The sequence below is a fragment of the Siniperca chuatsi genome, linkage group LG23 (genome assembly GCF_020085105.1).
Source record: "Siniperca chuatsi isolate FFG_IHB_CAS linkage group LG23, ASM2008510v1, whole genome shotgun sequence".
Taxonomy (NCBI): domain Eukaryota; kingdom Metazoa; phylum Chordata; class Actinopteri; order Centrarchiformes; family Sinipercidae; genus Siniperca; species Siniperca chuatsi.
In genome coordinates this window covers 19013619-19301976 of record NC_058064.1, presented here as the reverse complement: position 1 = coordinate 19301976, position 288358 = coordinate 19013619, and the positions used below count along the sequence as shown (strand labels likewise).

Sequence of the window (288358 nt, the reverse complement as noted above, 5' to 3'; positions counted from 1 at the left end):
ACGCAAATAGAGGAAGACTGGAAGTTTTGGTAAGAAGATGGAAGAAGTTTTGATGGATTATGTTGAACATGTAAAAATGTAATATATTAAATACAATATATAAAAGCCTATATTACAAATGAAGAGACACTCATTGAATAAACTACATAAATTGAATGTAAGAGAGAATTACAGCAAAAATGATGAAGAATTCTAGCAAATGAAGAACAACAACAGTGACACTCAAGGGGAGCAACATCAATACATCTAGAGGGCACAACATGAATCAACATTATATATTGTCTTACAATATCTAGCCATTTGTCCTCATGTTCTTTCCATCATTAAGTGTAATCACGTGTTTCCATCCTTCCTTTCCATTCTATCTTTTGTGATATTTAAAGGGTAGTAAAGGCAAGTGCTTCTGGTGACATTTTTAAAAATGTTATTCCACGGCAACATAAATATTCATTAGGTAAGGAATTAGATCATCTCTGTTGATACATAACAATATTTTCTTAAGTATTCAAAATTCCATGTACATTTTATTTTATATCAGACAGGAGTAGTTCATTTTAGGCTGTGAAAAATCTTAGGGCAAAACTTTCTTTGGCTGAACTTTAGAAGTCAATTTCACGCAGAACGAGGACTGTGGATTTAGTCCTCCATCTCTTTCAGTGTAGTCGTGTCTCTTTACAGAAGGGGGAATGATGACACACACCAACAACTCATTAAATGGCATTTTAATTTTGTATTATGATTGGTTGAGATTTTTTCAAGGCTATCCTTTAATTGTTCAGGTTAAACACCATTTTTTTAAATGTGCTTTAAAATACGCACATAAAGACTAATTTAACAGTTTATCTGCTCCCAAATTTGGAACACAAAAGTTTCTAAAATGATTGAGCACAAACTGATCACTTCATCAGATATTCTGAGCTAAACATTGGTAACAAATGAAGACGTGGACTAGAACTCTCCCCTGATTATATGGAAGGACAAATTGAGGGTAATAATCTGCCCAAATATCAAGTACACTAAGCTTGGCATAAAATGTTAGTATAGTAAAACACCACATTGCTGAACTAATTGGCTTATTTTATTCTATGGTATTGTATTTATCTGTGTGTTTTATTCTGCTGTAGCATCTTCAGCGCTGCTGTTTAATCATTTATCGTTCCCTGTTGTACTTAATCGGAGAACCGCAATTATGTTTGTCAGGAGTGAATTTTAAAACCAAACCCACTTTCATCTAAATTTTCTCTTACATAATCCTTTTCCTCTGCTGCTTTGTCCTGAGAGTGTGCCCTGTTGCCATGGTGATCTCTGAGGGGATGGATGCTGTTTGAAGGGCAAATGGGGGGCAAAGGCCCAGCAAACGGCCTGAATTAAGAACACAGTCAGCCTGTATCCTTGTAGAGATCGACCCCGCAGCTCTCCTTCTGTCCTCCCCATCCTCTTGCTCTCTTTCAATTATATACACACACTGAGTGGTCCCAAACTACACCTTCATGGCCCTAAAATAGAGACACCCATTTGGGTGATGGAGAAATAAAAAGAAGCATCTGAGAGCAGGTTTTCACCAAAGCCAAAACTCCCTCTGGAGAAAAAGGAGGCCAGTGTGTGTGGTAGGGTTTTAAGAAGGCATCTTTGTTCATACAATAGTCTTCAGTGCTTGAACATACAGGGGCACACAGACATGCCAAGCACACACCAGCTAGCTAAGTTTGTTCTGCAAAAACGTTGCTAGCTTTTAGCTTTGTCTCATGTTATTTACCTTAGGTTTTGTTTTCCAAATATACTTTACATGACTCAAAAGTTAAAATTGTGTTTATTAAAGAAATATAAAGACTTATACCACATTCATGTTTGTGTAACAAAAAGAACTGGCATTTGATTACATGACATTTCATCACTACAGCTTGAAATGGATTAAGTCATTTTTCATGACATTTAAAATGAAAACAACAAACTGTAGCACACATCACTCACTTCTTCAAAGTACATGATATTACAAGGACTATGATACATTTTGAATATCATTCCACTACAACTGATAAATCTGCCATGACTAGAATGCAACATTAGTACAGAATAATCTCAACATTAGATCCTAATTGGCTGACAGCCACAGGCATTCAGGATCAATTTACAGGGCAGTAAAGTCCAGCACTGCGTATGGACAGTGTAGCCTTAGCCAGCGTCATAACATTAGTTATTCTTGCTTCCGACCATGGCTGGACTAATCTGCTTGGGGGCCTCAGGGCCCTTATGAACTATGTGCCCCTATTGACACCCCCTCTACCCCCACTCTCTGTGCATTGTGTATGTGCTCTGACACTTTATACTTGCAATAACTGATTTTGGGGGCAGTGGAAAGCTGTAAACACATCATTGACATATCAGCTTTTAAGTTGATATGGTGAACGTGTTAACAAACAGTTATCTGTATAGACATGCAGTAGATGCAGAGTGACATTAGCATTCATTTTGAGTTGTGTTTCTGCTGACCTGTTGAATGTGAGTCCATTCCATCCATCTCCTTTTAGCTCTGTCTCGGTCTCCACCAACTCCTGAGGGAAATATCTGGCTCTTTAGCTGCTAAATGCTCCACCATGTTCACCAGCTAGTTGCCAACTTTGTCTGTCAGCTGTTTGGTGCTGAGCAGGTAGTGTACAGTGGGGTTTTCAAGCTTTTTCAGTAAAAACTGATGATATTGCCAAACAGGGAATGCTGTAAACTGATTACAAATAGGCTTGATGGATTTACCAAAGGTAAAGTGTATGTGTAAATGTCTGAATAAACCAATATTTTTGTGCAATTACTTCAACTTGAACCACTCAAACAATCAAGCTTTGACAATCTGCCAGGTTTTATTTTCTCATACTGACCAGGTGTGTGGGCTCTCTTCAATAAGCACAATGTTTACTCAGCAGTCATAAACACCAACCGTTAAGCTGATCTCTTCCTGATCAGACAGTGTTTCCAACAGTTGATGAAAACTAAACTTTGTTAAATTCATTAGCAAAAAACAAAACAACATGATTTACTGTACTTTGTTTATATATATATATATATATATATATATATATATATACACACACACACAGATAAACACCTCACTCTGTGATCCATTCTCACACAAATAAATTCCTTCTTTCTGCTTTTAGTTAATGGTTTATTTGTGCCAGATCTCCACTCAGAAATATATGTCAGGCATGGTCGACCATGTATGTAATAGAAGGGCATTGAAAAATTGGGTCCAGCTGAATGAAAGGAGTGCAGCATGAAGCACAGCCTAACCTCTGTTCACCATTCTTCAAACAGAGAAATGCATTTTAGCAAGCTGAGGCACTGTGTTCAGGTGTATATGTGTGTGTAGTGTGAGTTGGAGGTAAGAAAGCAGAGCACACTTCTGTATTATGAATGAAGTGCTATTTTGTGATATGAACCCATACTTGGATATGCACATCATCTCTGACCCTGGTATTCTGCCAAAACATGGCCAGGGACCATGAGTCGAGATTGAAGATGTTTGCTGGAGGGAAAAGGAGACCCTGAGGTAACAATCAGATGGTGAAGGAGAGTCTTTGTCCGTGTGTATCCCAGGGAATGGGCAGGTGAGTTTCCTCAGTCTTTGCTGTTTTTTTCTTTCCCCTGTTACACTGTTCTCTTCATTTATCTGCATTGGGACAAATAATGCTATTGTGAAATCATTGTTGTTAATATTATAAATTACAGCAGAACTAACCCAAATGATTATATGTCTCTCTCACACACATAATACACATGTATTATTTATTAATACTATTTTGGTGTTCTTCTATGGTCTATTATGCAGCCTGGTGAAGACTGTGTTTTTTAAACATTTTTTTGATTTTTTGCATCATGTCAAACTACAAATGATCACAGCAGATAAAGTTTTTAGGATTAACTATAAATCACAACATTTAATGGCATTTGACAACTCACAAAACACACTAAAAATGTACAGCAGTCAAAATTGAATGGATGCCATTGATGACAGCATCTTCTACAGCAGCAAACTTTGATCTAGGTAACATCTCAAAGAGAAATACTGTACAGTCTGTTACTTCTCATGGTAACGCTGTCATGTGTTCCAGACATTCGAATCACCACTCACATCTCTGATTTGAGTTGGCAGGAAACCAATCACAGCTTAGTAGGTGGGATCAAGAATGGGCATGTTATCTTTCTAACTGCTAGCTAGCTGTATCCATCCATCCATGAAATGTAACGACAGAAACTATTCAACAAGTGTGGATGAAATGGTTGCAGCTGTACAGGTTGTTGTTAGTCAACTTAAATAACAACTCTTATATTGGCATATTTTTTTGATATTTGTGAAAAAAGTTAACTGCTCCTAACAACCGTTATCAAATTTTCAGTGAAATTGATGTCAGGGGGATGGTCACGTCACTCTCAAGTGACTGTAAGGGCGAAACAAAGGAAACACACCACCCTCCCAATTAGAAATAAGCTTGAAAGCAAAACTAGTCGTGTGTACAGTATAGCTGTGTTTTATGTTGTCATCAAATAATTTTATGTGAATCCTTTAATGTACCAAAACTAAAGAATAAAGCAGTAGCATCAATTATATATATACATATATATATATATATATATATATATATATATATATATATATATATATATATATATATATATGTATGTGCCTACTGAAACCTCAAGCGAAAGTGTATGCTCAATGGCAGGGTAATAACAGCAGAGCAGACCCACCAAGGCTGGAAACTGAACAGTACAGGAAAAATATATGGGAGAGAGAGGCATCACACAACAGCGATGCACAGTGGCTGGCGGTTCTGAGAGAGGACCACAGCAACCTCCCTGAACAGAATCCAGTTACCATCACAGTTTTCCAAGAAAGATTCTCAGGTATGAAAAACTGCACCGGGCCCTGACAGGATCCACACCTACTGGCTAAAGAAGCTCACTGCACTCCACGAGTGCCTAGCAGCACAAATGAACCAGCTGCTAAGGGATGGGACACACCCTGAATGGCTTACCGAAGGGCGTACAATCCCATCCAACTATTGGCCAATAACCTGTCTCTCCACAACATGGAAGCTCATGTCAGGCATCATCGCGGCAAAGATAAGTGGGCACATGGATCAATACAAGAAAAAGCACCGAAGGGCATCAGCAAAGCATCAGAGCCAAACACCAACTCCTGGTTGACAGAACAGTCGCCCAAGACTGCAGAACCCGACACACCAACCTGTGCACTGCCTGGATTGATTACAAGAAAGCATATGACTCAATGCCACACACATGGATCACTGAATGCTTGAAGATGTACAACATCAACAGGACTCAGAGACTTCATTGCAAACTTGATGAGGTTGTGGAAGACCACCCTTGAGGCCAATGGCAAGCCACTTGCACAAGTGTCCATCAAATGTGGCATATACCAAGGAGATGCTCTGTCCCCACTGCTGTTCTGCATAGGTCTGAACCCCCTCAGCCAAATAATCAACAAGACTGGCTATGGATACCGAGGAATGGGGCCACCATCAGTCACCTCCTCTACATGGATGACATCAAGCTATACGCTAAGAGTGAGCGGGACATCAACTCACTGATCCACACAATCCTCACCATGCATGGAGGGTTCCATCCCAAATGCAGCACCCTGAGACTGTACGCTAGCTGTAAGGAAGGCGGCCATGGACTAGTGAGTGTGAGAGCCACTATCCAGGATGAAACATCCAAGATCCACAAGTACATCAAAGATAAGGCCCCAACAGATGATGTGCTCAGTGAATGTCTCAGGCAATGGGGAACAGAGGAAGAGGTGCTGGAGGAGGGACCATCATAGGAGGACAAACCCCTACATGGGATGTACCACCGGAACATAACTGAAGTGGCTGATATCAAGAAGTCCTACCAATGGCTAGAGTGGGCCGGACTGAAGGACAGCACAGAGGCACTCATCATGGCTGCATAGGAGCAGGCCCTGAGCACCAGAGCAATAGAGGCCCAGATCTACCGCACCAGACAAGACCCAAGGTGTAGGCTGTGCAAAGAGGCCCCAGAGACAATCCAGCACATAACTGCAGGGTGTAAGATGCTGGGAGGGAAAGCATACATGGAGCGCCACAACCAAGTGGCTGGCATAGTGTACAGGAACATCTGCATGGAGTATGGACTGGAAACCCCAAGGTCAAAGTGGGAAACACCTCCAAAGGTGGTAGAGAATGACTGAGCCAAGATCCCGTGGGACTTCCAGATTCAGACTGACAGAATGGTAATGCCGAACCAACCAGACATCGTGGTGGTGGACAAACAGCAGAGGAAAGCCGTTGTGGTTGACGTGGCAATACCAAGTGATGGCAACATCAGGAAAAAGGAACATGAGAAACTAGAGAAATACCAAGGGCTCAGAGAAGAGCTGGAGAAGGCTTGGAAGGTGAAGGCAACAGTGGTGCCCGTGGTCATCGGAGCACTCGGGGCAGTGACCCCCAAACTGGAGGAGTGGCTACAGCAGATCCCTGGAAGAACACCAGACATCTCAGTCCAGAAAAGTGCAGTACTAAGAACAGCAAAGATGCTGCGCAGAACCCTCAAGCTCCCAGGCCTCTGGTAGAGGACTCAAGCTCGAAAGATGAGACCACCTGCGGAGGGGTGAAGGATGAAGTTTTTTTTTAGTCTACTAATCAAAACACTTTATTTCTAACTATTTCTTTTAGGGAAGCGCCAGTATTCCAGAGTTGGCAGAGTTGGCAATATGGACATAATTCTCTGTGATGATTTATGTAAGTTTATATTGCGATATCGATATAAATCATGATATACTAAAGTTTCTGGAAAATCAATTGATGATGTTTATGGATAAAATAGCAAGACAGGAATGTTTTTGGCTAATCCGGTGAATTAAATACCAATTAAGGTACATCATCATATTGTCACGAACAGTTCAAAAGAGGACCCAAATGCAAGACTTCTGGCAGGCAGGGTGAAGAAACAAAAATGAGCTTTAATAACTAAAGCTCATAAAAGTCCCAACGGCAGGCAACAGAACAGAGGGAGACAACGAGACACAGATGCAACTAATTGACACAGGTGAAAACAATGAAAGCAATGAATGACACGAAGCAAAACTACCAGACACTGTAACAGACAGAGCAGGCCGGAGACAGCAAGATGGAGACACAGGTATTTTATTCACACACGAAGTACACTGACAGTGAGTAAAGGAATAGATGATGGAACTGATACTGTCCTTGAAGCTAGCCACGGGGGGAATCCGAAGTAGAACACACACAGTAGACCGGAGGAACACAGTTTAGAACACGGGAACTCAGGAGGAAGGAAGACACTTGTTGTTGCTGGGTAGGAGTCTGAGACGTTGGTTGTAGGATACGGGATTCCGTCCTTATTACAAACGAGACCGGACACTGACTGAAGTGATTGAGGTGGTTTTATACTAGGGTGATGTGGTGCAGATGAGTCCCAGGTGTGTGATTGGTGACTGGTGTTTCTGATTAGTATTCTGGTGAGGGGGTGCGTTGAGTTTGCGGAGTTGTGGAGCCTGGCGTGTCTGCGACAGACACAAGAGGGAGGGAGAATATTACAAAATAAAACAGGAAATAACAGGACAAAAACCCAAAACCATGACACACATTAATGCAAAAATCATGTGAGATTTCAGTATTGCCATAAAGCAGTTCTGTTGAGAGTTGTAATGTTGCCCACAATGGTCTAATACTGGCCTTTTCATTTGGCGGCCCACGGGCCACATCCAGCCCAGAAGCAACCTCCGAGTGGCTCAGCATATATTAATCTGATGTATGACAAAATAAGGAAACTACTTTTATAGTGTATGGAAGCAGCTAGCGAGTGAGCCATCTCGCTTCCTTCTCATCTCTGTTGAGAGTTTCACATGTGCAGTACCGATCGGGCAGGATGTTTACGGATGTAGTGACACCGCCAATCATTTCTTTCCCAAATCAATGTTTTCTCTTGTGAGTTCCGACCACGCTTAGTAACTTTTCAAAACATCTGGCTAACGACAGTCACAAGTAGGGAAGTGCTCTACTGAAAATATGTCTGTCAACCCTGAAATGTAAAACTGACAATGAAAACCTTCAGTTTTAAAGAGTAGTTAGTCCTGCCTAGACTGGCTACTTGTTTATTTCACCACCATCTCCAAACGGCTGCTATTTTTTATTACATTCATTTGCATTTGTTTAAAATTTGTCAAAAGCTTAGCCAAAAGCTAAAAAAAGATTTTAAATAGGCTGCTGAAAACGTCTAACCCATCTACATTTCCCGGTTTTAAAATCTGGCCCAATTGAATTTGTAATTGAATAGCTGTGGTCTAATACATCCAAAGATAATAAAGGAAGTGAAACCATGGTATAAATGCAAAATCTCTAATGATGGTAGACAAATTCATATCATCTCACAGTATATACAGTATATCACCCAATCCTAAACTCCAGCATCTATTGTGTAAGTTCAGGCTGAGATTCAGCATTGTGTACATGAGCAAGGTTATCAGACAATCAATCCCAGGAGATAAACAATATTCTAAAATGAATTAAAGAATAGCATGGATTTTGTACCTACTTCCATTAGAACTCTTGTTACAGGTCCTTACCAACACTTAAAGTAACCTGGCATAGTAAAAAAATCTCTAGAAAATGCAGTACCATTTTGACAAGAATCAAACCAGACATGACAAGTTGAAGTTCAAACGGAAATCAATGGCTGCTTGAAAGGTCAAAAACACGTTAAAAAAATCATGAAAGCTATAGTATTCTTTGGAAAGTGGTCAGCAGTAGTACATATTATATACAATGTACATGATATGTACTAACTGGGTTGCTACATCTACATGCAGGTACAGGTGGAGTGAAGTGGCCACAGTGAAATGTGTTTCTATGGATATAAAAAGACTGTCTTGTGTACTGTAAATATGAAGGCTTGCCAGCAAACATTATGCCAGATGGCTTCCTCCCGAAGCATAGCTTACCCATATGTCAATCCACAGTAATGACTCCCATCAGGTTAGCAGAAGGGAGAAAGGTTACGTGCTCAGCCATAGGCTTCAACCGCTCCAAATCTCCCTGCAGAAGAATCTTAGAAAGATCTAAGAGACACTGGTGAGATTGATAAAACATATTTGGATGATTATGACCCAGATTATGGTATTTTAAATTATTTCATCGTTAGAATTATGCACTGAAACACTGAAGTGATAAATTGAAATGAAAGAACATTTCTAGAAAGAATGACACCAAATATAGAAATACATGATCATTATTAACCTACAGGATATGAGATGAGGTGATGAATGATATTTCTTCCTTATGAATGACAAATGATGAGAAATGACGCTGTCCTTTAATCTGATGGATCAGCTCAGGTCAAATGTTTGAGCGTCTCATTCGTCATTTCTAGCGGCAGACAAGGACAGTCATTTGTCCTGTCTCTTATCTTGATCTCTACCGGTCCTCTACCAAATCTGCCAGCAGCCGTTTGGGTTCAAAATGTCCGATTTACACTGTGATGTGTTTGCACGTGTTTGCATGGGAGGATGACTAGAAGGACTTCCATTCAGTAGCTCAGTGGAGATATGATGAAAAGAAAGCATTTTCTATGGCTGAAGTTCTTCTGAAAGCTCCAAGGATGAATCTTTGTGCTGTCAGTGAAAATCTCAGCACCTTCAATGAAGGTTAACAACACAAATTCAATAAGTCACGGTCTCCATGGATGCAAGATAAAGACTTTCTTTTTATTAAAGGCATACAGTAGCTTCACTTTACCTACAGCATATTTTTCAAACATCTTATCACCCTGGTAGATTGTCAGTTTGAGTAGAAAAGAATTCAGAAACCTTGTTTTGTGATGAGACTATTTTATTTCTGTCTGAGTAAATGAATAATAAGAATCAAAATATGTGATTTTTTTAAATCCCTAAAAGTCAAAAGAAACTGGACATGTTGTAAGGATAAATGGTGAAACAAGATGTTTCACCATTTCTCCAGGCTTTTATCAGGTTTTCAGAAACTGTAGAATTGATCAATCATTTCAGCAGTTCTGCAAAAACTGATAAATATATTAGTTCTGCAGAACTGATAGACTGAGGTATCATACCAACAAAGCAACCACAGCTTCTGCTGTCCACAATCATCACCAATGCTTTAAAATGCAGATGTGTGAACTTGAGTCACACGACCTGAACTCAAGTCACAAGGCTGATGATTTTAGACTCGACTTGGACCTTTGCTCAAGATGGGCGGGGCTATGCTGGAAATCACAAAGTTATCAAATAATAAGTAAGCAAGTAATCAAACTTGTACCAATAAGAATATTAAATGTATAAAGGTGTGTTCGAACAGAACACAAAGCAAATTTCAAGGTGCCTCTATTGCATATAATAGGAATTGGAAAGATGAGAGTGGGCAAGATAGACACAAATTTACATCTGTGTGATTTGAAAATATTTCTACTTTATGAATCTACTTCACCAAAACAGAGACGAAAGGAAAAATAAGAGAGACTGGAGGAAAATAACAGAAAGAAGTGGAGTGCTTGGTTAGTCCTGAGATCAGTCAGAGACTGAGCTGAACACAAAGGCACACAGACACGTCAGTGGGTCAGTTTCTGATTTAAAATTTGTATTTGTGATCTCTATCATGATTATCATAACTATTATTGCTATGGGTTTATGATATCTTGCAAAACAGCAATTTTCCATGTGTTTACAGATAATGTTGGGAATAAAGAAATCACACAAGCTAAACAGTACAACAATCCAAGTAAATATTGACTGCAATTAGTTATAACATTTTTCAGTAAAATATAAAGCTATCAATTAGGTTTTTTTTATAAGAATCTGCTAATTAGGCAACAGGAGTTTTATGTACATTACTGCAACCTAACCATGGCAATACATAGTGGGTGATATACACCTGGAGTGACCATCGTTGTTCCCTCAGCCCTCCGAGGGTCGATCACACTGGTCGATCACACCAAGTTCACTTCAGTTTTTCAGACAAATGGAACGACACTTATGATGGCGGCGGGGATTCCCCTGAGGGCTAGTGCTGAGGGGAAGTTAACAAGGGCAGGTTGAACACAAGAAAGAAAGTTGAAAGCAGAGAGGGGGGAGGAAAAGAAAGAAAACTAAATGTTCTCACATAAGAAGCATCATGATTGAGAATATATAAAATGCAGACACTGAGTCATTTCAGTGCATGTTAGTTATTACCAAAACAATTGGTGAAGGATTTAGGTGGTTAGCTAGTAGAGGTGCATAGCTTTACCAAATTTGTAACAATACGATACACTGCGATTCAAAGCTGTTTTTATATGATTTGATTCAGCCATGATTAAGATATTTTGACTTTTTTAATATATTAGTGCGAATAAAATAAATCAATTATTTCCTCAATTTTTATTTCAAATACTGAATCAGAAATACAGCAGAAAATTGTCTACTGCATCAACAGCAGTAAACATGGGCTGTGATACACTAGATAACACATAGAAAGGTATTTGGAAAGATTGTTTTTTTTCTGACAGTCAAATATATTTTCTTTTCTGAATTTTATGCATAATTTGGGTCGTATCTATGTAGCCAAATGTTTTCAGATACATATCGATTCATCTTTACACCCCTAGTTAGATGATTAGACTAGTTAATTGAATGAGGGTCTACCCGGTAAAATAATTTTTCTTTAGTAAGCCATGAAAGTATTCAAGTTTATTTAACTTTTTAAATATTATTACATAATTAATTTTATTAATATTATTACTATGTTGTTGAAACATTTAAGATGACTGTGTATGTTTTGATCACAAGCACATTGTGTAGGGCTTGGAAGTTGTGAATTAATAATTTAAACGAAGGTTGCTTGCCTATTATGTTAATACCATGTTGAAAGTTTTGTACACTCATACACACACACACACACACACACACACACACACACACACACACACACACACACACACACACACAGGGCATGAGGCTTAACAATTCAACGTGTTGTCCTGCAGACTTGCTGACTGCAGGGAAAAGTTGATTAGCTATTGCAAACAGGCTTACATTTATGCAAAGAAACAGGGATATCAGAAAGAACATCATGTACTGAGGACAGTATGTATTGTAATGGTCATGAGAGGAGAAGTATCAGTTGTGGTGGAACGAAGCAGAGTCTTTAGCAACTTACAAACAGAGGAAGTGTAGGATTCCTCCACTGGGGCGCTGTCTCCACACGAAGGGTGGAATCGTGCGCCAAGAGTTTGGGACCAGACTGTGCACCAACGAAGGGAGAGCTAAGTCTAAACCACAGCTCTTCCCCAACTCTGTAGAAACCTATCAGATAGTTGCACATTCTCATTTAAAACTCTGTGTAATGTTAAGGAGAGGACTGTTTTAGGATGTTGACTACAGATTAACAGCTTGCTGACTGTGGTTTTCTGAATAGAAAATCCTTGTACAGACTTTTCTTTTGCAAATAAATGAACGCGCTGACAAAGTTTAGGACTTAACTTGGGACTTCATTGCCAACACTTGACATTTCCTTGTGATTTGGCTTCACTCCACCTCTGTATAAATGTATCATGTATCAAAAACTTTGGCTTGGTTAATATATTCAAAACTCTCAAGCTGTTCTCATAAATACATGCAAGGCATAACTGAAACAGTCTCCACCAATAAGCCTGCACTCCAGCCAAAATACATGTTTCCAGAGCCTGATAAAATCTCCTTCATTCATTTTTCATTTGCTCTCAAAAGCCGGAGCAATCTTTGCAGCATTTAGAGTGAAACTGCCTCAGTGGTCTGCAGCTACTTTGTGTTCCTGTTTTTTTTTTTTTTTAAATCCTTTATATCAGAGTCATCATTGGATACAGAGAGGGTGGTTTCTCTGCTTTTGAGATGCCACCATTTTAGCACTGCATTTCACCTCTGTGCCTGTTGCCAAGCAACTCCTGACACTTTGGGGATGTGGAGTGAATGCGGGAGCTGCCATGGTATTTCCACGTTGTTTTGCGCCGTGCACCTTAGGTTTTCATGTCGTCCACACAGAATAAAACATGCTCAGCTTTTAGAAATCCATCCATCTCTTTGGGTGTATTTTCCAGAAAACAGACGGGATAAAAATAAATGGAGCTGCTTGAACATGGACTGTGGAGATGATGCAGCGAAATAAACAGACTTTTAGTGCCCTTTTTGGGAGCATCTGCCAACTTCAGTGATACAAACAAGTATTCATGCAATTTATTTTAATTTACTTACAACATACACATTAGGTTGAAATAAAAACATTTGGGTGCTGATAGCTGGTTCTGTTTTGGATCCAGGTCCATGTTTGTAAAATACTCACACCCACTAAGGTCTGGGACGAACAAATCTCTTATCAGTCTTTTTTATTAGCAAAGAGCAATGTATCAAACATTCAGGTAGCAGGCTTCTCATTTTAGCGGTCACTGACTGTCATTTTCGTTGGTTGAAGTGTTGCAGCGGTGGCAGATCACATTAGCTGTAGCTAACTAACAAATTCCATAAGTAACTTGCCCAAACACCAAAATTTATTTTGACTATTGTCTGGTTAATGTGCTCCCTGCAAGCTGGTGTCTGTACTCGGCCAAAGATCATTTGTTGGAGAAAGAAGCATCACTCCATAACACTACTCTCCTATCATATGTGCACAGAGCGGTGCGTCTTCTCTACTAAAACAATTTAGCTGATTGCGTTACGTAATTTCAGGATTCAGTATCTTCCACTTTAATTCATATAATACCAATAATTTAAATAGTGTTATGGTTTATGGTTTGTAGTTTAGTATTTCCTGTTTTATTTTGTAGTGTTTTGCCCTATGTGTCTTGTGTAGTTTTACTTCCTGTCTTTGTTTGCTTTTCCCACCAGTTTTGATTGTTTGCCCTACCCTGATTGGTTCTACCTGTGTCTTGTTTTCTCCCTTCACCTGAGTGTATTTAAGTCTGTGCACTTTCTTTTGAATAGACAGAGGGAGGATGTAAATTTCCAGCTGCCCATCCCTTGGAATTCATCTTGGATTTTCAAGGATGACAGGAGTCTCATTCACCTCTGCAAAATGATGCCAAATCTTCTAGTCTACTCCATTATATACTTAAAGTTTTAAAATATTTCAACATCTTCTTGACACAGAGTTGCCCAATCCACATCTGAACCATCTCAAATCTTTCATCCCTTTCCAACTTACCTGCTTCTCTGTATCAACATCCCTCAAAGATCACTATTTTAACATTATTTTTTGTTCTTGTTCTGGTGTCTCTTTCTGCACTATGGGAGCGTTACTTCCCCACTTGTTGGCCTGGCACAGGATCACTCTGTAAAACACGGCTGCGTGTGTAGCTGCTGTATTTACCCTATCTGGCAGCTTGATGGATGTAGCACGGGCTTGCTGCCGCTTTAAATACTTCAACTACGTCTGCTTGAGAATTCTGCTGGAAAGGATGGACATGCTCCCCGAGCAGTGTGCCTGAGGTGGAGGGGGGATTGGTTTGTGTACTACATTTAGATTAGCTATAAACACACACACACACACACACACACACAGTTCCCTTTCTGTCTTTTTCTTGCTTTCCCTCGAAATTATGCCGGCTCTGAACTCAGCTGTCTGATTTATCTTTGTTCAAACAACTGCACCATGCAAGAATTTAGTATAAAAATGCACCTGTTTATTCAGACTGAATCAAATACCCTGTAAATTGGAACTCATTGGTATGAGTAAAGCTTAAGTAAGGAGGTTTTCCAGGAAAAGCAAAAGATCTCTGTTACAGACCATTGATATGTGTAAGGTTTTCAGGAGCCTCACCGGCCCAAAGTGAGGTACCAACAATTAAGATATGTGAGAAGTCCCACAGGGGGTTAACCGCAGGGCGCGTGGCAGGGGGGTTATAAGGCTGTTGAACCTGTTGGCCTATGGCAGCTTGGGCCTCAGCCATGCGCCTCCTGTCTCTCACCTAAGGGTCCCCACATGAACACCCAAATTGCAAATCCACTAGAGCCTGAACCTCCCTGTTGCCTGTCCATATCTGTTTCCCCTTTAGAGGTTGTCAGCCCTAACTATAAGCTTTATCAAAGAGGAAAGTCTTAAGCCTACTCTTAAATGTGGAGATGATGTCTGCCCCAAACTGGGATCTGATTCCCCAGGAGAGGAGCTTGATAGCTGAAGGCTTTGGCTCCCATTCTACTTTTGGAGACTTTAGGAACCACAAGTAACTCTAATTCTGGGAGCGCAGTGTTCTAGTGGGGTAATAAGGTACTATGAGCTCTTATTCAATGGTGCTTGACCATTAAGGGCTTTGTAGGTGAGAAGGATTTTAAATTCTATTCTGGATTTTACAGGGAGAGAGCCAGTGCAGAGAAGCTAATATTGGAGAAATATGATCTCTTGTCCTAGTTCTTGTCAGTACACTTGCCGCAGCATTCTGGATTAACTGGAGAGTCTCAACGCAGTTATTCAGGCAGCCTGATAATAAGGAATTGCAGTAATCCAGCCTAGAAATAACAAATGCATGGACTAGTTTTTCTGCATCATTTTGAGACAGTGGCCAGTGAAAGGGATCGGCGTCTAATTGGGGCTTAGCTTGTAATTGAAGTTTTATGGTAAATGCAGTACTGTTTTTCAATTCAGTGACTCCTAATTGTTGATAGTATACTGTTTTGTCTTCATACAATGTAATTATCGCTTATTGTTATTGCACCATTGGTTTTGGCCTTGGTGCCCTACATTTGGGCTGTGATGCTCCAATAAATTTGTATTTATCAAAGGCAAAAGTGGCCCTGCCCTAAAAATTACTTAATCCCAGACCAGAAGTTACCAGGATGTAGCTACAGTTATAAGTACATGCGTAGCCCTATATCACAAAGTGAAATTAAACAGTTACTGAACTATCTAGCTGAAACATAAATCAAAACCTACACTATAGGTAGCTGTGGTGGGACTCCCTTTAACCCCCTGCATCAAGCATAAATCCTGCTAAATTTGCAGTTTGTACACTTGAAACAGCAATAGAATTTTAAACTAGAAATTTGACTAGAAACCAATCACGCTAACACATGTAAATGCAGTGTAAATGCAAGTAAATCTTGTATTGATGAAATCAGGTGCAAATTGGGCCCAAGGTTAGCTAAATATGGATCGTCTTTTAAACTATTTTTTGGAAACTTTCAGTCTTTAGAAATTGTTTCCTCCTAAGACTTAAAGTTAGACAATTTTCCTGAATAGCACAAGTGGCGATTACATGATAATGGGATATTGAATTTCCCTTAATTTCCCCAGTCCTCTTGAGTCAGTTGAATTAAGGGGACCTGACTATAAGAGAGTGCAATGGGACCACAAGCAGGAAACAACAAACATGTCTCCTGGTGAGTGTATTTACTTTTATTTTTGTGGTAAAACCACTGAAATGCTTATCTATATGCTAAAATATAATTCGACAGAAGTGAAGAAGAGAACAGTCATAAAGTCAGCAAACTGATCGGTATCGTTACACAGCAATATCGCGCTAAAGTTTTCTCACATTAGCCACCATAAACATCTGGTCATACCAGACCAAGTAAAGCTGTAGAAGCAAAACCCCTGAGTGTATTGAATTGAACATGGGTGTACTTTCTCTTATGATTTTAATTTTTTTTCTCTAGATGATTGTGTTATTTCTTTCACAGGTTAAACATCTTGCATTAAAGATTTATTTTACCTTTTTAACTGAGTGCAATTTTGTATATATGTGGTGTGTATATTTTTGCTCTAAGCAAAGTGGCTTCTAACTGCATTTCAACATTATTATTATTTATTATTATTGTTGTTTTGTTATTATGGCTCTTGAGACCAGATAGCAGCCAACTAATGAAAAATCAAACTATGAATACAGGTAAAATTACAAGGACATTGTAAGCTGTGTGTGTGTCTGTGTGAGTCATCCTGAATGTTTTGTAGGTACAGAGCAGAGGATGCTGTCTAAAACATCTCTAGCCCTTCACAGAAATCCATGTGACAAATCCAGTAAGAGCTTTGAACCTGAAAAACATCAACAGCAAAAATGTTAACCGGATTACCATCAGCTGACAACCATGAGATGTGTAAGACTGCAGGTGTTAGACCTGGCATCTGCTTTAGCCACACATATGTTAGTGGTCTTGTGTAGATGAATACACAGAGTGACGGACTGATGTTGTGGCGGCCAGGGGTTCAGTTTCCACCAAGTTTTAGAGCTGGCCAAATAATCAAAGCAATAAATATCTCTCAAAATGCATAGCTCTGAGAGGGGGTAAAGAAGGAATGAGAAAACGATTGTCACTTGAAAACATCAAGTTCAATGAAACAATATTCAGTTTTAACCTTAAACTGGAAAGAAACCCCACTAGCTGCGTGTGCTGGAAAAGAAGTCTGCCAACAGTAACCTCAATTTTGAGAATATACTGTTAGCCACACACACACAACTCTGCTGTTTTGTACACAAGATGTAAGAGCCTGTTTGACTTGAACCTGTTTCGTGGGGACTTTGGAATGGAGGAAAATTAAGCTTTCAGTGTTACCTACTCTTGTAAAAATGTAGTTTAGTCATCCAACCAACATATTTTGTTCATTTAAAATCCAGCAGTCATCGAAATGCAACACAGAAGATAGACTATGCATGTGAGAGAATAATAAAAAAAGTTTAACTGCACCAACAATAATACATTTGCTATTCCCTTGTTAACAGAGTGGGTGTGCAGCAGGCAAACCCAGTGATGATATTGGTCCCTTGTCTTCACCTACACTGACACAGACACTTGAGCAAGCATTTTAAAGACAGGCTGCTTATGCACCCATATCAAAAAATGTTCAAGACCTCACTGCAGCCCTTTCATTTTACATTAAGGACATGCTGCTATTTCAAATAGTTGAGAGGCCTGACTTTCTGACGCTGATGAAGGTTGCCGTGCCTCACTACAAAATGCCATCACAAACATTCTTTTCCAAGACTGAAATCCCGAACCTGTACAACCAGGTAAAAGCTGATGTTGGTAAAAAGTTTGGCTCAAGACACATGGTTTGCTGCAACGACTGACCTCCGGACCAGTGAAAGCTGGGCTGGTCAACCCTACATCAGCTTCACTATCCATTACCTCACCTGTCCTGGAACACATCACCTGTGATGTTCTGGTGAAAAAGGATGAAAAGGGTAATAAGAGAAGACCTTAACAACAGATATACAGAGAAGGCAAAGAGGCATACACATGGCTTGTTTCATTGACCCCTGCTTCAAAATGAGCTTTTTAGAAGAGCCTGAGGCTGCAACAGTTGATAGCTGTGTCCAGGAGGCCTTAAAGCTGGCACCTGCACAAGTCAGGGAAGAACCATAAAGCACCAGCAGCACCTCCACCACCAACAGTGGTATCAGAGGGGAAAGGCCTGGCTGGTCAGATTCTGACCAGCCACAGAAGACAGAGTGAAAGAAGAGATCAAGGTCTACTTGTTTCTGCCATCCTTTCCGGCAGAAGAGGAGCCACTGATGTGGTGGAGGGACCATGCATCAAAGCTGCCTCACCTTGCCAGGGTTGCCAGGAAGTTTTTGTGCATCCCAGCAACCAGCGTGCCATCAGAGACATTGTTCAGTGCCAGCACATTGGGTCTCATGCAAGAACATTTTTGTGTTCTTATCTTAAAGAGTAACTAAACCCCAGAACCACTTTTTTCAACTGAAAACCAATGTGCATGTGTATTTAGTAGTGTTGATGATGGATTCAGGTACAAATCTTGACATTTTAGTGCAAAGTTTTTGAATTCTACATATTCTGCCCTCCACAGGTTGAAACACGGCTAACTGAAGTGAATTCTTCTATTGGCTGATCTGGAGGCAGGTGGCAGCTTTTGTCACCAAGCAACCCCGCCCCTCCTATAAAAGTGACGTTGCAAGTTTAAGAACCTAAGAACTGTACGAGCTCGGAGACTGAAGTCCTGCTATGTGAGATGCATAAAGGGAAGTCTATCCTTTTTAATAGCGTCAGAAGTGGAATTAAGGGACCTGCTAAAGCCAAGGAATGGGGAAAAAATAAAGAGTGCTGTTAATACTGTGTCACCTGAGGGTTGTACTGTCACTGAAATAAAAAATAAGTGGTTTAGTATGAAAATGGCTTCAAAAAACATCTTGCCACAGCAAGGTGATCGATGACTGCAACAAGAGGGGGTCAAGGGGAAGTCTCCATCATGGAGAGGGATGAAAGAATACATACCACAGTAATAGGTGATGTTGCACTGTCAGACATCGCAACGGAGGATTTTCCCCTGGACACCTGGACAGAGACTTGCATCAATCTGAATATGAAGATATGGCCAATAGGCCTGACAGTAATTGTATGATTTCTCATTTTTAAATGTATAAATGTAACCACATTTACAGTATCAACTGGCATAAAATGGACGTATCGAAATCAGATTTGTCTCCCTCTGATCCAACTGTTGTCCTTCGGTCACTGCTGGGTTGCAGCAGCACCAGGAGCAGCACCCTCCTTCTCTGCTGGAGCAGCAGGCTCCGGGTTCCCTGGCATCACTGGTTCCCTGTCCTGCTGTCCTGTCGCCAGGCCCTGATCTGGTTCTCCGGCCTCCATAAGGGTTCCGCCTTCTCTGCCGGCCTCCAGAGGGGTCCCGCCTTTGCCACCGGCCTCCAGAGGGGTTCCGCCTTCGCCTGTTTTATTTTATAGTGTTCTCCTCTCCTCGTGTTTCTTGTGGCTTTACTTCCTGTCTTTGTTTGCTTTCCCTCCAGTTTAGAGTATTAGCCTCACCTTAATTGTTTGTGTCTCGTTGTCTCTCTTACCTCAGTGTATTTATAAGAGCGCTTATCAATCTGTCATTGCTTGCCGTATTATAATAAAAAATGTCACGATAACTTTCCGTTTCACCCCTTTCCTGTGTTCTGCATTTGGGTCCTTAGATTGTGACATTATATTTTTAATTCGAATTGCAGAAAGAACAGGAAATATCACCATAATTATGAAGTGTAATTTCATAATTTTTAATTTCATAAGTGTGTAGTCTAGGTTCTTCAAACTCAAAATGCCTTAAAAGTAATAAAATATATAATCCATTAGTGAGATAACCTTAGGTTGGATAACAGCGACAGGTCTGGATCACTCATAAATTGTGTTCGTGCATAAGAGAAAATTCAAAATAGAAGAATATTGGTGAATCTGAGAAGTTCTCCTAAATCAATCGTACAAGAATGAATCTGTTCGTACGAATGGTTCTTGCATGCGTTCATTGTCTACCCTCACAGGTCACTATTTAAGCCGGATAAAATAAATATGCTGACATTTTTACATTTCAACCACAAGTGAACAAAGATGCATACATACAGGATGTTAGGCCAGCAGCACCTTAGTTGTGCTACTATGTCAACATCACAACAACAGCATATCTTGGCAAACTAGAAAGTAAGCTGAATGTCCGTCGGCAAGTCATTTAACGTTACCTGACACAATAATCATGGCTGGAATAGTGTTGTGTGGTCTGGACTGAGCCACTTTGTTTATTTCCCATTTACAGAGTCAGGGCTGTGTACAAACAGCAGATTATTTTTATCTTGCGGACCACGAGGATATATTTGCTGACAAAAAGACGTGTATTGGATTCGAATTGCATACCCCACCTTTAAGGTTGCGTTCATTTAAACCTGTACTAGGGAAACTTTTCATGAAAAAAACTTCATCACAGAGTTGGGCTGAAGAACAGAAAACCCTCCTAACAGCGATGCATGAAAAAGTGTAATTGCCCTTACGAGCTCTTGTGGTCAGGCATGACCAGTGCTGCGAAATCTGTAAAAGACTAGCCTAGATCTCATTACTTGAGTATAGAATGTGAAGAAATGTCTTTGGTTGCTGTTTTCTTATCTGCGATGTACACAAAGTGCATTTACCTCGCATGGCAACATACTGCCATCTTTAATGTTAATGCACATTTGATATGGTTTTCATATGTTTACATAAGGTATTGGCTATGTTATTATTTTAATGTTTATGCAAACAAAATATGCATAGTGCTACTAATTTTATTTATGGTTTTCAATATAACACTTGGTGAATGATTTCAGTGTGTGTGTATCAGTACTTTTTGAACATTTTCAGCACATTTTAACAATACTGCGATAATACCGATAACTGTGATAATTTTTGTCACTATAATCGTTATATGAAATTTTCATACCGTTTCATCTCTAATGCTAACATTTAGCATGTTAGAGTAATATGCTGTTGTATAGCAGGATTTTCCACAGCGTATTAAAGTGGAGGCGCCACGCCTCACCTGAAATAAAGAGTGCCTCCAGTAGAGCTGGGTATCGTTTAAAAAATTACCAGATGCCAGCCCTTAAAGTTACCGATACTATATATATATATATATATATATATAGTACTTCATTTGATACCCATCATGTGAATGGAAGCATTCAGTTGAGTAAAATGCCACCACTCCTCCACATCCAAATAATTTTTACATGAATACATTTTGAAAGTGTTCTTTAATTCAATTGATTGATTGATTGATCAATCACATACAGTGCATTCATTAATTAATCGGGGCAGTGCATCACAATGTTGAACAAAAAAGTTTTTAGAAGTTGGGAATAGTAGAGACAAACAGTTCAGTCGGTCACAATCAGTGTTAATTTTGGCAGCTATTTCAGATTTAGTCTTAGTCTTTACACCAATTATTGTTAGTTTAGGTCACATTTTAGTCATTTTTATTGATAGTTTTAGTCAATGACAACTTAACAGTTTAGTTGACGAAAAGTCATTACATTTTAGTCAACTTTTAGTCAGTATTTTCTCTCTTTAAACTAATTCATTACCATTAAAATCACACTATTGCTGAAACAATTAGTCGATTAATATGCCTACCTGGCCTTAGAGCTAAGAAATCATAGACAAATATCTTCCAAATAAATTGCTGTGTAATCTTATAAACAACAGTTTGACTAAATAGTAATTGCAATGCTTGTCAGGATTTTTCATTAAGCTTTTTCTGGTAAGGACTGGAGTAGGGACAAGTAAGCAAAAACGGATCAAGAACAATTACAAGTTGCTTGTCCAACTTGTAAATAAATAAATAAATTTGCAGGCTATAAACATTATAGCAGCATTCATGATGCGCACTGATACATTGGGGAACAGGTCTGAAAAGCCAGCACGGTTGTTCCCCAAATGTTAGCGTGTTAACGTTAGCAAATTTACATGCTTAGTTAACATTAGGACATTAGGACAACATCGGATTGAAAAGCTTTATGCAAAAGACCGTAAAAATCGCTCAACTACTTACAGCATGTCTCCCTGACATAACCGCTCATTCTCCGCTCTCACCTGCTTCCTGTCCTCCAGTACCAGAACCCATTCAGATGGACACCAGTCGTCTTTCTCAGCAAGAATGTGCACGCCGAGTACCATCCCCACTAATCCTTCAATTTCTAAGTTAACCCTTCTCGAGGTCCAATTACTCACCCCACGTTATGTTGTTGCAGTACGTGCCCTCATTGACTCAGGCTCCTCCGGCAACTTCATCTCGCTGAACTTATTAAAGAGACTGGAATTACTGTTTCAACGCCATGAAGAACTGAAAGTAGAAACCATCCAGGGAAAACCGCTGGGACGTGGAAGAGTGCGATTCCAGTCACCGCCCATTACATTACGCGTAGAATGTCTGCATAGCGAACAAATCTCCTTTCTGGTACTGGAGGGACCCACCGTTGACGTCATCCTGGGACGCCCCTGGCTCTCTCAACACTCTTCTGAAGTCAGATGGGAGGCCAGTGAAATTCTGCGTTGGAGTCCAGTTTGCTTTCAGAATTGCATCTCCCAAATTCCAAAACCTCCTTTCAGTAACTCTACCATACACGTACATTCCACCCGAATGTAGTATTAGTGATGGTTGCGTCCAGTTACCTTAACGTTATAGTTCCCTCAAACAATTCAACATTCAACGAGTGGAGAGTCCCGAAACACAGCATGCCCCTGAAATCCCATATGACTCAGACAGACTCAGTCATGTCAAGTGATGAATCTTTTGTGATAGAGTAATGAATTCATTTTGCAGCATATAGCTATACATTAGATATAGATTTAGGTACTTTGTGCAGTGGTGTTTCGTGTAACGTTATCTATGGTAATCTTAGGATATGGCTAGCTTTAGGTAATATTTAGCTTGTCATCTACGTGTCCCCTCAGTGTCCAACGTAACAGTTTTTTCTCACTGGTCCACTTGGCCAGTAGATCATAGTTTTACTGGCCCCTTGTGTATTTTCACTTGCCCAGCAGCCAAATAAATGAAAATAACAAATTTTTCACCATCATTTATTAATTATAAGGGCTTTATATTGCAACACTTACCGTAAACGGACTGCAGCTGGCTAGATGGCTACATGCGTAGCTAGCTACAAGTACCTCAGCAAAGTGTCTCATAATAGGGCTAACGTGAGACTGCTATATGAGATGACTCCCTCAATAACAGTCAAGTTTTGGGTCTAAACACTATGAGCAGATTTACAGTAGTTCTGAACATTAATTTACCTTAAACATGACAAATTGGTAATATATTGGGATCCAGAGTCCACTCCGTTTTTAAGAGCCTGGTCTAGTGAATGGTTAGTCAAATTTCGCTGCAAAAAATTGTACTGGCCCCAGGCCATCAGTTATGTCGGACCCTGACCCAGTTTTAAATACTAGATGTAGATACTCATCTTGGTTATAACGTTGAATTGTTTGAGGGAACTATAACATTAAGGTAACTGGACGCAATCATCACTAATGCTAACATAGCTCCTCAGGGATTGAAGCTGTTATTTTTCTAACTTTGACAATCTAACCGGTGACAACACATTAGTTAAGGTTGTAAGGACTATGATTGTCAGTAGTTGTTGTTTGATTTTATTTAAATATGCATAATTGTAATTTTATGGGTTATTGTTGTTCGGATGATTAAGCTAAGATAGCTAATATGTGCTAATGTCAGTGTATACCACGTGTTACCAACGTTGTTATAGTATTGGCTCAGAAGCCTTGTTAGAAGCAGGAACCAAACGTCAGAGATCTCACACAGAGATAAACAAAACATTAATTTTGGACCCATCAAAATTTTTAATATGATTAATTCACAATCATATTTTTTAGGAAAAGTGATACTTTTATTCCACACCTTTCTAAAAGCTCTGTGTTTTTTTTTAAATATTCGTCTACATAAAAATGTTATCAATAAAACCTTTAATTAGTTATTTGATGCTATGAAAAGGGGGTTTCACGTCATGATTGACAGCTGAGCCCTGCTCACGATTAAGTCGGCTGGGACCTCGACACCTCGGCTCCAACCCCGATCACTACTGCACAGACTCAGGCTCCAAATGACGTCACCAGCGCAAGATGGCAGCTCCTGTAGCCGGGATATTTTGGCTTCATTTTTGTACAGTGGGAGGAAGTGGAGACACGCTGTCCACCTTTATAAAAGTCCATGGTTCTAGCCAACAGAGTCTGCATCATGTCAGTATAAAGGTCGTATTGACCAACTCAGCTAATCAGTTTCCCTGGGGGAAAACCTGGCCCTGGTCATTAGTTTTGGGTCTTGTCATGAACTAAAATGTGGGACAAGTGTAAATTTTGACACGTTGGGAGTCATTAGGATTCTGCGGGTACTGTACCAAATTTCATGGAAATCCATCCTATAGTTTTTAAGGTAGTTAACTCTGGACCTAAGTATTAGACTAACAGAAAGACCAACAAACCAACAGACATTGCCAGTGTTGGTTAAAAAAGGCAGAGGCCATGGAAGTTTGTTTTGAGGGTAGTCCTATGAATAAAATTTGTATTTCTTAATGCTTTATTCGAGGAAACTTGTGTTTCTTGTAGCTTACGTCTCATCCACTATGCAGCACATTTCAATAGAAACCAAACTTTGGAGGTTAATTAACTTTGGTTATGCAAAAAAAAGTTTTCTCTTAATTTGAGGCTAATTTGGGCGTTTGAGGGTAGCGACCCTGTTGGACTGTTCTGTGAAGTAAACCAGAATATAGGGTCATGCTCAATGAATGTCACCAGCTGATAACGGGACAGGTGATATTCCTTTTGTTAAGCAGGACCTTGGAGGTCCCCAGCGCTTTAACTACATGTGGATTAATAAACTGATAAGCTTAATGAATCCTGACTATCGAAGCAGGTGAAAAGGGGCTAATGGAAGTAATTACCTTGCCTAATCTGTCCGTTGGAGGGCAAGCCGGTTCTAATTCAGACGATAAAACAAGGGATAAAACCCACTGTGAGGAATGAAAATGAAATTTGCCATTTGTAAAACATTACCCAATGGACACATTAGCTGCATGGCTAAGTGAGCGGTTTGTTAGGCGCTGAATGGGGACGAGCAATTTGACTTTGAAAACAACAAGGGTCGGGTTTTTTTGCACGGTCCTGCTGTTTCCATGACTCTAAGCATACAGATAATCACTGACACACACATTACCCATTTAGATAAAGCATTGACCGATTGGTTCGACAATATATATTTGACCTATCTGAGTGTCACTGGTGTTCTCTTTAGATCAATACCGAGCCTCTATAGGGGCTGTTAAATTGTGTGGCATGGTTGATTAACTCAATGTGTCACTCACAACAAAAGCCTAACCTATGAATGTGTGTGTGGGCCGTCCCTGTGCAATTCAACACTGAATTCATTTTCCCTCAGGAACCACGTCCTTCACTGCCCTTCAGTCTAACTGTAATTGAAACACATGGATGTAGCTCATCTGAGCGCTAACACAAGGACTCGAGGGATTATGCATTTACCTTCACTGGTTGACTGATATTTGAAAGATGTGAGTGGGTGAAAGCTTTACACCTTTGACACGAGCAGTGGCTGGTTGAACTAAATGGCTGGAAAGACACTTTAGTCCCTGAACAGACTGAAATTTGCAGTGTCGCCATACATTATGCTTATACAAAAGAGAAAAGCACAGCAGTGCATCAAGTCACATACTCAAAGACAAGGCTCTATCAGACTTTTTAAAAACAACATTAAACCTGCACTAATTCATATTTTCACATTAACAATGGATCAAATGACTTCATACAATGTGAAAGAGGTCATTTGTAGTGATAAACCCATGGAGAATTATCACCTGAGTCTGCAGTTCTCCTCACCTCTATGGAGTAGAGGAGAATTAGCAACTGTTTGTTGTAACACCATTAAAACTTTAAACTCAAATGTTGCTAAAGTCAATAAATTTAGCTTCATATTCATTATGTTTGAATATTTTGACGAATGAAAGCAGTACAGTTAACTTTGGTGATGCCAGACAATCATGCTGACAATAGTAACGGTAGATGACAATGCCAATATAAGTTAAAATATTGTAATTATTTATCATCCTCTGAGACAGGATTCTCAACCAGATGTTATTGTAACCAAGAAAAAAAGACATGCCATATATTGTAAGAGCAGACTGCATTTTTATATTAGCAAAATTATTACAAAAAATTATTTATATGAAATAATTTTAATATATACTATAAATACTTGAGGGCATTATTTTCATTAAACAGCACTGTTATGATGTAGCCTAGCGATCTCATTACAGTCCCAATTTAATATTCATAGCAGGAATGTTTCAGAGGGCTATGGCTTCTTCTACTTGTTGGAGCTGTGAAGTAACATTTATTCCAAAGTTGACAATGACAGTACAACTCTAAATTTGATATTAAAGAAAGTATTTTTCTGAAATATGGATGAACAATACATATTTTGGCAGGTGGCCATGGAATACACTAGAATACACTGTGACGGAAAATAATGCTATAAGACTATTGAAGCTAACAGCCTCTGGTTCATCTATATAGAAATGGTGTAAATGATGCAAAACATTATCTTAACTGATAGGAATGAAGGTTTGTAAAAAAAAAAAAAAAAGTTTTCTTGTAACTATGATCAAAGCACCTGTTGTCAAAAATCTTTCATTCTGAAAATCTCAGATAAATGCAGACGACACCTTATAATTTCAGGCAAAAAATTTTAAATAAAGACAAATATTCAGTTGCTAGAGTCCAAGAACAAATTATTGTAGAATATGTTATACTCGAGAAAGCCAGATATGAATATAACTGTGGTGCTATCTCTTTCTCATTATTCACTATCTCCTAAGTTTTTTTCAATTTCATAACTTGTTTAACAGCTCTGCTTGTTAGTAGAGGACCAAACGAGCTGTGGAGCATCATTAGCCATGCAAACTGCCTCACACTCACTTATGAAACAAAACCTGATGCAGCGTCCCTCTAACTGCATACAAATGTTATGGATGGCGGGCCAAATGTTGCTGGTGAGGGAAATGAGTAAAAAATGTAAAAGTTCCCCCTCGGGGATCAATAAAGTATTTCTGATTCTGATGAATGGCAGGCGTGGATGTTGATAAACAGACAGATTGAGTACTCTTTGGTGACAACATGCCTAAAAGCACTTGATTCTCAGCTATGTTAACAGCCCATGTCGACAGGGCGGAGTGGATGGAGTTACTCAGATGGATACGTTTTACAGCAAAGTACAGTACAGAGGGACTGAGATGGAGGTGCAAGTATAAAACTCGTATCTGTTAAATTCATAGTCACCAAGCAGGAAATCTCAGTGTATGTAGGACATGATAGGGGTCACTGTTATATAGCTGTCAGGAATCATTAAGAAATCAACATTTTAGTTAGGTTTAACACATTAAAAATAGAAATGAGAACGACCTGCTGGTATGTCTGATTTTTGCAGCAGGGAGGTGGATGAAGACAGTTTCTCCACAGCTGGAGGACAAACAGTAGTGTTGGCATGCTGGACACCACGGCTTTATCATCCTACACACCTTTCTTCATCTGCTGCTGCACGCCTCCTGCACACCTGTTACCCATCCACCAATCAAGACTCTGCAGTGTATCTACCCTGGCTCCTCACACCATTCTTTGCCAGATTGTCTCATTGCCTAAGTGGCATAGCGTCTTGGCCACAACTCAAAGAACTGTGTGTTTTTTGACCCACAGGTTAACTTTGTGATTTTTTTTCCTGTGCTCAGGTTCAGTTCTCAGCTCTGACTCATGCCTCCTGTTTACCTTGTTGCTACACCAGACATTCACCTGCCCCCGGACGTGCTCAAACCTCCTACCTCTGCTCTGCCAATCTGCCCTGCCAGACATTCAGCCAGCTCTCGGACCTGCTTAGCAGCCCGTTTCCAATCTACGTATCTGCCCCGCTCACCCTGCTAAGCCATCTCAGCTGAATTGTCAAATAAACTGTGTCTATTGACTGCACTAACCTCTATTGAGTCTTGATTTTGGGTCCAGATTCCTCTGTGTTCCACAACAACCTCTTATTCACAATGCAGCTCTGCCTATTAAAGTCTGACAAGAAAAATGTATCCAGAATAACTAGTGCAGGTGCATGACGCTGCTTACTCAAGCTGTAACCTGGCAAAATAGTTTTTTGCCAAAGCAACCAGGCAGCAAAATGAAAATTTTGACTACAAAATCCTTTTGTATCTGTTTTAGGCAGGAAAGATTGCTACCTGACATTAATCAGTGTTGTTCAACCACATATTATCTTCACAAAAGGCAGAGCTCTTTGTGGATGGGTCTAATTTAAGTAGTTTGAGCGTACGTTTTTGAGTTGTTTTCATTGATTTGTTTGTAGCTAGATACACTGTACATTATCTGTGTTTTAGATGTGTGTTTTTGGTGCTGTCCTGTGGCTCGTGCTCAACTATAATGACAGAATCAACGACAAAAATCGGAGACTAAAGTTGGGTCTCATTTTCGTAATTTGTGTCTTCATTCCCATCAGTAATAATAGCATCGAACGTACATATAGCAGTTAATTGGTGAGACTGCAACCTTGTAGTCTAATGGGGCAAGAGACACAAATTACCTGGTCAAGAATGTTAAATAAAAAATACAGTTCACTCATAAACATAAAGCATTTTTCCGCTGTCCATTTCTGTCATTAGCTTTAATTCATCCCGGTTAACAGTGGGAGATACATTTGTGAAACATCAGAGATTTGAAGGCAAGGTTGCTAATCAGTGAGCAGGACTGCTTTATGATACAATTGGATTTTGTATGATTTTGCATCAATGTAATGATTTTTAGTCATTTACTGTAAATGCTGGATTTGCTGGATTAGCCAGAAACAGACATTCCTGTCTGGTTATTTTATTCACTGACAATATCTCAAATTTCCAGAAAATGTATTATATTACAAAACATGTTGACATTTAAAATGACATATACTGTGAAAGATATTCTTTATCCATATTGTCTAGCCCCCAACCGCAGTCATTGGTATCTGATCTGTGATGCTGAAAGAGCTAATTAAAGATTAAATTTAAAGAACCCAAAAGCAACATCTTGTTACAAATATCACGATCATGATACTACCTTCTGCTAACGTACACTTGCTAACTGTTTATCTCCAAGTAAGGGGAAGAAACAGATCTGGAAACAGGTGCTGATTATCATGAGTAACTGGGTTATAGTACAGATGTAACTGTCTGTTTTTTAAATGTCAGGTTTGGGCGTTTTGAACACCACCAAATGTCATTTAGCTCCATTGTAGAGGGGTGAATTAATGTCAATATGTATAAACCTCAGTAAATCATACAGAAACAATCTGGATGGATATACTGCCTTCCAGATAAGACATTAGAATATATTTTTTTGTTTTTGGGTGAACTGCACCTTATTAAACCGACATTTCGAAAGCAGTCTCTATCTTCATCTTCTCCATTTTTACTTGTCAACAACATTATCTCCTTTTTCACTTGTTAGCTGGCTAAACACTAATTAGATGTAGCTTGCAAGTTGTTGTTGAAGTTTGTGTTGCATAGCAACAACAGTGATGTAAGGCTGCCCACAGCCTTTTTAGTTCCTGTTCTCTGTGTTTGTAATGACGCTCCCAGTTTTGCTTTGTGCTTGAGCAGGAAATAAAGCCTCGATTAGAACACAGGCTTATCGGTAAATCAGACCCTGTCTCTAAATGATGTCTATGAGTTAATTTTTCATTACCAGGAAACAGAAAGACTAACTCCCTCTCCTCCAATAAGGACTAAAAAGCAGTGAAAGCAGAGTAATAGTTGCTGTGTATATATCACATCAGATAAGAACCCAGCCGTGTGCCCCTCGCAGTGCTCTGCTCTCCACCAGCAACAATAGATGGCTAACAGACTGCTAAATTGCCCAGTGATTGCTTTTTCGCTCCTCTGTCCTTTTCCATAAATGGGGAGTAAGTGTTCAGAGACACACAGCTCTACCTGACAGCTGTGGTCACTCCTCAGGCTCCAACTGGCTTTTTCTCTCTCTCCTTCCTGTTTTCCTGTTTGCTCAGACAGAAGCTGATAGGAGAATAAATGCCAGTTGGGCTAATAGTTAAAAGGTCTCTCTCCATCTGTCTCTGTCCCTCTCAAACTCTTATGTCTTTGTTTGCTCATGTATCTCCTCCTCTGTCATTGTATTTAGGGTTTTTTTTTTTTACCCATCAAACGTGGACTAGGGCTGAGTATCATACCTCAATACTTTTTTGGTACAGACCAAAATATACCCTAACCCATACATGTTGAATTTTTATGTGATTATAGCATTTGTAAAACATTTTTTGTTTTGGTACAATTTCTTCTTAATGATCCTGGTGAAAATGTATCTATGTGTTACTCTCAGTCCATGCATTCTCAGTGCCTCCGGGCTGAATCCAAGAGGGAAAGGGGTTAGTGACGCACACTGCTGTCTGCTAGAGTGTCTTTATTGATACTACCAGTGGGGGTGCTAATCTTGTTATTGCTGACCTCCGGTGGTTTTAGGAGTGATATAGAAGCAGAGAGTTGTACCAGCACAGAAGCATTGCTGTGGACACGGTCACCTAAAAGAAGGCCCAGTCTCTTGGAAGACTGACAGTGACTCGAGATATTTCGAAGATATTTTAATCTCTATACGAAGTTTCTCTGCCGCGAGCAGTGGCCATAGGTCATCTTATATTATATTATTTTAAAATACAATGTAATAAAAACAAATTCTTTGTTTTCAGCCAGTGTTATTTAGCTTGAAATTGTGATCAAGATTATTTATTACAATTAACAGAATTACATAGGCTATCTGCCAAAATTTAATTTTTTTCTTTTTGGGGAAGATCTCCAGAATCAACCCTCATCATGCCAGTGCGGATACAGAGACGCAGTGACAGACACACACACGGGTTACTCTTCATAAAAGGTTACTGGGCTCCTTCAAGGATTACCATGGCCTCTGTGGTTAGTTGTTTATAGCATAGAATAATAAAAAAATAAAAAATCATGAGTCTTTTAGACCTTAACTGTGTTCTGAGCATAGTTTATACTTGATTAAAAGAAAAAGAAAGTAAATGGCCACCCTATGCAGCAAACTAAGACCAGTTAGAATAGTCTTATTTTCAGGCTGCCTGGAGTCCTTAAAAATTCTCGCTGGGATTAATAAAGTACTTTCTATCTATAATAAATCTAATTTTGTTTAGGTTACTACTTTATTTGACAGGGACTGTGAATATTAATAACATCTCAGAAAATATGCCAGAGTTAGCCAGAAAGGTTAATTTTCAACTGTAGTTGAAAGCAATAAAAGCATAGAAAATATAATCAACGCTAAAAGCAGTGAAAAATATGCAGATACAAACAGAGCCTGCACTACATACAGACAAAAGAGACAGCTCTTAAGACACACAGTTGTCATCTCCTTGTAGTAGATGGGATCTTGGTAATTCTCCCACTTTTTTATAGCTTGTTAGCCCAAATGTTGATGGATTTAGACCATTATTTACCTGCAAATGAGGTACAAAGACACTTGTTAACCATGAATGAGAAGTGCTCTGAAATACGGGAGATGAAAGTTAAAAAATACAACAAAAGTCCATTGCAGGTAAAAGGGTTAAGAAGAAACCGTAAAAGGACATTTCAATAATTCCCTTACACTATAAGGCATTACGTAAATATTTACATTTTAATCTGATCAAAGAGGACAGTGCATTGTAGGGATGCTATTATTATTATTATTGTTGTTATCCATCCTTGCCTAATGCAAACGATATCTTGAATAGTGAGGCAGTCCACAAATTTGGCAAGGATGGAAACAATAAATCAAAACACCCTTCCGGGCACTCTGATTTAGGAAGTAGCTAACAACACCATCCTCTGATGCCAGTCACAGCCCATGGAAGTCACATTGCTTGTTTAGACTGCTGTCCGTGTTGTTTGAATAGAACTGACCACTATGAAACATCATAACTTATTTTGTCTCTACTTGGAAGATTTGTGGAAGAAACGACTGCTTGCCAAAAACCCACAGTGCTCGACATTATCACTGTAACCAGGCGCTATCCAGGCAGAGTTCATGGACCAAACTATGATACTCTCCCAGTTATGTCCTCCCTTTGTTGATTTCGTGTACCCAGCTTTGAAGTCTTCGAAAAATAGGCGGGAACAGGTGAGAGAGCCGGTGAATAGATCTAAGGAAAGCATTTGACACTGTAAATCACGCTGTCCTCTTTAAGTTATCCACCTTCAATTTATCTCCAGATGCCTTTAGGTGGATAGAGTCCTACCTTTCTGATTGCATTATCCCACTAAGAAAATCTGCTTTCAGTCAATCTGCCTTTTCAATTAAAGCAGCACATGAACGGAATACTGTACCAGTCTACATCAGGGAACTCACCACTTACAGGCACTTTTCTAGACAGTTAAGAACATGGCTTGTAAGGCACCAAATCTGTCAGCATTAGTTTGGATAACTTCATCATTCTGGCAAATGTCTGTCACTATACAGTTTGTGTGCTGCTAAACGGCCCTGTTGCTTGACCTAACTTAGTGCTATTGTTGTCATGTTGCTCATATCTGTCTGTGCTTATGTCTGTTTTTGCAAAGCTGTTCTGTAATTTACTTTACTTTTCTACTGTTGCTCACATTGTTTGTCGTTGTTCTGTAATAATAAAAAAACTGTAATTTGCTCTGCTTTTATTGCTGCTCATGTCTGTTCTGTTTTTATCTGTCTGTGTTCTGTTTTTACTGTAATTGACATGCCTTACATCATGATTATTGTTTTAAACTTGTTTCTTGATTTTAGATTGACTTAAACTGCCAACTTCACACCTGGCCACGGACTATGGATGAAAATGAACCTTTTGGTTAACGCTGGCATATTTACACTAATGTTTATTAATATGCATTGTCCCTGGCAAAAAGCAAACAAACAAAAAAAGAATCAGAGAAATAAAATTTTATTTTCTGATTGTTTATTTTGTGTCTAAGCACAAATAAACACGCCCACACCCCTCACAACCCTGTGGCAAATCGCTGCAATGCCTGATTTGGTCTCAGCTACAGTAAAAGTTGACGTTAGCTAGAGTTAGTGTTAGCATAGTGTTTGACCTTACATTAGTCAAAGTGTTTTCTTGCTGAAAACAAATCTCATAGCGGATTATAAAAACAGCTGAGCGCCACACAGCAACAATGGCTATATATGACAAGAACTAGGAAAAGAGATCATATCTCTCCAATATTCGCTTCTCTGCACTGGCTCCCTGTAAAATCCAGAATAGGATTTAAAATCCTTCTCCTCACCTACAAAGCTCTTAATGGTCAGGCACCATCATATCTTAAAGACCTCATATTACCTTATTACCCCACTAGAACACTGCGCTCCCAGGATGCAGGGTTACTTGTGGTTCCTAGAGTCTCCAAAAGTAGAATGGGAGCCAGAGCCTTCAGCTATCAAGCTCCTCTCCTGTGGAATCAGGTCCCAGTTTGGGTTCAGGAGGCAGACACCATCTCCACATTTAAGAGTAGGCTTAAGACTTTCCTCTGTGATAAAGCTTATAGTTAGGGCTGGCTCAGGTGAGCCCTGAACCATCCTTTAGTTATTCTGTTATAGGCCTAGACTGCCGGGAGACTTCCCATGATGCACCTCTCCTCCTCTCCCTCTCCATCTGTATGCATTTTTATCCCATTAATGCACGTTATTAACTTGACATCTTCTCTCTCCCGTAGTTCTGTGCTTTCTCGTTTCTCTCCTTCTGTCGCTTTCAGCAGGTATTGCTGCCTTATGATTGCGGGCCTCCTGCTTGACAACCTCTACTATAATTATTACTAGTCTTATTACTATTATTGTCATTATTATTACTATTATTATTAATATTACCACTACCATTAAATTATTATTATTTAAAAATTCTATGTGGAATTTGCATTGTGCTACTCTATGCGCTCTCACGCTCACTCTCTCAGCCCATCCAGCAGCGGCAGATGGCCGCCCACCCTGAGTCTGGTTCTGCTCGAGGTTTCTGCCTCTCAAAAGGAAGTTTTTCCTTGTCACTGTCGCCAAAGTGCTTGCTCTTGGTGGGAATTGTTGGGTCTCTGTAAGTAATATTATAAAGAGTAGCGCCAATTCATAACAGAAGTTATCTCATAACTGAAAGGCAAGGGCACTACTGCACTGCCAGTTGCCACTGCTTTTCTAGCCTGTTAGCTTACTACTGTAACTTCCCATACAGGTTAGCACATTAGCTAAAATTAGCTTCCAGTTTACTGTGTACAACCTGTGGTAGCTCATTAGCCGCCAACATCTAGCTTTCCAATAAAACTTGCGACGTGTGATTTCTAAAATGAGCAGTGGTGAAAGTTACTATATTGTGTTATGAAAAGTTGCCTACTTTCTCTTTAAAATGCTGATTAAAAAACGTTGCTGTCTGTTGATACTTTGATCCTTTGACTAGAGATGAAAACTTCTAAATATTGAGAAACAACCTCCTCCTTCTCCCTATGAGAAAGATGATTAGCTGAATTAAAAATTGATTGACAACTGGTTCAGGCAGTGTATTGGTGAAATTGTTTTTGATTGACAGAGGATTGTAAGCCTCTGATTGGCCAAATAAAAAAATGACAGTTACCCCGCCCATTCAAAGTCTCCGGTCTGCAGAGACAAAAGTGAGAGTGAAATACAACTATTTATTACTTTTGATGAATGCCAACGGGCAACAGTGTTTATAAACCGCAGCTCGGAAAAGATAACCACATTGCGCATGAACGTGCGTTCTGATATGTGCGTGCACGAAATGAAACTCGTGCTTTCTAGCAGCAACCTCTGGGGGGACCAGTCCAGACAATATATGGACATGATGGCACTCTAGGCGCACATAATTTTATAACAACACAATGATTATCTAGTCTATCAGTCGAGGTTTGGTTACAACTCTGGACTAATGCACGATGGAAATTGGATTGACATTGATTATTGATTATATACTAAGATGATTTGAAACAGTAAGAGAGATTTGTCTGAACTTATGAGGCGTTAACAATGTGGGTATTGACTAGTCGTCCACCGATGTCCTCCTGCACCGGCTGACGGGGTTGCCTGGGGAGGAGGATGCTCTTAGTGACACAGATGTTGTGGAGGACAGTGCATGCTGCTATTATGGTTCAGACTCTTTCAGGGTGCATCCGCATATCTTGGTCAGCTCTGCTTTCGTGCGGTGATCTGTCCTGATCAATGTCTCAGCACCATGGAGAGCATCATTTTCTCCCTCTCCCCTCTTCGGCCCATGACGCTATCCATGGGGCTGACACATTCAGGGCAGAGCTGACCAAGACATGCGCCAATATTAGGACTTTAGTCCATTCAATGTTTTTGTTTACTTTATTCGTAAACTTCTTTTTCACTTGATTGATTTACCTTTTTTTCAACTTTATTTAGCTTTATCCTGCATTTTCCAAGTTATGTATGTATCTCCATGTTTTCTGGGGTTGGGTATCGTTCACATTTGAAACAATACCTTACCAGTACGAGTACCTGGAATTCGGCACCAGTACCAAAATGTAATTTCAGTTGTAAAAAATCAGACCAAACTTCTCTCACTATCGCAATGCTTGCATACTGTAATATTTCCCTGTAAAAAGTTTCAGAGCGACAGAGCGTCCCCATAACCATAGTAACTCACTATGGCTGCACCCTAATAGTCGAGTCTTAGTCGACCACGTTTTCATTAGTCGGGTAGCCGCAGGCAGAAACAAATAACAGCCCTCAAATTCCATTCGGGAGCTGTGGAATGTCAACAGGACAAAACTATCAGGGGATTGTTGTAACACAGACCGTTTCAACACAGGAAGTCACTTACCGGCACACTGCTGCTAACTGTACTCGCTGCCAAGACAACCAAGACAGTGAAAAAAGCCAAGTTATCTCCAACAACAACTTATCCAATTAGCTAATTAATTACCTGAAGATGTCGATGAAGTTGTTGATGCCTCATTTTAAGTTTCGTCATCCTTGGAGGGTCCAACTTCTTCGGTGCTGGCTGGGACGTGGCTTTCAGGCTATCAAACATGGTACACAATTCAGCTTTTAGATATATTTTGTGTTTGACCAGGTGTTTCCTCAGGTTAGATGTGTTGCCCTGGACAGCTTTGCATGCTGCATTACATCGAGTGTTGTCTGCGTCAAGTTTTAAAAAGTGTAAAACCACGCTTGCCAACTCTTTCAGGTCGTCATTGCACTGACTCACTGTGACTTGAACAAGCTGCAGGGGTGATGTAGTCTCACTCTTTCACCCAGATGCACTCTCAGGTACGGAAATGTGGCACCGATTGATACTCGGTACTGGTACTCGGTAGTACCAATGGAATTCGGTCAGTACCCTTAAAAGAACCAAATTATTTCATTAGTTCATTTATTCAGCATAAATTTTCAGACAATTTTAGGCATGAAATGAATAATTCAGAATAAAGACAGCATGAAGGTAATTATTGAAATTTAAATGGGAGTAATGGAAGAAATAGGCTAATTATAATTTCTGTTCAATGTAAATTTTTCAATTTTCAGTTTTTTGTGTGATATGCATATTATGTAGATTACCTGCATTTGAGGACTTGCTCGCTTGGTGCATCGCTCACCAAGTGACCTAGTGGTGTCGTGGATGGTGTTATACCCCGTTCTTGCTCAGTCCTCGGAGCGATTATTGGTGTCATCAGCCAGCGTTTCAGTGGGTAGCCACTGTCACCGAGGAGCAGCCTGTTCATTCTGCTTAGATTTTGACTTTACGCCTGCTCCTGACTAGGCGTAAGATTCACACCCGGTCTTAGCAAGAAGAAGGCTTAAGCCCAGATGGTGCAACCGGTATAACTATTATGTCAGACTTAGAACGGCAAGTTAAGAACAATTTAGCTTAAGACCTGGCGTAAACCCAGTTGGTGCAAACCTAAACCAACCCTAACTCACTTTACCTGTCCTTCGTAACATAATATTGCCCAGAGTAGGCTAACATTAATGTAAAAAGGATCTGCATTGCCCAGTGCCTGCAGAAGAAAAGTAAAAAAAGGATTGTATACCTTTGCATCTTTTGAGTTATAGATAAAAGAGCATTGTGAATCTATTCACTGCTAAATAATTTGATCTATATTTTTATTTATCTAAATAAACTGCTATCAAAATTTTTATGTTGCCTATAAAAAGAACATAGGCTATACTTGCAATAATGACACTCAGGGTGCAGAACGAACGGTCAGTCGCTTTTTCTCTGTCTCTCTCTGGATAAATACAGCCTTCCTAGAAGACTACATCATGGGATTAGGTGGAAGTGTTGGGTGTCGCGTCAGGAGTGGCAACAATACTTCACACTTGCCGGCATCAGCTTCACTTTACCCTGCACTTGATACACCACCCTAGACGGGACAGTGCCACACGTGCCTCTACATGTAACTTGAAAGTTTCTATTTTCTAAGTGTTGGTGGAGTGTCAGATGTTGCTCGCTGGTGCAGTGCACCTGACCATTGTAGGCTCACTCAACACCACACCTGCTCCTACACGTGACTAAGTTTATTTTGTTATGTCAGGTGTAGTGTTGGTTTGGGGTATGTCTGCATATGCCATAAAATGTAGCATAGGTGTGGCACAGGTCAGATCATGTTAACGTGTTAACTTTACACCTAAATGAAACACACATCACCTATGCCACATGTAAATGACGCCTGTGTAACCATTGTAAGTCTGTGGAAATTGTAGGTGTAATGTCAGAGGCTTGTCAGATCCCAGAGATCTTGTCAGGTGCTAGTGAGGTATTTGAGGTACTGGTGTGCATGAATATTCATATGTTCCACCCCTCATACACCGTTACATCACTGTTGGGTGTGGTTACAGGTGTAACACAGTCACAGGCTTGAACCTTTCAACCAGAGAGCGCTGTAAAACATTTAAAAACATGTAAAACGCTTTTCAGCGTGGTGTTTAGATACGCTTTAAAGATTTGAAAAAGAAATCTTTTCCACTTCATTTTCAAGCAAAAACAGAGGGATATTAAACAATACATTTAACAACACAATAGATTTTTAGTATCTTTTCAAAGTCTTTTCTGTGATGTTTTGCCAGGTGGAAGATCTAAAAATCTTGACAATCTCATAACTTACCACAAAATAGTGAATCTAGAGACACAAAATTTCACTTAGTTTTCACTGTCTTCCTCCAAATACATATTTATTACTCTACTCGCTTCCTCTGTATTGCATATCTCTCTTTGTTCCCCTTCCCCATCTTCATGCGCGCGCGCGCACACACACACACACACACACACACACACACACACACACACACAAGATGCCAGATCATCTGAAGGCTTTTTGCTAGGCAAAGTTGTCACTCTCAAAGTGATTATGTTTCATTACAGGGGAAATGGGAGAACAGGGTTTCCTGGCGCCTAAAGATCAATAACCCCACCTCCCCCTTCCCAACATACACACATACTGCTGCTTTAGTCTCATGTCTGGTTACTTGATAGTCTGTTTATGAACATGCTGAATCTTCTCTGAGGGGAGAGTATGATGATTATTGTTTATTCTTTGATGGTTTTGTGTATTCATCTCTTTTAATTTGCATTACTCAATGATTGAATTTGTAACTCCTGTGTATCCATTGTGCTGTCATTAGGAATTGCAGGCATGAATGAGTTTTGTATGTGGATGGAAGCAGAGTTGCCTTGTTGGTCCAAAGAGCCACTGTGACTCAGGGTTTGCATAGTCGCTATATTTTAGCACACATGCGGCTGGCGCTGGAAGCTGCATTGTTTTAGCTGGGCCTGAACGCGCCGCTGAGAGGCTAGCACTAATGGGAGAGAGGACTTCTGGTCATAAAATAAAAGCCGTTTTATTGCACGCCTCGCCTAAACCAAACAGAGTATTTCCAGTAGGTGAGAATGCGTCTGACGGAGAATTAAAAATAAAAAGTCCCTGTTTAGCATTATGTAATGTTACTAGTTTACAGCGTCTTCTTTTCTTCACAGCACAGTTGTCCAGACAGTGAAAAGCTAACTTAGCTTTTTAGAAGATGAGCCACCACAGCGAAAAAAACAAGGAAAACACAAGAGACAACGCGAACAATCTGATTGCTCTACCCGCAGCTTCCAGCTCCGCAGCTCCAAAATGTATTTGGGAAATCTCTGGTTTTTTGGCTATTTTAATTGACATTAGCTTTATGCTTTTTTCAGACTACTGGCGCCAAAGCTACAAAACAGCCAAGCGTGGCCAGCTACAATGTCGCTTTTGAAGTGTTGCTCAATCGCTCGTTGATGTAGCATAGCGTCAACTAACGTAGCTAAAAAACACAGTACCACAGCTAGCCATTGTGTGTATAAAAATGCATGTTACGTACCTGGTGCTCCCATAGTCAGCCTCTGCCAAGGTGCATTTATTTTTGTTAACGCTGGGTAAAAAAAGGGTAGGGTTAAATAGCACTGGGAACTACTTTTTTCTTCCATTTCTTTAGATGGAACGGAACAGCCCGTGTCATGCCCGTGACCCAGTGACAAGTGTCGGGCGTCATTTTGTAGCTTCATGTGGCTTCCACTGAAAATGACTTGTAGCCTGATGCTTTGTATCAGCTTTACTTGTAGCTGGTAACTATAGTAACAAACAGGGACTTTATATTTATTTTCTGTGGCAGCAAACACAACCTTTCAGTAACTATTATACTGCATCTAATCATTATCTGGACACTCTGGCTGACTAAAGTAACATAACTACCCTCACACACCGGGAAAGACTCACTTCCCGGAACAAACCCGCTAGCCTGAGTCACACACACAGGTCACCTTTCTTAAAGGGGAAGGCTTGGCCGGTAACACAGGTGCAGTTAGACTGTGGCTGTATTCGGAACCGCCTACTACATACTACAGACGAACCAAGTATGCAGTATGTACATACTGGGGGCACACTACTCACCTCAGTCAGTGTTCGGCCTCGTTCAGACATAGGACTCCCTAAACCATTGCTAGAACGCTTCATTTCAGTTTCCCGTGTTTCTCTAGTTCTCCTGTGGCTCTTCAGTGTTTAGCCAGTGATCTCCCTGCCTCCAGTGACCTCCCTGCCTCCAGTGACCTCCCTGCCTCCAGTGATCTCCCTCCTACAGCCTCTCCGTATCCCCATACCCTCCATAGCTGGCTATCATTTAATAAAGAACATTCCTGTCTACCTCGGTGTCCCTCGCCTGTCTGTAACCGTAACAAAATGCACATGATGCTCGTTAAATGCCATAACGCTAACTGTTGTCATGTTATTGCCACCCTAGCCAAAAGCTAACCTTTCCTCCATGCTAATGCCAACTGCTAATGGTGTAGAATTATGGTGTTCGTTAAGACAAGGGCTGGCTAAATCGATCGTACAAATGATATCTTGTTAATGTCGTTGCAGTGATACACACAGTTTATTTTTTTTCGACATGTTTTTCAGATGAAAAACAGGTACACTGAACTGCAGCTTGCAGAGACTAGTGTGTTTACTCCTGCGACCAACAGCAGCCCTCGTTCCATGTCTTCTGCTGAAGCACACAAACGCTGTATTTTGCACATGTATTTCTGCAGATAAATAAATAGTTGCAGGTGATGTGTTTAAGTTAAAACAATAGAGTTATGCAGCTGTGTCATGGGTGTAACCTAATGGGTGTAATTTGCCTAATCTTCGTCGGTGCGGTGGAAACGCAGACAACAATGGCCTGAAGGAACCTTTCAGTTCCTTGTAAAGTAGTTTCGTGTACTTTTGGTGGAAATGTGACTCAAGTGTAGCTTATAGGTAGGAATGCTACCCTCTGGTGGTTGGGAGTATTAATAACTCCTATCAGTGATTTGACAGTTTTCACTAAAATAATATAGCTATGTGTGCATTAATAAGAGAATTGAAGCAGACAAAGTAATGCAAAAGTTACTTTCCCTAGCAACTGATTACTTTTATATACAGTACTTTTTGAGAGAAGAAACTAATTACTAACTTTCAGTAACTTGCCCAACAGTGCATACACAACATTTGCTTTTGTACTTACAATACAATAGGTAGAAGTACAACATGAGTCATCAGATTGCCAATTAAATTAAGTGTTAATGTATAATTTTTCTACGTATGTAATTTAAACTATTTCCCATAAAAACCCAATTTGCGATTCTACAGTGTAGATCTATAGGGTGAAAAAAGCAGTTAAGTTAGACAATCAGGATAGAAAAACAAGGCATGTACTGTAACTTGGGCACATGAACAGACTTCCAGTTAGTTTATGGCTGTTTGGCTGCATTTACATCACAGCCATCTGAATTATTCACTGTTCCGGGGAGGGGGGACAGGGTGTGGGAGGCTTCTCTGCTGTAATTAGTGCTGTTCTTTAACCCAGCATAAGGCTCCAAACACTATCGGGTACATTAGAATTTATCTCTGAGACTGCTTCTGGCAATAATCAAGCAGCTAATTAAGAGCAGTAAAAATGGATTCTGTGAATTACAGCTCCCACACCTTTAATTCTATATTAAACATCAATTTTCTGACCCTCTTTGCTCTTTATCTTCTGAACACGAGATGACTAATGGATGCTGCTGAGTTGAAGTGTATTACAGCCCAATTATTAAAAATTCAATTTCATGATTAAAGTGTAAAGTGTAAAGAAACATGATTGTGATCTGTCATCTTTACAATAGGTTTCTGAAGGGATGTTTTTTTAACTTTAAGTGCCCGTCATCTTTTACAGTTAGTGGAGACAGAAATTCCACTAAAGCTGTGTGTGACAGGTGGAGACACTTGTCAATCAAGCAAAAACACACCCAACCACACCCCTCTTAAAGACTTAAAATCTTCTTAAATGACTTAACATCGTTTATATTTCAAAAGAGAAGTTTAAAAAGTATTCCACTGATTCTTCTTCCTTGTCGAACACTGATGCAACATTACCCACAATCCAACTCAACTGCTGACAGTTCAGTCAGAGATTCTGGTGTGTTATGCTTCCAGTGGCCATTAGAGGAACTGCAGTAAATCTTTACTGTTGTCAGCCAACATAAATCCAGTCGTGCAGAGAAAATACCATGCTTTTGAAATCTTTCTGAAAGGACACCAAACTTGACACACAGGAATAAATAAATGACATCGGGCCGTCAATGAACAGGAGCCACATACTGCTGATTTCACCAAATTTCATCATACACTCAATTATAGTTGTCGACTATGACATGGGGAGAGATGCCGATGCCAGGTTAGGTTAAGGGCAGGTTTTACACCAGTCTTGTTTAGTCCGGTTGAACGAATCCTGGAGCGTTTACCCCCTTGGTGCAGTTCATTTGGGTTGGTATGAAACTCCACCAACCAAACAACCGCTCTCTGGTCCATTTTGATGGGGTGGTCTCGGACCGCTGTTAAGTGAACTCTGTAGTGGTTAATTTCTAGTGTGAATGCCATTTGAACCAGTCACAGAAAGCATACCAGTGTGTCATTTTAGTGACTGGTGAACCAGTAGCAAAAATGACAAAATGACCAAAATGATAAAACTTTGTGATTTTCTGCATATTTGCAGTTGTGGCCCACTTACTTCACTGTCCACCTTGTCAAATTTGGAGGGGTTTGTTGTCTTTTTACCCGCAGACTGTATGACCAATAATCAAACAACATTTCCACCACATAGCTTTTGTTTACAATTTCTGGACCGTTTGAGTTTTGCCTTTGTGAACGCAAACCCGACCAGTTCAAAAATAGAAACAATGTATCATCCTCGAATTGGTTCGATTCAGGGACCAGACCTTTTATGTGTGAACTCGCCCTAACATTCGTGTGTGGTCCATTACAGGACACACTGCCCCTGTGACAGCAGACATGGCTGAAACTGCAAGGGTAGAGGACAGACGAACATGAAATGAGTGAACTTGATCATTCAAAAAATCAATTCATTAAAAACAATTGCCTCAATTCTATTTATTTACCATTTTTATGTAGGCAACCAACCATCCATAGCTGTGTCTTGGCCACTCTGCTCATTCCTGTGGATACAGATGAAGACTCTAGCAGCCATTTAACTTATTAATAATGAAGCACAAGCCATTCTAGTTATTTGCCTTCTCATTTATTTTGACTGTGGTGGATTTTAAAAGTTTTCTGTTAATTGCGCATCAGCTGAGAGTCAGTGACTGCAAGGTGATAAGCTGAGAATAGACACTATCAGACACTTTCAGTGTTCTCTCAGTAATTTGGCGCCTGAATGCACCACAGCACAAATAAACACAAGAACCAGAGACGCTCATGGTGTTTAATGTTTTAGGCCAGATCCATTAAGGGGATGTCTGGCTACAGTAGGACATTACTTAAACTGCAGCACAACAGTATTCAAACGCACAGGGGCTGTTGCATTTTCACAACTGTATGATGCTGAGTATTTCTTGTTTTATAAGGTAAATCAAAGTTTGTTGCTTTAGAACCCTTTTTAATTGTTTTAAGGGCCAGTTTTACTAATTTGTACAAATGAATGCATCCTGTGTCGTTAGATAATTAGTCTAATTAATGTAATCATTTATATATTAGGCTAATACCAATGATGGTCAGAGACTTGATGGAAAAATGTGTGATTCTTGTAGGAATGTTGGGTCATTGTAGCAGGAAAGACAAATAAACAAATACGTTTAAAAACGAGAATCAGTTACTACAGCAAGAGAACATAAGAATACAACGGATAATGATCAAGCAACTTTTTAGCATAGGTCAGTGGTCATATTAACTAGGCTATATGTATTAATTTAATATTGTGTTAAGATGCAAACGTGTATTGTAAATGATTCAGATAGGGATTAAATATGTACCAGGTGACTCCAAACAGAGACATGTGAATTGTCAATAATCCACATTATCATGCAAGGCTGGAAACCAGTGGTCTATGGGACGAGCAGGCGGGGCCAGGGGAAGAGAGAAATGTGCAGGTACAGTGAGTCCACAGAAGAGAAGCAAAGCAGAAAGACAGACAGAACTTTATTTTGAGTATGTGCTGGGCAAGCAACTTACATTGGAATAAATGGGCGCCATCTTGAAAACTGGTAACCAGGAATAATAATAAATTCATGATTGTGACCTGAAAGCCCTCTACAAATTTACATGCTCAACTTGCCCTGTCAATATATAAAGTGTGCATACATGCCTTTTTGTCTCAAACTTCCACATTCAAAATTAAGACCATACAGCTATTCTGAAGAATGTCAAAATATCAGTTACTGAAAAAGCTTCAGAGAGTTCACAGGTTTGCTGGCTGCCATGCAGGAGCTTCACTGACGATGGGGGAAAAGCTAGTCAACCTCTGCAAGATCACAAATCCACCGTGCTAAATTTAGTTTGGTGATACGAGTTCGGCTCGCAACTCCTGATGCAACGGTGTGCACAGGCTTACCTTAGCTCGAAGGGCTCATTAACACGCTGCTGGGTGCACGCAGCCTATGATCTCTCTCTGTGTAATGACATGGAGGCAGCTGAGCTGGATAAGAGGCTTCAGCTGATCAATGGGAATGTCTGACGTGAAATATTTAACACTCCCCTCTCCCCCTGCTTATCATCAGGATTTTATGGCTCAGTATGCAAGGTGTTTCATTTCTTCAGTACATTAGAAAACGCGGGATACCTGAGGATGATGGAAATTGTCAAGTCTTTCTACTCAATAAGCTGGAAATCTTTTACCATTTGGTCAGACAATGATCTCACTTACTGTTTAGTAGAGGCATTAAAAAGTGATTTTGGCAGTGGTACAGTGTGCACATATCTGACAGCCAACACACTCATCTTCATTAAATATAGAGACAACTTAGACATTTCCCTGATCAAAATTGTCTGATTCTGTCTCTCTCTATTTATTTCTGTGTTTATAGTCACAGTAACACCTTGGTCAGCTCCTGGCAGGCTCTTGCCAGCACAAAAGCACACCTCTGCATACAAACCTACAGTTATAGAATATAAAATACGTTTGTGTTTGTAGAGTTTGATCCACACTGATTGGAAACTAAATTATATGTGTCAGAGCTGTTGAAATATTTTCAGGTATACAACAGCATGAAAAGAGAGAAATTGCATATTTTTTCCAGAGGAAAACAGTTGCTATGGCTTGCAATGGCTTCTGTGAGTTCATGTAAGAGATGTTTACAAAAAGGACAGTTTCAAAAATAGGGATCCATTCAAAAAAGTGCCACCTTCAGTACATTTTTACACTAGACATTATGTTCAATGGAGGTTTTGGCTCATTTAAACCTCAGGGGCCACACTGTGGCCAGCTGTTCTTTTAGAGGGGACAATTAAATTGACCCTGGTGCAGGAAAAGATTGTGGGAAAGCAAATTCAGACAGGTCATCTAACAAATATAAGATAAATGGTAGGACACTGTGTTGTTCTACCAACAAAGCTAAAAAAAAGTCTGATTTGTGGTAGTATTGCATTGTAGTATAAAACCACAAACCACATAACAACCTCAGGGTGACAATTAGGCAACACATTGTCATGTCCTGCTCTGCTCATTGGTTCAGGTTCTCCTTGTTTCATGTTTTTCTGTCAGTTTCCTCTTTCATTTTGTAATTCTCCTCTCCTCTTGTGTCCGTAACTTCACTTACCGTCATTGTTTGTTTCCCTCCAGCTGTGATTGTTTGCTCCGCCTTAATTAGTTCTACCTGTGTCTTGTTATCTCCCCTCACCTGAGTATTTATGCTGCATTCCAGACAATATTGGAGCTCGAAATTTTAATATTCCATTCACTAGCCTAATACAGTACAGTAGTCTACAAATACATCCTACCCCCCCATTGATTGAAATGTAGCCTAATGTGCACTTCCATAGGTGCTACCATTGTTGTGTGACGTCAGACAACTGCTTCTTCATGAAGTCGGGGTAGATGGATTTGCCCCGAGTTCACAAGTAGGAAATCCAACATTACGTGGCGTTCCACTGTACTTTTTCTAGATGGAGGTTGGACATTTTCAAGTTCCGAGTTGTCTGGAACGCAGCATGAGTCTGTGTGGTTTCACTCCCTCAGTGTCAGGTCGTCTTGGATTAAATGCCATGCGTTCCTGTCCCTTTCCCAGTGTGTTTCCAGTGCTTGTTTATTTTTTGTTTTGTTTCATGGGCTATTGCCTTGTGGATTTTAGACTTTGCTTGCCTTTATTGGACTTTGGATATTGCCTACTCCATGTTGGACTCTGCTGGTTTTGGACTGCTTTTCTGATTTTGATCTCTGCCTGTCTGACCATCCATGTAAGCCCTTTGTCTTGCATTAAATCACTGAACTACATTGCTCTGCCTCCGTTGTCTGCATTTTGGGTTCATCCCTTGAATTCCCTCCTTGACACGTAACAGTATAAACTGACCAAAATTATGGACCAAGCAGACTACCCAGACGAAATCTGTGACCTGATTTTTGACTTGAAAGGACTTTTGGAGGAATGCCCCTAGTTACGAGCAGAGACAAGCAGCTCTAACTATGGCACGCAAGGAGGTGTCCTCTAGGCCTTGGCTGAGGAGTTCACTACCTGAGTGGGTTAAAGAGTTTCTAAACACCCCTGATATTGTCTGCTTCCCAGCCAGTTACCCTCCAGCCAGCTAGCCTCCAGCCTGCATCCTGCTTGCTAGCATCCAGCATGCTTGGGACATTTAAGTATCAGAAAAAACACCAGGAAGCAAAGAGATACTGTAGTTTAATATTTATCTTACTTTTTTTATATCAAAGAATATCAGCTTCACATGGCTTCACTTTTGTAGTCTTGACCACTGACTGACTCATTTTTACCAACTGCTACAACCCGGAGGGTTGCTGTTTCACTAATACTAGAAAACACAATTAAAAAGATAGAAAGAGAAATGTGGTTAGGCCTATATGACAAACAAAATGATTAAATATTTCTTTTGAAATGGTTAGTAGATAATAGCTAGTAGTATCCTTGGACCCACCAAAGAACAGTCCTAGAATACGGTCTCAAAAGCTTTTTTAATTTCTGCTAATGTGGGTGATAAATTTAAAGCTTAAACACAGGTTTGTTTAGGAGCATGTTTGCTTTAAGCGTATCATACTTCATGGTAGTTGCAGCCAGCCTGCTGTCGCATGTGTCCTTAAGTTTAGTTGATTAAAAAAACAACAAAACTTTTCTTTTTCTTTTGGAGATCAATACTGCATATCTAGATACAGAACTCTGTATCTGTGCTGTGAAATTCCCCGTAGAAAACACTGATGCCCAAAATACTATTAATTTTTTATGTTTGTAACTGCACTTAAACTTTTTTCACAAGACGTCAGGGATCATTGAAATCTTACAAACCTTCATAAGCCAGTAAACAAATATTATGAAACATCTTTAATGTAGCTGAAGAGAATATTTGCATAGCAGTGCCTCCCTCCATCCTCTTCCTGCAGCTAAATAAAGGATGAAAACTCGAAACTATGGAGGAGTAAACATCAGTATCTCACATACTTACAGTAGTGAAGTGGTGGACAAGATGGCTGAAGGGCCGGTTTCCTGTGCAGCCATTGTGTGGACTCACTTCCTGCTGCAATTGGAGTGTCTTTACAGTACAATCCTCATATCATTTCTGCTGTTTTGTTTTAGAATTATTGTCTATTAATAATGAATAATTAATCTAAACGCTAACGCTTATAAAGAGTACGGTCTAGACCTGCTCTATAGGAAAAGCGCAATGAGATAACTTCTGTTATGAATTGGCGCTATATAAATAAAATGTAATTGAATTGGTATTTACAGCCCTTGTGTGTCCCAGCACTTAGCGCATGCCACTATGTGCTGCCCTTGTGGTTGTCAATAAGGGGCTCCATGTCAGCGTGTGAGTATTTTAGAGCATTCCCGTGGCTTTTTGAGTACACACCTGGAACAAAGCCTGTAAACGGAGCCCCCACTCTACCGGCTGACTCACACTGCCCTCATCAACTACGCCGGTCTCATTACATGGCACTTATCAGGATTTAAATGCCACACTGCAGTATGACAGCTTCAGATGCCAGCATCTTGGTTACATTTATACAGCGTGTATGAATATACAAATGCTGATGTTCATTATTGTAATGTCAGGTGCGTTTTATCAAAACATCTTGTGTTAGTATACATTTTTATCATAAGTGTCTCCATTCAGAAAAGGACCTTTTAACCCTGCCAGTTTCATATTAATAATCCCTGTACTTTCTCTGGGCTGTTCAGTGTCCCAGTTCCATACCACATAATAATTGTATACACTATATACTAACAGATATATACTAATCTTTACAGTATAAGATTATTGATGTTCCTATAAAAGAAATCCACCATTTTACCATTTTATACTGACAGGAAATGTTACACGATGTTACAGACATTGACAAGAATCCTGCTGCCAATTAAACTTAAGAAAAAGACAGCAACATGTCTTTCTAAAAATTAAAGATAGATATTTTTTGTTTTCTGCAGGTGTCTCACCACCATTCAGCTCTGAGTAGCCCCTCCATTTCTATTGTGCATTGCATTATGGGACAATAGTGTACAACAACAGCACACTAAAAATTAAGCATTTTTATTTTACATACTGACTTTTTATTTATACTTTTGTCACTTTATAAGTGTGAACACACAACATACTCAAGCCCTGCTTAGAAACAGCGTGTGGTATAGAAGAGGGACAGAGCTCTAGAGTTCTTGATGACCTCCTGACCTTTCCTCTAGCACCACCAAGTCAGGTTTTAGGTCGAAACACTATAATGAGCAGATTTACAGTAGTTCGGAACTTTAATTTACCTTTGACATGACACATTGGTAATATATTGGGATCCCATGTCCGCTCCGTTCTTAAAGAAGAGCGACCAAGTGGACTAGTCAACCACCAGCCCGGACGGACCAGTGACTGGTCAGTCAACTTTCCCAACATAAACTTGTACTGGCCCCGGACCGTCGGTTATGTCGGACTCTGGCCCACTTCTAAATCCCCTCTGATACGCAACTTCATTATAACGTTACATTGTTTGAGGGAACTATAACGTTAGGTAACTGGACGCAACCGTCAATAATGCTAACAAAGCTTCTCAGGGATTGACGCTGTTATTTTTCTAATTTTGACAATCTAACTGGTGACAACACATTAGTTCAATTCAATATTATTTATATAGCGCCAATTCATAACAGAAGTTATCTCATTGCACTTTTCCTATAGAGCTGTATAGACTGTACTCTTTACAATATTATTATTATTAGTTAAGGTTTGCTATGACAGTCGGTAGCCTAGTTGTTGTTTATTTTGTTTAAATATGCAGTACTGTAATTTTATGGGTTGTTGTTGTTCGGACTATTAAGCTACGATAGCTAATATGTGCTAACATCAGTGTCCGTGTTTTCCACACTAACTGGCAACTATACCGCGTGATACCAATGTCGTTAGAAGCAGGAACCAAACGTCAGAAATCTCACACAGAGATAAACAAAACATTCATTTTGGACCCGTTTTTTAAATGATTAATTCACAATCATAATTTTTTTTTTTCAGGAAAAGTAATTCCGCACCTTTCTAAAAGCGCTGTGGATGTTTTTTTTATTCTTATTTGTGTACATAAAAATGCTATCAATATAACCTTTAATGGCAGACTCTACATTTTTAGCCCCCACTAGCAGAAAGAATCAAGTCATCAGTGTGTTCTTTGTTGCACCTGACATTATTGTATTGTAGGGTTTAGTTTTTACTATACAGCAGTGAATCTATAGTATGTTAGTGATGCAGTCTTGTCTGCTTTTAAAACTAACAAGAAGAAATAATAAAATGAAAAATAAATAAATAAAAAATCTAAATATAGGACATTATATATATATATATATATATATATATATATATATATTCACACACCTGTTAGGTTGGTCTGGGTGAAATTTGTGTTTCACTGAGCTGAGAACCAAAAGGTTTAGCCTCTGATGCAATATTCATGTCACGAATTTGGTATTTTGGATTTTCAGCAGCTGGTACCGTACAGCCCGCCCCCTCCCGGGAAAGGGAGCTGGAGGGTGGGTGGGTGTGTGGGGGGGGTGTGTGTGTGTGGGGGGGGTTGTCCTGAAAAACACACTCCCAGCTCTGGCTGTTTACATCTCTTTGGCACGTCTGTGACTGTTTCCATGGCGACGGGAGTAAAGATAGTTGGGATGTGTCAGAGATACAGTGCGCCGAGTGGTGCTGATTGCTGGACGTGACTTGAAGAATGAACCGGGTACATAAGAGGTGGGAGAGGAGGGCTCTGGCTCACCATTATCTCAGCCTGAACCTGTGGGAGAAATCGACGCCGGCTGCCAGACAAATGCTGCTTCTGTTCTTAGGCACCGGCTGCTTTGTTTGCCTTTTACTCTCGCTGGGAAATGCCATTTACAGCTGCACTTGGCATGATGCTAGGGTTAAAGCACACCTGTGTTATTAGAGTAAATGATAAACAACCACCTCCCCACTAACTGAGATGCTACACATTTTGCTGACATTCTGGTGTTAGGTATGGCAGAGGTCACATACAAATCCTACATATTTCACTTGCACTGTCAGTAGTAATCATGTATAGTTGTATACTTACATATACTTTGTATGCATACATTTTGCTTACATATCAGTAACATTTGAATTATTTATCCCATATCCAAATCTGATCTCTAAATAATAAGACAATCTCTGCGGCTCTGAAGCCTGATGTGTCTTGTTTCCCCTGCAAGATGAGCAAGCAGGATTTTCAAAAGAACACAGGAAGTGATAATAATTGTAGCAGGAGCAGCACGGTGATGGTCAGAAATCCTGCAGGAGGGTGGTGGGTAGATGCAGGGTTGAACAAAGAGAACCCCACAAACCTGTTCATGTCTCATTATAGGAAGATGACTAATTCAAATTTTGTCCAGTTAAAGATGGATCAACCAAAGATACAGTTTCTCCTCTTTCAACCTTTTGGTTTGATTTGGCATAAAACATAACAGACCAACTGGCTCCTATAATATCCTTGAATATATGGCATGGCAGTTATAGAGAAAATGGAGACAGTGTTCAACTGGAAAAGACTGATAAACACTAATTTCTATGATTTGCTAGTGTAACCATTTTTTCCCTTTACTAAATACAAAACAGGTCAGCCGGACATGCAAAGCAGTCAAGCTTACAATTCAATGCATGGGCTATTTGCTTGGGTTTAAATCGAACAGTTTCTTATTGGAATCAACTTAGAGACTAAGACAAACTAAACTCAAATAACTGTCTCAGAAGTTTGTCTCTATTTTCCCTAAAACTTGTACCAATGTATATAGTTCTTTCCAGGAAAGTTCTTGGGAAATTATTAAAACATTTCAGACCCACAAAATAAAGTGTTAACCATGACCACACTGTCTGCAGGTTAGAAATGTCACATTTTAGGATTTCTGGGAATTCAATGTTTCCTGCCATTTGTGGCTGTCAATGTTCCTAAATCATTTTAAACATTGAGATGAAACTCGAGGTTATGTGTGAAAGTTCAGTCTTGACCTCGGAAATAGTAGTTTGACCAAAAATTTTTAATGCAAAGTCTATACTAGCTTATTCAAGAGCTTTCCCCGCATCTCGTGGCCTTCATCAGCGAATGGAGTTTGCTCAGTATGGAACTTCAGTCACATGACTCCAAACTCCATCCACCGATGAAGCCTGTGAGATAGGGTTGAAAGCTGCGGAAAAAGCTCCTAAGTGAATCCTGTGTTAAAAGATATATGTTTTGTGAAGCCGGACATGATTTAATACAATCTGGTATTTGTATTTGTAGAACAAAAGTGCTAATAGCTTGTAGTAGATATGTTTGAATAAATGATCACTTTGAAGGTGAACCCATATTTTGGCTGTGAGTTGTGAAGTATTTTTCAGTCAAAAACAGGTCAGACAAAGCAAAGAAAGAAACAACCAGTTAAAAGATAAATAGTTTATGTGAATCTCTCACATAGCATTTACCTTTACTCTATACACATTGTTTTGAACGTGATATACAGTATGTCAATTTTTTCTTTTTACAATTTGACATAATGGTTTTTTTCAGCATGCACTTTTAACAAAAGGCTCCACAAATACAGACTTCAAACTAGAATTTGCCTTACAGTAAAACATACAAAACATGAACTCAGATCAAAAGCCTGACAGTTTGAGGACACAATGGAGAAGCACAGCATCAGACTACCATGACTTTTACAGGTAAGAGCAATGTACTCAACAGTAAGACACAAAAATACATGTTCTGGATTCAAAAAATAAACACCCTTTTTCAGGTTACGACGTCATCCTAAAAATACACAAAGAACGGTACCCCTTTGTCAGTTCAAAGAGTAAAGCAGCGTGTGTACTACACGAGGAGGATTGTGGGTACAGGGTGACGCTTGACAGCTAGCCAACAACTGTGCAGGTCGCAACCAACATGACACATAAGTTGGGCCACCTGCCAGTCCTTTCTATCAGCTTTTAGAGCTGCATTTTCACTCTGTTTTCCTTCTGCCGTCTTGTTTTAACGGGCTGCTGAAATCACAGTGTGGATCGGCGCTTTTTGTTTTCGGGTGCTTATTGCAAATCCGATCTGATTGTTTGGGTACATGGGATTGCTACTGTGCAGATGTAGCCATTCTAGAAGTCCCACTTTATAACTTGGTAAACTTCTGCTACACTTTTGCTCCACCCCTGCAAGGGGAAAAGTTTGGAAGAATCAAGTTATGCAGTTTTTTTTTTTTAGCCACCAGGAGTTATGAGGAATAGTCTGGTAAGAATAATTTGGTTTGTGAGGAGACAAACATCTGCAGCACAAACGCAGGGTAGTTGCATGTTGAATGCATGGCCGGGGGGACTTCTACAACGGCGACTGCATCACAGGGGAACTCTGTCTCATTCATGTTTGTGCTAAAACTAACTGGAAGAGTGACAGCATCAAGTCCACTCATTGGTATCCGCTGACCTGGCCTTTCAAACTGCAGATCTTACCCTGGAATTTTAGGATACACACACATACATTAACACACAGCAGAGCAATTAACCTATTGAAAAATTACCAAGGGAAACAAAAGCAGAGAGGACCATAATGTCACATTTATTCAACTTAGCACGTTTGTCTCTCTGTACTGTATATACTGTATGTAGATTTTCATATATGAATACACTCCATTTTTAGAACACAAAGTGCCTCAACTGATACATCTTAATACACTTATTGCGAGGGGGATACCACAGCAAGAAAAGTGATTGACGTTGAGTGTCACGGCGCAACTTACCAACCAACCACCTTGTTACCTTACTCAATCATCAAAAGACAGATGTGTGGACGGAGCCGCTTAGCCCAGATGTGCTGTGTTGTTGTCTTATTTACAGGAGCAATATCTATACAGTAGATAGTCTCTTTTAAGGACGTGTCCAGTTTGCTTTGCTCTCCTTTTTTTCCCTCCACAGTTCCAAAACAGGAAAACAAAAAGAGAAATCAGGAAAAGGTAAATGATTATCATTTCCTTTTGATCATTAAGTTCCTTTCCTGCTAACTGAGCCATTGGCTGGGCAGCTGTCAGTCAATGGTTTTTGTGTGCCTCCTCGTCCATATTGTCCTGTAGGAGTGGCCTTATGGCTCCAAATGGGGTCCTCCCACTGCAATAGGTCCTCATACTGATGACTTATCCCACCGTCATTCAAATAGGAAATGAATTGTCTAAATAAAATATAAACACATCTCTAAATGTCAGAAATAAATAATCTTTCTTTGTTGAGCATCACTTCAGAAGAACTTTCCATGCACAGACTGGCTATTTTCTATATGCACAAAAAATGAGAACATAGTATGAATCTATGGTGCTCTTTCAGCATATATCCAGAATTATAGAAGCTCTATTCTAGATTGCAGGTTAAGAGGGGGTGATTCAATAATTTGGTGTACAGACAAAGAGAAATGTTTGCGAGAGCTCTTCTTTTTAATTGTTTGACTTTTTGCAGAGCTATGTGTAAGATGCATCTAGCTGTGAGCCAGTTGCTAAGCAACCATTGCTACTGGTATAGACATACTGTAGGGATGGGTGAGGCACATCACTGCATGGTTATGTCTGCTGTCCCACACCTGTCGGTGCACAAAGGCAATTTATGTCTGTTGTGAAAAAAGTGAATGAATAAATGACAAAGCAAAGGCTGCTTCAGTTTAATATGAGATTTGATATGAGACACTCAGAACTTTTCTAAGGGAATTCATGTTAGTCTGCCTGGTTTGAGAGCAGTTAATAGTTAATAGCCCTTGGTGATGGCTGATATGAAGTGAAACTGTGCAGTTAAAAGAGCAGAAGTGAAAAAAGTTGTGTATCACTTGCCAAACTGGGGTGTAAATCATGCAGATTTCCAAATCTGGTTTCACATGATGCAAAATTAGGATGTCATTTGTTAACAAACAATTACACTTATGTGGTATTTGCATTGTGCCCCCATCTCTCTCTCGCTCTCTCTCTCAAAACCTAACACGGCAGCCCACCACTGAGTCTGGTTCTGTCCAAGGTTTCTGCCTCTTAAAGGAAGTTTTTCCTTGCCACTGTCGCCAAGTGCTTGCTCATGGTGGGATTTGTTGGGTCTCTATAAATAATATTATTAAGAGTACAGTCTAGACCTGCTCTATAGGAAAAATACAATGAGATAACTTCTGTTATGAATTGGCGCTATATAAATAAAATTGAATTGAACTTATGCCTCAATATTAATGTGGTAACTATCCATAGATTAAATGCTACAAGCAGCACCTTTTAATGATGCCATCAAGAGTGCATGTTTGTCAGCGCTTGCCTCTGCAACCACATACAGGTATCTGTTCTTAGGATTATTGAATAACCCCTGTTTTTAGTACACACACACACACACACACACACACACACAAAACACAAATCTTAATTCATGACCAAAAGGGTGAGAGGGTTCCGCACTGCAATGTGACCCTCACACTCGTTCAGAAGGTTACCTTTCCACCATGGCGGTGCCTTCCCCCAAGCCATTAAGATAGAACGCTGCTCTCTGCTTGTGTGAAACCAGTAAAGACAACCTCTTTGCAGTTATCTGTGAGCAAACAACCAGAGACATAACAGCTTTGGTGGCACTCCATCAAAGCAAAGAAAACATAAAGGAGGTGGGGAGAAAATTAATCGAAAATAGCAGCAGACAAGCAAAAACCCACATGCAGAGAGAAACGAACACCCGGTTGGCTCTTAGGTGGACTGTTGGTGAAGCCAATGGCAAAATGAGACACAACACAAGTCGGGTTTACCCCCCTAAACCCCAACATAATAACATTAAATTAAAAAATATTCCTTCATATATTTTTTTATATATATATATATATATATATATATTTCCTTAAGCTCTCCTCAATGTCTGCCTCGTCCCTTCTCCCCTCGCCACATTGCTTGCAGACGATGGTTACAGGATGATCCATGCAAAAACATTAGCAGGCCCAGCAGCAGGTGAAGGGTGACAGACTGTACGTGTGCTTGTGTGAGTCGAAACACAGTCCTGAAAGACAAATCCTCCATCCCGATGCCCATCCCTCCCGTCTCCATCGCAAAAATAAAGTAGCAAACCAAAGACAAAGTCACAGTCGTATGAGGTTAAAATGAAGTGACATCTCTCTTTCTTTTTTTGGAAGCACATCTTTTTCAAGGTATCTAAATATAGCAACATCTAATATCCCTGATTATTAATTTGTCCTTTATTAAATGTTATGGCTGCTACTTCTGAAGCCACCAGTCAGAGTTCTTTTATTGCAAGTCTCAAAGTACGACAATATCGAACTAAACAGAACTCCAAGAGACACAGGAGAACTGACTAGTTACTTAAGGATGTTAGCTAAGCACATGTACCTTCAAGGAAAAGGGGGAAGTGAGAAGTTGCTCAGGTTGCCCAAGCCACTAACATTAGTCTTAGCTACAAAGTTAAGTACTTATCCACTAGTTACAATATCTAGAACGGAGTTCAGATATAATAGCAAAGGGAGGTGGTTTCTTTGGGGGTAGGATGTGGGCTGGTTTAGGCCAAAGTGGCCCAGGGCTGGACATCTCACAGGATGGAGGGGATAGGGGAGCGAGAGCGCCGCAGCGGGCAGGGCGATCCGTAGGGCGAGGTCACAGGAGACAACCTCAGGGCGTTACCAGCCATGCCCGCTATGTTGTTTAAGCTCCGGGATTTTTCATAGCCTTCAGATGAGGGGGCGACAGAGAGTTGGTGGTGGAGGTGGTGGTGGTTGTGCAGGAACAGGACATGAACACACACAGGCAGGCAGGCAGGCACGCAGGCAGGCAGGCAGGGAACGATCCGAGTCCAAGCCAGCCGAGTGAACCGAGACAAGACAGGAGACAGGAGTGAGACAGAGCAACAGTAACATACTGTATGGTGAGTGCATGCACAGCACACTTCCTGACAATGACAGTAAGGCAGAATGTAGTCTTAGATAGGCAAGTTTTTTAAGCTGGAGCTGCTCTAGAAGGAGAAATAACCTCCTTGGCTGAGTTAATCATCAGTGGATAGAGCCAATGAACCACAGTTTTTCTGGCTTAAGATGCATCCATCTTCACTGAAAATTGGAACCCCTATATGACCCGAAAAAAAGAAAAAAATTGCAACAGCTGAATGATACTTAGAAATTAATAAAAAAAAAAAAAAGTAATCTCAGATACAGGTCATTTGGGGGAAAATGTTATTATTTAAAATAGTAAAGATATCAAAGAACGGTTAGCTATTTTACTCTTTGCTCTCAAAGAAGGCTGCTTAATTTGAAAACAACACATTCAGACTGTAATTATGGGCAGCCAAATACGAAAAAAACGTCTGCATCAGCCTTCTAGTTGTAAGTCTGAGTCAAGCTATGACTCACACATCATTCAGCAAAAATGTCAACAAACCAGTGGCAAAGTGGCTGCAAAGCAAACATCACTGGCAGTTATATTTAAATCAAATCCATTAAGTCTAATTCAGTCAGTTCAGCTAATCAATAAGGAGCTATACATTATTTACTTGTATCTGGTTCCACTCATTAACAAATAAAGTGCTCATGAGCATGGCTTACTAACACAACTGGATGGAACTGGAGCCATCATTAATGTGATTAGTTACATCTGTGCTTTTTCTGCTGTGACAAATTAAAAATGTCCACTCTGAGAAAGGTCAGTTAAACCTGATTTAAAAAGAAGTGAAAAGGTGGCTGTTATAGCTGTTTGTAGCTGGATTGTTATCTAACCTAGCTGCAGTGGCTGTTGCTAGCATGTGTGTATTCACATTTCCCAATGTTATGTTAAAATTTAAAAGTAGTTGAGGCCCTCAGATTTTACAACATTAGGCCGACATCCATACAAACAGCAGAATAGGTTGGAAAAACCTCCTGTAATTTTTGGGAGTATTCATTATTCCAAGATACAACCATTGCTAGCATTGTAGTCACATCAGATAAAAGGGAATTAAGCTAATTAGCTATTCTTATTGTGTTACATAGACAGGTGCCATCTGTAAAGATTGGTGTTCGAAAAACTCTGTACGCATTCCTCCCTTACAAATGTTAGGCAGCGGCCAGGTCAGAGCTTAGCCTGCACTGACTGTTCTATTGGCTACATTAGCAGCAGAAGAAGAAAAACACCATGCTTGCTGTAACATGTGTCCAATGTGTCCATTGTGAGTTAGCAACAAATATCATTTGATAAACCCAAGTTTCTTTATTGTAAATTAGACAACATTACAGTTAGCAACTTCTTTTTTCATCTCCTTGTGATGGCAGTGCCCGGTTGTTAGGTTAGTAGTCTGTTCTGTTTGTTTTCCACATGCTGTACCACATCGATACTGCGTTTTCATTTCTGGCGAGAATTAACTGGGTCACTGTCTGCTGGTAGATTTTCAGCCGGAGCCTTTCTCACCGACCTTATTGTGCAGTAATTATCATGCTGTTTCCTTGGTAGGCTTGGCTATATAAACAAAAAAAAGGTGCACCAGAGAACACGAGTGTTGATATTTACATGTTGAAAAAAACCCTTCCCAGCGCCTGCAGGCTATTGTAGCGATAACTGCCAAAAACAGCCCAAACCCAGTTGGAGCACGCAGAGAGTCTCTTCACGACATGACATCAATAAACCTACATTTATGCCCCCCCCCAATGTTTAACCCAAGTCGGCGCCAGTGGTTACATATAGCTTGTACCAGAACCAGATACAAACAAACACAGTCTAGCTCCTTTTAGCTGATTTGATTGTATTAGTGTTAATATTGGAATTCATTTAGAGGAAACTGTCAGCCACGGAGGCCTTGCAGCCATTTTGCCTCCGGTTTGCTGACACTGCTGTAGTTCTTTTCACCAAGTGGAAGGTATCATGGCTGTCGAAATTTCCAATATATCTGACTTGGAATAAAGAGGCTGACGCATATGGTTTTTCACACTTGACGACTTGTAATTACGATTTGATGTGATTTGACATTATTCACACTAAAATATCTGTTTGCCATTTAGTTTAGCTTGACTTCAAGATAGCCATACTACCCTATAGCTAGCTCGGTAAGCCAGTTAACTAACATGCTGATGTTCCAACATAATGAATGCAATGGTTATGAATGAATGTAATAATGAAATCACTTCAATTTCTAATTTGAACATTTTCTGTTGCCATTTGAAGTTGCCATACAGGTAACAATGGTTCTCTGGCTCCACCCACTCACTCAACCAATTAGCTTACTTTACCCTCCACGGCGACTCCCCCTTTGAGAAATTCCTACAGTGTGATTAAAATTCCAGTCTGCCAGAGTTAAGTGTGGAAACATGTTAAATAAGTACCACGGTTGAAGAATAGAATCATACATTAGCTGTCGTCCATCTCATGGCACCATCATTAGTATTTTCTCTCATAAGAAATTGTTAAGACTATAAATCTTACCAATGTCTAATAAATGGTAATGCATTTAGCAATGCTTGTATAACCTGCTCATTCACATTGAGGCACAGTTCAAATACATATAACAGCCTTACACATTAAGACTACCAACATGCACATTATGTATCAGATATAACAGACTGTTTATGTGTGTATAAATTCAGGTTGTAGCTTGCACATACTGATGATGAGACGGATGATTCAAAAGAACTTAAGTATTAATGCTTCAGTTATCTGTACAGATTCACACTTTATAACAGCTCAAACTTCTAAAAATGCAGCATGTGATGCACGCTGGCTAATTTGCATTCGGTCACTTGGTGCAAAATAAACAAGCAAGCCAATGCAGCCAGATCATTAACAGAGCATGCCAATCAGCTGGCGTAAACACTGATGAGGAACGGCTAATGGAAACGTGGTCTGATTACCATACTGCATACGGCACCATTTGTTTCACAGAGGGAAGGGTGTAAATTAAACCGGGGCTGTTTCAGAACCAGCCGAGCTGGCAGAACAAAGGGCAGCCTGGGTCTATGCCAACAGGTAGCAGGGACTAGAAAGAACCCAATGTTTTATGCATTAGCGTCAGTGTGGCGGCAACTGCAACCGCCGACTCAAGCAGCGGAGACAAAAGCACAGCTGCTCGGCCGCCTACGTTGAAAAAACAAGACTGGCGAGGTGCCCTGCTGTAAAAGAGACCACCATGATGTACTCCCATAGAGGATCTGGACCACATGTACAGTGGTTTAACCTGCTAGTCTGTCTCAACACCCAGCTTGAAAACCATAAACATTTTAATTTTGTCCTACAGTACATTTTAGAATAACAAACAAACCTGGATGATGTATTATCTCATTAGAATTCTTATGAAATAGGAGATGAAATTCAATTGAACAAAATCATCAATTTACAGAGAGGCACTCTGGTATGATAGCATTGATTTGCCTGCTATAGAGTGAGAACAGTAGCGCAACATAACATTGAGAGCAGGACATTTAGATAGCCTCCTGGAGAGGCAGTTAACTTCTAATAGAAGGCAATTAGCCAAGGCTTAACGCTTCTGCATTACAGTGCAGATTAACACAACATTAATGTCTCAAGATGCTACAGATAAAATGGAGGAATTAATCTAACAAACATGCTTTAGGCCTCTATTATTTTAGATTGGTCAAAACGAGACAGCAACTGAAAGTATTTTACAGAAATATTGTCTTTCATGATTTCGCTGGAGTGAACACCTATCAAATCAGCTGCAGTATGGCCTCATTTCCACTGTTTGAGCTGCTACGTTTATACATTTTAGTTCATGACCTTTTCTGCCTTTGAAATCACACAGAATAGCAACAAGGCTTTCTGGTAATTCAGCAGATGTGAACTTCATGAGGACCTTTAGCTTGGGTCAGAGTGTTTGGAAGGTCAAGCCCTTTCGGAGTCTGACCTTTCCACTGATGCACTGATATAAGACTGAAGGTGATGACTGACAGGCAAATCATCTGGACAAATCTGACAGCAAAATTTGAAGGCAGATTTTGTATATTGAATTGTATTGAATTTATACTGTTTCTATATCTAGTCAAGCATTGCAGTAAGTTGAAAAGTTTCAACATTGTCCAATCAGAAACAAGAATCAGGTCATCCTGGTGGTGCAACCAGAACCATGGCCAACTCATAATGAATGGACTGTTAGCTAAACCTTCCCCCAAGCAGCAATTGTTAAATCATAGCTTAGCAACCGTGAGTACGCATGGCAGGGCTGTCAAGCAAAGGATTTCTCTGCATGCTGAAGCGGTGAGCGTGGGGCTGTAGTGAGTGATACTCAGATCTAAAGAGTTTGGATGGTTGTGTCGTGTTTATTGCTTTTCCAAAACCAAAAATACAAGAACAAGAGAGTAAGGAATGGATAACCTGTTTGTTTGTTTGTAACGCAATCTGTTAACATTAGCATGCCTGGCTAACTAGTTACCTACAGAAGTACACTAACCCAGAGTTACTTCCAAGGCCATGAGTTATTGGCCACATTATTAGCTAACAACATTATTATGTTCTTATTAAGCCTCTTTCAGGACTGACACACCCACTGCTTGGGAGCTGGTATTAGACTGGTCCCAGATGCTACTATATCAGTGTTCAGGGTAATGTTTGCAGCTCTGTCATGCGTTGGATTTGATTTGGAGAAGTTTATCCAAGATGGATTTGCCAAACTCATCTATTAGTCTTTATACTCAAAACCTTTTCTCATGTAAATGTGAAATATCTTGTTGAAAATACTAACAATAGAGCATAATTCTAACCTAACTTGTGTATTATTTTTAGTAAACATCTGAATAATGTTAAAAAAACTGTAGTATAATACTGGGGCTAACTTCTGTCCAGCAATACAAGGACAATGCTGCTCTTTTATTTCCATTTCCTTAGTTTCAGAGTTAGCATGATAGCATGCACGTAGCCATCAAATGTATATTTAACAGCCTTTTGCAGTCTCTAGTTTTTATGGAAGTCAGACGGAAAAATTAAAGTCTGCCACAAAAGGAGTTTTCAACCAATTCAGTTTTAATGTGTGTTAGCTAGCTAGCTACAGGTAATGAAATCTGCCAGTGATAATTATCATGTAAGCCTGCTTACAGTTGAGGATGACAGAAAATAAGAATCCTGCATCCTCCCCAATCCTCTGAATTCAAGGACACATTGTTGTTAAAAAATGAAAGGCTTGGCAACACTAAGAAAGGTTTCCACATATGTATGACCTTGCATCTTTTTTTCTTTGTCTTTATGAAACTATTAGGGTTAAATACCATAAAAGATAAAATATATGTAACAGGTCTGATATGTCAAATAAAATCTTACATGTTCAGTGGGCTACATTTTATTCAGAATGCAAATGAATCCACTGGATTAACTGGAGATTAGCTCAGCCAGTTTTAGCAGCAAATGTTATCCCTTTACAATGTTACAAATGAAGAAGTCAAAATGTTTGAGTTGACAGATTCAAATCTATTACTTTCACCATTTTAATTCCTCTGATTGTGAGATATCTGAAATATCTGCTGGTGTATCATCTTAGGGGCAGATAATACACTGGGCAATTTATTTGGGAGCTGTAGATGGGCAATAAACCTGGCAAGAGCCAAAAAAGTGAGACACAGGGTCAGAAATGTATTCAAGTGTTTCCAGGCAACAAGAAAACATGAATTAATTGTGAAGAAAGCAACAGCTCTGAGTCAGCTGCATGGACACTGTTGCCTTTCAAAATTGCCAAAAAAGTTGTGCTGTGTGTCACTGCTGAGAGCCACAACAGCAGATCCACAGGTTACGTTACCTGAGCTTTCTAGGCCTGCACTAACAGCCTTCCCCCCTCCAGGGATGTTGGTGTCCCAGTCACTAAGGATACGTATCAGCTGATGAGGATTTTGACTGATGTCTGTGTTTTTAAGATCTTTTCTTAAAACATTTCATGCACTGACATCTATATTTTTATAGTAAAACATATATGTTTTAACAAAAATGAATTGCTCAGTGTTTATTCAGTTTATTCAAAGAATATTTCACACATACTGAAAAATAGAATGCGTGGTCATAGGAAATCCCTTTGAGATGAAACCTAAGCCAGACTTATAAGTGATGACTAATGAATCAAAAATGAATCAGAAATAATGCACAATAACAAGCATGGATTTCAGAATGATTCTCTAAGACAAGAAAATATTGCATGGTTTTTAAACGACTATTTTTATGAAATGACATAATAAATTCATCCATACTTACATTTAAGTTCAATTAAATAATATTGAAAAGCAATAGAATTTCCACATGCAGTTACCTGTTTTTCGTAACCCTCCGTCTGCAGGGCAGGTGTAGTCACTAGCAGCGAGCAGAAAGCACGTCCCCCCACTCCGGCGGTCCTGTTCCCGGGTGCTGGACCTTCGCATGGGGACCCTCTCCTCTGGAGACATGGTCAGGTCACTGCCTCCGCTGCAGTCTGCTGACAGAACTGTGAGAAAAGAAACAATCCAGGTTGGAGATCTGAAATATTCTGGCTGGGATTTTTTTTTTTTTTTTTTTTTTTACTGGTTCCATTTAACATCCAGTTTCTTCACTTAATATAATTTATAATGTTCTGACATAAAGGGTTATAAGCTTTCAATCCTGAGCTTATACAAGTAGATTCAGTAATAAAAAAAAAGCCTAAAGCAATGAACTTACCATACCATTAACGCTTCAGTAGTGGCATCAATACTTCCACGATTTTCAACAGAGATACTGAATAACTGGATAATATGACAGAAATAGTTTTAATCATATCCCTGCCATCTCAGATACAAGTTGCTGGGGAACTAGTTAGTTACTGTTACTGTCAGTGTCATTTCTCTGGCAACCTTTCTTTGATGGGAGTTCGCTTAAGCTCTTCTTTAGTATAATATTTTCACAATGACTTGGCTTAATTACAGGAGTGTTTCGTTGTAACAGTGTAGTTCCAGGTCAAGATGAAGGAGGAAGCTTAAACTGCTAAAAATTCAAAGAAAGAGAAGTAAAAGTAACAAAATGCTAATTTGTTCAATTCTGTCTACATGCATTCAAAACACTTTAAATAATAAATTACCACAAAATGTAATGTTTCACTATTTCCAAACAATACTTTACTCTCACAGTCTCTCAGACAACTTATGTTAGGGGGGAATAATGAACGGGAAATGTACTTCCCAGTGGTATATTCTCAGTGGTATACAGTATAAGCAGAGAAAGGGGGTTTGTGGGTGAGGGAATAGGGGAGTTTTCAGGGTGGGGGGTTGGTGTGACAGGGGAATCACAGTTACAATTAACATTAGACAGCTCTCCACATAAAAAGCCTGCGTTAAATGTCACATGCACCATCGTGCAGGTCAAAGGTCAGAAGGTGTGGAGCTCCAGTGGATGAGAAAGACATTGTTTTCTAATGAGCCAAGATTTTACAAACAAAAACAATCTGTCTTTACTTGCAGGATGCCTGCATATGCCAGGATTAGGTTGATGTTTACATTATTCTCAACAAATTTCATGAAAAGACCAAAACCAGCAATGAATTTATCCTACTAACCTGTATTGTCTTTGAAGCCACAGCCTAATGTAGCTTTTCCCTCGGTCCAAAAACTGTTAAAAGCACATAAAAGAGCCATAACCTTTTATTTAAGCACGGTGAGGATCATGTTTTTTGACTTCTCCGGTGCTTTCAGCACCATCCGGCCAGCCCTGCTGGGTGAGAAGCTGGCAGCGATGCAGGTGGACGCCCCCCTCGTGTCCTGGATTGTGGACTACCTGACTGGCAGACCACAGCATGTGCGCCTGCAGCACTGTGTGGCGGACAGCGTGGTCAGCAACACTGGGGCCCCTCAGGGGACTGTCCTCTCTCCCTTCCTCTTCACCATCTACACCACAGACTTCAGCCACCACACAGAGTCCTGCCACCTCCAGAAGTTTTCTGATGACTCTGCTGTGGTGGGATGTATCAGCGGTGGCGATGAGTCTGAGTACAGGGCCGTGGTGGGGAACTCTGTCTCATGGTGTGAGCGGAACCATCTGCAGCTCAGTACGACAAAGTCTAAGGAGCTGATTGCGGATCTACGAAGGGCCAAGGCACCAGTGACCCCGGTTTCCATCCAGGGGGCCAGTGTGGACATTGTAGAGGACTACAAGTACCTGGGAGTACACATGGACAATAAACTGGACTGGGCTAAGAACACTTAAGCTCTGTACAGGAAGGGCCAGAGCCGCCTGTATTTTCTGAGGAGGCTGAGGTCCTTCAACATCTGCCGGACAATGCTGAGGATGTTTTATGAGTCTGTGGTGGCCAGTGCTATCCTGTATACTGTTGCATGCTGGGGCAGCAGGTTGAGGGTAGCGGACGCTAACAGACTCAACAAACTGATCCGTAAGGACAGTGACATTGGGGGGGTGGAGCTGGACTCTCTGGCGGTGGTGTCAGAGAGGAGGATGCTGGCCAAACTACACGCCATCTTGGACAGTGTCTCCCACCCGCTCCATGACGTGCTGGTCAAGCAAAGGAGTACCTTCAGCGGAAGACTCATCCCCCCAGAATGCACCACAGAGCGCCACAGGAAGTCATTCGTGCCTGTGGCCATCAGACTCTTTAACTCCTCCCTCTAAGAGTCAGTCTGTATGACCTTAAGTCGATAAACTGGACATTGGATCATTAACATCACTGAAATACTCGAAATAATTGTGCAATATTCTGTGTTAATACTGCTGTGCATTATACTCTGTTTTCAGTTTCAGTTTCCTATTTATTGATATTTATTCATACTTCTATTACTGCTGTGCAATATCTACTGTCTCATAATCATCTTAATAAGCTACACTTAACTTGACAGTACTCATTATTGCACTATTACTTATTACTAATATTATTATATTGTATTATTTTTCCATACATACTTATCAACCTCTAAATCCACTTTTGTACTTACACTTATTTAGCTTTTATACTTTATATCCACTTTGTACTTAATTTATCTTTAGCTGTATTATAGTGTATTATATTTTGATTTGCTTAGTACTTCTATTCCTGTATGCATTGACCTGATAGTGAGCAGCTATAACAAAAGAGTTTACCCTCTGGGATCAATAAAGTATTTCTGATTTTGATTTGGATGACATACTCCATCATTACAATGAAGTGTAATATATTCCTCTCAGCTTATAAAAATCTGCGTTCCCAAGCATTCTCAATAACGTCTGCCCAGACATCGAGTTCTCCAGAGATTGAAAATGCAGTGGCAGTTTAACACCTGGCAATATCCATTGTAATGATGGAATATGTCATGAATTACATCAGTGTGCCTCTTTTATGTGTTTTTAATAGTTTTGGATGACAGTGGAGGTCTGTAGCACAGAGGAATAATCTATAGCAGGCTTTGGCTACACAAGTAATTCTGGTTTGTAGGATTAATTCATTTTTCCTTCTGGTTTTGTCATAGAATTAGTGGATAAAAAGATAAAGTAACACCAGTGTTTTTTTTAAGGAGTCTAATTGACCTTTGCCCCCCTTATTTACTGTTGCTACATCTGTCAGTATACAGTTTACACTGATAACAGTGGCAGATTAACCATTGAAATTCTTATTACTGTGTTATTTTTGAAACAATGGGTCTTTGATTTCAGACAGAGTTAGACAAAAGCAGGCTTCTCATTACTAGTTTTTGCTGAAATGACTGTCGCTAGCAGATTTTACCAGTAGCTACAGTAGCTAGCTAATTAACCTAACATTAGCTGTATGAGTTGGTTGAAAGTACTGTCTCCAGCTGACTTTTGTTTCCATATGACACAATTTAAAATGAGAATCATGTAAAAGGGGTATTAAAGATACACTTCATGGTTACATACATGATCATGTGCTAAAAGACTGACGCTAAAGCTACAGGTCCTAGACAAAAAGTGAGCATCCTCACCAGTTGATAATCTATTTAGAGGACATGTAAGGATAAATAAAGAAACAGCATTGTTTTGTATTACAGTGTAGGGCAAGTTAGTTCTAGTATTACAAGGAAAGATTTTAACATAACCCTTTTTGGCTGCTTAGCTGAAACAATATATTTTCACTTTTATCGTTCAAAGAGAAAAGGCTGTGGTTTTTGGTTTTGTAAAGGCAAAGAAAGGTAGTAGTTTAGGAAATGATCAGTTAGAGATTGTGATATATTACTGCCAAGATCAGCATAAAAGAGCAATCATAATGTAATGTCCATACCAGAATACATTTCTTTAGGTTACTATGAAGACTAGATTGATTCTGTTTGTGCATTCAGTTGAGGTATTAATTATTATATGCTTATTAAATATAAGATTTTGAAACCAAATAGACTAAATAAACAGACTGTGAAGAACACCTACCCTCAGGAATGTCTGCTCTAAATTTCAAAGAAAGTCAGTATATGGAGGTTGACGTGGAATTTGATTAATTTCCATTAATATCAGAAGTGTAAGAGTAAATTACTGACATTGGCCAAGAGGGAAAAACAGCCACCTACGGTCTGAACAACAGATGAACTATCCCTACTGAAAGAAAGACTTGGACACAAGGACTCTATTTCACACAACCATCTCCTACTCTCAATACCTTTTGCATTGCCTTCCTTATCACTGTGGCAACCAGAAATGAAGGCTGCAAGGCAAAAAAGCTCAGTCTTCTGTGAGAGAGTTGGTGTATTTCTTGTGAGTCTCCAGGGGAAAACCCTTTATAGTCTCAGGGGGGAATCTGTCAAATGGACACTGCTTTCTACCTGAGATGAGGTCCCTTATGGATTCTCATTGCTGTCACTACATAAATAACATCATTCGGTGTAACTTGAACTTTACGACTGAGGTGTGATTACTCATAACTTTCTCTACCATATGGCCTTAATCTGGCCATATGGTCTTACCTGAGCGGTTGCGTTCTAGTACCCTGCCCCCTTTGACGTGGCACAGGTCACCTTGAGTGCTGTTGCAGGTGGTGTTGAGATCGGCTTTGCAGTAGGTTGGGGACCCTCCCTGCACCACCTGAGGGATGTGTTTCTTCCTCTTCTTGGGCAGCTTCTGCTTGGCCATGGCCAGGGAGTAGTACATCCCAAAGTTATTGACGATAACAGGCACAGGCATGGCTATCGTCAGCACACCTGCCAAGGCGCACAATGCGCCCACGACCATGCCTGACCAGGTCTCTGGATACATATCGCCATAGCCCAGTGTCGTCATGGTTACCACCGCCCACCAGAAGCCAATGGGGATGTTCTTGAACTTGGTGTGGAGGCTAGCAGTGGGGTCATTGGGCTTAGCACCGATTCGTTCGGCGTAGTAGATCATGGTGGCAAAAATTAACACTCCCAACGCTAGGAAGATGATAAGCAGCAGGAATTCATTGGTGCTGGCCCGTAATGTGTGGCCCAGAACCCTTAGCCCCACGAAATGACGTGTTAGCTTGAAGATACGCAGGATACGAACAAAGCGCACCACCCTGAGGAAACCCAACACATCTTTGGCAGCCTTGGAAGAAAGGCCACTCAGCCCTACCTCCAAATAGAAAGGCAGGATAGCCACAAAGTCAATGATGTTGAGAACACTCTTAATAAATTCCAATTTGACTGGGCAGAAGGTCACACGCACCAGGAACTCGATGGTGAACCAGAAAACACAAACGCCCTCCACATATGTGAGAGCAGGATCAGTTTCAATCTCGTACTGCGGGCCTGAGTCCGGCACGTTGCTGTCCCGCATCAGCTCAGTCTTGTTGATGATGGTGTTGAAAGCCTCATGAGTCTCCAAGCAGAAGGTGGTGATTGAGACCAGGATGAAGAACAAAGATGCAAAGGCAATAAACTACAGGAGAGAAAAAAAGAAAAAGAGAAAAACACATTATATTTCAAATTGTTTGAAGCTTGAGAGTGAACTCAGACAAGTTTAATTAACTTGCATCAATTTGAGTGGACTCCAGAGAGAGGAGCAATCCATTAGCAAGAGCAACAAATAAACACACATTTCCCCCTTGTTCCTGGTGGGAATGTAGAACGGGAATACAGATGCAGTCAGATTTAATTTACTGCTGGTATGTTGGGCAGTTGGCAATAAACCCAGGAGGAAAGTGGTTAAACCAACCGAGCAAACACAAGACTTCAGAATCAGTGGGGAATTGGGAAAAGGTGTTTATTTTTGTGGGTTGTATTTATTTTGTGCTTTTGCATTTTGTGCATGTATGTAAATCTCTTGATTCTTCTTGAGTAAAAGTAAAAATTAAAGTAAGTAGAGGTAAAAGTAATAAGCATTAAAAAAAGCAATGATTCAGATTTATCTTGCGACTCCCAGGCTTGGAACTAGATGATTTGAGCCCATACAACCAGTCTTCCCCTTTGGGACAGGGATAGGTACGTATGTACCAACACATAAGGTAAAACCTGTGCTTACAAATGTCTCAATAATCTATAAAGCATTAATAAATGATTTATTAACCATTAATAATTACTTACAACTTATAAACTCCTTATAAAGGATACCTAGTCAGAAAGTGATACCCCATTCTCAAGTAACATATCTTCTGCACAGTTCTTGAAAGAAACAGTTTTCAGGAACTATGTGTTAAACTATGTGTTGGCAGCAGATGTGAATGGCCTTCTTGATCAGTGACAACCAAGCCACCTCGATCCACCAATGTCAAAAATCTATTTCCATTAGGTCAAGGATGAACTTTCACGATCTACTTGAGTATTCATTAATCAGCAGAATTGTGTCTAACCGCAATTTTTATTAGTGACAGTTGAACAGTTACATGTTGTTTTGCTGTGACAATCGACCACAATCAAAATTCTGTGATTGGCACAACCCTACCTTTAAGATTGCCCCTGGCATGTTTGGGAGGCAATTTGTGACAAAATTGTGAAGCCTAATACACTTTTTTAACAAATGTGCTGATGCTCTTCTGATACAGATAGTTCTCACCATTACTAGCAACATTCTGTCATCTCCAACACTGTGATAATTGTTTTGTGTCTCAATATAGAACACAACACAGGTGTTATAATGTTAACTTGGCTCCAAATGAAAGCCATCTTTTCTCACTCGTCCCCCTTGTGTCATGGTAACAGTGTTGAAAGGCAAAGTCAGGCAGAGATAGGGACACTTCGGTGCTATTTGGTAACCCCTTCGTTCATATTGACTGCCAACATGAAGGAATGCATAGAAATAAAGACTTTTTATTAGGATGCAATATACTTACCAGCTTTGGGTGAGGTAATAGGGAAGAGACAAGGTGATGTCATGGAATATTCGATTTGTTAAAACATTATTGACAACAACAAGGGAAAGCAAGGGGTGTGAACATGAGAGTGGCAGGTCAGTGGTGCAAAGAAAAAACATACAATTTTAGAGCTATGACAATAACACTGATAATACAGCATTAAATCCAGAATGCATCGATATGAAGCACGGCCACCCATGCCTGTTAAAATTCTATTCCAAAAAATCTGAATTATAAATAACTTTGATCTTTAGTTGGCAAAAGGATAGCATGTTGATACGCTGCAACTGAATTTGTATGGTAACAGTATTAGATGATGAGTCACATACAGATTTTTTTAGTTTTTTTGCTAAAGAGATCTTGTTTTGTTTTGGTCTTCTTTTGCAAAGTGTTTGTCGAACCACCTGTCAGATGCAGAGCTCACATCCAGCTTTTCCGCTGCCCTGGAAGAAGCTCAGGGTGAATTTGCAAACATCCACGGCTTTCTCCAAGAGCTAGACGGAGCAGATTTCCACACATGCAGCCTACTATGCTCCTTCTCCACCTTCCTCCCACAATAAATCCACTGGTGCGCTCTGCCTACTGAGCTCTAAAGAAGTCGTTTCACACCCTGCCTTGTTTTTGAATTGCATGACTCACACACTCAAAATATCATTGCCACTATTTGGGTCGCCCTGCTCCTGAACTGTGTGTGTGCATTCACTCTACTGCTGTAAGCATGCGCTCTCTTCATATATTATACATAGGCTATGTCTTTTTCATCCTATAAGTGCGTATGTTTGTCCTGCTTATTCACTGGAACGTTTTTTAAAGCCATAGCATCTTGCAAAAATCAGCATCATTCAGCAGTTACTCAACAACATCGACTTTCTACATTCAAGAACAAAGCAAGGACTTTGCCTTTTTTAATTCAAGGAAATTTACAGAGATTGTTTTCAATCTTTTAGCATCACTGTAAGCCATCTTCCTGTTAGCAAAATGTCCACAAACACCTCACTTATGGCAAAAAGTTTTGTCTAACTTTGCATGTCTTTTATAAACACTGGCCTTGTAATTGTCTTTTATGTTTTACCTATTTTCCCTCAGCCTTATTATGTCTACTTGCACTTACATACAATAATGATGTACTGAAGGTTAGAGCATCACAAGTGCAAGAGACCCAAGCTTTCATATTTCTAGCTCTAACATGGCTTATGAATGCACTGCATTTGGTCTATTGAGGCTGCTATTAATATAGAATTTTTTTCTGTTCTTTTTTGTCTTTTCCCTCTTCTATAGAATGGTCTAGGTTGTAGGCGGATGTAAACAAAACAACATTTCTGCCATTGATCTCACTTGTAAACCTGTGCAGTAACACTGTGCAGTACAGTGTACTGTATGTAAACGACTTACTTTTTTACCGCTTTTGCTAAGAAATATGACCATGAGATGGTGAAGAACCAACCTGTTGAAAATAAAGTCATCAAAATGCCATTGAAATAAAGGTTAGAATCTGAAAACTTTTTTACAAAATTTTGCTCAGTTGTAAAAGGCAGGACCTGCAAATCACCAAAACCACACTGTCTGCTCCATGCTGTTATCAGCTGCTCTAACAATAAACTTGAACTTTGGAAAAAACAGAACGCAAAATCTACAACCTGCTCTATGAAATTACTGTCACTTTTATTTTCACTATATACTTATGTTTGTCTAAAACCAGACTCTATTTTTTAATTTCCAGAAATTCTACTGTTTCTGCAGTTTCTGCTTGCGTTTCAGAAAGAATCATGGATTGCTAGTTTGCAGATTTATAATCATAAGCTGGCAAATAACTGGCAAGGGTTTAATAACTACAGTACACAGCACTTTCAGACCCATACTGTGGAGGTAGGTACAAAGCGAATTTAATTTTCCTGTTTTTTGAGACTGAAGAACTTCCACATTTCTAAATTCGGAGGGGATGACTAATGACTGTAACCAGTCTAAACATCTCTACTTTCACAAACAGTGAATATGTGTTCACTTGGACTGTGCTACCGCAGTAATAGAGTCGTCGCTAGAGAGAACAACACATAAATCATCAGTCTATATCAGTGTAAAATGGCTATAGTTGTAGTAGTTCATTATATATATATATAATAGTTGATTTTTTTGTAAGCTCTGATATTTCTAAGTTGGTGCTTACTAATATGAAAGTGCCTCAAAAGTCAAACAACTATGGATGCCTCAGAGCCAAAGCCATTCAGGGTAATCAAACCAAAATGTAATGGTTATGGTTATAGTGCTATATTGTCAATGTATGGTTTTTAACCCTTACACATTCAACTCTGAAGTAAATGTGAAGTAAAATTGTCCTTAATGTAGTTGAGTTGAGTTGTAGTTATTGACTAGAATTAGAAAGAATAATGCACCACATAACAATAAAATAATCCCAGAAATGCAAGGTACACTGTTGACAGCTTTGATTAAAGAATTAGAGGTGTTTTTCCTTTAAACTCCTAATACAGCAATTCTCCTCCTACTACTCAATTCTGACTTTTGGTCTATCTCACTCCCCTTTCTGTATCTCTGTCTCCCTCTCGTCATGACATTGGCTGAAACGAGCAGCAGGACTACCTGAGCTGCTCGGATGCTGTGCCAGCTAATGACAACTGCCGTCTCGTGCTGGGCTGTAATTTTGTTGCGTTCACGTCTGCAGAGCAAGGATACATCTTCTCCCCAGTGCACACCGGCCTGTAACAGCTGAATCATGTCACATTAGACACCAAACACACATGCATATAGTACACTAACATGCAGGTGCACACACTATTACCCCTGTTTATACACACACACACACACACACACACACACACACACAGCCTCACAAGGTTATTTATGATAGACATTAAAAATGCAAAGACGCTACTCTACCATGTGATTGCAACAGGCGCATGCTTCTCGACATCCTGATTTTCAGCACACACTCTGCATGCTAAATAAGTCCTGTACTTCTATGAATCGCTCTTTGAAGGCAGCGCAGGGCGAATATAGCACAGACAGTCCATCTCTGAACAATCTAGTTTAGCCTGAGCTCCTGCTGAGCTCCACACGTCAGAGAAATGTAATGAATTCGCTTCATTCTTTAAATACAAAATTTCCAATATTAGGAATAATATTGTGGCTTCCTCTGCTGGTGGGTGTAACCACTCTTCTTCCACTCAATGCCATGTTTCCAGCACTCTTACCAACTTCACCCGTCTACAACATAGTGAACTACAAGAAGTGGTGTAGCAGTTAAGTTCTGCAACATGTGCTCTTGACCTATGCCAATGCCTACTAAGTTGTTCAAGAATGTTTTCAGCTGTATGGTTGATGATGTCCTTGATATTGTTAATACCTCCCTACTATCTGGAATCTCCAACACATGTCTCAAACATGCTATTGTTACACCACTGTTAAAAAAGTAATCTTGATCCATTTGTTTATGAGAACTACAAACCAGTCTCAAACCTTCCATTCCTGGGAAGAATTATTGAAAAGGTTGTTTACCAACAACTACATATGTATCTGTCATATAACAATTTGTTTGATGTTTACCAGTCTGGTTTTAGAGTCAGCCACAGTACAGAAACTGCCCTGGTCAGAGTTGTCAATGACCTTAAAATTAGCTCAGACAACCATAAAGTTTCTATTCTTGTACTTGTCAACCTCAGTGCAGCCTTTAATACAGTGGACCATATAATTCTTCTTCAATGTGTTTAACACTGTTTAGGCCTGAGAGGCACAGTTCTGAACTGGCTTTCATCTTATCTTACTGCAAGATCTTTCTCTGTATCTATTGGCAACTTTGAATCAGATGAAGTTGGCATTCCACATGGAGTCCCACAGGGGTCAGTTCTTGGCCCACTGCTGTTTAACTTGTATATGCTCTCACTTGGGTCCATCATTCAACGATACAACATTTCATATCACTCACATGCTGATGACACACAGTTATACATATCTGTTTCTGCCAACTACCTTAGCCCAGCGAATGACCTCATCCGGTGTATTGCTGATATCAAGTATTGGATGGCCAAAAACTTTTTACAACTAAATGAGGACAAAACAGAGATCCTTTTAGTAGGTCCCAAGGCTTTGAGGCACCAGATTCACTCTTTGTTATCTCCCCTGTCGTTAAACCTTGTGAACATGCCAAAAAATTGGGTGTGATCTTAACTTCCAGAAGCACATATCTAATATCTCCTAGACTCCATTTTAACACCTTAGAAATATATCTAAAGTGAGATGATTCCTGTCACAATCAGATTCTGAAAAGCTGGTTCATGCTTTTATTTCCAATAGACTTGATTACTGTAATGCACTTTTTGCTGGACTGACAAAGCAGGTGTTAAATAAACTCCAGCTTATTCAAAATGCTGCAGCCAGAGTTTTAACAAAAACTAAAAGGGTTGAACACATCACTTCTATTTTTACTTATTTTCACTGGCTCCCAGTAAAACAAAGAATTGATTTTAAAATGCTTCTTATTGTTTTTTAAAGCTGTGAATGGCTTAACCATATGTGGCTGACATGCTCACTGAATATACACCTGTCAGATCCCTTAGATCATCAAGTAAAGGTCTCTTCACTATACCAAGAATCTATTCTAACTCTGCTTATGGTGCCTTCAGTCATTATGGTCCTGCTCTCTGGAATTCTCTACCACATGAACTAAGGTCTCCTACAACAGTATCTTCTAAAAGCAGACTAAAAAAAACATATTTTTATTAATATTTATTTAGGTTTAAAGAGTGTGGTTAATCTGTAATTTTTTTAAATCATAGAATGATACCTGAACATGATTATCAGACTTAATTGCCATCTCATTTTCACTTCATTATTCAGTCTGACATTATGTTCAAGTTAGCCGTTTTCTCTTTAGGACAGCATTAATTTGCCATAAACAAACAGTAGTGACTGACGTATCCATCCTGTCAACATCATTTTAAGTCGACACAGTTTGACATATTTCATTGATTGACATGGCAATTTAAAGACCAATTTAAGGTTGGCAGTTAATTAAAAGTGCGCTCCATCAATTTAGCATTACAGTCCAGTAACATCATCAGACTCAGAACCAAAGATTTAGTCTTTTTTTACTCCATGCAGTCTTTTTTCTTGTCAAAACCTGGTGCCTACGTTATCCACAATGCAACTTGATGGCAGACAGTTTGGTTGGAGATTTGGGTGTCAGCTCAAGTTCAAAAGTAATAAGTAAAGCTCCTGATGCTAGTTTTGACATGTTTTCTCAGAAGCCTAATTTCCATGAAACCTAAAGTATAAATTTAACCTGCAAGAGTTATTTCTATAAGTCAACCCTGTTTCTTGGAATTGATTCTGGCACTGACACAGGAAGATAACGTCCACATTCTTAATCCCACCCACAAACCTCTGATTAGCTCAAATGTTTTTCCAACTGGGGAAACAACTCTGTAACAAAAGAGTTTCCCCTCGGGGATCGATAAAGTATTTCTGATTCTGAAACAGTCGTCAATGAGCATAACACCAGACCTATTTGATCTAATAAAAAAAATCTGAGCTTTGGGTGAAGATTCAGAGGTCTGGAAGAGGATGATACATAATGACTTTGGTGACCCCCTGACGTTTCCTTGACCAAAATTTTGGTCCATGGATTTCTATAAAAATTGCAGGTGGATATTTATGATCCCCAGAGGATGAATTCTGCTTTAGTAACCCCCCTAACATTTCCTCTTGTGGTATCATTAGACCAACATTTCCACAACTCAAAATATCTCATAATGTAATCAGCAGTTTGCCATGAAATTTGTTGCACATTCATGTTCCCAAGATTATAAACCCCTCTGAATTTAATGACAGCATCAGCTTTCCTCTAGCGCAACCCTAAGAGCAAAATGTTTAGCACACTACTGGTAAGAATAACAAAACAGGTTTGTTCTGTCCAACACATTTGTATTGCATACTGTAATGAACATTTCAGTCTCCATGGGCAACTAGCAAGGCATTATACTTTAGTGATGCTTTAAGTGTGACTGAAATATCAAGAATCTTTTTTTTTCGCTTCACAAGAAACCATTTGCTGCTGCTGCTTATAGTGAATAAGAATAAGAACAACTGCTAGATGTAGATTCACAGTAAACACAATAAACATAAAACCTTAATTTTGTTTTGCCAGTTTCTCTTTTAGCATTATTTCATTGTGCCTGAGTTGAATGATTTCATATCAGTGCTGCATCACATTAAGCTCAGATTCCTATCAGTCACTCGACACCCACAGGAAGAGCTGGAAGTCTCCTCCAGGAAAGAATCAATCATAAATATGTTTCCTTACACACATTATTATCACATCCATGCTGTGTTAGTCCTAGTTAGTGGGGAAAAACTGGGCAGAATGATAGCACACGACATACATTTCAAAATAGCTTGGAAATGTAAAGTACATGTTAAAGAATATAGAAGACACAACTCTAAAGGACAGCGATAGTCTTTAAATGCTTCTTTCATAAGCTCTGTGTTTTTAACTAACAGGCTGTGTCTCTTTTTAGATGTACTGTACAAACAGAGTGATTTATTAGGACTTAACAGATTCAGTCAGCAGCCCTATCACCACCCCAAACACTGATGGGATGTGATCGCTGTCACAGTCCTGAAGCAGGGAGGCCTTCTTCATAATCACATCATTTTTCACAAGATGTATCTGCCACTCCCTGGAACTCTGCCTGTCCGTGGCCGAGGGAAGAGACATGAGGAAAATGCCAGATCAAACAGCTTCGATCACTTTATCCCCAGGTGGATTACATCTGCCACTTCGCCTGGAGTCACCAGAGCCGGCAGACCAGGACGCTGACACTGGGGCTATGCAGCCTCAGGTTGTAAACAGTAACTGATACACCGGCATGGACGTCACATTAGAACACTAATGGAAAGGAAAAACTTGGTGGTCTGCAGGTTACAGTGGACAGGCCTGTCATCGATCAGTGATAAATCAAATGTGACTAACCTGCAGCCTCTGGTCTGTTCATGTATGCTTTCTTTTATAGAACCTACAGCAGATTATACAATGTATTCCATAAATAAAGATGGATTCTAGCACTAATAATAATTCCAATCAAAACTTACGATTTTGAGTATAAAACCCCCCAAACACACCCCCATTATATCATGTACACATCTGGATATACTATGAAATAACGTCATGACCAGGCAGGCAAAAGCAATGTGAAATCCATCCAACCAATGTGGTATTTTGCCAGTCTGGAACTGGATCCAAAACGGAACTGGCTGTCCGAACCCAACCCAAATATTGCCTCAAATCCAGCTGTTTAATAATATCTAACCTAAAACTAACTATAACTTGTGGATACAGACTGTTGGGTAAAACGTGTGCCTAGCTAGTGATAATCATGTTAACTTCAGCCTGGTGTCTGACCGGCAGTGTAGCAGTAACAGATCCTGACACATCTAATCTCTTTCATTACAAGGTTGGTGATCTAAACCATAGAATGTATATAAAGATGGACGATGCGTCTCTACTTCCTCCCACTGTACAAGTACGAGTACCACGAGTAGTGGACACTGTACGAGTCTGCGCAGTAGTGATCGGGGTTGGAGCCGAGGTATCGAGGTCCCGCCCATACACCCAGCAGACTCAATCGCGAGCTGGCCTCAGCTGTCAATCATGACGTGAACCCTCCTTTTTATAGCATCAAATAACTAATTAAAACCAAACTTATCAGAAAAAAAAACACTTGAACATACATCAGCGTGATAAGAACTACCTAAAATGACAGAAACCGTCTTTGGGAAAAATGTATTTGATGTGTTTTTAGTTTAGGGGCGGGGTTCATGACCTATACTGCAGCCAGCCACCAGGGGGCGATCTAGATATTTTGTCATGTCGTCCATCTTTATATACAGTCAATGGTCTAAACCAGGGCTATTCAATTACAAATTAAATTGGGCCAGATTTTAAAACCAGGAAATATTGATGGGCCATACATTTTCAGAAACCTATTTTAAACCTTTTTTTAAGCTTTTGGTAATGACAAATTTTAAACAAATGCAAATGAAAGTAATAGAAAATTGCAGGCATTTGGAGATGGCAGTAAAATAAACAAGTAACGTTACTTGCCAGTCCAGGCAGGGTTAAACTGACAGTTTTCATTGTCACTTTTACGTTTCAGGGTTGACAGAGACATATTTTCAGTGGAGCACTTCCCTACTGCCCGACTGTCAATAGCCAGGGATTTTGAAAAGCTTCAATTTTATTTATACAGCGCCAATTCATAACAGAAGTTATCTCATTGCACTTTTCCTATAGAGCAGGTCTGGACCGTACTCTTTATAATATTATTTACAGAGAGCCAACAAATCCCAAATCTCACATTAGAAAATGTTGATTTGTGAAAGATATGACTGGCGGTGTTACATCCGTAAACATCCTGCCCGATCAGCACTACGCATGTGCAACAGGAATGAGAAGGAAGCGAGATGGTTCACTCATTATCTACTTCCATACACTATACATGTAGTTTACTTATTTTGTCAGATATCAGATTTATGTATGCTGGGCCACCCGGAGGTTGCTTCTGGGCCGGATGTGGTCCGTGGGCCGCAAATTGGACAGGCCGGGTCTAAACAGTCAACTCACTCTTTAACCTCTTCAACTCCACTAAGACGCCTATGTCCTCGGCCGACATTACTGTCTTTCAGAGGCTGCAGCGGGCTTTAAAGCTAGAGTGAAGATACTGGTATCATATGAAACTAGATAACCTAAGGCATACATTTGTACCACCCATGTCATGCTAGCTTGTTGGGAAGGAGGCTAAATAATGCTCCACATTTAGGCAACATTTTTGCAAGGGAAAAACTGGCATGGCCATTTTCAAAGGTGTCCCTGGACCTCTCACTAGAGATGGGAGGTTATACAATATTATCAATGATCGGGATAAAAAACGCAAGTTGATCGTGGTGAATTTCCATTATCGGGATAATCGTGAATTGAGATAATCGTGAATATATATTTTTTTTAATAAAAAAGGGTCCAAAGTAGAACAGTTTGACTCTATGCCACAATGACAGTTGGACTTTATTTTTGTTAAAGGGTAATTACTGTATTTCTTCAGTCAGGGGTAAATTATATATACTGATGCAGTTGATGAAATTGTTGTCTGTACCATTTGACATCATGGTAGAGAAGTCAAAAATTGAAAATACAAAAATGATCATGTCAGATCAGATTCACACAAGTTTCACTAAAAAGATGTGTCCTATCTGTGATGCAATAAAAATATGAATTTCTTAACAAAATTTAAGGTAAAGTGATTCCCGTATGTTTTAGTGCCATTTAAAGAGTTTGTCTCATGCCTACCTCTTACTTCAAGATATCTGAATGAAAATGGGTTCTATAGATACCCAAGAGTCTCCCCTTTACAGACATGCCCACTTTATGCTAATCCCATGCAGTTTTGGGTGAAAACCATGTTGTTTTTGCATGCAGTATAAATGTGTTATTTTCACCTATTCTGAAAATGGTGTATTTGAATATTTCTGCATACTAGGTTCCCTAAACAGTATTGGAATTGCATAAATTGGGAATGACTGGTAAGCTGAGACTCTTCTGGATTCAATGAGACCAATTTGTATTCATGTGTGATGTTAGTCCCCATAGTAGCCATTATATTGTAGTGAGACCATTTCTTAAAACTTCACTATATAAAATGACACACAGTGCTGAGCTGCATCTCAAATTAACTTTAAGACCCCCAGCTTTCAGATGGTGTATACCACTTCTATGTGGCACATGCTGTTGACCTGCTGTCTCCGCTTTAAAAATGTGGTAATGCACCTGAAACTGTTAGGTAATGGCTATAAATCAGAGAAGAATAATTTGTGCACTTTAGTAAATTAGTTACAACAGCTTAGGTAGCTAGCTAACAACCAACCATAACTAACACAAACACATGGATACCTCAAATGGATGGACTATGAGCGAGACAAAGGGTTTGCTCATCTACATGGGCTCTCACTCATGGCAGACCCTGACCCTGTAGAGTCTACTTCCAGAGGCCACTTACTGACGTAGTTACACTTGGAGGAAGTAACGTTTACATATGCATCTTGTGGAGATGGATGCAGCTACACCTTTTCAACACCTGGCTAGAATGTGTCTCAAACCTCCTCCTGAGGTGGTTTCTTGGATGCATTTACACTTTTGATAACAGATAGCTTTCTGATCTGCTCAACACACATGAAGTGGCTATGTTTTAAATGGAGTAGTAGCTTTGCCAGAATTAATCTTGTGTCAGTTCACCCAAAACACACACAAAAAACATTTGTGAAGGGAATTTTGATGTGATGCTCAGCATTGAAAAAATTCACTTAAAAAGTTCAATAGCAACATGTCTTTCTAGACTATATTAAGATAAGCCTTGATATAGTTAAACCGTTTTTGGGAATTGAGTTGTTGAATTTTTGTTAGGGGATGTAGATTATAGTAAAGGAAATTAGCTGCCAAACTGGAAAGTGATTTGTCATCTTGTGGCTTAGATTTGCCAAAATGAATCTTAAATTGAAACCTACCAGTATTTGAAATATTCTGTGGTAAATCCTGGTAGCTCCAGCACGCACTCAGAAAGCTAAAAACAGAACGACCCTCATGGGTCACACATTTTTCCGTACATGCCTTCATCTATTGGCACAGCTACGCGTTGGATGGGCAAACCTTGGCATCCTCCCACTGAAAAATCCCCCTCACACACACACAACAAAGCAGCCCACCACTCTGCTCAGGCTGTGTATCAGAAACCGCCCTACTGGCTCGGCCAATCAGAGCGCTCGCTGCCCCCACCTCCTTGGGACTGCCACCATCTGTTTGACACTGTGAGTGGAGGCTGTCGCTCCGATCCTGGCCTGAGAACACCATCCACTGCCATGCTGCTTCGGTCCTCTGTAAGCCGCTGTGACATCATCAAGCTAAGGGGACCCCGAGGTGGTCCTCACCTCACTCACATGTCTACACACTGTCATAATTAAACCTGTGGGGTTTGCTGGTATGTGGTTTGCCTTCTGTTTCTGCATGATTGTCTGGTTAAAATTTCAGTCTGGGTTTAGGGCTTTTCCACTGTGTCCACACATGAAGCCTGCAGACATGTTAAACTGCATGTCCACATGAATGTAACCAAAGACAGCATACATGTAATACTGTGGAGGCCTGTTTACCCACATTTTTAGCTAATGTAGATATTACGGTAACGCTTTTGAATACGGTTTGTATATAGTTATAACTAATTACTTTATTAATAAATGATTTACTAATGCTTTATAGACCAGTTAAAAGCCATTATTATAACAACTTTTGGGTAGCTTTGGCTGGTGTTTATTCTGCTCCAGCATGACAGGTGCTATGTGCTCTTTAATTCATCCTCCAGAGGGAAAATTATCCACTGACTAAGGGCTGCAAGCCAACTGGACCAAAATGTATGTGTTAAGAACTTATTTCAATTTACAGTATAACCGCAGACTGGATGGATTGTTGTAAAAACCCTTCACTAATGAATTATTAAGCTTTATAATTAAAACATATATATAATAATAATCGCAGACTTTTCAAAATTAAGAAACCAGTGACCCATTACTAATGGCTTACCGACAAATATAACTGCAGAGTTATTAGAAAGTGAGAAACTTCTGATTATTAGAAATGGTTCACTAAAGTTTATAACTGCATTATTGCCACATAGAAAGGAGCCTGCCAAAAGTTGTTCTTAATAAAGATTTAAAAGTGATCTGCAAAGGATTAGTATATTATTAATTAACCATTAATATTAACGCTGCATTAACTTTTTTAGCTTATTTTGTGTTGCTGTACTCACTTGTTATTGGGGGGGCGGTTAACAAAACAACGATAAGGTGATAATGTCAGAATGTTAGGGGGCCACTTGCTCTGCTGCCCCCAAGTGGCCAAACAAATCAATGAATGCAGGTTTAAGCCATTAGTTACAATTTATTAACCTTAACCTTTAATAGCAGCTTGATTACAAAGTGGTACTTATCTTATATTCATAATGCAAGACATATTCCTAATCTGCATCCTTTTCAGCTGGTATCAAATTTATGTAAATTACATCAAGATAAGGTCTTTTAAGGGGAATAACACAAAAACAAAATCACTCTTTACTGTAAAGATGAATTGCTTAATGTTGCCAAAGGTCACAGTTAACCCTTATTTTGCAGTAAATTACCACAACATCACTGGATTTATGTGCAGAGATAATGATGCACACAGCCAGAGCTGTCCTCTCTCTCTCTCTGTTTGTGTCTCTCTCCCGCAGACACAGAGCTCAGCTCCAGCTGGAAGCAGAGACCCCCGACAAGAGATATCCCTCCGTCTGTTGCTCTGTGTCTGTCACTCAGTAGTGTTGTGTCTCTTCAAAGCGGACCCCCCCCCACACACACACACACATCACCACCAGCCCACGTTACAGACAACACACCAGGGAGCGACACTGATCACCTGCTTAATGACAGGAGCATATCTCTCTCTCTCTCTCTCTCTCTCTCTATCTATATATCCATTTTCTCTCTCCCTCCATTTCTTCATGCTGCCTAGTAACCAATGAACCCGGGCTTGTAAACAAAAGTCAAACAGATTCCACAGCTGATTGTTCATGAGTTTTGGCAGCCTATGATCCCACCAGGTTAGAGGTTTTGGCAGCTGGATGGAGTCAGAAACAGAACGATTCCAACCAGCTTCGCAAACTGTTGCTGAGCATTTTACCCTCACTTAATACTGTTATGCTCAGCTTTCTGAGCACGAAGAACTGCTGGATGAACACCCTTCTCCATATCAGTAAAATCTCTATATATCTAGAGGATGCGGATCTACACACAATTTTTCGATGTCCATTTACACACAGATATGCAGGCCAGAACCCTAGTATAGAAGGGTTATTCAAATCAGCATCACACAATTTACATCCAGTGGCAATGTTCAGTGACAATGCAGGAAGTTTTGTGTCCTTTACATAGTGAGGAAAGTAAGTGTGGACGGGCATGTAGCAAGTCCAACTTTGTTGAAGCAGACAGGTTCGTGTCCCTAACACTTATGGTTTGCTTTTTTAAAAAACTATAACCAAATGTTTGCTGAAGCTTAACCAAGTGCTTTAGATTCCTGAACCAGAGCCTAACCATACTGTAGTTGCCATGTGTCACTGAATGTAACTTGGGGATTTGCTGAATGTCCAATATCAACATCTGTCTCTAGGACAGGATAGGAATAAGGCATGTGTTACAACTGATGCTGACTGCATGGTACTTTGACATAAAACTAAGTAATCCAAACTTCAATCTAACCATAACCAATTCATTTAAATCTAACCTTAAACAAAGACAAACCTGGCCAAGTTTTAACTAAAGTGATGTTATGGCAAATTTGTGGTTGAGTGCTGAATTGGCAAAGCAAATCGTGTGCCTATATGTAGACATAATATACATTTGGACCATATACATATAAATGCTTGTGTTTTTTTTTTGTCCTTGTTCAGATTACATCATGTTTACTGAGTATAAAGGAGGACAAAGGGCCAAATTAACTTGAACAAAGAACAAAATATATAATTTGACAAGTCTGTCTCCTTGAAGTTACAGTTACAGACTACGATTTTGAAACAGCAAATAAGTTAAGGGAAAAGCGTAATGGCACACAATTACATTTTTACATTTACATGGTTTGAACGGGGCGTCAAGGAAGCCATTTTTGTGAAGAAAGAGAACCCCTCTTTGAACAGAAATGGTGGTCTGAGATTTAATCTGCCCAAAGTCTATCAGACTACACCGTCTCGTTTTTACATTAACATAATTAAGAAACCTTTTAAAGAAACTTTCTTGTAAGGCCACCATCCAACCCGACCACCTTCCTCCTTCTTGGGTGCATTCGGACATTATATTTCCCTTCCCTTATTTGGCAAAACAAAATAGTGGTATATGAAGTTAAGTTTAAAGAGACAGGGTTGAACCAGAATAAACTGCTTGGGGTTGAACGTACCCTCCTCCCACTCACATACACAAAGAAACAGGCTGACATCTGTGGCCATGCAGTTCCTTCTGTTGTCTTTGTCACCTGTATGCTTCTTAGACTGTAAGAAGAGGTGATGAAAGCCACACACACACACACACACACACACGCACACACTGTATTAATAGGTTTAAATCCCTGTGGCAAACACTGCATACAGCATCTACCCACTATTGTGTAAACATCAGGTTTTGATGTCAGTCACTCAGAATCATTCAGCAATCACACAGGAAAATAACATTTTCAGTGGCATCAAAATACCAGAATGCAATGCAGCAAGACATGCTGGGTTGAAACACTGAATCTGGAAATCACAGCTGGAAATGTCATTCTTTTTCTCTCTTTTTGCTCTTTTACTAACTCAACCTAGTGAAATGTAGATGTAGACAATAACAGAATAAAGAAGTCAATAATTTCTTCTTCCACTTCTTTGACCTTTTAAGTGTGAATGAAGGGGGAAGTGGCTGACAAGTCCTTATGTTTATTCATGCTGTTTTCTACTGCTGCACTCATTGTAATTCACTCTGGATAGGACAGTCTGCTAAATACATACCATAGAAATCACTAGTATTAAGGAGGCGAGTGTAGTGTATCATCATATCTTGTGCATCGTAAAGGCTAACGTACAGTATATGGTATCGAAATCTTGAAATGACTAGAATTTAAACTCTGTGGATTTAAGCAAAGCTCATCTGCAGAGCGTGTGTTTGAAACGATGGACTTCCTAACAGCTCCTGTGGGCTTACAGAACCTTTTGATGATTGTCTTCTTAAGAGTTCAGGCCATTAGCTATATACACATCCAGTATATCTGCTTAGACATGCTGTGTGATAACTAAGCCAGCCTGTAGGAAGAGAACGGCGCATGCTGGGAAACAGACATGATGTCTGTATTTGGAAGTTTTGTCACATTGAGCTCCTCATTCTAAAATTAAACAGTGGTTAAATCAACATTATGCAGTGTAGTTAGCTGAATGGCTCATTTAAAGACCATCGTAGCGCATACATAATTAAACCGGCAAATAATTGATTTCCATCTCAGCCTTATTCTATAGAGACAAGGCTGAGATGATTTTTCTTTTATTAAATAAAGTGGGATAAAAATAAAGCGAGTGCCTGGGAGGACAGTGATGAGTCCCAGGCAATATCAGAGACAGGGAAGAATAGGAGGCTAGTAATGAATTGCCCTACATTACAATGAAGTCCCCAAACAAAAGCATGTTTTTGTCGTACACGGGGCTGCACTTTTTCTCTTGATCAGCCGCCGCCATGGTAACGGCACCTTTTACTTTACTAAATTTTTTTAATGACATCTCAAAATGGTGAATCGCAAAGGGGAAGAAAAAAAATGGGAGGCGGAGGAGGCAACAGAGGGGAAAATGAACATTTGTGCTCTTTGGCAGGGAAAAGGGTTTCCCCTCATTCTCTCTCCCTATCTTCCTTTCTCCAAACATGATAAAATAAATGAGTTTTTGGTTGTTTTTAGTACAGACAGATGACAAAACAAGAGCGGTTTGCTGTCACTCACTTAACTAAAAGGATGGGTTTCAATAAATTGTTGTCGTCGCTAATTTAGAATCAACAACTGACAGAGGAGCGGGCGTCGCTGAAAACAGATGCCCGACTCCTAACCAAAGAAAGAACAAAAACACAGAAGCATTTCCACATGACAGGAGGATTTGCTGTTCCCCTCGTTTTCTCCGTCACTGTCTACCCCGCTCACACACATACTTCCTCCCAGTCCTCATTATACAGCTCATTGTGACATGACAGCTAGGGAACCCTTCTAAACCCATAGCTTTTGGCAACCAACCAAGTGCTAGGGCTAAAAATAGCCTATCAAAAAATTTCTAGGCGTTCTAATTTGAATAATTCATTGTCGCTTTAAGTCGGTAAAGTCAGCGTTGGAGGGGAGGGTGGGAAGCTGAGGTACAGACAGAAGAATCCCTGCCAGCCACTGTCGTCTTCATTTACACAGAGACTCAAAGGGACAAGACAAAGGCAGATTTAAAAATCCTGTTCTCCATTTTGCACACTCTGATTCAAGAAGTGGAGATGTAATTGATACCCAAACAATATAGAACCTTTAGCATTTTAAGGGGCTTTTTACCAGTGCAGTTGCATAAGTAACCAATCAATGTATACTCACAGAGTATGTATGATAGTCTGTGAAACACACAAATGTTTGTATCATATCCTACGAAGAGAGGGTGCCCTATTTTTCAAAATGTTATTATGAATTTGTATGTTAAATGCTGTACCTGTGACATTATCATGACACATGGTTCATTATGGGGGAAGAGGTGCTGGTAACTGCAAGACAAGTCGTGAAATAGTCAGAAAATGAAACACCAAATGTTTATGGTGACGACCACATCCAGTAACGCGTATCACTCAACCTGAGTTACAAACTGGAGGCCTTCAAAATTCTGACTTGCACGGTTCCCATACAGAGCTTCAAATGTAGCTTTTGCCATCCTGTGTCACTTCTTTACCACAAAATACAGATTGGCTGGGACATTAACACACGTTCACCTGCAGTAACTGAAACAGGACAATAACACTTTAAGAAATTAGTAATCTAGAGCGATGAAGTGTTGAAAATAGCATTATATTGTTGAATTTATTAAATTAAAGTAGTGGAAATGTACATTATGCTTAGTTGGCATGCACATTATATGACAGGCACCAGGAGTTTATCAACCCTTGTTTCCCCCCCCCAGCCTCTATTTGGGGGCGCTCTTTATTTGTTCATGGCGACCATGGCGTATCTTTCTGCATTAATTTTGACTGTTCATGGCGAGCACAAATGAAACGCTGGAGCTGGAAGACCCGCCTGCGTACTTGAAATCAGTTCTGAGTGTTTGTTTACAGTTTACGTTTGACTGCGTAATACAGTGCAATACATAAGTGTCTGGGTGCTTTGAATGTTTAAATATAGCCAAGGTGGAACTAATTGAAACACCTCAGTAGGCAATATGAGGGGGGGTGCCATCCCCCTTGTTAGCAAAATGACCAAAATCCATCCCCCTTGTTAACCTGCTCAAAAGATGCTCTGTGCTTTGTCTCGTAGTGGCGCTTCACATAGCTGCTTTTAATAATAACCACGGTCTCGGAATATGAGACCATTTCTCCAACTCATCTCGTCTCTACTCTCTCAGTGACTCGACTCACAATGGTTATGCACGGATTTGATTGGCTGAGTAGCGCCACGTAAGATGATTTACAATGCATGCAACTGGTCTGTGAGTTTCCTGGCCCACTAAACCAGTGGGGTAAAGACTAGAAAACCTGTGCCGGTTAAAATAGAAACGCTCCGTCAAAACTGAATAATTCTCAACAATTTATCGATATTCTCTAAAGCAGACGGGGGGAAAGTGAGCAGAGCTTGGAGCTAAAGTGCCCTTGAATGCTCATCATTTAATTTTTTTTTTTGCTGTTCTCAACATAGACTGTGGTTCTCGCTTGTTGGCCCTGTTAAAAATGAACAAATCACCTACTGCTCCTAATGCACAAGCTTTATTTTTTATAATTCTGTTTATTTTGTATTTTCATTTTCATAGCATAAGAGATGCTTTTCTGTTTTATAGCCTATTGTGACTTATTGCCTTTTGGTAAGTGTTTGTTCAGTGTCTGTACAGTGTAAAATAGAAATGTTCAAAATGTTACTTATTTCTATAATAATAATAGTATACCAAAGTTTCCAGTGGGCAAAATGCTACCTCAGAGGATTTTGTCTGTCTTTGACACCTGTACTACTGTCTGTTAATTTAAAAAAAAGAAAAGAAACGTATCCTTATGCATTTGTGCATTTCTGCTATACACCTGGTATGAACCGTGACTTCTGTGTACCGTTACACCCCTAGTCCTATCCTCTTTGGTGGAGGTTTTTCTGGCTGTAAGCAGCTTGAGAGGAAGCCTGCAGACACTACTCAGGGCTGATTAAAGTCCCGCTACCTCTGCATTTTGGGGTGTGTATATTTACAGGTAACTCTACTAAAAAGAAGCTAGAACTGATCATCAATCAAGGATAATGAGAGACATAGTTCTTTGGAGTAAAAACAGGCATTTATATAAAACATTTTTTGTTGTTGATGGGAATAGTAGCTTGAATTTTTTTGTCAAACATTTTTTATAAAACATTATAACATTATTTATCAGATCCAGAAAACTATAGCCCCCCCACCACCACCACCACCACCACCACCACACACACACACACACACACACACAAAATTCTGAAACCAAACCTACACCCTTGGGTGCTAAACTGCCGTATCTTCTAATATTATTTTTCTATCGAACTATAAATTGCTCATGATGAGTCAGCTGATGATGAGTCTTCCATATTTCCATAGAAAATTGGTGGCTGACGATGGTGATGTTGTTGTAACCACTGATGATTGTGTTGGATGATGATGGCTGGAAGTACTCCAGGTTTTTCAGTATGGTGTCACTGATGTAAATTGTTTTATGTGAGCTTATGTCTTGGGATTTAGCCTATGTTTATTATATATAAATATTTTTATCATATGTTCAATGTGTTTTTATTGTGTTTAATGTCTCACTTGGCTATAAGATAAAATTCTCCTTCAGGACAATAAAGTTAAAATTAAATAAATAAGCCCCCCAACTTTATATAATTGCTATACTTAATTGCTGGAGCACCCCTTTAATATAATTTTATAATAGTTATCTAGACTAAAACCAGTTCCTGGAAGATTTTACATGTTTCCTGACACCACCATGGTCCTATATCATTACATTAAAAATATTCCTCAGCTGCTGTTGCCTGTCAAAGTTGCCCCCCCCCAAAAAAAATTTAAGACCAAGATTAAAGTGAGCAGCGGGCAGAGAGCATGCATAAGAGCGCTTATCGTAACATCACTCAAAATAAAACAAAAGCTGTATTGAACCTCTCCCGTCAGACAAAAATACTCCTGCTTGTAGATCCCGGGGAGACTGTGATACTAAATATAACCGACACGCCTCTCTCTCACTGCCTCTCTCTTTCATCTTTTCATCTGCCCATCAATATTTCGTGTCATTGACTCATGAAAGCTGATGTTTATGTGAGCATGTCTACGGTATAGCAGCATAAATATTAGCAATGACTGGACTGATGTGTTCAGTGAGACTCCATCCATAAACAGTGTATCACCCGGACATGACGGGACTGAGCGGAGGGCTGATCTGAGCGGAGTTCTGACTTTGGTGGTTAGCAGGCATTTTGTATGGAGCTCTGAAACTGACAGTGTAGTAAAAGTTTATCAGACAAAAAGCTAAAAGCTTTATTATTTTTTTTGTATTACCACATAACCCTAACCCCCAACTAAAATAAAACTTAATTTATTTTACTTTTCTATTTATCTTTCACTTTCTCTCATTGTATTTTTCCATCTCCTTCATTTTCCTTTTTTCTTTGGTCTAGACACACATTTAATCATCTGTTTTCCTCACCATATTTTGTTTTCAATTTTGCTAATGTATATATTGTATAATGAAATAAGCGTATTTCCATTGAAACTTATTTCCATTGTGGTCCTTGATGAAGACAAGAGACATGCACTTGAAAACAATGTTCAATCGTGACCTTGGTAATTTATGCTTCGTCACCTAAAATACCTTTTCCTTGTATAACTTATTAAAGTTTGATGCTACTGTGACATACTGTATACTATGAATGTATGCTATAACAATATATACCAGACTAAACAAGTCTGAAATAAATAATAGGCTATTAGTAAAGCAGTTGTCAATGTGCATAACACTTTCCAATCATTTGTGTCTAATAAACAGTTGTTTGTTCCTGCTGTAACCCAATGCACGTTACGCACCGTACGTTGTCTTTTGAATATTTGCAGGGTGTTAACACAGTTTGATGCATAGCCTACAGTATGATAGTGTATTTGAATGGCGACGTTACCTCCGTAATGTTTTACTGTGCAGTGAGCATTGGGTGTTGTGTTCAGAGCAGCTGTTGGAAAGGTTATCGTGCTATTGAGGCTGTGGGCATGTTCATAATTGTCATGGGATGCAACCTAGGTCTGGGCTGTCAAAGTAACGCCAGACAAAGTAACGCAAACCATTGCCTGTCCACTGTGCGTTGACATTTTTATTGTTTTTCAGCGGAGAGTGATTAAAAAAAACATTGCAACAGTGAATCATTTTTCTGTTTCTTAGTTGTCCATGGCTAAATATTCTCTGTATGGTTTGAAATGTATCGTATATTTTTGTACGTAGACGGGCGCATTCATGTATGCCCGTGGTACAGCACCCTCTCACCCTTCACCCCTGAAAAATAGGGCTCCCCTGAATGCCACAGTGTACTTTGAACACTGCACACAAACCCTGGACTCACTGCTCTGGACATCTCATTATTTATGCATAAGGAAAACTCACTTAAATGAAAAGAATCAAATTGCTGTAAACGTGGGACATATTTTCTGTTGCACTGTAACAACATTTGAAACTTTGACATCAACAGACAGACAGCTTTTATCCCTTCTCTTTCCGAAATGTCACAGTGGGATTGTAGCCATCCATTGCCCCCAAGCCACCCCAGTCTCTAAACAAAGTTGCCACAATGCAAATAGACAGCTAATCTTAATAGCCCAAAAGATGCCATTACATACATCCATTTCCCAGTGAGGACACTAACTGCCCATATTCCCAATAAAAGACGCAATCCTTTGATTCCGTGTTCAAATCCTGCTCCCAAATCCTCAGAGACTAAATGTGACATTAATCACATTTCAAGGCTGGGAAACATCTGAGAGTCCGACACGATAATCTGAAACGAAGGAGGATCAGAAAGACAAAGCTCGAATGGAAGACGAGTAGCCTCATTTGACTTAACAGCCTTGATATTTCAGTGGCCCACAACGTGTTTGATATGGTGTGGCACAAGGCGCTCGGGGCCCGGATATCTCTTAAGTTGAGGAAGCACGGTTTGACAACAGGATCATGAGCTGTTGTGTTGGTGAAGGTGGAGAAAGGCTGACATGCAAGGTGGTTTTGGCTGAAAGTGTGTGAAGCAGAATGGTTTAGTTATTTCATACGTGTCTAATGTGTGTTATTCTAGGTTGATTCAACACCGACTGCTCCTGTCAGGAAAAATATTGACGAGTTGAACATCCAGGTGGCTCAGACACACACTGTGAAAATCAGACATCCAAGGGGATTGTTTTTGGCATAAAATCCCGTTTTTACTTCTTTGGCTACCTCATAGAAGCAAAACAAACATAAATAGCACTGACAGAACATAGCAAGTGTCTCAAAAAATTATTTGAAAAGTGCAATATGTCTTAAAATGCAGACAACAAAAATAGCATTTCACTATCATTGGAGAATTATGTGTGTGAAGCCCACCTTTGCCACTTTTATAAACAATTGATCAAGTGATTAATAGATAAACTGGCTTAATCGCTGAGCACTGCATTCATGAGGTCGGTTATGAGATGCTGGCTTGCAGGTAGAGATAAAAGACACAAAAGGAAAGGTGCACGCTCATAACTCTAATGTTATCTTTCTTTTCAAAATTCTAGAGTTCAACTTTTCAGCATATTTTGCCTTCTTCGGGATCATAATCACAGAAATATATGGTACAAGAAAACATAAATAAGACAGTGACAATGTAGCAGGTACACTACTTGAATATTCTATTATTGTGCCTATGCATTCAAATGTCTTGCTCTCAGCTATGTAAAAATTCCTACTAACACAGTTTTGAAAGAAAAATGCTGTCACTGTCACTTTAATGTTCAGCCTGTAGAAAATTGAACAACTTGCAATTTGCTTATGAGGACTTGAGTTGACTTAAGTCCTCTTTAGAGTTCTGCTACCCATCCTGAGGGGCTGTTTTACTGCGTTATTGTTGTTGCTTTGAGCTCGGGCTGGGTTCAGGTTCGGTTTTTACAAATTATTAAGAACTGTCTCTCTTTCTCCGTCTGACTGCCCCGGTTATCTTCATCCATATGTGTTTCAGGTAGGTACACAACTCCCAGTGGGAACATTCGGTATTCAGGATCACATGACACACACTGGCCCAAGAAGACTTTTTGCCATACACAACCATTACAAAAGATGTGGTAAAGTGATGAAAAAATTTAAATAACTCTTTGTATCATCAGAATTGAAAGTATATCATGTCATTTTGTTCATGCCAGTTATGTGTGCAGGGAGCCAGCAGGAAGTCTAACACACATGTTCTGTGGTCCCAAAAACCTGAAGCCCCTGGACGCCTGAGAAATTGAAGAACTATTTTGGCATATGTACCCGTTAACAACTTTCATAGGAATGAATGCGCCGCCATCTTGGACATGGTATTCAGCTCTCTTAATACATCCATGAATGCAGCCAATGCCTTGCTTTGGCCTGGGTAACTGGGGGTCTGGATCAGGAATAAAATGTGGCAGTAACAGTCCGGCTCAGTCAGGTCAGGTCTTAAAGACATGGGTATGAGCTGGGTTGGGGTTTTAGGCCTGCACAGAACTCTAACTTTCTTAATGCTTGACTTGGACTTGTCTTAACTGACTGGGAGATATGACTTGGATTTGGACGACAGTCACATGAGACAACTTTGACTAATGAGAGCATTCACAGACTAAAACATGCAAAAACACCAGTAAGGTCCTTTATGTGCCAACATTTGCACAAATAATTAAGTCTACCATTTTTGCCACATGTACTCAGGATTTCAGACTTTGTGCCCATTTTGGTAAAGAACACGCTGCATAGTAGTGTATTCAGCTTGGTAAAACACAGATTGGAGTGCTTCTTCCTCCTGTCATTCATTTGTAGATACGTGGAGAGGAACATATGATTTGTGTGTGTGCTGTGTGAATGTGTGCCTGTGTGTGTGTGTGTCCCTGTGTGTATTTGCCTCTGTGCTAGAGTGTAAAAATTGATGTCAGTATCTGGGCTTTTTTCTGTTGTGATTAAAAGCCTAGTTGGCAGGCATTTGCTCAGCCCTCCCAAGATTTCCTGAATACATGAATACATTATTGTCATTTAAAAGAAACAAACATGCAATTATATGGAGAGTAGGAATAAAAGAGAGAAACAAGCCTAGTCAAACCGCTATACATACTCCCTTTGTGTGTGTCCGAGAGCACACACGAAAACTCTAAACACATACACACCACCTCCTGCTGACTTCTGCAGCCCTTCCCTTCATTCACAACCTGCTAACAACATGTAACTTCTCCAATAAATGAGCCTGTTATCTGTCGCTTAGCTATTATTTGTGTTCTGACTAGCTTCCTGCTCCAGGTTTCATCAGCTTAATTTAGCCAAAAGCTGCACCGAAATGGATCACATACAAATAGCTGGGCTGGCGGGGTCCAAAGCAGAGCAGTCTTGGTAAAAAGGTATACCAGACTATTGCAATTCAAACCCAATGTGAGCTACGGATATAAATTATCCTAGTTCGCCGTCTACCAAGTGAGCGGGGGAGAAGGTGCTGTTCACCTCCAGGCTCTGATAACTAAACTTTGGGGTGTGACTTCTCGCACATGGTTTAAGGTCAATCAGAATCAGAATCAGAAATACTTTATTGATCCCCGAAGGGAAACTCTTTGTTACAGCAGCTCGCCTTTACGTCAGTGCACACAAAGGTGAGGGCTGTGGAATAGGGGTGCAATTTTATGCCGTTAAATAGCCTTCACTGTGCAGGAAATGTGAGACGGATGCATTAACCCAAAATGAAGATTTACATGCAGGGGACATGACTAGAAACAGGAAGTAGTGTGACCGTGCAGCAGAGGGAGGGGAAGTAATGAGTGTGGAGGTCAGGTGGTGGGGATGGCAGGTGGGCGTAGACAGTTACCAACAACTCTGACGATTTAATTCCTGATTCATGCAAAGAATTTTAACACTGTAAGAGTATTCTACATTGTAGTTTTTCAATTTGTGACTTAATCGTATCAGTGCTAAAGAAATTGTGCACAAAATCATCTCATCTTGTCAAGTCATCTTTTCAGACTGAATTGCCATTTTGTTTCACCTCATTGTTCAGTCTGATAACATGTTCTTGTGTCCGTCCGCCATCATTTTCAGTCCACACGGTGGTGTGCAGTCACTAGGAGCAGTTAACTTAAAGTTTTTCAAGGTAACTGAGGAAACACATTTCATATTTCGACATTTTTCTGCCGTTGACGAAACAATCTAAACTCAATGTCCATTTGCTCACTTCTTCTGGAGCTTTCAACCATATCACACAGTCCTCATCACCAGATTGAGTTTGCTCAGTTACCATGGAACAAACTTTCCATGACCTCTAGGACTTATCATCCATGTTGACTTAAAAGTTGAGCTTGACAGTTCCTTGTTGAAACAACAGTTAAACAATCTCATGTCAAGGTCCACTTACTCGCTTGTTCTAGAGCTTTTGACAGTATCACATGGTCCTCATCAGCTGCTGGTTTCAAGGTCAAGAATGAACCGTGAAGCACATTTCATGGAGGATGAGACGGTTATTCTAAAGATTTTACTTGCTTAAAAGTCTTGATGTGCAACATAACATGTAACATGTAAGAACTGAGTATCTGGTGAATAATGTATTCTTCAGGCTGTCCAGGGATTAAACCTGTGAATATTTGGATACTCTGTGCTCTCTATAACACAATATATACACAAGAAACCTTGGATTCTGTTTTATCATTATTGACTAATAATTATTGAAATTAAAATGAACACTGAATCCCACATGAACCCACACATCATTAAGCAACTGCTACTGTTATTAGAAGTAAGAAAATCCATAAAGGTTAGGCAGCACGTGTTTATATACTACTATTACTCCTTTTATTGTTTAAGGATTTATACATGCACGTCCTTTTTTCCTGTGGAGGACAGTAAGGTTCTTGAGTTATTGTCTGTGAAAATTCATAATGTGAACTTAATCGTTTTGCATCCTGAAAATCCCAATTATCTCATCTCTAGATGTGTTATCATTTTCACAACAAAGGGCTCAAATCTCTTGCTATCAAGTCTGATGAATCGAAATCAATCACGTTGAATGGTGGATCTCTCATTTTGCAAGACAAACTCATCACACTGTGTCTGCTCCATTCACTGATTCACACAGCAGATCAGCATTATTCAACATCTTCAGGGCCGTGGCTTTCGCTGAGAGATGAGGTAGGGAATGACTACTGTTGCTATGGCGATGAGGAATGCGTAAGTGGCGGCCGTGGAGCGCTGTGACAAAAGACAAGGCCAGATCCGACAGCGCCTGCACTGATCGGCCCTGAGCTGAATGCTGATGTGTTTTGACAACACGGCGTTCTCGAACCAACATTCGACTCGTACCTGAGACTCTTTACTCTCATTATGTCTGGCAGCACTCAGTGCCCATTACAACAACTGAATACAGCAAGCATTTACACATTTAGACACTGAATACAGGGTGATATGACAGTCTGCACCAAAGTAAAAGTAAAGACAACTTCTGCCATCCATTGTTGCTGCCTTCATTGCTTACATAACGTTCGAAGCGGGCCACAACTTAACCGTGGGCGTGCACGTATGTGTGTGCGTCGTAGGTGCGCTCCGGTACTTAAAGACATAGCGCTACACATCGGTAAACTTTGTATGATGAAGGTGGCAGCATCTGGAGGAAACACCTCTAATCTACGCACACATCTTCGAGTGCAACACAAGAGTGAGGCTGCCAATGGGCCCAGCAGCGCTACAGTTACTGAGCATCATCGACGAATATCTTTTCTTGTAAAATGTCCGGTGTAATCTGTAACACCGGTGTTGTCACGAGTTTATTAATCGTGGGAAAATTTCCTCACCATGGCATCCCTAATTTTGTAGAACCTGTTACACGTTAAAAAAAGAAAAAATGTTGTCAGGTAGACAGCCGGCCATCTTTTCACCTGCAAATCACTTAAAACCCACTTACTGGTCTTTGCTGCTGCCAGCTGCTCCAACAATAAATGTCAGCTTTGTAAAAAAAAATAGACAGCAACTCCACAAGTCTCCAGGCTCTATTTAATCAATTTCACCTGATTTTATCTTCATAAAATCCTGATGTTCTGTTAAACACCATGTGTGTTTCATTTGATTACAATGCAAGAACTCATAGATTGCAAGTTTGTTGATTTATAATCATAAAACTAGCAAGTAATGCCATCTTGGGCTCATTTACTTCACAGCACATTCATACTGTGGAGTTTGGACAAAAGACTTCACATTATGTTAATGTCATTTTTTCCCCCAAAACTTGTGTCATAATCAATTTTTTGAGACGGAATAACTTCCACTTTAACATACATTACCTTCTTCTGTTGGAGAGGGCACCTGCCAACTGTTATCTGCCTGAAGATCCGTGCTTTCATTGTCAGTGAAAACGTGCTCAGTTTGACTCTAATCCACTGGCAGATTTATGTGTTGTGTTGTGTTTACTGTGGTGGCAGTCTACACCCATAAACCCTTACTTTCTGAGGTTGTTTAGTAGCTGACTGACCCTAAACATATGTCATTATGTGTGTTAAAAAGGACTGACAGTTGCATTTGTGTTTTTTGTCTGTAGTTTTCTCATGTGGTCAAGCGAATCAAGCTAAAAGAAAATGTTCCCCAAAATAGTGTCCTTTACCAATCAGTCTAATGAAACTACTCGCAGCAGGACTTCTGTTATCACATTACTCCTCTATGTATCTGTCCCCAGCTGGACAGCAGGGAGGCCCCTTCTGAAGTCTGATTGCAGGGCAGAGCTGGCTCCTGTGTACCCCCCCCCCCTCAGGCAACTTGAAATTGCAGGTCCCATTATGCTCAGCAAGATGGACGCCCACAGGCAAACTGTGAGTGAGTATAGCAGCATGCCATGTAGAGTAGTCCGGCCAGTGATATAATCCCTCGTGGGATTTACTGTTGACCCACTAAAGGTCACAGAGGATGTAATACAGGCAGGCTATAGAGTGTCATGATGGGCTTGAGTTTCGATATCGATGCCTGGGTGAAAATAGTGGTCTGAACAACTTCCAACATTTGTGTGCATGTGAGATTGATATGCCTGACTCCTCGACAAACATGAGTAAATCAGAACACCATCACACTTGTAACAGCCCCACCCCTCAGCCTCTCTGGTCACTTTCTGTTTTGTCCCAAGAGCGAAATCACAACGAGGAAGCAATTTGCTCTCAAAATGTCTGTCCAAATTCTTCATACCACATATAGAACAAATCATATTGCATATGTAATATAGTACACAAATTTACACTGATGACTCTCTCACTTATAACCTCTCTCTCTCTCTCTCTAAACCTCTCCATCTCTATCTCTCTCTCTCTAAAGAGCTCTCTCTCTCTCTCTCTCTCCAAACCTCTCTCTCTCTCTCTCTCTAAACCTAACACGGCACCATTGAGTCTGGTTCTGTCCAAGGTTTCTGCCTGTTAAAAGGAAGTTTTTCCTTGCCACTGTCGCCAAATGCTTGCTCATAGTGGGATTTGTTGGGTCTCTGTAAATAATATTATAAATAGTACTGTCTAGACCTGCTCTATAGGAAAAGTGCAATGAGATAACTTCTGTTATGAACTTGCGCTATATAAATAAAATTGAATTGAATATATTGAGTGTGGAGACCTGTGGTCAGCAGTCTACACAATCAAAACTTTTTCTAAAAAATGTCTAATCCAATACATGTCTTTCTGTCAAATTCATATCTCATGCCCGCTTGCTGTCCATGCTGTGTATGCGATTAAAAAAATCTGGTGTTTGTACACAGCCGTGGCTCTGTACACATCCTCCAATGTAGACAACAAAAAATGCCTTTAAAAATAAAACATATGAGCATTTTCACATTTGATGCCCCTATTACCTGCCACTATCATAGTTGAAGTTTGGGTTGTGCACAAAAAGAATTGGGGAAAGATCGTGGTCATGGTTACAAGAAAACTAGTTTGACTACAGTCTCCCATGTCAAAGTCACATGCTTTTGAGGCATTAATAACAATATCACAGAGACTTGGATAGACTTGGATGAAAATTCTATTTGCCATGACCCCAGTTAATCCACCCCTGGGCTGGTTCTCCTCTCTAAATTCAACATTAAATACATTTTACTGGAAAGGCAAAAAGCCCAGGATCAAAATAGTTACACTCCAAAAACCCAAACAATATGGTGGCCTCGATGCACCAGATTTTTACCACTACTTTCTCTCCCACCAGCTTCAATATATCTGACACTGGACAAACAACTCCAATTCTGCCTGGCTTGATATTGAACAGACCATCTGTAAAGATCTGCCCATTCAGCATATTGCATTCATAGATAAATCAGTCAACACCTACAGCTGCTTCACATTTAACACCATAAATGCCACTCTCACTGCCTGGTGGAAAGCAAATGACATACTAAAGCTCAAATGATCTCCTTCTACTCTCACCCATATCTGGCATACCCCTATGTTTAAAATCAATAAGGAACCCATCAACTTCCCTGCATGGAAACGGTAAGGAGTAACCAGCCTGGGGCACCTTTTCAGTGGCAGTTCTCTCATGACCTTTGACTTTCTCAAACAAACAAGACCAGAAAAACAAAAATTGATATCCATAACTTTCACCACTTCACTCCACACTTACTACTAAAACTATGTTCATTTTCACTGAAAAAATTACTATCTACAAATCTTCTCATCTTTTCTCACCATGACAATACTGTTTTAATTCCAATAGACAATTTATATGCTTGCTCATCACATTTTTTGTTGTTGTTCTGTTTTGTTTTGTTTTGTTTATTTCTGTCTTAATGTCTTTGTGCTTCTGTTGATGTTTTGGAAATACCTCTGTTATTTACCTATGGTAAAAAATATTTAAAAAAATGAATAAAAAAAAGTCACAATACTTCAACCGTTGTTACTGACAGACAAGAGTCATATTCACACGGCTGCTAGAGGTCCTAGTGTGGTAACATAAACATAAGTCTTTTGACAAACAAACTTCACTAGGGTCCACTTACTACCTTTTTCTGCCGTTTTCAACCACATTTCAGTCTTCATCATCAGATGAAGTTTGCTCAGCTGTTGTGTCGATAGCTCTATTCCAAGGTAAAGAATGAATTCTTACACTAGGTTGTTTTAGGCATTTAAACAAACAACAAATGCGGTTTATCAAGTAGCCAGCCTACTGTTTGGAGGCATCGACTAACCATCAGCTAACCACAGCTCAACGCTAGCTCCAGAGACTGCAGTGACTCCAGAAGTCTCGTTCTCTGAGTGGTGTCGCAGGGCTCACACACCCTCCAACTCTGAATAAAACGAGCTGATTCCTGAATGTAGGCTTACTAGTGGCTAGCTAGCCAGCTAACATGATAAAATATATAAATAAGACTTCTTTGGAGTTTCTAAAAGGGGTATTCCTCCTCTTTTGGCTAAGACTCCTCCTGTTTTCAGTCTCCGTGGCAAGCTAACTCGTCCCACATGGTCCCAAAATAGAGATGAAACCAATTTTGACCCTCAACCCAAACTTCTGGTAAGACAGCAAACAAGCCGACCACCCAAAATGTCAAAGTAATGGAGCCATATTGAAATTAGTCATTTCCAAACTGTAAACTGTTAAACTACCTGTTATTGAAAAAAGTAATCACATTACATTACCCAACTCAGTATTGGTTTACTATCCATCACTGTTCGTGGCAAACCTCCTCTTTCAGTGTTATTAAGGGTCACTTCAGACACATCACCTACAGTGAAGGTGAGATAATCATTAGTATGATATGAACTGGTGGTGGTTGACCACCATGAATCATATTTCCTCTAAAGTGGAATTTGATGTCTCTGCCAAATGGCGAAATGGAGAAGACCTGGGCTGGTTCTACAAGTCCCCCGGGCTTGACAACCTTACCAATGAATAAATTCATGTATGATGTAGCCGTAGTGACGCTCTCCTCTCACCTCTACCAGCTCCAGGGGCACACACACTCACGCACGCACACACACACACACACACAGGCAGACAGAAAGCCTAGAAACCTGAATGTAAATGCAAATGAAGGTCAAGGCTGTGTTTTTTTAAATCAGGCCTGTGCTGGTCTGGGATCTGGGCCTCGTGACTGATGAGTGTCCCGCAGCTAAATGTGAAACATCACATTTTCAATCTGACACAGCTTGTTTCCTGTTTCACAGGGAAATATAGCATTCAGTTTGTCTCCTCCCATGGGAGCTATGTGCAAAATAATTGGCTAGGCGATGAATTATTTATCTGTTGTGGTGTCTTAAGGCCTTGTACTGACGGTACATATAATTATTTTAAGGTATGACAGAAATTGCCTGAGTTTTCCACTGGTATTTACTAGTTTACCACCTTGTGTACATTCAAGTGCAACACAATTCTCATTGGAAAGATGGAAATAAATGAATATGGATAACTAGCAATAATCTGAATTTATTACTGTGAATACACATTTGGTAGCAAAACATTGACAACACTTATCAAACCACCATATTCTGGTGAGATGACCTCCATTCGGTAGTGCTGCTAATCTGTATCTCAGTGTTGGATGTCTGATGCAACAACCAGGAGGTTTTTGCAGCTGTTTATTCTTCAAAAAGAATCAAAGCCTTACGTCTGTTGCCACTACAGTAAATCTATTTGTGGCTTGCCTGCTGAATTATTCATACCAGATGGGTATTTTGGTCCTGACTGATCACTCAGGTAACAGTGTCATGTTGAAGCTCTCACTGAATTGTAGAGGTGTAGAGGTGAATTTCAGACTTTATTTCAAATTCACTATCCAGTAGAATCTAACTAGAATGTCATCACTTAATGTCTTTTGAAACATATTTCAGCATTTTTGCAAACACCTTTTATTCTCCAATGACAATTTGTTTTAGTCTTTTAATATTTTATTCTTTTTCTTTTAATGAGGCACACAGTTTCTCATTTTTGACAAAAGCGGAATTATTTACTCCCATGTGTTTCCCATTACTGTTATGGAGGTTTGGTTTTGAGTTCCCCATTAGGAGGCTTCACAACCAACCATATTAAACGTTATTACCTCTGGCCATGTGGTTGTCTGTTTGTTTAGCAGGAAATCTCAAAAACACGTGGCAACATATTTCTATGAAATTTGGTGAGAGTTTTGCTGAGAGTTTGGGTCAGGGACCAGATGATTAGTTTTTGGTGCAGATCCAGATAATAAGATTATAAAGTACTTTATGTTGTGGCACATAGGCCTGAACTTCAGGGCTCCTAGTAACCGAGACCTGACCCAGGATCGGAGGCGGGCTGAGTCAATATTATATTCAGTATGGGTAATCCTCAGAATTAATCACCAAAATATGATTCTCCATGCCCTCTAGAATGACACATGAAGGCATGATCATGACAGGTGTTTCTATTGTTTTATAGTAGGCTAAATAACAGAAACACCTCTCAGTATAACGCAGTACAGTTCAACAGCACCACAGACAGCTTCAAAAATGATCATAAAGTTGAATCAACACACACACACACACACACACAAAAACTGAACATTGTAACCTTCATGAAGGGAGGGCTTATTGCAGGACTGTTGTATTGGACTGCATAGTTTTAGCTAGGTGTACCTAATAAACTGGCAACTGAGTTGAATCTGTTTTATGATGTGACAACGCTGTGGTTGACGTTTGGTTAGGTTTAGCGAATGGATTAAAATGACTACTTGGTTAAGGTTAGGAGACCTTTATGATCATGGTTATAATAATAAACACATGGTTAAGGATGTGGAATGATTGTGGTCTCCTTGTCTCCCACGCCTGATGTCAAGAGTTTTTCACCACTCCGCCAACAAATTTAATCTAATCTTCACTAGATTTGATACATTTTCATATTCCTAACAAATAATTTAGCCAAACAGAAAATTACCTGCCATCCTTTAAAAATATTTATTTTCTCATTGCAACAACATCTATTATGTGTTTTTCCCTGCTAGCAGGGGAAGAAATGGTAATGTCTATCATTCTGTTGGTCTGTCTAGAGCAAAATATCTCATATTCATGCTTTCCAGAGGATGAACCCTTTCCAGTTTGGTCCCTCAGTTAGCTTTCTAAAGCAAAATGTCCAATATTCAGGCTTTAGCCTCATAGGACCCTGTTTTCGTGACAGCACAACAACTAGCGCAAGCAGGGCTCAGACTATTATCAGGTATTTTCCTGACCTTGACATTGTCTTTGCCCGTATGTGAGGTATTTTGATGCCAAGCAAAGAACACAGAGTGCACAGGTGGGAGGAGAGGAACAAACAGGTGGGGAGGTTCATTCAGATGAGGCAGCGCAAAGAGAGTAGTTGGTATTTTGGTGGAAAATGCTTAGACGCTGAGAATACATGTCTCTGCCGCAACATCAGTTCGCTGCCAGTCTGATGATTTTGTCAACAAGAACAAACTTGAAGCAAATGAGCAGCAATGATAGCATGATGTTTATAACATAAATAAACAAATTTAATTAAGCACCCCCCAGCCAGTGGATGCGCTTAAATCGGCATCAAAAAATGATGTTTAATGTAAAGCAGGAATGCCGGTAAATCAGTCCGTATTCATCTATAAAGAAATGAGTGATTGTACAGTATCTGTCGTCCACAGCTGCTTTATACTGTATGAAAAGCTTCTCCTTCAGTTTATTAAATCCCTGCAGACATCTGAAGTCATCTAAATCTGCAACCTCTGATTTAAGAAGTGCCGTGCCAGAGTGCAGTGCCATTACGCACAACCTTCCACTGTGTTTACTTTCATTAAATCACATGCAAATGACACCAGGCTGCTACAAAATAGCCACACACACCTCTACACACATCAGACTGGTCGGTTATAATTCAGTATTCTGTTGTTTATGCAGGAGACGTCAGATTACCGTAGCTCATTAATCCTGTGCGTCACAGCCTCCTTTCCAATTAAAAAAAAATGTATTCAGCAGTTCATGTTTTATTCTTGAAATGCATAATGGTGCAAACACTGCTGTATCACATTTTAAGATATGATGTAACCTTTTACAATGGAAAAAACAGAGTTATGGCTGAAATAACGATTGATGCGATCATATAAACGGCTTCATCAGACTATCCATCCATCCATCCATTTTCTACCGCTTGGTCCCGTTAGGGGTCGCGGGTGACTGGAGCCTATCCCAGTGACTTTGGGCCTTAGGCAGGGTACACCCTGGACAGTGGCCAACTCGTCGCAGGGCTAACACAGACACAGACAAGGACAGACAACCATTCACTCTCACATTTCATCAGACTATTTTTTAATTATTTGTTTCTATCACGATTGTACTAATTAACTGTTACAAAGCCCACGCCATCTGCCTCTGGCTGCAGATTTGTGGTGTTGTGTCGCGCTGCACCATCCAGACAACAATATGATTTCCCGAAGAAGTGTCTTTCCATTTGTTGAGCTGTTGTCATCGTGCGCCACTGTGATTGGCACAGCTGTTTCAGAGCGATGAAACCAGTGTTGTGATTGGCTGAGAGTGTATTTATTAATCGCCACAGCCTCCGATCTATATTCACCTTCACCCAGCCCTTTTGCACCTACATGAACCAAAATGGCAGATGGAGATGCACACAGTAAATGCGCCCAGGAACTACCAGTTAGCACTTGTCGTTGTGCTTGTGTGATTAAAATAGGGCCCTTAGTTTATTACACAATGGATCTAAATCTGGAATACACTCCATGCTCACAACTTATTTATGCCTAGGTGTCATGGCAGTGTGCCAAAAAGCTCTCTGGAATAAAATATATCATTAGTACAATAATTACATTTCTGTCAGAAAGCTGATTAGACACAAACCCTCAGGGAGAAAGAGACAGAGATAAAGAGACAGCGAGTGCAGGAAGGAATAACTTGTGATGTAGCTAAAAGGGAGGCATAAAGAAAGGAAGAGTGAAGGAAAAACAAGACAACAGAAACTGAAAGAGGAGAGAGAGAGAGAGAGAGAGACAGAGAAAGACAGGGAGTGATGATAATGAATGTGGTTGCTTGCTGTGGCTCACACACTATGATCCTGACCATCCATCGTCCAACCATTCCTCGTTAAATAATACAGATAAGATGGAAAAGCTCTCATCGTCCACATCCATTTAGCCAAATCGCATTCTATTGTAGAAAAAAAAATGTGCTTAATGATTCATGAAGCAGCTCCCATTACTATCACACCAACTTCCAGAGAAACTGTGAGGAGGAGGAGCTGAAGTGCAGCAGTTCTGAAGCTCTGACTTTTATTAGGAAAAGAAAAACAGAAAAAGGAACCAGGCCGTAGTGGACAGGTGGACAAAAGTGTATGTGCCGGGTCACGGACTTGAATCAAATTTTGACTTTCAATCCCCTTCTCTGTTGTTATAGCAAATAAAACGTACTCATTAACTGACACTTTAACAGCTTTCTGCTCTTACTCTTCAACATTGATTTCAATTACTTTCAGCACTTAAATCCTTCTTAACTTAACTTCCTACATGGCTTAAACTTAAGTTTCACATGCTTTTAGCAGTTACACTTCAACTGATTTCAACAGCTTTCAGCCCTAATACTTCAAGTGACACCTCAGCTCCTTTTAATGCTTCCACTTCAATTGACAACTTCAACTCCTATGCAGGGAGTTTGCACTTGCAATTTTCAGCCTAAGCAAACACATTTCTTTTAAAACTGGGTGGTCAACTGAATTTTTACAAATAAAGTTCTGTTAAACTGTGATGAGGTTCAGTAGCTGAGGTGACTGGTAGGGGGACAACCCACACAGCTCATTATTTTTAACTACCCCAACTTTGCACATACCACCATTGGTCTTTCTGCCAGAAAATACCGAAAGCCCCGTGGCTGTGGCTGAGAAATAGAGCGAGTCGTCCGTTAATCGGAAGATCGGCGGTTCGTTTCCCGGCTCCCTCCAGCCTGTGCGTCGAAGTGTCCTTGGGCAAGATGCTAAACCCCAAATTGCTCCCATAGGCTGGGCCATCGGTGTGTTTGTGTGTGTGTGTGTATGAGCATTAGTTATTCTTTCTGATGAGCAGTTGGAGCAATGTTGACATGTAGTGTAAAGTGCTTTGAGTGGTTGGAAACATAGAAAGGCGCTATATAAATACAGTCCATTTACCATAACTTAGTCACTGACTCCTGTGGTGCTCGTCTGGAGCTGAACCTGATCACCCTATGGAGAACAAGAGCAAGAAATAATGGACTTTCCCAGGCATCAATAAAGTAGGATCGTTATGGTTACAAGAATAAGCTGTTACAGTGTTTACTGCAAGTTACAATGTTGTTGTACTGAATTGCAATATAATCATACATCACTAAAAATCACCTCAGAGTTGAATCACCACCTTCAGTGCGTATCTGACAAAATATCGACTAAAATTAAACATTGTACTTCATGGTACTACAAAAGAACGATTTGTTGCAATGCCCATAAAATCTTTAAAAACCTATACAAGGAAATTCTCAATTCCTCACCGACTGACATTAACCTTTTCATGACGACGTTGTGCCGACTGAGACAGCTCCCAGACTACAGCAATTACAATAATGGGATTTATTATTTCCAATATTAAGCTTACATAATAAGGTTTGGAATTATGATAATCTGGATAACGAGTGAGCAAATCTGCATCAATTTCACTATAATGTGGCTTCTCATCAAATTAGCGTGTTCGCTCAACCTCAACATGCTGCCAAGCAACCTGCACAGCACAAACTGACATTTGGGAACAGCCAGCGTTCAGTGTGTTAGCACTGTACCATGCAGACAGTCTGGCACGCACTTGTAGACAGACACACACACGGCATCCCAACCACCCCTAAGCACACACACACACACACACACACACACACACACACACACACACACACACACACACACACACAGGTGCACAAATAGACACACATCCCACTGCTACCCACACTCACCCCCTCACTACCCAAACACACACTCTGCCTCTGTCTCTCTCTCTCTCTCTCTCTCACACACACACACACACACACACACACAGGCAGAGAGCTGCTTTTGCTGAAACACAGAAGAGCAGCCCCCAGTGGATAGATATCAACGCTAGGCATTATGGGTGAACCTATCTGCCGTTTCAGATCGAGTTAGGGCCAATTAGCCTGTAGGGAGTGAGAGGAGCCATCACACAAAAAGCTGCTGAGAAGAACGGCACACAGAGGGGTGAAGAGGCCCTACAGCAGTGATTATAACAGAGACTACTTCACCACACCAACATAAACTCAAATCCTCATCTTCTAACCTAAAAAACTGGAACTAAAAATAAAAATATAACACTCTGCAACACTTTCAACAAGTAAATTTTGCTTGCTGACTTTTACACCACACAACACAATTGTTACTCAACCTACATGTAGATGATGATGATCAAGGTTTACATTTGCTGATCTAAAACATCCCAAAACATGCTCTTAAAGGAGAATTTTCATGAGGCTTTCACTCCCTGCATCCTTCTGCTGTTGTCAGACATAGTGAAGCTCTAGCTATGTACACTATTACTGTTTACTTTGTCTTCGGTATTGGAGGAATCAGGGCCGAAGCTACCAGTGAGAACACAAACGTCATGTTTCTGCAAATTTTGAGGTTTTGCGACTTGAGGAGTTTACCTTCTACACACATTGTTTTAGTGTTTTATGGCTGATTTTGATCTATTTTATATTCAGTATCTTTAAATCGGATGTTTTAGGAATAAAGTGAATTGAAATAAAAGAATAAACATAAAGGACAGTCTGGAGACTGGAAACAGTATTAACATCAGCATGTAAGGTAACATTTTCAGATTCAATAAGTTCAAACTAATTTGGGCTCATGACCTTATGACCTTGCTATGGCCCTGGGAAGAGTCTGCCATAAGTTTGCTGTTGTACCAAGGTGCTTCGACTTTGATGATAAATGTATGGTGTTGGAGCCTTAAATACTTACTGGTTTATCATTAACGTCTGTTTGTGAAGTGTGAAATCTGGAATACTTGCATGTAAACACACTCACTGCACATTTGGACACATTGGCAAGATGCAGAATAGAGGCTACTAAATGTGCTAAACATTATCTCAACAATAGTGTTGTTCATAATTAAGTCTCATAATATATGTGGTAACTATTCTTTGAAGTTAAAATGCTACCAGGCCCACCTTTATAGAAAAAACTATCCTTTTTTCCATTTGCCCCCTTCAGAGTTGAGGATGAGGGAAGTGTGTTGCTCAGGAACACTTCACCAGGACAGATACAGTACTTGCCTACACATCCTGCACTGTAGCACGAACCAGCCAGCGTCGGCGCGGTGTGTAGGGATCCACAAACAGTGAGGTGGAGGTGATCTAAGCGGCGAGGCAGGACGGATATAAACATCATTTGTTTTCCCTGACGGTGACTGAGATAAGCAGCGCGGCGATGGAGTGAGAGGGCAGCCCTGCAGATTGATGTTGTGTTAACATGAAATGAATTGCCAGAGGGAGAGAAACTGTACAGTGTTCTGGGATATGATAAGAGATCAAGCCGAGATGGAGGTTGAGGGCGTGTGTGTCAGCGTTTGTACGTGTGTGTGTGGGTACACGTATTGTTTGTGAATGAGCGGCTTGGAGTGTGAGTGGCATGCTGTCGCGTAGCAGTTTAATGGTAGTATCTGAATGTGTCTGCTGTATTTATGTGAAAGTCAAGAGAGAAAAAGGAGTGACAGAGAGGAGGAAGTTGGAAAAAGTGAAAGAGATTCAGAAAGAGAATGGCCAAAAAAAGCAGTATTCTCACATTACCCAGACTCCATCTGAGATTCTGTAGTTGTTGGGTTTTTTTGCCTTTGACTCTCTCTCCCTCTAATCTTTCTCCCTCTGTCTGTCTGTCTCGCCCTTCCTCCAGTGGGTCTAGGTATCACCTTCTGTAACGAAAGCACACACTTCCCCTGCTCCCATTCCACAACTTCTAAATGACCTGGGTTCTGCCAAGAAAACCATCGACATCTATCCCTCCCTCGACTCTCCAACGGGTTTGTGATTTCCAAATTCTCCACTGCCTCAAGGTCACTGCCGTCCATGGCCAGAGACAAAGAGGGGGGAGAGACAGAGGTCTGTCTGTCTGTGTGTGTCTGTATACTGATTGGAGATGCAAGACAGAGGAAGATAGGACAGGACTTAATTGGCTCTTACTCATCTATTCTCCTTTAGATCCATCCAGATCAGGGCAAAATCTTTGTCTCCAGTGGAAGTAAGGTTAGAAATAGTAGTATATGCATATTTTGTTTGTAAAGCAGACTCCTTATCCTCAATAGAGAGGGAAATAACTCAATAACTCCGTTTTCCCACAACACAGAGATTGTGTCCAGCTAATGTGTCACAGATAGGGGAAGCAGCACAGTAGCAGCAGTAGTGGGACAGGTTAGTTACAGTCGTCTGTAACTGACCACATGTATGCACATGTAGTATAGCCAGCAGTAGTAGGAATACTCGCAGTATTGGTAGCAGGGACAGTGGTAGTAGTCGCAGGAAAAGTAGCAGTATTAATAGCAGTAGTGATAGTAATAGAAGTACAATCAATTTCGGCAGTGCTGTAATAATAAAACGGACAACATTTCATTTGCCAAAATAATCTCAGTTTTATGTCCACTCACTGGCTTTTAACCACATCTAATGATATTCATCAGACTGTCTTCACCAGGCTAATATTTTGTTATCATGAGACCAAAGTCTCATAGTTTACAAAGTTTGTGTTGAACTGAGCTAACTCCATCTGCTGATGAAGACCATGAGATGAATCTGAAAGCCTTGTAAAAGCTTGTAAGTTGACTTTGAGTTAATATTATTTTGTCAAACTATTTCCAAGGTCAAAAATTAACTTTCAAGTTTATCCTGTAAGTGTTTCTTTTACACGTGAAAAAGTGAGTCCAATGTAATCCGTGTATAAATATTGGAAAATGTGTCTTATTAATATTGATTTCAAATCCAGCCCTTGTAGAAATAGTAGTAGTAGTAACAACTCAAGCCACAGTAGAAATCATAGTAGCAGTACTTATACTAATGATAATGAGTAACAGCAGTGGTAGCAGTAAAACAATTAAACCAATTACAACTATAATGGCAGTAGTAGTTGTAGTCATAATTAGAGTACTTGTGGGGACAGTAATAAAAGTGGTAGTACTAGCAGAAGGTGCAGTAATTGCAGTAGTAATAGTAAAAGTACTAGTTGCTGTAGTAACAGTGCTTTGTAGCAGTAACAGGAGTGGTACCAGAGGACTCTTTGTTATAGAAACTGATTTTGCACCAGGTTCTATATCAGTTCATAACATGATAAATGACCAGTGACCAATGGACTTTTTCATGTGTAAATGGTGACCAATGAGGCTGTCTGTCAGCGTGGAGTGGATGCTACGCTTCACTGCACCTGGAGTGAAAAACACCTCACACATCATCCTCCTCCACCTTCACCTCTCCTTGGTCTCCTTCCAATCACAGACAGTTCTTTAAAGCAACCCCTCAGGGAGACTGAGGGTTTGTTGTCCAAATGGCAGGTAAACAAAAGAGAAAGGCTTTTCAATTGACATGAAGACTCCTGTGCTGTTTCTGAGTAGCATTATTGTTCTGCCCTTTGATGTTTGACCCACAGTCAGGACTGAATCTCCTGAGGCAGAAAATTGGTCTGTGACCATACCAAATAACCCATAGCAACCAGGAGCTATGTTAGCAGGCACAGTATTATGCCTCACATTTTTAATTGTAACATTTTAATTAATGATGCACTCCTGTCTAAATGATCAGAGCTGCATTTCATCCCTGTGAGAAGTGTTCCAGGTTGTGTGCATGCAGATATGTTTTATCATTTACATGTCATGATGCAGAGCTCAATTAGTTAAGAACATTTCCAAACTTCCCTTGTCTGTCTGCACCCAACTGCACATTCACGCCTGAAACTCTATAAACTTTCCAGCTAAACTGCATTTTAGCTGGACTTTGCAGCCCGTGTAGTCGCAATGAAATTAAAGGCCCTATTTAAACGATCTATAGCGCATGGTGCAAGTGTATTTTTGCTAACTAAACAGCGCATAATCTGGGCACAAAGTAAGGTGCAAGGCGCAAAGGGGTTGTATTTAGTCTCTTAATCATAGATTTTGGGCATAACATGAATTAAACCAATCAGTGTCATCTCCCATTCCCTTTAAAAGCCAGGTGCCGACACATTCGCTATTTAAATGGCGGATGAATGGCGCAAAATATAAAAACCATCAATTGATAAAAAGGTGTGATGCAGACTCGCAACAGACAGAGAGAGAAAGGGAAAGAGGGAGCGTGCGAATATAGACAGAAATGTCAACGTGATATAAAAACTTTCTTTGATCGTGAAGCCTAACGCTACTCTTCAGTGAAGTGTATGAACTACACTGCAGACTGGAGTCTCTGTTAACAGTAAACAGACAGATCCACGTTATATCCGCTCGTCTCCTCTATGAAACGTCTGTATCCTCACTGCGCTGCATTATTATAAACTATGATCAACTGGACGTGGGTCACATCTCTCGGCCGCTATCTCTCCCTCTTCATCTCCTTGCAGTTCTCATGCATTAGTTCCGTGTTGTTGACTGTGTAGTTGCTGTGGCTGCTTTGACGTACAGTATGCTGGTGTTCAAGTTTGCTGTCTGCTGTAGTGTAAAACGTGAAATTGTTGTAAATCGTTGTTATTAACTATTAGATATAAGTTATCCTGGCCATTCAAATTAATTATAGTCATTATATAGTGATTATATATACTGACCTTCTCTCAGCACCCCAACTGTCACTGACTTCCAGCATCCCTGCCTGTGTGTGTAACAAGCAGAGTGTACGTGCGTTGTGAACCCGCTAGTGATGCACAGATCGGCCCTGATGTGATCCAAATCTGCATGTAGGCTGCACGTAAATCATCCACCCGCCACCAACACGAAGTCTCAGCTTTATAGACCGGCACCCACATGGACATTTTTCTCCACCTCTACTGGTCCCCATAGGCTGAAATTATGTCGAGCAGCACAAGCTTTCCAGGTGATTTCTTTATTGTGTGTTTTATTGATGTATGAGTGTTTTCTTTAACAATTTAGCCTACTTTAAACATTAGAGAGGCTGTTTTGAAAGTTTCCATGTGTGCAGTAATGTCACAGCAAATATTGTGGGACATTTAAGCAGCAAAACTAAATATTGTAGTTATAAACTGGGCGGCTGTGGCTTGGTGGTAATGCGGGTCCAGTCCAGTCCATTTTCCATAAACTTAACAGGACAGAGGAAACAGAATTAAACTTTTAGCTTCTGAAATACGTTTTTACACAGCTCTGATGGAACTCAGGATTTATCAGGACGGCTGCTTTACTCCAAATAATCTCACTGTATGAACCTGGACTGTGTGTGTGTTCTTATGGATGTGTAGAAGAACGCAGAACATTAATTCACATTAGATGCTAACCAGTCCTGTCGGCTTGTTGGGACATTTAAATAATCAATGAAGTTACACAGCATCTCTGTCAATGGGGAGACACTTCACCCTATTTCACCCACCTGCAACTCATCTGCTATTATTCAGAATGTTCAGTTTTTTGACCCAGCCCACCTGATCCATGGATATAACTGCAATCTGTGCATCACTAGAACCCGCCTATGCAGGTGCATCTTACTATCTGAATAATGTGCCCTTTAAATCGCAGGAAAATACTGTGCCATTGACTTTAGACCAGGTTTTTGTTGGTCAATGGTGCAATTGCCTCAAGATAGCAATGCGCCAACAATGCGCTTGACCACACCTCACTCCCATGGGTGAACAGATGGCGCAAGTACATATGCTACTCACACAACGTGGGTGCTGGGTGTGCAAATGACAACTGCGTTGGTCGGAAACTAGCAATGACACTTGCGTTGCGCTGTGTGCCACTTTGCGCCGGGTGTAAGATGGGGCCCTACATTTTCTAAATCTATATCACTAAAACATAAATGCCAAACCTTCTTTCCTTTTGCACCAATGTGTTGATAATACTGAACATTGTTTCTGTGGAAGCATATTTTCTCCTATTCAAGAGCTTGGTGAAAATAGACACAATGGACAGTAAGTGAGTTAAAAATCAATAAGGGTCATGCAGTGAACAAGGCCAACGTCTGCCCCTCAGAGGGCAGTTTGAGCTTCAGATTCTAAATGTTTTTGAAGTTGGCATTTTCCATCTGTAGTTATTAGAGCAGCTGCATCTTAAAGGAATAGTTCAGGATTTTGGGAAATGTGTTTATTCGCTTTCTTGCAAAGAGTTGATCGATACCACTTTAATATATGTCTGTTAAATATGTATCTAGAGCCAGGAGACAGTTAGCTTAGCGTAGAATAAAGACTAGAAGCTGTGAGAATGAAAGTAAGAAAATGTGCCTACCAGCACCTCTAAATCTCAAAAACATGTGAGATCTAATCTTTACAACAGAAGTGAAAAAGATGACAAGTTCAAGATTTATGGGGGGTTATGTGCTGGACTATTTCTTGGCCATTTACTTCCTGGAGTCTTTATGCTATATTCTTTATGCTATGCTAAGCTAACTGTGAATAAGCAAATTTCTCTAAAACTATTCCTTTAAGGTAAATCCATGGCGCCATCGACATTCAGTTTTGACAGTTGATGTCACTAAAAGGAAGTAAAGAAAGTAAGTAAGAAAATTTATTTTTTGTAAGTTGAATGAACATACCCTTTAATTCAACCTATTTCATTCCTTTATAGAACTTGAAAGATTTCTGTGGAATTGGAATACATTGTTACAGGAAGGAAAACGGAGCTGGTGGAATACCTGCAAATTGTAGGGAAAAAAGGAGACATTTTTTTTGCCAGAGGCTCCTTATACACTGTGGGGATTGAAGGCATTTTATATACACTATTGTACAATGCTCAGGCATTATTAGACAGTTGGGATAGACATGTTCTTATGGTGGAGGATATTTATGTCTTTGTGTTTGGCGGATAATGCCTTAGGGCCATGTGTGACAGGAAAAGATGAAGGAGACCCTGGAAGAGATGGAGAGCCTGGCTCACCAATCTGGCCTGCAAAATAGTGGGCCCTCTGGTTCCAGTAGATTGGCTTGAGATGACTTGGCACTCCAAACAAAGCTATTTCCATCTTTCAAGCTCACTTACTTCATCCTGGTGACAAATGACCAGTTTCTGACCTCCTGTGGCAGCCATTTTACACCTTAACTAAATTCATTAACGTTCTAAAAATACCGACATTCAAACAGCAGCACACCTCCAGGGTTGTGAAGGTGGGAATAACAGAGAAGCCACATAAGCAGAACAGCTTTTCTGTATAACAAACACCTGACAAAAAAGGATTTCTGGATATACATCCAGAACTCATGCTGTTTGTAGCAGGAAAACATAGCCAAACAGGCACTCTCACAGGGATCTTTGGTGTTTTATGCGCCTATGTGGCCGGGGAAGCAGAGCCACGCTGTCCCGTTAAAAGTGTGCAAAAGCTTTTCCCTCAAAGGAGACTAAAGAAAAGGCTCTGCCAGCAGGATCAATGCCAGGCAGACTTGGAGCATCTTGTCTTACCCTGCCTGGTGAAGGGATATGTACCATTTCAGTGGGGATTATATGGGAGATAAAGAACATAATACATAGAATTACGAGGAACGAAGTACAGAGAAAGCACAAACAAAGTGAATTTACACGTCTGCCAAAAGTTCAGTAGAAGTTTATGGGGTAAAATGGGTTTTGAAAAATATGCTGTATACGAATCTAATAATGTGCTTACAGATACTAGCAGAAGAGGGAATTGCCTAAACTACCCTTAATCTTCTGAGCACAGAAAGATTTCAAATATATCATGACCATCGACGTATCAAAATGACCATCATTAGCAGTGATTAGGTCATCAAGTGTCCAGCTTTCTGGCATTGAAAGAACATTTTCTCATTGAACAAATACTCCCCAAGACAATGCCAAAGAGTCTAGCTAACAGAGAGCGAGAAGATACTATGGGAGAGAAGGTTTGACAAAGTTCAGTTCAAAGAGGCACCACAATCACCCTCCCCCAAAGGATGATGTTCTAAAGATAGTCCGCATCTAAAGCTGCTTTTCCACCAAAAGTACCAGGAACTTTTATCCCCAGGAACTACTTTTCAAGGAACTAAAAAGCTCTTCAGCCCATTGTTGTGCCCAGGAAGATTAGGCAAATTACACCCATTAGGTTACACCCATCACACAGCTGCATAACTCTATAGTTTTAACTTATTAAACACATTACCTGCAATTCAGCATAAGGACCTTTGCTTATTTTAACCTATGCACTCTCACCTGTTTTAAATACTGAGCTTACCGGTGTATAATGGTGAAATTGAGAGCCACTACTTCCTCAGAGTATTGTAAATATTAGAATATGGTAACACAAGCGTAAGTGTTACATGTCTTTATATATATATATAGTAGTATATACTTGTTTTCAGATACAAGCTACTATACACACATTTGGTTCCACAACTATTTATTTATCTGCAGAAATAAATGTGCATAATACAGCGTTTGTGTGCTTTAACAGGAGGCATGGGACGAGGGCTGCTGATGGTTGCAGGAGTAAACACGCTAGTCTCTGCAGCCTGCAGTTCAGTGTACCTGCCCATTTCATCTGAAAAATATGTTGAAAAAAAAGTTAACGTTGTTAACAAGATATCATTTTGTACGATCGATTTAGCCAGCCCTTGTCTTAAGGAAAAACACAATTCAACACCATTAATGTTAGCGGTTGGCGTTAGTATGTAGCTAACATTAGCTTTTGGTTAGGGTAGCAATAACATGACAACAGTTAGCTGTTACAGCATTTAACAAGCAGCATGTGGGCCGTTTGTGATTTACCTTCAACCAACTGGTCATCCGTTTCCGTGTCTTCCACCATGGCTTCCAACAGCGCAGCTGCTGCACCAGAGAAGGCTAGCCTGTGACTCAGAAACGCATCAGTCCAGACAGTCAAACCACTGCTGCTCCACTGGTCGGAGCTCGACCAATCACAAATGTTCAGTGCAGGAAGCACCACGCCGAAAGTCCCGGTACTTCTGAAAAGTACTACCTCCCGAGCAGGGACCTTTTGGGGGGTAAAACATTTCCCCGGTACTTAATTTAGACCCTGGTCCCTGCTGTGGAAACACACTGAGTTCCTCCAAAGGTTCCCAGTCCCTGGGGAAAGTTCCTGCGGTCGAAACGCAGCTTAAGAATATCGTGCTTATGGAAAATGGTTGTGAATGTGGGCCAAAGTCAGTGAGACACACAACGTAGCGAGAACACTAGGAAACGTGCCCAGGCTTGAGCTGGTCTCCAGTGTGTCTGTGTTTTCTGCCATGGTGTTCTTCCTGTTCCTGAATGATTACCCCTGCTTCCTCTACAGGTGAGACTGCTTGCTCTGCTGTTCTCACCGGTACCTGAGCTGGGAATACCTGCTGACTGCAGAGCTGGAGAGTGTAGCAAGTTCTGAGAAATAGAACTCTGACAAATATGGCTACAGCAGGGTATTAGAGAGCAAGTCTGCATGCAGTAATGAGTGAAACTAGTGGAACTAAAGGAGATGGGATACGTCCAGAGCGAGAAAGGTCATTTCTCCAGCCAATTTCCTCCTGAACTTTAACTATCATCTTCTTCCATCATCCTGATAGTTCTGACAAATCACTTTGCTACAGAGATACTAATGTCTTGCTTGCTTACCATAATTTATTTACATCTTGCTTAAACTTCCTCCTTTAATGCTCATACCAACTAAAAGACTATACTGGTGGTTTTACAGGTTTTCGTCCATTAACTTTAAATCAGGTTTTATTTATACTACTGCAGTCCATTTCCCAAAGGCTTCTTAAGTTTTCAGAGTTTTCTACCTCCCAGACAGGTGCTTGTTTCAAAAAGTACATTGCAGCAATTTAAGAGACAATTGTTTGAGACAGGTCATCAAAGACAGTAAGCTTGAATCTGATTTGTTGTTTTAAGCATGTTGATTTTCATACTGCACTGAAATGGATTGACACCAATTTACTGTTTGCTGAAACTGTGATTGTCCAATCATATAGCAACAGTAACTAAGCATGGCAGGCCTGTCAAGTTCTTACTCATAACACTACAGTTTAATTGGAAGCAACTATTGGTGCCACCTGAGTTTGAATTGGATTATTGTCACATTGAATAAGCTGCTCCGAACATACTTGATGCCAATAATTTACTAAATTACTCCATTAGATGGGCTTTTAGGTGCATCAAGGACTCAGTATGTTGTCCAGGGTCATCAGAATTCCCCAGTAGCATCCACACACACACACATACAAGAAGAGGACATCCCAGAATGCTTGAAATGCATCCAGCTTCCTCAATTCCAGAAAAATTCATCTGTCTTGTCACAGCAGCATAGTTTACTATACCATTATGTGGCGATGGGTGCCTATCCCAAATAAAAATTGATCCCATTGACGAGTAATCATCTTAGGCCCATGGCTTTCTCTTTGTGACCGCTCAACCCTTCTCCTGCTTTACTGAGGGCGACGTGTCCCCGGAAACCATGGAGAGGTAATAATAGACACCATCTTCCTTTTGTTCTTCCCCAGCTCCAGGCCTTTAGTTGGCTACACAGAAAGGTGCCGCCACACGAAGTGGAATCATTTGGGTTCTGTTGCCATTTAAAGCACTTCCACTTAACGGATATTGATTCAAGCCTCTTTAGTCATACAGCTTTAGATGTTGCAGAGGTTCCACTCTTTACCTTATTTTTGTTGAAACTTTGCTGCACTTTTACACAATGACCAAAAGGACTCTGATTTGCTCGTGTCAAACATCAGAATTCAGTCAGGTCAGTCTTAAAATTTGTGTAAAAATCTAATTATGTTGGATCTTTGATCTAATTAGCTACCTTATATCACTAAAATCACATGACGTTATTGGCACTTACGGACCACTATATATCTGGTTGTGTTGGTGTTTTTTCAGTTCTTACTGGTTGCCAACACAGGTCAGTAACTCACCCATTAATTACCTTACGCCACTTTAATTTGCTTCTATTGTTTGACCTATTGGAAAATATTGTCTGCAGTACTAACAGGCTAAATGCTGCCAATGTGGGATTAAACATAAAATGACCCTGAATTAAATGGAAAGGCCAGAGGGCGAGTTTAGAAGCTGCTGACAGATGAGGATTCCAGGAATGAGATCAGGGTGAAGAAAGAAGTGTTATTTTGTAGTAGCACTTTGTACTTGGCACAAGTACACAGTGGCTCAGATGTGGTTCAGATCTGAGCCCCGTGGCTATCTTTCTCTGTCCCCATGATAGGAACTCCTCCCCATCCCTTCTCAGGCTTAAACTCCAAACTTCTCCTTTCTACTGTACCCTTGAAATAGAAATCAAACTGAATTAACCTCTGAGATAACTCTCAGTCGTTGAAGAGAGGAGTTTGGTTGTGAAATATCCACTTCTTGAGAAAATGATTATACAGTGGATATTCTTTTACAAAAAGTGAACTTCCAAGAGTTGAATTCAAATGTTAGGAAAGAAGTAGTTAAAAGTACAAATCTGTTTAGCACCAAATGACAACTTTTTTATTTTGAGCCCTAAATATGATATGAATCCCACTTATTGAAAATATCTATCTTTGAATACAAATGATCTTTCAGTTACAGATATTAATTTTAAACTTGGGCAAAGTAAAAGTAAACAGTGGTTCAAATTTCCTGTAGAGAAACATAATCTCTGCTTGCTGTCCAACATGCCAAGGCTAATTGCAGCGCGCCTCAAGCACAGACATACTGATCCACTGATTCCTGCTTCCACCCATATCTGATGACAAAACAAAACAAGTTGTCCAGAGCAGGTGCGTCACTAGTTTTGTCACCAAATGTCTTTCATTTCAAGACAGAGGGCCATGGACGCTGTTATACATTTGGGAGCCACGACTATCATGGCAGTAAAAGGCTGCGTGACTATTATTATAGGGACATCAGGTTGAGAGGGAACACAAGGCACTGTGGCAGGACAGTAGGTCACTGGATATGCGCCCTCCTCCATAATCACCTCTATTTGGAGGGGTTAAAAGAAGGCCCCATAAAACATGACCTTTTCCGAGGCTCTAATCGCTCTCCTCGGGGCCAGGTGGCTTCCATTCCCAACATGACAGTTTTACAAGTCCTTTCTGACACCATCGCCTGTGTTCAGGGACACTAAACATGCATAAGTACAGACTAGCAAAGCCAGGGCAAAAAAGGAGGGAGAAGGATGAAGGGCGAAAGGAGGATGGCCTGGCACATGGCCAGTATCAGGAAGATCAAGAGGGACAGAGAGACAGAAGACGTCAGAAGACGTCGATTAGCATCGACCGTGTGCTTTAGTTAGCTTTGATGTCATCATTAAATAAACTTGTGAGCATTTGGGGGTGGAGCAGATGTTGAAAGAACAACCTGCACCAACACCAAAAACATTCCTAAACATACTTTAAATAGTACCTCATGGCTGTTTCCTGCATCATCTTGTCAAACCGAAACCTAAATGCTAAATGAATCCAAAACAGAAGAAGCTATCATAGCTTATTAGCTATGTTACACTATCCAATTTTATTTAACTCTCCTCTGTCAGAGTATAGACTGCTCTACAAAGAGGCATGTTTGTAGACAATTATGAGACAAGAATCGATAGTGCAAATGCGTTTCTTGAGTAAACTGTGTGAACTCTTTTCATTAGCATGTTTCTGGCTGGCTAGCATGTTAGCAGTTGGATCGCTGACTCCAAATAGCTCATAGTCACTATGTCACCAAGCTTCTAGAACCACATTTTTGCTGAAGACGCATGTTGATTTTTGCTGGTGTGACTGGGAATTTTAGCTACGCATGCCATATTGTTATTTTCAGTATACATTAGGGTGCTTAGACATGCCATCAACAAGCATGTCAGTGGTAGGCTACACTGTAAACCCCAATTCATCCATGACACAAAATCTTTGTCATCCTTTGTGAGCTTGACATCATTTTTTTATGTTAAGTCAGCAAGTTTTCATTTTTGAGACCAAGACAAGACCAATTAACAACACATATATTGTGCACTTTGCATATATAAGTAACTAAAAAAATGGTTCTAAAAATATGTACTCAAATGTTCATATGACATGTAGTCAATTTCTTGTTCAATAAAATGAATAATTTGTGTTCACTTTACATAACAAAAACACATTATTACAACAAGAGTTCCAGTGTTATAACTTCCATTTCTTTATTTGTATTTAAAATGTTTATGTTAATTTGACTTTAAAATTACAATACATCATTGTTGTTTGTACATAAAGTGATTAAGTTATGACACATCATTTTGTTAGTGTGTAATAAAAATAAACATTCAGTAACCTGGTCATTTTATGTCATATAAGATGTATATTCCCTGTTAGCATGACATAGAATTCTATGCTCAAAAAACTAATTATTTCATTGTGTGACTAAAACAGTTCTGTTGAGCTGACAGAAATTTCTATTCAGATGCGGGGCATGTGACAGTTCTTTTGTGTCAAATGTACTCATAACTTTAATGTTACTGTACTGTCCCACACTGAAGTTTTGTGTAAGCTGTTTCCAATAAACTTTTAAGTTGAGTGAAGGAATTGGTGTTTACAGTGTACTATAGAAGTTCTGAGACAGTTTGTAAAACAAACAAAATATGTAAAAAAGTTTTACATAAATTGAAATTATTCTAAAAAAAATCCAACGCTCCACTTACTTCATTTGTTCTTCAGAGCTTTCAGCCACATCTAAACTGTTTCCATTACAGCTGAGCAAACTCCATCCGCTGATAAGCAAATGCTCCAGAAAGCTCCGGAAAAACAAACCAAGTATGTCATCCATGACACACCTTTTTTTTTTTTTTTTTTAATCGGATGAATGATATTTTAGGTTTATTTTTTCTACCTGGGTTTCCATCCTGCTTTGGGTGATGTAAACACTAAGTATAATGTTGCCATGGAGACAGTGAGCACAGTTAATTTAGCCCGATTTTTAATATCAGCCAATATTTCTCTACATTTTGGTGAATGGACATTAGCAGTTCCCCTTTGCAATGTAACCATGGATGTACTGTGCAGACAACAATCACCTGGATTACTTTTGATACTAAAGGAAACATATAAACAAGATGATCCTTATAACATAAGGTTTTCCCAAGTAATCATCTTTTTTTAATGATCAGATTAACATTTATCTGCAATGGAACCTTTTTTTGTCTGTAAAACAGAAACAGAAACAGGGTGACCCCAAATCAGAGAAAGATGGTAAAAGAAGAAGCCAAAATCGAAGTGCACTTTAAAGAAAACGAGAAAATGATGAGGCAAATGTCACACAGTGAACGAAAGATTGAGGTTGAAATGGAAAGCATGCTGCCTTGAGTCCTAGCTCTACTCAGACCTAACTGGGTCTGTGGGTTCTCTTTTCTTACATTAGAGAGATGTTCCGATTCATCCCTGCAGCTCCCTGTCCTCTTGCACTACTTTACCATAACCTTTTAGACCTACTCCCAGAATAGGTTCTTTATAAATAGTTCCCCACCACACACATACACACACCTGTGATCAAACACATATTAGTCTGTCATACTGTCTGAAGAACATTATGCCCTGAGGCAGAAAACTTCCTCCTCGTGCTTTGCTACTTACATATACAGCTACTATGACCAGTTATGTTACGTTTTGAACCAGAAGGCAGCACAGGACTCCTGCAAATCTGTCGGTCACAATGATTGACAGCGTCAACAGTGACGTGAATGGTCGGCGTGACACAAAAAAGCACAAGGTAATATCTATGCAAATTGAATGATCATATGAACATGAATTCTACTGAAGTCTCAACTCAGTACTGGTATTACTTTAGCAAGAATGTAACCTACATTTAAAAAGTATACACTTTTTCTGTGTAACTGAGCAGGGGTGGAAACGGGGCAACCTCAGGGTGAAATAAGACCTTTGATGGCCATTAGTTTCTCGAGAAATCTGTGTAAAGCCTACAGGTTGGAGCATCAACTTAAGTCTTGTTCAAAACAACAGTCTACTGAGAGTTGGGGTGTTTCAGATGGAAACCATTAATGAAACTACAGTAGGAATGCACTACTACACCACTTCCTGTGAGTACTTCATAATAAATACATTTTAATGTGAAGGTAGTAGTAGGCCTTTACTGTGAAACAGAGAGTCAATGACATGAGTGTTTAGCTAAGATTTACTCTGTAGTTGTTCTAAAACTAGAAAGACATTCTCTGTACTTTTTTTGACAAAATGTCATTTTAAAACACTGCACAGACAAAATATGTTTTATTATGTGATTAACAAAACTTAGAAAAGGAGAACAGCTCAGTGGACAAAGACTGACTAACAACAACGTTTTAACAACTTTTTAGCAAGTTCAAAAATGCTACGGAGGAGCTACATTGTTTAGCAGGTTGGTTGAGCGCCAAGTCAGACTTTTGTGCTTGTCCAATGACCTAAGGCTGGCATCTTACTGGCAGAACAGGAGACTAAACCTTGTCGGAACTGTGGGGTCTTAAAACTGTTGGGCAAACACCCTTCCTTTCTGGCCCTGGTCCTTTGTCAGCTGCGTGGGAGGGCTGTTGAGTGTTAGAGGCGCTCAGGGCACTTCCCTGTTCCTGAGTAACTTCACATGTCACAACTCCATAAAGTAAAAATTTCAAAAAGCTTTGGACTTTTCTGTGACAGTTTGCCCCAAGGTACTTTTGGGGCTAAGTGGCTTACACAACCAAATGAACTATAAGGGTTATAAAAAAGACTGACTTCTAATGTGTCTACTCCTTTTGTTTAGCTTGGAGAACACTGTCAGTCAAACTCCTCAAATAATGTCTACGAGATGCTTGAAAATCCAAGTCACAGTCCTTACCTAAAACTTTGGTACCCTTTGTTAGCAGTGCCTACGAACCGGGAATAACTACAGGAATAACTGGTTTGGTTTTAGATGCTGCGAGAACTTTACAGACTGAATCCAGAACAAAAGGCCTGACAGATTCAATCAAAGGGAACCTCAAATCTGATGCAAACAATTACTGAATGGTGAGACCAGGACGATGGTGACAACTACTCCTGATGTCTGCTGACCTCATGTCTTAGCATTTGGTGGAAAAGAAGAGTAGTTTATTTATTTCTCTTTTTTGTCTTAAAGGAAGTGTAACAAATAATGGGTGTGATGTGTGCGTGTGGAACATGGGACTTCGGAGGGTAATATTGATATCTTCAGATTTAAATTGCTGACAGTGATTTTCATGCTGAAGAATTTAGTGTTTCCTGCATAATTCTATTCTTGTCAGGGTGGAAACAACTCCAAAACTAAATTTTAACTATTATGAGACACTAAAACTGAGTCATACTTTTGAGAGTTGGTAAGGCACGGATGGTGACTCATCCCACATACTCTCTGGTAGGGAAGCTAAGGGATAGATTACACCTTTCAATAAAGAAATATTGGAGATGTTTGCAAAAGAGAAAAAAATGTCATTGCATGTTTTGTTCATTGCTGGTTAATTTTGAATACCAATATCATATCAGCAGAGGACAACAATGAATCGCCAATATCAAATATTTATTTAAGTAAGGGATCTTTCATGACAAGTGGTACAGTTACTGGAATATGACACAGTAAGCAATACCTTAATACCCACTGATACCAAGGGGAGAAGTGTAATCCATGAACAGTTTATTATGATTCATAACTGCATGGCTCCGAAAAGATCATCTCACTTAAGGTCTCTGTATAATTCAGACAAACTAGGTTGCGTGATGTGTCACGCAAAAGTGTTTCGGAAAGTCACTCCTTGACAATATTCATGCACTTGGCTGTACACATAAAAAAAGAGAGCTGAAACAGGGTTTCAGATGATGTTAGACGATCCCTCAAGAACTTTGTTTGAAGCATACTGAGGCCTTTATATGATGGCTACTGGCCTTTGATCAAAATAAGAAGTGATATTGAGATATATTTTGGGGTAATTTATTTCTTTAAATAGAAATGTTGTGTTAGCCAGCCATAAGGTGTTATAGTTTGAGGGTTTTTCATTTCCTGTTTTATTTTGTAGTGTATCCCTCTCCTTGTGTGTCTTGTGGTTTTACTTCCTGTCTTTGTTTGCTTTCCCTCCAGTTTTGATTGTTGGCCCTTCCTTGATTGTTTACACCTATGTTTCGTTGTTTCACCTCCCCTAGGTTATTTAGTCCGGGTCTCTGTCTTTGTTTAGTCTTGGGTCATTGTTGTAACTGCATGGTGGGTTCCTGTCTTGAGGTTTTGCCTAACTTTTGTGTGTGTTGCTGTTGGGTGCACTTTTTGTTTTACCTGGTTCCTGTGCCCAGTTTCCCAGCATGCTTACCGTGAGTTTTGTATTGGAGTCTTTGTCTCCCTCGGACCTTGGCTAGGGGTTATGGTTCACAGGATTTTGTAATTTGCCTGCTCCTTATTGAACTGTTTTGCCACCTAGGACTCACTTCCCTGCTTCCACCACTGCCAGCCAGTAACCTATCTGCCTTTTGCCTGTTTGTTGAACTGTCTGTCTGCCTGTACCTGCCTGTATACCACTTCACCCAATAAACACTGTAGTCATCCGGCTACCTCATCCTCATACTGTTTCCTGATATTCTGCATTTGGGTCCTCGTACTACTATACATCATACGACATAAAGACTGGGTTTAAAAATCTGAGAAGGCTACGATGTCAGAGCCATGAGGTTGTCTGAACAAAAGTCACAACCTGCAGCATATCAGAATTGAGAATTCTGTGGCCAAAAGAGTGTAAAATTATAAAAGCCTTATGTGGTGCAGTGTTTGTGAATCTTCAAATGCAGACCTAAAGAGTATTCCAATGATTTAGCATTGCACTCCTAAAACATTGTTGGACAGTTTAAAAAAGGATCAAAAGCGATGCAGCAGAACCAGAGATGTCGTCTTTTTTATTCCACGCATTGTTCTTCCTTGTCAAAACCTGGCGCTTTCATTACCCACAGTGCAACGCAACTGCTGACAGCTTGGGCAAAGATTCAGGTGTGTTGCACTAGTAGCGGCTAATGTAGCCGCGAGCCTCTAGCTTCAAGCAGAGATGAGGAGCGGGCTACAGAGGTCTAGTAAGCTCACTTCTTTCTAACTCCACACCCCCAGATTTTTTCATTTTCAAACTTGTAGTCTTCAGCCCCAACTGATGCTGACTCAAGTGACATCACTGGAGGGCAATTATCAGACTTCACACAGCTCCCTCTGGATACACAAAAGGCTTTATACAACTTTTTCACATATGCAATAGTACTCCCCAACACCTGGAGTTTGATGCGCAAAATCGGTGCAGTTCTGCATTAATATCCACCGCTACAAAAAGTTTTCACCTGTGACAAACCCTGACATGCATGAATTAATTTTCAAAAAAAGAGACCGGACCCAAGGAAAGTCAGACCCAAGTATAATTAGGACCAATCCAAAGTGAGATTGGAACAGACCCAAACAGAGGGAACACCAACACTGGTAGCAGCACGGTGCTCCACCAATAAAACCAGAATGATTGTGATGCACCATGTTATCACAGCTGATAGCCAGTCTACTTGTATGTATGATGTCCTACTGGGAGAAACACCAGCTCAGTGTTTTGTTATGTCAACAGTGCTTTGTTGTCAAAAGATCCCAAATCTAACCGTGACTTGCCAATATCACATTATCTTAGGGAAAGTATTTTTAAAACCACCAGCAGCTCCTTGTAGAGCATACCACAACTCTGATGTACTTTTGAGTGGAGGTCTATAATCTTGTTAGACATTCTCTGCATTATAGTACTTACACTTAGTAAAATGTCTGCAGCATCTTTACTTGAGTGTTGTCTTAATCAGTAATACTAAGTCACTCTGAAAGTTTGTTTGTATAAGAGCATCTGCCAAGTGTTAATGTAAATTTAGTTTATATACTGTAAATGTGTGTAGCATATATGCATGCCTGTATGCCTGTCTGTTGCTGCGGGCAGTGCATTGACATTAGTGTCATGTGATGGTGAGCGTGGAGAAACAGGGCTGCACAGATGGTGTAAAGGCAGGGCTCCTCCAGTGTCATGGCCCTCCTGCCGCCTGCACTCACAGACAGGGAGCAAAAGATCAAAAGGGAGAGCAGAGACGCTTCGCATGATAGAGACAATGACTGGACTTACAAACACATTCACATTCTTAGTTTCATCTTCATAAAACAATGACAGTGAAAATGTGGAGGCCCTTAAAGATAAAAAAAGAAATACAGATCTATTTTGGAAGAATTCTGTATTTTATCCTTTATAGGTTTATAGGATTTTGCTTTCCTTCTCTAAGGAATGTGCAGTGGTTTGAGGATCATTAAATAGGAGCTTATTGCAGCTGAAATCACTTGTTTCTAGTGATGAGGAGAAATTATGAAAAGCTATTAATTACAAAAGCTATTAATTACAAAGGTTTTAGTTTAGTAAAATATGGTCCCAAGTTTCTTGCAGACATAAAATGCACTTTTGCATTTCCATAACATATTTGTGCCAGATCTTTAGCAGACCTTCTTTACTTAAGCACACACACGCAGCACAGGCATCATCAGTTCTGGCTCTCTCCAGTCTGTCAAAGTAGACATTAGCCATCACCTGGTCATCAGGTCTGTGCTTCAAAAACTTCCCTAATACATAGCATACTTTTCTTAAGCTTAAAAGTTAATTCTTGACCTTGGGAATTTTAACAAATAAAATTAAATCACGGTCCACTTTACAAGCTTTTTCCGAAGCTCTCAACAGCATCTCATGGTCCTCTTTAGCGGAGTTTGCTAAGTTGTCATGGGGATGGTCATCAAGTATGGAACTTTGGTCCCATTTAACATTCATATCGTGTGACATATACAACCATCTTCTCCATGACAAATGTGCAGACCGCTGTGAGATGCAATTGAAAGCTAGCAGAAAAGACTAGTAAGTGGAGTGAAGATTATTTTGTGAAAAAGATCATTTTGTTTAAATTATATAAAAAAATCTTCTCCCATTAAATTACATAGGCACCAGTAAAAAGTATCATTATCAACAGGGTTCGAATTACGGGGGGATTGGGGGGGTCTGACCTCCCTAATTAAGACTTGGACCCCCCCAAGAGGTAAAAACAACAGGTCGCTAACGTTAGCTAGTTTCTAACTTTTGTCTTATCATCTGCAGACTGCAGACATTACGTTAAACAAGCAAGATACTGTAGGGCTTGTAAGACTTCAGTTCACTGAAGCACCCGCCTGCGCTGTACTGGGTCCCCTTTACGCCCTGGAGAAAAAGTTGACACCCCCCCCACCCCACCCCGATTGTCATTGCATGATTCGCACTCTTGAGTATCAATATAGGCATCTGCAATACACTGGTACTGTTTTGGATTAAGACCAAAATGTGTATCACCCACCACTAACCAGCACAGGTCTGAGTCATCAGAAACGTGTCATGGCTGAGACTCGAGTCTGCAAGACTGTGTCAAAGAAGCAAACGCATTCACTCATACAGAGTCAAATCATTTTTATTTGGATTGTTTTGAACTATTTTCATCAACACCTTGTTTTCTTTTTTGAATCTCATTAACTTCTTGCTGTGTTTTCACATCACATGTGCTTTTACTGTCAGAGGAAATTGACAGCAGGAGGAAGCAGACACGCCAGAAACTTTCCTGTGTGCAATGTAACCAGGTGCTGAAAGCTGAAGTGGGGGAGGAGAATGATAGAGGATGAAGATGGAGCGTCTTCTCCTCTCACTCACATTAAGATTTCTTAGTGTTTGGAAAGCCACTTATACACACACTACTATAAGTATGTGTCTGTGTGTGTGTGTGTGTGCTTGCTTGTGAAAAAGAGACCCTCTCCACAACTCCACTAGACTCCTCCAGCACGCTGCTTAAGTGACTTCTAATGGGAAGAGAGTCATGGTTCGAGGCAGAGCTTGGCAGAGAGTGAATAGCATAATTGCCTGTGTCTGAGGAGGGCGGGAATACGAGGGTGCTACAGAGGAGAGGGTTATATTTACATGCTGGGTTGTGAGCGCGAGCAGACACACCACGGCATTTAAATCTGACACTGCAGCCGGCAGTAAACCTGCAGATCTCACGCAGCGCTTGATTGTTTTTACTCCCATAAACGCTTGTTGCATAAATAGTGGAATGATATTGCAGTGCATGACACATACTTTGCATGTAGTGCCAGCACATTAGAATGAAGGAGAACATGTCGAGTCTCATATCACTTATTTATGGCATCAAGCTAATGTTTTTAGCCAATGAGTGAGCAGGTAATGGTTTAGCACCCGTTTGTATATTACTGTTACAACTGAGTTACAACGCATAGCATCAAATAAAAAAATAAAAAAATTAATACAGTTACCGCTGTTCTGAAAGTATTCAGAATCAAGTACCCAGAATCCTCAAAGACTCTTCTAACACCTGACGAATAAATATTCTGTCTGTTGTTGAAAAAATATCATCAATATACAGCAATATAATTGATGACAAATTAAAAAATTTTGGTTCATATTGTACAAATTAAGCAAGAAGATATGTCATTTCTGACACAATTTGGCAAACAGATTAAAAATCTTTTAGTCTTGCAACAGATGGAATTCTTTTTTTATCCAGATGGTTCGAGTCTTTTATGATTCTGAAAATACCTTCTGAACAGCGGTAAATGCTGTCAGATAACTTCCTGGGTCTTTCAGAGATCGCCGGGTAAACTCGTATGCTAATGATAATACACGAGAGGCACAACCTGAGGTTGGTAAAGGTTTAGCATCTTTGAAGTCAAACTGAAATTAAAATTCCTTTTTTTCTATTAAATCAGTATATAGTACAATTTTAATTTATTTATTATTTTTGTTTACCAGTGGGCAGGGATATTTTATTCTGACTGAATGCCTATCTGTGTGTGTGGGCAAATTACCAGATGTGGGTTCGACGTTGGGAGCCGTTGCTCATGCCATCTGTGATCCCTACGTTTCGTGACTCCACATGTTAGTTACTCCGTGTCATAATTTGAGTCATGGGGTAGTGTGGAGTGCTGAGATTACAGGAATACCAGTTTCTGTGAGTTTTCACAGTCTGGACATTTGCCGTCATCAAAGACGGTAGACTCATGAAAGAGAGACAGCTAACATTAGCTAAGAACCCCATCCTTTGCATAATGTGTGCAGGAGTTGCCAATGACTCCGCAGGTGCTGAAATAATATGAACAAGAAATAAAGTCGAGGAAGAATCAGTGCTAATTTAAGCAAGCTTGGCTAACTAGCTTCCACTTTCCAAGAGGAGTCTGAGTCTTCTGAGTGGAAGCTAGTTAGCCTAGCTTGCTAGCTTCCACTTTCAGAGTGGAAAACAAACTTAACAGCACGATGGGTCCTCTCAAATGTTGAATGTTCTAAAGGGATAGGTGTCTCAAATTACCATATAAATCACCTCTACAGTATGTGAGCTTGCTGAAAGAGGGGGGGGAAACTTGTAATAACGTTCATAGCTATACAGTATGACGTTCTCCGTAGCATACCACAGAATTTGACAGCGCATCTCCTAGCAAGACCGGACCGGATTCTGAGGTGTCAACCGCTGCCATTGGAAACACCCACTCAAAGTTTCCACAAATATATGTTTGAAAACACAAAATGGGAAATGATGCACAATAGCTGCAGTATCATTGTAGTTTATAGTTCCTTACACAAAAAGTGAGGAGAATTAAAATTTCAGTTTGACTTTAAGAACGTTCAGCAGGGTGTCTCTACTTTGAGATCAGATCGTGTCAATATTTTTAATGTGGAACAGCTAATTGCATTAATTCTTAAGAGCTCTGACAAAGTGAACCCTGTGACCAGGAGCAGTCTGATAAACGCAGCATGTTAACGTTCATTTCTGAGCAGCAGCTGTCTAAATGTCCCAACATCCTTGTCCTAGTCTCAGTGACTGACACTTGAGTGTGGCTTAGTCTAGCAAGAGTTCTGTCTTTTTGCTACCGCAAGCTCAAAGTGTAATCCTCCCAAAGTCAAGCTATTTTCCTCAAAATCAAACCCAGTTCAGCATCTGGGTGAACATGATATCTGAGGTCATTAGATAAAACTCAAGACACACAATGACTTTGCTTTTTTCTTTTTACATCAGCTCCCTTTCCTACTATCTGTCTTTTTCATCCTCCCTCCTTCTCTTCCTTTCTTTTTGCCTTCTCAGTGCTCATAAAATGAGCAAGAGGCTGCAGGTATTTTAGGGTGGTGCTATAGGAAACTCTCCCCACTCTGACTTTGATCATGAAATATCTTCCAAATAAAGGCGGCACCTCTGGCTGATGGATCACCAAGGTAACAAGAGAGACTATTGTCTAAGAGAACACAGATTTCGGCAACAAAGTCAAAACTTAGTGTCAATACCTCTCAGACTGACCTTGGTTATTACTAAAATGGTAATTTGTGATATTAATAATGTTTGCTTTCTTTGCTAAATGTTAAATCCTGTAAACTGTTTAGCATTTAAATCATTTATATGATTGTCAAAGCAACTATGATTAAGATATTTAGTACCCATCTCGATCAGTCACTTCTTTACCTGGATATCAATGCAAACGTTTGACTCTTTAACCCATCTCAGAGTATTTTTCTGAATGGTTCTTAATGGTGTTGACATTAGCAATTAATACAAACTATGTGCAGGGTCTGCTGCTTTACATAATCTAACAGATAATGGTTGATCACTGTAAAACTTTTCCTTAACATGAGCATCAATTCTAGGAATGCCCCCTAAAAGTAGATGATTTAATTCAGTCGAGAAGCCCGCCGAGTCAAACTTCATTTTGTCAGTTGACGCAGTTTTTTTTTAGCTGCGTCACTGTACACAGAGTAATCCCGGATAACAGCATGACAGGCTGTAAACTTTTACAAAACGAGTCTTGTCTCAGAATTACCTCCCTACAAAACTAACTGTGATGGAAACGGAGCACAGAGCAGTGCGACACGAAATTTCAAGTCTCAGAACATCAATAAACATATGTCAAAAATGACAAAACAACAACAGATGCCCTTTAAAATAAATATTGAACAGTTGGACTACAGATTGCTCTGCTTTTATTACTAGTGTTAGTAGTACATCGTCACATCCATATTCCTATGAATTATGGGTAATAGTCCAAGCAAAGTCTGGTGAAGTCTGCAACCCCCGGGATGACTCCTTTTTACTTTTTGTTATGTCAGCGAGTCTGCAAGTGGGCGGAGAGGTCTGGACATTTGGATTCAGCTAAGGGTTTTTAGGATGAGAAACTTTTAAGTGTTTTTTCCACCGGCCCCATCTGCAGGTGTGAAAACTTTAGAAAGCTTAGGTCAGTGTGCCTTGATGAAACAGTTTCCTTTTCCTGTTCTTTCACCTTTTAAGAGGAATATCACCATGTCAGTTTACTAGTCACAGGGAGTACTACTCAGCCTCTGAAAACAGTTGTACAATGTCTTTTATGACTCTGGAAGAGTTTTGTCAAGTCTACCTGGGCCCCGCCTCTTTCCCCACCTCTGTAGTGGCATTTGGATAAACAATGGAGTGGAGCAAGATGGATAAATAAAAAGAGGAAAAACACAAAGGTGGTGCTGAAAAACTTGAGAGAAGTCGAAGTCCCTCGAGTATATTTAAAATAACAAATTATTAATTTGCCGCCGTTACCAGTCAGTCATCTCAGCCTAGAGAGCCCGCAGGCACTGGCAGCAGGGAGGAGGGAGAGCAGAGAGAGCGGCCCGCTGAGCCCAGCGATACCCGTTCAACTGTTAGTCAGGGTTTTGCAGCTGAAGCCGTAAGACGGAAGACAACAGGGATAAGATAAGCAAGGTTTGGGTTTGGCTAGCTAGCTATTTAGCTATATCGGTGCCTTTTGTTGAAACATGTTCAAGTTTTCTTAAAATCGATGCGCTCGTCAATGTCACTTTTCGTGAACCGACCAATCACAGCCTGGATGGAGCGGGACCATAAAAAAGGCTGACGTGCTACAGCAAACTTTCAAAATGTTGAACTCATTGTTCTGCATGAACGGTTAGCATTATTGACTAACCGCCAATACAGACCATTTTTCTTGTGCAAGGATTTAATGAAGAAACAAAAATTAAACTGCTTTATATTAATATATAGGCTATAGTATACTATTATATGAAATTATCTGAACATAATAACATTATATAGTTAATATATCAATAACTACTACCATAACTACTAACACATTAGTTATAAATATTGTGCAGTAATCGTTGTGTTGTGTGGCTTGAGTGTGTGTATCGCCGGGGGGTAGGTCGGTAAGCATGTGTTACGCTGCACATGGAGTTTGATGTGGTTAGTGGTGGTGATGTGGCTATTCACCCGGCAGGCAGAGTCTAATTAGAGATACTATCAAGTTGCATCATGGACAGTGTAGGATCCAGGTTTTTTGGAGCTTGACCCATGCCAGTGACTAAAAGATATCTCAGCCTGTGCTGATTTGGACCATTCTTTCTATCTGTCCCCTTATGGAAGTGCATGTTCTCTGATGGTCGTTTTTGTTTACAGTAATTTTTCCACTGTCTCATAATGTGTGATTACATGTAATGAAATACTTGAACTGGTTTCTACAGGGTCGGGTACTAGACTTTCTATTTCAACATTGCATAATGTTGTGTCGTTGCAAAGTGTCCTTTTGATTTATCTCCATTTTCTCTGTTTGAATTGTGCTTTTACCACAAGAAACTATTTTCCACAGCTGTGAAAGGTGGAACACCAGTCCAGCTGCACTCAATTGAATTGTGAAGCTTGGTGGTAGATTAAACAACCATTTAGCCAAGACACGTGCTGACTTAAAACACTCCTCTTCCCTTCTGACAGCAAGCAGCACTGGTAATTTAAGATATATCACATGTCAGGAGGCATAGCGGCTGGCACACAACGGCATGGATCTGCTCAGATGAAGACTCTCACGCACGGTAGAGTATCCTCCCTCGGCACAGCAGAGCCTGAGAGAGAGACAGTTGTCCTTGGATATCAGCAGGCATGCTGCTGGGGGCTGCATTTCTTGCGCTCGAGCAGCGCTGAAGTCAAGCTCTTAAAATGGCTCCTCAGTCTGCGGGAGCAGATGCTTAGTTACCCTTTTTACCCCAATCTGATTCCCACAGAATTCAGGTTAACTGTCACAGAACACCATTCAAGGAACAGGTGGGAGCGCTCAGTCTGGAAGTGAGCTTCATCCTGATGTGACACGTTCTGTTCGAGCTAATCCAAAGCTGCTATGTACATTAGTTACGCTTCCTGTTTGTCACACTGAGAAGTTAATGTCAGAATTTTTTTTTGTCTGCATCAGTTTAATCCGACAGAGACAGAGTCAGTCTCCATAGTCTCTTGCTGCATCTTGACCCATTCATGTGCTTGTATTGTGTATATACACATGTGCAGCACCACACAGATGCATATATCTGTCTAATTATATTTTCATTAGAAAAAATAAAAAAATGAAGTTCTCTCAAAAATTCAGTAAGGAAGCTGTTTTGTCTCACGTTCTGCCTTTGTTGATCTATGGGTGAATTTCTGCTTTTCCACCATTCCTAATCTTCTCTTCCACCTCTGCTTTCCCACGCTGTCAAAGTCCCCACATTCACAGTTCTGACATCACCACATCTAGCAAACCATCTTTCTGCCCGTGTTCCTTGAGCAAATCAGTCCCTGGATGCTGTTCTTTAAATATCATTGCAATTCTGTCTCTCAAACCTACCATTGTATAACCCACCACCTCCCCGTCTAATTGGCCAAAGTTTTAAAATAAAAGCGCTGGCATTTATTTTAAGCAGAGAACAGCGGGATTTTACTGCAGGTTTGTACAGACTAATAACCCTGAAGCTGTCGAGTCAAATCACCTCCAGCGCCAACTAAAATCCAACTTCTATTAATAGGCAACAATCACCCCACAAAATAATAAATTATCAAACAAACACATCTGTCTCGTCTGTGGTCAAACATTTGCTTTAGGAGGAAGGTGACTCACTGATTATAAAACCATGAACCAGGTGGGACCAATCAGTGAGATGACCTGCAGCAGCTTGGATCTCTCAGCGGCACGTGGTTCGACTTCACTGGGTTAGATGAAGGCATTTGTACCGTAAATGACTTTTAGAGTATTATCACTAAACAGATGAAATTAATTTTAATTCATTTATAGAAAGGGCCCGGGGTAATGTTCTCATCCCAGCTAGATTCCCACAACACTGAGGATGTGTGAGTCAATGACAAAATTGCTCGTGTGGGAGTGAATCAGCATTGTACTTTGACACAGATGCAAAAAAACCTCTCTTCTCTACTTCTCATCACTTTGGGTTGAAAAATATTTACACTAAGACTGAGGTACACTCAAAAGAGCAGTTTTAATAAACTGAAGTAATTCAGTTTACATGTTTCTCCCACTCATGTTTTGAAATGAATGATTTTACTCAACACCCACTGAGAGTTTTCACCAGCAAAGGCTGATATTAAGGATGATATTCATTTTACAGACTAATGTGAGTCATATCTGCACATAAACAAGACAGATGTGAGAAGTAATAAAGAGCATAATCACTATTTGGACAGTTTAATGTTGATCTAATCCATTCAGAGACAGAAGATGTTTGAATGGTCCATCCGTATTTTTGCTGCTTTTCCACACACTAAACCTTACTTAATTTTTACCTCAACATAACACTTATCCACGCAAAGATAAAAGTAACATATCTACACACTGCTTTTGTCAATATTGTGAGTAAAGTGTTATTAGTGCAACATTCTAATCACTTTTGCTGGGTGGCTTGCTCCAGTAACACTGGTCTTGGGGAAGAAGCAGGTCACTTTTTATCACACAAACTGCTGCTGACCCAGTAATTTGAGCTATTTCAGTCACAGGTTTGTGCAGTACCGGCTCACAAAATGTGGACACGGACTCACAGTTAGAGATTTCCTTGGATAAAAGCCTCACATTGATATATCAAAAACCATCTCTGGTTTTGGTAAAGGTCAATCTTGAACAAACATGCCCCGTAGCATTTTTACGGCTAGCAGCCAGCGGCGTGACGTGACTTTTCCACTAGGTGTGGACGGCCCTAGAGGTAGCTCTGTGTATTTTGGTCGTTAGCATGCATTATTTAATAATAATAATTATTATTTTTATAATTCTTGTTAAATAACATTTAATTGGTTGACTGTAGACTGCAAACACTGCACCCACAAAAAGAAAAAGATTAAGTTGTAGCCTACATTTGTTTAGTCATTAAGAATGTCAAAATAGAAATAATTGAAAAATATGGTATTTTCTTAATGAAGTATGTGTTTGGATTATAGACTATCAGCATTTGCGGGACATTGTGGAAGTAAAGCCCTGTCACTGGAATAACATCTAATATAATAACATCTAGACCGCTAACAGGCTATGAAATCTTTACCACTTTTGGATAAAATTAATCTGAGCCCTACTGCGCACTGTTGCACTTAAACTGTCAAGTGTCCCGGTTTGAGACTTAAGAGGTCTGGTCACACTAGCACACTGAAAATCTGTAGCAAAAGTAACTTTTTATTTCTATGGACGGCGTGGCTCCCGACGCTGCCGCTGATACACACACACACACACACACACACACACACACACACACACACACACAACAATAACAAAAATTATTTTTTATTAAAATATGTATTTAACAATTGGAATTGTAGGATGGAATAGTTTCTTTATGATAAATATTTGTGTATAACTTTCTCCTCACGGCGCACCGGCCGTGAGGTCGGGACTCTATGAAAACGTAGCGACCAGGTTATATCGCTGTCTCCATCTCTCTCTCCTCTGCTCTCTGTGTGTCATGGATGTATCTCCAGCGCTGTCACAGCGCTAAAACCAAGTGTGGAGATAGGTCTGGCTATGCGCAGAGGGCGGGGCTAAGACTGTAGCTACACCCACACAGGCGCAGCAGAGGCGGACAGGATGAAGCGCTGCTTCGGCTGCATGTTCACACAAAGTCCAGCAATGTGGCTCCTTCCTGCAGGGTTGTGTGGAGGTGTCCTGTAGAACATAACCGCCGTGAAACAATCAGAACATGGCGCTTTATTTCTCTGATTCTCCCTAACGCCGCTCCCGCTCATTCACTATCTAGCTCGGTCGACCACAACTGCTCTCTGTTGCTGACAAATCCTACTCATTCTGCCTTTAAAGTTCCACATTTTCAAGTGTAACAAAATAATAATCAGCTTAAAGCTGCACTCACTACCTTACAACGGTCATGAGATGCCATAAAAAAGTTCCTAAAAGCTAGTAAGCGGGCCACTAAGCTTAGATCATTTTGTTCCATACAATGTTTCCAAAGCACAAGAAATAACCTCCATGCTCAAAATTACTATTCAAGTTTCTTTTTAGAAACCTTATTCAAAATTAAAAATAAACTCATGTTCCTTCAAAGATAAAAGAAAAAAGTAATTCTTCAGCACGTGTGAATTGACCTTCAGTGTAGATATACGACCCTCTACACTGACATAACCTTCCATTTGTATTACTATTCCACTATTTCATAGTACGAGCTCAAATGAGCTAGCATAACCCATTCCTATTAGGAATACAATCAGTACTGTTTGGACTTTTTTCAGCAAATCCATGTTTATTTATTTAAATATATATTAGGCTGCCCTAAATTTCAAGAAATATTTTGAATTATTCATTGATGAAGTCCTGAATTTGCTTTACTTACAAACTACATTTCAGCATCAGTTTTAAATAAGCATATTGAATTTACTTGCTGACAAGAACCAACTCCAAAAGTAGTCCTGGACTTCATTCACCATTCATTCACCAGTGTTAGTAACTGTTGAATTTTTGTGACACTTACTTTGAGTTGACAGGTGCTGACTGCAGAGTCAGTGGTGAGCTGACATAGCTCTGGGGCAATGGTTCAAAAATGACCAAAGGTGTTACAACAACTCTGATAGGTGCAAACTTGTAAATACTGGCATAGTGTTATTTATTTTAACTCTCTTAGGGATAAATGAACTCTGAAGAATTTTCAGTTAAGAATTGGAATGGTACTTTAGATTTGCACTACAATGACCTATAGACAAAAAAAAAACCCAAACCAAAAACACCCTAAATGGGTTTTTTTCCAGTTCAGGATAATCTGTCCTTCGAAAGGACAATTTATATGTAGCCTGTGGGAACGGTGTCAAATTGGGAGCCAAACCACCGTGCATTCATTCTCTCCTGAGGTAGTTAATTAATGCCAGAGCTATGGTGAAGAATTAGGATTCTTAGAAAAAATACCCTGACATCCTATCAAGGGCAGGTGAATAATGAATCATAGCCTGCCAGCACAGACTCGTCCTGTGCGAACATCAAGGTTTTTTTTTTTATCCCAGTAAAAGACACCTGGGGCCAAATGATCAAGAAGAATTTACATGTCTGCCTTGGAACCTGCCGAGGAGCTGTTTGAGAAATGATTTGCTGATTTGCATTAATTGAAATGAATTTCTGCAGCAGGCTGTGAGATTGATCAGTGTGCTAAACTGGGAAAAACTGAAATTCTTTGTCACATTCATACCTAGTGGCAGGTTATGCAATTTCAACAGACTCTCTCTTACACCGAAGGCATCATAAAATCACTAAATACTTAACAAGCGCAAAATATTCCGGTCCGTCTCCCTGCCAATTTCTCTACCAACTCTATTTAATTTCCCTTCCATTTCCCAACTGCTGTTTCTACAAGGACCGATCTTTGGCAGCACAGTAGTTATTGTAAATGCGTCAAATGTCAGTCTGATGCATGGGACCTGCATATAACTTGTATTCAAATGTTCAAATTGAAATTTGTTGACCATGAAATGGCAGCAAGTAAATTTGTCGTTTATAAGGTGACTGTGTCACAACGACAAAATGACAGCATTGATCATTTGGTCAAAAGCTTAAAACAACCTATGCTCACATTTTCCTCAAAATTGACTTGCAAGTCGTGTGAATAATGTCCTTTGTCAACAGCAAAGGCAAAAGCAGCGTGGCGTTGTTAGCTAATGTCTCTTTGCTAAAATCTCTCAGGCTTACAAAGTGTGTGACTTTGACACCGTAGACCATGGTTTGCTTCCCATCTCCTACCAACAGTGAACGTTGGTTTCTTTCAACCATGATGAAGTCTTTCCCCAACCGGTCGTTTTAATGCCAGGCATTCTTGGTGTTGCACTCGAACGAACAGTGACAGAAGTAAACGGGAGCTTGAGAAAGAAGTTAAAACCCTGACCACTTTCACACCTCCACACACATGGCCATTCACTGCGTGAAGTTGGCGTGCATGTCAGATTCTCAGTTTCTGAAAGTTACAATAATTGACTGATGCAGCCTCCAATCCGACGTCTGAAAGCTGGTGGTCTGAAAGGTCCTTTCTCCTTTATTTTTTATCTTATATACAGATGACTGTCATAGTAAATATAAAAATCAACATATTGTAAATTTGCTGACGACAGTGTTATAATGTCTCTTCTCAGTCAGTCAGATCAATCACATGGACCGACAATGCAAGGATTTGTGGACTGGTGTTACAGATCTGGTTTAGATTTAAATGCATCCAAAACTAAAGAAATGATAATCTCAAAACACAAAGACAGTCTTCCAACAGTCATTCATAGCACAAGTTTTGAAATTGTCCAGACCTACAAATACTTGGGAGCTGTGTTTGTTGACAGGTTGAGATTTAGTGAAAATAAACTAAACTCCTCTGGAGCAGATTAGAGAATACTGGCAATGTTTTATTCTTCTTTTATTGAAAGTACTTTAGCTTTTTTATTTGCCAACTAAGGTGTCATTAACGTCAGCTCTAAAAATACTGGCATAACACAAAGATCCCTAGTACAAAAAGCATATGACATTATCAAAGACATGTCCTCTATGACTGCTTTAAGCTGCTGCCATCAGGAATGTGTTTTAGATGTAAAACAACTAGAAGGAAGGTTGGTTTTATTCCAGCAGCCATTAGACTTGTGAACAGCCACAGTAAGAAATGGTCAGTTTACCTTGAGTATAGACAAAACAGTTGCACTTTTTTTTGACATATGTGTCTTTGTGATGTTGGATATTGTTATGGACTGGTCACTGCTATAATCCTCGTGTGTCCATGTGTACTTCTGTTTGCAGGCTCACTTGCCTTGAATTGCCTCTTGAGAGACAAAAAAGTATTTTGAATTGAAAATTTAATTTAATTGAATTGTTGGGGGAGGGCATTTGAGATGGTGTTCAACGATCCAACAAGCACTTAATTTGAAGCATTGTGACACCATTTGTTGCCTAAATTAAACCATACCTTAACCATTGTGATGGTTAGAAGGCGATGACAAATTATATATGTTGTTGATTAGGAGTGCGAACTTGTTGAGAATTACACTACAGAGAAGTTGTGTGAACCAGAACTAACCAGAGTGGCTGTTTCCCATCTGTTTAAAACTCACAATCAAATGACTGCGACAGGATCTTCAAAGGTCTCGTTATCACAGTTTCTCACTTCTCCTGTCAGAGTCCTGATAGGTGGAGCAAGGAGCCGTACAACTTTGCTTTTGAAATACTCACATTAACATGGACAGCTGGTGTATTTCCTGGCAATAAAAAAGCAGGTGCAAGCCTCTTTGGCCAAATGGATTGGTTCCTGTATGGCAAACATGGGGAACATTTGCATAAAGTTCAATGGATTAAACTTTTGCCCCCCACATTTTCCTACACTGGATGCTTGATTCACACTACAGGCTATCTCATGTGCGATGAAGCAAATTTCTCACTTCTAGTATGAAAAGCATTCAGGAGGAATTAAAATGTCTGTCTGCCTTAAACAGCTTTGAGAGATGTTGCAAACATACATTGAGAAGAAAGAGATCTCCTCAGGCGGGGAACCTTTAGCCCCTCCCTTCAGAGATGGGACTCTTATCTTTGTAGCAGCAAACCCCTCGTGGTTCTTACTGAAGAGCAAACGCACCCAGGCGTGAATATCCTGCTCTGTCTGCAAGCCCAGTGAAGAGGAGGGGGCTGCAGAAGCGGAGGGCTCCTCTGGTTCCCCAGGAGCCTGAATCCAGTAGAGAATTACTAATAGGATTGGTTCTGCCAGGTCGGTATCAGTGAACCATAGAAGAAGACTCAGACAGACAAAGACTCCAGTGCTGCAGGGTTGGGGTCACCTCGCTTTCACTTCAGTTGGTCCATGAAGCCAATTCAACAGAACAAGAAATGAATCATTTTTCTCCAAACCATTTATAAATGTGATCCTTAGTCTTCTAATAGGAATGCTGGCTGAAGCAGAAGTCTTCACCTGTATTCATATTAAAGTCATCTTTGGACAATTTAAACTTTTAGCTGAAATAACCATGTAGAGCTTTCAAAATGGTTGTCTATTAAAACACTACTTCCAAACTAAAGTTGTACTGCGGCTCCGCTCAACAGCTTGGTTTCCCAAGACTCGTAGGCATAGAGAACCATGTCACGCTTGTATTAAAAATGAATCTGAGGTATATTCTTTATTTAATATGTTCAGCACACACTGTCCTCGTCTGCAGGCCCTGATCCCCACATGAAGAATTAAACTTCTTCACTGATGTACTTATAGTTACTTCTTAATATAATAATTCATATAGGACTTTAGGCCAGAATGAGATATCCACCATTTGAAAAACTGTGACACCCACCTAAATTGTTGCTGGTTTAAAAAATGTATTTTATTTATATATATAATGGAGCCAAAATACACTTTCTGGATTGAGACATGTTAGGTGTATTATATACATATAAATATTATTTAACTGGTTAACACATTTTATTAGTGGACAAAGTCAGAGCTGACTGACTTGTTAATTGTCTGAATGAATGTTCAATTGATTGGCTGATTTTGCCCATTACTAAAATATTTGTTTTGGGGTTTTTTTTTTCAACTTGGGGGCAGCGGAACAAGCTGTAAACACAACACTGACATATTATCACCTTATAACTGATTATGACAGTTGTGTTAACAAACAGTTGCCTATTTACACATTCAGCAGACACAGAGTGACATTAGCCTTCATTTGGAGTTGTTTTTCTGGCCACCCAATGTATGTAAGTCCAATATTCACAGCTCCGTTTTGGTCTCCACCAACCCTCTTCAGCTGCTAAATGCTCCACTATGTTCACCAACTAGTTTGTCTGCCTGCTGGGCAGATAGTGTACAGTGGGTTTATCAGAGCTTTTTCACTGAAGACAGTTGCCTTCTGTGGAAATTAGGTTAATGAGAGTGCTGAGACTTAACCAAAACATTAAAGTTGTGGGCCATGAAACCAAAACAATGACCTGAAAGATGCTAAAATGCTCCACAGCTGAGAGGAACTCAAAGTTGGTGATAATTCTCTGTCACTCATTACTACAACTGATCCCTTTCAAATTACGAATAGTCATTTGACCCTTTGTAAATATAAAAATATTGATTAGTGCAGCTTTAAAATTTTACAAAAAAGCTACAAGTAATATTTCCACTCGAGTCCAAGCAACCATTTGTCATTCTGATGACATAGATGTTTGACGATAGATTTGTTCAAATGTGCATATTAATTACTGTGTTCCAGTTCATCTCTTATCTGTTTATATGGAAAAGCTCTCAAGATTAAAAATGTTTTAATTACAAATGCCCCAACATAAAAATGTTGAAATTGATTTTACCAGATAATTTTTGCATGCTTATTTATTGCCCATAAAAAGCATTTTGCATGAAGGAAGTTAGTCTTTATGAAACTAATGTAGGTTGTCATAGCCGTACAGTAGTACCTCAGAACCAACCAACAGCACAAGTTTAATCTGAAGTCCTTTGTTCAAAAAGTGACAACACAGGGGATCATCTGCATGATGAAATGAATACATACAGTAGCATTTAGTAAATGAACTCTCGATACAGTATACTGTATACCACAACCGACTGCACGTCATTGTGTGAAAAGAGTTTGAAGGGAGTGGAGGATTGTTCAGCAGAGCATGAAGTCTAACCAACAATGTTCTCCACTTCAAATCAAACAAGCTGCAAGTCCCACGAGCAAAACTGTGAAGCAGGCTTGACTGGAAGAAGTTCACAGGTTTGTTAAAGGTTCAGATGTTTACAGCATCTGAACGTGAAGAAAGTCTCCTCATTGTGATTCTTACAGATTTAGGTCTTAGCTCTACATCTGAGTTGCTATTTACACTTTTGCAATGGTGTGTATTTTAAATCAAATTCCGTCTTATCCTCAATACTATTAGCTAAAAAAAAAATCAAGTCTACATATCATGGAAATTTCCGCCTTGAGTAATTTACATGATATGTAGATATCAATGCTACAAAAACAGCTCCACTTCATGTCTCACTGTGTTTTTGTGCCAGGGGGCGGAGGGATTGCTCCAACCCTTCGTACAGCTAACTTTTCTTTCCGAGAGACAGCCTCCTGGGAGGTTTCTGTTACGGACTGCAGTCGATATTAGGCTGGCAGAGCCTGTATTACCATATGTCATCATCATCAGCCAAAAAGACCCCTGACAGCTCTGAAATAACTTACATTAACAGTATTTACAATTACAGTTCCATAGAAAAGAGGCAGTAGTACTCGAGTCTGGTCTCCAAGCTACCTTGGAGAGCTTTGAATTTTTTATGTTGTTTCTCTCTGAGCCACACTTTGAGGTACAGTAAATAGCACAAATGATGATCCAAACACATTTGATTAAGAACAAATAAATACAGAGAAGACCTAACTTCTGATTGGAGGATTTGATATCTTGTTATTTTAGATTTGGTTCAGCTTAAAATGCTACAACACAAAAGTCCTCAATCCTAAAAATTCAACCCCCCAAGGCAAATGCATTTAATTGTTGATACATGTAATAGCAATGCTGTCAAGTTATGTCAAAAAACAAGATAGTGAAGAGGTGTTTTGTTGTTGTGGAGTTGCTAACTTTACTGTTTACTCATTTCAAATTAGACAACAGAGAGCATTTGCCACTGAGGTCAACGTCTGAGCCCAGAGACGTTCAGTAAGTTCCTGGGTGCTTTCAGACAGCAGTCTGCTACCAATGCATCCCCCCACAGTATAATGTATTTTGATTGGGCAGCAGCAGGGCTCTGCGACCGCAGCTAACAGTTCTACCCAAGACTAGTTCTCTAATCTCATCATGTAGCATAATTGAGCATGTTGTGGCTTAAAGGATAAGGCTAGCCATTTTCTATACTTCTGTTCTTTAAAAACAGTTCACAATATATCCACTCTAATTGTTTAAAAAGGCTCAGTAATTTCCTAAAACAGCAGGGTACTGTAGGTAAATCTTATTAAAAGAAGAAGAAATAGTGCATTTGTTGAACTATTTTCAGCGGCGGATTAATCCACATTTGGTTCTCTAGAGAGTATTTCTGGCAGCAGGACGGTGTGTGTGGGACTGAGTCAAAATAAACTACAGTGTGTGTGTTCATAATGAAGGAACATGCCACCCAGTGCAGCAGTGTGGCTCACTGATGTGGTTTTAATAGTTTTTGGACAATGGAGTAATAGTAACAGAGGAATAAGATATATCAGGCTTTGGATGCACACACAACAGTTGGTAGGAGACATTCATTGTTGGTTTTGGACTTTTCATGGGATTTGTTAACAATCAGAAAAATATATAACATCACCTGGCTTACAGTACCCTTTAAGATAGAGGAAATGGTTAGCAGTATGACATGATCAGGGGTGGAAGTTACAAATTACATTTACTCTTGTTAGTGTAATAAAGTTGTTTTTGTGTACTTTTTAGTGTATTTTTGAAAATCTGTAATTTTACTTATACTTAAGTTAAATACTTTTTTAATCACAAGCATTTTACTTTGCTACATTTCATTGTAAAAACAAGTCACATGAAAAAGCCCTGATGACCTGTGTGAGAATGGAACAAAAGAAAGATGTCAGATCAGCAGCTGCAGCAGATGTGTCTGCAGCTGCAGGAGGGCAGAGCTCCGAGAGGCGACTCTCTGCGCTCAGCTGACACTCTGGAAAAGATGCATGTCGATTGTGTACGCTCACTGGCCGAGAGGCGCGGGGGGGTATGGGAGGCTGGGGTCGCACCCCGTCCTGGGCTAGCAGTCAGTGAACAGTACATACCGGTAAATGCACAACAATGCAATCAAATTAAGGATGACGTCATTATGGGTTACGGTTAGCATCATTGTACCTTAATTACTCACTGATTTAATGCACCGGTGTGCTAAGTGACCCAAATCAAACAGTCGACAGGCGCACGCTGGGGCTGCTAAATGCAAAATTCTAAAGTGCTCAAGGTGGATCCTCCAGGCGACTTCTGCGTTCACTCGGGAACTTTTACCTTCAGCGAGGTGTGTGAGGCCTTTTTGCTGTTTTTTTGACGATTATCCCTGTCGCAGTTGTGACTGTACAGTGCTCATTCAGCTCTAAGTGGCTGAGTGGACTGGTTACAGTGGGACGGAGAGGCTGAGAGGACTGGTTACAGTGGGACGGAGAGGCTGAGAGGACTGGTTACAGTGGGATGGAGAGGCTGAGTGGACTGGTTACAGTGGGACGGAGAGGCTGAGTGGACTGGTTACAGTGGGACGGAGAGGCTGAGTGGACTGGTTACAGTGGGATGGAGAGGCTGAGTGGACTGGTTACAGTGGGACGGAGAGGCTGAGTGGACTGGTTATGTTTTGCTTTGAGAATGAACGAGCAGAGAAGTTGAGCCTTGAGCAGATCGTGGAGGACTTCGTGGTGCACAAGGCTCACAGAGTGACGTTCAGACAGGTGAGAACAATAACAAACTCACTTATTGTTGTAACTCACTGTACAGATGAGAGCGTCAGCACCCACTGCATTGTGTAGCATTGCGTGTGTGCGTGCGCGCGTGTGCACTACGCGGTGTGTAATGTGTGTTTGTGGCTGCAGTCGCTGTGGAGTTCATGTTGTCTGCCTTGGTGATGCTTTATTCTACTGTTGATTCTATAAGAAGTGTCAGGCTATTTAATTTATGTGGCTTAATAATGCTTGTTGCACCCACGGTGTCCATAGACTTTTTATTTATTGTCGGCCATTTTTGGTTCATTGTCTGGGTTTTGTCCTCTTTTCTGGTTAATTCCAGTAAAGCTAGACAGAGGAGGCGGTTGTATATTTATAATTGATAATCTGTTGTATGCTGCAAAGTGCCTCTATAGAAATGAAATTTATTGTTGGTTTGGACATAGGGGCTCTGTGGTGTGATGTTGTTCGACTAGTGTACAGTAAATGTTGACATTTAATGCAGCTTATTTTGTAGCCTAAAGGTGTTCTTTAATTTAACCTTTTCACTTTCAGTGCCTCTGTCTGTCCACCTCTGTTTCTTGGTGAGTTGATTTGGCACCACATGTCCTCTAATTGAGCCCTGCATTAAACAGTGTATCCTCTTTACAGCCTCTGTCTTTGAACCAGTTGAAATGATCAGCGGACAGAGCTGAAAGCCAGGCGATGATCCAGCAGGGTAACCAGGCGTGCAATTAGCATCAGACGAAGTTACCAAGAAAACAGTGACATTCAGTTCATTACTGTGCCTCGCTTTGGAGGAACAGAAAAATCAACACATTTTACAGATTCAATCACAACCCAAGCTGTCAAAGAGCGTCAGCCCACAACTATTCACCATTATCATAAGATGACAACTCTTTCTGTGCACGTCAGGCCCCTGTCTTCTCCTAGGTGGTGTGACATTTTCAGTTTGCAGCCTCACCCTCATCTGTGTCTAGGAGTGCAGTTGAGGATGTCTGAGTTGTCTGCTGTCACCCAAGAGCCTGCCGTACTATAAGTGTGACCGTTAGGCAGTTAAATAAAATGGCGTTACAGTAAACACCTCTCTGGAAATGTGGCCTGACCTTTGCCTGTGAAGTCTGGAAGGCTCTGTGGGTGCATTCCTGCCACATGTGAGTTAATTTAAGCAGTGGGAGTTTCTTCAATACTTACTCTGTGGCTTAAAGGAGCTATATGTAAGATTTATTGTTTAAAACATTCAAAAATTAAATTATCAACAGAACGTGAAGAAATAACAGTTTTGACTTTATGTCAAAGAAAGAAAGAGAGACCTATGAGTGACTGCATTTCCTTGCTTCTTACGATAGGGGTGCACACCCCAACTTTCTGGTGATATGCTGCCTCCAGTTGGTTTGGAGTTTGAATTTAACAGGTGGCCAATTCCTACATATAGCTCCTTTAAAGGAAAGAAAAAGGTTTGAAGGCTGTGCAGCTTATTAGATTACATCAGCCTTCAGTTGCTAAGTGATGGGATATCAAACCCTAGACAGGAGGAATATTTTTTTAATCAAAGAGCATATCACTGATTTTTATTTTTGTTGATTTTTGTATTTAACCAATTTTCTCATACATTATGATCACCAAAACTGGGTTTATTATGTTTTCACACAACCGTGATGTACGTTAATGTAACATAATCTTTGCAACCCCAATGACGCATTGGAGGTTAAATTATTATGACTGCCTGTTCCCATGTGACGCCCTTAGGACCTCAGATCAATCCAGTCAGCATTGATTTGGTGATTTGCAGGTCAAAAGACTACAGTCAAAACCAGGTTAAATTTGGTTGAAACATATAACCATATTTCGAGTTTAAAGAGTTTGAATTACTATATTTCATTGTGAAGCAGGTTTTAACTATATGTTAAAATACAGTCAATGAATTGAAACAACAGTTATATGTACAGCTGAGTACATTTTTCTCTACTAGTGTTGGTACCACACCTTACATTCGTCATGTGGCCAGAAACACAACTGAAAATCTCTGCTAACATGTCTGCTCTGTGTCTGCTGCATGTGTAAACAGCTATATCAACTGTATAAGGTGATAATATATCAGTGTTGTGTTTACAGCTTGTTGCGATATTAACAAAAGAAGCCCAAGTTATCAAATGTCAAATGTTGTGTTACACTTAAGCATGCACACAAGAACTTTCTCCAAATGAAGTAGTCTAAAATTGGCAAAATTCTGACTATGTGGAACTATGTGATCAAAGAATGAGTAAACAAGATAACGGATCTCACCAGACGTTTGATACCAATTTTTTCTAATTGACAGTCATCCACACTCATTTCTGTTGGTACCAAAGAAGTATTCAGGAAACTTTTCACTTTTCAACCAAATTCAGTCACGTTTTGACCTTGTTTAGGTGTTTGACAGTTCATTCTTGAACTTGGAAACTGCAGTTGACAAAACAATCTTAATTAAAAATCAACTTACGTCAAAAGTTTGAGCATCTACGTCTACAGTTCCATGACAAGTGACTTCTGAGCAAACTCAATATGCTGATGAAGAATGTGTGACATGGCCGATAGCTCCCTAATAAGCGAGTAAATGGACCTTGGTTTAAAATAGTTGTGTCAATTGTTTAGATGTCTGTTGACTGGCAAATCACCCACAAAAATCTGTGCTTACTGGGAAAAGGGAATTTTAATAAAATCATAACCCGTCAGTTTCTTATTTAATAAACTGCAGCAGCTGTAAATTGAATTCTGAAACACATTAAACAATGTGGAAAAAATCGCACTCTGAAGCTGTTTAAGAGCTTGAAGGGAAATAATGGAAACACAGGGAAACCCAAACTTAACCTGCTCTCATTGAAGTCACGCTGCACTCTGCAAGACAGCGACTCAGCGTCAGTCAGCCAACCGGGGCACCGAGGCAAGAAACACAAATCAGCCTGAAAGTCTGATTTATTAATTACCTTTTAATGCGCGAGTGTCGGGGTTGTGCAAATGGTGGAACTTTCAGTAAATCCATTGTCCAAGGAAAGCGCTCCATCTTTTAGTGACTGGATGAGCATTAATTATTCAGCATTAAGCCCACAAACGGCACATCTGTTATAGCTTACGGAGCTCAGGACCCACATCAGGGCCCCTTCTGGCAGTCGACGGGCAGTGCATGGTAGACGGTTGGAGCACATCTTTAGCATGCACACCATCACATCCATAAATGCATGCTACATAACTCTTGCCTAACCCATTCCTAAGAGCACTTCTGACTCTGAAGTGTATCTACTGTATAATCTGGCAGGTGGGTTCTCCTGCTGAGTTGGACCTCAAAGAACAAGACCTGTCTCCTTCTCTTTGATCCGTTCCAGTTTCGGCAGCACTCCTCGCAGTCTTCACTCACGGTGACATCGATTTCTGTTTGCAAATTGAGCAAAGTGGGAACAAATGCACCACTCACGTCAGATGCTCTGTTGAATTAGCACTTGTAGAAACCTTTAATGATACAAAGAGGAGCGCTGTCGTCATGGAAAGTCCACATGCACTCATGCTTCAAAATGCTTCATTCATAGTCAAATGCACATCATGCCGACTGGTGTCCAAAGTCGTCACAAATTTGCAAAGCTGAGCTTTCTGAAAGCAGAGACAAGCTTTTTTTCTGCCTTTTGCTAGCTATTCCATCAAGGACGAAGAGTTTTCCATAGCAATGGTTGGCCACAACCCTTCCGGCCTCTCTCATTTTTATATAGTTAAACTGAAGAAAACATGATTTGTGTATTTATAACCAAAAGATGTAGGATGGACATCAAAGACAAAGACTTTGAGATATAAAAATTCCAAACCATTCCAAGCAAATGTGATAAAACACCTTTAAAGAAGGTTATTCTTAAAACAGATTTCTTGCCCTATGAATATTCTACATTTATTACAAAGATTCAAAAAGGCCACACAAAGTCAGTGATAGAGACCCAGATAAGGGCTCAGAGTAACACCGTCATCACGTATGCCAAATCTGGCACTTCAGTCTACTGCGTAATAATTTAAAAGTCCCTTTGCATGAGAGAGAGAGTGAGCATGTTCTTCATTTCGGTGGAGAATGTGTGAGTGTGTGTGTGGGAGAGAAAGGGTGAGACCGACAGACAGAGAGAGAGCACGGCCTGATGGGATGACGTATATAGCAAACAACTGCGAAGCAAGGGGTCCAATCATGCATACAGAACGAGTCTCTTTCATTAACTATCCAACAGGCCTCTCTTTCTCTTTTGTGTGCGCACAAAGACACATTCCTGCACTTTATCATTTTTGTTGGTGGTGGACGCTCACTACATCAGCATACGAATAAAAATCCGCTTTGCTAGTCATTTTCATGAATTGATAAATGATAGATGGACAGCAATTTCTGCAATGGCTAAAACAAGTAGCAACCACTACAGCTGAGTGTTCAAGTCAGTGTGTGACTTAAAGTTTAATTCCTGTTTAGGACAACTTGGCTCATATTTTTGTAGTTTTCTGCGATCCCAGAACATAGCGACACAAAGTCTGATTGTTTGTGTTCTTTTCCCCGTCTGGGTTCTATTTTTACCAGTGCTGCAGAGTTCCCAGATCTCAGCAAGTAACATGGCTGAAACTATGAAGATAAGATCCATGTCGTAATAAACTGGAATTATCCTTAAATTGCTATTAAGTTCCTTTAAAGCGAGACTAAGTAACTTTGTACTGTACTGTATTCTGTAATTGCCACAAGTGACCACAAGGGGCAATTTCAGTATAATGGCGCAATTTCCCTTCATTTTCCAAAATTCTCTTGAATCAGACTGACTGAGATCTAACAGAGTGGGACCACAAGGAAACAACAAACATGTCTCCTGGTGAGCTACGACGTGTTTACTTCTTGCTTTACTTTTGCAATTAAACCATCGAAATGTTTATCTGTAACATTCTAAAATGTAGTGTAATAGTAGCACAAGTAGAGAAGAGTCAAACAGTTAGTGAACAGACATTAATTACTCAGCATTACCTATCTAAAGTTTGCTAATAATAGCCAAGATTACCCATCATAACTACTAATACATAACTACTGGTCATACCAGACTAAATAAGGCTGTAACGTTAAAACCACTGAATGCATTGAATTGAGCAGGGGTGCTTTTCATTGCTAATCAATTCTACTTTTAATTTTTTTGAAGAGGAAGATTGTATTATTTCTTACTTTAATAGCCACTAACTCCTAAACCACTGTATCTCTGACTGTGCAATTATGATCTCAGTGGTTACCTGCATATATCACGTGTCTCTTGTGTTGGTAAGTTGGATAATCATTGTTCCATTAAGGAAACATAAGGCTTAAACAGAAGTATGTTTTGGTGGATGTTTGCGTGACTGACAGGTGTTTTAAGCCTCTTCCAGTCAGCCATGGTGGTTGCTGTTTGCTTGTACCACGTCAGTTCCTCACAGGCCTCCTCCCCCTATGACCACGGTTGGATTTTGTAGCTATAGTAACTTCCAAGAGCACCCATATAGAAAATTCTAAACTTCCCTTCATACATGTCACAGATGTTACATGCACATGTATTCTACAGTCAGTGAGGAACTAACCAAAGAGACCAAAGTGCACTACCAGTGAAGAAGACGCCACAGACACCACATTGCACGACTGACATGTGATAAACACAAACTGCAGTGCATGAACACCTCAGGGATGAGCGCTTAGCAACAAATACACCACCAAATGTTGAAAAAGAAGCAGACATCTCACAATGCACCTTTAACAGAACCAAAGCTGTTGTGAAAGTATGTCTCATATTAACCTCTCTCCTTATTACCATAACTGCAGCCTTTCACACTACTCCTGTACACTGAGCTATTATAGTCAACCAAAGCAGCACAGGATGATGATTGGCGGGGCAGATTAACGTGACTGGCAGCGGCTACAAACATGCCCAGCGGCGTGCCGTCACCGCCCACGCTCGGGCAGCCATTTGCCCTGCTCTCCTACCCAGCGTCAGGTCTGCTGCTGTTTACACGTCAGACTCTATTTACTCAGCGAAGCCTTGCCGTCTGTTTGAAGCGGATCAGCCACATTGCCTGGCCTCCTACAACCTCAGACTCTGCACAATATGATTCAACAGGGTTTCCTGATGAGGCAGGCAGGCCCTTGTGCACCTGTAGCTCTAGTTAGACCAGAACAAAAAGTAAAGATGCTAATCACAATGTGTCACCTCTGACAGCAATAAGAAAGCAGTTAAAGAGACATGCACAAATGGATCGGCTGTGTTAGTGATGCTCCAACACCTTTTTTTTTGCATCGCTGCCTCAAAACAAACAAGCTAGCACGCAAGGGGTTAATGAGCAATAAGGGTTCGTGGCTGAGCAGGTTTCTGAAATCAATCAGTTTCACAGACCGGACGGATCTGAATGAAAACAGGCCGTGGTGATGAGCGATGATGTTGCCATGACAACAGGCAGGCTGAGCGTGCAACCTGGCTTTGGTATCTTCAGGCGTGCGGCAGGCGGCACCCAGACGGTTTGGGTTTTTAACCTCTTAAGTGGAAGAATGCAAGCTGCAGTCTCAGATGGGATCATGGGAGGATGGGGATGCGTGGGTGGGTGGGTGAGAGTGTATGTGTGTGGGGGGGGGGCTACAAAGTCAGGCATCAGTTAAACCTCTGCCTCAGAGCGCAGACATGGGAAATGAAAAAAGGTGGAGTGTTATTTCTTTTTTTTTTTTGTTACCATCCCAATCCAGAAATGGCCAACTACAGAGACACGAGAGGGACAAACAAACAGGTTAACACATAAAACACCTACACACACACACACATAGAAAACAGCCATATATTCTCACTCTTCTCCTTCCCAGAAACACAATCAGAAACATACAGGAAAATCAACCACAGACTCTCACTCTGGCTATCTCACACAGACAAGTGAACACGTCGATAGCTGCTGTTAAAATACACTGCATGCAGATTAAAGAGGCAGCGTTGAGAGTGAAGGAGAACATGATGGCTACAACAATAGAAACAGCGTGGGGAGCCCAGAGAAACACGCCTGCTACCGCTGACTGCTGGCACATGAACACTCGTGGACGAGTTGGTTAAAGGGACAGATGAGACTTTTGGGTTTTTCAGCTTACCTGGTGAAACAAACTCATGGAAGGCTTTCTGACAGCCAGACAGCTGATCTGATGTCAGTTATTATGCTGTTAATGAAGCTGCTGGTTAATGAGAATTGTCATATTAGTTGGGATATACTGTAATTACTGTAAACAAATGAGAGCATGATGGAGAGGCCTGGTGCTCTGTCATGCTGTTACTGCTGCTACATCCTCCCAAAATGAAGACCACAAACCCTTTCCCATAAACCCTGTCGCTCCTGTTGCAGAGAGGGCGTTCTTTGCTTGCCCTCCCTCCCTGACGGTGCGCTGCCTGTGTTTAATTGAAGAGTAGGTTAGGAGTTAATTGGTGAAATTATTTTGCTATACACTTTTACTACATGCACCATTAGCTGGCAATAGAAGCTCTGAAAGTGTCAGCTCTGTTTCCTCTTCCATTTTCATTCTGTGAAGCAATCGAGCACATTTGCCAAAACACCTGACCAGTGGCTCACAACTGGGAGTCTTTCTTTTTTTTCCAGTAATACAAAGATTTGGGTGAATCAGATTTGAAAAGAATTTGCATGAAGACACTGCATTTTAACTGTTGATGGACTGTTGCATACAACAGGTGATGTGATTTGCCATTTCTCTTCAAAAGGTATCCTGTGGAGTTTTGAACATCTAGTAGCTCCATGCAGCTGTTTTTTATGAGTGGGTCGCCATGTTGTTTGTCATGTGTATGCGTTCAGGGACGCTTGTGCATGTGCACGCGGGTCCAGCCAATGGTTCAAACTGTTCAAGAAAAATCTATTTTGCAAATGTTTTATGAGGAAGGAAATACATTCATCACATTTGTTAGACTCTAAGGATACAAACTGTGCGTTTTCATGAGTAACACTAAATGTAAACATAACTTTTAATTGTATACAAAGAAATTCCACACGGCACCTTTCATTTATCTGTCCTCGTCATAGGAAGGTTACTGTAAACTACGCTGGTCGGTGACTTCTTGGAGCAGGAAACACAAGAACTTCTGGATATGTGAGGACATAAAATCCAGATATAAACTGGACGGTTAAACTGTGCACCTTTTAAAACATGTGCGTTTGGGCATTAGGAGGGGACTGCTCATGGCTATTATGGGCAGAAGGAATGCTTACAGCGACCAATAACCCTTTCAACGTACACATGGTATGCAAGTATTGTATTAAGATATAGTAGACTTGAAAAAAAAACACTTTAAGTCTATTCATTAATATGTTACTTTCTCTCTACTTTTTTTAAACATTGTGACATAAACCATTTCCCACTCCTGTATATCATGGAGGATAACACACCTGAAGAGAGTTAACACAGCTTTTGGCTTGCAGAATAGAGTTGGCTACCTTATTTTAGGCTAACACAAACCTTCACAATGTCTTCAGCACGTCATAGTAAGCATGATATAATGATTCAGAGCCTTTCTGCAAATGGTGATTGATTGTAATGATGATGACTGTTCAGATGTAAATGATCCATCCATCTTTTTATTCACCACCACACCAATTAATGTCATTTCTGCTGTTAAAGAGCACTTTACAGTTAACGTCACCTCTGTGGTGTCAGGGTCAAAGGTCAACTGTGAAGAGGACTGAGCTTTCCACCAGGCTGAAATCACACCTTTCATTTCCATGGAGGATAACGCCACATTAGTCTCTCCTAACGCCTTATCAGGGGGCGGATTAGTGCCCCCTGGGGTCATCTTTTAGACACACACACACACACACACTCGATCACACTACACATCACCTCTCTTTCTCTCACACACATATGCAGAGCCTTTCTCTGTGTATGGGAGTTGTATTAAAAGTTCATCAAAAGCCAGCTGGCCTTTAATAACAGAGGAAACATTTAGGCATCGAGGAGGAGCAGCATTTCTCTGCGTGCTGCCACCGTGACACCGAACTGAGGCCTAACATGGCTGCAGGTGGAGCGTCATCGGCATCAGGGAACGTGGTTCACACGCAGGCAACAGAGGCGCTTCTTCAACTTCAAACAGATGCTTCTGTGTGGTGTTGGTGGCAGGGAAATGTGGCGTGACTTCATTTCTGTGTGTGCATACTGGGCGAGTGTTGGTACAGGGAGACAGATGTATGCGTGCTGTAAAGACAAGCATTCAGCTGCATCAACTCCCTTCTGCCAGTGAAGCATCTCTGAAACTAACTCAATATTTACCTTCGATACATCCCTGCTAGCTCCTCCGTCAGCAGGGTAATCACTAATGAAATTACAGATGAAATTTAGATGGAAGAGTACAAGGAACAACAGGTCGAGAGAATTTTGTGGTCATCTACAGTTTCTCTTTAAAAATGAATGATTTTAAGCTGTGGCTGTAAAGCTAACTGTAATGTAATGATAATGTAGCTCAAATGTAGCTTTGGGAATGATATCTAGGTGTAATATCAAGCTGAAGTATTACGCTCTGAAAGAATCTTCTAATTATAAAATACACTTCCTGTCTCAGTATTCCTTTCACACATAAAGACAAACCTCTGTCCTTGCTGAAAGTTTTCTGGTGGATTGTGAGAGGAGGTGATACGGGGCAATACCACCCTCAACACACACACACACACACACACACACACACACCTCCAGCCCTTTCATTAAAACCTCGATGGGAGACAGACTCTGGAATTGGGCGACGGACGAAGCAATTAAACATTGGTTGAATAAACAGACTGTAACTCCAGGATAAACGGACATTCAGTTTATATTAGCTTCATACCTCAAAATGTTTCTGGAAAAACACAAAATCTGGATTGAATCTTTAACAAAGGGGATAGTTTAAAGGTCAGCTCTTCTTCTTCCTAAAATATATTGTACATCAAAGATATACATATATTTGTCTAATTTCTCACCATCCCCACAAAATCTCATATAAAAGTCCATGCTGTCGTGTTCAAACAGCTACCTGTAAACAATGAAAAGCGTACACGATGATGTAACCACAGCAGAAATTAAACCAATGCTATTTCTGTTACTAAATTACATTACGCTCTCTTTTTAGCTGTTGGTGGTAATTAAAGAATTACGAGAGGTAATAATATTAGTCTGATACAGGAGAATTTCAATAATGGGGAACCTCTACTTCCTCTTCCTCTGTATTTAGCACTGATGCAGGACAAATGCAGAATAAATGCATGAAGGCAACCTTTAGTAGTGTGTACTGCTGTATACAACATTATAGCAGGCTAGATGTAGATTATGTTACCTGCATGAAATGTAATTAAATGTAGCTTCAGAGCTATTCCTTTAAACCATCATAGGACACTAAATCTCGCGACTAAAGCCAGATTGATCAAATTCTTGTGGAATTAGCAGCGCTTTAAGGGCCTTGTCACACCAGCAATGACACTGCGGCAAAAGCACTAGCAGAAGGCTTTAGGAAATACAAGCAGTGTTGAATGGCAAACAGAGTTGAGCCTGGCTTTACTGTAGCCACAGCATAATGCAATGGGATTCAGTAACACACTGTGTTAAGTATGTGCACATACCCGTTAGAATGCAGTGTAGTGTGTCCCTTAGCATTGTGCTAATATCCCGTTTAGGAGAAAATGATCCCGGCTGTGATGAGCTTTTCCAAAACTGTACAGTCCCGATGTTTGATCGCCTGTATCGTGTAGCAACTTACACCAAAGCAGCCCTTTGGATAGTTTGGCCAAAATGCTCCTGACAGTCTGAAAGCATCCTAAATCAGATAGAAGCCTGGAAAAGTTTTCTTTGCAGGCTTTTAATCTGACTATCACCCCCGAAGCTTTGCAGTAAAATGATCTTCTTATGAGCTGATGTCTGAATTCTTCCTGGAAGCCAATACTGGTCTAACTGGATCTAGCCTCTAACTACTTTGTGAAATGGGTTAATAAACTATGCGTGGCCATGGTTTGAAGGCTATTTCAGAGACTTTTTATCTGGCAAAAATAATTCTGGGGAAGAACTGTGAATCTTTCAAAGTCTTTTTTTTTATGTTTCACAATCAAACGGTCATATTTGGTCAAAGAACATCAGTAGAAATAGTTATTTTTAAATCTTTATTTGCCGCTGCTACCATGAAGTGCTATATATTGTACGGCAGAACGCTGCTGCAGCACTGCCCTCTAGGGGTTGAAACTTTCAGGCAGTGTCACCTCTGGCCACACCCCAATCAGTGATGTCACAGCAGCAGTGGCGTAAGAAGTACTCAGATCTTCTTTATGTAGAAGTAGCAATACCACAGTGTAGAAATACTCTGTTACAAGTAAAAGTCCTGCATTTCAATATTTTACTTAAGTAAAAGTACAAATGTACTAAAACAGACTTAAAGTCCAAAAGCAAAAGTACTCATGGCCCATTTCAGAATAACGTATATCATATTATTGAATTATAATTAGAGATGAATTAATATGTAAATGACTTTAAAGTTGCAGCTGGTAAAGGTGGAGCTTATTTTTCACTATATATACACTAGGGTAGCTTATGAATTTCACCAAGGGATCAATAAAGTCTCATCTTAACCTTTAATTATAAGTCATAATTTATTTGTTGGTTCATTTTGCATTATTAATCTGAATCTGCAAAGTAACTAGTAGTATCAAAAAATGCAGTGAAGTAAAAAGTACAATATTTGAAATGTAGTGGAGTAGAAGTATAAAGTAGCAGAAAATGGAAAGACAAAAGTAAAGTACCGCAAAATTGTACTTAAGAACAGTACTTGAGTACATGTACTTTCCTTTTGTGACTGTGTTAATTTTAAAAAACCTCATCAGTCAAACATGAACTAATGAAACATTTTAGCTTCAACAGTTGTGTGAATGCATCGCCAGTTAGGATGACCTGCTGCCTGTGACATCACACAACATGACATTCACTCCTGTACGTCAGTCTGCCAATGAGGGAAAGATTTACTGTCCATTACTCAGCTTAGCAGAGTCCCTGTCCTTCACTGAGAGTAAGGGTCTAGAATTAATAAAGTAAAAAAAAAAAGTTTAAAAAAACATTAAGTCCATTAAACACACTGAATTTGAACAATTCAGTAACGTCTGATGAGCAGCTAATAAGTGATTTATAATATCTGAGAATAACTCATGTTTGTGTGGTGGTATTTTCTGACAACTAACCTCCTGGTGTTAGATTCAAACAGACAGAAAATACACATCAGTTTTGCTCACTGGGACGTCAAATCTCAGCATGCATGCTTTTCAGCTGCACTCCATCCAGAAAAAACCCTCAGAATTCTAACTTGTTGTTTGCCACGCACTTTACCATTGTGCCGGAGTGTAAAAAAAAAAAAACCTAATGATGATCAAAAAGGAATGACAGAGATGCCACATGTTAAGTTTACATCTCTCCTATTCCCAGCATGAGGCACCGCACTCATCCAGGAAAAGATAAAAGTCCCACACATTTCTTTTGTGTTTATCATTTCTGAGATGCACTTTGGAGCTGAATTAGATCTAAATGGGCAACTAACACTGTGAATGTTGAAATGACATTTCTAGAGCTGTTACCCAATAAACAAAAGCCCTTGCAACAGGAACAACAGGGAAACACATATAGGATGCATGGCTAAAATAAACAGCATCAGAGTGCAACAAATGTAGGCTATAGCCTCTGTTTGGCACAGGCCTACACACCTAAAATACACTGCTGCTATGAATATCCGCCTGACAGTGTTAACACCTTGTTTGCTTATGAAAAATCTGCTTTTGCTGAAGAGATAATTGCAACAAAATCAAAAGGTTGGAAAGAAATGATCTCGCACCACTGCAAGACATCTCACTTTTTGATACTAAGTTCTTGAGACTTTAGGCTATACCAACTTAGAACTTATAGCTACTTTCTTTACTCTCTCTGGGAGTATTGGGGTTTTAAAAACTCGTTCAAATGGGCATGTTATAGAGTGTGTTTCTGTGAATGAAAAGAAGGTGGGAACTGAGGTGCAATGTGGGGGTTTTGTGTATGTTTGGAGAGCCCCAGACGCAGCGGTGCGCCCTTACCCTCGCCGCCCTGGAGGAGTAGGGATCCTCGAATAGATTCCAGATCACCGGCTGCCACTTCCTCCACAGGCTGATATTACCGTCGGCAGCCACATCCTCAATGCCCAGCCTCTTCCCTATCTCGTCGTCCTCGTCCCCGTTGTCCACGTTGAGCTCGAACACGTCCAGAGCCTCCTCCGCGTCCCGGTGCTGCCGGTATGTCATCCAGCAGCAGGGCTCCACGTCCGTCTCATCGATTCCCCAGAAGGAGAGCTCCTCCTCGAACAGCGGTCCGCACACATCCGCCGGGCAGTGGAGTTTCCCGGTGCGGTAGTAGTTGAGCACGTAGGCGAAGACACCCGGGTGGCGGTCGAAGAAGTACTCGTTGGTCCGCGCGTTGTACTCGATGAAGCCGGGGACTTGTTGCAGCTGATCCAGCACGGAGTCGATGTCCGAGTCGGAGGCGAGCAGGGCCAGACGCGTCCCCGGCAGGGTCTTCAGAGTGGTTTTGTAGGTTTCGTGCCTGGTGCCCCCGACGTTGAGGATTATCCTCTCGTTGTCGTCAAACTTGCCCATCGCTCTGTATCAGACATGACTTGATGGAAAGCGGGGGAAGTTGGCGAGTGTAGTCCGGAGGTAACGGCGAGCCCGACGCGCACACACCCACAGTCCTGTTCAAAAAAGCTCCAGGATTTTGGCCGTGGTGCGCAGCATCTCCGATTTCACTCATCCGACGCTTTCGTGGCTATTCAGGGGGCCGAGGAGGATGTCCATCGTTTGTTTAGGAAGATTTCGGGGAGGTGGAGGTCGTCGATTTGTATCCCACAATCCGTTCAGACAGTCAGTGCTCGGAGTGCTGAATGATCTCAACCGGTGGCTCCAAACAGACTGCGCTGCTGCTGCCTTTGCGCGTCTCCGGCGTCCCTGCCCTCTCCAAGACGCACAACCGCTCGTCAGCGTCGGGCTCGTTACTCCGAAGCATGTAACAGAATACCTTTCAGAAAAGTAATGTCGGCTCTTTACTCATCGCTCCTGGGGAAAGTCACCCATTACACGTCTTTTCGCTTACCCTCCAGTGCTCTTATTTATTTGCTTTCGAGATGAAAAATCAGGAGAAGTCAGCTTCAGGGAAATTAATCGGCGCTCCTCTCCAGTGCTGTTGTCACGGGTTGGCTCGATAAAACAAACTAGAGGGGACATTTGCATCGTGATGAAGTGATTTTTCTCATTTTAAGATGCTTTAGTTTACTACAACAACCAATCAGGAAACCGATTTTGGGCGCTGTGAAATGATAGGACTGAAAACAATGTTCATTTTAATCTGAACAGATCATTTAATTATGAACAACAAACGCTCAACTGTCTTAGAAATTAAAAGCAGGGATACCAAGGATAAGTGCTTTTTATTGTGATTTAAGCCTTTCATTCTCAACAGGTCGTGTTAAGACAAGTAGCTTACAGCATCCTTTGTCTGTTTTCATCTTTAAATTGCTCCAGTGGGTTATGATTACTGCCTGGCAATACAGGTTTAATTGGATTCATTTATTCTTATCTAGGCCTATGGGATTTCACATATGTGTGTTTAAGAGGAAAGGAAGTTTTTCTTCTGAGCATCACAGAATGAGGGAACAGCACTGCCTTGTGTTTTGAGCCTTAATATCCTGTTTCCATAATGTGCACATGGCTGAGACTGCGGTTTGATCCCTTGTGTTGCAGCAGCTACACTGCTGAATTTGCCTTGCACTAGTCCCTTTTATCCTTGGCAGCAGCAGGTGATGTGACCTATGACCCCCCTGATTTTATAGGGCAACAGTAGTGGTGGTGGTATAGAGCTGAAACTAGTCGATTTATCCATCAGTCTGTCGACAAATTAACCAGCAATTATTTTGATAATCAATGAATTACATGTCATTTTTTAAGCAAAAATGCTTTTTACTATTTTCTGACATTTTATGTACAAAACGATGAATTCTTGAATCCCTAATTTAGTGAAAATAACTGACACATTAACCAAGAACGAACAATATTAGTAAGATTAATATCAATAATTAGTACTATTAGATGTAGTGGAAGAGGCAGTAGTAGTAGTTTGACTGTGCTCTTTAAAGAAGGTCTCTCAAAAAACAACAATGCATACATGAGCAAACATTAGATTTCAACAAAACCAAATGCTTAATCACATAAGAGGAAAAAGACTGGGGTGGTGGAGGGAGCTGATGCCTCCTGTCAAATGGTGTAGGCATGAAGATATACGCAGTGTCAGGTTATAGAGGCCATGCTGTACACCTGCATGAATATGATTTAATGAAAGAAGTCAGCTGGTAGTCAAGCAGGTGAAGAATGAGTCACTGATGATGATGAAGCATGAATGAAGCAGCTGATGCAAGTCAGATTTCAGTGCTCTGACTAAACTAACGCAATGTTCCATTAATTACCAATACTTGTAGAAGTAATAGTAGTAGAGGCCATAGCGATAGTAATTAGAGGAAGAATAGAGGCAGGCAGTAGTAGCAGCAGTAGAAATAGCACTAGATATAATAGAGGCATGCAGGGCCGGATTAACCTGCAGGGGGGCCCAAGGGCAAAAATGAACTCTGGTCCCCTGTTGATCCCCCCAATTCCTCCCACTCTCTGTGAATTGTGTACCGTAAAACTTCAACTAATAGCCCAGGCTTTTATTTGCTTCAATCACTGAACTCAACCTGCCTGTATTTGAGACCGTCCATTAATTCCTTTCGCACAAAACTCTCTCAGCAAAGATGGGAAATCCTGTCCGTGCAGCCACACCCGGCCAGTAAAAGGGACTCAATGCTTAATTGAAGTTTCACGGTATGTGTCTTGTTGCCTTTCATATGTCACAGTGGAGTATAACATCTTCATTATAAAACAGCTTTGTTATATATTGTCTAGGGCCCCAGAAACCAACCAGTGTCTCTATGCTGGAATACTATATTTCTCCAGGTCTGTATGTGTAAGATTGTGGTGATTTGTGTAACATTTATTTCAGAATATGCACAATGTATGCAGAATATCCACTGAAATAATAAAGGTATTAAAACCAGATTTTGATTTACAATTGTGTTGTGAACCGGTCCATGGGAAGATAAAGGTAGACATGGGGTCCCCAATGAGTCTGTTTGCAGGTTCACATGCCTCTTGACAAATCATGTAAGTGTTGGTTCAGGCATTATCTCTCTCTGTTTATCCTCCCAACACATAAATAAGCCTTGATACGAGATAGAAAATGTGAGCGAGCGAGAGGGATGCTAAAAAGTCTCTGCACTCTTGAAAGTGAAAGGTTTTGTGGATAAGAGCAGAGATGCAGCTGTGTGGCAGAAGGCCCGTCACCTGACAGGCTCCACTCTCCAAAGTGTACGAGGAGGAAAGAGTGACATCTTTAGGGAATCTAAGCACAGCTCAATCAATGAGGAGACATGGCAGGCAGCTCGCCTGTAATGCCATGCATCATTATTCTCTGATGTAAAGCTGCAACCTCTGAGTAACCTAATTACTCATTACTTGTCTTGATCAAATCTGCTGAAAACCTCTTTCCAGTATTAAATTATGGGTTTAAAAATGGAAATTTAATACAATGAATAAAGTTTTTTTTTAAATTATTTCTTGTTTTTTAAATGATAATTTTTATTTCAGTATGAGCTATGCTGAGATATTTTGGTCTAAATTTGAATGGCTCTTCAGTATTTTAAACTTAATTAATTGGGTATAAACTGACAGAGGGACAATCCCAACTGGAATAAAGTTAATTAATTTGTCCCTCTATTAATTGCCTCACACTATAATGATAGATACAGCGGAGATTTCCATTTATAGTGACAGCTGTTCACCTATGTTGCCGACAGTGATTTTAACAACGTTAATGTGATAAGTCCTTGTGATTAGTGATGATCAGAGCAGTAAAGCCCTTAGGACATGTTATAGGTTCTATATTGATATGGAAATTAACATGTGACCTCATCAGGGAGATTGTTTCAATATTTTGAGCAGTCAAACCTGTTTTTCTTATTATTTGTATTTCAATAAGAAACATAAGATACGAAGAACAAAGGAGGATTATAATACAATCAGATTTATTACTGTGTACGTAGTTATCGGCACTAATTAGCTAGTTATCTTTTCTCTGTTGTGAAAATGTGTCACTTGTAAGCTACTGTAATTTACAGGGACAGGAGAGAAGATCAGCTGGTGTTGAAGTGGATGTTAGTATTGAAACAGACAGGATTGTTTGACAGCCAGAGTGACAAATGGTTTTAGTACGGGTTAGGGTTTATTTACTCGGGTTCCATTAAAATACAATGAAACATAAGGGAAATGACAAGTAGTATGGTCTAGTTGCTGACAACATCATGGAACAATGAGTAAAATCTAAACCAAATACAGTTAAGGTCCAACGTTCACATACACCTGTAAGAGACATGTACAGTATGTTATGGCAGCATTGGGATTACAATTATTTATGCAGCTGTTTTTTTCTGAAGACAAACAGACCTCTAAAACAAAATCTAATGGGTGAAAAATATACATACAGCACATTTAGTATTTGGTTGCATGTCCTGTAGCCTGTTTGATCTCAATCAGCTGCTTTTGGTAGCCATCAACAAGCTTCTGGCTGAATTGTGGTTGGATCTTTTACTACCTTTCTTGGCAAAATTGGTTCGCTCAAATGTGTTGGTTTTCTTGTACGAACGTGTTTTTTCAGGGCAGTTCACATATGGTCAGTGGGGCTGAGGTCAGGACTTTGGGAAGGAACACTCCAAAAGCTTAATTTTAGCTTGATTTAGCCATCGCAAAACCACTTTTGATGTGTGTTTAGGGTCATTGTCCTGTTGGAACACTCCGTTGCGTCCAAGATTTAACTTTCTACCTGAAGGTTTCTTGTTGTCCTGAAGAATTCTGAGGTAATCTTCCTTCTTCATTACTCTGTCCACTTTCTGGAATGCACCACGTCCACTGGCAACTAAACAGCCCAGAGCATGATACTACCACCACCATGCTTGACAGTGTTTTTAGGCCTGACCTTTCGTCCTCCAAACATATTGTTCTTGTTTGTGTGGCCAAATAAGTCCCACAAAACTCTCCTCCAGAAGGTTTTTACATGTTCACGCGATCAGGAACTATCTTGAGTCGAGCTTTAAGGTTCTGATTTTGGAGAAAGGGTAGCCTCTCAGGCCAGTGGCGATGTACTGTAGTACTTGTTTGAGTGAGGACAGTGACACCTGTGTTCCAGCAACTTCTAAATCATGGCAGACCTGTTTTTCGGTGATTCTTGGATTAAATCTGACCATCCGAACCAAATGTCTCTCAGCATATAGTGACAGTTGGGGTTTTCTTCCAGACCATGGCAAAGAGATAACTGTAAGCAGCACTATTTGTAATTTTACAGTAATTGTTTGCTCTGATGATCTAAATCTATTATGCACTCTCTCAGATCTGTACTGAGCTCTTTGGACTTTTCCATTGTGATGTTTGTGGCTCAGTCTAATGCATGCAGTGAAACAAGCTCTATTTCTACAGGCACAGAGAAGTTATCAACTGTAAATCATAATCATTGACGGGAAGTTAAGAGGCAATCTCAAAGTTAATTGGCTTTCTGGAACTTTCTATGCCACCAGTACTGAAAGTTGTTGTACTGTATGTATATTTTTGACCCATTAGATTTTGTCATATTTGCAGAAGACCCACCAAAAATGTATAAACTTATTTGTTTTTTATGAGACAAAGCAAATTTCCCAACCAATCTGTCACAAATAAAAAACTGTTTAAGAAATCACTGAAATCCCCAAATGCCAATGATGTAACGTAAACGCTCCTTACACGTGTATGTTAATATTTGACCTCGACTAGCAGCCCCGCGGCAGCTGCCCTGGTGCTCCACAACAGAGTAACAAATGTGTTCAGTTCACTATTAAAACTGTAGTTATTGTAAGTGGATTTGGATTTAACTGTAGTGCAGTAGAGTATCACAATTACCAATGCACCTGACAGACCTGCTGTACAATCCCTTAAGAAAATAAAACTACGTCAATTACATTTTCAGTCTAGTTTCCAGACAGGGTCAACCTTACTGCAATTCTTACTGATGACTAACAGAGGTCAATTTAGGTCATACAGTACATGAACTCTTTGAAAAACATCTACTGTGGTAACATTACTCATTTTCCACAACCTGCTGCTTCCCATTTCAATTTAAAATGAACCAGCTGGTGAAGTTTTAAATTGGGGTGTTGAGGCTTTTTAATGTTTTACTAATGAGGCCATTCATCACAGAAGATGAAGTATTGGGGACTGTAGTGGGTCGAGACGGTCCTTGCCTATAATCTGCCATCCTTGCACTGACCGATACAGGAAGCAAATAGCATTCAGAGTCTCTTGCCCCCCTTCTCCCTCCCTGTAATATCTTCACTAAAAATAGAGCAGCCAGATTGCTGATCTTTATCAGGAACTGGAGAGTTAAAAAAAGAAAAGTCTATTGGAAAGCCAAGGTCCTTGGTCAGTCCATTTTCCCCAAGTAGAGCCACAGAATCAGTCCCAGAGGGGGCTGAAGGCTAGACAGGCAGCCTTGGCTGGTTTCAAATCAGGTTCACAATAACATCAATCAGAAATGCAAGAATAGGATATGATATGATTATGTTCAATGTTTTCTTAGTAGATGATTTTGTGACAAGAAAAGCCAGTTCCAATGTCCTATTTATATTAAACAAGAAATAAAAGAAAACCTAAAATTAGGACAGTAGAGGACAGGATCCTCCATATTCATTACAAGAAGTTGGAATGGATATAAAAATGCGAAGGCAATGGGACAAAAGAACTTTCAGTCAATAGTATAAAGACAATGAGATTGTATCACAGTTTGAGTTTCAGAGAAATTAACTGGGTGATGGTTGATACTATTGAAATGTATTCCTGTCACCGAACTACAGAGCAGAGCAGAGACCTTGTCAGACAGAGGCAGGGAGAGGTTTCTACCCTTTCAGTCTGAACTTTCTGTGCCGTCCTGCACAGACTGTCTGCTGAGCTTATATCTGATGAAGCACAATACCTCTGCCTCCCTCCCAGAGGTCTGACAACACAATCCTGCTGACTTTGAAGACATCCAGGGACCAAAAGGACAGTTCTTTGGCTGAAACCTAAAATAAAAACTCTGCTATTTCAAATGCCGCTTCAAATAATGACAAAAACTGAAATGCTTACATGTTGAGACCTAATTTCTATCACAGTAAGAGGGCAGCATGGCACCATACGAAGGCCCAGTGGGCGCTGTGTGCTATCTTTAATTCCTCTTGAGAAAATTTGAGGGAACTGGCATTTTTCCGACAACTAAGTAAATAAAATAGTCTGAGCAAACATAAGTTTCCCCTTATGTTTTCTTGCAAACAAAATGATGTTTACATTCACTGACTAGTGATTAATGCATTTCCCTCCTCAATCATTTGCAAAGAGAATTTGTTTCATATTTTGAAATCTGAAGCCCGTGTTTTGCCAGTTGAATGCTTTTAATGTGAAGTAGCATCAGTAGGACATGTTGGGTTAGCATTAGCAGTAACAGCTCTGTAGGACAGTGAACAGTAAACAGGGAGGCTCATATCAATGAAATAAAATGACTCTGGATTATATGCATGCATCGTTTCCTGTGAAAAAACAGGATTTGATTTCAGCATCATTTTAATATCCATGTTTGCTTGTTAGCAGTCTTCTTACCTGCATTTTGCTAGTGCATTGTGACATTTCTTGGCATGTGTTACCAAGTGTCAATCAGTGGAATAGTGTGAAATTATTGACAGGAGTACTTATGCGCATGAAACAAAAAAACCCCCCAAAAAACGGGCTTACAAAAACACTGTCCCATAGCACAATCAAAAACCCACAGGGTACCTTTAACGAGATGGGAGTACCACAAAGAGCCACCATGGTTGGGTCCACATAGTCTGACATTTTTTATACAAGTCCCATGATAAATGGACAGACTCACAGTTCAGCTTGGTGAAGTCCATCACAGATTTCTGTTAAGCAAGTCGCACTCTTCTCCAATTTACCCTGCTTTATTCCCCAACGCTTAAATTTACATCGCCTTGATTAAGAAGCAGAAGACTGGAGTTAACAATTGCAGCCCAGGCATCAGATTAATCAAAGAGCATGTAAACTGTGTCAATAAGCATATAAAGCACTTCTGAGCGCCCTTTAAACATTTCAGTCCTTACACATAAAAACAATCTATAAACACTTTAACACCCTTGAGAGTGGTTTTTTTGGTGTGATTAGAAGTCCAGTGTGGCCCCAAAGGGAGTGGTGGAGGGAGGCTCTGGTGCACACACACTTTTAGCTCCATTCACAGCCATGGAGTACAATAAAAAACACATTATCCTGCTAACCACGGACCCTTGGATGGAATTAGGCAGAAATTAGAAAGAAAATTAAGCTGATTAAATGTTTTCCTAACTGAGAGCCAAATTAAATTGCGATGAATCCCAGATCTTTTTTTCTCTGCTGCGTGAGAGGAAGTCATTAATAAACTCTGTATGTCTAATTATAAGTTATGGTTAGAGAGGGTGGTTTATTTCACCAGGATACTTTGGAGAAGTTCTCAAAAATTTTGTTGGATTTAATAAGGAGGGGAGCTCACTCCAGTTTGATGTTTAATACACACCATTTTAAGGATTTTCCAGACTTTTTCCAGATTAAATAAATCTATTTTCTATCTAAGATAAATGAAAACTGAGAATTTCATAAGTTGATCTATCATATTAACTACCTTAGCCAGTGCACAGCATTAGACCTCTTTTACCTTATTGCCTTTGCAGTAACTGTGTTCCTGTGGTGCCATCTGCAGGATACAAGGGAGCGTCAACATTTCCTTCAGCTTTAAGGCTGACTGTGAACCTGCAGGTGCAAAGTGTGACAGTAATTCATGACAATATTGCTAATAGAAGACATTTTGACTTGTCAAAGCAGGAAAAGCACAGATGTAATTAATAACATTAACGATGGCTCAGTTACGTTCGCGTAAGAAAGCTATTCCAGTGAGCCCGGACCTCGTCTTAGTGGAATACAGCCACCATTAATGTTTTTATTTACACCTGCGCTTTTCCTGCTGTGACGTGTCAAAATGGCTTCTCTGAAAACGGGCTGTTCTTATTGGCTGTATAGTAACTATGTACATTTACTCAAGTAGCCTACTGATCTGAAAGCTGCTCCTCACTGTTTTTGGTTTTAAGGCTCACAACTTTACTGTTTTTGTTCAGTCTCACTTCTCTCATAGCATCGTTTTCGCCCACAACAAGTAGCTGTTTTACGCGAAAAAGCTTTGAAACCATCCTACCCACCAAAAAGCAGACACATTTTATACTTAGCAACTAGCTTAAGAACATATTGGAGCATTTAGCAGCTAAATAGCCAGATATTTATCTCAGAAGTTGGTGGAAAGTGAAATAAAAATTTGTCAGGTGGCCAGAAACACGACTCCAAATGAATGCTAATGTTGCTCAGTCCATGCTGGATGTGTAAACAGGCAATTGCTTACTCACATGTTAGCCATATCAACTTAAAAGGTGATAATGGTTCAGTGTTTTGTTTAGAGCTTGTCTTTTATTTTGGCTGACTTGGGACATCCATGTTTCTTCGGTTTTCAGGCGCCAACTTATATCGGAACTTCTTCTCAGTTTTCACATTACAACGTGGATGTTGGCTGGTAAGTCCTAAATGACTTGAACGTAGCATTAACTTCAACCTGAGCAATGGTCTAATCATTTAGAATAACTGAAAACACCTGTATGGGTGTCCTCAAACTTGAAATGTCTTCATTGTATGTATCCTTCCATAATTTGAGTTTATAAAAATCATTTCATATCAAGTTATATGACTTTCTTTACCACTAAAAGTATAATTCACCCTGATCAAAATACAATTTAGCAGGACACACAGGATGAAGAAGCTCAGATTTCAACAGACTGGCAACCAATGTCTCTAGAATTAGAATCAGGCCTCAGTTGGTACATATCTGTTCAAAAGTCATGCAGACCAACAGCATTACTTTTTGAGTTGTTTTATTTTCTACGACGGCAAGAGTTTCCTCACTCAACCCCCACATGAAAGCATAAAGGGGAAGAACTGATGCAAAACATTTACAAAATAAATGAAGGCAAAGATTTGTGGTAGAGTTGCGGCAGTAATTTATATGTGTAAAACTTAGTGTCAGAACTCAGTAAAACAGTGAAAACAGAAATATGAAGCCGACCCAAACATCCTGCAGTGTCTACCGGTCAAATATTTCATTACTAATAAGGTAATGATAAGAATTCACGCCTTGATCTTATATTATGGCAATAAATGCTACAGGGGCTTCTAATTTTGGCAAAAATGATAACTACTACTTTTTTTAATGTGATTTTTACCAAACTTTTAGCACATTTCATTACATCAACATTGGGCTACTATTATGTACTGTGTTATCCTCAAGTGCAGTGCTAATCTGTAAAAGATTAATGACTATTCTAACTGTTGTAGCCATAATTGCAGTCATGAATGCAGCGTTGGGTATTAACTGACATCAGCACAAATTACAACAAGATTTCTTTAAAAATTTTTAATCAGGACCCCAATTTGTTCATTGTGTTTGGAAATGTAAAGTTAGAGCACCCTGATAGTAGCTTGATGTATGTTTCCCAGCAACAGACAACATGGAAACAGACCTGAAAGCCTCCTCACAGTGGCCTCTCAAGGATTTCAACTCAAAAAATCTTGAAATATAAGGCAGAGTGATAACTGATTCCTTTCGTCGATACTCGTACTCAGCAAACATAAAAATATGCAAAAAAGTAATATAGCAGTGAAACAGTAGAAAAATGTAACGTGAGTTAATGTTTCTGGTTGATCAAGTGATTGTCATTTTCCTCTTGAATAAATAAATTAAAACATCATGCAGTGTAAATAGGCTCATCGCATCCAGCAGTGTTAGTGTCACTCCCTTTAAACAACATTTATTAAAATTGTTTATGTTAAGACTTCTATGGATTTTGTCATGAAATCATCCATCTCTGCAATTTTCAGATAGCCAATAGGGGTCGGGGGTGGCAGCAGAGGATTAGGCAGGGTAAGATGCAACAATGAAAAGCACATTTTCTCTAGACTAACGGACAGAGAAGCTGGGTTTTTAAAAACGTCCACGCTCCTGTTTATCATAGTGGAATAAATCACATCAAAAGACCTTTTTCATTGCAGACATTTTTACTTGTCATAGCAGGAAGAGCACAGGTGCGACTAATAATATTAACAATGGTTTTGTTCCATTTAAGTGTCCCAGTAAGACATGTCAGTGCGCCAGCATTCACAATACCAGGACCCTTGAACTGCAACACTTGAATGGAATGCAGTCATGATTGTTATTAGTTACCTCTGTGTTTGACAAGTTGTCCATCATGAGAAAGGAATGGTAAAGGCAAATAAGCAGCAGGTGACACGGACCACAACGTCCTTTAACGTAAATTATACACTTTAAAATGTTTGGCTTCAGCATTCAAGCAGGTGCAAGCCTAAACCGATGGCAGAGCTAGTGAAACAAAATAAGCATATAAGTTTCATTCCAAAATCAGGCAAGTTTAAAAAGGTGACAATTTGTGTTTGAAAAAATAAAGTACAAAACAGGAAAGTAAAAGGACATTATGGGCTCTATTTTCATGTCAGCACAAAGACTAAAACAAGTAGCACTATGCTATGTTGGACTTTTCCCAACCCTGACCACAGGGTAGGTTTGCCTGTCTCGTCTGTGTTTTTGTGCCCAGTGCACATGGTGCAAAGGTGCGAGCAGCAACAAGATGCAAGTCCCAAGCAGATGAGGCATCGCAAGGCAAAGTGTTGGCTTTGGGATGAAAGACATAGCGCTGAGAATGGATGTCTGAGGACCTGGGAGCCAGATGTACAAACAATATGTGTTTATACACAATGTGTGGTGAGAATGTGTGCACAATCATGCATACTTCAGACTATGCGCACATGTTTTTGTATACTGATCTGTGGGTGAGATGATAAGGTGGAGATGAAAAATAAGACAGAATTCTGTTTAGGTTTTTACACAAGTGGTATGCATCTGGCCCCTGGTCTGTTTTCAGCACAATGTCACTCACCTCATTATTTGGTGCCAACTATTGACAGAAATGTGACTTCAGAACCATTTAGAGCAGGGGGTTTTCAGTCTGACACTGTGCTATTATGGGCAATAACAGCAGATGCACTTGACACATGAACTACAGTTTGTCTGGTCTTTGAGAGTGCAACAGGAAAATAGAGCTCTGTGTGTTTACTGTTAGAGAGCTTTCCTTATGAGGTTATTGTTTCTTATGAATGCAATATATGTTTTGTTGAATATGTAGACAGCCTTTTGGAATGAAAGCCTTTTAGATATTAGATTTAAATATTCATAATAATCTGTCAACAGTGCAGAAGTCCTGCAGTGAGTTCATTCAGGCCTGTTGCGTCGCCTGAGGCTGGACGCAGGCTGCTCCGCTCCAACCTCCTCAATGTTTGTCTCATATAAGTCCTCTAGTGAAGGCATGAGCTCAGAGTCCTCCAATCCCTCCTCCTCCTCCTCCTCCTCCTCCTCCTCCTCACTGTCCTCTTCCTCCACATTCCCTTCTTCCTCTGCTTCCCTGTCAGATTCCTCTGGTATGAGCTCCTTCATCTCTTCACCTTCTGATGCAGCTTCATCTTTAGCTTCCAAATGCTTTTGATAGACTTTTTCAGAAGCTGTTCCCGCAGAGGTCTGCTTGTCCACCAGAGAAGCTTCCGCTGCCGAGGTGTCGTTGAGTCCGAGTGACTCAATGAGGTCATCCAGATTACGCCCGCAGGATGCCTCTGAAAGTCACAAAACACGTGATATAAAGTGAACCACATATTTTATTTTATTTTTAATAGTAAAACTTCCTGCATAAATTCTCTACTAAAAGCCGGTACGTAGATACAGTAAAGTCCCTCCTGTATTCTAACCATTTCCATTGAAACCAAACACTTCAGCAGCAGATGTAGCTGTAGTGTTTGACTGCAATGAAATCCTGCAGATTCTGAAAGGAATACAGACAAAAGCACCACCGCGCACATCATACGAACAAACTAAAGCGTGTTTGTATAATGGAATAAAGTTGTTGTATCTACTAGGGCTGGGCGATATATCGATATAAAAAAATATATTGATATATTTTTAGACGCGATAGGGAATTAGACCATATCGCATATATCGATATAGTTCAAATTTGCGCTGCTCCCCGCGCCACCGCCCCTCCTCTTCGAGGGGGCAGGAACAGAGCCACTCTTCAACAAACATGGAGGAAGCAACTACGTCTCATGGAGCGCGCGGAGGAATTGGTTAGTAAAAGAAAAAGCAGTGGCTCAGTAATTTGGAGATGGTTCGATTCAAAGTATCAGATGAGCAACAACATCACGTTATTTGTAGGGAGTGCAATAAACAAGTTACAGCCAGGGGTGGAAGCACTACAAATCTTTTCACCACCTAAAACAGTGGCACAAACTGCAGTACGAAGAGTCTTTGAAACTGCGCGCTGCAGAAGCCACAGCCCGAAACCAATGAACAACACAAACAAAGCTGACTGCAAACCTTCATTTTCCGCAGTGTGCCTTATGAAAAGAAAAGTGTCAAGTGGTGTACTATAACTAAAGCGGTGTCCTATCACATTGCTAAAGATATGGTCCCCGTTGCAACTGTGGAACAAGTCGGATTCCAAAAGCTACTGAAAACTATGGGCCCGAGATATGAGCTTCCCAGTCGCAACTACTTTGCACGAGAAGCCCTGCCACAAATGTACACTGAAATCAGACAGAGCCTTGCTGACTTGCTCGCTAACGTGACCCATTTTGCGTTGACCAGCGATATGTGGTCGAGCAGGACGTGTGAGCCTTACATGAGCGTGACAGTTCACTTCATTCAAGACTGGGAGATGAAAACAGCGTGTCTGCAAACAAGTTATTTCCCCCAGGATCACACCGGTGAGCACATAGCTGAGGCCCTGCAGGACGCAATTGCAAGCTGGAAACTCCAAGAAAAGTATCTGGTTGCTATAACAACCGATAACGGGAGCAACATCGTCAAAGCGGTTGATCTGAACGAGTGGCTGAGGATGCAGTGCTTCGGTCACAGATTGCACTTGGCTATTGGTGAGTGCAGTGTTGTAAGGAGTATTCAGATATTTTACTTTAATCAAAAACATATTAAAATGTTAGTTTTTCCTTATTTTCCTTTCCTTCCTGTCCTATTGTTATACAGTATTTTTTTTTACATTTTATTGTTATTTGAACAGCTGAGCATTTAATTATGAACCAGGTGAAAAAACCTGTTTACTATTTATTCATTTGATTTTGCAACTGTTCACTGAAATGGCTGGTTTCAATAAAACTACTTGTGACATCATATTTGGCTTTGACTTTGACTGAACATTTGCTCTCACTTTGCGGAAAAAATATCGGGATATATATCGTATATCGACATTCAGCCTAAATATATCGGGATATGACTTTTTGTCCATATCGCCCAGCCCTAGTATCTACAATACAAGCGCCAGGCTGATTGATATCGGCTGATATTAGCTTATCACAAATATATTGGTCTGTCACAAGAAATAGCTGCACAGAAATGCCAAAGATGTGGTAGTAATTTAGAAACAGTATTAACAGCACATAATTTGTCTAAAGAGCATGTTCATATTTCAAGTGTAAACTACCCAGCATAGTACATATTTTAGTCACAATTCTTTAAAAAACTATTTTAAAGGGATGCTTATCAAAAATATTTGTTTATATATCCAGATATGTCATTATCAGATTATTATTTTTTTATTTTAGATTTTTTTTTTTTTTTTTTTTTTTTTTTTTTTTTTTTTTTTTTTTTTTTTTTAAATTGTATCTGCTTCATAAATCCAGAATCATCAGTCAAGCTATATACAATTCTGACCACCTTTTATTTAGTATAAATGTGTTTTGGAAGTATAAATAGCAATCTCTATCACCCAGAACTAGATGGAAGAAAAGGAACGTTTAATGGGAATTTACTTGCAGTCAGTCATCGGACACTGCTGCAAGGTTGTGTTCTGAGCTTTTTTTTTTTGCAAATTAGACTTCAACCACATTGTAAAATCAGATGCAAAACACTTTTCTATAGATGTGTCTCAATGAGGCTGCACATGTTGAATTTCAAGTTGTGGTCCACACAACACTGATGCCACACCAACACAGTGAGCACGCCGTGATTGCAGCATAAAGCATGGCTGCATTATCATTATATTATTATCTAGCCTGCAGATTGCTGTTTTGGGTCTTTGTTGGAAAAATGCGCCATCAGTTAGCATACTGTGTGTACGCATGCTAACATGGTTACTAAAAGTTTGTGATGCCTGAGTTCACTGCGTCAAACCGGATCACTGGCGAGTAACTGTGTAAATAGTAATTCCTCCAATCAGATTTGAGATAAACCTGGATTAGCCTGCAGCGTGAACACAGTCAAAGTCAGTCGATCAGCCCACCGTTGATGTTCAGGGGTGGACAGTCCATTCCTCTCTTCTTCATCAGGTACCGGATTGTCTGGAGTTGAGACATGATCTCGTTCTTCTGCTCCTGGGCCACTGACTTCACGCTGAAGAGAAATGAGAAGTGAAAACTACATGAGGATGAAAACAAACTTATCTCAGAGGACCTACTCTGAGCATGTAGTAAGCACATAGCCCTTTAACTGGAGGAGAAAGAAACTGTAATTACTAGTTGGTGGCTCAGGAAGTATGCTGGTTAGCTTAGCAGGCTAGTTAGTTTAACAGGTTGTTTTCTTTTAATCTGGTGGCTCAATAGGCATGCTAGTTAGCCTAACATATCGTCAGCATGCTAGTTAGCCTAACATGATGTGGTGCTATCTTATCTATCATGTATGCTTTGTTGCTTGCTAAGATGAGGTAGCTGAGAGTGATTATTTGGCTGTTGCTTGGTGGGTTGAGAAGCATGATGCCAGTGATGCTGGCTAGCTTGACATGGTGTTAGCTGGTCGCACATTGGTTAGCATGATGTTAGCTGGTGATATTGTAGACAAAAGTGAATACGATGTGCTACGGAAGGTTGTGTTGAGTGTGTGGTTGCAAGTAAAGAGGGGGGGTAGTTCTGGGACGCTGGAACACACTGTTGAGCCTTCTCTGAGTCGCGGGCTCAACTCGACCAAACACCAGTTATTGAGAGGGTGCCCACCTGATGACCCTGCAGACTTGACCACATTCTTACACTCACACACAAATTCATTTTAATACCATGTTCCTTTATTGGGGAATACAGGTCAAGGGACATAATTCAAGGAAAGTTTCTCATGCCAGAGGGGTTGCTAATTAGTGGCTATTGGTAAGACCAAATATACAGTCATGGTGGTTGGACAACTGAGCGGGCCATGGCATTCAGATGAAATCGCCTATCAAGCCAATTGGGCCAGCCACTGTAGTTTAACCTGAAAACATACAATGCAGATATAAGGCCAGGTCATGCCGCCGAGTATCTGCTCTTTGCTTGGGTGAGGATAGGATTCAAGGACGCTTTAAAAGGTGCACTAGGTCAGAGAATGGTGTGAAACGTTTTCTGATGTAACTAGTACTATTTGTAAGACTAGTGCAGCTAGATAAGTCGGGATGACAGCTGGACCACTGAGCGGGCCAGCCAAAGCAGTTTACAATGTAGCTATAAGGCCAGGTCAAGCCGCAGAGTATCTGCTTTTTGCTTGGGTTAGAGTAGAAGTTAAAGACAGCTTAAAGGTAAGTTAGGTCAGAGCTAGAGAATGATGTCACCTGTACAAGGCCCAGTAGACTTATGACAGCACAGCCTGATACCCACTGCAGGGCCTAGTGATAGGTCAAAACATCATTTAACATGAATACTGGGCGCCCATAGGGATGCTCACCCAAATTTTAGACATTTTACTGCGTGTTGATAACTGTCACTTAAACACATGGTTAATGGGGGAAAAGATTAAAACAGAATATTTTATACTTTAGCCTCTGTTAAATACAATGGCAAATAGTAATACGCCTGATATTAGTTACCCTAATAACCCTTTCACCAAACTGCACTGCTCTAAGCATGGGCAGTTTCATCAATAACATCAACCCACACATCAAGTTCACATGGAAAGAGCAAGATAAGGTCCTGTTCATGTAAAGGCTGATGGGAGCATAAAGCATAGGCTGTGGGCTACAACTTGAGCCCCTTTTTTAATCCTATTTTTTATTTTTATTTTTTTTGCCACGTGGCATTACAAGTATGCAGAATTAGCTATTAGCATTTGCTGAACAATGTACAGACAGCTATAACTAGATTACTTTGATACTGAAACCTTAAAAACCTGATGATTCTCAGGCAAGGAGCCAGATATAAGGAGAGTCTTTTTTCTATGATTTCTAAGCGAATTTATGGATGTTTATTCGCGATCCAGTTTTTAAATTTGAGTTAAGACTCCGAGAGGGAGGGTGATTTTTGTTGCAAATTGCGGGAATCAGGCGCTAAGGGTTTTAAAGTACCTTAATCCGCTAATCGAAGAAATAATCGTTAGATTAAATCAATAAAAAGGTTAGGTGCAGCCCTTTTAATTATAAAGTTCATGTTTTTAGACATGTGTTTAGTGTAGAATTGTCATAACTAATGTAGCCACCACCTCCATAAATACACACCTAAACCCAAACTGAGTGTGATCACCACTCACCAGTTAGTGAGCGGGTCCAGCTGGGTGAGGATGGAATTGAGCATCCTCTCTGTCTGTGCTAGCCTTTGTTCCAGCTCGTTCAACTGGTTCTCTGCACAAAAACAAACACATACACACAAGAGGATAAAACCCCACTTCTGAATTACTCATGGTAACCAAATATGTGCTTGACCAAAGAAAACACAGATATGCAAATAGAAATCCCGATGCATGCGGTACACACCTGCCTCTACTGATTTTTTGGCCCCTTTTGCAAATTTGTCCTTTTGTGCCTGGTCATCTGCAGATTTGATCTGTGAGTTGAAGAATGAAGCAATACAGATTTTGCACTTACTGTTCGCCTTTCAAAGTTGTAAACTCTCTCAATGTAATTTGGTGTTGCAGGTAGCTTTACTTACCTTCAAAAACTTGTAGGCTGCAAACACTCCAACTCCGATAGCGTAGAGAGGCATCAGTGTGAACACGTAGCCCTTGTTGCTGTTGGATTTGTATTTGTCACTCTTCAGCTCTTGTTCCATCAGCTTCTTCATCTGCTGCACGTTCTCAGGGGTCTGAGGTGAACCGGGGGCGTTCAAGTTAATGGGCTGACCTCTCACTGCGCCCGGGCCCGAACCTGTGGCTACAAATACATCATGAGGACAAACAGACGGTGAGGTTCCTGTTAAATATTAAGCCAGACTGTGAGGTGTCCCGAGGAGTGTTTCATAAAACAGGATTACAACTTAAACCGGGCTTACTCCAGTAAATCAGGCTTGTTTTCAGGAAATTATGTTTCCTAAAGGAGGTTTAAATAAGTCTGACCTAAGTTGCCATGGAAACGTATCCCTCCAGACTAGTCTGGTCCTGGCCAGGCTGGTTTTCAGGCTTAATTTCACTTCAGGCAAGGGTAAACCAGTGTTACAGTCAATCTGCCAAACTGAAACCAAAGTTCTCCAAAGTTCCGCCCTGAATGTTCCTCTTTACTGCTGCACCGTGAACATGAGTCCATTTGCAGTACATTTCAAACTAGTTGTAACACCACTAAATCCTGCTGGTAAGTACACGTGGTAAATTGAGATTTAAGGTGAGCTCAGAGAAACAGATGAATGCGAAAACAGCCTTCTAGTGTCACTCTCTGCACATATACTGTATCATTCTGCAAAGTGAAGCTCCAAGTGAAAGAACAATAACAAACACATTTTTGAATGGATGGGGGCTTTAAAATCTGAGCTCATACCTTTTTCAGTCATATCTCCACAGCATTCCAGTTAACATACTGTATCCATCATTGAGTCCATCCTCACCTCCACCATTACCATCTGGTATGCTCAATTTTATATTTTATATTTATGATTCTTGACCTGCAGTACTTATATTTCTACTATGTTTATTGTTTTGCACCAAAATACCAAAGCAAATTCCTCGTATGTGTACTTGGCAAGGCTGATTCCGATAATATGTCAATGTTGTGTTTACAGATTGTTCCGTTGCCCCAAGTACATCAATGCAGGTTTTGATTTGGGGGAAAAAGGGCACTGGTAGCAGATTGTGCGTGGTATAGGAAAATATCCTGATATGAGTTGCCATAGCAGCGGGGGGAGGCAGGGGCGTTGTATACCAGTACAATTCTCAGTTTAACTACCTGATTTTTAATACTGGACGCTTAAGATAAATGTAATTGTTTTGTCTTAAACTGAATTTGATTTGTTGCTATTTAAAAATTGAGTTGATCTTGTCTTGAAATGATGCTAGGGTGTAAATTTAGTTGATTAGTCTCAAATTGAATTGGAGTTGTTGCTAAAGTGATAGGGCTAGAAGAGGCTCGATGCCGCCTCATTACACTGGGCGAGGCTCTTGAACCCAGTCTCGTGTCTTCCTCAGGCAGCCTCTCTTAGGCTATCTGAGGTACCACCAGATTCTACAACTGCAGCACATACGCTCAGTTTTTTATCTGGCCCGTCACTGTACATTCACAGGAAATTGTGGTCTAAAGGTAGTGAACTACACCCACACCCAAGATGGTTATCGCCAGTCAATCTTAATGTTTAACTGTGTACGAAGAATATAAAAGCCCATCTGATACCTAGGTCACAGGGCATCAGTCAGCCATCTCTAGGTAAAATATGCTTGCCTGGAGGGGGTATCAGTTAGGAACCACAACAGATTGGGTGGCTGTTAGTGGCAGAGCGGGTCGTCCCTCAATCGGAAGGTCGGTGGTTCGATCCCGGCTTCCCCCAGCCCACATGTCGAAGCATCCAGTGTCCAAGACACTGAACCCCAAATTGCTCCTGAGGGCTGTGCCTTCGGTGGGTGAGTGTGTGAATTATTAATTAGTTTCTTTGTACTGATGAGCAGTTCTGCCATCAGTGTATGAATGGGAGTGAATGTGAAATGTAGTGTGTGAAGCGCTTTGAGTAGTCGGAAGACTAGAAAGGCGCTTAAATAGATTTTAAATTAGATTTTAAATTTAAATAGATAGTTATATTTGTGAGATAAAAATGCGAAACCATATATGTACTAATCTAAAATAAGCTTGTAAAATTATTTCATTTTACTTCATAGTCAATGTGGCCTATGAAAGGAACAAAATCTAAATTGACTTTCTCCTCCATAAAAGTGTGATCCAGTCCTAATGCCTAACATAGCTAACTGCAATGATTTTCTGCTGACCTAAACAATACAGCTCTGTAACTTGGATGGAGTGGACAGTTTGTCCCCTCCGATATCAACAGCACCCCTTTAAGTTTGACATCAGGCCACAGATGACGCACAGCTGACGGACCACACCTGGCAGATGTGACATTTCTTTACCCTGAGCATGGCTCCGGCTTTGCTAGCACTCCCACTAGTGTGGGACTAAAAAGTACAGATCATCTAAAAAGTCAAACGCAGATACTCTAAATATACATATGCATGCATTCTCTTTGAAAAGAGGAAGTTAGCAGACATCACTGTGAAAGGAGTCCAAACCAAAAAGACAGCATCTGATGACATCATCTAATAGTGATGCTGCTTTACACTTTAAGGAGAAATATATGAATGTTTGCAGATTACTTACTTTACTGTCCTACATCACTTGAACTGTGCAGTGTAGCTTCTGTTTAACAGTGGATTGTACCTTTAATAGATGGACTTTATTAGACTTTAATGGCGCTGAACATCAGTGCACAATCACACGTTGAGGTGTGTGGTACAAAATCCCTTCTGTCTCGACCATAAACTGTGCATGTAGTCTTCTGTCATGACCTTTATTTCGGGAAACCTTGTCCTGTCAGTGCACGCGATAGCTAATGTAAAGTGGAAACACTTAGTGCTCGAGGACAAACGACATATATGGGAACAAGCGCACGTGAGCCATGCTGTTGTGTGCAATTTCCCTCTGCGACAAAAGGTTTTCCTACCTTTTCTGGTGTAGCGAGGGTCAAATCTAGTTTCCTTCGTCCCGGTCCCGCCGCCGACGCCAAACAACCTGGGCAGGACGACAAACGTGAAAAGCACGGCTGTGAAAGCCAGGGCGACTTGTTGTGATGTTGACAAAACCATCCTCTCGTGAACACACAAACGGCACGAGACACCCGCGGAAAAGAAGCAACGCCAGCCGCTAAAAGGTGTGTGGCTAAAGAGACGGGAGGCCGCTGGCAAACGTTAGACTGTGGAAATGACAACAGTAAAAACAAGGTGATATTTGAGAGATAAAGGCAGCCTGTTCGGCTCAGAACAGCTGCACCGCTGCAATAACAAGAACAGGACTTCCGGAAAGGACGTTTTCAGAATAAAAGAGTCATCTGAAAAACTAAATTAAATCGTATTTAATTAATATCGTATTAATAAGAAGAAGAAAAAACAAGTGGTGGAGGTAGCCTATTTTAATCAAATCAAATAACAATTTGCAGGAAACTATGGGTGTACAAGGACTATGTGAATTTCAAATCTAGCATCCTGTATTGCTTTCTAGAGGGCAGAGGAACAAACATGCAATTGCTGTCAGTTGGACCCTTGAGGGTTTTCCGGAAGCCGTGGGTTCTGTTAATGTTGGAAGTTGTGGTCGAGTGGTTTTGATCACACCCCTCTGTCAATACTAATGCAATATAAATGAATAAATACAATTTTAAAACAAACTTTCTTTATCTCTTATTATTTCAAAATGTAGCACTTGAAGCAGTTCGCATATTTGATGAAGTTGATGTACTTGCATGAATCCGGCAATTTTTGGATTGTATCCACATGGTTGTCCACCAGCAGAGACTCCAGGAAGTCTGCACTCTGCACCCAGCCAAGAAAGTGTTGATCTGTCAAAATATAAACATTTTTACCCAATTTATTTGACTTGGCTTTGCTGTAAGGTTCTGTTGTCCATGGTCTTCATCTCAGACTCAGCATGAAAACAAAACAAGAAAAAGCCACAAATCTAGTGTGGCATTTGCATGCCTGGAGCTATACATTGTGGACTTATATACATTATGGATCAGCATTGAAAGGGCTAGGACTACAGCGACTGCTCTTTTCTTTAAATGTCGCTTTTGTTCAGTAAGGCCGACTTTGAGGGCTTTCAATGATTTTTTTTTTTTTTTTTTTTGCAAATACTTGGGTGTAAATGTTAATGCGCTGAGAAAAAAGTGTGTTCTGAGTGATTTAACACATACCTTGTGGAGTAGTAATGATAAATCTTGCCTATAGCCCACTTATATGCAGGTGATGATTAATTAAAGAAAATATTTTAAATCAATTTTAACAAATGAAGAGCTTTGAGCTTTTATTTTGAATAGTACGTAACCAAACATCCGGGATTTACTCGATTGACGTCCTTTCTTGTAGTAACACAGCAAGTGAAGGAGCGCGGCTGCCCCCTGCCGTTTTCAGGGATATTCTACATTTCTGAGTTAATAGTGAGGATTTCCCCTCAACTATTTTTTTTCCACGCCTCTAATAATAGGCCTAAGCAGAACCCGGCAGAAATACCTCCCTCAGTTTATCTTCTATCATAGAACAGAGAAACAGCAGGAACACATACACTTGTCTGTGCTCTGAAAACTAGCCACAGATTATTAGATTATAAAATAACAATCAATATAAAATATTCATATCATGCATTTGATTTGTTTTACACTGACCGTGCAGAAAACAGCTCCACAGAGAGCTGCTGATGTACGGGACTGGTGCCTGAAGAAAGACGGTAGGTGTCTCTTAACATGTCATAATAATGTTTTACGTGTTTTGACGTGCAGCTTGTTGTTCATTTCACAAATGTTTTCTTGTTGCACACCTTCCTCTCTCTCAGACATCACTCAGCAACCTGTTTGTCTGCTGCTTCTATCCCATAAAAAGAACAAAAGATTTTTGTTGCAATTTTTCAACAATTCAATACTTATTGCACTGCAATAATTAACAATATCGCTGTCTTCTGTGTTCTCCGTGAGCACATAAAGTCACCAATAAACATTTTTTGAAGGAAGTGAAAATAATGAGGTGATATATTATATATAGATATAGGACAAGAAAAAACAGATATATTATTTAGTTTATCCTGCAAGAGATACAGTAGTTTGAACTATATTTGAAGATATGTATTTAAATCCCATTTCACATTTTCACCAATCTTTGTATACTATGGAACAAAGACAAGTCTGTGATGTGCATTTTAAGCGTTTGTGTGTGATGGAGGGGCATCTTATAATGCTACAAGGCAAGGCGAGGCCTTTATTTGTATAGCACATTTCAACAACAAGGCAATTCAAAGTACTTTATATAAAACATAAAAGCAACATTGGGCAATATAAAAAGACATTGAAAAACACTTAGAGTTAAAAAGAAAAGAAAAACAAGATGAAACAGGAGAGTAAAAGTTACAGTGCAGTGGAAGTAATTAATTATTATTTGATTTAATAAAAGGCAGCGGCAAACAGAAAAGTCTTTAGCCTTGATTTAAAAGAAGTTGCAGCAGACCTGCAGCTTTCTGGGAGTTTGTTCCAGATATATGTTAAATAAAAACTGAACGCTGCTTCTCCATGTTTAGTTTTGACTCTGGGGACAGAAAGCAGACCTGTTCAGACGACCTGAGAGGTCTGGATGGTTTGTAACGCAGCAGAAGATCAGAAATGTAATCTGGTTCTGTCCGAGGTGTCTGCCTCTTAAAGGAAGTTATTCCTTGCCACTGTCGCCAAATGCTTGCTCATGGTGGGATTTGTTGGGTCTCTGTAATTAATATTATAAAGAGTACAGTCTAGACCTGCTGTATAGGAAAAGTGCAATGAGATAACTTCTGTTGTGAATTGGCGCTATATAAATAAATTGGCATCTTGGATATTAGCACACTGTGAGTTAAGTGAGGTAATCCTTCCATTTACATTTGACTCGTTCTTTATTAGGAAAATGATATATTTGGTGATGTTTGACACTTCCTGGCTTCTCAGGTTTGATAATAATACGTTATTTGGCTGTATATTAAATGATGCATTTCAAACAGAAGGTCTTGTCTGCATGATTTCACAGATTAAATACTTGTGAGTGCTGCTCAACTATCAGCTGCAATAAGTGCATTATTTTTGTTGTTTTCTTCAAACCATTGCAAAGCTATCAAAATAGCTATGAGCTCAACTGTATATGCTGATAAGTGATCTGTGGTTCTTTTCTTAATAGCTCCTTCACATTGTGGTATGAACACTGCAGCTCCTGTAATTTTGTGCTATCCTTCCAGCTGATCACTGTTCAGATTTCTTCTTCAGTTGTTGCTGTATATTAAAATCTACTATTGGCATCACAAATAACCAGGGAGGAATAGCTGGAGGTGGGACTGTTGGACTGTATTGTATGTTACATAAATCAACACTTTCTGCTTTTATATCTCCGATCCATCCAAAGCTTCTAAAAGTGGTTTTACTGGGCTCCCAACAGTCCTGCAGGATGGCCTTAGCAGGGTGAGAGCTACTGTGCCCCTGCAGATTAACCCAGTATGCCAAGCATAAATTTCACTCTTCGTGTCCATAATGATATTTCCCCCATTTCAACTTGTATGGCGGCTGCTGGAGAGGATTTAAATGCTCCACTGCATATTCTTAGTCCTTGTGCCTGCTCCACATCCAGCTTATTAAGGTGACTCTCTGCTGCTGGCATATAAACTACACATCCATAATGTAATGTAGCGCTCATAATGCATTCACCAATGATGCACTGGTTGCTCCCCAGTCTCGCCCTGACAGGCACCTTAAGAGATTGTTGACCTTTTTACACTTGTCCTTTACTTTATCGATGTGCTGCCTCCAAGTCAGCTTCTCATCAAACAATACTCACAGAAGCCTGTGGTGAGTGGCCATCTGATTATCTGTGATGTAAAGTTCTTTTAATAAACCGTCCTAAGCATAGAATACTGAAGTATTGTTTTTTGATAAAGAAGCTAAGACACTGGGTCCTGGATTTGCAGAAACTCTTGTGAGATTTAGGTTTAGGCAACAAAACTACTTAATTAGGTTTAGAAACGCGCACAATGAAGAAACAACAAGTTGTGGATCTTTAAAATATCTTTATTTTTTATTGTTCTCCCAATACTGTAAGCTTTCAGCAAGTTCCGTAAAGTTGGAAAGATATCCACAGATTTAACCTTCCAGGATCAATAACTCCTAAGCGAAACCTTGTTGAAGGCGCTCATCCCTGTGCACCCTGAGTGTGCACTCCTCCTGTATGTCTGACAGTAACGACAGGGTTGGTGGCTAAAACAAAGGAACATGCTGTATTTATGTTATCTTTATTAATCCAAGCAAACTCCAAACTCAGGGATTAATCTGAGGTGGTGAGGAGAGCTGAGAGCTGAAAGTTCACATTCTCCATCTGCCCCCTTCAACAATATGACTACACCGAGACATTTATAGCCTACCCAAAAGTTCAGCTTCTGTTACCCGTTCTGCAGGATTACCCTGATTTGCGAGACACAGTTTGTGACACATCTAATACTAATTTGTTCTCCCTCAAGGCCCGTATGCATCAGTAAAATGATTTAAAGAAGAGGCAGCAGGTACTGGATATAGGAGACACTTAGTATATATATATATATATAAATAAATAAATAAATAAAAAGAAAATTCTAAATATATGATTAAATGAATAAGTAAATACATACATATTTAAATGAATAAATAAATAAATATACAAATCAATTTAACATTTATATATTTAATGTCTCATTTAATTTGTGATTTATTTATTTATGGTGGCAATTCTGCATTCAATTGCACAATAATTTATTTAAGCATTTTATTATATAGTCATATATTTAAGCATTTAATTAGATCATTATTTATGTATTTATATATTTATTTTCGGCCCTTAAAACCCCTTCTAAACAGGAGGCTCACGTGTTTGATGGTCCTATAGATAATTTTGCTTACTTAACCAATAATTCCCCCCGTGCTGCAGGCTTCGGGGTGTGGCGTTAAGAGAGAGCCATAGGAAGCAGAGCAGTGGCTTCTACCTATCTGAAGTGAGGACAACTCCATACAGTTCAGAGGTGAGTCGGGTGCACTATTATCCTGTTGAAATGCTCTTAAACGTGAAGTATTGACATATTAGGCCTACTGGTCGCTATTATATCATAGGCATTGTGCAGGAGTGTGTGATAAAAACTAGTGTAAAGAGCTCTGTACACACACAGGTGGATTCTCCCTCATTTAACTGTTTCAGGCAGCAGAAATGATTAGCTGTTTTGTTTTTTTTTTAAATTGCATCGGAAGTGGGGTCCTGTGAAAATCTAAATATATATGTATAAAAAAATTATAATGAAATGGAATTTAACGGTAAGGTTTCAGTTCGCAGTTGTCTTATCTTGTCATACTGATTACTCGAACAAAGTTCGCCCTTTCATTTTGAAAGGAAGATGTAGGCTTCACTGCATGTCTGTTCACCAGCCTCCAACACTGACGGCTGTACAGAATAGCTGTGAACAGAAACAGAAGACGGCTCGTGACAGACGGACGTTTGTCGACCATGAACCGACTTTACTATTGAAATGAAAAATGTCTCAAAAGTATTGTTAAGCCATTAACTTGTATAAAGTTGTTGTATCTTATTAGATCAAAAAGAAATAAAGTGACTCAATAAATAAATTAATATGCATTAAATACACCAAAAATATAATTTAAAATGAATGTAGGCATTACATAATTTATCAAATGTGACACAAATTGATATTTCTGTTTTAATTTGCTTCTGTATTTGTTTACATTTGTATTAATCCCCCTATTTATTTACTTCCTATTTCATTAATTCATTTGTTCCTTTATTTTAAAAATGTATATGTATTTATGTATGTATTATTTCCCCTTTGCATTTCCCCCCCATTTATTTCCCCAAACGTATCTATTTGTCAGGCAAATAGTAGTAAGTAATAATATTGACAATCAGGATTAGTAAAATTAATCTGATTATTGAAATAATGGTTATAATACAGTAATTATAAAATTCTAATAGCGCAGTTGTTATTCAGAGTAATTATACTATAAACACAGCACCATTTTTGGGGCGAACTGTCACTACTCACCCAAAAAATCTAAAGTAGTTTATATTCTCCCTCAAAACCAGATCTCAACAAGTACAGTTAGTGGCTTGTTGCCACTTGGCCACTCAACTTCAAAGTTTACTGAGCATTTAAATTTAGTTGGGCTGAAATATATAATTTGAGATTAAAAGTAATACAAATCTTAATAAAAATGAATGATTAAACTGTATTTCATTTCAAAAAGTCTGAACTGTTTTTTTGTTTTTGCTTTGTATCATATTCCCATTAGAGTCATGGCAGGATGTGTAACTGCACAGCTAATTTTCATCTTTATATCCTACAATCAACTGTATTTCTTTCCAGAGATTTTATTTTTCGTCATTGTATCAGTTTACCATAACAGTCTATAAAGGAGTTTATAGTAAATGTTCAATTTAATTTAGCAGCCATCCGTGTCTCACACATCCGACGACCACCAACAGGTTTTAGATCTACAGATGTAAACTGCAGGGTTACTAACCAATTCCAAAGTTGAGCCTTTCTGGCATCAGTGCTTAAGATTCTCCAGAAATGCTGGGATTGTGCTATAGAGATGTACAGTAGATACATAATTATAGACATGTTGTTAAAGACTCACCAATGTGGAAGTGCGCCTCACTAGGAAGTAAGTAGTATCTCACACACGGTGAAAAATCTACTTTATTTAAATACTGTGCCTCATTTTTCTAGCTCTCTCTGTGGTTTCTCCTCATGGACTGATGGAAGAACTGAAGTAGTACAAGTTGGCACAAAGATGGCGCTCACACCAAAATAGTGACCTCACAGTTACCCACAGCAGCCTGTGGTGACCTAACAAACAACAATAAACAGCAGCTCTTAAAAAAACAACACATTTCCATATGGAGTTTCACGAACAGTCAGTTCAAAACAATCGTTTGAATGTTAGGTGGTTGCCATATAAACAAAGCAAATGCTAATACGTTTTCCTTTATTAGACAACTATTTAGTTTTGCTCTTGCATCTTGTGGAAGCTACTGTCGGCGGCTGTTTACAACAGACAACACAACCTCTTTGTGTTTCCCCATAGCCAGTAAATTCCAGCAGACCCACTGAATACATTTGCTATATGATATTTGTCTGCAGTTGATATACAAGAAATGCATGTATTTGGTACTTACAGAAAATCACAGGTAACACACATCACTGGACCCATCAGCCTTGTCATCACACTCATTTAACTTGTTTGTTGTCTGCCTGCCTGTACCTGCCTGTAAGCTACATCACCAAAAAAATAATACTGAAGTCATCCGACTGCCTCATCCACAAACCGCTTCCTGGTCTTCTGCATTTGGGTCCTCATACTGCATGGTAGATAAAATAGTTTGTGTGACAAATCCAGCCTTAGCATGACTACAGTGATGTCAATAGATGCCAAGTCCATGACCTCAGTGAGTATGAGCTGGACATAATATTTGAGTTTGTGCATTTTTTTGAGGAAGAAAGATCGTTGAAATTCTTAGATCTGTTTAGTAACACACCTAAACTGTTACCGAACAACCTGTGCGGTCTAGTGGTGTACTGTCCATCTGGCATACTGGGTGGGCTGCCCACATCATCAAAAAATCTTTTTTTTTTTACAAAGTTTTTACCGGCCGTCCGGCCCATGAATGTGATCTGGCCCTGTCTATCTCTTTAGCGGCCCTCACTGTGCCTGTCATTCGGGGTGCGTATGAGAGCGTGCTGCGTGCGTGTTTCAGGACTGGGCTCACTGGCCAATCACAACCAAGTTAGTTAAACTTGGAAGTAACCTGGAAACCAGACAAATCTGCCAAGCTCATGTTTCATTTGCTCTGGCAGGTACGTGTGGCCCCTCTGCCATTCAAACATATTTCCACCCGTCTTGGATTTGGTCGGGCCAATCACAGCCATTTGTCTAATATGGGGTAGGTTTGATATGATGACCGATCCAGATTTGAAGTCACACGTCACACTTTTTGCTGCTTTGATTTGTTGGTACATTGCAAGGCACCAGGCTCACAAACTCAGATCAAACTGTCAAACTAGGCAGTGCTGATAAAATATGAATCAAGATTCTGTTACTGCATTTCCTAATTTCCACCTCAAATGTTTTCAGAAACACATTTTAGTGTACTGTAATTTGAGAAAGTTTGTGACTTGAAAATGGACCAAGCACCACCCCAACTTGCATGTGTCGCTCAGCACATTTCGTTGCTCTGATTGGTTGTAGGTCTTTCCAATTGCGTCCAGAGGACTTTTGGTCTGCACCCGTTGCGCCCCTTGGAGCAACTTTCATAAGAATGAACGGGGCCCTGCCTCTGATGCTGTATCCAGTTCTCTTTATTTACCTTATTTTCGTAAACAGTTGGTTGTCAAAGACGAAGAAGGAGAAGAGGAAGGTGTGTTCGTAGGCAGAGAGAGAAGAGGAAAGCTAAGAATGTAGGACTGACAGTAGGGACTTTGAATGTTGGGACTATGACAGGGAAGGCTAGAGAATTGATTGACATGATGCAGAGAAGGAAGGTGGACATACTGTGTGTCCAGGAGACCAGGTGGAAAGGTAGCAAGGCTAGAAGCTTAGGAGCAGGGTTCAAGATGTTCTACCATGGGTCAGATAGGAAGAGAAACGGAGTAGGAGATATCCTGAAAGAGGAGTTTGTGAGGAATGTTCTAGAGGTGAAAAGAGTATCAGACAGGTTGATGAGTCTGAAGCTGGAAATTGAAGGGGTGATGTTCAATGTTCAGAGTTAGATGAAGTGATGCAGAGCATCCCCAGATGTGAGAGAGTGCTGATTGGTGCAGATTTCAATGGGCATGTAGGTGAAGGGAACAGAGGTGATGAGAATGTGATGGGCAGGTTTGGTCTTGGACAGGAACGCAGAAGGACAGATGGTGGTAGACTTTGCAAAGAGGATGGAAATGGCTGTGGTGAACACTTTCTTCCAGAAGAGGCAGGAACATAGGGTGACATATAAGAGCGGAGGTAGAAGCACTCAGGTGGACTACATCTTGTGTAGACGTTGTAATCTGAAAGAGACCAGTGACTGTAAAGTAGTGGTAGGGGAGAGTGTAGCCAGACAACACAGGATGGTAGTGTGTAAAATGACTCTGGTGGTGAGGAAGATGAAGAGGACAAAGGCAGAGCAGAGGACAAAGTGGTGGAAGTTGAAAAAGGAAGAATGTCGTGTAGTTTTCAGGGAGGAGCTGAGACAGACTCTGGGTGGTACGGAAGTGCTCCCAGATGACTGGACCAGCTAATGTGATCAGGGAGACAGGTAGGAGGGTACTCGGTGTGTCATCTGGAAAGAGGAAAGTTTAAAGGATAAATTTTCTTCAGCTCAACTCAAATAAAACTGAAATCCTTGTTCATGGGCCCCAACATATCACTAAACAAATACTGCCATCTACTTGGCTACCTGTCACAACATATCAAGCCTGTTGCAAGAAATCTTGGTGTCCTGTTTGATAGCAAATTATGTTTTGAGCAACATTTCACTAAGCTTGTCCAATCATGTTTTTATCACCTCAGAAATATTGCAAAAATCTATAATCTATTTTAAATTTTAGTGATGCAGAAACTGTTGTGCATGTTTTTATCTCCTCACGTCTTGATTATTGTAACAGCCTGTTCACTTGTCTTAATCAAAAAACAGGGCCCTGAGGCTCTGGAACAACTTGCCCGAAGAAATGAGGTTGTCTGAGTCAGTGTCTTCATTTAAGTCTCTTCTCAAAACGTACATTTTTATCAGAAAGCATATCCTTATCTTACCTGAGCTGTCTGTTTTATTGTTTTTATGTAATTTATCATTCACTTGTACTTTGTACTGTAGAGCCTCAGGTGTACGGCAAGTAGCGAGGGAGAACCATGTGGGTGGTGATTGCCCAGACAGACACACATACACCAAGACAGGAGACAACACCCAACAGGGGACTCACAATACACAAGGAGGGGGATAACAGGGATAAACAAGGTAGACTAGCAGGATCATGACAGGTTGTATTTGTCATCCTCAAACTCGGGTCCTCTACCAGAGGCCTGGGAGTGTTCTGCACAGTATCTTAGCTGTTCCAAGGACTGCACTCTTCTGGACAGAGACTTCAGATGTTGTACCTGGAATCTGCTGGAGCCACTCTCCCAGTTTGAGGGTCACAGCCCCCAGTGCTCAGATTACCACTGGCACCACTGTTGCTTTTACTCTCCACATCTTTTCTAGCTCCTCTTTCAGCCCTTGGTATTTTTCAAGCTTCTCGTGTTCCTTCTTCTTGATTTAGCTGTTTCTTGGGATTGCTACATCTATCACCTCTGCCTTCTTCTGCTGTTTGTCAATCAACACATGGTTAGCCATCACCAGTTTGTCGGTCTGGAGCTGGACTGGTCATTCTCAACTACCTTAGGAGACGTCTTCCATTTTGGGACTTCTAGCCCATACTCATGGCAGATGTTCCTGTACACTATGCCAGCCACTTGGTTATGGCATTCCATGTACACTGTTTCTGCCTGCATCTTACACCCTGCTGTTATGTTCTGAACTGTCTCAGGGGCATCTTTGCACAGTCTGCACCTGGGATCCTGTCTGGTGTGGCAGACCCCAGCCTCTAGGGCTGGGGTCTGGGTAGGATTTCTTGATATCAGTTCACTACCATCTGTCTGTGGTACATGCCGTGCAGGGGCTTGTCTCTCCACTATGGTTCATCCTCTTCATCCTGGCAGATTGCTGTGGTCTGTTCTTAGATCCACTAGCCACTGAGCACTGGTGTTATGTAATGTCTCCTTCTCCCATATGTTCTTCCAGTACTGTTCAGTCTCAGCAGTGGAGAACATCATCGTTCAGTGGAGAACATCCAGTTTATTCTCCTGGCTTCTGCTTCTCTCGTGTATCTCTTCAAGCAGATATCCAGAGCTGTGAGTCTTTGTTTGGCAGTCTCCAGTGCCTCAGATATATAGCTTGTTGTATTTCTTAGGTAGCCCTATCTTCCTTGCACTTTACTGTACCTGAGAGCTGACTAACTTCCTCTAGCCTTCTCCTCCATGGGGGATAATGCTCTTTGTGGCTTATGGTGTTCATCCTGTAGCCAAGCATCTCTAGGATCTTTGTTGCTTCGGCGTATATCAGCTCATTGGTCTCAGTTATGGTCTTAGTAGAGATAGTATGTAGTGCTGCATTCACATCTTCTAGCAGACTTTCAGAGGGTACTTTGTCACTTAGCCTTGGTGCAGTCGTGAACAGTTGTTGTAGTTGGGGGCTCAGCTTGGTCATGATCTTCGATCTCACATCAGTCGCCCTTGTGTTAAGTGAGTCTGTGCCGTAAGGGAGTGTGGGGATGACGATGATATCTCCCCCCTGACCTGTCGTCCTGGCTCCCCCTTGCCATAGCATGTTTGTTGTACCTCATCAATCTCTAGTTGTGATAGCAGTTGCCACTTGCAGATGTTAGAACACTGAGCTAGGAGTTGTTTCTTTGTTAGTGTAGATGTTGGGTTTCAAAGCATCCATATATCCCATAGCCTCTGCATATAACCCCTCTCACTGGGGTTGCTTGTATAGTAGCATTGCAACAGTTGCATATTTTCTGCTCTAGTCCAGGCAAATAGCCAAAATGACAAAGGACAAGGTAACATAAATATATACACAATTGATTACATCTTGTTGAAAAAATTACATTTAAATTCTTTCCTACAATATTCACTCACTTTTTTGTCTTATCTTGTTTCAGAAGTGTGTACATAATTCAGCTGTGCTAAAGGGGGTGGTTATGTGCTACCTTATTATTTTTTAATTCCACTTAAATTGATTTTTTATTTGATCTGGTGTCTTTAGGTAAAATGACCTCTCAAACAGCAAAGGTGTTGCTATCACTGGACGCTGAAGCAGTCTGCTCACTCAAAGAGGGAGTCAATTTCAAGAAAAACCCTGAAGACAGTAAATGTTACATCATATACAAGGGCAACAATGGCCTTAAAGCGTGCAAGAACCAATGCAAACACCAAGGAGGGTTATTCATCAAAGACATCGAAGACCTGGATGGCAGGTGAGATCATTTTGACAGAAGCACATATCAGGGATTATTCTGTGTCAATCTAACCTTTCATTACAGACAGACTGCTCTGTTTTCACAGGACTGTCAAATGCACTAAACACAACTGGAAGTTAAATGTGTCAACAATGAAATATGTGAATCCACCAGACAGCTTCTTGCAGGATGAGCTTGGTAAGTTTTGCTACTACCTCTGCCAAGTGTTTTGGTTTAAGGATTAAAAAATGCAGGACAACCTAAAGGGGCATTCCACTGATTTAATGTCTTTTCAGCTTGGCCTTGGAGACTACGAATGTATAACAGAAACCCTGCAATACAAACTGGGGACATCAAGTTTGAAGTCAGGGAATGTCTAATGAAGGAGGCTATTGATTTGCATTATGGGAAATGTCAGATCCAGTGTGTTTGGAACTGTGTATGGACCCATACTAGGGACTAGTCAGGATATCTCAGTGTCTGCTGCTTCAGTTTTAACCAGTTTTTAAATTCTGTCTTGTGAGTCCCCCAACTTTATAGAAGTGCAATACTAAACTGGTGGAGTACCAGTGAAAGTGAATAGTTGGACAATTTAAAAAGACTCTTGCAAGAGAGCAAATAAGCTTATTTTCCCAAAATGTTGAAGTGATTTGGAAAAGTAAAAGGTAATCCCCTTAATTGTATCTTATGTTTATCTTCCTAAAATCAATTTGGTATTATCTATGCATCTTTTGGGAGTCACATTTAGTGTTAAATGTTCTCTGAGTCTGTGATAAATTTTTATGTGTCAGAATCAGAATCAGAAATACTTTATTGATCCCCGAGGGGAAAATCTTTTGTTACAGCAGTCACGTCAGTGCACACAGGAATAGAAGTACTAAGCAAAAAATATAATACACAATAATACAGGTCAGAAAATAAATTAAGTACCAAGTGGGTATAAGTATAAAATTAAAATAAGTGTGAAGTACAAAGTGGGTTTACTGGTTGATGATAATAATATGGTATAAAGTAATAGTGCATGAACTGTCAAGTTAAGTGTAGCTTATTAAGGTTATAATGAGATGGAGGATATTGCACAGCAGCAATAGAGGTATGAATAAATATCAATATCAATAAATAGCTAATTTTAAACTGAAAAGAGTATATTGCACAGGAGTATTAACACAGGATATTGCACAATTATGTCAAGTATTGCATAGATGTAATGGTCAATGTCCAGTTTAATGAATTAGGGTGATAGAGACTGACCCTTAGAGGGAGGAGTTAAAGAGTTTGATGGCCACAGGCAGGAATGACTTCCTGTGGCACTCTGTGGTCTTTTATTTGTTTATGTTGTGTGCAACTGGCAGTGGCTGACACAGCATTAATGGTTGTGAAACATACAATAATATATCCAAACACTGCACACTCTACCATGTTTGCCGTCAAAACTTTCACCACGCTAACTTAGTGCAAACTCTCGCTCTCTGTACTGAGAAGTCAGCTGGAGGTTTCAGGTTTCTTTGCCAGTGGCATTGTGATTGGCTTTCGAATTTGTGACGTCCCAAACCTAGCTTGCCTGGAGTGCGTTTGAATGTCAGATTTTAGGGAGGTGTACAGACATCTCCCCCTTCAGTAGAGGAATGTGAAAACACCTCTCTAGTGACAAACTCAAGTCAGTAAGGTCAAGGTCTGACATTTTAGGGGACTTAAACATAAGAAAAACACATTTTTGAGTGGAGGGGTATTTTAACTTTAAAGCTGTAAGCTCCTTTGACAAACATTATGTGCTATTCTGACAACAGATTATCTCATCCTGGTATCTATAAAGCATCACAGACAAGCCCCTGTCTCCAGTTGACTGATGGTGCACTACAGGATTTCTGTCTGTATTTTTTTCTGGAGAAAGTTGATGTAACACATTTCCATGCACCAATCAGGATTTAGCTATATTTAAACCTGCATTAACAGATTTTTGGTTGCTTGGGGGCTTTGGAAACAAGCTGTAAACACAACATTGACATTTTATCACCTTTTAAGTTAATATGGCAAACTTAACCGTTGCCTATTTAGACATCCTGCAGTTAGAGAGCAACATTAGCATTCATTTGGGATCATGTTTCTGGCCACCTGGCGAAAAAAAAGTCCAATATTCACTTTCCTTTTAGCTCTGTTTTGTTCCCTGTCAACTCCTGAGAAATATATATCTGTCTCTTTAGCTGTTATTATTATTATTATTATTATTATTATTATTATTATTATACCATTTCTGCCAATAACGCCTCCTAAATGTTACACACTGGACCTTTTTAAAACATATTTTACTTTTTTTAACGTTTCAGTTTTTCTACTCATTCTGTGTGTGTGTGTGTGTGTGTGTGTGTGTGTGTGTGTGTGTGTGTGTGTGTGTGTGTGTGTGTGGAGACAAAATAACCTTGACATTTAATTAAAATGCATATAGGGTAGTGGGTAGAGTTTTGTTTAACACGTTCAAGTTCATTGTATTTCTATAAATCTACATATGCATTTACATGTTGACAGTCTCCGTAATGAAAAGGGAATTGTATGCCTTGGTGCATAAAGAGGTAGCCATAAAGAGTAGACAGTTAAACAATAAATGTGCACACACCAAACTAACAATAATGACACTTATTTTCTGACCTGTATTATAGTATATTATATTTTGATTTGCTTAGAACTTCTATTCCTGTGTGCACTGACGTGACAGTGAGCTGCTGCTCCTCATCTGGGTGTGACTGAGGCTCACTCTCTCCGATGTTTCCTCTAACTCGAGCCATTTTGACGCACAACGCTCTCTCACCATGGATGTATAATAAGAACATGTCTCTCACTCGCATTTTTTTTCCCTCACCCGCTTTTCAAGTCCCGCCCTACTGTGCGGTGATTGGCTAGTACTTGTTACTTTGACATGTACTTGTGATTGGATGCTAGCTGTGAGCGTGATCGCCATTATATGACCGCTACACTAGCTTGGAAACTATCGACATGGGGCACCGAATATGATGAATTTACTGTTTATGAGGGTGTTGTTGAGTAATGGGAAACGTTCATTCTGAAGCACTATGCTGACAGTTTCCTCGATAAACACACCGACCTCCAGACCCAGCTCTGGGCCCGGATCTGGACCTGTATCTGCTGGCGGTGGCCAGGCTCATGAGCTGGCTGGTGTCAAGTGACTGGTCTCATAGAAAAGAGGCTTTTATTTCCCTGTTGAAGGGTGGTTTAAATATCGTGACTGAGTCCCTCACTCAGTCAGTTTAGTCTCTCCCTTCTGCAGCCAGCTCACAGCAGGCCCTTGCTTGCTGTCGCGCCTGTTTGTGGAGCTTCTCTGCTGTTTTGGCGTGTGAGAGACTTGACTCGCTTTCAAAACACCCCGCAGCAGATAACCACAGGTTCCCGGTAATTTTATAATGGACATTAGCGTTCATCCCTCAACAGGGAAATAAATTCCTCTTTTCTATAAGACCAGTCACTTGACAGAGCTCCAGCCAGCTCACAGGCCCGGCAGACCGGCCAGCAACACGGCAGGTACCGGGAGTATGTAACGCTCAATGAGAGTGGAGCTGTGAGTCAAAATTCAAACAAGGGAAACTTGTTATTTTATCTTTTAAAGACATTCACAACAATGTAACTGACTTCTGCAAATCCTTCTGAGCATTTATGTTATGTCACACACAGAAGTAGAGATTTTGGATGATGGGGGGCTTCAGTTGGTTGAGTTGAGGCCCATTGACCCCTGGCTGGCTGACCCTCGAGAGCCTCTGGAGCTCCAGGAAGGAGAAGTGAAAGTATGTATCCTGCTGTTCACACAGTCTACTGTTTACACCAGACTCCACATAAATACCACGTAATTCTTGATAAGAAAAGGTAACCTTTTGACATAATTTAGTCTTGTGGAGACATTTAAGGACTGCAGCAGAAAAGCTTGACACAAACTATTAAAAACTGCATTTCTATGTCTATGTTGTAACACTTGTAAATATAATGAAATTGTATAGAATGACTTTATTTATTTAAATAAAGGATTATTTATCTTTATTGCAGAGAGATGACACAACAGCGATATGGCATATCGATATCTAACTAGTTACATATTGTAAAAAGACAAACATTGGCAAATCTTTTCTATAAGAAATCTTCTCCACATCAGAGGTGATGATTTCATGCGTCCTCACTTGGACAGTAACCACCTCTATTCACAGGTTTGGCATATTAGCATTTTCAGACCTGTCCATTGTGACACAACAGAATCATCAAGGTAATAATGTGACTGCCACCTGTAAAATTGGGAACTTCCCTCCCAGGTGACGTACTTGACCCACGCCTGCATGGAGCTGCAGCTTGGACAGAGGCGGTTCATGTTCGACCCGTGGTTGAAGGGTCCCGCATTTGCCAGAGGCTGGTGGCTTCTCCATGAGCCTCCAGCAAACTCCCTGGACAGATTGTGTGCAGCGGATCTCATCTACATCAGCCATATGCACTCTGACCACCTCAGGTAAACTCTGTCAATGTCGTTAAATAAATACTTTTGTCCCCTTCAATAATATCTTGTCATCCACATCACAGCCTCAAAAACTACGTCACGAACACTTCCCCTGAAAAGCTGCCCCCTGACTAAAATCTGTGCCTGCAGAGTTAGCAACCTCATAGTTTACTGACATTTGCCAAGCACAAACTGAAGGTAGCCAAGACTCCGCTGACAATGTGATGTTAACACAAGCAGCAACTATCGAACTGGGCAAAATAAAGCCGCAAGCTTCCTGGCGTTTTAGCAGAGAATAACGCCTCTTTTAGACATGTTGTGTAAATCTGATGGCAATTTAACATGTTGGTCTCATGTCTGGATAAGTGCTGGAGACTCTGTAACATAAATGTCACAACCGTTATCTTCCTAGGTAAGACCTAATGGAATTTCTGTAAAACTTCCAACACGGCACAAGTTTGAATTGAATGTCATCAGAATAATGTAAAGGCCACAGCAGCAAACATGCACAGAGAGAGATTAAATGCAAGTCTTGTTCGCCTTATTAAGAACACTCAGAAAGTTTATCACTAAATCATCATCTTCTTTGCACAAAGCGAATTAAATCAATAAACCACAAACAGTTATTGAGCCAATTTTGAGCTGTTGTTGTCGTCTTATGTCAGATCAGTCTATGAAAGAATTATTGTCCCACTCGCGGTGAGGAGCAAAAGAGGTAAAGAAAATAATGTGTGATGGCCCTCTGGCCTGTGTGGTTGGGCCTTGTTTGCTCTTGTCTTGCAGGTTCATGTAATTGATAGGCGGGCCTGTTCACCTGGGGCTGACTGGGAGTGTTTCCAGTCTCTATAAAAGCTATTATTGTCCTCTTGGAGAGACTTTCTATGCGCTTTGTTTGGTTTCATTATAATTTTTTCCACCAACACTTGCACACCATATTTCCCACACTTCCACTCACGTACAGCACTGACTTTACTGCCATCCACGTCTCATCTCTTTTTGCAATTTATGTTTTTGTAAATAAATCGGTTAATTTAAGGGACTTTTGGTGTCTCTCCTTTTATGGCCACATGGTGGGCCAAGCACAACTATAGATACTGTCAAAGTGTTTATTATTCAATTTATTTTTATAACTTTTTTTTATTGTCAAATACGGATTTACAAGATCTTTATGTCGTAATTATGAGATATGGATGTCAGAATTGTGAGACTCCAAGTCATAAACACTTTTAAAAGGCATTCAGTGACTGTGACTTTATGTCTTCTATTGCTCGATTGATTCATCTCCCAGTGACTGCTGAAATACAGCCGTGCCCTGACGATGCAGCCGCCCCACCCAACTTTTCTCATTTTCCAGCCAAGTCAATCTGATCGTGGTTTGGGAATTTCATTTACTTATAGTTTTAACTTAAAAGGGTGTCGGAATTTAGATAGTTTGTAAAAGAAAGAATAATACCGTGTAGGGATCTGACCTGTCCTGTATCTTTTCTAGTTACCCCACACTGAAGGTCTTGTCAGAGAGGAGGCCAGATGTCCCCATTTATGTTGGTGACACATCGAGACCTGTCTTTTGGTTAGTAAAGTGATGGCACTCCGTTTAATCCACATTATTTTAAAACGTTTTAGGTAACCATTATTCCATTATTCACATGTCCCTCTCTCTGTCTTGATGCAACAGGTATTTGGAGCAAAGCCAAGTTAAGGTGACCAACATCAACATTGTTCCTTTTGGTGTCTGGCAAGATGTAAGTCACTGCTGCTCACATCTGGTCCAAGGGCAATGACAAAAACCTCTTTCATAATGAATAAAATAATTAGGAATAATGCCAATATGAAATTGTAGCAGGTCTACACGGACGCAGCAGGGCGCTCTATAGATCTCGTCTTTTATTTATTCATACTCACACACACACACTTTCAGCAAGCAAAAACAGAGATCCTCTTCTTCTTATCACTATCTATGCCCACCCCCACAGAAATAAACACATTTTTAAATAGAAAACTGCTAGAAATGAAAACACTCCACAGCGAAAATAGCAATACTGTAATTACTCACAACCCTGTCCCTTGGTCTCTATCAGATTGACGAACACCTGAGATTCATGATCCTGATGGATGGTGTACATCCCGAAATGGACACCTGCATCCTTGTTGAATATAAAGGTGCATGCTTTTCAGTGCTTTTCATATTTTAAATACCATCACTACAGTTGCAGAGTAAAAACATACATATGATTGGATTGTTTAAATGTGTTGTGATCGCAGGTCACATGATCCTGAACACTGTGGACTGCACCAGGCCAAATGGGGGCAAGCTACCACAGAATGTGGACTTAATGTTGAGTGACTTTGCCGGGGGGGCATCTGGATTCCCCATGACCTTCTATGGCGGGAAATACAGTGGTGAGGCTCACTTCAGTTGTTGGGAATTTCACCTCACTGCACACCACAGTATAGTTAGGTTTTAATCTTTTAGATAAATCATGAATCAACCCAAAAACAGTCATGTTAAATACGATAGTTTAGTCTATCCACTTGGTCCTTTTACATTCACTTTCAACTGAAACTACTGAAAGAGAAAGTTATACCCTAATGTACATTTTACAATGGCATGATTATTTAAAGTCAGTGAGCAAAATAGATATATATTAACACCTTTTATATTATAACCATTCTGTTGCTTTCACTCCATGTTCTCATGTTTATACCTTTTAAGTTTTACTGTAGACAATTAAGCTTCGGCCTGAAATGCAATTTTCCTGCCGAATGTGGGTGCAGTACACCCATGGTCAGGTATATTTGGTGCATCTCACACTGCTGACATAAAGATGATGTTGTTTGACCATACCAAGATACCTGGAAGGCAGGGTTTATCAAGAATGAAAGGAAGAAGCTGCTGAATTACAAAGCTCTGCTGGTGAAGTCCCTGCAGCCGAGGATCTACTGCCCGTTCGCTGGCTATTTTGTGGAGGCTCATCCATCTGACAGGTAGAGTTTGTACAGAGGGGTTGACCAGGATTTGTACAAGATCAGTGGATGATAATAACTAATTTACAGCCAAGGAGAAATGGATTTTAATAGCCTTCACATTTCCCTCACAGTTGATGCAGCTGATATGTTTAATGCAATTTCAGACTTGAGTTGATATGCAGTTTATCTTGGAAAATAATCTTTAATATGAATAAACATGAACTGAAACTGCTAAACAGTAACTACGTGTACAAACCTGGCTTATTGATATTCTTGGGTCCTTCTAAAAGTGTGTGTTTGTCTATGTCTCTACTGTGTGTGTGTGTGTTTGTGTGTGTGTACAGATACATTAAGGATACAAATATTAAAAACAGTGCAGAGGACCTCAATGCGCTCATCAATAAGCACGCACCAGACATCAAGACATGGACGCCCAAGCCAGGCGCTGTGCTGGACCTCGGCCTCGCTCTGAGAGACCCCACTAACAGGTTGACAACACCTCAAGCACTCTGTGTGTGTGTTTTTATCCCATGTCTGACTGTGGGAAAGGACAAAGACTGTTTACTCAGTTAGTACGTTACAACTAGATAAATGTCAAGGCAGTGTTCAAACAGATTGTTTAGTTTTGGCCATCATTTCTACTCGGTATAATAACACTCTATTAAGATCTGAGAGAAGAAACGCGAGCATTCAGACGATCAGACTGGTTGTAAACAAGCCAACAGTTTATCGAGACTATCTAAACCACTTCATTTAGTGGCAAAACTAAAGAAAGTGAGTGCAAATGAAATGTCAGTAAGAATCTCTCTCTCAGGCCAGTTCAAACCGCTCTCAGGTGGTTTATTAGGTTTATTATTAGGAGAGTCACAGTAACTGGTCCTGCCCCTTAAGGTTAACCAAAATGTAATGTTTTTGGCACTCAACTTGGTGCTAAGCACAGCATAAAAACGCATTACCCAATATCCATGTGTAACATGATAATGAACTACACGGACCAGCTCTAGTACAAACGGCTCTCTGTGTGTAAAGAGTTTGAATGGTTTTTTTATAGCCTTTCCAAAACCACAACAGTGTGTTTGGCTGCTCACTCGTAAATCTGCAAACATTATTACACCCAGTAGTAATGCTAACATAGGCCTATTTACAAGTCCAAGGAGCACATCACTGACTAACGTTACATTATTTTGTGAGGTTACATTAGGAAAAGCCCTGTTCAGGACTGAAACATCCACTATGTAGTATGGTTTGGATTTTGGTAAAACAAAGTCATACCCGAAATAGCGTTATGTTAGTCCTCATTCTAGCCTTTTCACTAATAAAAGTAAAAATTCTAACAATAAAGCATAAATCTAACCTGTTGCTTTTTCAAGTATGTTTTGCTATACTAAGCTAAGTATCCAAACAGGGATTATGTTAGAATATAACAACAACAACAACAACCACCTGATCTTACATTTTTCCTTATCATAATGCACTATAATACTAGGGCTAACTAGCTCTACCCTGCAATACAAGAACAATGCTGTTTTTTTATTGCCGGGATGCTGACATTTTCTGGGAACATGAAGCTTCAGCCTCAGTCTTTCAGCACAGTATACTGTATGTAGCCATTAATTGTATATTTAAGACCTTTTTACATGGTTCTAGTTTTTAAATGAGTTAGTCGGAGACATCGTTTTCAAACCAACTCACAAGAGTTGGCATTAATTAGCTAGCTAGCTACAGCTGATAAAATCTGCCAGAGACAGTTGTCATTTCAGCGACAAAATTGACGTTTGCCGGCTAGAAATGAGAAGCTGCTTTTGTCTAATTGCCTCTGTCTGAGATCCATCCATTGTTTCAAAAATTACTAAGAATGTTGAATGGTAAATCTGCCACTGTTATCACTGTAAACTGCATAAGGACCATGTGAGAACGGAAAGCTTGACAGATGTAGCAACAGTCACTATGACGCACTGGGCTTAGCGAAAGGTCAATTAACTTGGTGAGTACAATGTTATTTTTACCAACAGGAATGATGGCCAAACTACAAAAAAATGATCTAAATTGTAATAAACCAAAGTTATCCTTAAAACTACAGTTTCATCTTTTATATGAATATTTTCTTTACTACACTACATAACATAGTGAGGCCATCACCAACCCCCCAGCCAGTGCAAAAATCTACAAGGACAGATGGGATTTCGACTTGTATGTGGATGAACTTAACCGCGCCATCACCTGTGAGATATTTAAACATGAAAGCTGGATCCAGTTTTATTACACCTGGGCAGGCTTTCAAAACTACAACCTTGTTGTGCGGGTAAATATACTACAAGCAAGATCTTCCTTTGCATAAACTTTCCTGAGCACTGCAGCATATTAATTACCTTTGGTGGCACATAGTTCTGTTGCTCTGGTGCTTTGTTCTGGCCTGGGGGTCTACGGCGCTGTAATTGCAACATCCACAGTTCAATTCCAGCCTTTGTTGCATGTCATCCTCTGCCCTCATTTCCTGTCACACTTTCTGCTATCAAAAGAGGATTATAAAAAGTCTGTGTGTAGTTTGGTGAAATCTAACAATTCCTTGTGTACCTCGCAAGACCTTGCAGAGCGAAAAAGTGGAATTCTATCAGTAATTTTGATGATTTGTGAGGAGATTTAGTGTTTATGGCAGAACCTTTACTATCCTACAAACAGTGTTTGTAGGATAGTTGCTGATGTTTAGCAGGTATAATGTTTACCATGTTCACCATCTTAGCATCCTAACATTTGCTAATTACTGCTAAACATAAAGTACAGCTGAGGCTGATGAATGGCATGAGTTCTGCAGGTATTTGGTGATAAAAGGTTTGAACAAATTGAAAATTTTAAGTCATGGTGGCACTGGAGGAAAAGTCAGGGGATAACCAAAGTCACAAGGATTCATCCTTTAGGTACCAGAAATGTGTGTACAAAATTTTGTAGCAATCTAATAGTTGTTGAGATATTTCATTCTGGACCAAAAGTGGAGGCCAGCTGGTTTAGTCAGTTGGCAGGTTGGAAGAAGCTGCGTTGTTTGTTTTTGTAGCTCAACAGAAACTGAAAGGAATGTGGAATTCATATCATGCAACACTGAGATTTAAAAAGCTACCGCTCTGGTCTGTTTGTTTGCTTTCTGACTCCAATGCCACACAGAAACGGATTCGATTGAACACTCGTCTGTTTCCTCATCACCTCTTTCCTTACAGCTTTGAGTGGTCCTCCTCAGCTGCTTTCTTTAAAAAGCCCCAGTCTGTTCCCTTGGGTACTGAGCTTATTGTGAACTGAAAACTGGTCCTATTGGCTGACCCTCTCTTCCTTTCTGTTATCAACAGTGGATGTCTGTTTGATGAAATGTAAATGTCCCAACATGTATATTCAAGGTGATTGAGACCGATGACAACTTTGAACCCCTCACTGATGGCTACGACTACTTGGTGGATTTTGTGGATCTGTCGTTCCCCACCAAGAGGCCTGACAGAGAGCACTCCTACATAGAGGTGAGACGTAAAGCACCAGGCAAACAACACACAGCAGCATAATAGAGCTGGAAATATTTTAAGGTACAATGTGTAATTCCTGGCCACATGCGCCAAACAAATAGGGGGCAGTATTTCACCATTTCATTGTCAGCATTTCTTCATACCTTGTGCACAAACTACATGATTTACTAATTGCAACAATGACACTGTTCAAGATTCTGTACAGTTAGATATGCGTAATAAACTTTGCAATGTCCTCAAAAATGTATAGCAAACTTTCCAAACTTCGAATCTTGCCTCATCTCCTTGCAGTAATAACAAGTGGTTACATTATGGTGAACCAGTTCATTCGGGCTCTCTCAATTTATAGTCATCAGTTATGAAAAAAAGCCACCTACTAACAGCAGGGCAAGAATATGCAAAATTTGATTAAACTGCTGAAACTCAGAGCCGGTCAAAAATAACACTGCTATCAAATAATCTTCACGTGTGGCGTCGGCCTATAGTTTACGTTATAACTTGCTCAGTTTCAGCAAGAAAACTGCCACATCAAAGCCATTGGAATGTTATTCGGTACAGTGTGTGTTGTCATTAGTTGCACTAAAGATACATTTTGCTACATTCACTAACGTTAGATGTTATAGTCTAAAAGAAATGTTGCGAGTTCAGCATCAAACCGCATCCCTTTACTCGCCAAGAACGGTCTCCAGCGGTGGAAAGCCACGCCAGTATTTACTCGTTTTGCTTCTTCTCTGCAGAACGTGGTTTCTTGCCAGGAGCGGGTGGTTGGGATGGTTAGAAAGGTCGCTTGTGAAGAGCTTCAGCCATCTTTGTTTTTCTGTGACACTCAATGGGTGTTGTACCTTCAACGTGATTCATGTAAATATTATTAAGAGTCAAATGATCTTAAAATAATAAGTTCATTGTTCAGAATAACCACTGCTTGGAAGCCTCTCTACTGGTAGCTTAACAGCTGACAAATTAAATGCACGTTATGTACTGTGCTTTTCAAAGTTGAGTCATTCCTTGAGGATATCATGACATAAGCAATACTAATTAAATAAAACAATGTACAAAGGCAGAAACACCTGCTGCCCTGTGGCACTCAGCCCAACTCTGATTAAGCACACTAGCTTCCAGCACATCAAAGACAACAACCCAGCCCTGTCTTATACAAGTTCACACTTCACAAGAGCAAGCTTAAAAGATCAGTTCACAGAGATTAAAATTAACTAGCAATCAGACATGAAGCAAAACTACCAGACACAAGAGGGAGGGAGAATATTACAAAATAAAACAGGAAATAACAGGACAAAAACCCAAAACCATGACACCACTTCCCAAACTAAATGAATTACTGTATACTACTATTGAATCACAGAGATTACTTTTAAAAGCCAAGAAAAACCAATGTATTTGTGTTACCACTTAACAATGTGTCATATTATGCAGAAAGTGAAAAAAGAGGTGCACAACTCTGAAAACTCAGACTTTGACAGAGCAGTAACTCTGATGTTTCTTGGTTTCCTCCCTAAAGATTAAAAACAGGATTGGGGTGATGAGATACGTGGTGCAGCATGGCCTCCTCTGGGATAACCTGTACATCGGCTTCCAGAACCGCATAAGCCGAGACCCGGATATCTACCACCACAGGTACACACACTTCATCTCATATATCAAAAACATCAAGGTTCAGTAAAAAGCAGAAAACAACACCAGACATTTGCTACTGATCACAACAGCAGGGACCGTCTTTATTCGTGTGCAGGGTTGTAATGAAATGAAAACATTCAGAATACAGAAATGAAGTATCTGCATACAGTACATGCATCAGTATTTTGAACACAGGCACAGTTTTTAGAAGAACACTCCTACTTATAAAACATTGTTTGTTTACTTCAAAACAAACCTGCATTCACACACTTCCTCCTAGATCTCACAGTGCAGCAGGCTGAATCTACACACACTGACACCCCAAGTTAAAGGGACCTTGGGGTGGTGACCATAGCGACAACATGTCAAATTAAACTGTAAACAAGGACATAAAAAAGACGGTAGTTTGTTTGGTCTGACTTAGCTAGTGTCACTTCCCTCCACTGTTTGTTTGAGGTTTAGTCTAACGAGATTCAGTGTTGCCTGTAAACATTAGTAGTTGTATGATTGCTTCCATCCCATTTGACAATTCTACTGCTCTCAGTGGTTACACATCAACTTACATTTCAACTGCCTTCATCTCTTTCTCTTCAACTGACATTTCTACCACTTTCAACTCTCCAACTGACAATGCAATGACTGTAAGTGCTTACATCGCAACTGACACTTCCACTGCTGTCACACTGTTGTTGTTTAATTGAGACTTCATCTGCTTTCAGTGATTACTCCGTAGCTGACACTTCCAGCTCCATTTATCACACTTTGACAATTTCAGTTCCTCTCAGTGCTTAACTTCAAGGGACTCTTTAACTCCTTTCAGCATTTTCACTTCAACTTCACTCAGTGCTTGCACTCAAATTAACACTTCAACTTCATTCAGTGCTAACACTTAAACTGAAACTCCAAATTCTTTAAAAATTCCATTTCAACTGCCACTTCAACTAATTTCAGTATTTCAACTACTTCAAATGTTTCAACAGCAAATTTTCGACTGCAAGCACACTTGAGATTTTTGCTTAATCCTATTTGAAATATTTCGTAATACATCATGTAACATCTTTGGAGCCTTGTTATACTTATGATACAGGTTTTTATCTGATCAGATTTTGCTAAATCAGTCTTAGATCATATGGAACACAATACTGAGAGATGGAAGCACAATAAACACAATGGTTACTGTTGCTTTGATTCATTGTGATGCCCATTAATTGTAAATGTCCTCAACTTTAATATGTCCCGTCGGTCTCCAGGTTCTGGAACCACTTCCAGACAGAGCTACCAGTTCGCAGGCCAGACTGGGACCAGTTCCTGCGGCAGGAGACTTCCATCCAGGAGCCTGACACACCACAAGATCCAAAGAAATGGAGCTACTGTGTGGTGTTATGAATATGGATTATTGGTGTAAGATCAAGTAACTTTTTGTTTAGGTTTTATTTTCAACAACTTTCATGCCAGCCAGGTAATTCCAACTTATTTTTATTAGAGTGTACTGTGAGAAAACAAGTGAAGGGTGAAACTGAAAGAAATGTGGAGAAAAAAAAGTAGTGGCGCCATCAAGTCCATCGGTCTTTAAAGGACCATACCTCTGATTTAGCATGTTTCCATCAATTTCCACATGATACAAAAATCACTTAAAACTTATTTAAATAAAAAAATAAATATAAACTTTATTTATAGAGCACTTATCAAAACAAAGTACAAAGTGCTTCACAACAAGAGAAATAAAATACCACAGTGAACGATGAAATATAAAGAAATAAAATACACAAAAGCAATAAAATAAACAGACAGCTCAGATAAAATCAGGATATGCTTTCCGATAAAAATGTGCTTTGACAAGAGACTCAGACAACCAAATATTATAATAATAATAATATATAATAATAATTTCTGGGTATGAATTTGAATTATGTAATCTATCACAGTGAACATCAAATCTGTCTCAGTGTTTGCCAAAATTACATTACAACACAGCATACCTCAGCTGGAGACACCTTTGTTGTTTCCTGCTTGGTTTTTTCCAAATTATATTTAAACACACACCACCTACTATGACACTGCTCTGTTAGCTTCAACTCGTGAGTTAACGGTCAAGAGTGGTTTTTATATGATGGGCAGGGTTAAGTGGTCGCCCCAAATCACATTTGATTGGATACATTTATGCCCCAGAATTCAAGATGAGTCATCAAAAAGTTTACAGAAAGAAAAAAGATGGATTTTGATATACAAATACACCAATTTATTATTATTATTTTTTTTTTACTGTACAATGTATTCAATGTGCCATTACACTTTAACAGCCACTTATGGTCACAGTAGCTGCTTTCAGTAAACACATAGTTATAGTCTAGAAGTTACACAGAAGAACATCTGTAGAAGTTACATAATCTCGCTTTAAGTTCTGATTGATTTGAAAAGTCTGCACTGCGTTTCCTCACAACAATAATGCAATAGTGAGAACCAATGGCTGCTTGGAACTGTAAAGTATGCATGATATGTAGTTAATCAGCTAAAACTTGAGAGAACACTGGTATGGTGGTAACAGTTAACATAACGTAATAACCACTTAGCATAACAATTAACAACTCCAAAACTGGTACATTTATGTACTGTGCAATCATCCCAAATTAGGCCAATGTTCACCTTATATATTTGTATGAAATATGGGGCAACATAAAAATGAGGTGCCCTTCTGGCTACAGTATTTGTAGCATCATGGCAATCTTAGATTTTTTATTTTGGTCAAGTGAAGGTTTTCTTTGTAAAGCCCAAAATATGAAGGGTTCGTGACACAGCACAAGTTCAATAAGAAGACAAGCTTCAGAAGGATCATCAGTGTCAATGCTCTATTTTACTGGCAGTTACTGTATTTAATCTGCATTATTTTTGATTTGTAACCAGGGTGGTGTGTTGGTATGGATTATGTAATAGGTATGATTAGGTTACGGGTATGTATGGGTGACACTGTTTTATTTGTACTGTATATGGAGACTTGGTGTTTTATCTGAGCATACTTTGAATGCACAGCAGTAGAGGAGAACACTGGGGTGACCTCACAGATTTTCCCTGGAAATGAAACTGAATTGCTACCAAACAGGACTAAATAGACAGACATAGATAGACATTTCTGTCAAAATTACAGATTTACACATTTTTCTATGTATTTAATGTCATCCATTTAGAGTACTTTACACAGTCACCCCTTTGTCACTGAGTGTAACGATAAAGTATGAGCGTGTCAGAGTTCAGTGAAGGATTACAGTATACAATTGTTCAATACTGCAGTAGTTGGGCATTAATCATTGCATAGTCATTTATCATTAATAATCAATGGATGCACTGTCAAATAGAAACAATAGTAGTAAAACTGGTTGTGGTGTTCCTTGTTGAGCACCTATCAGCACTTAACAGCTCGGTGAAAGCTTTTGAGTGTGTGACCAGTGGCCTAATGGAAAGGAAGCAGTTTCTTTCTAGTTTGAATGCACTTATTGTAAGCCGCTTTGCACAAAAGTGCCCGCCAAATGTAATGTGATTTAATGCTTTGTTGTGTGAATTTACTCAGTCTAAAAATAATGCTTTTAAAGTAAGATTGATTATTCTCCCTAATGAGCAGCGATCATGGCACTAATGCCGGAAATGGATTTTTCTTTGTGTGCTGTACAAAATGAATAGATTGTAATTGATGATATTGAGGTGTTTCATACAACAATGTGAACGAGGATGCTTCACAAATACATCTGGTCAGAGTAGTATCAGAGAAAAGAGCATGAAAGCTTTTCCACACTGACTTATGTGTGTATTTCAGCTAATCACATATACTTCACAGAGCAGTTGTACAGTTGTAATGTTTTTTATTGATCTATTTAGCATCAATACAATGAATTGTAAGCCGACTTGTTTCTGAAAATAAAATGAATCACATTTGACAAACTCTGCTGAACTGTGTGATGATCCACATATGTTAATACCGAATAAAAAGAAAATGGTAAATAAGTTGTAGGTAACAGGAGAAAGTTTTAGTTAGATAGCATGTGACTGAGGACACCTGCTGGGAACTTTAGGTTAGCATCATCATCATCAAAAAACATATTCTTGTTTGTTTTTTTTGCTTTGGATTTCCAAACAAATGAAATCTTGTTCAAGCTGAGGATCTAAAATATTTTTCTTTTTAGTTCATGTTAAGATGACTCCACAACAACTAATTGGAGGTGTATGCAACGATAAACAATAGCTTCTTTGGTAGATTTGTTTAAATATTTATTCAACTTGTGGGGTTGAGAGTTATTTTTTATTATACTATAAATTTAGAATGTCATTGCCTAACCAGAGAATTATGCCAGGATATGAACAAATGCTAGACACAAAGACAGTCAGTGTAAGACAAAAGTTCACTGTTACTGAAGTCGAAAAGCAGGCAAGGGTCAAAACCAGGTAGACAGTCAAAACTGATGAAAGGACGGAAAAATTATGCAATTATTGTTGAACTCATCTGTCCTTTAAGCCCTGTAACACATAGACTCCCGCTCAGGCAGAACAGGAAAAAAAACAAACAAAAAAACACTTCCTCCAGAGAGCAGAAGGTGTGAAAAACAAAATGGTGAAGGTGTTGTCGTTTTACACAGGCATTTCCTCTATTCAATGTGTGTGTGTGTTACAGCTGTTAGTATTAAGGCTTAATGTCGACGAAGTGAAGGAACAGTCAACTAGGGAGAGCGAGAGAGAGAGAGAGCACCACACACTGCTGTTTCTACGCTCCTCCTCGGCTTCTCTGGTTGAGTAGTGGAACAACGTGATGGACAGGCTGAGGGATAACATGGCAGGAGAGTTTCCTTCTAGCTCACACTTAATAGTCTAACCTGTAATATTTATCTTCCATAGACTTTCGTAGAAAAGGTTTCAGTCGTAGTCATCTGGACATTCTCAATTGAGAATGACTTCCGGATGGGAGCCGAAACGTCTTCATTCTGAAAATAGTGTCCAGATGACTACGACTGAAACCTTTTCTACGATAGAACACTCCTGGACGAATGAGGGACTACACCGTCTTACTTCCATAGACTTGCACAGAATTGATTATCAAAAATACGGAACAAAAGCGCGTCCTGTATCACTTTAATACAGAACACGTCTTTTACTTTCCAATTACGGGACGATTCCGTATTTTACGGGACAGTTGGTGCCAATGGTATGAAATGGTATACACTTCCTGTCTCCCAAGTGGCCGTGGTCGACTCTTCCCAGTTAAATAATAATAAATATAATAGTAAGATTAAGCAAAGAAACACAAGTTTTATTTTAGTTTTATCACTAGAACCACCAACAGGTAAAATTTACCCGCTGCTGTTTATCGATTGTATGTAACTTTGTTTCAATACAATATTCAAGTCCCCCACTCTTTGAATTTTCCTAAAAGTGTGTTATGTAGCGCCCCCTATTGTTAAACATTGTCAAGATAAAGCCAGATTTAAAAAATGGGCCAACGGGCAAAATTTATAGAATGCATTTTCGTCCTATTAATTTTGCGCGTTTAGATTAACATTCCATTGTCTACTACCGTACGTGAGTCAAGTCATAGGCTAACCTTCAATTTGGATAAAAGAAAAGGAGTTATGAATGCAAAACAGGCATTAGGCTTGCTCTGTGCACTGAGTGAAGGAGAGGCTTCAGGACTGAGCGAAGTGTCCTGGGTTGACTGACGGGCCATCATCTGACAGCGATCCAGAGCCTTTGTGAAAAGTGAGGCAAAACTATTATACTAAAATTATCAAATGTAGCCTATAAACATTTATGAAATGGACTTAGTCTAAAGTAGTCTTTCCCTCTGACACAGGTGTGTTTTGCGGTCCCTTCAGGTGGTGTGCGGCTCCCTCATTATGTGGTTTAAACCTAACACGGCAGCGGCGGATGGCCGCCCACCATTGAGTCTGGTTCTGTCCAAGGTTTCTGCTTCTTAAAGGAAGCTTTTCCTTGCCACTGTCGCCAAGTGCTTGCTCATGGTGGGATTTGTTGGGTCTCTGTAATTAATATTATAAAGAGTACGGTCTAGACCTGCTCTATAGGAAAAGTGCAATGAGATAACTTCTGTTATGAATTGGTGATATATAAATAAAATTGAATTGAATTGGTTTTCAACCTGCGGAGAGTTTTTGACCACAGTGGGCCTATTGTATAGCAAAAGTGATTGTTTCGTTGGGTAAAAATCAAAGAATTTGGGAATTGATACAAATTGTTGTTCTTTTCAATAAATATTTTTGTATGGGTAATTGTTTGGATGCACGCCAGTCCGAAACAAACAAGCAGGAAGAACACCTTGGATTATTTTTCTACATTATTATTATTATCATGTAGGCCTCTAAAAACACTGCAATAGTCAGTCGTTTTTTCTAAATTGTATGCTGCATTTAAATTCAGATTGTGTTTAGAATATAACTACAACAGTGGATGGCATGGAAAGAGTAGCGCAGGAGAAAATGACCTGTGAAGGCGGAATGCAAACACAATAAAACATTCTGTAAGCGCCTGAAGTGCTGGGAGGCTGTTTGTGGGAAGTGCACACCCAAGGTGCTGAATGTCTGTGCAAAGTGTGTTTGAGCAATGTGTAGCAGAAATAATTACAAAATCAATGCATTCTAATATAATTTTACCCGTTTGTGGTTTTAGGTACACAGTGACTCCTGGCGGTTCTAGTGTTAAACTCTGTAAATCACCTTGGCACTGTATTCCCTCTCGGCTTCGGAGGCTGTGTTTGGTTGCCTGCTAACGACAGCCACACTCAGCAGCAGTTAGCGGTTAGCTACTTTAGCAACAAGTAAAGCTATCGGTCCACCAGGAAACAGAGTTGAAGCTGAGCAGCCGTAGGACATTAAAGGGAAAACTAGAAAATATTTTCTCCATAAAATCTGATCCAGTTTCACTGAAATCAGTGAATAAAGTTATAAAGTTGTGCTTTTGTACAGTGATCAGTGGGGCCCAAACTATATCTTTTTTCCTAGGGTGGTGAAGGCATGCCTGCTCTACTCTGCCTCTGATTGGCTTACCCTGATATTCTTACCCTAACCTTAACCAATCTCATGGAGCTTCGCAATGTCCAGAGAGGTTGGCTCTGCAGTGAACACCGCTTGCTTCAGAAACCTACGAGTGACGTCATGGACACTACGTCCATTTTTTTACACAGTCTATGGTCATGCCATAAAACCAGATCAGCATGAGTCAGAAAATCCACTTTCATCAACTCCTTAATAATGATCTTGTGTTGGTACAATCCTAGCGAAACTTGACACTTACAGTTTGTGCAACTTCCAGGCTTTAAAGACTGGCCTTTAGTTCGATGCTACACCACTGTATTCTACATTAAGTTCTGGAGCTCTTGAACAATCTTGAACCATTGAACCATCTGCTGCAGACAGTAATGGCAGTCAGTGCCTCTTAAAGCATCGCTGCTGAAAAAGAAATCAGGAGCAAGATGCAAAAATCTCTGTGCAGCTTCAAGACTTGAGTGAAGGTAAATGTTACAGCCGCTAGGTGGTGTAAAAGAACCCTAGAATATGGATTGAAGCCATGCTGTGTTGTACGGCTGACTGAATAAACCTGTGTTACTTCGAAAGTGTAAGACTCACGTTTGGCTAATTACGGAATACAGCAAAACTGTTTGCACAATGGCAGGAATATGTAAAGGCTGTCTTTACATTGGATTTATAAAGCTTTGTGTATGTATATGGTTCTGTTTTATAAATAACACATAATCACAAGCTGTGTCCCAATTCAATATGACACCCCAAATCTAAGCAGGTTTTGAATGTGTACAACAGTGTGTTGACACTGGAAAAGTGGCAATGTTAAGCATACTCAAAACAGTCAGTATGCTGACTACAAAAAACCCCGCTTAGGTCTGAGTGTGCTGTTGTACACTAATGTCCCAAAATGCAGTGCATCAAGGAAATAAAAAAGCTACTTACAAGTGCAAAAAATTTAAATAAATTGCAAATGATGGTGAGAAATTGTCTAGTAAAAACAACAACAAACAAACTGTTCATTCCAGACAATAAAAACTCCAGGTCCACTTGACATGACAGCTGAGCAAAACTCCATTCTCTGAGGAATACCAAGAGATGTAGTTGGAAGGTCCAGAAAACATTAGTAAGTGCACTTTGAATTAAGTCTTTTGTAAACAAAAATAAATAAATCTTTGGGAAAACATTTTGGTTTCTCTTTGTAGGGTTTAATTGGCAGTGGCATTTTAAATGTAGTTAAACGCACAGTATGTAATTTCTGCCGCTAGGGGTCTCTCATATCAAAACAATAAGAAAAGACGTAGTTTGATGACGTTGTGAAGTAGCGTGGGATCATAGGAGTTGTCTTCATTGTTAAACAACCACCATTGCCGATGAAAATCTATCGTGACTGAAATCATGTTCACGGACGAGGTAATGTATTAAAGTATTAATTTGTGTTATGTTTAGTCACGTTCGCCAACTTCCTTCTTCACTCTCTGACGTATCCCGTGGCATATGATGACATCCTTTTGAAACTGTGAACATGCACGAGCCTGATTTCCATAAATGGACATAGACACACCCTAAGGCAACTGGTTGCAAATCTCTGAGCTGGTAGTGGACTTCCAACGGAACAGTAAGCCACCTACACCTATCACCATTCAGGGTGAGGAGGTGGGTGTGGTGGAGTCATGCAAGTTTGGGTGCACCTCAACAGAAAACTGGACTGGTCAGATATCTGTGGCGCCCTCTATATGAAGGGACAGAGCAGACTGTACTTCCTGAACTGGTCATTAACACGGGCTCTGTTGTAGGAGTGCACCTTGACAGCCTGGAGGAGGGGGCTGAGGGGAGGAGGACGTCCAAAATAAGGAACATACTGGAGAACCCATCTCATCCCCTCTATAGAGTGCTGCAGTAATGAGTCCTAAAACCTGAGAGTTAGCATGAGTTAGCATCTTTGCACTTCCGGTTCCCTCGTCTCAAAGTCAATGGGTTTTTGGTTAGATGCCTGAAATAAGGTCTGTGGTTAACACAAGCCTAAGAGATTTTCACGTTTTGTTCTATGACATAAAACACGTCAGTAAATAACCCACTCGGGAATTTTGAAGCTATTGCAAACTAAACTGCAAACTATTCTAACTCAAGCTTTCCAACTTTCCACAGACCGCTAGCTAGATCAGGTCACGCTAAGAGGAAAGGCTTTTGTAGAAGAGGTATGTGCACAAAATCAAATTACAAGTTGGAAGCTTAGTGGTGATGACATTGAAGTCATGCTTCATACTACCATCGTTTATAGCCCAATGTTAGCTTTTTACTTCTGGCAATTGCATTTACGCTTCACAAATCATAAAAGTGGTGTTCATTTGTGAAGATCATCTTGCCAAACAAAATGTGTAAGTATCAAACTTTTATTTGCCACAGAGCTTATTTTCTGCAATATTCCAAAATCCCATTGGCTTTTTGTTGAGGGAACCAGGGCGATGCTAACTTCTGGGTTGGCCTACAAAAAAACGTCATCCCTGCAGCACTCTGTGGAGATGAACGGCCTAAGAAGCAACCGTCTCATCCAGCCGAGGTTTTTAGAAGGAGCTCTTTAAGCGCAGTGATGCCAACAGTGATGCCTCAAAATTCAACTTCAGAAAGGTAATTAACAATTTAGTTTTTAGTTCTCATCAGAGTTTACAACATGCTTTACAACAGACCTTTTTCACAGCAGACAATTTGACTTCCAAGAAAAGCACAGGTTATACATAATTAATAACATGACACCAATGGCGGCTCTGTTCCATTAATCGCCACTTCATCCTGAGGGGGACATTAATGTCTGGACCAAATATCATGGATATCCATCCAATAGTTGATGAGAAATTTCACAAAAAACTAAAAAGGTCAACCTCATAGTGGAGCTAGAGGGGAAAGTCAGGGATCACCAAAGTCAGTAAGGTTCATCCTCTGGGGACCATGAATATCTGTTCCAAATTTCATAGCAATCTATGGAATAGCTGTTGAGATCTTTCTGTCTGGACCATGGTGGAAGTGGTAGTCCGACCATCAGACCAACATTGCCATGGCTAAAAACAAAAACAAGGAAATAAAATGATGGCAAACTGAAAAACCAAATGCATACTAAATTAAAAGAATTAAACTCAGCACAAAAAAATAGAATTGCACCTTTGTTTGGCATGTTAGAATGCAAAAAAAAAAAATCATGAGCAATTCAGTCAAACTGGCTAACAACATAAAAGAATAAAATTCACATTCAATGCATATTCAGCCCTGTTTCGCACTTATTTTTCTACCTCACTACACACACTCACACTCACTTTACCAACTTCATTGTGCACACGGTGTGAAAATGTTTTTCTTTTTTAAACTAATACTAGTGTCAGAAATGATGCATGTTTTACACTCACAGAATATCTCTTTAAACTAACCTCTCAAAAATAGTGCATACATCCTGTTCTTCTTGAGTGAGTAATTTCCTGTTCGTTTGACAGAGTGTATTTCACAAACCACAGCTTGTGTGCCTTCACTTTTGGCTTTTTATCCTTTGATAAGCATGGTGGAGATATTACTGTGGGCCTGGATTATCCTGGACTCGGGGGTGTGTTCGGTCTCACTGCCAGGAATCACTGATGGGAAGTTCATTGATGAATGTGTGAGGGAACACAACTGGGCGCGATCATCCGTCAGTCCACCTGCAAGTAACATGCTGTACATGGTAGGAATGATGGTTAGATATAGTTTTGGTTTCATTTGTCCTGGTTTTGCGATATCTGTCTCTGAGATTTCTGTTTCCACCCTAAAGTCCTGGTCACACCAGCATATAAAATGGCAACATTTTGCTGTGAAGTTAATTTATTTCAATGAGATCTATGTTATCAGTGGATGGGCTCGCAAGGGCAAAGTAAATCCGCACAAATCTTTTGCAGTAAGGTTCAGCTTTAGTGAACACTGACACATGAATTTGCCCAGCTGAAAGCTTTGTTTTCTCTTCTTCAACAACTCTTTATTGAATGAAATTGTGTCCACTTCTGAGAACAAAATGCCAGGGGGAATAAATAGCACAGAACAGAGAAAATACAAAAGAGCTCTGAGAGCTATTGTGACTGACAAGGGCTATCATGTTCCTGGCCTCTTAGCATGTAAGCTGTTAGCTCGCCCGCTACAGTCGTTCACCAGTTCGCCCTGCGAGTAGTCCCCTTTTTCTGCGCAGACGTGCAGTGAGTTACACTGTGCCACTTTCTGGTGTGACCAGGCCAAAATGGAGGTGAATGGATTTTTGTTCACAGAGAGGTATTTGGATTATCCCAGACACAGTTTTGGGGACTACACACTGTTCAACTTTCTTATGTATTTTTCTGAATTCTGTTCACCTCAATTGTATTGGGGTAGCGGAAGAAATGTCAAAACCTGGACAAATACCACATGGAAGAAGTGAGAAGAACTTTTTTTTTTTCTTTTGGATGAACCAACCCTTTAAAAACTTCATTTAAAAAGAGGGGGTCATTTTTAAGGGCAGCTGCTTCATATTCTTTATCTCTGTTCATTCAGTCATGGGATGAGGGCTTGGCCATCACTGCAAGAGCGTGGGCAAGACACTGTGTGTTTGAACACAACACCTACCTCAAAGATGTCCACCGCATGCACCCTACCTTCACCTCTGTAGGAGAGAACATATGGGCAGGCTACCCACCATCATCATTTAATGTGACGCAGGCCATAAAAAGTTGGGTGGATGAAAAACAACACTATGACTACAACAGCAAAAGCTGTACAGATGTCTGTGGCCACTACACACAGGTGTGTGCACTGTTTACTGTTAATCTACTATGATAATGTACATGTTCTCTCTGTTTCCCTGTCTGTATCAGAATCACAAAGTCTTAGACAAGGGCCAGTAAAAAAGGGGAACTGCTAAACATGTTTAATATTTGGTCTGCATTGCACAATTTAACCCTTTCATCGTCTCCAGGTTGTGTGGGCAAACAGCTACAAGGTTGGCTGTGCTGCCCAGCTGTGCCCGAATGGTGTCAGTAACTTTGATAGTCGAGAGAGTGTTGCTTTTGTGTGCAACTATGCTACAGGGTAAGTTGAACACAGCTACAAATACACTACAACTGAGTTTGTGATTTAGAAAACTGTTTATATTTTATATTGAAGGGTGTAACTGGCGAGGCTCAAACGGCTCCAAAAATGTTGGATCATAGTTTACAAAAAGTGGCACCGGTCCTGTCAACATTTTAAAATTAGTATTTTTCTCTGGTGACATTAAAATGTTCTCGGCACACCCTTTTGTGAACGTTTCTCTGCTGGTGTTTGAGGTTGGGTTAGAGGTTAGGCAAGGTTTCAGTTCTAGTTACATGTGAAAAAACTTGTGAATTCACCGCAACCACTTTGCAAGGTTCAGTAGGTTGAAGCATAAGGCTGGCAGTGTTCCATATTCTTCTGAGTATCAACAAATCGCATGAAAAGACCCAAATAAGCAGTGGTGGAACGTAACTAAGTGCATTTAAGTACAAATTCGAGGCACTTGTACTTAAATATTGTACTCGTTACTTCACAACATTTGTCTGACAGCTTTACTGCGTTACTAGTTACTTTTCAGATTACAATTTTTCATACCCTTCCTGTCCAGTGAAAACCACGTATCTCCAAATTTGGTGATTTAGAATTTTTCTGATAAACTGAAGGATGAAGTGTTCCTTTACGGCTAATAAACTATTTAAAAACGCCCCTTGGATCAGCTGGAAAATGCATCGTCACAAAGCTGAAAACTTTTTCTGAGCTCATGGCAAGTTGACTTTTTAGAGATAGGGACAGCGACGCTACAAACATATGATCTTATAGACCATGATGCATTGCCGTAGATTAAACTACCCAACAGTATATAAGTACTTAAAATTAGTTCAACCTTAAACAACTACAGCAGTAAAATGCAACATACGCATTAATGCAGCAGTAGCATTAATCCAGAAACATTATACAGTATATAATAATGAAACACCGACAGGGAGCGAATCCTCAGTGCCATAGAGCTCCATTGTTGTCCAAAAACTATTAAAACCACATCAGTGAGCCACACTGCTGCACTGGGTGACATGTTCCTTCATTACCATGAACACACACACTGTAGTTTACTTTGACTCAGTCCCACACACACCGTCCTGCTGCCAGAAATACTCTCTAGAGAACCAAATGTGGATTAATCCGCCGCTGAAAATAGTTCAACAAATGCACTATTTTCTCCTGTTTGAGTAACGTTTGAGTGAGTTCAAAACTACAATGTTCAGCTGTTTTAGGAAATTACCAAGCATTTAAAAAACAAACAACCAACTATATATTTGTGAGCTGTTTTTAAAGATTTACGTCTTCAGTAGGAACCAATGGGCTCGGGGCTGAGAGCCACAGACGGGGTAGACAATATTGAAAAACGGTTGTCGGTTTGGCTCTGGGGGTTTGTGGACAATAAGAAACATAGAATAATGCCAGCCTTATTCTTTCAGCTTCACTTTTTAGATCGCCACATCTCAAAGCAAACAATGTGAAAACATTTTTAAAAATTACAGAAAAACAATAGCAAGGAGATGAGAGGATGGAAGGTTCACAGCAAAGATGATCCCAGAATGAACAAACATTTGCTACCTACAATATGGGAAACTATTTTAACTTGCATGATGGTTCCTGGTGCAGCGGTAATGTGAACAGAAGGCAACCATATGCATCTCAGGGGGCAGCCTGCTCTGGATGTAAAGACACCTGTCAGAAGAAACTCTGCCGTGAGTATATATTCAGTCCCCTTTTTTGATGCAAAAAATACTTTATATCCTGACTTTGAAGTAAGTTTTAGTCTTACAGATCTCTAAAACTTTTGCCTATTTTCACCCAAACCACATTTAATTTCTTTTTGTAAACTCTGATTGTTACTGACTGACTTTAACAAGCCACTTTACAAAAACCTGAGAAATAAATGTAAAACATTTATCCCTAAAAAAAAAAACATGATGTATTTGTTCAAGAGGAAGACAACAAAAGTTTTGCTTTTCTTGTTCTAAGTGTTAAAGTAGGCATTTCTAATGTGTCTTAATGTCTTTACAGGTAGCCAGGAACGAGATTCACAGAAAAGTAAGTGACCGGAGAAGCTGGGGAAAAAATACAGTTTTCAAGCAGAGATGTAATCCAACTGTGTTACAAACTACACACACACTTTGCTTAAAGTAGTTCTGTTGTCAAGCAGGGTGTTAGTGAAGAAGTGATCAATACATTCCACTGGATAAATCACAAATGAAGTCAGACAGAGTGGTTTAAGTATTCGTACCTAGTACAGCTTTAACTGTTTTTCCAGGCTACAACTGGACCCCAGACTGGGACCCTGCCCAGGACCCTACCCAGTCTACCAGCGGCTCCAACTATGTGACTATTCTGGCTGTCCGGCCCGTTGCCCTCATCTTCACCTTCATCACAGCGTATGCAGTCCACCACTTCTACCCCGATGTCTTCTGCTATGAATAGACCACCTGTGTTGACCCGCAGGACATGGCCTTATTCAGCCAGTGCTAAGATGAAGATTTAAGTTTAATTAAAACCTTTTATTGTTTGTCAATAGACAGCTTTTAAGTCGCAGCAGAGTTGTACATAAACTGTTAAAAATACATGCATTCTACCCACCAGCTTGTTTGTAGAGCCACAAATGACACAGCTAGCCACAGTTTTAAGCCATCAGGCAGGAAACAAGCGATCAACTAAACCTCAGGTTTGGGAGCGAAAACTAGGGTGAACTCACCCAAAACGTCCACGTGTTCGTTCATTTTACTGCACAGTGGTGTACAGTTACTACATTAGGTTAAAGCTGCACTAATCAATATTTTTATATATATATGAATTAGTCAAATGACTATGAAATGTAAAAGGAGTTGCTCATAGCGATGAACCCACACTCAATACCCCATAATGACAAAGCAAAAACAGGATTTTAGATATTTTAGCAGATTCATATAAAAAAAATAAACCATGAAATTTCACATTGACATAAGTATTCAGACCCTTAATGCAATACTTAATTGAATCACCTTTGGCGGCAATTACAGCCTTGAGTATGACGTGACAAGCTTCACACAGCCGGATTTGGGGATTTTCTCTCTGCAAATCCTCTCAAGCTCTGTCAGGTTGGGTGGGGAGCGTCGGGGCACAGCCATTTTCAGGTCTCTCCAGAGATGTTCGATTGGGTTCAAGTCCGGGCTCTGGTTGGGCCAGTCAAGGACATTCACAGAGTTGTCCCTAAGCCACTCCTGCGTTGTCTTGGCTGCATGCTTAGGGTCATTGTCCTGCCGGAAGGTGAACCTTCAGCCCAGTCTGAGGTCCTGAGCGCTCTGGACCAGGTTTTCATTATGGCCGCACTGCCATTAAGCCCAGATTGGTGGTTTGTTGCAGTGATGGTTGTCCCTCTGGAAGTTTCTCCCATCTCTACACAGGATCTCTGGAGCTCAACCACAGCGAACATCAGGCTTACCAAATCCCTTCGACCCGATTGCTCGGGAAGAGTTAAAACAAGAGTGAATATTGGACTCGATGGTGTACACAAACAAGACTCCAAATGAATGCCAATTATTTGCTCTGTGTCTGGATAAGTAAATAGGCAACTGTTTGCTAACAAATGGGCCATATCAACTTTTATGGAGGTGATAATATGTCTGTTGTCTTCAGCTTGCTGCACTACCCTAAAGTGGCAAAAAAAAATTATGTTAAAAAAAATACAGTTCTACAATGAAATGAATGTGAACTAGAATCATTTGTATGGTTGTATGCCTCCGCCAACCAGTCAAGATGCAGTTTACATCCATATCTGTCCAGACTCAGATGTAGTGATACTTTAAAGGAAATGAATAAAACGTATATGTAAACATGTTTTGTTTTTTGGCTAAATGGAAGTTATCAATATATTGATATGATTCCAGTGAATGTACATTATTGAACTTATTAATGAAGGATTATCAGATGTATTGGCTAAACAGGTACACATGTACTGGATTCCTATGTAAAGATGGATTCTTATAGAGTACAGCTACACAAAATGTGCTGCTTTTCTTTTCTCCTGGCAGTTTTAGATGCGAAGCCTCTCTATGAGCTGCAGGTGAAACTCACTCACAGTATCACGGTTAGCTAAGCGCGCTCCAATCTGTTGTTTTCAGTCACGTGATTCCGATTGACGCTCGAACTTCAGAACGAGGCAGGAAGTGAAAGGCAGAATGGACGAGATGGAGGAAAGCCCGTACTGTGCTACATATTGTTCACTCATTGTGTCGTCCCAGTCAACATGTGTGTGAAATCTGGAATCGCACAATTCATTCTTAAATTATAGCTAAAAACCTATTTTGAGGTCACAGTGACCTTTGAGTCAAGGGTCACCTATTCAGTGTCCAACCAACTGTGAAATCTGGTCACAATCTCCCCTTCTGTTCCTGAGTTATGGTGCTGAACAATGGCCAAAGTGTTTTTCCAGGACATTATGATGTCACAGTCAAGTCGACTGTTGACCTTGGATATAAAAAGTGGTTTAGATAAACTAAAAAAAACAAAAACAAAACCTGTCTGACCACCCGTGAATGTGGCTAGAGGTGTTGTCAAATCCCCATACTGTACCTCTACAATAAAGCTGCTGGGGAAATGTTTTCATGACCAAAAGGAATTAAGGCAAGGCAAACCTACAAAAATAAGATTGTTGTTAAAAATCTTCCTTTAATTTTACATTTCCATCTGCCTCAGTCTGCCTCCTCCTGAACATACATCAGTCTAAGGAAGGAGAAAAACATATGAAAAATATATTTTGAAACAAATACTGACAATTCAAAATCTGGACAGTCTGACTATCTGAACAGTTAGTAGAAAACAAATGAGGCAGACAAGAGGTATATGTAAGACATCACTGGTGGTCTGTTCATCTCCTTTGACTGAGAATACACAACGTAATATGAACAGGAAATCCTCACGACAAAAGTAGTTCAATAAAAACGTTCATGACACTGTGATGGAATTCATTTTGATCCAAGCACACACACTGTATGTCTGACGTCCCATGTTCCTGTGTCCTTACAGAGTCCTGATTCTGTCCAATATGACTGCCCAACAAATACCATGTTACATGGTACACATTACAACACGGGTGGCGTAAGTCTGTGGTTAGCCTTTGCTTTTTGTTTTGTTCTTTTTCTTTTTGTCGGCGGCGCTGCTGGTGGGAGGCGCTGGGTTCACTGGTGGAGCCCCCAGTTTCTTGGTTTTGGCTTTTTTCACTTTGTCCTTAATGGCTTCGATGTCCAGCTTGCTTTCTGTAGGAGCTGTGACAGAAACAAGGCCAACAACGGTGGGATAAAGGTTAGCTGCACTAATATAGTAAACAGTTTCAGACATACTTGCTTTGTTCTCAGATAAAGGCCTGTTCCTTTATTTGTACCTTTAGTGGTTTTCTTCATTAAAGGCTTCTCTTTAGGAGGAATGAAAGCTTTATTCCGCTGTTCCTGCCTCCTGGTCAGTGCCTCTGCTTGTTTCACCTGAGAAAGAGTAACAATGACAGTCACACAATTGCCAGTTCTCAGAATTTGATGCAACTCTTCCACTTCCTACCATTTTAGAGTGAGTTTCTGCAGTATTTTACAGAGACACAGCAGGTTTAGGAAGTCTTAGACTTTTATAATGCTTCTTGGAATTCCCTAGTGCCCTAGTAAACAGGCACTGCAGCCCAGCAGGAGATGAATCAGTGCTCACCTTGATCTCTTCCATCTTCTTCCTCTTTTTCACACTTTCACGCAGGAAGAATTCTCCTGTGGACAGCTCCATGTCAACCTGCAAAGACGATCCACAGAGTTAAAAATCAATATTAAAATAAATAGTCCCAATATACAAATTACTCCAATAACATGGTTCAAACATTGGGAAAACATTCCTCAGAGTTTTTCTTAGTTTACATTAAGGTCAATCACTTTATCAGAATGATCTTTAGCTTTTTATAAAACAGCACAATGTTGTATGAGCAAGTGTGCATACATGTGATATGCTACATGTTATCTTTAGCTCTTGAAGCAACAAAAAACAATGTTACTGCGTTCGCCATAGATGAGACAGAGGCAGTTAATCAAATACGAATGTTAAAATAAATGTGTTTTCATGCAAACTTCTGACCTTGCTCTCTGGCTGCGATGGAGGGAACGGGGTGTACTCCTTCTTCACACTCTTCTTCTTGGGCTCCCTGCGTTTGGCCAGGTTCTTGTGGCGGAACTTGGGCAGGAAGCGTTCCCAGCTCTGCATCCGCAGGTCGGGGTCTTTGGACAGCTCCCGTTTGATCATCAGTGTCTGATGGTTCCAGCCGTCAGAGAATTTGGAATGGGGTGGTAGGGTGATAAAAGTGATAAAAATGGGATACTTTGGTGATATTGTACAGTCACATCATATGTCCTGTCTGTACTAAAATCAGGTCATATAGTCAAATACTAAAAACCACACGTCAGCGCTGTCGACTGCTCATGGATAATGAGTTTAGCCAACTTCACCAGATTGATGGTAGTTGCAAGAGTACTCCACCTATTTAGAATTGCACCCTGTAGCATTGGCACTCACAATGAACTTTTTTTTTTTTTTTTTTTTTTAAAGTGACCAAAATCAATGCAGCAGAACCAGAAATCTTTTTATATTCTCCATGCATTACTTTTGTTGTCAAAACCTTACACCTACATTACCCACAACGCAACACGACCGCTGCCAGTTGGTTCGGAGATTCGGTTGTGTTATACTAGTAGCCTCTAAACCAGCGTGACTAGTACAAATAGGGAGTCGTGAAAGCCCTACTTTAAACTGAACGACTGCTGCAGAGCATCTGTGACTCTTTCATGCCCTCAGCTCCAGATTGAGCCAGCCTTGGCGTACAAACCCAGAGAGATGTATTTCAGTCAGGAGATCAAGAACAAGGATGGAAAACATCTTCATTGGGCATGAATGCAGTCTTTCCAAACATTTCAATCTATCCAGAACTATTGCTTTTGAGCTTTGGCCTGGCAGAAAGCTGCCTCACCAGTCAGGTTCCTGTCAGCAGCTTGAACATACCTTGATGTTGTAGATCGGGTGAATGTTCTTCATCGTGTCCATGACCACTTTGCGTACCTGAACAACAGAGAAAGAGACGTTAAAAAAAAAATTAAAAATCCTGTGGTTTTTGTTTAAAAGTTTATTCTGATTTGAGTATTAGCTGCTTAGCTGCTAACTAGCTAGGCTGGTTTGTGAGCTTGGATCAAAGTGAAGACGCAGTTCTAGCAGTGTTAGCTCCCGTTGGCTAAAGCGACCACAGAGAAAGCCTGCGCCTTTTTGATCTTCACAGAGTTGTGTATCCTTGTCTGAGGAACATCTTTAGAATCAAAAACACTGCTGAAGTTAACTGTGAATCAACCTGATAAAGTTAGCTTGTGCCTGTAACACTGTCTCTTCACTTTGATACTGAGAAATAAACCAAGCTCGCAATGTGCAGCCTTGTTAAGTTAAGTAAATAAAAGGAGGTGTTAGTTACTGTGTCTATGTAATGTGTTTAATTACAGCAGCAGCTAGACTGTTGCTCTAGCTAACGGGTGCTAACTGGCTAAATCTGGTAGTAGTTGTTGAGCTTCCTTGCGTTAGCGGGGCAGGGGCCTTGTGACTGACTGAAGGGTGAGAGGGCGGTGACTACAGCACTGTCATGAAAAGTACATTATGAAATTTAGGTGGGCTTCATACCGACTGGCACTACCAACCAGATTAGAGTTTCATCTCACCACTATCTGAGCTCAACAGAGGCCAGTTAAACCTGAGGGGAGTTTGTGTTGCACCTCAACACAGGCAGCAGAGGACACACACACAGTATACACAGAGTAGCGGGCTCAGATTTCAGATGTGAGGTGTTCTTTATTCTGGGATGTCGTGGAAGGTTAGCACAAATATACTCAGTGTAGACACATTTTCATGGGTTTGACGGTGTAGTCCCTCATTCGTCCAGGAGTGTTCTATCGTAGAAAAGGTTTCAGTCGTAGTTAGGTACTTAACAGTGATGAGGGAGGTGCAGCCAGAAAACAATAGGCCTCATTACTGGGCCATCATGGAAACAATTAGGTCAGTTTCAGGTGAAACTAGCTAGAGTAATCAACAGATACTCAGGTAGACTCCTTCCTGAGGGCAGGGCTTATGTAACACAGAGTAGCTTAAATTTCTCAGTTCCCGGTCCATTTTTTCACAGTTGAGAATGACTTCCGGATGGGAGCCGAAACGTCTTGATTCTGAAAACAGTGTCCAGATGACTACGACTGAAACCTTTTCAACGATTTTCATGGGTAGAATTAATCTTGTAACGAATACAATTTTCATTTTCAATTTGTTGTTTTGTGTCACAGCGAATGGTGTTTACACTGGTGGGTTCTGCCTCATGGTCACCTGCTGGAGGTCAGTTTCTCCACCCTTTATATTTACCACTAGACTCCTGTGAAGTTCTTACCTCCTTCAGGCCGTTGTAGGGCCCCAGAGCAGACACCGTGTTGCCCTGCACCATCACATAGCAGTTGGTCAACAACTCTAATGCCTGGAGAAAAGTGACAGGAAAGCAAAGTAAAGTATTTAACTCGTGACTTAAAAAGAAAGTCTGTTAACAGTGTTGCTATATAGTTCCAATGATACAAACGCTGAGATATTGTGGCTGATTAAAGGCAATGCTGCCACCTAGTGACATTTATCCCAAAATGCACCGTGGCAACCAAAGACACAAAGTCAGTGATGTGCTGCAAGATAAGGGTTGGGGGGAGTGTGAACAAGTAGACAGTAACTAACAGACCTCAACGCTACATGACAGCAGTGTCCTGTATGTGAGCACAGCGATCGTTACCTGTTCGAATGGGACACTCTTGGCCAGCAGCTCTAGTTAACAGTTTTTTCCATTCATTTTCACATTTTCCAAATCCCACAGGTGTGTAACTTGCATTTAACTGCGTTTTCACTGCTCATTTGGGAGCCTTGTCAGCCTTGTTATGGAAGTAAGTTACCTAAGGTAACAGTCAACATTTTTAACAATCAACAATGAAAAGAAAGCAGTATCTCTGAGATAAATGCTGCTTCCCAGTAGGCTTGGGCCGATTGTCAATTTAATTGAGAATTGATGATGGATTGAATCAATCGGCAATACCTATCTAGCTGCCAATGCTCGACAATTTTTATTTTTTTGGGGCCAGAAAACCACTGCCATGGTGAATTCTAAGGTGTGTGTGTACATGTCCATACATAAATAAAACCATTATTTGTCTTTTGCATGCTGTGTTTTATTTAAATTCATTCTGTCTGTAGCCTACCATGCATTTATTTTGACCTACCTAGCAGCACTACGGCTGCACAATTTACCAGGGTCGGGCAGAATAGATCGTGCTGGGGATTTTTTTGTTTAGACCTGAGTGGAACAAACTATAATTCCATAAAAGGCCTCATTAAACAAATGATGTTTCGTATAATATTGATAACATCTTGTTCAGCACAGGAGTGCAGAGACGCGGACGACAGCATCCGTCAGGCAACTTTTTATTCAGCGCAACGACCGCACAAGCACATTGCACACTTTCCCGGGCCAGGCATGGTAAACAGATTGTATTATCGTTACCATCTGTTTGGACCACAAAGCAATAAACTATCATTTCATTCAGGCCTCATTAACAGGTTACACAAAATGTATGTAGGCTTAGCTGTAATATTTTGGCTTGTCGTGCTTTGTCAATGCTCATCATTTAAAAACGCCTCCGTATTCACCCGTCCAGACCACAGCGTAAACCCGGAGTTTTCAAACTAATACGGGGCGTTTTTAAATGATGAGCATTGACAAAGCACGACAAACGAGTAAATAACTAAATGTAAGATAAAACTAAAATGAAGATAACAAAATAGGTAATAAAATATAGGCTATAATTACAGTCTGAAGTTGGGACTGTTTGGTTTTTAAGTAATAAACAATATTTTTAAAAGAGCAGCTGAACGAACAGTCTATAGGCCTATTTAAATTGTGCAGATAGATAGAGATGGATAGATAGAGCAAGTTATTATCAAAACGAATAAATTGAAATTAAAATACACACAATAGTCATGAACAAAAAGAATTAATAATAATTCACTCTGTACGAGGCCTACCAACATATTGATAGCCTTGCACAAAATGTCTTCCCTTCCGTGAAACATGGATTGACATGATTTAGGGGTCAAGGCTATACTTATGAAATATTAGGCCTATTGCGAAAAGTAAATAATGTAATTTATATAGAAATTTCAGCCCAGCCTTATCGAATTCTGTCAGTGTTTAGGAAATATCCTTTTGCATACCGCTGATAGAAATGTCAACTGCCAACGGCTAGGAGGCTCGATGGGTTGAAGCAGCCGTGCACACGATCACGCATGCCGACTTCCCAGCAGATATGAGCTGTGTTGGATGAAAGCTGGATTTTGGTGTGGGACTCACTTTTAGGGTGGAGCCCTTGGGGCCAATTAGCCGCTGTCTTCGCTTCACAAACCGCTCTCTGTTCCTCACCAGGGTCCCGATTTTGATGATGTCACACGCCACGTCATCCTGTAATATCCGCACAGCCTGCAAACAGCATGGGCAGAGAAGCAAAACAACCTAATAATCAGAAATCAGCGGCGATCTTGTTTTTGCTACTGCTGTCATCAAGTTTTTCTAAGCAAAAAGAGGAAGCTTCAGGAAACGCTGCAAGATAGCTGCAAGGGGGGAGTGTGAACAAGACAGACAGTAACCAACAGACCTCAGCAGTGTCCTGTATGTGAGCACAGCGATCTTTACCTGTTCGAAGGGGACACTCCTGGCCAGCAGCTTGATGAGATCTCTGGCTCTCACGACGGCGTAAGGGTCAAACGTTTTCTTAGTGGTGCAAACTGTGATGCTTCCCTCTATCAGGTCCAGAGAGGCTTTGATGTGCTGAGAAGAACAAAAATCCCCATGTTACACACGATGGGAACTTGACCTGGTGTTTAACCGAAAACTAAACTACACAGGTCTGCAATTCAGCTTGACCAGGTCTGAAGGTGGTGAATCAGAATCAGAAATACTTTATTGATCCACGTAGGGAAACTCTTTGTTACAGTAGCTCGTCTTTACGTCAGTGCACACAGGAGAAAGTACTAGAAAACGATATGATACACTATAAACACTATAAAACAGGTCAGAAATAAATTAAGTATCATGTCGGTATAAGTATAAGATAAACTAAGTGTCGAGTACCAAGTGGGTTTACTGGTTGATGAAGAAAGTACAGTATAAAATACAGTGTCACCAAATATGTAATAAGTAATAGTAATAATAATAAGCAGAGGTGCATGTACTGTCAAGAGTAATTGAGGTATATAATATCAATAACAATAAATAAGAAAAACTAACATGGGAAAACTAATATTGCACGAGATTGAGGAGATGTAATGCTCAATGTCCAGTTTAGTGACCTAGGGTCATACAGACTGACCCTTAGTGGGAGGAGTTAAAGAGTTTGATGGCCACAGGCAGGAATGACTTCCTGTGGCGCTCTGTGGTGCATTGTGGGGGGATGAGTCTTCTGCTGAAGGTACTCCTTTGCTTGACCAGCACGTCATGGAGCGGGTGGGAGACACTGTCCAAGATGGTGTGTAGTTTGGCCAGCATCCTCCTCTCTGACACCACCGCCAGAGAGTCCAGCTCCACCCCCACAATGTCACTGGCCCTACGGATCAGTTTGTTGAGTCTGTTGGTGTCCGCTACCAGTAATCCAGCCAGGTTCAAGCTTGTATGCTTAAAGATACATATTACTTTTAAGAGTTTGTTTCAATGTGTAACCTACAATCATATGTTGATTACAATGAATATCTTCCTTTATCTCACATGCACCATCCTGCAGCGACCATATTATTGCTACCAGTATTAATTGATTAGAAAATCAACTGATAATTGAACTCAAGTCATTTATCAAGTAAAAATGGGTTTGTTTGCTTTTGTTTCAAATCAAATTGAATATGTTTTAATTCGAGTGTTAACTGTGACGAAATGTGTTGCAATTTTTGTCACTGAATAAAAACAAAACAGTAATGTGAAAGACGTACAAAAATACAAATGAACTAATTCTAACTCAATGACCTGCATGCATCTGCAGAATTATAGACTTACATTGTACACCCCTGATTGGTGACGAAAAGGGGTGTAGGGTACACACATCCAAAAATCTTCTACAGGTGCTGGATCAAAACTAAAGGCAAGAATCAAACAGAAGATCTGTTCGTGTGCCTGACGAAGATCTTTGTTAGATCGAAACGTTGCTCAAATAAAATTGACAGGAGCTGTTAGTACAGTGTGCGGATCTTCTGTTCGATACACTCCTGATTGGTAAAATGTACTCCACCACCCAAAAAGTTAATTCAGCTGCTTGTTCTGTTGCACTAATAAGCAGCACGTCGCATTTCAGTAATATTGTGTCTCTGCAAGTAATGTTTGCTAATGTTACAGGTAGTTGGAAGGAAAAAAAAAACTAACATATATGGACTAAATGCGTCCACAGTCCCACTGAAAGTTACACAAGCAGCAGCAACAAAATGACCCAATATTAACTGTACAGCGACAGCTGTAGCCTTAGAATGCTTAGCAGACAAACATTAAAAAACACAAATGAGACTAAAATGTCTTTACTTTTTGTTGACTGAAACTTAAGTCAACAATAATCACGTGACTAAAATGTGACTTAACCTAATATACATTTTGGTCAAAATCAGTTGCCAAAATGAACACTGTTGAGTTCTCTGTCGATTTAACAAACTTAGCCATTTTAAGACATCAATTAGGCTCTGCTAAATTATGATGTGTATGTGTATTTTGATATTTTGTGGACAAAAGGAACAACTGTTAGTTGCAGCGCTTATCATCACAAATAAGTTTTGTGATTGATGTTTTTTCTCTTCAACTCTTCAAAGTTGAATGATTGCAGTGAGAGTCCAAAAGTCTAATATCTGCCATTATCTCCTAGTTTGTCCACAGCTTTTGTAAACTGTCACAGTCCCAACTCTAGGAAGCCTTCAAATATAGAAATAAGGAACTTAAGAGAAGAGCACGCTTAACAATCCAATAAAATGGCAAAGATTATGAGGGAATAGCATTAAGAGTCTGATTTCCTTTATTATAGTCTTTCTACAACTTTTTCTCATGCATGTGGATCTACGTATGTGACCAATGAATTAAAATTCCTTTTGCATGCAAATTGTTGAATAAAACAGATTCTGATTCAGAAAGTTTATGGTCTGTTTTCAGCACTTTTTGTTTCAGGAAAAGGCTTGTGCTGAATCAGTGAACTTACTGCCTCTCCTAAGGCCTTCTCCACAAGCGGCCAGCACTCTTTCAGGTAGGCTTCTCTGTATTTGGGGAAGAGGGTGGCGAAGCTGCTCTCCTCCAGCAGACCACGGGGGTTGTCGTCTTTGGTGAACCTTGGTTCTTTCCATCCATCGGGAACAGTCAGGAGTTCAGATTCATCCACTGCATGGCACAATGGACAAGTAGGTAACATGTAACAACCTGTGTGTTAGCTATGTCTGAACACTGCAAGGCGACGAGTATTTGACGGTTTCTCCATGTGCGAGCAAAGAACACAGGGATTAAGTTAAGGTGAATAACGTTAGCTAACTGTGTTTACAGCAGTGATTTTGGGTATGCTATAAGTTAACGTTACAGCTCTTGAAACTGACACTACACAACAAACAGTAAGTTGCACAAATAACAGAATCTAGAACGTTGTTTTCCTTGGTGTGAACAAACGAAGCCAACGAGAGGAAAATATATTTAATAAAACAATCAAATGTTTACAACACAGCTCACTTACTAGCTTAATGCTAATTCATGCGTGCCTTGCAACTGACATTTCAACACCCCAATTAGCCGACACAATCCAGCTGTTTCACAGTGAATTGATTGATGAGTGTCAATTAACAGTCTTCAACTCGGCAGCATCCATATCTTACCTTGGTTTTTAGTCTTTTCCGATTTTTTCCCTGTTTGTGCTTCTCTCACGCCGTCTCTCGTCGTGGAGGACGCCATTGTTGAGCAGAAGCGGAAGTGACGCAGGGACTACTACTTCTTCTTTGTAAAGTTTTATGGCGGTTGGCAACCAACGTGATGGTGCATTACCGCCACCAACTGGAATGGAGTGTGGATCGGGACTAATTACATTCACTGATGATCAAATAAAAGAAAATACACTGAGAAAAACCAATAAAAAAATAAATAAAATTTAAATAAACACACCATAGTTATATTCTCTTTATCAAATTTGTTCTCCTTGGATAATGAAACAACAATAGATAACACTTCTCTCTAGAACTTCTTTGTAAAAGATCTCGTAAAGAAAACCTCATCTTTATTTCTTTAAGGTTCAGTGTCAGCTCTCTTCTCTCAGCATCATATTTTGGACAGTAAATCATAACATGTTCTAAAGTTTCTTCTTCATCACAGAATGTACCTTTTCCTGTATGATGTTTTCCTATTTTACATAATGTGCTGTTTAATCCTGTGGGACCAAAACGTAGCCTGGATATTATTGTTTCGTCTGTCCTGGTTCTCCCTGTTTTCTTCATCACTCCGACTCCGACTGTTGTATAGCCACCTTCCTGTTCTCTCCTTCTCACGCTGCTTCTGCCACCTTTGTTTCAACTTCTCCTTAACTGTGGTTTTCATTTCCATTTTACTAAGGGCTACTGTAATGACAGTGTGTTTAGTTTTTGTGGCTTTCTTTGAATACTTGTCAGCTGTTTCATTTCCTTTGATTCCTATATGTGCTGGGATCCATACAAATGTCATATTTAGCCCCATCATTTGAATTCTATATAGTGTTTGTTGTATCTCTATAAAGACATCTGGTCTGCTGTCTGAATGGCTGTTTCCAGCTGATTAATGACGAGCTGGAATCAGAGCATATTACTGCTCTCAGAGGTCTCACATCTTCAGCTCGTTGCAATGCTGACAAAATCAGCAGCATCTCCCCTGTACACACCGATACTCCATCACTGATTCGTTTCCCAATTTGAATGTTGAAATCTGGAACTATGAATGAAATACCAATGTTGTTAGCTGTGTTCTTTGAAGCATCTGAATAAATTTGAACACAGCTGTGGTATATACTTTCTGTATCTGTCTGTATTGTCTGTGGATGTAAAATGAGCTCCTTATGTGAGCTCTACAGTCGGGTCAGGGAGTCTCCAAGGGTGTGTTACTGGGAGTGGGACTGTTGGACTAATGTTTATTTCAGTTATTCCTAGTTCTTTTGCTTTCTGCTCAATTGTCCATCCAAAACTAAACTTTAAATGAACCCAGTAGTTTAACAATAGCTGTATTCTCCTTACTTCCAGTGGCATTTCTCCCATTTCTGATTGTAATGCTGATGTTGGGGTTGTGCTGATGGCACCTGAACATAGTCTTAAAGCCTGATATTGAATGTGGTCTAACTTTCTGAGAGATGTACTTGCTGCAGATCCAAACGCTACACTCCCAGAATCTAAAACGGATCTTATTCATCCTGTAGATGGTTTTCAGTGCTGATCTCTCTGCCCCCCATTCACTTCCCACCACACATCTCATTACATTTAATACGTTTTTACACTTGTCCGTTACCTCCTGAATATGTGCTGCCCATGTGATTCTTTCATCAAACCACAACCCTAGAAATTTCAATTGTTTCACTCTCTCCAATTCTTGATTATATCATTTTAATTTTAAATTACTGTCATTTCTTTTTCGTGTAAAGAACATTGTCTTTGTTTTGTCTACTGAGAACTTTAATCCCCACTTAAATGACCATTCTTCTCTTTTAACAATAGCCTCCAGTATTTTCTTCACACTAAATTCCAAATTCCTCCCTCTTTTCCATATCGCCCCATCATCCGCAAAAAGGGAGCATCCCATCCCATTCTCCAAACTCAGAAAAACATCATTTATCATCATAGACAATAACACAAGACTCACTATACTCCCGTGAGAGTTCCATTTTCAACAAAACATTTCCTGAATAACACTTCCCTATTCTTACCTGAATCGATCTTCCATATAAAAAGTCTTTGATCCACCTATACATTAACCCCTAATTTACTTTGTTTAATTAATAATCCTTCCTTCCACATCAGATCATAAGCCTTCTCTATATCAAAAAGATGGCCACTATGCTTTCCCTATTAATCAGCGCTTTCCTTATTTCATGTTCTGAACAGAAAGCAGGGTCCATGGTATTTCTGCCTCTTCTGAATCCACTATGATATTTTGATACATGGCCTTTGCTTTCCATATAATACATCAATCTTACATTTATCATTCTCTCCATTCATTTGCACACATTGGAGGTTAAGGCAACAGGCCTATAATTCCCTGGGTTTGTGCAATCTTTTCCGGGCTTGCATATTGGAACTACAACAGCTTCTTTCCAGACTTGTGGTAATTTTCCCTTCGATGATTCACTAAGATGATTTATCATAGTGTAACATATCTGATCTTTCCCCGGTGTTGACATCTTGGTTTTCCTGAGAGCACGGTTCAGTTCTGCCTGTGTGAACGGTATATTTGTTAAATCATTGGTATCTTCATTTTCCTGTAGTAGTTCCTTATTCTCAGCTGTTGTATTTTCCCTTCCTCTTTGCCCCTCTTCACTATTATTATTAGAGCTGTGAATTTTAACAAAAGTTTGTGCCAACATCTCTGCTTTCTGCTCGTCTGTCACCGCTGTAGTTCCACTGTCCACTGAGACTGGACATCCATACTCTCTTTAACCTCATTCATTCTTTTTATCATTCCACTTATTGCAGAAATTTCTGTTTCTCTTCCTACTGAGTTATAAAACTTCCTCCTTCTTTGCATGTTTAATTGTTTTCCTTACCTTAGTTTGCAACCTTTTATATTCAATAAGATTCTGAAAATTGTGAGTTCTTTTTAACATTTTAAAAGCTTTATTGCTTTATTGTGATTGCTTTATTGTGATTTTATTACATTTTTACATTCCTTTGTCCACCATGGTACCATTTTCTTTTTATGCTCACCTCCTTTCCTTTGAATTGTTTGCTTTGCTGCCCCTAGAATGACTTCACAAACAGAAATGTTTAGTTCATCAACATCTTGATTAACATCAACTTTTTGCATTTCTTTATCACTAATCTTAAATTTTCCCCAATCAGCACTGAAAACCCATCGATCCACTCCTCCAGTACCATATTCCTCTGCACTCAGCCTTACTTCAGTTAAAATGGGATAGTGCTCACTTCCTGCTGTTGTTTCTCTTACAGTTTCCCACATGCAAACTGTTTCTGATACTAAAGTCAGATCTATGGCTGATTCTGAACCCTTTCTAACATCAGTTCTGGTACCATTTCCATCATGGAGGCAAATTAGACTTCTGATTTCCATTAGCTCTTCAATCACCGCTCCATTTTCATCATTATATCTGCCCCATAACGTACTCTGAGCATTAAAATCTCCACAACAAATAATGTTTCCTTCTAGATTTACAGCGAATTCCTCCAGTACTTCTAATGACAGCTTTTTGCAAGGATTATAAAAATGTACTATTTTAATAGTACCATCTTTTGTCCAAACTTCCATTACTATCATTTCCCCCTCTTTTCCTTTCTTCAGTACTCTATATTGCATTTCTTGTTTCACTAATACTCTACAGCCTCCTCCATTTCCCTCCACTCTATCTGTGTATACTATTATATCCTTTTATTACAAACTCTAATGCTGGCTAAAGCCATGTTTTTTGAATACATATTATTTCCGGTTTCTTTCTGAGACCATTAACACATCCTTTAAATTTCTGACCATTTGCTATTAAACTTCTTGCGTTGCATTGAAGAATCATTAGGGTCTTTCTCCCAAGACCCCCAGTTTTCCTTCTGCCTCAAGTCTTTTGTTGATCTGTTCCCAGGACAGATCTTTCATATCCAAGAATGTCTCAGCTCCCTTAACAATTATTTTGATTTTCTCTGTTTTGTGTTTAACTTGATCTGCACAGTTGATTACATGAGCAATGAACAAAACCAGCTTATCTGCTGTCAGTTCTGTAGTTTGTATTTTGTGACATCCACTTGTGCAGTTTAGCAGGTGTTCGGATATTGTATTGCCGGGTCACAGCTTAGGCAGATCTGAGTATCGTCTGCGTAAAAATGGAACCTGATATTGTGTCTACGTATAAGGTGGCCAAGAGGAAGCATGTAAATGGAAAAAAGCCCTGGGGCACCCCACAGTGAACACCTGTGCCAGCTGACCTGCCATCAGCGATGCCAATGTAAAAATGTCTTTTAGGTAGGACCTAAACCACTGCAGAGCCGTGTCACTGATTCCCACTAAGGTTTCAAGACAGTCCAAAACGATCTCGTGGTCGATGGTATCAAATGTTGCGCTTCGATCTAGTTGACAAGAATGGATTTATGGCCAGCATCAGCTGCCGGCAATAGCAATATACTTTGGGAAGCGCAGTCTCAGCACTATGTTTTTTTCTAAAACCAGATTGGAATTTTTCAAAGATATTGTTATCATGAAAAAAAATCTAGCAGTTGGTCTGCTACAGCCTTTTCTAAAACCTTGGCTAAAAATGGGAGTTTTGAAATGGGCCTAAAACCGTTAAGATCGGAGGATTCTAGAGACAGTCTTTTTAAAAGTAGTTGAATTTGAGCAGTTTTATTAAATTCAGGGACCAAGCCTGTTGACAGAGAGCAGTTTAAAATTTGCAGACTAAAAGGGGACACTGTTAAAAACTTCCTTTAGAAATTTTACAGGCAGAATATCTAAAAAGGGTTTCATTTTCATTACTATATCAGTTAGTGTAGCCGGAGAGTTAGAGTTAAATGAGCAGAGGGAGACTGCACAGGGCTTCAGCAGTAATTGTAGAATCTGCGGGAGAAATGACACTTCTTATATTTGTGATCTTCTGAGTAAAGAAGGAAAGAAATTCTTCACATTTCTCAGGTGTGCCATCTAAGATCTGGCCTGATAGTTGATGATTATGATAACTGCATTAAAAAGGAATCAAACAAATAAAGCACTGCGTTTGTATCTGTGCAATTTCATGGGTAGTGCTCCAGCTGCATCCACTCTGAAACTGATTTTATATGAAAAATAGTGTGAAATGTGTAAAAAGTTTCATAAGAATTCAGGTCAGTCTTTTAAAAAAATATATTGTTTATTATTATTATTGTGTATTATTACAGTGAACTGTCTATGATTAACATAAACACACTCACAGATGGTGTTCCAAACAATTTATTGCAGCCGTAGTTGTTCATAGTAAGTCATGATTGCTTTGGTTGCACTCACTGAGAGTAGAGTTACTCCCAAAAAGCCTATCGATCCAGCCACAATGCAGATCATTGTCATGTGCTCTGCCCCTGCAAAAAGATGGACACAAGTATTTTCATTAACTCTGTATTCAGAGTGCACATATACACCTCACATTGTACTGTATGTTACACTTGTGACAATGAAAACCACAAATGTTCAAACAAGACTGTATGAGAGATATTTTGGTTTTTATCAGTGTAGAGTAGTTTAGTCATTTCAATAATGAAATCAACAATCTAACTTGCCAAAAAAGATACAAAAGTCAGTGAAAGACTACATCAAGAAATTCTATCCTTAACTTGAAATGACTAAAAATAGCATTATTTGAAGCATACAGATTGTATCATACATCAGTCAAAATATAAAATAAGAAAAATCTAGGTAAAGGTGCAGTACAGGCTAGTGATGCAGTTCCTCCCCTTCTCTTTAAAGTCCATTTTTAACCTGACCCCTGAAAACATCATGTGCTCTGATCATGTAACAGTATGTATAAAGGATTCTGTGCTGAGCATCTTCCTTGACGTAAACTCACAGTAAGACGGTCCGACTCCTGACCTCACCCTCTTGTTGACCACCAGAGGTCCGGCAGACACGATGGCAGCTTGTTTCCCCTTTCTGTCCATCTGGCTCACTGACCTCTTGGTGCGCTGCTGGCTGGTGCAATTCTATTACAAAATTAGGGTCAGTTAGGGTCCATTTTCATGGAGATTTTCATTCTTCTACATTTATTTGACAGCTCTACTTACAGATTAAGATTTCACATAAAAAACACATGATGAGCTTTTAAAATATGATGCACTTTTATAGCTACCCAACAGTAGCCTCTATAAAACAGTTAAATACCTCCACCTCAACGGTAAAATGTTACATTACTGCATCGGTAACAACAATCCAATAATCCAATACATAATAGTAGAACACTCGGGCATCATTTTTCTGTGTTATGAGTACTTTTACTTTTGTACATTTAAGTACATTTTGCTAATTATTCTTCCGTACTTTTACTTCAGTTACTTGTAACGGAGCATTTTTACGTTCCAGTATTGCTACTTTTACTGAAGTAAAGGATCTGAATACCTATTCCACCAGAGACAGAGACAGTTTGTCTCTTGTTGGCAAAGTTTAACAATGTGCCTTGGTGTTTGCTTTGTTTTTGCGTGTGCCCCATCGGCTTGCTGTTCCTGACCAATCTATCTCCCCATGAAGAAAGTTACAGTGTCTTCTTCACAGGAGGCGTGACGTGAGCAGCGCGTCTGCAAAGCAGCATCAGCTTCAGTCCTCCATCTGTGTCTACACAGGATGCGTTGAGGCACAGCACTGAGTGTAGGTCACCCGCGTTTTGGCAGCGCTCAGACCACAACACACAATCACTGTAGTCACGCACGTGATACAGAGCTAAATAGACTTGAAGCCTTTGGGTCGCACAAATATAGCGCAAGTGAAACTCGAGCCGTTACACAACCTGTGGAGACGTATCTGTTCTATCAGACATGCGTGAGATGGACGGCTGAACCACCTCCGGTGTAGACATGCCGTTATGGAACATGGTAAGGCAAGGGACATTTCTTCCCTAAGTTTGTCCTGAAGACAGCACTTATCCCCAGGCTTGGTGCTATTTTACGGGGGTACTTATTGTTGCCTGCAAAGAGGCACTGCCTTAAAGCCTCAAACTGGGGTGCTGAAAAGTCCCATTTGCAGTTAATGCCACAGATTACATTTCAATTCAATTTTATTTATACAGCGCCAATTCATAACAGAAGTTAACTCATTGCACTTTTCCTATAGAGCAGGTCTAGACCGTACTCTTTAATAATATAATAATAATAATAATAATAATAATTAGAGAGCCAACAAATCCACCATGAAAGACTGCAACATGATTGGCTGCAGCCTTTAACTCCTTTAACTGTTACACATCTGTGGCTGTTTTTAGGTAGGTATATGATAAATCCTCCTGCCCAGAGGTGGGTACGCAGCCACACATTCGCCTATCCATAACCAGGAACCGTTAAAGACTCCTTGATGATAGCAGCGCCAGCATCAAGACCAGCAGGTTTTACATCTGGAAACTTTTTAAGCAACGTCATAGGCCGAGGAAGGTCACCAGTATTGCACACTAGTGCAGTGACCAGTACCTGGCATAGACCAGTGGCTGGAAGAGCTGAAAATATGTCAACAGGTAATTGGTCCAAAACATTAGCAGGTCTATCTCAACCATGAAATGACCCTTCAGTTTACCTTTGTACAGTCTTCATCATGTCCACATATGTTGGTCAGGCAGTGAATGTAGAAGGGCAACCCTTGAGGCATGGTGAACATCTCAACGGAAAATCTGCTTTCCTGTTCCAGGCCGTTAACAGAGAGCCAGCAGAACGTGTAGTCAACAGGACAGCTGGGGAGAAGCGAGGATAACATTCATTACCGTTATCACCCGAGGCAACTAAAGCAGTGCAAATATATTAAAACACTGTAAAGCCACTTACAAATACTTGAGCTTTACCACATTATAGCTCACTCCATTTAACCGTTATCTTAGTTATTAAGATAGACAAGTTTAGGATAGAAGGCTCAAAGCTACATCATACGTTACCAGTTTCCTTCCATGACATTATACAATTTAAGCACACATTTTTAAGATGGGACATCCTCCCCTGCTTCACATATACAGTAGACCTCCCCAAATGAATCTGGGCACAGAGCTACATCAGAAGAAATAGATGCATGCCTCCAAAGCCTGAATTTAACCTAAAAGGGACCAGCAACCACATGTGGAAGTAAAGCTGAGAATTTAATAATGCATCCAAAACATGTCTAAACATGCAGTCGAAATGGAGCTAAAACGATACATACAAATAGTGGAAGTTTGGATACAGGTAAAAGTTTTCTACAAGTAATACGGAGTCTGATAAAGCTCAGTGAAATTAACAAAAGCAACCAATACTGATTCTCAACTGCATCAAGAAATGAAACTGATGTGTCAGTCCGTCAGGCACATTTTCACCCACCCATTCTGCAGAAGAACACCCTGGACTGTGTCCTGTGGGTCGGTGCTCTCAGTGGCCCAGCATGACTCCACCTGCAGGAGCACGTCTGACGCAAAAGAGTTGTTGGTCTGCAGGGTCACCTGGAAGAACAGGGTGTCCTCAGGCATGAGGGTTATGGCATCCCTGTAGCTGTCAGTGTATGTGTAATCGGTGTATAGGTTCATGGTCAGGCCCAGCTGCAGTGATGAGCTGAACTCCACCAGGGAGAAGGAAGAGAGCCTGCAACAAAAGAAATTATGTGTTCTCATGTTTCAGTCCTTCATTTAACAACAATGTTTTCTTTTTGAGTTCATACACTGGACTAAAAAATATGAAGATATTAGTCTCACCACGCCATATCCACACTGACTTGAGTATTGCGAACATAATGTCGTGGGTAGACACACTTCCAGGCAACTGTTAGATCCCGCCGGCTGATGGTTTGCTCTCTGGTCAAGGTCACCGTCAGAGTGTTTTGGAACTCAATGTGGGTTTTGTTCACCTGGACAATCACACACACACACACACACACACACACACACACACACATGCTAAATTCAACTGAATTTCATAAACGCAATATCTAGACCACAGAGGTGACACATCTTAATTGCTTCTGATTATAATAAAACTTTATAGATCACTTATCAAAACAAAGTACAAAGTGCTTCACAACAAGAGAAATAAAATACCACAGTGAATGACGAAATATAAAGAAATAAAATAAATAAAATACACAAAAGCAATAAAATAAACAGTAAAATAAACAACCAGTTCAGGTAAAATCAGGATCTGCTTTCAGATAAAAATGTGTTTTGAGATGAGACTTAAATGAGGACACTGACTCCGACAACCTAATTATGTTGTGGAATGTAATTATTTTATTAGAGTTATAAAGGTGAGAGTTATTGTATTCATACCATAAGTAATTGGTGTATGTATTAAGAAGCCTGTGATGCCAATAATTATTCAGGTATGGATTTGAAGATTGAAGATATTAAGATTCCTTTCCAGTAAGGATGAACAGGTCGCAGATTGATGCTGACAGTTCCATCCCCATTTTGTCTGTTTAGTGGCTTCTAGGGTTGGTGGTTGTGAAGGAAAAAAATAAATAAAAATAAAATAAAAAATACAACAGCATTTCACAGCAGGTTTAAAAAGTGATGCCATGTCCAACTTTCTCTGGATGGCTCACTCACTTTATGGAACATGTAGTTTGCTTAAGTCTCAAATTATCACTGGAATTTCTCATCAGTAACCATACCTGGTATGTGAAATAACGTTTTTTGGGTAAATGGGCAAATCTATGGCTTCTTCATGGTGATTTAAAGCTTCTGAATCCTATGATGCGATTTAGAGCAATAAGCATTTTGCTGTGGTAGAGAATGTATCTGTACTTATGTTCTTATGTCATGCGCACACTTGGGTGGCAAGTGCTGCACAGAATCTGTCCATTACTTAGTAATGAAATGTCTTTTTATTACTATTATTATCCATCAGTCACTCACCCGCCTCTCAGTTCCACATTCAGAGGCTTTTCGTGAGGTGCGGAAGTAGTAGAAAATCTCACTCTCATCCACAGTGCACCGCCCATCATTCAGCTTCACATCAACCTTTCCCCCGAAGACAGAAGTCAGGTAGGGTTTTGCTATTCCCCCAGACACCACTTTATCCAGACACTGGCTGAAAAGGCCTTTTTCTGTTTCAAAACAAGGGTCGGAATCAAAGCAGTGAGAAGCCAGAATCACACGTGTTGCAGACTCTGATAACAAAGAAGAAGAAATGTTTGTTGTTTTCAAAAAGAAACAGCCATCGTAACTGAATGCTAAAGCCACAGTGGAAGCACCTTAACATGCAGTTCCTCTAGTGTCCACTGGCTTTAAGAGAAAGTCTGAACGTGACAACGTGGATATGGAAATGCAAAGTCAAATACACTTTTATAGAATTTAGCATCCTAATAGCTAATTCAACATCTGTTATGTTTCTTGATGGCTGGGCAAATGGTGATAGCAGTCTGAAGTCCAGGGGGCCGGGAACACGGCAAGAATACTTCAGGGCGGGGTTTCCTGGCGTCCTAGGCGTTAAGGCACCAACCATGAACAGCAGCGTCCCCGGTTTGCATCCAGCTGGGGACCTTTGTTACATGTCATTCCCCATCGCTCTCTCCTCTTATTTCCTGTCATCTCTCGGCTGTCACTATCAAATTAAGGCTTAAAATGCCCCCAAAATAACAACAATTAAAAGAATAATTCAGGAACACAGGAGAGCAGTTTTCAAGGAACGCTCAACATCACTGTTGCTTAGTGGTCATTTTGAAATTTTTGTTGTTTTGTTCATTAAGAAGATATTAAGGCTTTAAGAGGGCAATGTTTATGCATTTGCTTGATTGACAGTAGTCCCAACCAATCACAGGCACCCTGATTTTTGGGCAAGCTATAAACCCAAACAAAAAGTCACTTTGGTTGACATATTGGTGACTTCTACAGCCTACACATAGGCTAGTTTTTTGCAGTGTTCATAATAAAGAAGCTTCAGTATTATAATTCTGAGGTCCAAATGCACTGCACATAATATATATTCTTAGTCTGACACATGCAACTTGAAAAGGTTTACCAGTGCAGGCTGGATGTGAAGCCACAGTAGGCTTGATGACAGAGCTCACATCGTAGTAGCCATGTTGGCACACACAGGTGTAGGAGCCCAGAGTGTTGATGCACAGAGAATTACGGGGACACAAAGTCCTCTTGGGGAAAGCGCACAGATCTGGACCTGACAAACAGTCAAAGCAAACAAGACAAATCTCAGAAAAACAGAAGATTATTAGTTTGAATTCTATGACAGACAAGGTGAGCTGGTTTTTCACCATCACCTACCGTTCCAGTGAATGACCCCATCTTTAACTGTGAAGTCGGTTGTATTCAGGGAGCGAATGTAATCCAGCTGATCTTCAACAGGTAGGGGCAAGTCTTCTTCAGTTCTGGATGCATCAAAAGACATAAACAGAATCTCTGTTTTGTCTGGCTCATCTGCAGGTTTAAAGGTGGCCACCTCAATGCGGGCTGGCTGATGAAAGTCTTTCAATAGCTTCTGAAGCTGAAGGACACACACAAAGATGGGATGCTTCAAGAACGAGAGCGCCAAACTTATTTGGAAGAAAATGTGCTTGGCTGAAATGTATTAGTCAGTACTTCAAAACACAAATCATTTTTTTCTGACTGAAGAAGAAAAAAAACACTGTTCAGAAAACAAATGTGTTTCTGAAGAAATGGAAATATAACATAGTATAAATAAAGAACTACATATGGGTGCACTTTCACTGAAGTACAAATTCAATGAAAGTGCCCCCATATTTTTTGGAATAAAGTAAAGGGAGCCATCCACGAGTGAACCTCACATACTGCAACCTCATGTTGTCTTTTAATCTCTCCTATACGCCAACAAAACAAAGTCTACAGCCATGCTAGCAGCTCTGTGAGGCCGTACTTAGGCACAGCTGTGACTTGAGCTAAATGCTAACATCAGCATGCTAACATGCTGATGTTAAGCAGGTATAACGTTTACCATGTTCACCATCGTGATGTAGCTTGTTAGCATTCTTCTAATTAGCTCTAAACACAAAGTACAGCTGTGTCTGCTGAGGCTGACGGGAAAGTCGTTATTTTTGCAGGTGTTTGATCAGAAACCAAACTATAAACAGGGCAACAGTCCGTCAATCCGTCCAACTGATATTTCAGTCTGGACCAAAGTAGTGGGCCGACCGACAGGCCGGCAATGCCATCCATAGAGCATGGCTACAAACCCTTGAGATTTCATTGATATCTGTAATTATTTATTGACTAAAAGACAAGAGTCTTTATATGGTATTTAGCTTTCAAAAATATTTTTCATCTGTTTGAATTTCATTATAGACAGTTTAATTGTCATGCTATCTTATGGAGCTAAAAGAGCGACATTACATTTTGGCATCAAAAAGAAAATTTGGCATTGAAAACAAAACCTGAACTGAAAAAAAGGAATCATTGGCATTGAAACACTTGTATTGGAAAAAGTTGTATTGGCACTGAAAAATAACACAAAAGTATTTCATTTTATTTTAATATTTTTTGTATTTTGAGGTGTTTTTTTTTTTTTTTATAACAATCTTAATGAGAAAATGTCACTCCTCTGGACCTAGGTCTTCCAAACCACAAATGTTTGTATGCAAGCATGTTTTCAAAATCCAAACAGCAGATGGCTTGACCACAGTAAGCTTCTGGTATGACTGCACACCTAAAAATAAATAATAATGATAATAATAATAATAATAATAATATAATAATAATTGACATTGCCTAGATCTCAGACAAAATCACGGGTAAACAAGGGGTAAACTTTTACGCAGCACTGGATAAAACTAGGATGAAAACTGGATCTGCAGCCCGTGATCACTGATGTAAACTATGAAGTTCCTCCTACCTTATCTTCGAAAATCTTCCCCATTTTATCTCTTGGTTCTGACACGTCGTCCTGCAGCTCCTCAGGCAGTGACCAGGGCACTACCAGTATGAGACCAATGATGGAAAAATCTAATTGCATCTCTACAGAAGCCACAAAATGGAGACACAGCAGGTTAAGTTTATCATGAAAGATCATTTTCAAGTATATCATAATCCGATTAAGGCCTATACTAATTTTTGTACTTTACTTTTTTTTCCCTTTTTATTCCAGCTTTCTTGAATAGTTACTTCACTCACTATACTTACTTAGAGAATATCAGGCTGCTGTTTAACACTGTCACAGTGACTGAACATCAAGAAAATCCAAACCTAAATACTGACACTCAAACCAAAAAACGCCACACAACTGCAGTCGCCTTGCTGGACTAATGGTACCTCAGACTGACCTTGGCTCGTAGCAGATCCAGCAGCCCTCACGTGGAGCTCTACGGATGAATTAGTGCCCTCAAAACACACATGAGAATGTTCCGACTCCCACTGCCCGTCACATTCCTCCCACACATCGAGGACATACGTCTTCCCTTCCTCCAGTCCTGGTAGATGCAGCTTTGTGTCAGTCACACGGCTTCTCTGGATGGTGGGGCCGTTCTCCAGAGCCAGCTCGTATAAAAAGGCCACAGCTTGTTGGCGCGTGGTGCTGGGGATCCACAGGGCGGTGGAGTCATTAGAGCGATACCTGAGCTCAGACACACCATGCAGTCCTGTATGCATACAGACAGATCAGGCCACATATAGGCAAAGATAGGTAACAGCCAAATAACTTCCTATTATGAAACCTGAGAAGCCAGGAAGTGTCAAATATCACCAAATATATCATTTCCCTAATAAAGAATGAGTCAAATGTAAATGGAAGGATTACCTCACTTAACTCACAGTGTGCTAATATCCAATATAGTAAGTGCATTGAACAAATCAATGATTGGATGTGCCAGAATTTTCTTCAATTAAACAAAGATAAAACTGAAGTCATTGTTTTTGGAGCCAAGGAGGAACGATTCAGTCAGCGCTCAGCTTCATCCGAATCAGAAATACTTTATTGATCCCCGAGGGGAAACTGTTTTGTTACAGCAGCTCACTATCACGTCAGTGCACACAGGAATAGAAGTACTAAGTAAATCAAAATATAATACACTATAATACAGCTAAGATAAATTAAGTACCAATTGGGTACAAAAAAAGTATAAAATTAAAATAAGTGTAAAGTACAAAGTGGATTTACTGGTTGATAAGTATGTACGGTATAATACAATGTAATAATATAACTAATAAGCAATAGTGCAATAATGAGTGCTGTCAAGTTAAGTGTAGCTTATTAAGATGATTATGAGACGGTGGATATTGCACAGCAGTAATATAGTTGAATAAATAACAAACATGGAATAATTAAACTGAGAACAGAGTATATTGCACAGGCGTATGAGAAAATTGAGATTATTGCATAATATTTCAGGTATTGCATTAATGTTAATGATCCAATGTCCAGTTGAGTAATATCAGTGCCAGTTTCCCCGACACTTAGAGGGAGGAGTTAAAGAGTTTGATGGCCACAGGCAGGAATGACTTCCTGTGGCGCTCTGTGGTGCATTTTGGGGGGATGAGTCTTCCGCTGAAGGTGCTTACGGAGCTACGGCAACAGGCAGCATGCACGTTGGCGCATGCGCACGCATCAGTAATGTTAAAAAGCACAAACCAAGCCAGAAGTCTTGGTGTAGTTGTGGACACAAACCAGAATTTCAACAGCCACATTAAGACAATTACAAAGTCAGCCTACTGCCACCTGAAGAATATATCCAGGATTCAAGGACCTCCAGACCTCTCAGGTCGTCTGAACAGGTCTGCTTTCTGTCCCCAGAGTCAAAACTAAACATGGAGAAGCAGCGTTCAGTTTTTATTTAACATATATCTGGAACAAACTCCCAGAAAGCTGCAGGTCTGCTGCAACTTCTTTTAAATCAAGGCTAAAGACTTTTCTGTTTGCCGCTGCCTTTTATTAAATCAAATAATAATTAATTACTTCCACTGCACTGTAACTTTTACTCTCCTGTTTCATCTTGTTTTTCTTTTCTTTTTAACTCTAAGTGTTTTTCAATGTCTTTTTATATTGCCCAATGTTGCTTTTATGTTTTATATAAAGTACTTTGAATTGCTTTGTTGTTGAAATGTGCTATACAAATAAACTTGCCTTGCCTAACACTGCCTTTTCATAGTGGGTTTCCCAGTAAAGTTAGAATAAAAGGAACTACTCCGTTGTCCCCAGCTATATGTATTTATTGTCTTATAACCATATATGCATGCATCAATCAGTTAAAGAATGAATCATCTTTGTAGGGCATGCAGATGTTTTGGTACATAATACATTTACAGGGAAAACAGTTTGCAACACAGCTGAATGAGCAAGGAATCTATCCGTATCCATGGTGATGGATGTTTCCTGGTTACGGTGCAGAGTAGCGAGTGCATCCTATAGTTCACCTGTGATCAAAGAGTTTTCTTTAACAATTTGTCTTTCTTATGCAGACGTAGTAGTGTTACGCTGCTGTTTAGATTTTGATCATTTGCGATGTGTACTAGACTAATTCAAGATTGCATTGTTTGGCATATTTCATATCAGTTATGATTTCTTCTTTAGGAGGGAAATGATGAAGTTGTGTAATTTCCTTTTAGATTTCAACCACTACACTAACCCCCTCAGAATAAACCTCATAATCTGCTGTCTGTCCTCATTATTCATCTTTTATTGAATCAGTCACCCTAGAGTCTAACAGACCCCTGATAGCCAACTTGTAATTCACAACAATGGCCTGATGTTTCCTTCAGGACAAGAAGATATTTTACAGAAGGTTCAGCTTTCTCTTGACAGAGTAATAAAATGCTGCATATTAACAGTGGCATGTATGGGACCACCTTTACTCTACCCGTCTGTGTTGTCTTCTCATCGGTTCCTACATTACCTGTGTGTGCTGTGACTGTCTTGGCACTCATGACCACGCTGTCTCCACACAGCGCCTCCACCTTGGCCTGATACTGTTGGCATGGCAGCAGCCCCCCCACAGTGTAGTTGGTAGTGAGCGTGGTGCCCTGCAGCACCCCCTCGTGGTAGACTCTGAACATGGAGATGGACGACGTGTTCCTCACTTCCCAGCTCAGGGTGTAGTTGTCGGGGCCAAACAATGTTTGATGCAAGGCCTCGATGCTGGAGTGAGCTGAGGAGCAGAGAGGGGATTATGTTCAGCACTACAGCCTTTTCTAAAAGGACATCAGCAAACTCAAGTCAATTAATACAAAGGTTAAGCTACATATTTGTTTTATTTTTATATTTTTGTATTTTTCTTTGAACTAATGAATGCTGTTTGTTTCTCTATGTCCAGTCTTACCACTGCTTATGCTCTTTCAAATGTGTGAGTCATTTTCTGATATTACGTTGCATTAAAGTGTCGCAAATATGTGCGGCTTGTAGTCGGTTAACTGGCAGCTCTTTAAAGCTAGGGTATATTTGTTGAAATTCTCTTTATATCTCATCAGCAATCAATAAATCAAATGCTCTGGAAAAAAAAAAAAAAGTAAAAAATCCGATATCTTTGGCTGTCGCACTAAAACTACAACAGGTAAGTAGGTAAGCTCTGGGAAGTATTGCCTGTAAATGAATAGAAAAATAAAATGTGTTAAGAAAATAAAGATTGATTAATTGTAACTGTATCTGTTGTTAGAAAGTCTCCTCAAACATTAGAACTTTAAAATCGGTGACTGCAGAATATTCAAGTTCAGTATTGACTCAGTACAGTGGTCTATAATGGGTTCAAATGGACAAACACAGAGATGGTTCATTTAGTCACTTCATCAAACCGTGCAGGACTTACCAGAGTTTCCATCGTTCAGGACCATCTTGCTGTAGCGGGACTCCATCCCTGCCTGGCAAACCGTCTGCAGGCCAAACTTAACCCTGATGCAGGGCTGCAGGTCAGACAAGATGAACACAAAGTTGTCCTCCTTGTGCCAGAAGCGTACCTCTTCTGTGATGTGGTCTGTGCCATTGAGGTAGAAGGCGGTGAGGAGGAAGAGGGAGAACTTGCGGTTCTCAGGGCAGTCCCAGGCCAACGCTAAGCTGCTGCTGTTGTTCCATGACGTCACCTCAAAGTGTTGGGGAATGTCTGGGTCTGGCAGGAAAAGGATAACAAAGAATTGGCAAAGTGATTAAAACCTGCATTAACAGATTCTTTGGCTACTTGGGAGGAGCGGAAACACAACACTAATCTATTATCACTTTTTAAGTATGGTACACTGAACAGTTGCTTATTTACACATCCAGCAAAGGCGGAGCAACATTAGCATTCATTTGGAGTCGTGTCTCTGGCCACTTGATGAATGGGAGTCCACTATTCACTCCCTTTTTAGCTCTTTTTGGTCTCCACAAACTTCTGAGAAAATATCTGGCTCTCCAGCTGCTAAATGCTCCGCTGTGTTCACCAGCTGGTGGCTAACTGTGCCTGTCTGTCGTTTGGTGCTGAGCAGGTAGTGTACGTAACAGGTTTATTGCTTTTTCAGCTATAAACCAAAAATAGTATGGTTGTGGGCCGTAAAACCAAAAAAGAGGCTAAAACACTCTGTAGCGCCGAGGGGAACTGCAGAGTTAGGGATGATTCTCAAGCGACATCTTTCACATCACACACACTCATTTGGTCCATTATTAATATATAAGCCTTGATTATAGCTTTAAATGCTGAAAATCTTTACTTAAATGAAAATGATACCCAAGAGAGGGCAACTGGAGCAGAAATTACACATGTTAATGCAGTTAGGTACAAAATGTACACACACATATTCTCTACATGTCAAAAAGAAACTTTTTCTCTCGCCATGTTATGCTATCTTATAGTTAAAAGCATGTTTGGGACAAATCTTTTTTTGGACCAACCCAGTGGTTTAGCATGTGTTAGTCCACCATCTACAAATTACATGAACTTTACATTAATACTGACCAATTTCTAGAGCACGGCTTCGCGTTTTTTTTTACCTTTCAGGTAGTAACTTTTACTATTATATGAAAATCAGCATGAAACTTGCTGAAGACAAGAGCTGAAACAATTAGTTGATTAATCGATTAGAATTTGCTGGTTCCAACCTCTCAAATGTGATATGATAAACTGAATATCTTTGAGTTTATTATTGTTGTTTGCACCAACAAGCATTTTAAAGAAGTCATCTTTGGCTCTGGGAACTTGTGTCAAACATTTTTTTACTTAATAATCATTAATAGCAGCCCTACGTAGGAATTTTTTCAAAGTTAATTTGCACCATAAACAAAATAGGTCATTTTTTGCCCATCATTTATGGATGTCTGCTAATCCATCCAATCACCAGCCCATACCGGTAATGGTAGAGAGGCAGGTGAAGGAGCGAGTGCCTGCAATCTCCACACAGGCCACATAGGGGCTGCAGGAGTCCAGAGCTGTGAAGCGGTACTGGTTGCTGGTGGTAGTGTCCATGCTGAGAGTGTTATAGGAGCCCAGTTCAGTGTGGTACAGGGTCACAGTGTCGCTGTGGCTGACAGCTGGACGGTTCTCCACCCAGGAGACCAGAAACATGTAGGAAGTCCTGGACTCGAGCTTGACAGGGAGACGCATAGTGTGGCCTAGGAGGAAAAAAAGTCATTTACAGCATTATTAAACCATAAATGATAAAACACATTTACTTGCATTGCAGCAAATTTCATTGCAGTCTAGATTGAAATGTCTTGACGTTTTGGCCCGAGGGTAGCACTAGACTAAAGGTCACCAAAAACATTAGGATTTGTCCTCTGTGGATCACAAACATCCACAGTAAATTTAACAGCAGGCTGGTGAACAGCTAGGGAACAGTACATAGTGTTCTGGACCAAAGATAAACAGACCAACATCACTATCCTTAAACCCCCGAGGTGACGAAACATAAACAGAAGGCAGGAGACACTACACAGTGCCAACTGTTGGCCTTTAAAGGAATAGTTTGACATTTTGGGAATTATGGTTATGGCAGAGTTAGAGGCCAAGATCAATACCACTCTCATGTCTATCAGTTCAGTATGAAGCTAGAGCCAGCAGTCGTCAGGTTAGCTGGGCATAAAGGCTAGAAACAGGAGGAAACCAAGCCTCCAGGAAGTGCGCCGGGCTTTGAAGCCAATTTGACATAGTGGCTTAACGGTGGAATTAAAACTTCTGGGTCCGTCATGTGATCCATTTGGTCCAACATTATTTAGAAAGTCTAGAAGAGCCGCACAATTAAATTAATCATTTTTCCGGCGGAGTCTCTAGGGCGCTTGCTCTATGGGCCGCACGATGCGGAAGATCTGGGTAATTTTATACCCAGAAGTTGAACTTTTTTGGCTTCATGCACCTCTGAGCAGCTTTCATAGAACTAAATGGGGCCCCGCTCTCTTTACACATCCATGGAGGAAACACCTAACCAAAGAGTTGTATGTACGGGACTTTTTCCTCGGCTGGGAGCAGTGACTTCATGGAGTCTTGTTGTCAGCATTAGGTCTTAAACAAACATCTAACGTATATTAAAAACAAGATCACTACAGTTTATATTGGATCTGAATTTGCCATGAAGGAAAATTGGACTGTGGATCTGCTCAAACTGCAAGACAGCCAACCAAAATTTCAGATGGTTGGTTTTTCAGGCAATCAATCAGGCATCGTGACCTCAAACTGCATGTCACACCCATCTGGTAGAAATTCAACCAGATTCTAAAATTAGTCAGGGGCGACCAATTCTGGTTCTAAAATCGGGCCGACTGCCCGACTTAACCTAACCTCTGACCAAAATCTGCAGTAAAAGCTGTATTAATCCTAAACCGATTATCTCCTTAAAAACTGAGGGCAGGTCAACATGCAACTTCAAAGACAAGAATACACTAAATACACACACACACACACACACACACACACATAATCTTACCAATTGCAAGGAAGAAGTTTTCATCTTGGTGGAAGAATAATGTGCCATTTTCACATGCAAAAACCTCAGTGGGACTCATCAACTCCAGGAAGCGCTGAAGAAAGAACACAAAAGCGAGATGGACTGTGTATAAAAATCTAACATCCCTCAGTATAAGAAATTGTAGTTTGATACATGTTTGATACATCAGAAGTACCTTAGTGACAGTTGTTGGTTGCTCTAGGGGTTTCTGCCAGCCTCTGATTTGAATGAACTTTGTACCTTAGAGCGAGATAAACATTTTTTTTTTTAACATTGGTTCTTGGTAGGTAAAAATATCCAAAAAAAGTTAAAGATGCTTACGTGGAGTGATTATTAAAGTCCATGCCCGAACAGAACCTCTATACTGAAGAGTTAGCTTGTTTTCAACAGCTGGGGACACCGTCAGCGACGTAACTTTACCCACCTTCCTGATGGATTTTAGTGATGTATCATTGAGCCATATGTTTCCATTTTGCCTAAAAGGATAGAAAATAATAAAGCCTTGCTACACCCCAGTTTCTCTCTTGAAGGTATCAGCATACAATGATATTTCAGACAACAGTGTGCTTCCACCTTTGTGGCAACAGTTTAGGGGGAAGACCCTTTCCACTTTCAACATGACAATGCCCCAGTGCACAGATGAAGATCCATAAAGAAATGGTTTTGGTGGGAAAGAACTTGACTGACGAGCACAGAGCCCTGACCGCAACTCATCCAACACCTTTGGGATGAGCTGGAACGCTGACTGGGAGCCAGGCTGTATCACCCAACATCAGTGCCCAACTTCAATAAGTGTCTGAACAAATCTGTGCAGCCAGGTTCCAACACCTCTGGCAGAAAGCCTTCCCAGAGGAGTGGAGGCTATTACAGCTGCAGGTTGGTGTTTATTGTTTTGGAATGGCATGTTCATCAGTCACATGTAGATGTAATCTATCCACATACTTTTGGCCACCACGGAACTCCTATCAAATTTTCATTTCATAGAGGGGGAGAGAGTCTGCTTTGGGCCCAAACAAATCTTGAACTGGTCCTGCATTTGAAAGCATTTTCAAAGAATTAAAGCTGTTATAATGTGTTTTATACTTTTTCATTGCAGTGTGAGTTGAGAACAGAGATTTAAAATGATATTGAAATAATGTATGCCGTATTTACCGCGAATATATAATCTATTCAAGTTATGTTCTACCATAGGTTCAAATTTGCCGATTAGCAGAGACACACTAAATTGTGGTTTTGTAAATGGAGTTTGGCGTGAGGTTCTCTTTACAAGTCAGATAACGCACTTGATCAGGCATAATTAAGCATTGTGTGAAATACTGTAGACTACAGTATCAAAAACGTGTGTTTCTTGTGTTTACCGTTCCAGAGCACCGCCCTTGCTCATCCAGCATATTGAGAAGGAAATGTCCTCGCAGCGTCCTGGAGGAAAATCAATTGTAGCAGCTGTATCCAACTGTAACACATTCTGCTTTATTTTAACTCAGTAATATGTCGGATGCAGTGCGCTACTTACCTAACGATATGGTATGAGGCACCAGTATGAAAATGATTAACGAAAACTCTAAAGAGGTCCTGAAAATATAAAGGCTGATTAATCCACAGATTAGATAGGTGACATAAAACCGACTGTGGATACTTATTTTCTTACATTTTCTTCGTAATTCCAGCAAAGGAAAGCATATTGTTTATCAAAGTCAAGGCTTGGCTGGAACTGACAGGCTCCTGATGAGTGACAGGTGTGCGCTGCCTTGCCTCACCTGCTCTGATTCCCCGAGCTCCTGGAAAGCCTTTGTTTTTATATTAAAGGGCCGTGCCATACATTTAAGTCTCTGATTCTGATACCGATACTCTTCATTATTATTGTGGTAAACTCATGAAGAGTACATCACTTTCATAATGATTGATAAGAAAATGTGCTTGCTCCGTTCCTTTACAATTAATGGCAATGATCAGGTTAGATGTTAGCTAAGAGATAAAGGCCACCAAAAAACACATTTCACATTCCCACTTTCAGCAGGCTAGCAGCCATAGAGATCCACTAAATAGTTTTTTTTTTATTAGAAATTTGTTGAAAAAGAAGTGGCATTTAAAGAGATCAAGTCTTAATATCATAACCAGCCTTCAAAACCTACCAAATGGAATTTGTGTCTAATTGTAGATTATAAACTCCTCCTTGGGTTGTTAAATTCCCAATTCACAAGCACAGCCCTCAAAGGTAGCAACTGCCCTGGATAATGCTCCAATGTGTTAGCAGATTGTCTGTGAATGAATAAAGACTGGAGATTAAAGTAATTTAGTATTGCACCTCCATTGAGTGGGGCGACACTAAAAAAGGATGGTCACATCTGATTACACAGGCTGAGATGTGCTCCCCATGACAAGGAAATACATATGTAAAATCGATGGAGAGCCCCTTTAATTACATATCCACATTTATTGTTGTAGGTAGAAATAAATTACAAGTGCATTGAAAATATGGCAAAATGTGTTACAAAGTAACACATGACATCATGTAACTTTTGTCAGCTGATATGGTGAAATGTGAATGAAGGATGGGTGATGCTGAACAGGTTTGTGGTTTATGTGGTACAATAGCATTCTGCAAGGCGGTAGGTCTATCGTGAAGAAAGAGGAGAACTTTGAGGAATAGCATTTGTGATTAAAAAAAAAAAAGTATGGAGGACACAGGCAGAAAAACTCCAAAGAGTCATACATCTATGCTGCTCCCACACAGTGTGAAGAGACCGTATGCCAGTGTTCTGAACCTTTTTCGCTCGTCACCCCTTAAAAAAATAAAGCAATGTCTTCTTGAGTCCTCTCATCACAGGTCTACTGCATGTTGTGGTGCAGAAGGCCTGTAGGTGGCATTGTGCACCTTAATGAAATTTGCAGTCCACCATCCGCAATTTACAAGCACACAAATAAATGTATTTGTTCTCATCCAACATCAGTAACTGATAAACTGGGTTGGTAAGAAACTGCTAAAAAACTTTTTTTTTTTAAAAACACTCATTCCTTCATGAAGCCTGCTGTGTGTCTTATCCCCATTTACCTTCTGTGTGTGACTTTGTGATTACATTAAGCAAACGAAAGACGACTTGTCTTCTATTATTGGTCTGCATCACAGCGTCTGTGTCCAGCTGATCAAGGTCTACTGAATGGCATTCAGCAATCAGACAGAGCAGCTTTTGTCTGACAAATCTTAACAAGCAACCAGCCAAATTGGAGTCACAAGTATGCACAGTCTCTGGAGAATTTCAGGCTGCAGGCTTGTGGGGGCTGAAACTTTTCTACCTCTGCTGAGCCATAATTGAAGTCAAATCCAGATCTGAGCAGCAGGGTCTGGGGAAGTAGAAGAGTATTGTAACGCAATATGGAGAGCTGGCACTGTTTGCTGCTGCTGTGCACACTAAGTTTAGTGCTGGCCTCTGGAGAGGCTACGAAAAATGATGATGACATCGACCTTGTCAGCTTTCTGAGAAGTAACTACCCCCGGCTGCTGGTGAGAGACAAGCCACTCATCATCAACAGAGACTTTGAGTTAAACTCCCTGAAGGACCTGGGCCGCCCGGAGGTCCTCTCAATCACAGAGCAAACCAAGGACAAGCCAGTCAATCAGGATACATATGGGGCTCCTGGACCTGTGGTGTTAACCAAAGATGGCCAGATCAAGGGGATTACGGTGGATAAGGCCCATATATTCTATGGGATACCATATGCAGACCCCCCTGTTGGGGCTTACCGCTGGAAGCCCCCCAGACCTGTGAGTCCTTGGCCAGGGGTTTATGATGCCTCCTTCCCCAGGGCGGCATGCATGCAGGTCTGCAGCGGACCCATCACTGAGGAGTGTCCTCGGATAGTAAGGGACTTCTCACTTATTTGCATGTTGTCGAGATATTTCACTTTAGGATGTAATAACATTTTTGGTATTCTGGCACAGAGTACAGTGAGTACTACAGTAAAATAAGTTTCACTTGCTAGATCACCAATATTAAAGACAAAGAAGACAGTTGTACTAAGGTGACAGAAAAGGGCCAAGTGCCCTGAAAACAGTTTTGTGTTTGGGTTATATAAACCTTTCTCAAAGTCAAAGGTACTGTGGACGTATAAATCAGTTGATAATCTACAGAGCTAAAGAGCCACAAATAGTTTTGAGAGTGTGAGCTAAGCCACGGATGTATTACAAGAACTGAATTCTGGACTGCAAGATGGTGCACATTCACTCCAATGAAAGTGTTTCTCTCCTTCTAGTTTGCTTTCACATTGTGTGGCTCATGCTCTTGTATGTCACATACACAGTACCATCTCCTCCTGCAGGGCCGTAGCCAGGATTTTCAAAACACTGAGGCCATGAGTCCAAGTTCCCCTCATGCACCAAAAAAGTCTCTAAAATCTGAATTATTTGTATTGAGGTTTAAAGGTCTATTGTGAAGGAAATACTGAATCTTTTATTTATTCTTTGTTGGCTTAAAATACTTTAATCAGCCTATAAAATATCTACAAAATGTATCTACAAAATAAATACAAAAATGTCCAAACAAACAAAACAGTAAAGCTGCGTTCGGTATTTTCACGTCATTCAGACTGTAATTATGAGCAGCTGTGTTTGAGGAACATCAAGCTCCTAGTTTTAATTTTAAGTTGGAGATATGTAGAATTTCTGACAGCTAAAATATCTCCCACTAAATAACTACAAAAATGCTAAAATGACTGCAAAACCACCATGGCTAGCAGTTACATACTATCGATTTGGCTAATTTAATAGGAGCTACATACTGTTTGCATCTGCTTTCACTTATTAACAAACTGCCACATATACAGTAGCTACTTTAGGCTATTTAAATGGTGTGACTACAAGGCTAGCAGTGGGGGTAGCCATCTTGTGATAATGCGTGAACTCACTCCCAAGTGGGAATAACGAGGGGTTGTCTTGTTCTTCTCAGTCTGCCAACACTGCGTGAAGGCCGACTTTCTGCTCCGTAAGCTAGCTAACTGGAAAACACAATTGTCCAAGAAGGAATTCAAAATATCAGCCTAAAAACAATAAAGTGAATCACTGACCATTCATTTCATGATGTTAGGTTAGGAGGCTAGCTAAGTAGCTAACAGTAGCTAACTAGCCAGTTATAAGCTTCAGTTAGTTTGAACCTGGAAGCAGCTGAGTTGCTGAGATTTTCACCAAGCTTCAGTGTAATGTTGCTTAGCCTTAAAATATAATATCATTTTGTAGCCTGACAAAATAGTAATTTTAAGCTAGAACTAAATGAAATATTGATTTTAAATTATCAAAAACTGAAAGGATATTTCCTCCAAAGGTCAGTGAGGACTGTCTCTACCTCAACATCTTTGTCCCGGTGGATGTGAACTTCAGCTCCCCTCTGAGGAGCACGCTGCCTGTCATGGTGTGGATCCATGGTGGGGATTTCATCGCTGGCTCTGCCTCCAAGCCGCTGTACGATGGACGCTTCATCAGTAACTTCACCCACACTGTTGTTGTAAGTGTGGAGTACCGACTAGGTATGAAAGTTTGGTGGTATTTCACTTTTAATGGACCTATTCCAGTATAATAACCTGCGTATTAGCGGAGGGAAACAGGGACATAATATGTGTATTCACCATTATTGTGTCTATTTATGGCCTTTTATAAATTGTACTGTATGTGCAGGAAGAAAGGAAGGATGAACTTTAGCACTGGAGTTGGCTTGGTAAAGACAACAAGCATTGACATTAATAACTTCGTTAAAATAATAGTGTGTTTATTATAGAGTGGATGTGTGTGTTTGTCTGTGTGAGTGAGACAGTATGAGGTTGGATAATGTGTGCATGTCATTATTTTAAATGACCGAGCCTGTTGGTAATTACTGTGCTTTCCTGCAAGACTGAAAACAGGAGCAGAGATATATGAACGGTAATTTGGAACTCAGAGGAAATGAATGTCTTGCCGGAGTCAATTATCTCTTGCTGATCATGTGAATTGACGCACGATTTAAGGTGCCTTTGGGTTCCTTGTGTCGGGCAAAGACCCTCACACCTCAGCTGCAGGGAATTATGGGATATTGGACCAGCAGGCGGCTCTTCTTTGGGTCCAGCGGAACATTGCAGTGTTCGGAGGTGATCCCAGCAAGGCAAGCAAGCACACACACACACACGCACACACTCACTTACACACACCTAGGCTAATTATCTAGAGAGTCAGTCGGTGTACTTATTTGAGCACTGTAATTCATTTTCTAATTTTAAAAGGACATCTCTTTATTTTGTGTTGTGTCCTTTTTAAAATCTCCAGTAATGATTCTACTGATTTTTTTCAAGATAGAAATACAGTGTGATGGGTTTCACAATGGTTACAAAACTGACAGTTTTCTTCAAAGCAATATACATAGATAAAAGTGGTGGTTCACACCGGTTGCTATAAGAAGTATTGTATCTTACTTAGCTTTGCAAGTTTACATGCTTTTGAACAAGTGTTTTGATGGGATGATGATTTCATGCATGATTAAAAATACAATGTACTGTACAAGCTTACAAGTTGAATGGTGTCATTACATTCATATGAATTCTTACAGGCCTTAAGGGAATTGGAATGTAGCAATCAATTATGTTTATTGTAAATAAGTTAAAAAAAAGTCTATCTACCATTTAATGTTTCTAAATCTAAAAATCTAAACATTGTGTATGTTTATGAAAAAGACATTCATTGTTCCTAGATGATGTATCCCAGCAGGTCAGAGTTTTCTCTTATCCAGTGAAATATCTCACCATCTGCTGGATGGATTGGCACCAAACGTTTTAGAGACATTCATGGTTCCCAGAGGATGAATCCTACTGACTTTGGTGATCCTCTGTTTTTTCCTCTAGTACTACCATGAGGTTGACTTTTGTGTTTTTTTGTAAAATGTTTCAACAAGGGTTGAATGGATTGACTACAGACATTCATGTTCTCCTCAGAATAAATTGCAGAAGACTTGGTTACTGGTTGATGACCGCTCACCCACCAGACTAATGACATTCTCATCAACCAGCTGTAGACTCTTAGTATGGTTTCACCGTTTCTTCCGAGTTGAGTGTAATAGCACACGCTCTCGGTTGTACTCGGTGGTAGTCTTCCGTACTACAACAACAACAACAACCTCATTTGTCCAAATTAAATGAAAAAAACCCACTTTGTCCAGACTTTCTTTTCTTTTGTGTTTTGTCTCTTTGCTTTTCTTTGATATAACAGTGAAAAATACAGTATATTTAGTATAGATTTAATAATAATAATAATAAACTTTATTTATCAAAACAAAGTGCTTCACTGAGAGAGAAAGAAATTTGGGCAAGTTGTTCCAGAGCCTCGGGGCCCTGATGGCAAAAGCTCTGCCCCCCTTAGTTTCCAATCTGGACTCAGGAACAGACAGGAGACCCCTGCCCGAAGATCTCAAACTACGTGAAGGTTCATAAGGGATTAAAAGGTCTAAAATATAATCTGGGGCCAGGCCATGAAGAGCCTTCAAAGTAATCAACAAGATCTTAAAATCAATCCTAAAACCAACAGGGAGCCAGTGTAAAGAGGCTAAAACAGGTGTGATGTGGTCGTACTTCTTGGTCCTGGTTAAAACCCTAGCAGCTGAGTTCTGTACAGTCTGCAGTCGTGTCAAAGTTTTTTGATTAAGACAAGTGATGTCATAGTTTTGTTTTTTTGTCCTGTTTCCTGTTTTATTTTGAAGTGTTCTCCTCTCCTCGTGTGTCTTGTTGTTTTACTTCCTGTCTTCTTCCTCTCTTCCTTAGGAGATGAAAGCATGTACAACAGTTTCTGCATCACTAAGATTTAAAATAGATTATAGATTTTTGCAATATTTCTGAGGTGATTAAAACATGATTGGACAAGCTTAGTGATATGTTGCTCAAAACATAAGTTGCTATCAAACAGGATTTGAACAGGCTTGATATGTTGTGACAGGTTACCAGTAGATGGCAGTATTTGTTTAGTGATGTGTTGGGGCCCAATAACATGTATATGTATTTACAATGTTTCAGTCCTTTAACAGGCACAGTATATGTATGAAGAAGCATCACAACATTTTCATATACTATATATACACATATAGAGGCTGGGTGACTTTTAACTCCAATTAGAGGACCAAAAAATGTACGTAAACTGGTGAATGGAACACTTTCTTTATTTTCACCTTTCCTTTGATTTGAAATATGACACACAGCCAGTTTGGAAAACAAGTATGTTGTTCACTTACATCAACTCAGAGGATTTCTGGGTAGTGAAGTTCAAACAGCTAGCAGTGAGAGTTATCTTTTGTTGCTATCATGCAAAGCTGCTGATTGTGGCTTTTAATGCCAAGCCTCTGTGCTGTTGTTTTTGTCAGGTGACAATATTTGGGGAGAGTGCCGGTGCTCAGTCAGTGAGTCTTCACCTGATGACCCAGAGCAGCAAGCCTCTGTTTAAACAGGCGGTCCTGCAGAGTCTGCCTTTCTCCATCCCTCTGAAGACCAGGTGAGGAACCATCGGCTCAGGTTGATATTGGTTACTGATGTGTGACTGATTTGTGCCCGGCTGAAGTTACAGAATACTATGGACTCAAAGAGCTGTCAAAAGTATTCATTTTCCTTTTTTTTCTAAGATAGAATCAGAGGGATATGTGGCCTTGCTGTATTCAGACCTTGTGAGAATGTCTCCAGCATGCTTACAGACAACTTCAAGCTGAACAGTAATTTTGTTTTTCTGCGTCTCTTCCAGACACGACGCCCTGAGGCTGGGAAAAGACTTTGCTAAACAGACCAACTGCTCTGTGAGCGACATCGTCTGCCTGCTGTCTCTCACTCCACAGGCCGTCCTGGCCGCCCAGATGAAAACAAGTAGGGCGCCACAAACACCGGCCTACGCTCACCAAATTTAAAGCAACACTCAGTGCTGCCCACACAGTTACATAAGAAGGCAGGATATAGTATGCTTATCTGCAAAAGATGATGAAAAACATTATTTTTATCCTGAACTGTGGCTTATTGGAAAACAAAATCATGACAACTGAGGAATAGTGGGCCTCTGAAGGGGCAATTAGAGGATTTTATTGCCTCACAGCACAAAATGACTGTAATATATCTGTAGGGTTGACACCGTTATTGATCAGTATAACTGCCTCAGTGATTACGTCATCAGCTGCTGTTTTCTGCCTGCGTGAACTCACTTTCAAGCCCAAAAATCTGGAACAAAAAGACACTGGTGACAAGACATTTCAGCTCTGATGGCTTAAGAAAAGTCTTAGGACAAAAACAATCGAATCAAAAGCAGGTGTATTATTACAGTATTTTGCATGTCTTGTCTTTGCATGACTCCATCTAGTCTCCATCTTCATCTAGTTCAAGCCCCCTGCTCTCCGTTGGAAAAATCAGACCGTATTTTTGATCCAACCAATGTGGTTTTGATCTCAGGTTCCAAGATTGTGAACCCGTTCAGGTTCCTGGAGGTTTTTGAGACTTGGGGTCCTTATATCGACGGGGAGTTAATCGAAGAGCAAGCTGTCACTGCCTTCCAGAAGGGTCACTGGCAGAAAGAGAAGCCAGTGCTGCTGGGTAAGACACACACACAGAAAAAAAAGTAACATGACACTGTCGCTGATGGAATGTATGTGAGTACAATTTTGAAGTACTTAACTTAAGTATTTACATTTTATACTTCTACTCCTCTACATTTCAGAGGAAACTATTGTACTTTTTAGATTTGACATACAAACCCAGATCCTAGACTCTAGGCCATGGCGAATAAAGGGAGCGACGAGGCAGCTTTTATAGTGGCTGGGAGCTTGGGCCCAGGTGAAGAACAAAGAGCAGTCATGCACATTGTTATAGATCAAGTAAGCCAACAGTCAGGGCCGGATTAAACTGCTAGGGGGTCGCAGGGCAAAAGTGAGTTGTGGGCTCCCAATCCTAATCACTCTCCCTTTTGTTGGTTATAATTAGATAAAATGCAAAATTGTTAAAGAATATACACCATGAAAGCATAAAGAAGATCGATACCAGTCTCACACCTGTCGGTTAAATATAAGGCTTCAGGCATCAGCCGTTTAGCTTAACTTCGCATGAAGACTGCAAACAAGGGGAAACGGCTGTAAAATTGTACAAAAACTACAATAAGGACTTTTACTTTTGATACTCTAAGTGCATTTGCTGATAACACTTCTGTGCTTTTACATTGTGGTATTTCAACTTTTACTTCAGTAAAAGACCTGAATAATTCTTCCACCACAGCTCAAATGGATATCTCTAACTATTGTCTAGACTTTGACTTTGAGATCTATAATTTACCCATTTGCACTGCTTGGCCTAAGGTGGGAACTCTATGAATCCACTGAAAACATACAATACTAAAATTCATGCATTTAATGCTTCAGTAGGAAGAAACACTGTAAAACACTCATCAGATGTTCAAGAATTGAGAAAATCGTGTCTGATTTTACACAAATTGCCATTAACATCAGTTCATTCTGGCATTACTGTGCCTCGAGAGTAACCTCCGGCCAGCCTGGCCAATCTCTTAGCTGTTTGCTGGACTCCCTTTGGTACTCGTTACCACACAATTTGATGTGAAAATTCCCAAGATTATAACAAAGCTGAAGGCAATGTTCAATGGAAGAAAAAAAAAGAATTGAGACACTGAGTAATACATGTTTTCTAGGAAACTAACCAGCCTGGTGAATCAAGGTGAAATCTGAAGCCTAATTACGTTTTGGTGTAAATTTGCCCACAGTCATAATAAGTACCGTAGTAAACATGTTGAAGAAATATTTAGAAACTTAAAAACAATCAGACAACAGAATGGTTGTGCAAATGAGTAATAGAAAGGCTGCAGTTAACATAGAGGTCTACTTGTTTGCATGGACCGAAGCTCTGTTTTCTGTCCTGCAGGTACGACCTCAGAAGAGGGGGTGATCTTTGTGTATGGTGTCTTCAACAAGCCGGTCTCTGCAGTGGAGAGCACTGTGTACATCACAGCCATCTTTAAACAACACACTCTGCGGATCCTGCACAAGTACCTGCCCCTGTACAGGGACGCTGACCGCAGGGATATGCTAGCTCAGGTAAAAGGGGTCAACTCATAATCTTTTCAGTTTCAGCATTGTGGCTGATATATAGTCACATACACTATACACACATTTTAGTAAGAGCTTTCTTAGGGCCAAGAATAATCTAATTTGCCGAGTTATTGGCCAAGTTAAGCGTCAGGGGATAGAGCTAAAGAACATTTATTTCAGTGATAATGTCTAAACATCTTTGATTATTTATTAGTAAAAAAAGACAAGCGAATGCTGTTTGCTGGTGGAGGACAAATTACACTCAACTGACTCCACAAACCACTGACATTTAAAACAATGGAGGAATCCCATTGAAAGCTGAGTACTGAACCAAATATACCGAAAAAGTTTGTCCTGCTACGGTGGTTGTGCATAACACATATATCTCGTTTTGACTGTCTAAAGAGTCAGTTTTAGCCATACTAGTGAAGGCATTTTTGTAGGTTGTTTGGTCAATCATTTGGTCAGTCCACTACTTTGGTCCCAAGTGAACTATCTCAGTAACTATTGGATAAAAGGCTATAAACTTTGCTACAAATAGAAATACATTACAAATCTTTGGGGACCGCATGACTTTTCCTCTAGCGCCACCATGAGGTCAGAATTTCAATTTGTCCAATATTTTGATTTAAGACCAATCAGATTCCTGTCAGTCTCAGTTGTTTGTGATTAGCGCTAATTAGCAAACATTAGCATGTTAACACACTAAACTAAGATGGTGAACATGGTCAACATTATTGTGAGCTTGTTAGCATGACTAGCATACCAATCACTAGAATATTGAGATAGCAACTATTGAGGACCAGAATGTATATGCACCTGAATGCCAAAGACAGATGTTGCTAACAAACTAACTTGTGTGTGTTGTCCGAATTTTGTCTAAAGGCAGTGTGTTAATAGCTGTTCTGATTGGCCACACTCAGAGTCTCCTCCTGCCTCCATTACACTGCCTCCTGTGCAGGCTGTGCACACAAATTAACTCATTTGATAGCATTATAAGTTGTTGCTACATGTTAGTTTAGGGGTTATTTTTTCATGTTTTTGTTTTGTTTTACTGTTTTTAGCCATGTTAGCGGTATGGCTCTAGGGATGGCAATGCCGGTCTGTCGGTCAGTCAATCCCTTTGGTCCTATACTGACGTTGATGAAGCCCTAACATTTCCTCTAGTGCCACCTCGAGGTTGTTTGTGTGAATTTTCAACAACCATTGGATGGATTGCCATGACATTTGGTACAGCTATCCATGGTGCCTCGATGATGAATCCTAATGATTTTTGGTAATTCCCTGACTTTTGATCTAGTGCTACCAACGGGTCAAAGTTTTCACTTATCCAGTGAACAACAACTAAAATGAATTATATATATGTACAGAATTACTTATATATATATATCTCAACATCTATTTGATAGATTGGTAGTACATTTTGTACAGACATTCATGGTTCCCAGACAATGAATGCTAATGACTTTGGTGAGCCTTTTTCTCTGACGCCACATCCTGTTTCTGACCAAATGCTAGCTGAATATTGTGTTTAGTGCTAATTAGCTAATGTTAGCATGCTAACACGTTGAAGATGGTGAACATTATACATTCTTAGCATCAGCATGTTAGCATTGTCAATGTGAGCATGTTAGCATGCGGATGTTAGCCGCTAGCACGGATAGACTCTTGGCCTTGTTTATCATTCACTTTAATCATCTTATGTTTGGAGTTTTTTATCGCTGTGAAAATACAGTGGTGGAGTGGCTCATGACGACACAGAAGGAGAAGAAACCCTCCCCCGCTACAGGGGGTCAGGAGGTGACGCTCCTGGACATGTTTAGTATTCAGTCACAGTTCACGGTGCAGTAGGGAGACGGTGGAGTCACAGCTTACCCTTCCATACACACACACACACACACACACACACACACACACACACCTCCTGCATCTCTTCTTAAAAGGGCACTTCTCCAGAGGACTGGGGGACCAACACAAATGTCACAGAGCATGGTTGTAGATTCTTGGGAAACAGAGAAACATTTCTTCATAGTTTTAAAACTGTAGCCACTATGTCAAAATCATCATTGCTCCATTTGTAAAGAGGAAGCGTTTTTTTTAAAAGCACAACCCCAAGCTTACCCTACAAACATTCAAATGTTAAAACCTTGCTGTGAACAAGCGTAGCTGATTTGTCACTGCGCAGATAAACACAGATATGAGCAAGAATAATGAAAAGCAGTGATTGAAAATATGACACCTGCCATCTTGTGTTTTAAAGAGACTAAAGGTGAATTATCAAAAGTCACTTTAGAGCCTGTATTTCCTCTGCTACAGGACACTGTAATCTAAGCTTAGAGACCATATGTAAAGTTCAGAGAGAAATCTTCAGTTCATAGAAACCGAAGTAACTGAAGCGAGCTGCTTTTGATCAGACTGAGGCAAATTGCATAATTAATATTCCTCTATTTGATGTGGCTTTGTCTCTTCATCATTAGCTATCCGGTGGCTGTCAGGAAACTGTCAGCCTGTTTCCAGCTGGCTTACATTTAGACAGTAACGTCTAATTTGTCCAGAATTAAAGTGCTGTCTGTGTTAAAATAGTGAAGTAGCGCACACACAAAGAATTTACGCTGTAACCTGCATTTTAGGAGCTTTGTTCTCTTCCATATTTCTCACACGCTCACAGACTGAGAAGTTAACACTCATACACAGTCTCCTACACACACCCAAACACGCACTTGCATCAATAACCACTCATTCAATGGCTATGCGAGGCGGGCGGTCATGCATGGATCGATGTCCCACCCAGCCAGAGCTCGGTGTGTAACGAGGACCCAGCTGTCTTCTGCGCTCTCTCCAGCTTCTCTACGTCTAACGAGCCTGATGGGGATTTGAAAACAATTGTACTCTTTTGCTGCTGTGATTTATTTGTTAAAAAAGAAATGTCAGGGATTTTCTCGAGATCAGTGCAGTTTAGTTAATATACAGTATGTAGTCTTCATATGTTGGGATGCTGCCATCCAGATCAAGAGCCATCAACGTAGTCCATTACCTTGTGTAAAAGTTCAGCACTATCACCATCATTCAGCAGACTTTACAGACAATATTGCTCACATCATTTGTCCACAGAGGGAGCTACCACTCCAGTTTTCCTCAAAGTCTGACTCCAACACAGACCACAGTTCATTTCTCCGCCATCATTTATATGGGTGAAGCATGTGGACTAACTGAAGTCAGGGAGTTTGAGATGCAGCCTGACTGCTCCCACTAAGAAGCGACTCGTCTCTCATTAACTTCTACAGTGACAGGAGGGATCCACAGAGGAATCACAAGACAGAGAGGGCTGGCGGTGGAAGAAACTCTGACTGGGTGACCTGACACCCCAATTGTGTTAATGAGGGTAGACTAAATATTAGAAAAAAACCTCTCAGTATAATGTAATGCATTTCAAAATCACCACAAACTATAGCCTACAAAAACTCTAAAGTCTAAAAGAATTTTTACAAAAACTGAACATTTCCATGAAGGTAGATGATTGGTGGCCTGCTGTCTTAGACTGCATTTGTTTTAACTGGGTGTACCTAATAAATTGGCAACAAAGTGTAATATTAAACAATGTTATCAACATTTGAACACGTGTTTAAAACTGCGCTTATCAATATTTTAGTATGACCAACGGGTCTAATGACTATTTGTAATGTGAAAGGAGTCACTTGCAGTGACAAACCCACAGAGAATCATCACCCGACTCTGCAGTTGGTGTGGTTGTTTTGGTTTAGTCTCACCGTTGTCATCAACCTCGTTTCCAGCAGCAGCAGGAAGCTGTTTTCAGCACACACACAAAAAAAAACACTGTACACTACCTGCCCAGCACCAAACAGCAGACAAAGTTAGCAACTAGCTGGTGAACATAGTGGAGCATTTAGCAGCTAAAGAGCCAGATACAGGTATTTCCCTCAGGAGGTAGGCCTAGTTGAGACCAAAACAGAGCTAAAAGGAGAGTGAATATTTGACTTACATTTGTCAGGTGGCCAGAACACATCTCCAAATAAATGCACATGTTTCTCCTCTACTGGTTGTGTAAGTTGGCAACTGTTTGCTAACACGTTAGCTATATCAACTTTATGAGGCTATGATATGTCAGACTTGTGTCATGTCTGTCTGGAACCAAACAAATTTGCAGTAAATCCAAGCAGCTTATTTTGATGAGATTGACCATGTCCTGACAACTGTCACTGCTTATTTTGCACTACATTAGGCTACAGTGGTGCACAGTTTGTGCCTCGTGTATTATATTTACATTTAAATATAATTCCGCTAACACTCTGAGAGCTCCTTCCTAAAGCAGGATTTATAGTTGACGCAAGGGGTTAGTTATATCATCGTACGTTAGGCTGTATAGTGCTTTAATTATATATCCCCCAGTAACTGCGTTTACATTATTTTATTCACTTTTTGATCCAAGCAACAGTGGGAAGGTCCGCTTTGTTTCACTGCTGAATACGAACGTGTTGCCAACTATTTTCAAAGGAAAGTAGCTAAAGCCTGCTCGAAAAGTGGCTAAATGATGTCACACACTCATTTGCATATCTGCAATGTCATTACATAACTATTACTCTGTATTATACAGTCTTACTACATTATTACTACTTCTGTTCAAGATTTTAAAAAATGAAACTTAAGAAAAAACTGAAGTCAAGCTCTAACTAGCTTCATCATTAGCTACTATTATTTTTCAAGCTGCTGTCACTTGCATGCATCTAAATCTGCCTCTACTCTAGTTTCAGAAGTGTTTTATGCTTTCGTATAGCCTTTCAAACTTAAGTGTCATGAAATAAACTCACTTGTACAATGCAGATTAAGCTATAGATTAAAATCATATTGCTTGTAAACATTTCAGAATGTATTATTAATGGTAACAAACCACAAAATATATGTTTGCCATTTATTTATTTTTTACATTAATTTATACATCAGGTTTTATTAAAATTTATTCATGTATTCCAGTGTAGCCTGTTATATTTCATGTTTCTATGGTACTATGTTACACGGTTCCTTGCTTGTGGTTGAGGTTGCGCGCACTGCAAATTCGGATGGACAGATGTGGCATCTCCAGCTGTTTTGTGGGAGTTCCTCAGCTGAAGCTTTGTCATTCTCGCGCTCCAGTTCAGCTTTTAAATGATCTGATTCACAAATGGCACAAAAACTAATTCCTCATAAACGTTTTAGAGAAAAACATTAAAAACACAGCGCTTTTTAAAATCATTTTTGACATCAGATTGTTAACAAAATAGATTGAGGAATACCAGGGAGTCGAGTGCTTAACTGAATGAAATGCATTAATTAGACAGTGTGTAATATAGCCCTGGCTCGCTAAAGACCCGAGGTGTGCATTTAAAAGTTAAATAATTTAGAATGAAAACAAAGGAGTTCACCAGACAAACAATGGGGATTAGTGATTGGTCGTTAGGCACACATATTCACAGCTCATTCATGTCTTATGGCGCAGTCTGACCGAAATTCACTTCCCATTCATGTCTATGTGGAATGTGGCAAGACATTTGCTTCCGGTCGTGAACTGAACTGAACTGAAAGTTCAATCTGGTTGAACTTTGACACACAATGTCCAGCCGGTTTGTCGGGGCATACATACCTCATTCAGGAAATACTGTTTCTTTATTTTATAACAAAATAATACAAGGAGCAAAGAAGGAGGTTTTGCGATGCAACGTACCAGATAGCGGCCTCAGGGAGCTACAAGGGGTCAGGAGGTGACACTGTTTAGTATTCAGTCACAGTACAGTACGGATACAGTGGAGTCACCATAGCCTGCCCCTCCACATACACACACACACACACACACCTCCTGCATCTCTTCATAAAGGGCACTTCTCCAGAGGACTGGGGGGGTCAGCACAAATGTCAAATAGTCTGTCACAGAGGAGGCTGATGTGGAGAGCTCAGTTTTATGCCTTTTGTAGCATTTATAGGTTTGTGCGCATTTTCTCTGCATTACACAAACCCAGTATCTCCGAACAAAACAAAACAACACGAATAACATCTTCTTTCCAGTTGAACACACCACTCATCAACCTTATGAGTACGGCTCTATCGCGAGTTTCTCCATGAAAAGTCTTTCACACAATGAAAAACAGTTCTGTTGTAATAAAAGCTAAGGAGCAATGAGGACGACACTCAACATCTTTTGCTATCAAGGGAATTTCAGCTCAGTCACTGACAAGCTCATCAGCTGTATGTGAAAAGCTGCCAGCAATATGAGATTCATTGTGTAATTCCACTGAAGTGGGAGCCGTAACCACCAGACTACAACTATTGATATGGAGCTACTGAAGAGTCTCTGGCTGAGGCTGACTGTGTCCAAACTGCTTCATGTATCTGACAGAGAACGGCAAATGGATTATAGCGATTTTTGGGAAAATTGCATAAATGTCACCAAGAATTGGCCACTGATACGCAGGCCTTGTACGCTATGCTGTTAGCGGGACATGTGGTTCCACCTTGTTTGCCAGTGCGATAGCGAAGTTGTTCTCTACAGCAACATGTACGGAGGGCAACAAGGGCAAATGCACTGCAACTTAAGAAAACACATGCTAACAGACAAAACACAAGCAAATTAAGAAAACATCTTCATCAATTTGGCATTAACACATGCGCTGCAAATACACACAACACAACCAAATACACAAACGCGCTGCAAATACAAAACGACAACGAAAGTGTTTCCAGAGGACACTAAAAAGCGCTGAACATGGCTTGGACGTGCTTGTTGTTGCCATGGTTTGTTTTATTCAGTCCATGCTTGTGACTCATGAAGTTACTGAAGTCGGGTCCGTGCATCATCCACGTTTTTGTTTGTTCCTGACTTCTGCTACTTCTCTACTCTGCGCATGCGCTGAAAGTGGCGGCTGCGTGTACCTCGCAAGACCTTGCAGAGCAAAAAAGTGGAATTCTATCAGTAATTTTAATGATTTGTGAGGAGATTTAGTGTTTATGACATATACTAACCTAGGAAACACTATTTATGTGCACTTGGTCACTCCAATGTTCATAACAGGCTACAGTCTGTCATCACTGATGAATCTGATAATAATCTCTGATTAACAGTAGTTTTTCAACATTTATTTTTCAAATTCCTTCAAATTAACCTTAATTTTCACTTTTAAAAATGCTTTACAAACTTTTTCTTTGAATCTGTGTGCTCCTGTGAGGAAAGTGCATGCTGCAGATCAGACTGCACAAAGTGGAGAAACAGTAGCCTACAAAACAAAGTAACAGAAAGACAATGAATGTTTATACGGACTCGACTTTGTGAGTCACAAACCTTTTTAGTGTCCTCTGGAAACACTTCTTTGTCGTTTTGTATTTGCAGCGCGTGTTTTATCTATTAGCATGGGTTTTCTTAAGTTGCAGTGCATTTGCCTTGTCGGCCATCATAAACGTCCTCAAACGTCAAAAGAAGCATACAGCTTGAAAAAAAACAACTAAAGTTTTAACTTTTTCTAAATGTACATTGCAAATTGTGCTTCCATTTGTATTCTTTGATAACAAGTGTCACCAAAATCACCGTACATTGTTTGACAAAAAAACAATCTTAACTCAAGGTACACTTACTAGCTTTTTATAGAGTTGTCAACCACATTTCATGGTCCTCCTCAGTGACTAGAGTTTAGAGCAAATTCCATCCACTGAGGAGGACCATGAGAACGCTCCGGAGAAGCTAGCATGTGGAACCTGAGTTAAGTTTTTTTTTCTTTTTCTACTGTTTCCCAGGTCAAGAATGAACTGTCACGGTCAACTATAAGTTGTGTTTTGGATACATTTTATACAGACTCCAATATAAAAGGTTTTATATTGTGCCTTGCGTTGTTCAGCCTTTAAAATGGATCATGCATCATGCTTGATCTGGCCTAACAAGAGCCATTTGTAGCGGTTTCTGTTAAAGCGGGTAATCTGCGAGAATTGGTTTTATGTTCTGCGGTGCGGCAAGCGCTCATTGTTCTGTTGTTTGAGTTAACACTATTATTTGTCTGTTCGTTCATGGCGATAAATATTTTGTACATAAAACCTCTGCCTTCGTCGTGGCAGGAAAGTGTTTTTTGTTGTGGCTGGAGGGCAGTTGCATTTGTTAAAGTTGCTTTCATAATAGTTGGTGTGTGTGTGTGAGAAAACTGGTTGAAAAGATGTAGGGATGAAGGACAGAAAAGAGGACAACATATGGAAGAGGAGAGAGAGCTGAGGAAATAGCAGAGGAAATGTTTATTTCCACAACACTGTACTTGAATACATTGTGCACATTACTTAACTTAATTTTAACCTGCGTTTGTACCCACTTGAATATGTGGTTGTGAGCCATGACTATCAGTGATCAGGTAGAGTGTGTGTCTGTTAGCGATTACTACATTTATGCATGTGCCTATTTGAAACAGACAAATGTGTGTGTGAAGATAAGGCGTTAATCTGTGTGTGTGTGTGTGTCCAGCGGCTTCCTACAGTCGTCCCGTTTGTTTTCAGGTGTCAGATGTGGGGCTGAGTGGGCGCAGGTCGTGTGCTCAAAAAGACACACTGGTTTCCAGGTAACAGGCAGAAGAAGACGCTCTACCTTCATTTTCTTTTTGCTTCCTTTTAGCTGAGAGGGAACAATAGTTTTTGCTGCTCCGCCTGTCTCTTTGTAGATGTCACGCTAATTAGTTTTCTTCATATTCTTTTCTACAAAAACACTGCAGAAACTAGAAGATAGACTGTGAAGAATATACCTTCCACAATGTTGAACAATTCTTCAACTTGCAAAGCAGCTTGTTTATAGTTTATTTTCCAGGTTTCATGGTCCAAAAAAAAAATATCTGACTGCAGTGCTGTTTAGTTATAGACTTGGTAACCAGCATATGTAACACTATAACAGCCATGGCTTAAAATCCCAGAGCTGGATCAGCACCGAAATGTAATCCACTCATCATGAGGCCAAGGGTGATCTCTTGTCCACAAAATTGCAGTCAAATTGATTCACTATTTTTCAGTTGTCTTGATTATAAAAGGAAAAGTGGGAATATGTAGTTACATATTTTTCTTCTTTTCAAAGAAAGAAAAGACATTTCTGAAAGAATAAAGGAATAAAAGGTAATAAATTACACTTACGTAAAGCCCATAATGAGAGTGACGCAAAAACAGTAAAATACTTACATGGCAGGCACAGAAAAATGAATCAGTGTGGTCATGAGTGGGAGGCTTCATGTGTTTTTTTTCTTCCAAGACTGAAAGAGGGAAAGAGTATGTGATGTCAGTTGGAAAAAGATATGTATTTGTAAGAAGAACAGCGAACGGAAAAGAACATCCTATGTAAAGCCATGATTGCTGTGGGTGTGCTGTGAGTCACATCTGTCTATGAAGGGCACAGAAAAACAAAAAACAACGCACAGATGTGAGGCCTAAATTAGCCTCCTGTCAGACACTAGCAGCTCTGTGAGGCTCTACTTAGTGTTTTGTGCAAAATGCTAATGTCAGCATACTAATATTCTTGCAATGGCAATGTTAACATGCAGATGTTTAGCTGGTAATGTTAACCATAGTCACCGTTTTAGTTTAGCATGTTATTGGTGTGGTGGCCCTGAGGGTCAAAACACATGTCAGAAAACAAAGACATTTCACGAAACACAACGACATTTCAGATTATGGAAAGGTGGGACAACACTTCTTGCATGTGATTGGACAGAACCGAAGTCAATTCAGAGTTTATTCAATGGATGTGTTAAGGTGGGCTGGTGCTAGATTTGATCAGCCCGAGGGACGCTCTAAACTCTACGCTGGAGTGATTGGTTGTTTCGCTGTCAGGGATGACGCTCTGGGCATGTGAACGTTAACTAGAATGGTCAGCTACACGGAAGTGTTGCGATCAACAGGGGGAACCCAAATGCAGAACACAGACTCAGGTGTAAGAGGAACCAACTGGATTTTATTGCAAAAGGTGAGAGGTTGGGGAAGGGCTCTGACTGGGTAAGGGGAGAACGGCCAGGCGGAGCTGAGCGGGAGGTGTGGCATGCAAAAGGGGTCAGTGGTCCGGCTGTGAGCGTGGCAGGTAGGCAGGTAGAAGTGCAGGCAATGATCCTGAAGCAGAAGAGACAAATGTTAATTGCAGGTAAAAACACTGGAAGAAACTTAGCATACACAGTACTAAGTGGCTGAGAAAGAGCTTTTACCTGGCTGAAGCAACGATCTGGCGAAGAGTGGATGAAAGAGCAGGGTTGTAGCACTGCTGACTTGATGAGCTAATGGATGGCAGGTGCGTCAGTAATCAGGTGTGCAGGTAACCAGGAAGCCAGGAGAGAGACTGAGAGGAGCGCCACGCCCACAGCAGACACAGACAAACACAGAGAGGCAGACAGGGGAAAACACTGGAAACACCAGGAAAGACTCAGGTTATGGTACTAACCAAAACAGGAAGTCCCTTAGATGGCTAACTGGCCAATTGTTTAGGCCGTTGGCTTGTCAATTTCCTGCTCCCGCTTCTTCTCTGCAGTGTGTTGTTCGGTGTCGTTGCATGATTTACAATCACTTGCACGTCTGCAGCTCGTCTCATACAAGGGAAGATGAGGCCACGAGATGCGGAGGGCCTATCCGGCACAAACCCTAGTCAGAGATCGCGCAACAACACCAAATGACACACTGCAGAGAATAAGCGGGCAGGGGCGTAGGACTGGGGGGGAAAAGGGGAGGGCCCACAGAGATATTATATTGAATAGCCATGGATGCAGGGAGGGGCCCATAGAGAATGCCTATGTACAGGGCCCAGTATTTTGTGCTACGCCCCTGGAAGCGGGAGCAGGAACCTGACTTCTGGTCTTGACCATTCTAGTTAACTTTAACACCGGGCATCCTCAGTTGCCTGACAGCAAAACAACCAATCACAGCAGTGTAGAGTTTAGAGCGTCCATCCGGCTGATCCAATTTAGCACCAGCCCACCTCAACACATCCACTGCATAAACTCTGAATTGATTTGATTGCCTGTTCAAAATTTCATGGCTATCCAATAGTTGTTGAGCTATTTTAATCTGGTCCAAATTGGTGGACCAATTGACGACCAACTGACTAACTAACTACCATTGCCATCCATAGAGCCAAGCCAATGATGGCTATAACTCATTCAATTAAGTAAAAAAAAAAATTGTTGTGTGACCAGATGTCTCTCTTTCTTCCCTCTCCCCAGATCGTCACCGACTTTGTCTTCCTGTGTCCATCCAGGAGGTCGGCACGTGCCGGCACAGCAGCCGGCAGCAACGTGTGGATGTACGTGTTCGACCACGTGGCATCGGACCATCGTGTGTGGTCAGGTCTGACTTTCTGCTACCAGCACGCTTGCCACGGCGCAGAGCTACCCTTTCTCTTTGATTCTGCCTCGGTGGCCAACTTCACCCTGTCGGCGCCAGAGAAGCTGCTGTCCAATCGGATGCTGTGCTACTGGGGCGCCTTCGCCCACACTGGTGACCCTTCCTCGCGGGCCCAACAGACGACTTTCTGCCGGGAGCAGCGTCTGCCCGTTTGGCCGCGCTATTCCGACACCAGCAACTGGTTGGTCATGAACCTGACAGCACGTTCACATGCACAAGTGGGAACCAGGAACCATGTATGTGACTTCTGGGACCAACTGGGCATTTACTAGTGAGGGGACAGGCTAGGCAGGGAGATGTTGGGTTACTTTGCATTGAAGTAGCATCAATACGTGCTGTTTTCTTTGGTCCTGACCATGTAAATTCAGTCACAAAATCTTGCAGCATAAAGTCGAGGTGTTTATTACAAAAATATGTACTCATCAGTATTAAATATGACCTTTAAGGAATTGCTACCAAGCAACAATTATTTCAATAAATAGTCAGCTTTTAGAATTTTTTTCATTCCTTCATTAGCTTTCTCCAGCAACATATACTTAGGGAAGTCAAAAGCTAACAATGGACGTGAGTTTTTCAAAACTTCTTGAATTGTCAGCATTCTGTCATCATCTATTGGTCACAGTAGGAATTGCATTTCTCACCAAATCCGCACCATTTTCTCTTTAACATGAGTAACTTTTAAAATTTGCACAACTGCATATACTGTCATAGTCAATGGAAATATGCAAGTGGACACAGAAACAAACAAGTTTGCTCTATCTGTGGTAAAAAGTACTTTCAACAAGTTTCAACGTGAGCAGAAAATGTACTCTTATCCTGAAGCTATGTGACACTACATCATGAAGTACAGAGACAAGGAAGACTTCATTTATCAGCTGTACATTATAATAAAATTAAATTTGTAAAATTGTCTGTATAATGAAATAAAGGCTTCAATTGATATAAAAATGTTTTCTGTTTCATTTTACTTGGGTCTGAGTCCCAGAGCTCATGTCCTACATGAAATGTACTTTTACTGTTAACCTGTGGCTCAAGGTACGAGATGGGTTCGAATAAAACCCTTCAGTCATTATCAGCGCACAAAACATAACGGGTAAACATAGTGGAGCATTTAGCAGCTAAATAGCCAGATATTTTTCTCAGGTGTTGTTGGAGCCCAAAACAGAGCTAAAAGAAGAGTGAATACTGGACTTACATTCACCAGGTGGCGCTGAAATACGGCTCTAAATGAATGTTAATGTCGCTCCATATCGGGCAACTGTTTGCTAATGTATTCGCCTCATCAGCTTTATAAAAGTGATAATATATCTGTATCTCTAGCTGCCAAAAATTAAAGTGACTGACTTGTGGGTTTAACTGAGTGTCAAACTACTAGTGAATTAGTCAGCGAGACCTCACTTTAGAATGGGGAACATATTCTGAGTTCAAAAGACTTAATTTAGACATATTTGGACACTATTAACACTTGTAGTTTTGTGTTTTGTTACATAAGAAGAGTCCATATTTATTAAGTGTTATTACGGGAGAATGACTATTCTTGTGGTACTACCACCTTATAAGATCCATACTGAGCAAACCATATTAAGATTGTAATTCATGTACAACAACTTCCTTCCTTTCAGTAAGCAGTAATTAGGAGGTTATTGAGGGAAAACTCTTAGTTAATAGCCTAGTAGTTGTGGAATATGGTCATGCAGAATAAGGCATTAATAAGTGCTTAATAATGACTAATAAAGAAAACATGCTCCTAATATGCATGCTAACCCTATGTGTACCCTAATATAAAGTGTTACCCAAAATGTATATACAAGTGAAAGAAAAACCATTGAGAGTAATTGATCAAATCAAACAGTGTTTCTCCTCTATGTCTGTCTTGGTTTCTCTCTCTTTCTCTCCAGGTAGCGACCACTTATCATTTAAAAAAGCAATCCATTGTATTGATTCGTCAGTTGGAGGCTCGGTTTAATATGGTTGGCTACAATCTGAAGTCTTCCCTCCAGGCAGCTTACATGATATAGATATAAAGTATCTTGTTTAATGTGTCCTTTTACTAAAACTGCAATAGAAGGTCCAGGGTTAAATGGTACAAAACACCACAATCTTCAAAAGCCTATTCATACTGTTACCTTCCAGCAATATAAAGCAAGAAAGGAAAAACTAAATAAAATGATGTAACATGGAAATATTCTCCCCCAATAGAAATTAACCCCAAAAAAGGAGAGGGCAAGTCTTTTGAGTGCAAATGTTCTTGGTCTTTTATAATCAAAATGTGATATCTCACCATCTCTGCAGCCGTTGTAATTAATGCAGTACAATCAGCCTTTGAATCTCCATGGCATTGAATAAAGAGACTCTGGTAATAGTTCTGTTTTGTAAGGAAGAGGAATATGAATATTTGTTGTTTGTTATAGCTGGCCCTTCTGGAGTACTCCGACCAAATAAGTGTTGTCCATTTAGTGTAGCCCAAGGACAAAATATAACAAGACCGCAAGACCTTTCAGTGCGAAAGAAAAGCATCTACAACTGCACTGCTCTTGAATCACGTCTCATCTTGAAGTGTTTCTAATCATGAAAAGCACACGTAAATGTATATTTTAGTTTTGCCTTGGAGACCATCATGTTCAGTTTTAGGATATCTCCCTCTGAGTCATTGAGCTGGTTTGTTTTCCTTGGATTTGAGTTTGAGTTTAGGTAGGTGCCATGCTATTCATGCCAACTGCCCAGTTTGTCTTTTATTTATTACAAAGAAACCACATCATTTCCTGTGCGGGAAAAGAGTTTTCCAACTGAACGCAAATATAAAAACTTTCATGAAATGTCTCAGTAACTACTGGATAGATTTGTTACAGGCATTAATGTTCCCCTCAGGATGAATTGTAATAACTTTGTTTGACTTTGAGTGATGCTCTGACTTTTCATCTAGTGCCATCATCAGGTCAAAATTTTAATTTGTCCAATACTTTGGTTTATGACCAAATACCTGCAAAACTAATGACATTTCCATCAGTCTCAGCTGTACTTTGTGTTTAGTGCTGGCAAATGTTAGCATGCTGGCACACAAAACTAAGAGGGTGAACATGAACATGGTAAACATGCTAGGCTAAACAGGCTATTCCTACTAAAAATCAGCATAGCTTTGTTGTTATGAGCATGTAAGCATGCTGATTAGCATTTAGCTCAAAGCACCACTGTGCCCAAGTACCACACAGAGCTGTTAGCATGGCTGTAAAATCTTAGCCTTGTTTTTGTTTTCATTACAAAGAAACCACAAAATTTCCTGTGTGGGAGATTTTTTCCACTGACTGCAAATTAGAAAAAAAATTCATAATCAGTGTGGGATTTGTGTTATATCATCTGGGAGCAAAGCAGACAGTGATTTCTATTAAGTAGTTGCAGATTATTACTTTAAGGATGACAACAGTCACTATAAGGATAGTTTTTATAGTTTTTCAGTTATCCAGATTTTTCCAGTTGATCTGGGAGCTAAACTGGTAAGCGTCCAGTCATAAGCCTGTTTCTCTAACCTCGAGGCGCCCACCAGCCTCGCCTCGCTCTTTCCAGACCATCTGAAGAGGCCTCTCTCCCCACTGGCACAAAGGCCACTGTGAATTGTCCTGTTTCTTTTGGCATCGGTTTAAAATATGCCACATACACACATGCATGCACATTCATGCAAGGCCAATTTTATTGCCTGGTTACACACGCGCATTGATTGGTAGAGTACTGACACGTAGGGTGTGCCGAGACCACCTCATTATCTCGGCAGACATTTACTTTGCTGTCATCCAGCATCAAAGCATGGCCCGCGCTGCGACTGAGCTGTCTGAGATGGTCGCACCGCTAATCAATTACCGTTCATCCCAGCTCCATGCCCACGGCTGGACTCTCACAGGGTGTCCCTTCCTCCCCCCCCCCATATCCTGCTGCTCATTACAGTGACAAATGATAAGAGGGAGACAGAGTGAGAGCGAGAGAAAAGAGACACAATCCTCTCTGTTGCCTGGATAATTTAGGAAAGGTCATGGAATCGATGTTTGGCCGCCACTCTCGGGCTCTAAATTACGGCTGCTGGCTTTGCATAGGCGCATTCCAGTCAGATCTGATTATAGCCACTGTGGCTGCAATTAAAAATCTGATGAAAGCTCACTGTGCCCGGCATGCTGCTCAGGCCAGCCAGAATACTGCGGGGGGGACGGCTGTTTTCAACAGCACACTCTTTACCAACATCTTTCTTATCTAAGTGGGCTTCATTCAACTTAAATTAATAGTTTGGCATTTTGTGGAAATACACTTGTTCGTTTTCATGCCAAGGGAAGATCGCATATGTCTGTACGGGAGATTTGTAGCTACAGGCAGGAAGCCCGGTAGCTTAAGTAGACCTGGCTCTGTTCAAAGCTAAAATCTACCGACCCTCTAAAGTTCACGTCTTAACATGTTTTGTTTAATCCATACAAATACCAAAGTGTGAAAATGACAAGTTGTGTTTTATTTTAGGGGGGGGGGTGGCGTGACCTGGGTCAAGGAGCGAAACTCCAGTCCAAATCACCAGAAGTGTTCTTGCTCCACCTGTTTTATTGAGAATACTTTTGAATTCAATACAAATTTATAAATATATAAATGAAAATTAACAGAGGCAGTGGTATATTGTATTTGGTTTCAGTGTAAATATATATTGAATAGGGCTGCCACTGTGTCGACATCGGGGGCAGACTGGCAACAAAAAGCAGTCCGGGAATTTGCTGTCAAGCGGCCCCAATCTGATACACCAAACTCAAACTGACACAATGTGTTTGTCGATCAATGAATCATTAATTTAAAAACCCCCACAATCTGTTAATTTGTATTAATGTTTGTGTTAGGCTAATATGTAAAACAATTAAACACATTTTCCAAGGTTTTTCTCTCCATGTTTGTATATACAGAAAGCAAAAATTCAAAGTTGAATTAATATAATGATCAGCTGACACCTAATTTGACTTAATAGCCTGATTTTATTATTTGAATTATTTAAAATACTACAAAACAGTCAACAGTGTTTAAATACAGAACTGAATTAGAACCAGCAGACTCTATCCACTGTATTCACACTACATAATCGTCACCAGTAGGCGATTTGAGGGGGGGTGCCATCCGCCTTGTTAACCTGCTCAAAAGATGCTCTGTGCTTTGTCTCGTAGTGGCGCTTCACATAGCTGCTTTTAATTATCGCCACGGTCTCGGAACATATGAGACATACTGGTTTTGAACTGCCTGTGGGAAGACTGAGCATGCATTTTGTTAAAAATGCAGACATGCTCTCAGACAGGAGCCGGCTCCCATCATCCACTTAAAGGACCGACACATCACTTGTTCCTGCTCCCTCCTCCTCCATCCTTTCCCTTTCTTGCTCAGCCATGTTCACCTGTAGAGTAGGTATTTAACAAATCATTTTTATTGCTGGGCTGGCTATCAAATATTATATGCCTACATTTTTGCACTTTAATATGTAAACCTTTGTTTACATTTTTTGTTGCATAATGACAATGTCACAATGACATGCAGTTTGTCAAAATAAAATGAACTCAAATTAAATGGTCAATTAGATTTTTTGGATGTAAATTAATCGTTTAGATTAACTGATTAATCGGTAAAATAGTCGATAGATTAATCAATAGAAAAATAGTCATTAGTGGCAGCCCTAATATCGAACTGAAGATAACAGGTGTATCTGTTGACTACATTTCACACTCAACATGGTTGAAATTCCTAAAAAAAGCTATTTTATTTGTTATTGGCCTTTGAGTTGAAATCACTTTGTCACAGCACAGTTTTACAGTTGAAGCGTATTCACCAGAGCCAGGCTGAGCAACAGCGCTGCTGTCTCAATTGCTGTTTCTTCCCATCCTCAGGAGTTTGGACTCCAGAGTTAAATTTGCCAAATTCAAACTCCAAAGGCTGCAAGTCTGAATTTGGCGTTTTGAGAAGGACCTATAATCTGGCACATAACCCCGTGTAAAACGGCAAATTGTTGTTTTTACACAATAAAAATTCAACAAACAAGTTATAACATGTTTATTAGTGAAACTAGTCAAACTATTCCTTTATGGCCTGATAGCAGATTTAAAAAGGGAAGGGGAAACAGTGTACATGTCAAAATGACTGAATTTATAATCTTTTTTAAATGTTGTCTAGAAAATGCAGTGTGACAAATTTGTTTGCCTCTTTAGTTTTTCGAAAATATAACAGAATAACAGAGTTTAAAGACAAACAAAGCTCTTTCTGCTTTTATAATGAAGTACTTTTTGTTTTTTCTGCCTGTTCCCTTCCCTGGCTTTGCTCTTGGCTACACGAATGAAAAGCAACACAAGCACAAATGCTGAGATTTGTCTCAACACAGTGAAGGCTCAAGGGCAGATATGAGAGGCGAGATGAGATTAGGATTGCTGTTGTTTATTTCCAAGCTTAAAAACAGAGCACAAAGGCCTTTGGCAAAAATGTCACATTATGTTTTCACTTACAGTATTGCTTTGAATGTGCCCAAAATGGGATTCTCTCTTATATTACATTTTAGTGCTGAAGGCGAATATCATTGAGGACAAGCTCCTGCTTAAAGACATGCCATTTATTGTGCTCTAAACAAAGCTGCCTGATCTTTTGCTGTGCAGTATAGTCTTTCATACTGTGGTACTGCACACTCAGCAAACATTTCATAGAAGGCATAGTATTCCTTTCAGCTAACCTATTGGTTCAGTGCATTGATGCTTAACATTCAGCACAGGTACACCATGGGACTGAACAGTTTTGTTGTTACTGAAAATCACTAGCAGTTGACAGGAAATCAGTGACCCAAATACAGGCCAGGGGAAGAACTGACAAATCTGGATGATCTCTAGAAGTTACAAGTTGTCTCTGCAATTTCATCTAGAGAGGAAATAAACTTTGGAATCATTTTCATTGGGTTCACTACTTATGACAAAATGATTCTGTTTTAGCCATAGTTTTCCCATTACGTTCTTATTCCACAGGGAAACCCAGATCCTCTATATATCCATATTATCAAAGTCATGCCCCTCCATATGGTCACAAAAACACTGGCACATGCACAGTAGGCCCTTTAGGCATATAGCCCCATTCAAGTGGCAATTAAAAGTGAAAAAGTCACTTAATCAGCTTTTTTATTACTTTATGATACAGAGACCATGTGCACATAAATTGCTGCTTTCAGAAGATCTGTGTTTCTGCTGACTCGCACGCCTCTGTCTCATTCTCAGGAGATTTACCATGTAATGGGAAAGCAGTAGCCAGGGCTTTTTTTCCTTCCCAACCTGAAATGAATTGGTCCCAAGAGCTATCAGCGTAAATTCAGAAGGTAGACTACAGCACAGTTTGCTCATAAATCACAAAAAGTGCTGTAATTCTGAACAGAGGCTTATGTAGGGAAGAATGGGTGGGTGGCTGGGAGGAGATAGCAGAGCATTCAGGCTCCAGTTTACTGTAACAATAATACTTGAGGGCATTTTTACTGAGCCAAACACCTACAGTATCAACACAGTAAAGATCATAGTACCAGAAAGTTCCCTTGTGTATTACAGCTTTAAAGCAGCATGAACGGACTGGAAAGCAAGAAATTAAAGATAAAGATAAAAAAAATAGAAAGCTCTAGAATGTGACCATTAGGACTTGAGTGCCGCCTGTGGTATCTGACTCAGCGTTATATCTAGTTGTAACACCAACCCCATCTCATGGCTTTACTGTTCCATGTTGAAAAGGCTATTCAAAAAGACTTTCTCAGTCAGAATTACAGTGTTTTTCAGCAAAGACCAGGATGATTTAGTGGATCAAACACTCATGGGTAAAGCACCATTTTCACTCTCAGTTTTTGTACCTCTCAGGTTATCACTTCCCAGATGCAATTTTGTGTTGAGCAGAGCTTTTAATTTTTCTAATCCGTCAATAATACTTTTACTATAGTGACCCCCTGGTACAGACCTATTGTTTGTTTCTTTAAGTTACTTTGGTTAAACGTTCATTAATGGATTGTTTGGCCACTTGGGGGCAGCGCAACAAGCTGTAAATACAACACAGTATGTTCACCTTATAAAGTTGATATGATGAACATGTTAACAAACAGTTGCCTATTTTTACATCCAGCAGACACAGAGCAACATTAGCATTCATTTGGAGTCGTGGATCTGTCAATCTGATGAATGTAAGTCTCCTTTTAGCTCTGTTTTGGTTTCCACCAACTCCTGAGAGACATATCTGGCTCTTTAGCTGCTAAATGTTCCACTATGTTCACCAGCTAGTTGCTAACTTTGTCTCTCTGCCGTTTGGGGCTGGCCAGGTAGTGCACAGTAGGTTTACCAGAGCTTTTTTGGAGGCTGCTGCTGTAAACTAGGTTGATGAGAGCGGTGAGAGTGAACCAAAACATTAAAGTTGTAGGCTCAAAAACTAAAACAATGAGCTGAAAGACGCTAAAAGGCTCCATTGAGCTGAGGAGAACAGCAGAATTTAGTTCTCTGTGGGTTCGTCACTACGAGCAACACCTTTAATATTGCAAGTTGTAATTTTTTCATTGTTAATATAAAAATATTGATTAGAGCACCTTTAATTCAGTGTTTCCTCTTAAGTCATTTGCTACGCATTCTCAGACACATTCGTCTTCTAACTGTATGTTTGCAAAAGATGAATGTAAAAAAGAGGGGTGCCGTGTCTATGATGTAACTCTCCACAGGTCTTTTGAGTTTAGCACTTCTTATTGGTGTGCATATTATGGAAGGCTGGATGCAGAAGAGCCATTTTTTGAAACCTTATACAGTTTCAAACCTGCTCCTTAAAGAGTCCGTGCACACCTCTGCCTCTCAACACCATCTTTGTCAGAAGCAGAAAATCCAAATTTCTGCAACAGGATGAATCCTGGGTAGGCAGGTGACTATGACCATATCTGAGTGTGAGAGACTGAGATACCTGTTAATCAGTGCAAATCCAAACACAAGCCCCAAACCCAAGTTTTAATATCACACACATAATAATAAAAATAATTTTGAAAATTGTAACAACACAAAGATGTGAAACTAGGAAGAAAAATGTAGAAAGACATTACATGTATGATGTGCATTATGCTATGGGGAACACTACATTGCTGAAAAAGCAAAGACCCTTAACAAGAGACTGAATGATCACCTGAAGCAGACAACATCAGCTGCCTGAGACCAAAACCACTCACAGCATTGACTAGACAGGGGTCAAAAATCATCAAACAGGAATCAGTGGACGGCCGGAGAAAGATCAAGGAGGACATTTGCATCTGACTACAAAGACCATCTTGGTATCTCGTTACCAGTATTCCACACTTAGGTCATGTGACACCTGAGCCAGTGTTACTCACAAAAGAGGAAGCTCTGAAAAAACTAATAACTAGTAAAACTAGTAAACTAGTGAAGACTTTTGAGTTAAGACTACTTTGTCATACAAGCAAAATAGCTTCTTAAAATCAAAGTGGTATGGAAAAGCTTGATTAACTTTGCATTTCTAGTGATAAGTTGGGGGTTTTCCATTCACTTTATTACAGGTAGGAGTTTTCTTGGAGCTAGCACTTAGTGGCCAATAAAACATTTGCATTTTAAGGCACTTAACCGTTGTGGCTTCAATGATGAGAAGGACCAACTAAAAAATACATGTTGATCCGATTGTACTACTCAGAGCAATTAGTGTTCACTCATTTATTCTCATAAACCTGCTAACTAGCTACCTGTCGCTTTGTTAGTTATTTTATTGCCTTTTGCACTCCAATGGAAAATAGCTAAATACATACAACGACTGACCAAGAACAAGAAAGAAACACTGTGAAGAATGTTGTGTTGCAGTAAGAGAAAGTGAGAGGTACAAGGACAAGGTGGTCAGGCTCCATGCAGGCCTTTAACCTGGCCCGGAGGTTAGCACTGGTTCAACAGCCGTCATTAGCAGCTAATTAAACTACAGCATTGGGGCTAACAGAACACAGCTGCAGCCTCCAGGTGATGGACACATGGATCGATGCAGGCGAAAGGGTCAGCTGAGTTGGATAAATTTATCGGTCCGTCTGTGAGCCCAGGGCTGCTCTACTGATGGCCGAGACAGTTAAAGGTGCACCTGGCTGCTCCTTAAGTTAACGGTGCTGCTCATCAGACACAGTCCCACAGGCCAGCGGTTTTATGGACCCTGAAATAAAGTTAGTTTATGAGGCCATTTCCTCTTTATGTGGAATAATCGTGTCAGTAAGCACTCGGAGCAGCACAGAATTTTAATACATGGTCTTAACCGCCGTGGCCTGCTCCTTGATGTTGAATGAAAATGACCTGCAAATGCTCCAATCTGTCCGCAAGTATTAGCTTATCATCCTGCTGGCCACTCTGAGCCTTCCTCCCAGGACTGAGGAGTGAATCATCAAGTGAACTGTGGTCAGAGTAGAATGGCTAAATTTACATGGTTTCATCATAGGTGGAACATGAATCACTTATATATTGACACACTGATAGTAATAAATGTTTTCCTCCTCCCTTACCAAGTGGGTGTGGTGTTAATAAAGGGTTCATAATGCTTGAAATGAACATCTAAAAGTGTTTATACCTGTTCACTGCAAGAAGAATTACAGCCTTCAGTGTTATGGGCTAACTAATGTCACTGGCTAACTAAATGCAAAGCCTATGCTAGCCTATGTGGATTTCTAAGTTACTACATGTAAATTTATGTTAGTTTGTATGTTTAGGTTTCTTAAACGTCCTTTTCTGTTACATAACTCCTCTGGAAACCTGTATAGGTCTTCTCTCTCTCTCTCTCTCTCTCTCTCTCTCTCTTCAGACAGAAAACCAAGCAAATATTCAACTTGCGTAATCCGTGCAAATTTGACCACTGGACCATTTGTGTTTATTCACCCTAAACAGCCAATGTGCTAACTGTAGGATTTCCGGTTGTAAAAAGGGGGTTTCGAACACTGTTAGACGCTCTGACAAGTATTTTGTTTTAAGCATGCTGAGGCCTTAGCAAAACAGGATAAATAAGGTTAGATAAAACCTTTTCCACTGACCCAAAGAACCATGTTTTTTTCAAAGGGCAAGTTTGCTAAATATTAAATATTAAAATGAAAGAAGGATTGTGCTGAAAATTCAATCAAAACATGTAACATCATGATTGTCGTTCGAAAGACAGCAGGCTAGCTAGCAAGCTAAATCAGACCGTTAGAGGCCAGGGACATCAGTTTGACAACCTAGCTAGTAATTTTTATTCATTTCTTGTTGGTTGCAACAGAACTATGTTCAAATTATGTGGTACTTTGGTTCCAACCACAAAGGTTTGAAGCAACCAATAAGACTACATCTGCGTCCAGACTATCTTTGTCCCTGACTTATCTATAGTGACTCTTCATTAGCGTCCACATGATGCACCCTTTCAACAACAGCGCATATCTTACACGCAAATTAAGTCTTGAACACATAAAATTTGTGTTAGTTTAGGCTGGGTACATGAAATAGTCACCAGAATTCCAGCCTCCTTACGTTTAATTTTTAAAATAAATGATTTTGTCTTAGGCTATGCCACCGTGTTCCTGCTCAACAACTGCTCCTACAGTTGTTGTTATGGGCCTTGTTACTATAATTGTCATTATTATTCCTATGACTATCATTCCTATTATTATTATTTATTAATATTACCACTACCATTACATTATTATTTTAAAATTCTAGGAGGAATTCCCCCCTCCCCCCCCCCAACATGCCACCATTGAGTCTGGTTCTGCTCGAGGTTTCTGCCTCTTAAAGGAAGTTTTTCCTTGCCACTGTCGCCAAGTGCTTGCTCATGGTGGGATTTGATGGGTCTCTGTAAATAATATTCCGCCAATACATAACTTCTGTTATGTATTGGCGCTATATATATAAAATTGAACTGAAAATGAAATACAGTTCATAAGCAAAGCTGAACACAGAGCACCTTGGCACATGTTACATTTTCTGAAGTGCAATTAGTATATACTTTGACTTAACCGCTAGCTGAGGTGCAATTAAGTAATTATCAGTCCCAGTAATGGAACCAGGGTCATTAATCAGTGTGTGGAAGGGCTGAAGTGAGAACATTAGCCCCAACTCTGCCAGTGTTTCCTCAAGAGAACTACAGTATTCTTCTTTGCCAGATATAACTCTAACTGTAGATAAATAGATAGTATAGGAGACATTAAGATTAAGATTGTTTTGTAGTTTGAAATGACTGACAGTCACCCCTCCCCACCCACTCAGTGCTGTTCCAGCACATAATGAAGTGATTGATGTGTCCATACAAGCAAAGCGCCAGAAAGACAGAACTGTTGTCAGTCGAGCTTAGGGGGGCGAAAGTAGAATTAAGTGAGTAAGTGTTCGCCTCTTAACTTTGTCTGAGGCTAGGTTTTTAAAATAATGACGTTTTATAGTTTAGTATGACTCTAATCTGTTGAAGCAACATACAGTGGTGCAGCCCCCACAAAAAACCCTAGTCTAATCCCTAAAAACTCCTGTACTGTTGTAAGATCTACTGACTGGTGTTTTAACATTGGCAGTTGTTTGTCATGTTTCACTGTAACCTTGGGAAGGTTGTCTAATTACTTGCATCACAGCAGGAGGGACGCTGCTGGGTGCCGAGGAGACTCGGTCATCACTCCCAGGAGGAAATGTATGTGTATGAGTGAGAGAGAGAGAAAGGGGGGGGGGGATATTGGCCTTATCCCACAAAGCCGGTAAAGCACAAGTGTTTCAGACAGCAATCACAAAGCAGGAGTAACCTGCAATATTGTCGACCTGTTTAGTTGCAGGGCCAACCTGAGACGGTGTCCTTTTAAGATACTTAAAAGGCTGTACTTGCATTATCATGCTTATCATTATATCAGTGGCATAAAATGGTCTTAAAATGACAATATCGTTTATCGCAATTATTTCTGGGACAGGCCTAACTTGAAGTAACTTGAACATACTTAAAATAGACAATCCTTCAGTGAACATCATCTCTGTTTCATTTTTATTAAAGTTGAAAGTATGGACTGATTAAAAAGTCTGATTCTGTTATGTGTTTATGTGCTGATGATCTGATGTTGAATCTCAGACATCTGAGACTTGAAAAACAACTGCAAAACAGCACTTAATGCATGAGATGAGTGGAAAATCAAACATAGATGCTATGAAACGATATGAATTAGATTGTTTCTTGCTTTTAAAAGGTCCCTGTTTGGTGGCTGACTCCTAAGCACTGGATTTTGAAGTTTCCCCCCAGCACACATAAATTATTTGCCTCCTGGTGGTGAAGTATTGATCATTAATCCTGTCACCCTCCTGCAGTTATATTATGGTCATTCTGAGTTGCAGGTCAGCATATATTGTGTCTTTCAGCTGTTTACTCCCTAAAATCGGACGACTGAGGTGCTCGTAAGCCTATACAACTGACATGAAGCCAAACAGACAGCCGTTCTGCTAAAACTAGCCAACAAACTCAGTGCGGTTGCAGTGTTTCCCACCCACTGCTCGCCTTTCGTCCCTATTTAGCCCTGAGCATCTATCAAAACACATTACATTCTCCTGTGTCAGCAACACCACAGCCTGCCTGCAATGGCTCTGCAAAGTCTGACGCCGTTTGTTGTGGTTCCCTTACCCTGGGCATCATGCAGACTGGCCACTGTGTGTGTGTGTGTGTGTGTGTGTCTCCTCAGGGTGGGTCTGAGTTTATTCAGAGGCTCCCAGACTCTCTGGCTGGTTGAGTGATGGCCGCAACCAGCAGACCTCAGTGGCTGTTGACATGACACCACACACACTCTCTATACTACTGGACAGACAGACACACACATATTTTAAGGCAGATAGTCTGTCACCATCCCTCCCTCATTCCATAATCTTCCACTGAGCCGCTGAACAAACATGACAAAGCAGACAGGCCATAGCTGTTGGCGAGCATGTAATTCAAGTCCATCTCTTTCTCACTCACACACACACACACACACACACACACACAGACACACAGACACATGCTCATTTGCAAACAAACTGTCTCCAGCTTGCTTATGCTTTTATTGTCAAGGTCACACAGTAAATTTTTTGTAATAATTCTGAGCTGTAAAGCAGCGAGCTGACAAGGGAATTCACCAGCAAACCTTTTCAGCCTTCTCCCAGGTTCTTTTTCAGTTTTTAAACCTTATTCGAACTCAACTTTCCACCTCAGAGCAGAATATCTATTACTACATTTCCTCCTCTTCCTAATGAGTTTCAGGTTATCCCTTAAAGCAGTTACATGTTGCATTTTATCATTAATAAATCATTATCTCATTAATTTTATCCCTGTTAAAGGTTTTTTTTTGGGGGGGGGGGGTTCTTCATTCAAATTGAGGGTCTAAAGACAGAGTGTGTTGTACAGATTGTAAAGCCCCTTGAGGCAAATTGTGATTTGTGATATTGGGCTATATGAATAAAATTGACTTGACAAGGGATGGACCTTTTTTTGCTTTGATCAATGATTGTTAATTCTAATGAAGGAATAAATATTAAGGGAAATTCCTTTATAGTGCACCTATAAAAATGTGATGTGTTTTCTACTTGGTGTGCAAGCCTGATGAAATACATGCAACACATGCCGTAAAAAATAATACCTTTTCTTATTTTTGATTCTTTCACATTATGTTTGACCAGCAACTTAATTGAATTATACTGCTGTGCAGAGGATTTCTACTTTTCCTATACATTTCGATATGTATGGGGTTTTTTTTTTTCATTTTAAAGAGTAACTTAACACCTGGGTGAAGCAGTGTTTGCGCTGTGCTCTGTTGCACATGTAACCACACCCAACTGTGATGTCACAGTGTACTGTAACACCCTGGAGTACACTTCTACATCAGTTGAACCACTGGAGGTAGGTCAGGGGGTGTTAAATTGCTCTGTCCAATTCAGTTCTGGGAAACAAAATGTCAAAGCAACTGTTTCGCTGTAGCTTACCAAACTAATTGGCAGCATTACTTTTACCAACAGTCATTTTGAACTGTTATAACTTCCACAGTTTTAATGCTACATAAAATAATTATACATCAAAAATATTCAACAACTCATGCTAATTTAGCTTGCAACATTTCTAACTTTTAATATTTTTCACACATCTGAGAAATATTTAACTTTCACATAACTGTGAAAAGTAAATATAATCTTGTATTACTTATTCTATTTTACTTTTGCGCTACTGGTGTGGTACTAGGAATGGCAGTGTCAGTCTGGCGGTCAACCACTTTGGTCCAGACTAAAATATCTCTACAACTATTGGATGAATTGAATTAAATTTTGTACAGACATTCACGGCCCCCTTAGGATTAACTGTAATAACTTAGTGCCATCATCAGGATAAAAAACAAATGTATTTGTTTTTTTATGAACAAAATACCTGCAAAACTAAGAAAGCTATAATGACATTTCCATCAGCCTCAGCTGTACTTGTTAAGTGCTAGTTAGCAAATGTTAGCATGCTAATACACTATACTAAGATGGTAAACATGGTAAACATACCTTCTGAACATCAGCATGCTAGCATTTATATTATGAGCATGTTGGCTATGGGGCTATTATCATAGCAGAACTATTTATTAATGTAAGTGGAGAGCTGTGTAACTGTATCTCAATCAGTGTGCGTAATAAGATTTGTAAATGTGTAAAATAGTCACTAAATGCGTACTGAGATTTATGAATGTGTACAGGAATTCTTTTACACGTGACTTTGTCTACACTTCTGCTGTAGCAGAGATCTGCAAAGTGTGTGGATATTTGTCTGTGTGCCTCAGTAGCTATACAGCCTACATACCACTAGCCAGCGGTAGCACCCACATTGCTGGGCTGGGTAGTGGTATGTAATATGTCGTCTTTGGGGGAATAAAAGTAGAAGAGTATAAAATAATTAAGTAAATGTGTACTCTATTTTGTGCAAATAAATTCTTTGACACTCACTTTATTTAAGTTTTTTTCCATTCTTCTACTTTTATTCCTCCAAGGACGGCATATGACAATTAGCTTGGAAAATATGGGGCACTGAATTTGATGAATCCGTTTATCAGACGACACATGAGACAAGGTTGGAAAAACAACACCACCAACACTCCCTTGCTGTTCCAAAGTCCCAGTTTGTCCGGGCCACGGTCTGCTCAGGTTACAGAACAAGGAAGGGACAATTGTAGACAGATCTATGTACGCATTTACAGATTTGTCTACACATTTACAAATCTCAATACACTTACAAATCTGAATACAGATTTGAAGATTTTTTTACACATTTACAAATTTGATTACGCACACACGGATTCTGAATACACCTTTGCAGATTTCTTTACACATTCCCAAATCTCAGTACTCACGCACACGGATTAAGATACAGTTACACTACTCTCCACTCACATTTGTAAATAGTTCTGCTACAATAATGGCCCCATAGTTAGCATGCTAAAGTTAGAATTTAGCTCAAAGCACCACTGTGCCTAGCATGCCTGTGGACTCTTAGTCTTGTTATTTTATGGGTTATGTTTTTTTTTTATTTAATTCTTTGTTTTATTAAAGAGTAACTACACAGTAGCTGATTTATTTTTTTGCTGACTTCCATTGGTTTCATTTCAAAATGTGCTGCAGTGATGTAGAAGTGTACCGCAGGGTGTGGTCAGTACACTGCGACATCACTGCTGGGTGTGGTTACAGGTGCCACAGAACACACTTCCAAACATACCCAACAGTGATGCTTAAAATTTTCAACCAGAGAGGGCAATAAAACATTGCTTTTCAGTCTTGTTTTTAGTTACTTGCTAGTAACATTATTCTACAAATAATTCAAAGCATTTAGATTTCTTTACTGAACTTGAATAATGTAATGGAATAGAAAGCAAAATACATCTTGGATTATATATGTTCTCTGAAAATGAATTGTTTCCAACATCAACAACTAAGTGCTCATGAGCAATGCACTTGGAGTCTCCACACAGATGCTCAGTTGTAAATAGTAGACATCTGCAGCTCCCGGGTATGAGAGAGAATATCGGTGTGAAAGTGTAAAAGAGCTCAAACTCAAGTTAAATAAAAGGTTAAAAAAAAACTGCATCAGGAAAAATATTAAGTTTCCTCTGCAAACAGTTGCCTTTCATGTCAACAATAGTCTCTCCTCTCTCTCCTGCCTGCGTCTCCTGACACACAGAGAAGCGTCCCTTGGGGAAACAAGAAGCAGACAGCTGCACAGCGCCATCTTAACATCCGGCTTACATCCCTGCTACCTGATCGGCCCTTAATTTAAAGCTCTTTAGAAAGCATCCATTACTGTAACTCAGCCCCTTTCTTTTCTCACATGAATGAACACCCACACCGTATACTATACTGATGACATTCATTCTTGCTTTTCCTACAAATTAAAATAATTTCCAAGTCTATAAAATGAACCTATGAGGCATTTTACAAATTAAAATCATTTTCTAAGCA

The 288358-nt window shown here is 40.1% G+C and overlaps 7 protein-coding genes across 12 annotated transcripts; 3 read left to right on the top strand and 4 right to left on the bottom strand.

Annotated features, from left to right (window-relative positions):
- Nucleotides 1-52231: 52231 nt before the first annotated feature.
- kcnc2 (potassium voltage-gated channel, Shaw-related subfamily, member 2) lies at nt 52232-157965 on the bottom strand. Of its 5 annotated transcripts, none has more exons than XR_006376914.1 (5): nt 156817-157962; nt 67628-68561; nt 63037-63207; nt 55280-56507; nt 52232-53998 (listed from the first exon to the last, which is right to left on the bottom strand). XR_006376914.1 is itself a non-coding variant. In XM_044186996.1 (5 exons), exons 1-4 carry the CDS (start codon nt 157369-157371, stop codon nt 55313-55315), a joined length of 1722 nt encoding a protein of 573 aa, XP_044042931.1. In that variant the 5' UTR covers nt 157372-157964; the 3' UTR covers nt 52232-53998; nt 55280-55312. The 5 variants fall into 5 exon arrangements, 4 of the variants coding, with proteins under 4 accessions (XP_044042931.1, XP_044042933.1, XP_044042932.1 ...); XM_044186996.1 differs by having other exon boundaries at nt 55280-55374; nt 156817-157964; XM_044186998.1 differs by lacking the exon at nt 55280-56507 and having other exon boundaries at nt 156817-157965.
- An 8871-nt stretch (nt 157966-166836) lies between these two features.
- ccdc107 (coiled-coil domain containing 107) lies at nt 166837-178284 on the bottom strand. The gene is made up of 6 exons (XM_044186999.1): nt 177913-178284; nt 174931-175151; nt 174756-174825; nt 174533-174623; nt 172332-172441; nt 166837-169656 (listed from the first exon to the last, which is right to left on the bottom strand). The coding sequence occupies exons 1-6, from the start codon at nt 178052-178054 to the stop codon at nt 169262-169264; spliced, it is 1029 nt and encodes a 342-aa protein (XP_044042934.1). The 5' UTR covers nt 178055-178284; the 3' UTR covers nt 166837-169261.
- Nucleotides 178285-179496: 1212 nt separating this feature from the next.
- cmah (cytidine monophospho-N-acetylneuraminic acid hydroxylase) lies at nt 179497-206548 on the top strand. Its single transcript, XM_044186990.1, has 15 exons — nt 179497-179684; nt 189833-190043; nt 190132-190223; nt 193707-193816; nt 194333-194523; nt 196001-196081; nt 196187-196253; nt 196590-196671; nt 196774-196911; nt 197361-197496; nt 197823-197966; nt 199606-199780; nt 200862-200978; nt 202498-202613; nt 203864-206548. Exons 1-15 carry the CDS (start codon nt 179597-179599, stop codon nt 203997-203999), a joined length of 1884 nt encoding a protein of 627 aa, XP_044042925.1. The 5' UTR covers nt 179497-179596; the 3' UTR covers nt 204000-206548.
- Nucleotides 206549-213084: 6536 nt separating this feature from the next.
- Nucleotides 213085-218508, top strand: glipr1a (GLI pathogenesis-related 1a). Of its 2 annotated transcripts, none has more exons than XM_044186994.1 (6): nt 213085-213308; nt 214163-214411; nt 214584-214696; nt 216302-216387; nt 216707-216733; nt 216954-218508. In XM_044186994.1, the coding sequence occupies exons 1-6, from the start codon at nt 213168-213170 to the stop codon at nt 217118-217120; spliced, it is 783 nt and encodes a 260-aa protein (XP_044042929.1). In that variant the 5' UTR covers nt 213085-213167; the 3' UTR covers nt 217121-218508. The 2 variants fall into 2 exon arrangements, with proteins under 2 accessions (XP_044042929.1, XP_044042927.1); XM_044186992.1 differs by having other exon boundaries at nt 213089-213329.
- An 815-nt stretch (nt 218509-219323) lies between these two features.
- krr1 (KRR1 small subunit processome component homolog) lies at nt 219324-228783 on the bottom strand. Its single transcript, XM_044186991.1, has 10 exons — nt 228626-228783; nt 227968-228143; nt 225441-225575; nt 225102-225227; nt 223110-223193; nt 221699-221755; nt 220781-220951; nt 220367-220444; nt 220056-220152; nt 219324-219939 (listed from the first exon to the last, which is right to left on the bottom strand). Exons 1-10 carry the CDS (start codon nt 228699-228701, stop codon nt 219785-219787), a joined length of 1155 nt encoding a protein of 384 aa, XP_044042926.1. The 5' UTR covers nt 228702-228783; the 3' UTR covers nt 219324-219784.
- A 5101-nt stretch (nt 228784-233884) lies between these two features.
- On the bottom strand, nt 233885-250220 carry LOC122871633. The gene is made up of 19 exons (XM_044186989.1): nt 250103-250220; nt 249968-250026; nt 249813-249873; nt 248776-248930; nt 248630-248694; nt 248434-248527; nt 246863-247126; nt 245355-245651; nt 244449-244700; nt 241884-242198; nt 241457-241578; nt 239875-240094; nt 239615-239770; nt 238510-238700; nt 237352-237503; nt 236984-237241; nt 236217-236370; nt 234511-234643; nt 233885-234025 (listed from the first exon to the last, which is right to left on the bottom strand). Exons 1-19 carry the CDS (start codon nt 250132-250134, stop codon nt 233901-233903), a joined length of 3105 nt encoding a protein of 1034 aa, XP_044042924.1. The 5' UTR covers nt 250135-250220; the 3' UTR covers nt 233885-233900.
- A 1429-nt stretch (nt 250221-251649) lies between these two features.
- On the top strand, nt 251650-271850 carry LOC122871632 (cAMP-regulated D2 protein). Its single transcript, XM_044186988.1, has 8 exons — nt 251650-252313; nt 253770-253971; nt 254446-254579; nt 256818-256945; nt 257189-257307; nt 257881-258021; nt 259354-259526; nt 270722-271850. Exons 1-8 carry the CDS (start codon nt 251828-251830, stop codon nt 271172-271174), a joined length of 1836 nt encoding a protein of 611 aa, XP_044042923.1. The 5' UTR covers nt 251650-251827; the 3' UTR covers nt 271175-271850.
- The last annotated feature ends 16508 nt before the right edge of the window (nt 271851-288358 follow it).

Bases quoted from the DNA above. Each gene is read 5' to 3' on its own strand.
- LOC122871632 (XM_044186988.1), top strand. From the start codon at position 251,828: ATGGAGAGCTGGCACTGTTTGCTGCTGCTGTGCACACTAAGTTTAGTG. The intron at 256,946-257,188 runs GTGAGGAACCAT...CGTCTCTTCCAG, and splicing joins TCCATCCCTCTGAAGACCAG to ACACGACGCCCTGAGGCTGG. The intron at 259,527-270,721 runs GTAAAAGGGGTC...CCCTCTCCCCAG, and splicing joins GCAGGGATATGCTAGCTCAG to ATCGTCACCGACTTTGTCTT.
- LOC122871633 (XM_044186989.1), bottom strand. From the start codon at position 250,134: ATGCTTTCCTTTGCTGGAATTACGAAGAAAAT. The intron at 240,095-241,456 runs GTAGGAGGAACT...TGTGTCCTTCAG, and splicing joins GGAAGATTTTCGAAGATAAG to CTTCAGAAGCTATTGAAAGA. The intron at 234,026-234,510 runs GTGAGTTTACGT...ATCTTTTTGCAG, and splicing joins AGGAGTCGGACCGTCTTACT to GGGCAGAGCACATGACAATG.
- glipr1a (XM_044186992.1), top strand. From the start codon at position 213,168: ATGGTGGAGATATTACTGTGGGCCTGGATTATCCTGGACTCGGGGGTG. The intron at 214,412-214,583 runs GTGTGTGCACTG...CATCGTCTCCAG, and splicing joins TCTGTGGCCACTACACACAG to GTTGTGTGGGCAAACAGCTA. The intron at 216,388-216,706 runs GTGAGTATATAT...ATGTCTTTACAG, and splicing joins CTGTCAGAAGAAACTCTGCC to GTAGCCAGGAACGAGATTCA.
- ccdc107 (XM_044186999.1), bottom strand. From the start codon at position 178,054: ATGGTTTTGTCAACATCACAACAAGTCGCCCTGGCTTTCACAGCCGTG. The intron at 174,624-174,755 runs GTGTGTACCGCA...GTTTTTGTGCAG, and splicing joins CAAAAAATCAGTAGAGGCAG to AGAACCAGTTGAACGAGCTG. The intron at 172,442-174,532 runs GTGAGTGGTGAT...ATTTCTCTTCAG, and splicing joins CTGGACCCGCTCACTAACTG to CGTGAAGTCAGTGGCCCAGG.
- krr1 (XM_044186991.1), bottom strand. From the start codon at position 228,701: ATGGCGTCCTCCACGACGAGAGACGGCGTGAGAGAAGCACAAACAGGG. The intron at 228,144-228,625 runs GTAAGATATGGA...TGTGCCATGCAG, and splicing joins GGAAAAGACTAAAAACCAAG to TGGATGAATCTGAACTCCTG. The intron at 221,756-223,109 runs GTAAGAACTTCA...TCTGTTGTTCAG, and splicing joins CCTACAACGGCCTGAAGGAG to GTACGCAAAGTGGTCATGGA.
- kcnc2 (XM_044186995.1), bottom strand. From the start codon at position 157,371: ATGGGCAAGTTTGACGACAACGAGAGGATAATCCTCAACGTCGGGGGC. The intron at 68,562-156,816 runs GTAAGGGCGCAC...TCTCTCCTGTAG, and splicing joins ACTCCTCCAGGGCGGCGAGG to TTTATTGCCTTTGCATCTTT. The intron at 63,208-67,627 runs GTAAGACCATAT...CTTTTCTCACAG, and splicing joins ACTAGAACGCAACCGCTCAG to TTCTGTCAGCAGACTGCAGC.
- cmah (XM_044186990.1), top strand. From the start codon at position 179,597: ATGCATTTGATTTGTTTTACACTGACCGTGCAGAAAACAGCTCCACAG. The intron at 190,224-193,706 runs GTAAGTTTTGCT...TGTCACACACAG, and splicing joins CTTCTTGCAGGATGAGCTTG to AAGTAGAGATTTTGGATGAT. The intron at 193,817-194,332 runs GTATGTATCCTG...CTTCCCTCCCAG, and splicing joins TCCAGGAAGGAGAAGTGAAA to GTGACGTACTTGACCCACGC.